General features: G+C 42.0%; 5 protein-coding genes and 2 pseudogenes across 15 annotated transcripts; 3 read left to right on the top strand and 4 right to left on the bottom strand.

The window, feature by feature from the left end:
* Window positions 1-15,213: 15,213 nt before the first annotated feature.
* Window positions 15,214-18,595, bottom strand: LOC128741990 (regulator of telomere elongation helicase 1 homolog). Its single transcript, XM_053838151.1, has 4 exons — window positions 17,496-18,595; window positions 16,461-17,440; window positions 15,375-16,258; window positions 15,214-15,317 (listed from the first exon to the last, which is right to left on the bottom strand). Exons 1-4 carry the CDS (start codon window positions 18,585-18,587, stop codon window positions 15,247-15,249), a joined length of 3,027 nt encoding a protein of 1,008 aa, XP_053694126.1. The 5' UTR covers window positions 18,588-18,595; the 3' UTR covers window positions 15,214-15,246.
* Window positions 18,596-26,995: 8,400 nt separating this feature from the next.
* On the bottom strand, window positions 26,996-161,243 carry LOC128745160 (leucine-rich repeat flightless-interacting protein 2). Of its 11 annotated transcripts, none has more exons than XM_053842169.1 (8): window positions 160,318-161,243; window positions 138,960-139,096; window positions 128,973-129,708; window positions 40,700-40,993; window positions 40,272-40,635; window positions 40,056-40,208; window positions 39,792-39,976; window positions 26,996-28,803 (listed from the first exon to the last, which is right to left on the bottom strand). In XM_053842169.1, the coding sequence occupies exons 3-8, from the start codon at window positions 129,057-129,059 to the stop codon at window positions 28,693-28,695; spliced, it is 1,194 nt and encodes a 397-aa protein (XP_053698144.1). In that variant the 5' UTR covers window positions 129,060-129,708; window positions 138,960-139,096; window positions 160,318-161,243; the 3' UTR covers window positions 26,996-28,692. The 11 variants fall into 11 exon arrangements, with proteins under 11 accessions (XP_053698144.1, XP_053698145.1, XP_053698146.1 ...); XM_053842170.1 differs by having other exon boundaries at window positions 139,064-139,096; XM_053842171.1 differs by lacking the exon at window positions 138,960-139,096.
* Window positions 161,244-172,354: 11,111 nt separating this feature from the next.
* Window positions 172,355-174,036, top strand: LOC128745161 (dolichyl-diphosphooligosaccharide--protein glycosyltransferase 48 kDa subunit-like). Its single transcript, XM_053842174.1, has 2 exons — window positions 172,355-172,628; window positions 172,693-174,036. The coding sequence occupies exons 1-2, from the start codon at window positions 172,478-172,480 to the stop codon at window positions 173,880-173,882; spliced, it is 1,341 nt and encodes a 446-aa protein (XP_053698149.1). The 5' UTR covers window positions 172,355-172,477; the 3' UTR covers window positions 173,883-174,036.
* Window positions 174,037-175,117: 1,081 nt separating this feature from the next.
* LOC128746145 (dolichyl-diphosphooligosaccharide--protein glycosyltransferase 48 kDa subunit-like) lies at window positions 175,118-186,852 on the top strand (annotated as a pseudogene).
* Window positions 186,853-192,481: 5,629 nt separating this feature from the next.
* Window positions 192,482-195,932, top strand: LOC128746144 (dolichyl-diphosphooligosaccharide--protein glycosyltransferase 48 kDa subunit-like; annotated as a pseudogene).
* Window positions 195,933-199,259: 3,327 nt separating this feature from the next.
* LOC128733007 (ras-related protein Rab-10) lies at window positions 199,260-202,496 on the bottom strand. Its single transcript, XM_053826529.1, has 5 exons — window positions 202,290-202,496; window positions 202,071-202,204; window positions 201,694-201,893; window positions 201,541-201,630; window positions 199,260-201,447 (listed from the first exon to the last, which is right to left on the bottom strand). The coding sequence occupies exons 2-5, from the start codon at window positions 202,195-202,197 to the stop codon at window positions 201,250-201,252; spliced, it is 615 nt and encodes a 204-aa protein (XP_053682504.1). The 5' UTR covers window positions 202,198-202,204; window positions 202,290-202,496; the 3' UTR covers window positions 199,260-201,249.
* Window positions 202,497-206,475: 3,979 nt separating this feature from the next.
* Window positions 206,476-264,216, bottom strand: LOC128743018 (obg-like ATPase 1). The gene is made up of 6 exons (XM_053839526.1): window positions 264,089-264,216; window positions 260,579-260,768; window positions 259,417-259,473; window positions 232,574-232,701; window positions 218,428-218,603; window positions 206,476-207,368 (listed from the first exon to the last, which is right to left on the bottom strand). Exons 2-6 carry the CDS (start codon window positions 260,761-260,763, stop codon window positions 206,715-206,717), a joined length of 1,200 nt encoding a protein of 399 aa, XP_053695501.1. The 5' UTR covers window positions 260,764-260,768; window positions 264,089-264,216; the 3' UTR covers window positions 206,476-206,714.
* Window positions 264,217-270,460: the final 6,244 nt, after the last annotated feature.

Genomic DNA, 270,460 nt, shown 5'->3' with positions numbered 1-270,460 from the left:
TAATAAACGAAAGAACAATTGTTGCCAGAATCAGAGCACGGGTTAGAAAAAAAACCTTACAGCAATCCAGTGCTATGCGCCAGTAGATGCTGCCAGCCTGCAGGAGAAAGAGTTCGTACAGCCAGTTGAACAGCGTGGTTGAGAAAATCCCGAAGGGGGATATAAAAACCCGCTTGGGTGACTTCAACGCAAAGATTGGCTCAAACAATGCGGAGAGCGCGCAGCGCGCGTTGTCAAGCTGGTCAGCTGGTCAGCTACTGACGGACCGTACAGAATAGCTTAAGCGATGGACTGAACATATTGAACAACTCTTTAGAGCAGCGGTTCCCAACCTGTTTTGGTTCGCGAACCCCCTGACGACGTTCCCTACTATTCTGCAGCGAACTAAATTTTTGGCGATCTTCAATCTTCAATCAGATCCAAGAGAAGATCGACGCTACTCTCCAGTGGCAGCAAGCTACGGTCCGATCAGTGTAGACCATATCAAAATGCTCCGCATTATATTGGAGCAGAGCAACGAATTCCAGGACTCTCTTCTGTTGGTGTTTGATGACTTCGAAAAAGCGTTTGACCGACTCAACCACGAAAACTTCTGGGGCGCACTTACGCGTAGAGGTGTTCCAGATAAGCTTGTTTTATTCATCGAGGCTCAGTACGAGTCTCAGTAGTAGACCAAATCGAGGATCGGCTTGAAATTATCTAACAATGGAGCAGCTAAATGGCTTCGACCTAGCCGCCCGCACAACGTCGAAACGATATGCAGAACAAGTTAGATGACCTCTCCGAGAGCTCCCAGACAGCAGGTCTCATAGTCAATTTAACAAAAACTAAGTCTATGGTAGTGAATATTGACAATCCCCCCAACTTCACAGACTGTGAATCACAGTAGCAGGACTACAAGTTGAACAGGTAGACGTCTTTCAATACCTTGGTACCCAGACAACGCCCGATGGTGGTGCCAGCCTAATATAGCCACACGGATCAGGAAGACCAGGGGTGTCTTTGCAGGTCTGCGAAACGTTTGGCGCTCAAACCAGATCACTCTACATACGAAAACCACAATTTTTACCTTAAACGTTAAATCCGTGCTGCTATATGCCTGCGAAATGTGATGTCGTCAACGGCCGATAGCAACAGAAATTCGTGAACGTAGGTGGAAGTGGGTCGGACACACCTTGAGGTTAAGAGCGAACGAGATCTGCAGAGAAGGACTCGACTGGAATCCGCATGGACAGCGTAGAAGAGGCAGAACCAGACGCTGATGGCGACGCAGCTTAGCTAACGACATCCAGGATGTAGACGAGAACCTGTCATGGTGATAGGCGAAAGCCATGGCGGGTAATCGTCAGTAATGGAGATCTCTGATTTCATCTCTTTTTTCTATCGGACCGGCGGAAATGGACACATAAGTAAGTAAGTTTTAACCGGTAGTTGGTTCGCGCCAAATCGCAAGAAATGAAGAAATTTGTTATGAGAGCACGTGCGGGTCTTTGAGCGAGCAGATAAAAGGTGATGGGATGGTTATTTGAGTTCAATCGGTGAATGAGTATCGTTGACAACATTTTGATGCGATTTATGACCATGCTGTCCACAAAGCCACCTGGAGATCACCTGACCATACCGACTGGTGCGAGGTGGTCGACACGTGGAAGCAGTTCTTCGACGAGCATCTTAACGGCGATGTAACAAACGATAACAGCGTGCCGGTTCCCGATCTCGAAGAGATCCGGTGAGAAATCGGTCAATAAATGAATGATTGCGCCGCCGATCTGAGCAACGATATAATTGTCCTAACCGAGATCTGGCTCGATTCACGTACACTTTCTAGTCAAGTGTCGGCTCCAACTATGAAGTTTTTCGCTTTGACAGAAAATCAACTGGAAGGGGTGTTCTGCAAGATACAACAAGCATTGAGATTGTTTAGAGCAGACCTGGAACTCAGCTGCGCTGCATGATCGGACCTTATTTTTATGCGTTGTGCAAATAGCGCGTGACCGGACTCGTGATATCGCTCTTATCAATACGCACTGCCAATTTGTCTTTACTCGAGAGGGCTTCTCCAGTCGACCAGATTATGATACTGGGCGACTAAAATCTACCTGATAATCGCAGATCATCGTAGCATTGCAGCCTTCCTGTCATCAATAGATTGCGATAACATCAGTAACTATCACAACGCAGATATAGCCGCGCAACCCATCTCAAATGTTTTATCGTATGTCATTGATAGACATGTCCCGCAGAAAGTACATCTTTCAGGATCACGTTTCCCTTGGCAAACGAGTGGATGGCGAAAACTCGCTCTGCGAAAATTTTCCAGACACCGTAGGCTTCCATTACAGCATCTCTATACGTTAGAATGAATCACGAGTTCAAGCGGGTTACTCATGTTTGTTTCTAGCAGTATCACTGTAGCATTCAGACTTGGATTCAGAGAAAATTCAGGTCGCACGCTAAAGCTTTGTGGAAGTTTGTGAACGAGCAACGCAAGGAATGCGGGCTGTCCTCCTCTATGATTTATCGCGATGAAGCTGCCTCAAATTCCACAGACACATGCAGCTTATTCGCTGAAAAGTTTGCTAGCATGTTTTGTCATGAAATTTTAACCAACGACGAAGTCGACTGCGTCGCAAGCAACGTCCTGAGTATAAACTCCGAGATGATCTCCACCGCCGCTACGCAACTGGAGTCCTCATTCAATTTCGGGTCAGATGGAATTCCGTCCACTATCCTGACGAAACACACCTCTTGTTTGCTCAGACCACTGCCACTCGTATTACAGAGGTATCTCCAGCGGTATTTTTCCGTCTTTTTGGAAATCTGCTGATATGTTTCCTGTGCACAATAAAGGGTGTCCCACATCAAATTGCACCACCGAAGAAACGTTGTAGAAAATTATCTAATTGACCGATCCTTTTCAAACTTTCAGACAACAAAATATAACCCATTAGTAAGCTTTTGGCATATTTGTTTCATTAACTTCAATACCATAACCGCATGCTTGCCCCTTACGCTTAACTCCACTCAAAAAGTTTTGTTCAACCTAGCTGCAGCTTCATCTGTACGGAAATCCACTTTTTCTTCATGTCTTCCTCAGACTTGACCTCCTGGAGATGCTTCCGTAGTGCTTGCTTCATAATAGCCTAGTATTTTTCGATGGGCCTTAGTTCTGGTGCATGAGTGACTGTCGAATGAGAGAAGAGAGGTGAGGTGAGGTGACTGTTGGAATAGTGCCCCTTGTATTTCTTGGCAAACTATGAAAGTTTCCACATCCTTACTTCCTCCGGAACATCAAACTTGTGCTGGGCGGTGTACCAGAGTCATCTGCGAGATATAACACACCTTGCACCGTTAGATACAATACATTGGATTAGGTGCAGCGTATCTCTTATGTGATGGTTATCGAGAGAAAGAGCGTTTGACAGCCGAGCAGAGATTCGGCAGTTTACGGATAGACACGCGAGGGATCAGATCGGTACAAATGGCGACGAGCATAAAAATGGGTAAGTTCAGTGAAAACACGTCAAGTAATTCAACATGGAATGTGAATTACTGGTACGGATCAGTACGAGCTTTTGCTTTCGTATAGGAAAGCTTGGTTTCTGTTCGAAGTGGTCTGCTGCGACGCACTTCGTGTTTGATTTCAGCTTCAGTTGAAGTTGATGTTGATATTTTTTTTGTTCTTTCGACAACCATTTGTTCAGGCGTTTCGGCTGCGGCCTGCTTGCCTGTTGGAGATGGAGTGCACTTGTAGTGTTTTTGTTTTTTTTTTTTGAGGTGGGTTGGTGCCAGTCCAACCACCGAATGAACAGGCATTTTCGGAAGAGTGAACAAACATCGTCGAGTGCAAGTGCATCGCAGATTCCCAGAGCAAAACTAAGTTCTGCAGGAGTGGAAAAAGAAACAAACGTTTTGACAGCCGCTTGTTTGGAACTAGTGCGAACCTAGGTTGGACCTTGCCAAAAATAAAAACGGTATTAGATTTTCCCGTGTGGTGTGGAGGTGTAGGGATTGTCCGGATGTAAATGAGGTAATCCTGTGGAGTGTCTAATTTTTGAGTGGTGTGATATATGGGCAGCATATACCTAAATTAGATGGTGCAAGAACGGATAATGAAATAATTTATGTGAGTAATACGTTTAGTCATGTGAGGTGTATGTGGGTAGCACATACAGGTAAGGCATGTGGGTAGCACATGGCCGGTATATGTGGGTAGCACATACAGATAAGGCATGTGGGGAGCACATGGCCAGTGTATGTGGGTAGCACATACAGGTAAGGCATGTGGGTAGCACATGGCCAGTGTATGTGGGTAGCACATACAGATAAGGCATGTGGATAGCACATGGCCGGTGTATGTGGGTAGCACATACAGGTAAGGCCTGTGGGTAGCACATGGCCGGTGTATGTGTGTAGCACATACAGATAAGGCATGTGGGGAGCACATGGCCGGTGTATGTGGGTAGCACATACAGGTAAGATATGTGGGTAGCACATGGCCGGTATATGTGGGTAGCACATACAGATAAGGCATGTGGGGAGCACATGGCCAGTGTATGTGGGTAGCACATACAGGTAAGGCATGTGGGTAGCACATGGCCGGTATATGTGGGTAGCACATACAGATAAGGCATGTGGGGAGCACATGGCCGGTTTATGTGAGTAGCACATACGGGTAAGGCATGTGGGGACCACATGACTGATCTTTGTGGGAAGCACATACGGATAAGCTATCGTAGGGTTCATGTCAATGTAGATATTGGAGGAGCACATACCGATGCGTATGTGCTACGGATAAGCCACCGTAGGGTTGCTTCATGTCAATGTAGAAAGACATTGGAGGATGGTTGATGTTTGCGTAGCACTGCATTTGTGAGAAGCGCATACAGATAAACTACCGTGTGGTTGTAGAACGACATGTGGAAAATAAAGAGATTTATTTATAACATTTTGCGAACGTCAGTAGTTGACCTTTCGGACCAGGTCATGGCGCCCGATGGTTGGATTAAGTGGAGACGCGTTTAGGAATATTGTTTGAGTTTGAGCTGGAACGCAGAAAAGGAGGATGGTGGAAGATCCTCCCGGAATGGTGGAGATTGGTTTTAGGACGTATCGATTTGCAAGATCAGTATGAGAAGTAGGTTCACTACTAGCACTGACGAACTGACATGACACTTAGAAGAAAATCCTTTAAAAACCATCGTCCTGCACATTTTGCTTGCACACCAGCACCCTCTGTTATGCATGTTGCGGAGTAGCTTGCATTTGCAGGGTTTTATGCTGTAAGGTTTTGTACATTTGAATGGTTTTATACTGAAAACTCAAAGCAACACTCGCGCGCCGCGGTGTGGCCATGTTGCGAAACATGCTTTTTTGAAAAATGAGTGGTTTTTGATTGGACGATGGAATTATCGCGAGTGTCTCGTCTGTTTGTCTGAGTAAAGATTGAAGCGGGAGCCACTGAGTGGACGAGTACGCTTTAATCACCTTTTAGATTAATAATTGTTATGCCCCAAAAACGAGCAAGCGAAGGACACTTGAACAGCATTGGACCAGACAAGAATGAACGATTTTGATAACTGGTTACGAGAACAAGTTTGTTGACTAGAATGATGCTGGGGTAGATCGGATTGATTGTGGAATCAGGGCGATTTCGGGTCCTGAGCCGGATACGTCTGCTTTATTTCCAACGGAATCGGAAGTTTAACTACGGATGTACATTGATCTATTTGATAGAGTCAATAGGATCGCAGCAACTGGCACTGCACTCTAACAGCTGGCTGCGAAGTCTGTCGTATAAAAACAGAAGGTCAAGTTTCGATAGCGGAATGTAGCACCTAGGCTTTGCTTTGTATATTGATCTTTTCGTCTCGTAGACGTGGAATGGCAGATATAAAGGGGGTTTGTTCGGAAGGTCATAGAGATGGTCAGGGACGCGACCGGTTGGGTGTCCACGACTGGTGTCTGTTCGAAGGGATGATTCAGGGCTCGGGTTTTTGCGTTTATCTAAGAGCTGCGAATGAACTGGTACTCTTGTCTAAAGACAAAGCGAGGAGGGAAATGTGCGTAAACCGAGAAAGATGGTCGAAAATCGAAATTGTCGAATCATCCAAAGACTCCCAACAAACATTTTATTTGAACAGTAGATTATTCAACCGTTATATAGCCAATGTTAAGGAATCAAGCGCTTAATAAGCAATTATACAGCATAAATGTTTGTTGGGCTGTAAATCTCTTGTCTACTTATTCGAGCGAGTGTGATCGGGGCACTTCGGTCGATTAGAAAGGTGAATGCTGCATCTCCAGAGTTTTCATTTTGAGACACGCCATACACCGTGAAGACGCGGACTGGTTTTCGACACTGTTCATTTGAAGGCGATTCGTGAGGCGGTGTCATCGTGTGATTGAACTAATGTTCCGGGTTAGTACAGGATGATGATTAAAGAGCGGTTTTCCCAATACAAGTAAATAATTCTAAGAGGCGATCGAGTCGTCTAGCTTCGCAACTGAGAGTCACACATATAGCACATTTGTCACCAAGGGGTGGCTGTTACAAGACACATAAAGATCGAGATTGTGGTTTTCTGGTTAGACGACTCAATCGAGAAGGTCCTAAAAATGTAAAGAATATGGAATTAATGTCAAAACCTGATCCACCATACCCTGTGACGCGAGTATTATCAGCACTGGCAGTGTATTTTATTGAAGGTTTACCTATCGACTACTCGATGTTAGTTGTGGTTTACTGTGCAACCCGATATACCATGCTCAAACCAATGAAACATCCTACATGTTTAATGGTAATGGTGGCATTTCCACACCATGGAGCTCAGGAAGTTCTGATTCCTACAGTATCCATTTTAACCTGACAGCACCGTACTGTCCGTACTATACACCGAATGTTTCATGAAGGGGCTGTAGAGGTAACTCCTTAGGCAAGGAGCGAAAAAAGCTGCACGCAAGTGCAAGAAATGCAAAAGATGGTAACTTTTATGTTGGCGACACGGTATTAATGCGAAGCTTAGAGCTGGGATCAACACAACCAAACTTTCAAGGGAAAGAGTTGGAAGTTGCCAGTATGCAGGCGAGTGAGATTGCTGCCAACTCAATGGAAACTAGGAGGGAGAATGCATGGAATGGAACGCACGCCAAAAGGTTTGTTCCGAACATGCTACGTGGTACAGATGTTCGACTTTAAAGCAACTGGCGAATCACTGCTGGCTCCCCAGCGCTGACATGGCCGAGGATCGAAAGGGGACAGAGTTCGCTCATGTTCAAGGAGTTTCTGCAGGAAACGTAAATCGCCCCGCAGACGGCGGAGTGCTCCGGGAAAATATAAAGATTCCGAACTGAATCAATAATTACTTTCTTTGTGCAATAACAATACTATGGAGAATGCTCTTCAAGTATATAGTATCGAATGTTATCGAAGACTGAGTACAGTTCTTAATTTGGGGAGGGATGTACCAGAGTCATCTGCGAGATATAACACACCTTGCACCGTTAGATACAATACATTGGATTAGGTGCAGCACCTTCGTGCAAGGTGACGTCAAGAATGAACCGGAATGAACGCAATTCACCCATTTGACATCCACTCGTGGTTTGTTTACTATTTGTTAGACGAACACGATATGCATAAATTGAAGTTAAATGTTTTAAAAGCGTATTATCCAGCAGTGTCGCCCTCCAAACTACTCGGAAAGGCAATTTTTGTGCTTTTCTGACCGCCGTTAAGGCATTTAAGCAATATTCAGTTTCGACATGTTAACCCATGTTCTAAGTCCATGTAAACAAACCACTGATAGACGTCAAAGAAGTGAGGTTATGCTCGCCCGTGCAAAACCTTATTGCAAGCAGTATTTGAGGGCCGATCAGTATGGACTCCTCCATGGTCGATCAACTACTACCAATTTGCTGTGCCTTACTACGCACATCGTCGACAACATGTCTGCAATGATGCAAGCGGACGTCAAATAAACTGATCTGTCAGCAGCCTTTAATAAGCTCAGTCACGTAATTGCAATCGCTAGGCTCGAGAGGCTTGGGATAAGCGGAGCTCTGCTACGATGGATCTATTTTTATCTAACTGATCGTCAGCTGATGCTCGCCATTGGTAATTGTAGATTCAGTACATTTTGTGCAACCTCAGGTATTCCGTAGGGAAGTAATCTCGGACCGCTCATATTTCTGCTCTGCTTTAAGTACGTGAACCGCGTGCTTGAAGGACCACGATTATCATATGCCAATATTCTTCTGTATCCGCTCAACTAAAGACTGTCTCGCACTCCAACACTAGCTAGATGTCTTCGCTAATTGGTGTACCGTGAAACGAGATTACATTGATCATCGGAGGTAACATTGATCAGTTCAGGAAATTTCGCAGAAATTGTTTTTCCACATATTTGGGAATGGCCTAACTGATCAATGTTACCCCGTTTTACGGTACCTGAAACAGAATGGTTATAAATCCCTCAAAGTGCTCTGTAATATCCTTCTCACGTAAAAAAGATGCTGTTATTTCTAACTACACGCTGCTATCGAGCGGGTCGATAACATCAAAGGCCTACTTGTAATATTTGATACAAAGCTAACATTCAGACAACATGTGTATCATATTCCAAAATTCTCTTCACGAGTAGTACACATTTGTTAATATACATCCGGCGACCGATTCGTACCGTGTTTCCAGTACTGCGCATTTGCATGATCTGACATCGGTCCTCACTGAACGACACGTTGATGCCGACACTCCAACTGCCGAACTGACAATCCACCAGAACGACCGTGACCTCAGATATCCGCATGTCTCCTCGCCCAACGTGATACTGGGACGCACTGCAGATGGAATTTTGGACGCCCCCGACCCCTCCGCCACAGTCGAGCCTTTCCAGCCAGCGACCAGCAGCCGTCCCGGTCCTGCTGGCGGGTGCAGAGAACGGGACTTCCAAAATCGCCTTCCAGGCAAGGTTGAAATCACTGATCCCAGCCCCACTGTTGATCCGTTCGTCGCTTCTAGTTCATCGCCATCGAGCCTCTCAAAACTCCATCCCGTTCACGTCTATTACCAGAACGTTGGTGCTTGGTGGCATGAACACCAGTGTTCCTGACTACCTGCTAGCATGCGCCGACAGTCCGTACGAGATAATTGTGGTTTGACAATCGTACGTGCTCTCGGCAGATATTTGGGTCGAACTACGAAGTCTTTCACTGTGATCGAAGTGTGCACAACAGCCGCAAAGCTACGGGAGGCGGAGTCTTGATTGCGGTCCACCACCAGTCGCAGACCTTCGTCATCGAAGACGTCAAGTGGTTGCCGGTCGAGCAAGTATGGGTAAATATCAAACTTTCAGACCTTAGACTATTGTTGTGTTCTATCTACTTACCTCCTGACCGCATCCGAGACCCGATTATTCTGAATGCATATATTTATTTAGTTAACCTAATAGTATCGATGGCATTTGCGTCGGATGACATTATTATTCTGGGCGATTCCAATCTACCAAGCATTAAGTGGCGTGAACGCGGCAACGGGTGCCTGTACGCTGACATCGGTTCGTCAACTTTGTCGCCTTTCAATATAGAACTGCTCGGTCGCTATAGTACAGCAACCGTTCAACAAGTAAACGATATACCCAACGAAAATGGGCGCCTAATCGTTCTATGCTTTGCCAGTCTTCGTAGTCAGGCCCCGGAAGTGACGATGGCGCCTACCCCGCGTGTCAAGCATGTTCTGCATCATTCAGCTCTGCTAATAACCACCAGCCAACAAATTTTCCGTGATGTAAATATTGCGCCTCCAGCCGTCTTCTACGACTACGCCCGTGCTGATTTTGGGGATATTCTAAATGTTTTAAGCAGCATCAATTGGAGCACAGTTTTAGATAATGACGATATAAACACTGCTGCCACAACCTTCTCCAATATCTTGAACTACGTTATCGATCGTCACGTTCCCATAAGAACTGCTCCCGCTCAGTACCAGATACCCTGGCTAAACACTACGTTGCGTCGTCTCAAATCCGAAAGGAAGGCTGCTCTAAAGAAATTTTCGAGGTACAGGACCTTACCCCTCCGCAACCACTGCCTGTCGATTAACACAAGATACAAACGCCTGAGTCGTTCTTGCTTTCGAAGCTACCTGAGAAATGTCGAGCGAAGATTTAAACGTAACCCTAAATCTTTTTGGAAATATGTCAACGAGCAACGGAAAGATGACGGTCTACCCTCGGTTATGTTGCTGGGTGATAAAACGGCGAGCAACTCTGAGCAAATTTCTGAACTGTTCCCGATGAAATTCTCCAGTGTATTTACTGATGAAAGTTTGACGATTGCAGAGATATCCACAGCAACCGAGTGTGTTCCTTTCCTGGGTCATTCATTGAACAACTTCACCTTCGATGAAGTGATGGTTACATCGGCCGCCGCGAAGTTGAAACTTTCTCGATCCGTTGGACCGGACGGTATACACCCTGTGTTCCTGAAAAATTGCATCCACGTTATCACTGCTCCAATGAGCCATCTTTTCAGCTTATCCGTTAACTCAGGTGTCTTTCCCTCAGCATGGAAATCGGCTTACATGTTCCCTGTGCATAAAAAGGGAAATAGGAAAAACGTAGATAACTATCGAGGAATCTCTGCTCTAAACTCAATTTCGAAACTGTTTGAGCTCGCCTTGTTTGAACCAGTATTTGCATTTTTCAAACAGTACATCTCTGATAACCAACATGGATTTATGCCCAAGCGCTCCACGACTACCAATCTCTTGACTCTTACATCCTACGTGATAAATAGTTTCGATGCTCGGTCGCAAACAGATGGCATTTACACTGATCTTTCCGCAGCTTTCGACAAATTGAACCACCAAATTGCTAAACTGGATAAGCTTGGTATAGGTGGTCCGTTGCTGCGTTGGTTCCGTTCATACTTATCCGATCGCCACTTAAAGGTGAACATTGAGGGCGGTCTCTCTGGATCGTTCACTGCTCATTCTGGAATACCACAAGACAGTCATCTTGGTCCTTTAATATTTCTTATCTACTTCAATGACGTCAACTACCTGCTTAAAGGTCCGCGACTCTTGTTTGCTGACGACCTCAAGTTATACTCAAAAGTCGAAAATCTATCCGACGCCGCTGTTCTTCTATCGACCTTTGCCAAATGGTGTGTCGACAACCGCATGCTGCTTAACCCCAACAAGTGTGACGTCATCACATTTTCCAGAAAGCTGAACCCGTTCGCTTTTGACTACAAGCTGTCAAATACGCCATTACGTCGTGAAAACTGCGTCAAGGATCTGGGGATACTGATCGACTCTAAACTTACATTCAAACAGCACATCGCGTTTATCGTGGACAAAGCCTGCAGAAACCTTGGCTTCATTATGCGCATCAGCAAGAACTAGAACGATGTTTACTGCTTGAAAGCTCTTTATTGTGCATTAGTCGGCTCCAATCTTGAATACTTCAGTTTGGAGTCCATACTATCAAAATGGAGTTAGCCGAATCGCGTCAGTGCAGCGGAGATTAATTCGTTTTGCTCTTCGGAGGCTTCCGTGGAATAACCCTTTCCAGCTGCCAAGCTACGAACAACGCTGTAGGCTCATCGACCTAGACCCCCTCCATGTTTGTCGCGATGTAAATAGAGCAACAATTGCCCGTATATATTGGAAAACCTTAATATTCACGTCCGGAGTCGTACATTGCGCAATAGCCACTTTCTACACGTGCCGAATCGACGGACTAACTGCAGCAGCTTCAGCACGATTACCGGTCTCCTACGCCACTTTAATCGTTTTTACACCAGCTTCGAATTTGACGTCAGCCGTAACGTGCTGAAAATCGTTTTTTATCAATAGCGCGTAGTTTTTAGGTTAAATTATCATTTGGGCTACAAGGCCTGTTGATGTACAAATAAACAAATAAACAAATCATCAACAATTTCTCCAGGAGATGATCGCCAAAAGTTTCACAGATGTCTACTGCTTACAAGCTTTATACTGCTCCCTGGTCAAATTGACTCTGATGCACTGTTCTGCGGTTTGGAACCCGAACTACCACAATAGTTCTAAACGAATCGAATCCATTTAGCGTCGCTTTTTGCGTTTTGCTCTTCAACGGTTGTCGTAGCAAAATCCTTACCAATTACCGAGCTTCGAAAGCCGATATCGGCTGGTCCACCTGGATACTCTTTCCACATGGAGGGATACATCCAAAGCCCTGCTAGTCGCCGACGCTCTGTGAGGAAACATAGACTGCCCTCAACTTCTTGAGCGAATTGACATTAATGTGTGGCCTAGATCCCTTCGAAATAGTGCTATGCAGAGGATATCACACCACCGTCGAACTACAGCAAATACGGAGTCCCCAGCGGTCTCCAGGAGACGTTTGACAAAGTTGTATCCATATTCGATTTACACCTATTCACGTTGACCCTTAAGCCTTAAGCAGTTAATCCATTATTGTGACATTGCAAGTCTGTTGATGTAATAAATAAATAAATCCTCCATAAATGTTTGGAGTATAAAGTCAAGTGTCCACGCATCATATTTCGTGGATCTCAGGGCAGCTACAGTTGAACGCAAACAACTAGGGCAGATAATGCCCGAGTACGGTTTTTCGGACAAACTGACGCGGCTGATCAAAGCTACCCTGCAGCAAGTGATGTGTTACGTGCGTGTTTCGGGGGCACGACAAGGGGATGTTCTGTCCTGTATATTAATCAACATCACTACTGAAGATGTGATACGGCAAGCGGGCATTGAAACGAGAGGAACGATCTTCAGCAAATGTAGCCAACTCCTGACCTTCGCAGATGACCTCGACATCATTACAAGAAACCTTGGGAAGGCGGAGGTCGCACAAAGCTAACGATGTACGAAATGCTAATCAGACCGTACAGTGGAGAGGAATTCTTTATACGGCAAAAGCCACCCTGGCTATACGCTGCTAGAAGTAAGAAGCAACTATCATTTGGGCCACAAAGCCTGTTGGTATATTATAAACAAATAAACAAATCGTCGAATTTCAGGAAAATGCTGCATGATGATATCGATATTGACCATTAACGGTCAAACCCGGCCAGTTAGCTTCGGGTTACGATGCTGGCCTGGCAAGCCAGTCGTCGTATATTCGAATCACGACTGGGAGGTGCTGCTATAGTACGATCGTTGCACTAGCCACGTAATTGTCCTGTACTCTGTTAACCGGCTCCCGCTTAACTTCAACAATGGGTATGAGCGGTCCGCAAACTGTGTACAGCAATCGGGGCCTGCCACGAAAGACGATCATTAAGACTGTCGTAGTGGCCTTTTAACCCAATGCCCTGGCATACAAAAAAACCGGTTGCAGAGTCTGACGATCGGAGCGGAGCTTATTAAAATGGGACCAGAGAAACTGGCCGTTTGTCTGCACCAACTAAATGTTAGAATTTGGGATACGGAACAGCTACCGGAGGAGTGGAAAGATGGGGTTATCTGCCCGATCTATAAAAAGGGCGACAAGTTGGACTGTGAGAACTATCGAGCGATCACCGTTCTCAATGCCGCCTATAAAGTGCTGTCCCAAATCATTTCCCGCCGTCTATCACCAATTGCGAATAGATTTGTGGGAAATAATCAAGCCGGCTTTGTCGAAGGTCGGTCTATGGCGGATCAAATATTTACACTGCGGCAAATCCTCCAAAAGGGCCGTGAATACAGAGTTCCCACGCATCATTTATTCGTAGACTTTAAAGCCGCATATGATACCATCGACCGGAAAGAGCTATGGAAAATCATGGACGAGAACAGCTTCCCCAGAAAGCTCATCAAACTGATTAAATCTACGATGGATGGTAAACAGTGCTGTGTTCGGATTTCGGGTGGATTGTCAAGTTCATTCGAATCACACAGAGGGCTTCGTCAAGGTGATGGTCTTTCATGCCTGCTGTTCAACATAGCGCTACAAGGTGTTATGAACCGAGCGGATATCAACACGCGGAGCACGATATTCAACAAATCTAGTCAATTCGTCTGCTTTGCCAATGACATGGATATTATCGGCAGAACATCTGTGGCGGTGGCTGAACAGTACACCAGACTAAAGCGCGAAGCAGAAAAGATTGGGTTAAAGGTAAATACGTCTAAAACAAAGTACATGCTGGCCAGCGGAACCGAGGCCGAACGACACCGCTTGGGCAGTAGTATATTGATCGACGGCGATGAGTTTGAGGTAGTCGATGAATTTGTCTACCTTGGGTCACTGGTAACGGCGGACAATGATACCAGCCGTGAGATTCGGAGGCGTATTATCAGCGGAAGTCGTGCTTACTATGGGCTCCACAAGCAATTGCGGTCGAGCAGGCTAAGTCCTCGTACAAAGTGCACCCTGTACAAGACGCTTATTAGACCAGTTGTTCTCTACGGGCATGAAACATGGATAATGTTCGAGGAGGACCTGCGAGTGCTCGGAGTTTTCGAACGACGAGTGCTAAGAACGATCTTCGGCGGCGTACAGGAGAACGGAGTATGGAGGCGGAGGATGAACCATGAACTCGCACAGCTCTATGGCGAATCCAGTATCCAGAAGGTGGCTAAAGCTGGACGGATACGATGGGCAGGGCATGTTGCAAGAATGCCGGACAACTACCCTGCAAAGATGGTCTTCGCCTCAAATCCGGTAGGAACAAGACGAGCCGGAGCGCAGCGATCAAGATGGTTAGACCAGGTGGAGCGAGATCTGGCGGAGTACTCGGTGTCCGAGGAATTGGAGAGCGGTAGCCCTCAACCGAGTTACATGGAGAAATTTTGTTCAACAGGCTCTGTCTTAGGACGGCAAGCCACCTAAGTAAGTATAGTCTGACGATACAGAAGGCCAAGTTTTTAAGGAAATTTATACCCATGGATTTGCTTTGATCAAACCCGGAGGGAAGTGGTGGATCCCTTGTATAAATTAAAATTTGTAATTATAGATTAAGCTGTATGTGGAAAAGTAGAAAATAACCGCATCTATTTTATCATACCGATCGAGCCCGGATTCGATCAGAATACAACATATGCTAACTGCTAACATACGTAGATCGGAATTCGGAATATGATTTCTGATCGGATGGGCCCGCTACATTCCCAACAATTGTACACAATCCCTAGTACATTTTAGGAACATCTAAAGAACACTTCGTAGAAAATAACTTTATTGCTTATGCAGCATCAGTAAGTAACAATATCACATTTTTGTTCAGTACTAAAACTGCTAGTAAATGCCGAACTTAACCGCAAACTTCCTTAATTTTTCTATCGAATTCATTCTCATGCTCTGCCCTTATAAACCGACGCATAGCTGAAAACAAATATGAAAATTAGATCAACGCTTTTTCCCACACGAAAAGTAACTCACCTCGAAGTAAATAGTACAGTTCCGGTCTGTCAAATGCTTCCAGTATTCCGTGTATCAGCGTATCGAACCTTTTGTCGTTCTTATAGTTTGTTAGGGACGTCAGAAAAAGTTTGTACTTGGCCATGCTGATGGACGATTTAATCTCCTTTAGCAATTCAACTCGATCCTCTGGGGCCTGTCGAGTGCGATCGTCCTTTTTACTGTCCTCATCGTCGTCGGTATCGACCAGGCTAATCGTTGCTTGTGGAACAAGAACTAGTTTTCGTCTTTTTTGTATCGTTGAACTGAGCGATACCGGCTGACTAACTCCAACCAGGGGTGACCGTTCACGCTTTAGCAAGGAATCTTGAGAAGAACTGCGTTCCGCATATGAGCTCATATCATTAAAATCGATCGATTTAACCTGAGTGTTAAGACGGCCGAAAAAATCCGCCGGTTTGTTTTCAACTAGAGAATTGTCGCGTTGATAGTCGGAAATCTTAAAAGAAGACACCTGATTGGAGGTTTCTATTTCGTGAAAATTGCTTTTGATGTCGTCTAATTTCTTTTTCGTTTCCGGATTCACTGTCAAACTATTTAAATTAGGGCCAGCAGCCGTCACAGGTGGTTCTGTCGGTAGAATTGGTGCTAACGATCGGATCAATTTTGCTTGGGGAAGATTTTTTTCTGCATTGCGGAAGAACTTCGATAGTTCGCCGATTATCGGACCGAATGTGGGTTGCTGAGCAAAGTGGAGATGGCGCTGGATCCAAGCCGAAAGCTGAGCTTTTTGGCGAGGATTGTGGAAGCGATTATCGCACAACAGAATGGCGCCGTAATCGTTTTTGTGTCGAATTACTCGCCCGATGGCTTGGTTGACGGCACGGGATGCCTCCAGGGAATACCTACAAAGAGCAACGGTTACATTGGCAGGGACAAAAAGGAAAACCGTTCCGTTTAAAAATATGATGGTTGCACCTTTTGTCGTTTATAAATTCAATTATAGGAATACGACTCGGTTGGATCGGTTTCCGAACAAATTAAAGACTTTGTATATAAAATATGGCAAATGTTGAACCTCCAAATTAAAAAATATCAAGTACTCACCATTCGTCACCGGAGATGATTTCATTCTCTCGATTCCGCACCTCTTCCAGATACTTTTTCTTCAGCACTATTCGGGAATCCTTTAGGGGAGGAAACGGGAGTCCAGTGATAATTACCGCCCGACCGTTCATATCGGCAAAGTCTAGACCTTCCGATACTTTCCCGCGACAAACGGCCATAAACACTGCCCCTTTACCGCCCGGTTCGTTAATTCGCTGATAGTACTCCATCATTGCATTGAGAAATTGTTCCTTTCCACGAGGCTCCACAAAGATTGGTTTTGTGCGACTTATTTGAGCCCAAATGCCCGACTCTTGCCACGATTCTTGACATTTGTTCAGTACTGGATACGATGGGAAGAACACGAGCAAACCACCCGGTATGATAGGACAGAAGGAGAGAATTGTGCGTCCTAGACTCTGAATATACTTTGGATTGTCCCGATTGGCATAACTGGAGTTTAAGCTTTCTTTGTCTGGTCCTTGGGCAACGATTTTAACGTACACTTGACTGCCATCTATTATGTGAGGATTTTCAAGCCTTACAGAAATCGGAATATCCAATTCACTTATCAGAGGTTTCAAGGGAGCCAAAGTGCCACTTGTAAGAATTATACTCCTCACGTGATGACCAAGCAGTTGTCTCATACCGAAGCCTGGATTGAAACACCAGAAGCTTACTATTTTTGCGTTCGCCTTTACTGTCTGTACCTGCTGCTTCGTAGCGGTCCAACCGTCGGCCTGCCGAACGTTTCCGCGGGTTTTCTTCTGTTCTTCGAAATCAATGTGCACTTTATAGCATTTGGCAATCGAATTCCGATATTCAGTCCCACTGCCCGCGAAAATAATAGACAGCGATTCGGCCAACATTTGCAGACCACCTCCACGGCGAACAAAGTTATTTTTTTCGGTTATCGTTGCGATGTACTGTATAATATTCTCCAGCAACTGGGCGATAATGTGATAGTTTCCCTCCTTAATCTGAAACAAAAATAAATGTTTTAAAAACAATCACAAACAGTTCAATTCAACTTACGTTAGCTTTATTTAGAACATCAAAAATATACGTTCCAGGGAATGTATTTCCACCTTGCGAAAACATAATCGGTATCTCGTCCACAGCCTTCTCCAGGGCAAGCATCATTTCTTTGAGCAGAGCCAAATCGTCGATGGTGAAATCTTTTTTTCCTTCGTCGTCTTCCGGGATGGCAATCGAGTGGTCCATGACACTCATAATCGACGTGATGTCATCAATGCACAGCGCAATGTCCGAAGATCGGATCTGCGTTGAGGTAGTTTCTTCGCACATCTTTTCCACATTGTGCGCCTCATCAAGGATTATTACCGTATTTGATAACTGCAGATTATTGGCTTTGCGTGCTTTCGGATCCAAAAGATAGTTATACGGCATAAAAAGTATATCGGCATTTTCAACCAACTCTTTAGATAGATAAAACGGACAAGCTTTAACTTTAGTTCCGGTTGTAACCAAATCTTCGATATCCAGAATAGTACTTTTCACTATCTCCGGACGCTCCTTGCAGCTTTCAACTCTACTATAAAACGAACAGGTTCGGGATTGTATCTTCGCTTTACAGAGGTTTGTCTTTACGGCATTTCCTTCCTCTTTCGAAACTTCGGGATGAATACACAGCTGATCTCGTGAACCGAGTATAATTGCGCGTAAAAAGTTGTAACTACTATTCTTCATTTCCTGCATGGCTTGGGTAAGCTGCGAATGGGTGCGTGAGGCGTAAATTATTTTTGGTACTCCCCATTTAGCTCCCTCTGATCCCGCACCGTCATTCAGCTGGTCCAACAACTCCGACATGTCATCCGGTTTGCTGTTCGGCGCTCCCCCAAGCTTATTCTTTTTCGTCAGTTCGAATTCCTTTAGATCAGTAATATTAGTTCGCATATTGGCTTGCACCTGAGCTTTTTTGTACAAAATCCATGCAAGGGATGAGCACAACAAGCTCAACGTTTTACCGGTTCCAGTTGGTGATTCGAGCACTCCATTGGTACTGTTTTGTAAACACTCGATCACTTTTGCCATATAATCCCTCTGTACCTGATACGGTTCGAACGGAAAGTTGACGGGGATACCACTGATAACATACTCAGGCATTTTAAATTATAAATTACACTATTAACATGAAAATTCCTGAAAGTTTCATTCACTATCACCATTCACCAGCCGTAGTTACGATTAAATTTAATTTTCCCGTTTTTCCGCGCAATGTTTTGACGTTTGTTTTTTAGAGGGACAAGACTTTAACTTTCCAACTGCATTATCGGCATTACCACAGACAATTGGTCAATGTTAAAACAGACCGAACCACGTAATAAAATTCAAAGTTTGCTATAGGCGTTTTTGACAAGCTATCGCCCGCTTAGAGGCGCTGCATAAAAAAAGTGATGAAAAGTAAAATCGCTGTCAAACTCCATACATTTTTGAAAAAAGGTGAAATAAAATGCAGTTTTTGATTAACCCTTTCAATTGTCAGGATTTCAGATAGCGAAATATTGGAAGAAATTTGTTTATTTACGTTAAGGCAAGTGAAAATATTCGAATTAATTAACTTTATGGCAGAAAAATGTTAATGTTTGATTTTGTACCGCATGAAACAAAAGTACATAGAGTCAGCTGTAAAGTTTACATATCCTGGATAGAGAATCACCAATTATTTTCAGTCTTCAGTGTTTTGCAATGTGTTTTCAAATATTTTTTCGTGATTAGCATAATCTGTGCCAAGAACCAAACATATAACCTATCAGTTCGTAGACATAAATTCACTTGCGAAGCTCTAATAATCTCCCGAAACAGAAACAATATATATCAAGTGAAAGGTAATACTTTTTCTTACCTTTATTATCCATTTTCATCATTCACACTGTTGGTAATTCAATAAAATATTACATTTAAAGTCGAGTTCCATATAGGTACCAGCAAGCATTTTGGGAATTGCACTTTTTTTGTAGTTCCAATAATCACAACCAGGTAGCGAACGGTTGCTCTTAGTTTTGCTCGAATTCGCCTATAGGCGAGTTGATAATTGAATCCTGATAATTGAAAGGGTTAATCAAAAACTGCATTTTATTTCAGTTTTTTTCAAAAATGTATGGAGTTTGACAGCGATTTTACTTTTCATCACTTTTTTTATGCAGCGCCTCTAAGCGGGCGATAGCTTGTCAAAAACGCCTATTCTGTATAGGCGTTTTTGACAAGCTATCGCCCGCTTGGAGGCGCTGCATAAAAAAAGTGACGAAAAGTAAAATCGCTGTCAAGCTCCATACATTGTTGAAAAAAGCTGAAATAAAATGCAGTTTTTGATTAACCCTTTCAATCGTCAGGAATTTAGATAGCGAAATATAGCAAGAAATTTGTTTATCTACGTTCAGGTAAGTGAAAATATTCGAATTAATTAACTTTATGGCAGAAAAATGTTAATGTTTGATTTTGTACCGCATGAAACAAAAGTACATAGAGTCAGCTGTAAAGTTTACATATCCTGGACAGAGAATCACCGATTATTTTCAGTCGTCAGTGTTTTCCAATGCGTTTTCAAATGCTAACGGATTTATTTTCGTGATAAGCATCATCTGCGCCAAGAACCAAACATATAACCTATCAGTTCGGAAACATAAATACACTTGCGAAGCTCTAAAAAACTCCCGAAACAGAAACAATAGGCGAATTCGAGCAAAACTAAGAGCAACCGTTCGCTACCTGGTTGTGATTATTGGAACTACAAAAAAAGTGCAATTCCCAAAATGCTTGCTGGCACCTATATGGAGCTCAACTTTAAAAGTAATATTTTACTGGATTAACAACAGTGGGAATGATGAAAATGGATAATAAAGGTAAGAAAATGCATATTCTTTCATTTGATATATATTATTTCTGATTCGGGAGATTATTAGAGCTTCGCAAGTGTATTTATGTTTACGAACTGATAGGTTATATGTTTGGCTCTTGGCGCAAGTGATGCTAATCACGAAAATAAATCCGTTAGCATTTGAAAACACATTGGAATGCACTGAAGACTGAAAATAATTGGTGATTCTCTATCCAGGATATGTAAACTTTACAGCTGACTCTATGTACTTTTGCTTCATGTGGCACAAAATCAAACATTAACATTTTTCTGCCATAAAGTTAATTAATTCGAATATTTTCACTTACTTTAACGTAGATAAACAAATTTCTTCCAATATTACGCTATCTAAAATCCTGACAATTGAAAGGGTTAATCAAAAACTGCATTTTATTTCAGCTTTTTTTAAAAATGTATGGAGTTTGACAGCGATTTTACTTTTCATCACTTTTTTTATGCAGCGCCTCCAAGCGGGTGATAGCTTGTCAAAAACGCCTATATATATCAAATGAAAGGTAATGCTTTTTCTTACCTTTATTATCCATTTTCATCATTCCCACTGTTGGTAATTCAATAAAATATTACATTTAAAGTCGAGTTCCATATAGGTGCCAGCAAGCATTTTGGGAATTGCACTTTTTTTGTAGTTCCAATAATCACAACCAGGTAGCGAACGGTTGCTCTTAGTTTTGCTCGAATTCGCCTATTGTTTGTACAATCGTTTAAGATCATCTCATATCTCTGGCTGTTTGCAACATTCATGTAATCTGATTAGAGCAAAATGTATAACTTAAGAAAATCTCGATCCTTTGCAGTCATTTTTTTTTTAAATTTTGATACCTGGTTCGATCTGACTTAATATCGAGCAATTGGCAAATAAATGGCGCTGCATTGCAATAAAAATGTTGTTTTTATTTCAAGCTGTCAAGATAAGTCCACTTAAGTGAATTTAAAAATAACACTAAAACCACAGACAAACAGACATAACTCTTGGAAGAAAAATCAACAAAAATTACCGTACCTCACATTTAGCCTGAACACCAGCACCATCTATCATAGACATTCCCAAATATCAAATAGCAACAGGAGTATCCCTCGAAGTAGAAAGTATTTTTTATGGGAAATTCCCCTTCTTTCGTCAAAAAGCGCCACTTTGACCAAAACGGAGACATTCCCAACTAAGCTCAAATTTGAAATGACGGTTTAATCAGTACGAAGAATGGAAAAGGAGTGTTATGTCTGTTTGTCTGTGCTAAAACGTTGATGACACTGGGTGAATTGCTAGTAAGCACCCCGGTGGCAACTTTGACGTTTGCGAACAAAATAGGTGAAGCCAACATAGCTGGATCACGTTTATACGTATCGGATCACTAGTGTGCGTGTAAAAGAACGATTCACACGATATTTCTGCAGCGCCACACGTGATTTTCGCTGCATTATCATTTATTTCTTGTCGTAAAGGCAACGTTTACTGTTAGTTGATAGTAAATTATTTTATCGATGAATTGTTATTGAGATTCATGTAAAATTCTTCACTTCTACGAGATTATGTTTTGTTGGCTTTATCGCATCACTTCACTGCCGTGTGAATGCTGCGTATTAAAAGCAAAACGCCTGTAGCGCCACCTCATTTTGTGTCGTTTTCAGGAAACATAGTAGATGCCCGGGGGTTGCTAGTAAGCGAGTTGGCGAGCGGATCGTAAACTCACCCAGTGTCATCATGTTTACTATCGGATTGTTTGCTATTAGCGAGTAAAATTAAAAGCTGCATCATTAGGTCGTATGAATAAAAGATTTAGAGCAAATGCTCCCATACGATTTAAACGGGAAAAACAAAGTAAACTGTTTTATTCATACGGCCTATTATTGCGAGTGTCTAGCGACTCAGCGAGGGGTAGTTTAAGTTACTGACGCCTCAAGTAACAATTTCACGCTGATCAAACGCTTTTATAGCTGATTTTATTTAACCTGTGACTGAACTATGGTTTAGTTTTAGAAATATAAACCTTTTTTCAGCTCTTGAACTTCTAAATTATGGTGGTGATTTTATCAAGCTTCGAGCTCGGGTCTGCCAAACCGGGGTTGGTGTAGCAGGTTTGCATGCTGCCACCAGGAAAAAACTAAAGCGCGGTACGAAGAACAAGGAAATTCGGACTGGGACAATCGGAATAGACCGACGCAACGAAAAAGTACTATGGATTGGAAACTCGGGACGTTGAACTGCCGATCTCTCAACTTCCAAGGGAGCACTCGAGTGCTCTCCGACGTATTGAAGAGCCGCAAGTTCGGCAGGAGGTGTGCTTTTTTATACAGGTTTGAGAAAGTCTTCTAATACAGCTCCTCCACGGTGCCGAGTAGCATTCGCAAGATGCCAACTTGCGCCCACCTACTTACCTACTCTCCTGCTCCCCGTTTCCTGAAACCCTCCCGGAACTACCGTTAGGTTTTACTTCAGGAGGGAGATCGGGCATAAGCACTCCATCGTGCCCGTTGTTTGGTGTAGATTCAAACTGAAAAATGTTGCCCTGGATCTTACCTCGTGGCCCACTGCACTTCCGAGTCGTCGGTATCTGACGAATGGTCTTTTAACGGCCGTAGCCTAAAATAAGAAATTAACAAGATTTTCCTATCGACTACACTCAATCCCCACTAATATGAAAAACACCTTGTTCAGATCAGGCGAATTAATTTTCAATCTGAATATTTGGTAACTCTATTAATTTTCACATACGCGCAAGGCACGCACCCTATGAACTTGTTATTTTGATTTGACGTAAACAAACGTTTTGAAAACATTTCGAATATGAGCGGATTCTGAACGTCCGGATTGTAGAAGTGGAAATTGGTTCGACTGTTTCAACTAAAATGGTCTATTGTGGGTGCTGGAGAGAGGTAAGTTGCATTTGAGCTATACCTATTGCCAAAGCTGCTGAGCAGGAGGAAACGTATTAAGCTGTTTTCCTTTTTTAATTTGTCCGGTCAACTTAACCGTTAACTGAGTATGACGCATGATCTGTTTTTTATGTGAACGTATTCATACCAACGGGGTTCAGATTAAAAATGTTTAGATTAAAAAGGTCATTGCAGCGGGGGTACACGGTAGCATTGTAGTACCGTACAAAAGATACAGCAATACAGTGGACCCCCGTTCGTTTGAACGATTCCTCATGCAAACTAACGGGGTTGGTTTTTAATTTGAACAACTGGTAACCCTAAATATGCTGGAACTTGTATGAACTGGCTGCCCTGTTCTTTGTTATTGTTTTGGTGGTTTGATTCAGTTGGCAGTTGAAAGCAGCGAATATTTCATTCTCCGATTGGATTTCTACACTAATCGTTGGGAAAACGCAGTGTGAAACAGATTAAACACGCTAGATCAGTACAAACAAACGTGTTTATGTGCATTGTCTGCATAAGCAAATGATGTCATATTGAGAATGACATTTGAACCATTTTTAATTTGCACGTCGTGCAAACCAACGGGGTTCAAATTAAAAAGTGTTCAGATTAAAAACGGTCAAACAAACGGGGGTCCACGGTACTTTAATCAGAAAAGTTGTAGATAATAACTAGTTCTTCAATCGTCCCATATATAACTTTTTAAAATTCTGCCTGACTGAGACGGTATTGTCAAATGAATGTGAATTGAGTCAGAGTGATTGTGCCATCCCTGATTGACATCAAGCAGATTGATATATTTTAATTTGTTAAACGAAACGAATACAAATAGAATTACCAAACGTCCGTTGGGAAATTCATTTTGAAAATTTCTGTAACAACTTTCTTTCGTCGGCGCACAAAACAGCTTTTTATGTAATGATCAATGATTTCATTCTAACCCAAGGCAAAATGTTCTACCATGGAATTGCCGGGATTGATTCGCTGTATTGTACTATATGTGCCAGATTAGATACTCTTAAGCATTGAATTAAATTGTGTGATTGTTCCAAGGAAATTTGGAACAGGACGAAGACGGTAATTCAGTCGCATATGAAAATACAAATTGACGATCCCGAAGAGTTATTAGCTATACAAAAATAGGTGAAAATGACTATAGATTCAAAGCAGCACTTTGGATCACCTTGGAAGCGTTAAAATTCAATTCAAATTTGGTTTGGTAAAACAGACACCATTCATTTGGCAGCGTTCAAGGAAGGAATTCGGAAGGTGCGATGGAATAATAAAGAAAGCTTTGATAAAAGTTTCAAGTCTTTTTTAAACGTGTGTTAAGACCTGCGTGTTAAGGCCTGTATTGTCTACTAACCCCGAGTTAGCGCGGGTAATCGGTCTTTAACATCCTTTAAATAGGTTAAGTTAGGTTAAATTTCCTATTAGAATTGAGGGAGTTAGAAGGAAAGGGGTGTAAGTGACAAAATTGAAAAAATCGAGATAATGATAGCAAACGATACTTTGAGTATGGTTTTATGCATGCTAGAAAATTCATGTCAAAATTTTACCGTTCAATGACTTTTTTAGAAACATGAAAAAAAGAGCAAAATAAAAGTAGGGTTTCGCTTGGAAGGAAAGGGGTGTGTAAGTGCAAATAACATTTTCAAAAATGTCTTATAAATCCCAAAAATTTAAATGCTTTTCCAAGATTTCAATAGAAATTAATAAAGTGAAGTTAACAGAACCATAGTGCGTCATTAGTTTTGTATTTTAACCTGACGAATTTTCTAGCTGATGTTAACTTTGGATCCGATTTTCTCGAAATTTACTTTTTGTCACTTACACCCCTTTCCTTCTGAGTCACTCAATTAAGGTAGGTTAAGAATGATGAAGTTTGGAAATAATGTAATTTCTCAGTTTAATGTAAAAAAAGTTTTGAGTTAAAAAAACCAGTATCCAAACAGTGGCTAATTCTGGACGGATACGATGGGTAGGGAAAGTTGCAAGAATACCGGAAAACTACCCTGCAATGACGATGTTTGCTTTAAATCCGATGGGAACAAGATGACCAGGGGCTGCCTACTCGTAAAAAAGGGGAACGCAGCGAGCAAAATGGTTAGCCCAGGTGGAGCGAGATCTGGCGGAGAGTACGCGGTGTGCACGGAATTGGAGAGCGGTAGCCCAAACTGAGTAAATTGGAGAAACTTTATTCATTAGGCTTTGTCTTGGGACGGCAAGCCAACTACAGGGTGTTCAATAAGTTCGAATGCAACTTTTCATCGTTGTGTAAGTGCGCATCATGTGCATTCTGTGTATTGGTGTCAACTTTAGCCTTATATATAGGCTAACCGACGCACAAGGTGTCGACTTGATGCCATTTGTTATTTGTTTACCACGCGCGATGAAGGAGTATCGCAACGTCATAGTAAAGTCGTTTGTGAGAGATGAGCGACCCGGCGACATATTTCGGCGGTTGAAATCCCACGGGGTGAAGCGGAATTTCATCTATAACACCATCCGTCGGTACTGGGAGACGGGCTCGGCCAAGGACCGTGTTAGATCCGAGCGGCCGCGTTCGGCAAGGACGCCAGCAGCCACCAAGGTGGTGAGGGAGTGGGTTCGTTGAAAAATGAACCGCTCGATTCGGAAGACCGCTGTTGACCTTGATGTGTCGATCGGGACTGCCCACACCATCATGGCGAAGGACCTGGGATGCAAGCCGTACAAGAAACGCAAGGTTCACGGGTAACGGAGGCTACAACGAAGAAAGATGCTGGACAGAGCAAAACTGATACTTTCGCGGCACGCTGGTCAGGAGTTCGTGTTTTCTGATGAAAAACTCTTCATTTTGCAGCAGCCGCACAATGTCCAAAATGAGCGGTTGTGGGCGCCGACGTTGGCCAGCATCCCCCCGTCCCACATAAACATCCCGTGGTTCCAAAGCGCCGCGTCGGTGATGGTTTGGGGGGCCGTATCCAAGCGTGGGAAGCTTCCACTGGTGTTTATCGAGAAAAACGTGAAAATCAACGTCGCGCACTATAAGACCGAGGTTCTGGAGAAGGTTGTGGCCCCGGCACTTCGTGACCTCTACGGAAAAGATCATTACGTCTTTCAACAGGACAGTGCACCGGCCCACACGGCGAATATCGTCCAAACGTGGTGTCGGGAGAATTTGATTTATTTTCTCGATAAGACTTTGTGGCCTCCCAGCTCCCCGGACCTTAATTCCCTGGACTTTTATGTATTGTCGAACATGCTGGCCAAGCAGAGCGAACATAAAGTGAAAACTATGGACCAATTTAAGAAGCTTATTTCCAAGATCTGGGACGAGATGCCCATGGACCAGGTGCGTGCCGCGTGTGATTCTTTTGAGAAACGTCTTAAGCGCGTCATAAAGCACAAAGGGGGGAGGGGGTGCTTCTACCAAATATGTCGTAAAGGTTCTCAATAAACACTGCTTCAATAAAAATTGACTCAGAAAAGGATATCTTGTATTTTCATTTTTTAAACACATTTTTAAAGTGTATTCGAACTTATTGAACACCCTGTAAGGAAGTCAGTTAGTAAGACGGGCTAGGTCGCACCGCTAGGTGGATGATTTAAGGGTTTCCAATTATCAAACCCATTCGCTTAATAGCATTTTTTTCATAGAACTGTTCTACAGGATTTATTTGTGAAGAATTATTCATCAGTTATGGGCAGATTTGGGCGACTAATTCGGCATGTTTTATCAGATTCTAATTTGTCAACAAGTTGTAATTTTATTCATTGTATATTTCTCTGCATTAGACCCACGGGGGTCTTCTATCTTGTTACTACACATGTGTCCTTTGATACCTAACAGAAACTTGTTGTATTTCACTTCGGTTCGGTTCGGAGTATAAATGTAATCTATTTATACCATCAATTTCGTTACACACATTTTTTTCTTCCAGACCTTCAAGGGAAGAATGCTAGAACTCGGTACCGGTATTCATATATTTATGATTTTTAACACTGCTTATGGTAGTAGTGTGCTGCTGCCATCGTGTGGTTTCTAACAATTGGTTTTCGCTATCAAAAATTCGTTCTTTTAACCTGATGTGCTCTCGTCGCACGCTCTAACTCAATAGAAAGTAGCGGTCTTGTGTGGTGTCACATTTGTTTGTATTACATAATTTTACAGGAAGGAAATCTGATTCCGATTGGAAATGTACAAATTATTTCTCTATATATACTCGCAAAAAATGGCGTCAAAGGAGAAAACGTCCGCCATATTGAAGAAACAAAACAAAAAAGCAGCGAAAATATGGCAGTTTAAGAGTATGTAAAAGGTTTCAAGCAAACTCCGAGTATTGGACTGCGCGGGAGCAACCAAACACCCGTTCACGGGAGCGATGATGGTATATGGTATGCAAATGGTAATTTTTCTGATTTGTCTATATTTACAAAATAGTCAACAAATTAGGAAGGCGATATTATGTTGGGAAAGACATTGTTACAGGAACCAAAAAACGTATGATTAATGAGCGTGTCAACAACAGAAAAAAACGACTTCGTTATGTCTGACCATTCTAACTAGAATATTAACTTACCTTGTTTGTCTTCATATCAATATTCTCACTGAGCTCTTCTACTCTGCTTTCTGTACGGAATAGCGGTTAGCCCCGCAGTGTGACGGGCATTGTCACACGTCTTTGATTTAGGCAAGTGATTCTTCCCGTTTAAAGTTGCCTTTTTTCTTTGTTGCCCCAAAACGCGTATTTTCTCTATAGCTATTTTTTATGTTGGCATTCCTCTAGAACTACGTTTTGTTTTTGCTCGATGAAACGTGACTTGTTTTTAACAGCTATGTTTAAATAAATTAAGTATTTAAAATGTTGCCTGTTGTTCGCAATATACCTATTCATTTAAGATATACACAGTTTTTTTTCATCGTTTGCCCTAATAGTGCCTAATCTCTGCGGTATCAATTTACACTAGTCTGTTTGTTAAATACATAGATAATAAGTTTAATTTATTACTGCAAACAAAGACCTATACTTTTCATTCAATCGATTTTATTTACTATACATAACTGGTAAGGTTCTAAGGGTAGTCCACAAACAAAGATCAATAATAACTTTTTGTGTTATTATACAGTTCTATATTACACATATGCGTAAAGCTGGTAGCGTATAGTGATTTTACATTACAGTTTGAAGCGCAATGTTTTGTGAACACTAGCTGTTTATGATAGTAAGCCATACAAAACAAACCAATGGACCTGGTGTTTTTGAAAATGATGAATTTCCACAATAAATACAAGTTTCTAAAAAATCCGTAATTTATCCTGTGATAACAACTGCGAAAAAAGCGAGCTTACTTGGTGCAATAATAGGTACCTATACTTTAGGCAATGGAAGTTTGTCAACCGAAGTTTGGATCGTTCGTTCAAAACAAACCAAAAAAAAAAAAGAGGAAACAAAATCGAAACCGCGAAACCTATCAGAGGTCCTTCAGAAGGGCACTTTTTGCGTTCTTCAGTTTATCGAGTCGTTTCAGCAGATGGTTGTTGCAGGTTTCCAGCTCTTCCAGACGGTCCATTGCTTCACGGTTCTGTAAATACAAGAAAGATTGCGATTATTAATGGTGAGCTTTCACGTTTCGACAGCAGCATCGTAGCAGTTGACAGGGAACTGCCCTGTGATTTAGGTCATGCGTTTAGAAGTCATAGCTCACTCGGTTTCGCAAAGATGTGGATATGAAATTTAGGAGATGGAGTTATTATCATGACCTTTTTTGAACGAGCATGAGCGAAATTGGTGAGATACTAGCCAAAACTGCTCGAAAAAGTGGTGTAACGCTGGAACTATCGCATGGACCTCCTCAAACACAGTCGTGGCCAGTAACTGCATCTTCAAAAAGTAAAATAATGATGGACATCAATTTATCGATTGGATTTGATTTAAGATTTGATTTAAACTTTTAAAGCAGAGCATGGAGTCGGATTCGTATCCATGGAATGAAGCATGTCATTAGATGGAGGCCCATTAATGACCATCTATGTGTGTTGAGGATTGAAGACAAATTCGACACCAACTTTTTAAAAGGGCCAATCTGCAAAATGTAAACAAACCGAGTGAGGGTTTTTGTTTTCTTATGCTAGTCCAGCAAAAAAGAACCCTCACTCGGTTTGTTTACATTTTGCAGATTGGCGCTTTTGAAAAGTTGTTGCCGAATTCTTTGATTACAGCCTACTAAATGTGTACGCACAGACGAACGACAAACCAGATGACGCGAAAGAGAAGTTCTATGATCTTTTTAAAGGAAATATGGAAAGCACCCAGCACAAGATATAAAGATAGTCATCGGGAATACAAATGCAAATGTCGGACGCGAGTTCTTTTATTTTGTTACTGGTAGAGAAAGCCTCCATCTTACCACAAACGGCTAATTAACTTCGCTGCAGTTAGAGGAATGGCTATCTGTAGCATCTACACGACGGAACATTCGGAAGCACACCTGGAAACACCCTAATGGAGAGGCCTGCACTCAGATCGACCACGTTCTGGTTCCACATTTTTCTAATAACGCATACGTGCGGCCTTTCCGGGAACCAAACATCGACTCGGACCACTGTCTTGTAGTAACCAAGATTCGCGCCCGGTTGTCCAACGTATTCAAATCAAGACCAACGAGGAAGACACGATTAAACATTCGGCGGTTATCAGCGAAAGGAGTTGCTGCACAGTAATCTCGGACAACTGATGAGCGAATCGGTGAACAAGTTGAAGGGAACCTGAATGAGCGGCGGGAGCACAACCACGATGCGATCAGTACTACAGCGCGAGAAATTTCGGTTACTACTGCTGCGGCCACTTCTAACGTATGTATTAAAAAATGGACTTTTTTTCGAATGGTGAAAGAAAAAATCTAAGACAGCCAAATGAGTGTGATAAATTTCCCATGGAAGGTTATTATATTAGCTTACATGCAAAAAAGTTCTACAGCTCTATCGGTCGAACTCTAACCGTGATGGCGAAAACAGTGAAGCTACTCCGTTCAGAAGCGTGCGCGGTCAATGAACGGTACCCAGCCGCGTCGAAAACTTTGTGGACGCCGGATACACCCATTCCGGCATCTACAACATCTTGGCACTATTTTACAACAATCAACAAGCAACAAGCCCGGTTCCGGATCAGGTTCCGGACGGCCGACGACCCTGAACGACCAGAAGCTCTAAAGGATGCTGAAGAGGAAGACCGAGAGAAAAGTGGCTACATCGCTGCGTGCGCTTGGCCGGGAGGTCGGTGCAACCAGCCAAACAGTGAAAAAGTACCTGGCGAACATGGACAGACATGTCAGGAAGCGGCAGTCCCGTCCATTGGTCTCGGAGCTGCAGGCAATGACGCAGCGGCAGCGGCTGAATAAGACGGTCAAGACAGTTTTCCCGGCGAATCGCGACGTGGCGGTAGTAACGTACGACGACCCAAGTAACAAATTTAATTTTAAGATGCACTTGAAGAGGTTTCCAGCATTTGCTCCTTAAAACCGAATATAAAACTTGCAATTCTACAAATCTGCGATAAAACAGCCATAAAACCCTTATAAATCTGGGGAGGCCCACACTAAAGAATGTTCTCAAGAATATTTCTAAAGGTCCTTTTAAAACTTGTAATTCTTATCGATATGTATTCATAGTGACTTCCAAGAGTCGGTTGAAACTAAAAGAAAACCACCACAAGTGTTGATGATTTTATGGTTGTCGTCTCAAAGAACACTTGCAAGACATCATACACTTTTCACAGTCTTTTTTTTTTAAATTGACTGAAAGCTATAAGAGAAAAAGCATTCACAGATATTGCTTTTCCAAAATGGATATAAATGAAAATAAAAGCAGCTGCTTTGTTGTCAATCAATGAGAAATTTTTCGTGTCACGCTCAGTTTGTCGATGTTTTGTGACATGAAAGTTAGAAAATTTTAACGCGCCGGTTATTTTCGTTAGATTATTAAAAAATTTAATTAATAAAAAAAAATCAATAATTTCATGAAGAAGTTGATAGCTACCAAATTTTTAACAAATTGCGGCTAAAAGTCTTTTAAGTGTCCGAACATTTATTTGAAAATATAAGATCACTTATGGTATTGCATAACAACACATTTATAAACGCCCATATGCAATTGGCTAGAATTTCAAAAGTAATTCAAACAGTTCTGTTCGCCATTTTTTCAATGGTTTTATCTAAATCAACCTGAAAGCGCTTATTAGACTAACATGTCTTGCACAAGACAAAGAAAAATTTTCCAAGAGGTCGATAAGTTCATCTATACTTATTGTATTCTTGAAGAAGACAATTTGTGCTTGAACAAGAATTGTTTGAATTACTTAAGGGGACCAAGTTTTTTGCAAGATAATCATTCTAGTATAAACAAAGAAAACGTCAACAAAGTGTCAATGTAAGTTGTTTGTTGTGCTGGAGGTTCACCTACTTATATTGAGTTTAATATTTTTTAAGTACAGCAGTCATTATGCTTACCCATATAAATTGATTTTGAAAATTAAAAGTGGGCTGCACGGCAGTTCCATGCGTAAAGTTTAATCTGCAAAATTTTTTATATACTTTGTCGTTACAACCGTCTTTAAAAAAAATATGCTTCAACTGCTTCAACCCCTTCGAACATTTTCCCAACACCGGCTAATGACCTCTATATTCAATTTAAAAAATACAAACAACTCTACAAACCGGCACCGGCACCGCCTCCGCCAAAATACAATCGAACCAAATTTTCTAATAACATACAAATCTACCATTGATGCATCATCACCGGCATAGTCCTTCCTCAGCTCATTTGGAAATCTTCATTGTTTTTTGATTTCGCTGATTTTTCATATGAAATCTTGTTAAAGTTTCGCGCTAAAGTATTTGTTCAATTTTCTCCTGGTTCAGATGCCCATTTTGACAGATCAGTTGTTTACGCTCGAATGTTCTTTCGTCAGAGTATGATTTCTCTTACAAGAATATACGGTTTTAAGACGGTTTTATGGTAGCATTGTTAAGACAAACCAATCTTGCAGAAGAATGTCATAAATTTTTGTCAAAACTATTGCTAGGTTTTAAGGAGCGCCGTTTTTGAGCAGAAATCAAGTATCCTTTAAAACCACTTATAAGGTGAATTACACTTATTGATATTTCAGTTTTATACGTATTTCTTCAAGTCTCCTTCAATCATACTTCAGAAATGTTAGTCAAATAAGATAACATTCACTTGAGGAAAAACATTATAAAACCTGATAGATTTTGCAATGCTCTGGTAAAACTACTATAAGAAATGCATAAGACCAATTTGCTATTGGATTGTTACTTGGGGAGACCTGTCTCACCCTGGATGACAACGACTGGCAGGGCACTTCGTAATTTATTTTTTTCGTTTCACGCAGAGTGCCAACAAGAAGAACCGAGCCAGAAGTCATATATTGGCTGCAACTGTGACACACCACAGCAGACAGAGATACCGAAATGCTACAACTGCCGAAAAGAGACTTCACCGTCGCAAAAAAACGCTAGCGGGGGCGGAGAATTGCATCGAGAGGCACGATACGTGAAGCTTCTTTAAAATGGTCAATGGAATCAGGAATTGAGCCGTGCCAACTCCTGTTATGTGCAACGACAAGGCGGTATGAACTGAGGACGAACTACCTACGAACTGGTTGGAAGGTCTCATAAGCCCTATTTACAGAAAGGGCCACCGACTTGAGTACAGCAATTATCGTGGCATTACTTACTTACTTACTTACTTACTTAATTGGCCTAACGTCTTATGACAAGGCCTGCGCAGTATAATTTCTCCATCTGTTTCGGTCCATGGCAACTGATCTCCAGTTCCGCGAGCACCTAGTGCTCGCCAGATCTCGCTCCACCTGGTCTTGCCACCTCGCTCGCTGTGCCCCTCTTCGTCTTGTTCCTACCGGATTTGATGCGAAAACCATTTTTGCAGGATAGTTGTCCGGCATTCTAGCAACATGTCCTGCCCAACGTATCCGTCCAGCTTTAACCACTTTCTGAATACTTGGTTCGCCGTAGAGACGCGCGAGCTCGTTCGCCTCCATACACCGTTCTCTTGCACTCCGCCAAAGATGGTTCTTAGCACCCGCCGTTCGAAAACTCCGAGTGCTCGTAGGTCCTCTTCTAGCAGTGTCCAAGTTTCGTGCCCGTAGAGGACAACCGGTCTAATTAGCGTTTTGTACAGTGTGCACTTTGTACGGGGGCTCAAATTGTTCTACCGCAAGTGTTTGTGGAGTCCGTAGTAGGCCCGACTTCCGCTGATAATACGTCTTTTAATCTCACGGCTGGTATTGTTGTCCTCTGTTGCCAGTGAGCCAAGGTATACGAACTCGTCGACTACCTCGAACTCATCCCCGTCGATTACCACGGTACTGCCCAAGCGAGCCCTGTCGCGCTCGGTCCCGCCCGCCAGCATATACTTCGTTTTAGACGTATTATCTTCAATCCAATCTTCTCTGCTTCGCATTTCGGTCTGGTGTACTGATCTTCCACCGCCTCAAATGTTCTGCCGACAGCATCCACGTCGTCAGCAAAGCAGATAAATTGACTGGGTTTATTGAAAATCGTGCCCCGCATTTCGATCGCCACTCGCCTTATTACACCTTCAAGCGCAATGTTGAATAGCAGGCAGGAAAGACCATCTCCTTGTCGAAGTCCCCTGCGAGATTCGAATGGGTCCGACAATCCACCCGAGATTCTCACACAGCACTGGATCCCATCAATCGTAGCCATGATAAGTCTAGTAAGCTTACCCGGAAAACCGTTTTCGTCCAAAATTTTTCATAGCTCTTGTCGGTTTACGCTATCATATGCGGCTTTGAAATCGATGAACAGGACTCGGAATTCGCGGCACTTCTGGAGGATCTGCCGCAGGGTGAAGATTTGGTCTGTTGTAGACCGACCCTCCATGAAGCCGGCCTGGTAACTTCCCACAAATCTATTGGCTATTGGCGATAGTCGATGAAAGCGGACTTGGGACAGCACTTTGTAGGCGGCATTCAGGATAGTGATGGCTCGGTAGTTCTCACAATCCAGCTTATCACCTTTCTTGTAGATAGGGCAGATAACCCCGTCTTTCCACTCCTCCGGTAGTCGTTCCGTATCCCAAATCTTGACAATCAGTTGATGCAGACAGCCGGCCAACTTATCCGGGCCCATTTTAATAAGTTCCGCTCCAATGCCATCCTTTCCCGCTGCTTTGTTGTTCTTCAGCCGCTGGATGGCTTCTTTAACTTCCCTTATCGATGGGGGTGGCACATCTTCGTCGCTTGCTGCACCAATGTGGTCACTGCCTCCGCTATCATGGTCTTCCGCCTGCACGCCATTCAGGTGTTCATCGTAGTGCTGCTTCCACCTTTCGATCACCGCACGGTCGTCAGTCAAGATACCTTCTTCTTTATCTCTGCACATTTCGGCCCGCGGCACGAAGCCTTTGCGAGATCCGTTGAGTCTCTGATAGAACTTCCGTGTGTCGTGAAAGCGGTACAGCTGTTCTTCGCACTCCTTCTCCTCTTGATGGCGCTTCTTCTCCTTGAAGAGTCGGGTTTGCTGCCTCCGCTTCTGTTTGTATCGCTCCACATTCTGACGGGGGGCTCTACGCAGCATTTGTACCCGCACTGCGTTCTTCTCAGCCAATATCTGCTGGCATTCCTCGTCAAACCATTCGTTACGTCGATTCGGTGCCACACTGCCTAGGACGTTCTCCGCTACGCTGTTAATGGCTGTTTTCACGGCATTCCAACAGTCCTCAAGAGGGGCTTCATCCAGCTCACCCTCTTCCGGCAGCGCGGTTTCGAGAGATAACGCGTAGTTTTCGGCGACCTCCGGTTGCTTCAGTCGCGCTAGATTATACCGTGGCGGGCGGCGGTATCGTATGTTGTTCACAACAGATAGTTTTTGACGTATCCTTACCATCACTAGGTAGTGATCCGAATCAATGTTAGCGCCCGGATAGGTTCTGACATCGATAATGTCTGAAAAGTGCCGACCATCTATCAGAACGTTATCGTGGCATTACTCTCCTCAATTCTGCATACCAAATTCTCTCCCGCATCATGTTTCATAGATTGAGGCCGTTGCAGAAAACCCTTGTTGGCGAATGCCAGACGTTCTAAGATGGGCCAAATGTTCACCTTGTGACAAATCCTCGATAAATTCCGGGAATTCAACTTACCGATTCACCATTTGTCTTCAAGGCGGCGTACGATTAAGTTAAATGAAATGGGCTGAGGCAGATTATGCTAGAACATGCTTTTCCAACTAAACTGATTAGGCTGATACGTGCTACCCTTGATGGTTCAAAATCAAGCGTCAGGATAGCGGGTGAGATTTCGGACTCGTTTGTGACGTTAGATGGTTTGAAGTGACTGACGGACTATCGATTTTGCTGTTCAATATTTCATTAGAAGGTGCTATTCGAATGGCAAGCGTGCAGAGAAGCGGTAACATCATCACGTAATCTCACATACTTCCAGGGTTCGCGGATGACATCAATATCATCGATGTTAAGCGTAAAGCTGTGGACGAGGCGTAGACGCATCTTAAGGAGAAAGTTGCGACGATATGGCTTGTCGTCAATTCGGCCAAAACAAAGTATATGATGGCTGGTAAAGGGCATAGCCCTTCGAGTGATGGAACTGCGGTGGAGATAGATGGAGATACTTTTGAATTGGTTGATGAATTTGTTTACCTTGGTACGTTAGTGACATGTGACAAAGATGTGAGCCGTGAAGTAAAAAGGCGGATAGTGGCTGCCAAAAGGGCCTTCTACGGATTGCGTAACCAGCTGAGGTCCCGTAGTCTGTAATCCTGTACAACACTCGCGCTCTATAAGATGCTAATTCTGCCGATGATACTCAACGGACACAAAGCGTGGTCGTTGAAAGAGAGCGACCGGCGAGCTCTTGGTGTTTGTAACTTACGGCTAGACACAATCACGAGCGCGGTATTGACCTCGTGAACTAATGCCTCAAAGTCGGCCTGCCTATCCAAGTTTTCGCGGGTAAAGGGAAATCGTAATTGTTAATGGAAAACTCGCGTTTGGTTTTAAAATAGGTCTACCGTTTTATTATCCGCCCAATTAGCGCAGTTTGTAGCTCTTTTAGCAATAGTTAGTTAGTTTAGCACTTGGTATTTCAATTATATCACTTTGTTCTTCACGCATTTAACGTTTAATTGTTGACTGGGATAATATGCACAGGTGAGCTTAGTGTGGGCTCTATTCTCACAGTCACCTGGGTGACTCCGCTCACCTGGGAGACTGTACAAATCGAATGGGGCTTGTAAGGTGAGGTGACTTTAGGTGAGGTGACAGGAAAGTGAAAGAAGTGAGGTGAGATGAAGTGACTGTGAGAATAGGGCCCTGTATCTCGCCAAGACCTTTTTAATCCCTGCAGGTTATTCCACTTAGCCAAAAGGACGTTCACAACTTTTATCCTTTTAATATCGACATGTACAGGTCAACCCATGTTGTACTTCATATGAGGGAGTAAATGTGTTTTTGTGAAAAACGAACATTGGAAGAACTGGGAAAAATTATATTCAAACTGTGAAAAATCCACAACTCGCAATCTCGCGTCGAGTGCGTTATCCAATTACACCACTGATGGTCAATACAAAAGGATGTTGCCCTCGTCAAGTATATAAGCAATCCTGATCGTCGTATTTTCGCCACGTTCAGCCTACGATCTGAAAGCATCTATCTGAAAGCGGTGTCCAGCTTTCTGCCTGTTTTCCCCCTGATGGCAGCCGGTGGAAACTCTATGGGTGACGGGCTGCGTGCTTGGGGTGCATAGTTCTATTTTGAACTTCAGTGGGAGGTGCTGTGGGAGTTCGTGCCCTATTTCTACCTTCTGTGGGAAGTATTGTGGGAGTTAGACATTAACTAGTACAAATATTTCTTACTTTTTCAATGAATCACGAAACAAACGAATAAAATGAACTAACAAATCCATAGAATCTTCATTGCGGAGCCTAGCGACGCTTGCATGCTTTTGAGCGTAATATCCTGTGATCAATTCTTACAGACATATTAGACGAAAGAGTGTGGGGCAGGCGCATGAATCATGAAATATGCCAAGTAAACCAAGCATGAAGCGACTAAAACATGGCAGGCTACAATCGGCTGGCCATGTAGCAAGGATGCCGGATGAGAGACCAGAGTAAACAATATTTAGCAGAAAACCCGACAGAGGTCGATGATTTTGTGGCACACCCTGTACCCGTTGGATGAGCGCTGTTGACGTGGATGCTAGAGGCAGCGAGTGTTAGGGACGACTGGAGAGCGGCAGCTCAAGAATTCGGCATGGATTCGATATGAATTTGCGCATTCAGTAGCATCCAGTTACATGAGTTACGAGCGAAAATTTTTCAGTTGATCAACTGACAGGTATTGCCTTTTCATCGGCGATCATAGCTTAAACCGTCGAGTTTGTGTTTCGAATACTATTTAGACCCGAAGTGACTCATCTAATGCTCCGAACGCATCGTATATCATGATAGAGTGATATCTATTCAACTTCATACTTCCAAGTTCCACAAGGTAGCGTACTCGGAGCACTGATCTTTTCACTTTTCATTAAAATAAACTACTGCACTTAAGTATCATCTCCTATACTGTCGATTCGACAACTATTTGAGCCATCTTTCCGATTGACGATTGTATGGCATTACATGAAAATAACGTGCACACTAATAACAAAAACGGATAAAACCCCTAAAGGACCTTGTAATAGCAATAAAATTTGCGATCGTAATTTTGCTCTCCGCTTGAGAATTACCCAGTTAGAGTTGTTTGATTCTAAGTACTGTCGACCCAACATCGGACGATCAATTCATACAGGGTCTATTCAATTTGTATATTAGGGTGCCAATAAAAATGGTCATCTTAAATTTTCAAACGGAAGTTTATGCAAAGTGGTGATTTTGACGGAAAAACGCCACAATTACAAAATTTTAGCTCAAGCGGACATGATTTACTAGTGCCGCAAAGCCGTTAAAGCATAAGTTTTTGAAATCAGAAAAATTATTCCCAAGGAAATAATGGGTTTTAAAATACCAAAATGGCTTGAAAATGCATGAAACGAATCTTGCGTTTGATTTTTTAAATCGTAGAGATTTTCCAGGTATCAAAAACCTTGCGGCACTAGTAAATCACATCCAATAAAAATCAGGCGATTTTTAATCTTCTTATAAATCACCCTAGTTTATATTGCAGGTGTATTCTAATCAAAGCGCAAACCCTATTGAAAAGCCATGACTCGACTATATTGTGTCATACAATTGAAATGAACATATTTCAAAACGGACTGGCTTCGAGGCCAATTGAATTCACAGTATGAAGGCCAAATGATGCAATTTACATGTGTTTCTATGATTATGAATGAACAGATGATCATAACACACTTCAATATAAAAACACGCACACCAAACATTAGCACCACATAAAAAACATCACTCAAAACAGTGTTAGGACATTTGTTACGGTTCGAACTTAACATCTTAATAATAATTAGATCACAGTGGCGAGTCCGGATTACTATTGGTACCGACAGGCCGAAAAAATTAACAGTCAGCAGCAGAATAACTCCAATAATTAACAAAGATCAATTTACAGAAATTTGACCTCCACATCACGGACAATGTTTGTGTAGGGAGGTACGAATTGCAAATGACTCAACGGGTACACCTACTCAATCCCTGTTGCTCTGCCTGCAGGCTGCAGCGAGTAGATACACCGGGCGTCAGATCGAATAAGGCAATACGAAAATCAATTAAATGCACACAAAATGTGGCGTTAGTAGCTAGCACACACTGCGGGCACAGGCAGTGCATTAGTAGTCAGTAAAATGCCTAACGCCAAAGCGGAGAACGCAAACGATCGCTAATCATTTTGTTGGTCGGATCGGATCGCTCGCTACCAAGCATGTTTGGCTTACGAACTGAAACATAACAGCAAACGAACATAACAACATACCGATGCTTACGTACAGATTGGGTTCGGCGAACTGAACCGAACGCTACTCAAAATAATGTGCAATGCAACCACCGAGGGTCGAACCCGCGGGGCATCAGTTGGATGACATCGAATAGTCAATTGATACCGCTGCTATCGTACTGACTGGTTGTTGGTGGGTACGGTAGCGATCGTAGATGCAGTCGTATTGGAGCAGTAGTTCGTAGTAGTAGTAGTAATAGCGTAGACGGCAGCGACAGCAGTAACAAAGAACATAATTTCAATTGCAGTCTAATTAATCGATTGCGCCACGAGCATTAGTGGAGTAATTTGCACCAGTCCGTGCGCCTCGTCGGCAGCTGATGGCGATCGTAGATATTTACTTGAGAGAATTGCGTCTTGTTGTAGATTATGAACGAGGTATTATACGGTACGTTGCTACTGACAGTGGCATTCGTCCCAGAACTGGGTGATAATTGGCTGTCCGATAGAATAGATACAGATGTATAATTCAATAGCAAAATCAGCACGCGCAGTTGTAAGGCTGACTAATTGCATGTGTTGTACAGTAAAAAAAAAGACTTACCTCCCGCTGAAGTTTTCTCCTTTCGATTTTAAGATCACTCTCAGCTTTTTCTGCCGCCTCCGCGGTACTCCTGTATCGGATCACCTGCGTCTCGGACCGAGCCAAACTGGCCTGCAGGTTGGCAATTTCCTGCTCCGCTTTCTGCAGCTTGTATTTATAGTCAGTTATTAGCTTATTCGCTTCTCCTAGAATTTCGCAAAGACGTAAAAAAAAGCTGGTTAGTTGCTGTTGGCGCGAGTAATGAACCTATTTGCGGGGACATACTTTGTGCATCCTCGTAATCGTCGTCGTCCAACGCTCCGTTGATGGAACCGTACTTTCTGCCCTTGGTCTTGACGTCTTTCAGCTGCTGTTGCAGCGTTTGCACTTCGTTTTGCAGTTCATGTTTTTCCTCGGAGAATTTCTTAAGTCTTACATCTAGAGAAATGGTAAGAATTTGCAAAATAAATCGAGGTTTTCAGAAAAGTAATCGAAACTTACCTAACGAGCCTTGCACGGATCCTAGCAGTTGTGCGTTCTCCACTGTGACTAGTGCACGTCTTGCGTCGGAACCGTCTTCGTTTTCAACCGTCACGATTACCATTCCCTGTTCCTCGATCAGCGTGTCTCGTTCCTGCAGCTGACCTTGAGTCAACTTCAGCTCTTCGGACAGTTTGTCATTAGCACGCTTCAAGGCATCGTGATCCCGGCATTTTTCCTTGTACTCCCGCTGCAGCTGTGCGTGCGATTCTTCCATTTCCTCCAGCTTATCCTTCAGTAGCTGAATTTGGTAGCTCTGCGAGGCACGTTCGTTGTCCAACTGTGCGTTAGCAACCATGGCTTTACGGAACCGTTCTTCCACGTCCTAAAATGTATTGGAAAACTTGAAAAAGGAATTCAATTTTAAAATGACAAACCTAGAATCTTACCTTCAGCTCATGTCGCAGATCCCGCAAACTTCGGCCTTCTTCTTCCAGGGAATCCTCGCTGCTTCTTCGGGATGATAGCGAACTTCCCCGCACCGCAGGGCTTCCGGCGGCCAGTCGAGCGGACCGAGACCCCAGCGACGAGTCCGGCGTCGACAAGCCGGCAGACTGTTGCTGCAGGTCGAACACTCGGTCGGCATTTTGTTCCAGCTCCTTTTGCTGCCTCTCCAGCTCGCGCATACGGATTTCGCGCGCTTCAGCACGTGCTTGTCGTCGAGCTGCCAGTCGAGCCTCCGCCTAGAGAAAAATATCGGAAGTGGAAAACAGAATATGTAATCACTCTGCTCACTCTGTTTTATGGTGGAAGTTAAGGATTTGAAACGTATGGCACATGGAACATTAAAGAAACACACAAGACGAATTGACTATCCATTTGACACTTATGTTTGCGCACGACGAGGCTGGAGAATTAACTGAATGACAAAAACTACACCATAAACACATAAACATTGTGAGATGGCTCATTACCTCTCGAATTTCCTTGAATTCGGCAAGAAGTTTCGAGGGGGAAAAAGCTCAGCCGCGAGTAGAGTTCATCTTCCATAGAGTATCGTGAGGGTCGAATGAGTTGTGCCATACGGCCTGGTCCGGCCCGTATGCCGTCTTACGGTCTTAGTTGACAATTTGGTGCCATATGCTTTAATCTCACGTGGGCGAGAATGGGAACGGAAGGCATAACTAGAGCCACATAGTGGGATTTATTACCTACCGTACCCTATCGGTACAGGAACGAACATCTCAACTATCGACCGGCGTTAACCTGCTTCAGCCGGCAGAATGCAAGGGTTCGGTCGAATAACGGTTGTCGACCGAGGGTTTATCGGATTAGCAGTGCGGTAATCGTATATGTAAACATTTGCGGGCAACATAAGTTAAATAATTGGTTAGCAATTTCAGTTTACGTTCAACCGCTCATAAGCTTAATACTTCACAATTGAAAACCATGTTTTTATTGACAGCAATGTTACGGATCGCGATGTACAGTTCAGAAATATGTAAAGTAACCAATAAGAACGTTAAGAAATAATTTCATTTAACTTTAATAAACTTAATATAATAGAAATAGATGGCATTTTCTTCTGTTATTCTCTTTGAGTCGTGAATTCTGTTAAGACGTTCGAAAATAATTTATAATAATGGCAAATAAACTTTTTAAAGCACAACTTTTCGGTAATATACTAATTTAGACACTTAAGAACCTTATTTTTCATTGCTAACAGTTAATTTTGCAGATTAAAATTTAGAAAAAAATACGCTAAACGGAAGTACCAAAATTCAAAAAGGTTGAGGTTATTTAAATTCATACATGTGGTACAAAAGATCAACTATCAACAGTTGGTATACACGTGTGCTATTTCTATCAATCTGATCCCGATTGTTGACCTGGACAAATGTGAGCACATTGGCTACGGAAAAAAATCCAGTAATGTACAGTTCAGTGTAGTGCAGGAACATTAGGAAGTAGGGACGCGGTTGTGTGTAGGTTGTTGTTTATTTATAGAAATGTGATCTTCCTGTCTGCGCAGCGTATGGATAGCGATAAACTAAACAAGCATTTTAGCCGTCCCTGGATTTCGTTTGAGTTTTGATCCTATAAGTTACCGGGTAAATGTTTCCGACCTAACTTCGAGGGGAGTCTCACATCGTCGCGTCGCGCGGTATATTTCAGAAGGGTTGCCGTAGCATTCAATGTTTAGTCCTTCGTTTTACGAACTGATGAGAGAGAGAAACATAATGAACGTACGCAAACGTATGTTTTACTGATCTATCTTGTCACTGCGATCATTGGATCATCGAGCGATTGCGGATTGTTCCGATATTTCTGCGGAGGTCCCAATGAAACCAAGCTTGGTAAGTCTGCAAGGACATGCGTCTGGTATGAAATTATGGTTCATAGAGAGAATTATTGGTTCATAGAGAAAAATCGTAAAAATGTTTATCCGAATCAAAAAAGGTCGGTTCGAAAGTTTAGTTCGTTATCTCTCTAATCGAAAAGTATAATCCTCATGTGTTATTAATTCGAGCCAAGCTAGCAATATCGAACTAGAATCCAATACCCTACCCAGCGCTAGATACATACGATTTGTCGCTGTATGCGTATATTTGATGATAACTCTGATAACATTCTCGCTTCGTAAATATAATAACGTAGAAACACGTGATTTTACAGAAGAAAGTACCGTAAGCGGCACCGATGTGATTTTTTTAAATCAATTTTCCTAGTTGCATCGAACTGAAATTAGAGTCGGTCGCTTCTATTAAGGTACTGCAGTATCTTTTTTGTCGTGCCAAGAAACTAATGACAGCTTTTCGTTCTGGAAAAATTGTTTACTTACTGGAAATACACACATTGAAAAGTTATCGAAGACAGAGCATGAGAGACGTGAAAAAATCCTGCCCACTCACGTTGAAACCCCAACGTTCTCAGGAGCAATCATCGCCGCCAAGACTTTAAATTGTTCAAAATCGACGGTAAATACGGTGCTTTTCGAAGCGAAGATCATCAGGGCAGTTCGAAATAATCCTAGGACATAATATGGCGAAAAGGTATAGCTCGGGAATTGATCTGTATGCGAGAATGATTTCTGTCGTACCCCGCCAGCAAACAACCCAACAGGACGCTGAAGCAGAACCTGGTTGCCGAAAGCCGTGCAAGAAAACTGTACAACCAAGTTCTGACCAAGTATCAACGGATGTATTTGATGGATAAAACGGTTGTATAACTTTTACTCGAAAACCATATCGCGGAGTAAACTATCCTGCAGAAATCTCTAAAAGCAAATTATGCAAGGCACTGTAAACGTTTTGTAGACGATTCAGGGCGAGACGGCCGCAGGCCACGACTGGTGCCGGTGACCCGCCGTCACTCCAATCGAAGTTTATTTGTTTTCCTAGATCTAGTACTTGTCATCAGTTGGGTCCGAACGAGTGATAGCGAGTAAGGACGGATCACACTTTCTTTGTGAGCATACCGACAGCCACTGGTTTGATTAGATGGTTTATTGCGAAAATATTCCAAAAAGAAGCAGGTATTTTCTGCGTAATAGTTTTCCAGCAAATAAGTCTTTCCGCTAAAATGTTTTCCGCCAAATAGTACTAGTAATAGTAGTACTAGTAGTCTGCAGAATGGTATTCAGCGAAATCCTATACAATCCGATAACACATACGTAAAAAAAAAGATTTTGGACAAATCCTAGGTCCTCAAAACTATCACCTAGTCAAAGGTTAGGGGTATTCTCCGGGTAAGTTTGAATCGTGTATCCAAGATCCAATTGCTGACTGAAAACTGTCACTGGAATCATGTTCCTGGGCAACAAAACCCGGCCGATCTTATTTCAAGAGGAGTTGCACTGGAAAATATTATCAAGAATGAATTGTGGTGGAAAGGACCTGAACGGCTAACCAAGAATCCAACGTATTGGCCTAAGCAACATAATCTGTCATCTGAAGGTATGGAAGAGGAGAAAAGGCGTGTTGTACTGGCGGTGGTTCCGGAAAATCCCAGCTTCATCGAATGGTATCTAACTCGTTTCCATAATTTCAATGCTGTTTTCCGAAGAACGGCATACTGGCTTAGTTATCTGAACAATCTGCGGTCCCATAAGGGAGGAAAGCGACAATGTGGTCCGTTAACAACAATAGAGCTTCAACGAGCTGAATATAAGGCCATACAATTGGTGCAGGCAGAAGGTTTCCCAAATGAACTAAAAGCACTGGCACGGGGAGAGTGGGTACCGCGTTCATCACCACTACGCTGGTACAACCCATTTATAGCGGAAGATGGTTTATTGAGGGTCGGGAGGAGGTTCAGAATCAGAATTTTTGGCTCATTTGTGGGGGGAGGTTAGGGCATTCTAGAGAGTCTCCTTCCAAAGTACCCCATTGTGTTTTCTGCGAAACACCTGCTTACCGAATTGCTTTTCAAACACTATCATTATAAACTCATTATTGTTGAGCACGGTTCGGCTTCGATACTGGCCCTTAGGCGGAATGAATATTGCAAGAAAGGTGTGTCATCAATGTTTGCGGTGCTACCGGATGAGACCGACGCTGATTCAGCAGTTTATGGTTGATTTACCGGCACCGAGAGTTACGGCGGCGAGACTATTTTCGACTACAGGTGTCGATTATTTTGGGCCGGTGTACGTAAGACCAGGATATCGGCGGACCGCAGTAAAGGCATACGTATCGGTGTTTTTCTGCTTCGTGACGAAAGCGACACACCTAGAATTGGTCACTGATCTTTTGACGGCACGGTTTATTCAGGCTTTGCGGAGATTCCTGAAAATCCTGAACACCAAAGAACATCACCAGAAGGTTGCCAAGGAGTGTGCGGACGATGGAATGCAGTGGAAGTTCATACCCCCTGGAGCTCCCCATTTCGGTGGCCTCTGGGAGGCTGCTGTGCGATCGGCAAAAAAACCTCTTTTGAAGGTGCTAGCGGACACGCCAATCTCCTACGAGGACATGACGACTCTTCTAACACAAGTCGAGTGCTGCCTGAACTCGCGGCCTCTAACTCTGCTTTCGGATGATCCTGATGACTTGCGGCCACTCACACCAGGTCATCTCCTGGTTGGTTCTGCTCTCCAATCAATACCATCAGCAGACAACACCGACACAGCTTACGGGAGACTAAAGAAGTGGGAAGCTGTACAGAAGAGGTTGCAAGACTTTTGACGGCGGTGGAAAACCGAGTACCTCAATCAACTACAAGAGCGCGTTAAGTGGTGGAAACCACCAGTTGGAATCAGGCAAGGCAGCTTAGCAGTGATTCGTGACGACAACCTACCGCCAACGAAATGGAGAATGGCGCGAATCATTTCGGCCCACCCGGGACCAGATGGGGTGGTCCGAGTAGTCACTCTACGAACACAGTGGATAGACCGGTTGACAAAATTTGCATCTTACCGGTTGCAACGGATGACGGAGTTCTCAATGCGAACGAAACGATCAACTGACTGAAACATGGATTGTTTTAGGGGGGAGAGGATGTTGGTGTACCACCCTATTGCAACTACGCAGCTATCCCTCGGTGCGGCAAAGGTAGCTGAGTCCCAACATGAGAGCTATCTGAGTTGCTGACAGAAGTACATATTACACATTAACAAATTCTCATTGTGGGAGGTACCGTTCTGATTCAAACTTAGAACAGTCTCAAACTTCGAACACTTAGAATAAAATGCTCGTTATTATCGCTAATATGATAAAAAATTATGCTTATTGTATACCATCGTGTTTACTATAATGTCCTCTATCCAGTCGTATACTATAAGCATGAAATTTTATTATATTAGCAATACTAACGAGCATTTTATTCTAAGTGTTCTAAGTTTGAGACTTTTCTAAGTTTGAATCAGTACGGTATATAGCACTAATTGTCCAGTTTTGAACGCGGTAAAATTAAGCGTCCGTCCAAAATCTACAAAGGGATAACTTTCTGACTAGTTAATCAGTTTTACCTTTGTTAAGTCGAGTAGCATAAGTAGTATTAATAAATGTTTAAGAAAGTAAAGTGTTGGGTTAAGTAAAAAACCAAGTGAACTTATTGCTACGTGTGATCACAACCCAAGCGAGCGGAGGATTTATTTTGGACTGCGGAATTCCCATTGGCCTTCCTTTGGCGGCCTTGTCATCCCACACTAAACCCATCCGGACCCTATAGAGCTATCGTACATTGTCATTGCGCGCGAGTTGATGATTTGGTAAGCAATCTGTAGTTGTGAAAAAAAATGGTTTTCATCATTGAAGCAACTACGAATGGACAACACACACACACGCATACGCATACACACACACACACACACACACACACACACACACACACACACACACACACACACACACACAGGCCGATATGCCTGCTGGGCACATGTGGTAAACTCCTGAGAGGATTATCCTTAACAGGTTGACGAGGTACACGGAAGGGGACTATGACCTGTCAAACACACTGTTCGGGTTCTGGATGCTATTCGTACGGTAGTCGAGCGAGCCGAGAAGTCGTCCAAACAAAAACGAAGAGGAAACCGATTTTGCGCCGTCATAACGATCGACGTCAAAAACGCATTTTACGAGGCCATCGCCGAGTCGCTGCGTTGGATGCTTGCCCGGAATGCCGGTGCAGAATTTTGAGGAGTTATAGGAGTTAACCGGACGCGTGTTTACGAAACCTCCGAGGGGCGAAAGACGATGAAACTTACGGCGAGATTACCGCAAAGCTCCATCCTCGGCCCTACGTTTTGGTATGTACAACGGTGTACTAACTCTGAAGCTGCCCAGAGGTGTAGTTATCGTTGGTTTTGCTGATGATGTCGTGTTATCGGATCGTATCGGTACAGGCGAAACACTGGAGGAGGTGGAAATATTGGCGACCGAGGCAATCGGAACGATTGAGAACTGGATGCAGGGAGCTAAACTGCAAATTGCCCACCACAAAACGGAGATCCTGTTGGTTAGTAACTGCAAAGTGGTACCGCGGTCATTCAACAGCCACGTCGAGTACGCCTGTGAAAAGGCCGCGAAGGCTATCAATCCGATAGCTAGAATCATGCTAAATAGGTACAGGCCTAGTAGCAGCAAACAATGGCTATTGGGCAGCGTATTACCGTCGGTACTACGAAATGGAGCCCCAGCCTGGATCACAGCGCTGCGAACCAAGCGGAATCGCGCAAGGCTAAATAGTACCTTCCGGCTCAATGTCATGAGAGTAGCCAGTGCGTCCAGAACCTTATCATCGGAGGCAGTATGTGTTTTCGTCGGAATGCTTCCCATCTGCATCATCCTGGAGGAAGATAACGAATGCTACATACGAAGACACATCAGAGGAATTCAGAAACTGCTGTAAGAGAGGAATCGTTCACTTGACACAGTTAGTTTCTGTCAGAGCACGGCTCTTTTAGGCAAAACCTGCACCGGTTCGTAGACGCAGCGACACCTGCCTATCTAGCATGCAGAGAGGTAGAAGAAATAACGTAGAACGCTGTCCTTGAATGCCCAAGGGTTACCGCGGTGCAAAGCGAGATTCCACCTTTGACCGTGGATAACGTAGTAAAAGAAATGTTTCGGGAGGAGAGTACTTGGAAAGCCGTCAACATTGTAAAAGCACAGATTATGGTGCAACTGCAACAAAAATGGAAAGATGAATAACAGATAAACAATGCTAACTAGGATATCTGGATAGGAAGCGGAGAGGCAAGCATGAAGCAGCGAAACTGTGGATGGTTAGAAATCCAACAAAGGTGGCCGTGAAAAGGTGGAAGTTGCGTAGGTTGCCATCCCTAGATCGGTACACGTCTCGATAGATGAATAGGAAGTAAAGAAGCGAACTCGTCGGAGTAGTGCTGAGCTCGATAAGAAACCCTGCGAGGGTAGTCGTGAGAAGATGGAACTCATGACGGCCGCCATCTCTGGTTCGGTACACGTCTCGACAGGTGAAGTGGAAAGTGGAAGGTCTACCAACATGGTGTATTTTAAGCATGGGAAAAATACTGCGAGGGCGGCTGTCAAGAAATGGACATTATGACAGCCGCCATCTCCGGATCGGTAACCGTCTCGACATGTCTACGGAGCAGTGTACAGACATAGCCTCCCCCCGAGGTAATATTTAACTGTAGTTCCGGTAGGGGGGGAGGGGGGGTGTTTAGGTAAGTTTTTATGCCCGGTTTTAGTGGGTTAGGTTAGAATCTCACACTGTACCTTGTACCTGTTCCTCATGTAAAAAAACGCACACACACTGATTGAAGCTAATTGAATTGACCAAAATCATGAAGGTAAAGAAGACTCCAGGTCCAGACGGGATTCCGAACCATCTGAATGTTACAGGAATGCTTAGATGAAGGTAACTTTCCCGATATCTGGAAGAGACAGAAGTTGGTGCAGCTGCTAAAACCGGGAAAACCCCCTGTAGATCTTCTATCGTATAGAGCTATATGCCTATTGGATACGGTTTGCAAACTGCTAGAGAAAGTAATCCAGAATAGACTTACCAAGTAGTACACGGGGAGTGAGACTGGCTTGTCAGACATGCAGTTCGGCTTCCGAAAGGACAGGTCTACAGTGGATGCCATTCGAAAGGTGGTGGAAGCTGCGGGGGCAGAAACAACAGCGGTTGTGAGGTGGTCACCTTGGATGTGAAGAACGCTTTCAACAGCGCCAGCTGACAAGCAATCACCCGCTCGCTGCATAGTCTGAGGGTCCCTGTATATCTCTGCAGGGTTTTGAAAAGCTATTTTCATAACCGAATACTGATATATGAGACAGACAGAGGAGAGAGAACAATTACATCCATGGCGGGCGTTCCTCAGGGATCCATCCTTGGTACGACATTATGGAATGCAATGTACGACGGAGTACTGAAGCTGAACCTTCCCAGGCTGTGTTAAGGTTGATGACTTCGCTGATGATGTGGTGCTGCTAGTAACTGGCGAATCAAGAGAACAGATGGAGATGCTCGCCAAGGACTCCATACGTAGGGTAGAAAATTGGATGCGTGAGGATAGGCTGGCAACAGCTCATCATAAAACATAGGTGGTAGTGATTAGCAACCGAATGGTAATGCTGTAAGCGAAGATTGCAGTCGGGGAATGCATTATCCACTCTAAGCGCGAAGTGAAGTAGCTGAGCGTGATCATCGACGACCGACTAAATTTCAATAGCCACGTCGATTATGCCTGTCAGAAAGCTGAAAAAGCGATCAAAGCGCTAACTAGAATCTTGCCGCGTAATTCGGTAATAAGTACCCAGCTAGCACCAACTCGTATATCAATGTACGAAAACTATCGTAAATATCTCCTAACAAACTCGAAATCGTAACTAAAGCTGGATAAAGTGGGATCAAGGTGATTTTTGTCGTATATAATGATAATGACTGACATACATACGATTTTCAGCACAAAATCGTAGAGTAGTACGGAGCGACTCGGGCTTAATCGGATATTATCGTATATAAATACTTATATAGTCGTAACGCTCAAAATTATTCGTAATCACGTATATCGCCTCCAAAATAGTACGGATATGCCACTTTTGCGTATGAAATACGATTTATTTAGCATGTATATCTGTACGTAATGCTGATTTTTGCCTTTTTTATACATATGAAAATGCTAGCTGGGTAGTAACAGAAGGAGGTTCCTGGCTAGTGTAACCACGTCATTACTTAGGTATGGCAGCCCTGCATGGATCTCGACACTTTGAATAGCACGTACAGATTGATGAGCATGAGGGTAATGAGCGCCTACTGTAGCGTATCACTGGAAGCGGTCAGCGTCATTACCGGCATGATCCTCATTGTATTGGTACTGGAGGAGGATTTAAAATTCTACAGTAATAGAGACATTCGCGGAGCTCGGAAACGAACACGGGTAGCCACATTGCGTCAGTGGCAAGAGGGATGAGGCAACACGATCAATGGAAGAGGGATACATGGACTGATTCCGAATGTATCCACGTGGATAAACATGAAGCACGTGGAAGTCAACTTCCACCTGACACAATTCCTGTCAGGCCTCAGTTGCTTCATGGAGTACCTGCAAGTACTAGATACTAGATTCGGACACACGGAATCATCTCTCTTTCCGGAGTGTGTTGATGTAGAAGAAACACCGAAGCACGTGGTATTTAAGTGTCCACGATTTGGCGCAATGCGAAGCACGATGTTTGCCACCAGCGGTGAAAACTCCCGTCCAGATAATGTCGTTCAAAAATGTGTCATGACGTTCACCCGTGGAATGTGATTAACCGAACCATCACACAAATCATGTCGGCGCTGTAGCGAATATGGCGCAAGGACTAAGAGTCCAGTCGTTAAATAGAGTCGCGTGTGATTGGTGTCGGGGATGTTGCACCGCCGAGGAAAGTTGAACAAAATAACAACAGTCACGGAAAGAAATCCAGCGAGGATGGTCGTGAAGGGATGAACGTTAAGTTGGTCACCGTCCCAGCATCGGTGCACGTCTCCATAGGAAGCGGAGTAGCCCTCCCGAAGTAATGTCCAACGGCGGTCCCGGGAGGATTTTGGGCCAGGAGCAGTATGGTTTTTAGTGGGTTAGAGGCCACCGTGCCACGTGATATGTGATGTAACGTATCATTAGTGAGCCAGGCATTGAGCTTTTCCGTAAGATTAAAAACAACACACACACACACACACACACACACACACACACACACACACACACACACACACACACACACACACACACACACACACACACACACACACACACACACACACACACACACACACACACACACACACACACACACACACACACACACACACACACACACACACACACACACACACACACACACACACACACACACACACACACACACACACACACACACACACACACACACACACACACACACACACACGCAGTAGGAAGCCACCGAAATGCCTGATCTGTCCAAATGACGATGGCAATAAACACGTGACAGGAGGCCCGAGATGTCCGGCCTCTAAACAGGCGGCGGCTGCTAGATCATAGTGCAGGTGACGCAAATAAACCTGAATCACTGCGATACAGCACAACAACTGCTCTTGCAGTCCATGGTGGAAGCACTGAGTGACATAGCTATTATCTCGGAGCCATATCGAATCCCATCTGGTGATGGGAATTGGGCAGCGGACAAGGCGAAAACGGGCTGGTAAACGGCTGAATAATGCGTACCGTCGGTGCCTTGTGCACGTGTAGGCATAAAATAGACCCTACAGTGGTTCATAGCCTCTTATTCAGCAACTCCTATTCCTACCGCCTCGTGGTACCAGCCGGGATACGAGCAACTTTGGTGGAGATCGGGTAACCAACCCCGGTGGAAGCCAAGGTCGTATGCTGACAGGAAAGGAGGGCTCTTTCGAGCTTCGTTGGCCCTCCGGCGAAACAGGGGGTTGGTGTAGCAGGCTTTGCAAGCCGTCACCACGAAAAATATTAAAGCATGGAACGAAGAACAAATATATTCTTACTGGAACAATCGGAATAGACCCACGCGACGAAAAAGGACTATGGATTGGAAACTCGGGACGTGGAACTGCCGATCTCTCAACTTCCAAGGGAGCACTCGAGTGCTCTCCGACGTATTGAAGAGCCGCAAGTTCGACGTCGTAGCGCTGCAGGAGGTGTGCTGGAAGAGCTCAACGGTACGTACGTTCAGAGATGGACATACCATCTACCAGAGCTGCGGCAACACACACGAGCTGGGTACAGCTTTCATAGTGATGGGCGAGATGCGGAAACGGGTGATTGGGTGGTGGCCAATCAATCCTCGAATGTGCAGGTTGAGAATCAAGGGCCGATTCTTCAACATAAGCATCATCAACGTGCACAGCCCTCACCTCAGAAGTACCGATGACGACAAGGATGAATTCTACGCGCAGTTGGAGAGTGAATACGATCGCTGCCCAAAACATGATATCAAGATCGTCATCGGGGATTTCAATGCTCAGGTCGGCCAGGAGGATGAATACAAACCGGTGATTGGAAGGTTCAGTGCACACCAGCGAACCAATGAAATGGGCCTAAGACTTATCGACTTTGCCGCCTCCAAGAATATGGCCGTACGTAGTACCTTTTTCCAGCACAGAATCCACCATAAGTACACCTGGAGGTCACCAAATCAGACAGAATCACAGATCGACCACGTTTTGATCGACAGTCGGCACTTCTCAGACATTATCGACGTCAGATCCTATCGAAGCGCTAACGTTGACTCGGACCACTACCTAGTGATGGTTAAGATGCGCCCAAGACTCTCCGTTGTGAACAACATTCGGTACCGACGCCAGCCTCGGTTAGATCTCGCGCGGCTGAAGCAGCCAGACGTCGCCGCAAACTACGCGCATTCACTCGAAGCTGCACTGCCGGAAGAGGACGAGCTGGACGAAGCCCCTCTCGAGGACTGTTGGAACACTATCAAAACAGCCATCAGCAGTGTAGCGGAGAGCTCCATCGGGCATGTGGCCCGGAATCAGCGGAACGATTGGTTTGACGATGAATGTAGGAGGGTGATGGATGAGGAGAACGCTGCGCGGGCGGCCAAGATGCGCAGTGCCACACGTCAGAACGTGGAAAGACACAAACAGAAGAAGATGCAGCGAAACCAAATCTTTCGGGAGAAAAAGCGCAACCTGGAAGAGCAGGAATATGCGGAGTTGGAGCGGCTGCATCGTTCTCAGGAAACGCGGAAGTTCTACCAGAAACTGAACGGATCCCGCAAAGGCTTTGTGCCGCGAGCCGAAATGTGTCGGGATAAGACTGGCAGTATTCTGACGGACGATCGTGAGGTGACGGATAGGTGGAAGCAGCACTTCGACGAACACCTGAATGGCGCCCAGGCGGAAAACCATGGCGGCGGAGAAAGCGATTTCGACGGTGCAGCAAACGGGGAAGAGGTGCCAGCCCCAACGATAGGCGAAGTTAAGGAGGCCATCATGCAGCTAAAGAACAACAAGTCAGCTGGAAAAGATGGCATCGGAGCGGAGCTTATTAAAATGGGACCAGAAAAGCTGGCCGTTTGTCTACACCGACTAATTGTTAGAATTTGGGATACGGAACAGCTACCGGAGGAGTGGAAAGATGGGGTTATCTGCCCGATCTACAAAAAGGGCGACAAGTTGGACTGTGAGAACTATCGAGCGATCACCGTTCTCAATGCCGCTTATAAAGTGCTGTCCCAAATCATTTTCCGCCGTCTATCACCAATTGCGAATAGATTTGTGGGAACTTATCAAGCCGGCTTCGTCGAAGGTCGGTCTACAACGGATCAAATATTTACACTGCGGCAAATCCTCCAAAAGGGCCGTGAATACAGAGTTCCCACGCATCATTTATTCGTTGACTTCAAAGCCGCATATGATACCATCGACCGGAAAGAGCTATGGAAAATCATGGACGAGAACAGCTTCCCCAGGAAGCTCATCAAACTGATTAAATCTACGATGGATGGTACGCAGTGCTGTGTTCGGATTTCGGGTGGATTATCAAGTTCATTCGAATCACACAGAGGGCTTCGTCAAGGTGATGGTCTTTCATGCCTGCTGTTCAACATAGCGCTACAAGGTGTTATGAACCGAGCGGATATCAACACGCGGGGCACGATATTCAACAAATCTAGTCAATTCGTCTGCTTTGCCGATGACATGGATATTATCGGCAGAACATCTGTGGCGGTGGCTGAACAGTACACCAGACTAAAGCGCGAAGCAGAAAAGATTGGGTTAAAGGTAAATACGTCTAAAACAAAGTACATGCTGGCCAGCGGAACCGAGGCCGAACGACACCGCTTGGGCAGTAGTATATTGATCGACGGCGATGAGTTTGAGGTAGTCGATGAATTTGTCTACCTTGGCTCACTGGTAACGGCGGACAATGATACCAGCCGTGAGATTCGGAGGCGTATTATCAGCGGAAGTCGTGCTTACTATGGGCTCCACAAGCAATTGCGGTCGAGCAGACTAAGTCCCCGTACAAAGTGCACCCTGTACAAGACGCTTATTAGACCGGTTGTTCTCTACGGGCATGAAACATGGACAATGCTCGAGGAGGACCTGCGAGTGCTCGGAGTTTTCGAACGACGAGTGCTAAGAACGATCTTCGGCGGCGTACAGGAGAACGGAGTATGGAGGCGGAGGATGAACCATGAACTCGCACAGCTCTATGGCGAACCCAGTATCCAGAAGGTGGCTAAAGCTGGACGGATGCGATGGGCAGGGCATGTTGCAAGAATGCCGGACAACTGCCCTGCAAAGATGGTGTTCGCCTCAAATCCGGTAGGAACAAGACGACCAGGAGCGCAGCGAGCAAGATGGTTAGACCAGGTGGAGCGAGATCTGGCGGAGAGTACTCGGTGTCCGAGGAATTGGAGAGCGGTAGCCCTCAACCGAGTTACATGGAGAAATTTTGTTCAACAGGCTCTGTCTTAGGACGGCAAGCCACCTAATTACAAATTACAAGGCGAAAACGGCGGCAATTTGGACGGTGGGAAGATATCCTCTACAAGAAGTAGTCTATTCTGCAGAAGAAGGCTTCGTGATCGTTAGAATTAACGGTGTTTTTATCTGCAGCTGCTACGCGCCTCCACGATGGACAATAGAGCGGTTTAACCAGATGCTGGATCAGCTGACGGAGGCGCTGGTCGATCGGAGACCAGTTGTTATCGCCGGTGACTTTAACGCCTGGGCAGCTGAGTGGGGAAGCCGCCTCACCAATCCAAGGGGTCGCAGTCTGCTAGAGGCCCTAGCAAAGCTAAATGTAGTTATAGTAAACGAAGGCACTACTAGCACATACCGTAGGGAAGACCGGGAGTCCATCATCGATGTCACCTTCTGCAGCCCTGGTGCGGCAAGGATTACGAACTGGAGAGTGTGCGAGGAATATACCCACAGTGACCACCAAGCGATTCGGTACCGCATTGGAAACGGGACGCAGATGGAATCATATGGGGGACAGATAAGCGAGCGGAGGTGGAAAACGGCGTGCTTCAACAAGGGTGTATTTGTTGAAGCGCTCAGGTTTCAAAGCATTCCTTCGAACCTAAGTACGAAAGGGTTGACGGCAATATTAACACGAGCGTGCGATGCCACTATGCCGAGGATAAAGAGACCGAAGAACGGTCGCCGCCCAGTCTACTGGTGAAACACGACGATCGTCGAACTACGGGCAAATTGCCTTCGTGCCAGAAGGAGAAGTCAGCGGGCTCGCAACGATGCCGATAGAGAAGAAAGAATACTAGTGCACAGGATAGCAAGAACCGCACTTAACAAAGCAATTAAGCTCAGCAAGAAATCTTGCTTTGAGGAACTTTGTCGTAGTGCTAACGCGAATCCTTGGGGAGATGCTTACAGAGTTGCCATGTCAAAAATTAAAGGTCCTTTTGTACCACCCGAAAGGTGTCCGGAGAAGATGAAAGAAGCCATTATCGACGGGTTGTTTCCGCAACATGAAATAACACTCTGGCCAAGCCCCCCGTATGGCGAGGAGACGGAGCACGTAGAGGAAGCTCGAATCACCAACGAGGAGTTAATCGAGCTGGCGAAGGCCATGAAGGGAAAGAAAGCCCCAGGTTCAGACGGAATTCCGAACCTGGCTTTGAAAGTAGCAATCATGGAGAATCCAGACATGTTTAGGACCACACTGCAAAAATGCGGTGACGAAGGTAACTTTCCTGAGACCTGGAAGCGCCAGAAGCTGGTGTTGCTGCCGAAGCCGGGTAAACCCCCAGGTGATCCCTCAGCGTATAGGCCTATATGCCTACTGGATACGGTTGGCAAGCTGCTAGAGAGAGTAATCCTGAATAGACTCACCAAGTACACGGAGAGTAAGAACGGCCTGTCAAACAAGCAGTTCGGCTTCCGGAAAGGCCGGTCTACAATAGATGCCATACGAATGGTAGTGGATGCTGCGGAAAAGGCCCAGAAACAACTAAGAAGAGGAAATCGCTACTGTGTGGTGGTCACTTTAGACGTGAGGAATGCTTTTAATAGCGCCAGCTGGGAAGCAATCGCCCGTTCGCTGGTTAGCATTGTTACCGTTCGTCGGTAACTTTATTTTGTGTGGCAATGTAGGGCCCTAATTATGTACAGATAGCTTAAAATCGGATTGTACGGGGTGGTGAATACGGCACGTTCGGCATTTCGATATGCAGAGGGCGCGACGGTGAGCCATTCCACTGAACTGTCTGATTGAGCCAGGAAGTCGGCTGTGTGGAGAGTTTTACCGAAAAGCCGATCCCGAGCTGACGAACCGAGGCTCAGCTGAGGAGTGCTGATCGAGACATCGAAGCGAACGCACCTCTTTCGCATGGGCGAGCGTTATTAAGTGAGTGGCTTGGCCACGTTAGAACGAGCCCGGCTTCTTCAAGTTTCTTCGACGAGCCGGAACGTCATCACAGAACCTCCGGCACTGGACTAATTTACCTGGAGAGCCCAATCAGCCAAAGCCAAAGTTACCAAAGCCGCTAATCTCATCCTCGTCACGCACACACCAGCGACTCGGAGATTGACCAGCATCGTGGACTATCCGGTCCATAACGGGAGCAGTTTGGGGGACGCCTGTGCCGCAAGCACTCCCTTTATTCAACACCGTAAACACCGATCACGTGGAGACGGAATCACGGTGATCGTTATCCAGTCAGCAGCTTTAAACATAACCTCACCGAACCTCAGCGAAGCGTCGAGTGACTCGCTTTGCGGCACACTAGACGTAACCAGACCATCTTAAAATCTGGCCACGCCAACTACGACCAATCAACGTGTAGCCAACGGCAACCATCCCCTCCGTTTACGTCGAATAAACTAACCAGAAAAGGTACGTTTTGTGATAGGTCAGTCCACACATCCGAAATCTCCTCCCCAACCGCAACGCCCTGGGACTCGGAAGCAAAAGAGGCCTTCCGTGCCCTCTCCACGACTCCCAGACCAGGAGTCGGAGCTTTGGCAGCTCCCCCTTCTGGGTTGCTGCGCCTTTCCGAGGCAAGAGCTTATAGCATGACAGTTCCTGTGTATCTCTGCAGGATTTTGAAAAGTTACTTTCATAATCGTACACTGATATACGAGACAGACAGAGGGGAGAGAAGGATTACAATCACGGCAGGCGTTCCCCAGGGCTCCATCCCTGGCCCGACGCTATGGAACGCGATGTACGATGGAGTATTGAAGCTGAACCTCCCCAGGGGTGTGGAGATTGTCGGCTTCGCTGATGATGTGGCGTTGATAGTAACTGGCGAATCAAGAGAAGAGGTGGAGGTACTCGCCATGGAATCCATACATATGGTGGAATCCATACATATTGGATGGGAGAGAATAGGCTGGAATTAGCTCATCATAAAACAGAGGTGGTAGTGATTAGCAACCGAAAGGCAGTGCAGCAGGCAAAGATCATAGTTGGAAAATGCATCATCGACTCTAAGCGGGACGTGAAGGAGCTGGGCGTGATCATCGACGATCGACTAAATTTCAATAGCCACGTAGATTATGCCTGTCAGAAGGCAGCAAAAGCGATGACAGCGCTAACCAGAATCTTGCCGAACAATTCGGCGATAAATAGTAGTAAGAGGAGGCTCCTGGCTAGTGTAACCACGTCAATAATTAGGTATGGCAGCCTTGCATGGATCTCGGCATTAAGAACGAAAAGAAATCTATCGCGTTTGAATAGTACGTACAGACTGATGAGCATGAGAGTAGCGAGCGCCTACCGCACCATATCACTGGAAGCGGTCTGCGTCATTGCCGGCATGATTCCCATTGGATTGGTATTGGAGGAGGATCTAGAATGCTAGAGAAATAGAGGCCTCCGCGGAGCTCGAAAACGAACACGGGTAGATACATTGCGTAAGTGGCAAGTGGAATGGGACAACGCAATCAATGGAAGATGGACTCATCGGTTGATCCCGAATGTGTCCACGTGGATGAACAGCAAACACGGGGAAGTCGACTTCCACCTGACTCAATTCTTGTCAGGCCACGGTTGCTTCAGAAAGTACCTACATAGATTCGGTCACGCAGTCATTATTCGGTTACGCAGTTCGGAGTCATCTCTCTGTCCGGAGTGCGCTGAAGTAGAAGAAACACCGGAGCACGTAGTGTTTGACTGCCCACGACTCGGGGCAATGCGAAGCGAAATGTTTGCCACCAGCGGTGAGGATTCCAGCCCAGATAATGTAGTCCAAAAAATGTGTCGCGACATTCACACGTGGAATATAATCAGCCGAACCATCACACAAATCATGTCGGCGCTGCAGCGAAAATGGCGCGAGGATCAACAGTCGAGTCCTTAAAAAGAGTCTCATGTAATCGGTCTCGGGGAATGTTTCACCGCCGGGGAACTTCTCGTCGGAGTAGGGTAGCTTCACCGCCGGGGACTACTCGAGTCGACGATAGCAGAGTGAAAGTTGACAAAATAACAACACTCACGGAAAGAAATCCTGCGAGGGTGGCCGTGAAGGGATGGACGTTAAGTTGGTCGCCGTCCCAGCATCGGTGCACGTCTCGACAGGTGTACGGAGCAGTGCACAGACAGAGCGTACAGAGTAGGTTGCAACTGCAACGACAGTGAAGAAACGATCAGCGAATTATGCATCCCGATTAGCATTGTCTCGACAGACGCATCGGTGGAGTAATGAGCGGGACGGAGCAAACCAAGCTTGGAATGAAACATTACGAGGGCGGATCGGTTCGCGTCTCGACAGGCGAAGTGGAAGTGCAGTGGCGAACTCAACTGAGTAGTGCTGAGCCCAATAAGAAACCCTGCGAGGGTGGCCGTGAGGAGATGGAAGTCATGATGGTCGCCATCTCTGGATCGGTACACGTCTCGACAGGTGCAAGGAAAGTGGACGGTGAAGGAGCAGGAGTAGCATCAAGAATGACAGAACCCTGAGAGGGTGGCTGTGAAGGAGTGGACGTTATGAAAGTCGCCATCTCCGGATCGATTCACGTCTCGACAGGTGTACGGAGCGGTTTACAAACACAGCCTCCCCCCGAAGTAATACTTAACGGTAGTTCCGGGGGGGTTAAGGTCAGACGCCCGTGAGGTTTTTAGTGGGTTAGAGTCCCACACTGTGCCACATACATCATTAATGTGCCTGGCATAGAGCGTTTCCTCACGTAAAACAAAACACACACACACACACACACACACACACACACACACACACACACACACACACACACACACACACACACACACACACACACACACACACACACACACACACACACACACACACACACAAAGAGTGCTCAGTCGGCGAAACTGAGTCGAACGGTACCTGAAACTCGGCCAGCTGTCTGGGCCTCTATCGATATACGGTTTTCCGAATGATTTCTATTCCTTTATACTGTCACATTTATATCGTAGAAACGCAAAAATGTAGAAAATCGTTTCTCTAAAACATTAGACTATTTTTAACTAGAACTTTTACCTTGAAATTTAGTAAATTTTTGCAAAATAAGTTAATTTTTAACGTAGAACTACGCCTTTGTTTACAGAACTAGGAAGTTGGTTTCCACAAAGTGCACTAACGCGCGGTTACTGTAACGTTGGAACAAAAAAAAAATTAAACACCAATAACTTTTTTATCACTGCCTGGAATTCAAAAGATAATTTATCTTTTGCGAGCTCTCTAAGCTTGTTAGCGAATGCCATTCGTTGATTACAATGCAGTTGCCAATGTGCCAATGTGTTGAATGAATGTTTACTGCCTGCAACGTTAGAAGCTACGTGAAAACTTTCAAAATGCGATACCAACGCTAAGCGCACTAGAGACTGTGTGATTGCAGCTGGGTAATTTAATTGATGTTTGATCAGTAAAATATTAAAACTCATTCCTGTTTCCTCATTAGGTTTCAGTTTATTCGATTTCCAGTCAGTCAGTCGCAAAGTTTGAATAGAGCATAAGGGAACAAGATTGGCGAGCGCAAAAAACTTTCGATAAAATAGTGGACAACCAAACTTTTGATGTTTTTAGGTTATAAAAATGTCGTTTAATCTTATGATAGGTAAATAAACATTGCAGATTTAAGACGTGGCATGAAATTTCGCAATTTCTCTACAGAGTGCACTTAAGAATCAAGTTTTTTTTATTAGAGTCAATCCGTGGAATATTTTCGGTTGGTGGAAAAATAATAAAAATCGATTAGGAAAACGATTCGATATTAACGCCCAAAACCTAACCTCCTTTCATGACGTTTGCATGTTTAGATGTTTTTGAAATAACACCCTAGCTTCCCTTAAGATGTAGTACTACGTCAAAATTGTTTTCATTTAAAAAAAACATAAATTAAGTGGCTAGGTGGCAGAAAATCAATTACACCACAAAATTACTAGCATGGTTTCTGCGAAACTTTTGCCGCTGCTCTATGCTCAATTAGCCGTATTAGAACATTTCAATTCAAGCATTTCTTCTATGCTTTTGATAACAAACGTTTCCATACAGGGTTTACATTCGTACCTGCAAATATAACTATATCATGGTCAGAGGTTTCGGTTCGAATAGGAAAACGCACACGCAGAAACGAACTCGCAGACGGATAAGGCCATTGTTTGTGGGCGGTCGCGGCGCAATCTCGGCACGTTTTATAGATTGTGTAGCTACCTAATAGCAAAGGAAGCGAAGCAGAAGGTAGAATAGCACAGGATTTAAACGAGCTTGAATCGCTCTGGATTGACTCTTTGTGCCAATTGCTTACCGCTGTGATAACTGTGGGAAAGTAGCAAACTAGCATTCTTCAGAGGATCATAATTGAGATTTCCAAGCTTTAACCGCTAATTCCTGACTAGAATAAAAAGCTAAACATAACACATAATTACCCAACCTCGTTCCCACCACCGTGACGGACACTGTAATATAAACCTGACTGATTCACAAATTGTCATGTCGCATCAACATGAACTGCAGACGCTTCGCTAGCATTAACGCAGACTACAAAAAGAGAAAAAATAAAGTAAATTAAACCTACTATGTGATTTGCCTTTTCCAGCAGTTCGACGAATGCTTCGTCCTCGTCGGAACTAAACTCATCTCCGGTGTGACAAACCGACAGGCGATGGTACTGCCGGTGGGGCTCGAACGGATGGTGATCCTGGTCGGATTTTTGACTGTCGGCGTAACTGTCGTAGCTGCGATCTATCTCGTCCTGCTCTTTGATCCCGACCGGTTCGCCTAGCCGATGGTCATCAATCAGCAAATCACTATCATCGAATACCCCATCGCTGAAGCCATTACTTATCTCTAGCATCAAATCACTATCTTCATTTACAGCTTCGTGCAATTCACGGTTGCCACCTTCCTTGCCAACCAGGTCATTGCGATTGATATCAACGTTCAGGTCTTCGTTCGATTCACGTATTTTCAATTCCGCCGTCAACGGATCTGGATCGTTCGGTTCTTCGAAGCTGTAAAATTCACCCTGCTCGTCGTCGTCCTCGTCCGAGGCCAACGAAAACTTCTGACCGGTTCCATGCGTCCGGTATCCGTCTTCACTAATACTTAACTTGATATCACTACTCATTTTATCAAAAAACACACGACGGACGTTTCGCGCAAACTGGTTTCACCACCTATCAAACAGAAACAGAACTAATTCTAAGCCTGGATGAAAGGCCCAGGCATGCAAGCTTTCTCCTGTGGGCCGACTGACCATTTGATTTTTATCAGTTTATTGGTTCTGTTGTCGTTGTCACATGAGCCATTCCGCTAACCCGCCGCTAGCCCGCTGCGATGGTGGTAGTGATGTCAGTGTTGCTCGTATTTTTGCCATTCTCTCACAGGTAGGGCCGCCGCGCGTTTGTGGCCAGTTCTACCTGTCGTTGATTTATTGAAATCGATGTCGTCGCAGAGATACAGCACGTTTGGGAATTGAAAGCATTGAACCGAGTCGTGAAAAAAATCGATCAATTCCAGCTACAAACAAACAAAACAACCACCACAGACAACACAACAAAAACGAATAAACGAGCGTCTCAATCGAGATAAGATTACATACTTATCAAACGCTCAGGTTTGAACTGATGATGATCTCATAGGTGAAGCATTTCGATTCGATCGGGTACCTATGTTGAAGGAAATTTTCAAAACTGTTGAAAATATTGTGCCAAACGGTAATTCTACAAAATTGATTGTTTGTTGACTTCAATATACACCTCTTTGCATATTTTCTTTCCAAATTAATCGGAAGATAAAAATACTAAAAATATTTGAGTGACGAGCATTAATTTACTTACACTGATGTTTGGTAAAAGACACGAAATTAACAGTTTTATAGAGTCAATCAGAGACCGTTCCCTGCAGGGAAAAGGATCATTTAAAATCGTTCGTAGTTATAGCGACTGTGACAGTCGGAACAATAAAAAGCGGATAACCATCGAAATAAAAACATAAACCAAAATGTTTATGATATCACGGCGTAAAGTCGTTAATGGCTGGTTAACCACCCTCTGCGGAACGGCAGGCACGGACGGCACACCACTATGCTGAGCCACCAACCGAACTAGGTTTCGGGTTAATTTGATTGCTCCGACAAACGAAGAAACCGAGAGTATAATGTTGCCGAAGCTCGTTCAAGGATAGTTCTTTTTCCCAACACTAGAAGAGTTTCAACTCTAATCCAGTAATCCGCAGCGTTTCTAAACCGTAAAACAAAACCGTGAAATTGGGCTTAATTTCTTGCCCGAAGTTTATCACAGTCAATGTCCGCAATCGTTATAGCTATTTGAAGTATAGCAAAGTATAAGGAAAAATTGCTCATCAACGCCTCGTCGTTGCTTAAGGTTCATCAAATAGTCGTCATTGACTTTTTGGAATTCCAAAGACGTTTTGCGATATGCAGCAAGAATGCTGTGAATACATTTTCACAAGCAAAGTTATTTTAGTTTGAGCATAAAAATTCCCCTTGAAAGCCAAAAAAAGTCAATGGCGATGATTATTTTTATTTGTCTCAGATTGGCCCTTAGACTCTTTTCTGTAGTGCAGCATTAAAGCTTTCAAGCAATTAGAGGTAACGTTAAAAAGATACGAATGACTTAAAAGGAGTTGACCGCCATATATTGATTTTATTTTTTTATCAATCTGATTCTTATTTAAAGGTGGAATCGAACAGGAGAAAATGGGTGAAGCAATAAATAGAAAAAGGAAATAAAACAGACGGCATGTTTTTGAACAATTGCTGTTTCTATAAATGCATGGGTTTTCTCTTTTCAGGTTCTAGTGTCTAAACATCGTAAACATTGCAATTATTTGTAGTTTTGCAGGTAAACGCCAGTGACGGGCTTTATACTGATTAACAGCTTCATAAAAACAATTGAGTGACAATTAAAATATTATGTTCTCGTTTTTTAAAAGATTTTTTTAACGGCTCTCTGAAATAGATGATTTTTTTTTTCAAGACAGATAATGCTGGAGTAATTCTCGTTGAAACGGGGCCACTACTGGCGCGAGGTCTTCAAATATTGGAACTTTTGCACTTAATTGGTTGAAAATGGTTAAAAAATGAGAATATACATTTTAATACCTCGAAATACAGGACCCCTTGTTCGCCAAGAGGCCTAACAGTTTCAAAGAAAGTAGAATTTTCAGCAAACCTTGAGATCCATATCATGTGAAATTTAATAAATTTACAATGAAACGATTAGCAAATTGCCCGGTTCTGTAAAGAAGAAGAACAGGGCTTTCAAATGGAGTAAAAAAATTTTTAGCGGCCATCTTGGATTTGGTTGCCATATTGGATTTTATCAATAAATCGCCGTTTTAGCCATGAGCCCCCCAACTGATTTTCGACTTAAGACCACCATTGGAAAGCTGAGAAAAAATGCTACAAGAAAAATTTGGTGTGCAATGTCATTAACTAAATAAAACAATCAGTTATCTGCAGTAAGGTTCACATTTTTCCTATAATTATTGTGATATTTCCAAAATTTGCTATGAAACAAACTACAAATGACACAGTTTTGTAAAGAGGAGAGTTAGGGCTTATAAATACAGTGAAAAAAATTGGCGGCTATCGTGGATTTGGTCGCCATGTTGGATTTTATCAATAAATTGCCGTTTTCGCCATGATCCCCTCAACCGAATTTAATTTTAAGACCACCATCGGAAAACTGAGAAAAAATACTATAAAAAACATTCATCAAATTAGATGTGTAGTGGCATTAACTAAACGAAACAATTAATTATCTGTATCTAGGTTTGCAATTCTCATATAATGACATATCTTGCTACAGAAAACTAATTGTTTCATTTAGGTAATGCCACTACACATCTAATTTGATGAATGTTTCTTGTAGCATTTTTTCTCAGCTTTCCGATAGTGATAGAAAATTGATATCGGTTGAGGGGATCATGGTGAAAACGGCAATTTATTGATGAAATCCAACATGGTGGTCAAATCCAAGATGGACGCCAATTTTTTTCACTTTCACTTTTTAGAAGCCCTATCTCTCCTCTTTACAAGTGCAAAAGTTCCAATACAGTATGGTTCCGATTATATCAGCCCCGATTATGTCTACACCCGGTTATATCTACTCCCGATTATATCGTTTTTTTCCGATTATATCAGCTCCATAAATAATTTTTTTGTTTGTTCCTTTTAAGTTATTCAATGATTCTTTTGAGGTAGTATGAACAACCAAATGAGTGTTTCAGGTGTTTTAATGCCAATAGGGTGGCCATCTCTAAATCGAGCTGCAATGAGTGACAGCGTGAGGATGTCCCGGGCTCAAAATTTGACAGCGGGCCCAAATCAGACTGCTGGCAGTTGAGTGAAACACTGTGCGGACATGCTATCTCATTTTCGCACACGCGAGATATTGGCGGCGAAAACATGGTTGCCTGCCGATGGGACGGTTTTAACCCTTTATGGGCCAGGCTGCACAGTGATCCGAACAGCGAAATATGAAATCGCGTGAGATTACGCCGAAACGCAGGAATTTCCGCATATGGTGCCTTTGGCGATTTTTCTTAGTGTAAAAAAAAACTCCATTTGACAGAACCCATTATATGATTAATCCCCTTAAAAGTGAATTAAGAAATTTATTTTCTCACATATTCAAGATACAGGTTTGATGCATTCAGCAAAGATACAATAAGTGTCAATACAAACAACTTTGTCAAAGACATCATAGCTGTATCTCTTCATATAAATTAGCTATGAAGCGTTATATGTGGACAAACCCTTAAAAACAGGTTTTTGTCCCTAACTTATTCTGGTCAATTTTTACGTGCTCGTAGTGTTCTAGAAAGGTATTTATCTGACTAGAATCCACCTTTTAGTGGAACATCATTATACGTAATTTTTTAAATTTTCCGAGATATTTAGCTTTTTCGGTGAAAAACAGTACTTCTTTGAGCTCGAGTATTTCTCAAGGTGGTAATTGGTGGCAGATCAAATAACTCGCACATAAAAGTACAAAAAAAATCTGCAAAAGCGGAGTATCAATTGTCTGTATCTGATTGTATCCTCAAAAGTTACATTTATTTTGAAAAGTGCTTTTTACATATAAATCGTTATATTTCGACAACCATAAGAGATTGATAGTTACTATATTCGACAAAGTTACTTATTTTAGTATGTTCTACAACTTTTGTGAAGCTTTCATATTTTCGGTACGCATTTAAAACTTTTTTTTTGAATCACCCTAATATATAGAAACATGACCAACCTAATAATGCAAAAAAAAAACATAATTTATTAGTAAACTTGGCGTATTTTGAGAAAAAAAAAATTTTTCCGATTATATCAGTTTTCCAATTATATCAGCCTAAAATTCACGAATGGGCTGATATAATCGGAACAATACTGTATTTGAAGAACTCGTGTCAGTAGTGGTCCCGTTTCAACGAGAATTACTAACTATTTAAAGGAGAAAAGTTTTTCTAACAAAATCATTTGCATTTCATACTGAAAAAGAAGTAATTTTATTTTCAGTGTGTAACGTCAACGCGAAATCAAACGTTTGTTGCTCTGAAATAATTATTTTGATTAATTAATAAAATTAAAGTTGACCAAACTCGTGACTTTAGTCATGACCTTGAAATGCGGTCAGGCATATATTAATATTTTTTTGAAACGATGATTCTACAATTGATGAAGGGACGGTAAGGGAAAGTAATGAAGAAGGATTTTTTCCGAGAATGAAGGGGGAAGGGTGGAAAGGAAGGGGGGGGGGGTAATAGGTAGCTATGCTTAACAAGTTGTCGTTAAGCATTGGACAAAAGATAGGAGTCACAACGACAACTTGTTAAGCATAGCTACCTATTACCCCCCCCCCTTCCTTTCCACCCTTCCCCCTTCATTCCCAGAAAAAATCCTTCTTCATTACTTTTCCTTACCTTTCCCTTCCCTTCATCAATTGTAGAATCATCGTTTCAAAAAAAAATATTAAAATTAAAGTTCAAAATAAGCTTCAAGATTAATTTCTTTAATTTATGTTTATTTTGTTGCCATGTTAACCCTCTAACGAGTAAAGTCATCTGTCTTCTGATCCTCCGGCCGTCGCGTCGGTCTTCGCTTTTAGAGCTTCAAAGTCATGTGTGAAAATCATTTTGAATGAAAAATTCACGCAGCAAATTGGATGGTCGATTCGGTCATTGTTGTGTAAACTTTTCCGTCTTGGTGTTTCTCAACAACTACTCCAATGGCTCAGCTCGTACTTGCGCGGCAGGGTGCTGCGCATGAAGCTTGGTTCCTTTATCTCTTCGCCATTCACCAATGCCTCAGATGTTCCGCAAGGTAGTAATATGAGACCATTGCTTTATTCACTGTTTTTTTAACGACGTCACTATGTTGTTGGATATCGGTTGCCGACTTGTGTACGTTGATGATTTGGAAACTGTTTTTATATGTTAAAAAACGGAGTATTTTTGCCGCCTGCAAACATTATTCGGTATATTTGTGGATTGGTGTAAACGAAACTGTTTGACACTAACCGTCTAACGGGCAACATCGTAAAAACGATGCGATCTAGCAAATGATTACTTTATCATGAAATCATCTCAAAAGAAGCTCGAGTGTTGAGTTTCATGGGAAAATATTTATCTGGAGGACCGCGAGGTATGAAATAATCCAATTTCTCTTTGTAGTTTTTCATGTCTAACGCTCTACTCAAATACTTTTTCAGTTCAAATATATCACAAAATTGAAAAAAGCATGTAAATTACTCATAGGAAAAATTTGAGCAATATTCGCACCATATTTTTTTCGCAATTTTTCGGAATTCTTGTTTTTGAAAGATGATACCTTTTAAACGCATAGTCAGAATGTTGTGATATTTGTTTCAGCATGTCAGGAAATCTGTTCTGAACATATTTCTCATATTGTCAATTCAAGACAAATTTCGTATGTGGCTCTGGAGCTCCAAAAACGAAGGCCGTCTACAGACGGTCTTACCCGTTAGAGGGCTAAGTGTGGTAAAATGCTAGGTTTTTACTGCATTAAAAGCTCGATTCTTTTCAACTATCAAGTTGAGCACCGCAGAGTAGACCATGTCAGTGCCCTTGGCGTGTTACTTGACACTAAACTAACATTCGACTTGCACCGCGAATAGATTATTTCGAAAGCAATGCATCAGCTCGGTTTTATTTCGAAAATTGGGTGGAACTTCAAAGATCCTCACTGCCTCAAACTGTTATATTGTTCTCTAGTTCGACCACTGGTTATGCACTGAGCGTCGAACGAGTGCAATAAAAATTCATCCGGCTTAATCCCAAGAATCTCGCGCCATACTTAGATCGGTGCCGTCTGCTTGATCTTACCTCTTACTTTAACCAGCCGAGAGTCGCGGTGGCCTTTGCCGTATCAAGAATTCCTCTCCACCGTACTCGGTCCTGGGCTACTTGTCGGCAATTTGTTGAGCGCTTCCACACACGCTAGTCAGCTTCAACCTGGTCGAGCCATCTAGTACATTAGGCCTTTTTATTCCTGGTGCCAACGGGTGTCTTGAAGAATACAGATTTCACTGCACAGTCGTCCGGCATCCTTGCAACGTGGCCGGCCTACTGTAGTGTCCAAATTTTCACCAAGTGTACGATTAGAAACGCTCCAAGTAGTGTCTTCCGTAAGCAGGGTTACTGTCTCAGGTCCGTAGAGGACTACCGGTACTTGAAGTCTTGACTCGAATGTGTCGTTGAATCTCCCTACTCGTATTATTGTCGGCGATGACCAGAGATCCCAAATATACGGACTGATAACCCACTTCCAGTTCATCCTCAGCAATAACCACTGTCCGTGGGAGGCAAACGTTGTTTTCTCTGGGGCCTCTTCCTAACACATATTTGGTTCTCGAAGCATTGATTTGTAACCTTTTCCTCCTAGCCTCCGTTTTTATCAACTTTATCTAAAAAAACACGTCGCGGTCCCCCAAGGAACTCCGGGGTCATAAGACACATAGCCATTACCTATAGATATTATGAAAATAGAAAAGATTTTCGGGAAATCCCCCAAATTTGGTGAAAAAATATTAAAAGATAAAAAAGTTACGACCATTTTAGTGAATTTGGCGGTGCTTAAAATGATGTGGACTTAGAGGCGTTAATGAGTTATAACATGTTTTATCAAAAAGTAACACAATTTTCAATTACTTTTTTGAGCATGCTTCTGAGATCTCTTGACAGGTTTTTTTTTTGTAGACAAAATATTGTATTTTCCTAAAGTATTTAGTTTGCCAGAAGTTGCTCGGAATTGAAAAAGAAAAAGTAATCAAAGTTAATTAAAACCTGTATTTCGTACCGTTGTACCTTACAACGAGGCAGGTAAAAGAAAATAGAGCGAAACGAATGCTAATTTTAAATACTGCTACGGGCCTATAGCAATAATCGCCCTGTCTCGACGGTATAAATGTCAATTGAAAGAACCAAAATTAGCATACCATTCCTTCTACCTTCCGCCTTTGGACAAAAATTCCATTCACAATCAACTCAGCGCAGAGGGTCGTGTCGATAATTTTAAGGTGAAATTAGTCGTCATCGATTCTGCCAATCTGAAAAGCAGTTTTTTTGTTTGAAACAAAAATTCTGTTCATGAAAATATATTCGCTATGTTCAAATTGGCAAAAAAGCAGTATTTACATTTTTACAAATAGAACCCTGCTCATTCGTCAGCCAAGGTAAGCCCAAAAAGCACCATTTGTCAATTATAATTATTGTTTGCCATGAATCGAATCACTCTCCCTACCCTAGTCCCTAGTCGAGCCACACCCGAAGCTGCTTCCCGAAGTTGAGTCGAGCTGTTTGGTTGGAGAAACGCGTCTTCAAGAATCTGGAGAGAATCCCCTTGGGTAGCAGAGCAGCACTTAACGAACCCGAGCCCGGCGGCAGCACCGAATGACACATCACGTGTAAATACGATCGTGAAGTCATCGGAGCTTCGGCGGAGCAACCCGGAGAACGAAGAACAACTAAAAGACGCGGTCGTAGTGGTGGTTCCGGAGTACGAATGGAATTCTTTTTGGTTTGTTGACTTACGATGATGCTTGTTAGGTAGTTACGAAACGCTTATTTCGTCCGTCCTCCGATCGTATTATAGTTTGATGATCCTCCACACCTGGTAAACGATGCTAACTGACTGGAGGCGTACGTTTGCCCACCACTGAGTCATCTTGGAAAACTATGATTCAGACTGAATGTTAGTTTTGAATATGATCGATTGTGGTTGTTCAATGTTTGACAATAGAATGTTGCGCGGGCGAACTTAACCTTACTTCTTTGACGTCTATCAGTGGTTTGTTTACATGTACTTAAAATGTAAGTAAACATGATGAAAGTGAATATTCTTAACGACCTGTCGGAAAAGTACAAACAATGCCCTTTTACGTAGCTTTTACGTCAGTGTGCAAAGCTCTATAGTTCGATCATCGTAAAAGAGTTTGACGACAAATTCGATCCACAGAAAAGTTAGTTAATAAGCTGTCATAATCAATGAGAATATTTGATCGTAATCTTAATTTTAAAGTGAATAAAACAAGATGCAAAGGTTTATAATAGCATGACGGCTAGTGAAGTGATGCAGGCAAAGTAGCATCTCAATGCTAATTAGGCTGGTTTTGGTGTACCTACTGTTGAGCACATGTTGTTTTTTCGAGTTGTAGAAAACCAGACGTAGCCGCTGAACCGATGATGCATGTATGTAGGTATGCTGTTCTGATATGCTAGAGACCAGCGGAATGGAGAGGACGGTATGAAAATACGGGCGTCAATGTCGTTTTTGCCTTAATTTGCGAAAACAATTCTGCGAAGTAAAAAAAAGTCAGGCAGACATGTGGCCAAGAGCTGACATTTGTGTGCATACTTTTACTAGAGTGACCATTTATTCGGCTGAAGTTCATTATCGAATTCTACTCGCGTGTTTTTGAACAAAAACGATGAAGACGTGTATGGTAAAATTACTTAAAGAGGCAAAATATTTGTGTTTTGTCTTAAACACCAGCTTCTGTGAACTTGTGCAACTAGATGGACGTCCTAACAGCTCTAACCGACTCGGTTGGTTGAATGGATGGAGTAAAATGTCAGATGACCAAACACGGTTGGCTGCGCTGTACTCTATGGAACCGACCGCGGCCCGGGGAATTCGAAAGGACAGAACGGCGGCGGCGGTAGAAAACAATACTTCTCGATGTGCGCACAATACTTATTATGTATACCCTGCTGGTAAGAATCGGACATGTTCAAGACCGTGTGACTTTGCTACTGAGCTGAGCTTGCGACACCAAATGAAATGTGTTTGTGTAGGACTGCTGCTGGCACAAATGTGTCAATACAGCTGGTGATGCAATGTTTGTTTTGTATGTCAGCCTGTGTATTCTATTGGCATTTTACGCGTTGCGAATGAACAGTTTTATTTTGTCTCAAAACATGAATTTAAAAACAATATGAAAGTCCAGTAGAGAAAAGTGTAGTAACATATCGTCCTTTCTCCGTTACATTTCTTCAGACCTAAATGGCACAAAGGTGAGGACGGCTAGGTGACTTCTTTTGTCCAGCGCCTCTGTGGTTCAAAGGTACACGGGTACCAGTGAGCGATACGCCCTGGCAGGTGATGTGGGTTCAAATCCGGTTATAATCTCTGATTACAGCTTGGTTCGACCCATGCACCTTCCAGCATTGGACAAAAGATAGGAGTCACAACGACAACTTGTTAAGCATAGTTACCTATTACCCCTCCCCCCCTTGCTTTCCACCCTTCCCCTTCATTCCCGAAAAAAATCCTTCTTCATTACCTTCCCTTACCGTCCCTTCATCAATTGTAGAATCATCGTTTCAAAAAAAAAATATTAATAAAAACAATATTTGATTTTTGTAAGGTAACAGGCCAGCACTAGTTTTGTTCTTGATTTTGTTAAATTGCTTTCAAATGCACATTTTCGTCGTCCTGAAACTGAGATCTAGTGTTCGACATCGGAACGAAAATTGAGGTCCGGGTGTCCGGTATAAATCGGCACAAAATTCGTTATTCCGACTTTATTCCGGTCCGATTTGGCTCTGTTCCGGTTCCGGAACCTGAACAGAGCCGAATCGGACCGGATTATTAGTCTTTACAGTCGGAATAACAAAGTGCGTGCCGCCTTTTAACCGGACCGGAACCCGGACTTCAATTTTCGTTCCGATGTCGAACACTACTGAGATCTACGTGATTTGAGGGAAGCAAGTGGTTTGGTTCCAATATCTAATACATTAAATCTACGAATCCATGGCATAGTATGATCTTTTTGAACAATGATTCGAAAAAACATCAAGTGAAGGCTGTTTCCCTGCTACCTATTACAGCACTCTTGCGCTAATTGCACAAATTTTAGTTGCGCCGCCGTTTGACGTCCGACGACGCATTACCTTTTAAAACAAATATTGGCAACCATCGTGCAATCTATACCTATAAAAAAGGATTTCTGTCTGTCTGTCCTGTGTTCCTTATAGAATCAAAAACTACTGAACCAATCGGCGTGAAAATTTGCATGTAGAGGTTTTTGGGGTCAGGAAAGGTTTTAGTGATGGTTAGAGACCCCTCCCCCCACTAAGAGGGGGGGCTCCCATACAAATGAAACACAAATTTCTGCATAACTCGAGAACTAATCAAGCAAATAGAACCAAATTTGGCATGTGGGTGTTTTCGGTGACAAGAATTTATTCTAGGGTAATTTGAGACCCCTCCCCTCTTTATAAGGGGAATCATAACTCCTCTCCCCTTTAAGAGGGGGGTTTCCATACAAATTTCCTCATAACTCGAGAACTAATCAAGCAAATGGAACCAAATTTGGCATGTGAAGGTTTTCGAGGGCAAGAAAATTTTCTATGTTGAATTAGGACCCCTCCTCACTTTAAGAGGGGGGGCTCCTGTACAAATGAAATACAAATTTCCTCATAACTCGAGAACTAATCAAGCGAATTGAACCAAATTTGGCATGTATGTGTTTTTGGAGACAATTTTTTTTTTCAATGATGAATTGGGACCCCTCCCCACTTTAGGAGGGGGGGTCCTATACAAACGAAATACAAATTTCCTCATAACTCGAGAACTAATCAAGCAAATGGAACCAAATTTGGCGTGTAGGTGTTTTTGGAGGCAAGAATTTTTTCTGTGATGAATTAGGACCTCTTCCCACATTAGGAGGGGGGCTCCAATACAAATGAAATACAAATTTCCTCATAACTCGAGAACTAATCAAGCAAATGGAACCAAATTTGGCATGTGAAGGTTTTCGAGAGCAAGAAAATTTTCTATGGTGAATTAGGAGCCCTCCCCACTTTAAGAGGAGGGGCTCCTGTACAAATGAAATACAAATTTCCTCATAACTCGAGAACTAATCAAGCGAATTGAACCAAATTTGGCATGTATGTGTTTTTGGAGACAATTTTTTTTTTCAATGATGAATTGGGACCCCTCCCCACTTTAGGAGGGGGGGTCCTATACAAACGAAATACAAATTTCCTCATAACTCGAGAACTAATCAAGCAAATGGAACCAAATTTAGCATGTAGGAGATTTTTGAGTCTTGAATTTATTTTATGATAGTTAGAGACCTCTCACCCCTGTGGTAGGGGGATATGGACTCTCATACAAATAAAACAGAAATTTTTGCGAAACTCAAAAACTAATCCAACTCGAGAAATTCGAGACTCTTCCATAAAACATTAATCAATAACAAGACCACAAAAACTATCTATAGTAACACTAGATCATTCAGGACGAGCCGGTCGCGAGTGTTGCCGGTGACCCGCCGTCGGAAGCGCCGCCCACTGGGGGGCTTGCAAAACTCGAGATAGTGACAAAGATCATCCGAGATTCATGATTTATGTACAACACAGGTTAATTTGTGGCAATACGAAGTTTGTCGGGTCAGCTAGTTATAAAATAAAATTCGCTAGATGCATCGCCTTATTCGTGCACTTAGCGAGTTTAGAAAATGTAAATGCTTAGTGATTGACATCTTTTCTCCCCCGCTGGGTTTACAGTAAAAGTGTACTTTTTGCTTTATTGATAGGCAGAAGAAAAATTTAATTCCTTTATGTGAGAGGAACTGTACCGATGGTTGTATAAATTCGCAGTCCTACGTCTTGATACACACTCTTCTACTTTTTTTTATTTTTATATCCCATTTTCCCGTTTATTGTCCTATGTATCTTATCCTTTTACATCCCGGTTGACCTCTTGTTCATATTTTCCTAATTTTCTCTATCGGTTGTCTTTTCGCTCTTTCGCCGTTTTTCTTTTCCATTTTGTTTTCTGTTCTGTATTCCCTTCTTTGACTCGTTTTCTCTCTTTTTCTCTCTCGTTTCTCCTTTTTTCTATCCACTGTCTGTTATTTTCTATTTCTGTTACGTTTTTCGCCCTTTTCCTGAGCCTTGATTATCGTTTTTCGTCTTTTTCTTTCGTTTTTCCTCGTTTTCAGGCCCATTTTTCCTTTTTTCTGTTTCGTTTTTGTCATTTTCTGTCCCGTTTCACCTTGTTTTGTTTCCAGGTTCCAATTTTCGTTTTCGTTTTATTCCGTTTTTGATTTCTTCGTCTGTTCCGTTGTTCCTCTCTTGCGGTCCTGCTTTTCTTCTCTTTCTGTCCCGTTTTTATGCTTCCGTATTTTCTCCTTTTCTTTTCCTACTTCCTTCCTTCTTTCCTTCGTCTCATTTTTTCTCCATTTTTCTCTAGTTTATCCTCATTTTCTTTCTAGTTTTCTTCTTTTTCTAAAAGGTTTCTTCTTCTGCTCTCTCATTTGTTTTATTCCGTTCTTAATTTGTTCTGTCCAGTCTCTTCGTTTTTTCCACGTTTTCCCTCTTATCCCCTCCCGTTATCTACATTTCCATATCTTCTCTATTTATGAGCTATTTTCTCTCCAATTCTGTCATGTTTTTGGATTCGTTTTTTAATGCCTGCTTTTATTCTTTTTCTCTCTCGTTTTTTTATCTTTTTCTATCTCGTTTGTCCGGTTTTGTCACGTTTCCTTTCGTGTTTTTTTGCTTCTCATGTTCCCTGTTTTGCTTCTATTTTTGGAAAGCAATGGGAGACGAATTACTACTAAATCCAACGCTAATCCATCTGTGAATATGCTAAGACAAGGCTTCTTCAGCATACAAAGACAGAGCAATCTGCTTCTCACCAGGCTTCATTTTCAGTTTTTTGCTCAGTAGATGCTTATTTGACTGCAGCGCCTCAAGGAAACAGAATTCGAAAAAGTAGTGTAAAAAGCAATTACAGTGGTAACCCGATTTTGTCACTCCCCGATTTTGTCACTCCCCGATTTTGTCACCCCCGATTTTGTCACGTTTTTGACCCGATTTTGTCACCCCCGATTTTGTCACGTTTTTTACCCAATTTTGTCACGCTTTTGATTTATCAAAAGCTTAGTTTGAAAATCATTTTCAAACATGTCAATGTGTTTTAACACACACTGTGAAAAGAACTGTGTTGATTTTCGTGGAGTTTCCACAAAAGTTGTTTCTTATCTCCACAACTATAATAGCTAGAAGGTCACTTTCTTTGGCAAAGTTCTTTATAATAATCTTCTCAAAAGTTTTGTAGAACATTGTTTTGCTCTACCTCTTACTGCTAGAAAAATAAATTTTCTATCTTACTTTTAGGGGGGTTAATCAAAGAATCGTTCATACCATAAGAAAGAGCTTTTTACGCTGTGACATTTCTCTGAACATAGTCAACCAGTATAATCAACCATTTCGGCGCAATTAATAAACGCGTGTTTTCATACCTGTGGGACCTCACAGCACAGGTGACAAATGTCCACAGAGAGGTAGAAGGAAGTGCAAAAGGTCCTAAAAGTGATCAGAATGAAATATATGTAGTTCGTTCTAAGTTATCTGCAAAAAATATAAAATTGAAAAAATACCCGATTTTGTCACTGTCCCGTTTTTGTCACCCCTAAATTCATCATGGGGGTGACAAAATCGGGTCATTACTGTATAGAGTTAATTATTGTCTACATTACGGTTGGAAAAAGTATAGTTCTATCTTTTGTATTTACGGCGCTATGGGGCTGCAACCCCGTTGGTAGCAAAAAGAGAGCTCTTTTGGCTACCAACGGGGTAGCAATCGCATAGCGCCGTTAATACAAAAGATAGAACTATACTTCTTTCAACAGTAATGTAGATAATATTTAGCTCTACAGTTGCCCTTTACACTACTTTTTCGAATTCTGTTTCGTTGAGGCGCTGCAGTAAAATGAGCATCTACTGAGCAAAAAACCGAGAATGAAGCCTGCTTCTCACAACGCCCAAGAGCGTTCGTTTTCTGTTCAAACGTTTGCTCTTCCTCCGAATGATGCACAGTGGTTGGAAACCTTAAAAACCTGGCCAAAACCTCCAACATCGAAAGCTATCATTCATGACATATACTAATATAATTACACGTAAAGTAAGTCATTTTATCAGATCCTGTAATATCAACTATCGACAATGTAGATTTGTGGTTTGGCGTACTGTCAAACGTCGGTGTATGAGAGACTCTTTGCTAGTGCGGCTTGCATACGTTTTGTGGCTCTTGGCAATAACGCATGTAGTTCATTACCAAATTATCAAACAACAATCAACCAAAATGAATAACGTTTCTGAAGGTATGTACTTCATTAGCGTTACATGCGAGTTCAGTTTTTTGGTTATATATATACTGTTACAATGCTTAAAGTTTCCTTCGCAAATGCTAGTTTTTTTCAATTAGCGCGCGCAATGAAATTGGCATTCACTTTTTGTGCCGCGAGGTGCCGTCGAATGTTATATATTTTTGTGAGCGTCAGATTACGACGGTTCGAAGGGTGTGTAGCTTTTTTGCAACTATTTGCAACTCCATGAGAAAATGGAGATTTAGTGTTGACGCGCACTTATAGGCGAAATCGGACAGATGAGCTTTTGATGCTCCAAACAACCTGTGCTAGTTCTTAACTTGTGTTTTGCTATTATCCTGTTCTTTACAAATAAATCGTTGATGGTGCAGAGCAAAGCCTAGAGGATAACCGTCTTTAGACACTACCCTTCTTTATCGACAGACTTTGCGAGTACGGGATAATTACGGGGCTAGTTCAATGATCCTACTGATTCTAACAGCACCTGATCGTTCTTAATATGACAGATTATTAATAATAACTCTTAAGATTCATTTTATAGATTCTGCAAATTAACGAATGGATGAGGGTAACTGGCTGCAGTGTCTCCAAAAGAAGAAATTAAGGCAGACATTTTTCATTTTTGAAATCAGCAGCCCGAAAAACATGGAATCTCACCATCTTGAGGTTTTGGCCAAGAATTTTAAATTTCCGACCACTGTGTGATGCTTGAATACCGTTTTCTCTTATGAACGACCACTCATCTTGCGCAAAGGGAGCACAACTACAAGCAGAGCTAATATTTTCTTCGCACACTGGAGACAAAATATTAATTACTCCCTGCTCCGTATCCCAAAGAGAATATAGGACAGGCAGTTATATGAACTGAAACGATATGCTCCGTGACCTGGAGAGCAGGCAGTGGAGTGCTCCGGCAGAAAAAGAAAGATGAAACAGATAAAACTGAGGCTCACTCGGGGTGAGATCAAAGCAGAAAAGCACTGCAATAGCAAAATCTTGTCACTTGTCGGAGCAGGTAATATCCGATAGCGAGAGAGAGAGGAGAGAGCAGTTCGATTCGCTTTCTGCGCTTTGCCAGTAAACACCGAGAATTGAGAAAAATTTTAGAGCACGGCAGAATCCTGGTCAAGATTGCAGTTCCCAACCTTTTTTTGGTTCGCGAAACCCCTGGCGGAATTTCCTGTACTATTCTGCAGCGAACTAAATTTTTAAGGAATAAAGGAACTGTTTGTTCTACGTTGTTTGGTTCATGAGATTTGAATTTTTGATTTTGAATTAGCTAAATATTGAGGAAAACCGAGTTTTTCAGCTATAACTCAAGAACAATAAAAAAATTTATGAAAAAATAAATTTAAAAAAATTCCATGCGACGACATAACAAAATTTTGCGACTTTTCTTTGGAGTTTTCGGACTTAAAAACGGATTTTTTAATGAGCTTGAAACTAGACTTGAAGCTGTTGAAATCGGTGTTAATTGAGCATGAAATTAAAACTCAATTTGAAATGGAAATAGCGCCTAGATTAGGTTGAAAACCAAATTTGAAAATATATTTATAACTGAACTTGAAATTGGACTTGCAACTGGAATTATTGTTGCGCAATTAATGTACTTATTGCAAAAATAAAGGTCGATTTAATTAAAAACTGCGGACTTCTGGGTTACAAAAATTATCTGGTTAACACTAAATTTTTCATAGAAGGTGGGACACGTGCCCCAGTGTGCCCCAGCCTGGACACGCCAGTGCTGATGAAAATTCGGAATAGAAATTCATCGAGCGAATTAAAGGTTTGAATGGTTTTGTCCGTTTTCTTCTTCACAAAACAAAACTTAGTCAAAGTTCGCCTTTAAACTCTCGGAAAACTTCAGTATCATTGTAGACTCCCATTAATAATGCCGCTGGCGGCTAGTGAATAAGTTTAGAAAACGATTAGATTGTCGTCACGACGTCAACAGCTGTGGATCCCCTGATCTCTCGGTAAACTTGCTTGTGCTGCTCGCAATATTAATTTCCTTCCCTACCAAATGGAATCTTGCCCGGAGCACTACTATACATATTTACGAGCTGGAATGTCAACTAAAGCAAGTAAACATTTGCACCTCGATTAGATTTGCGCGATATGTTCGCGACGACGACGACTAGAGTCAGCTTCACCACCATTAGCAGGCACAGCAGCGGCATCGTTCGGAATGCTACTGGCTCGAGTTTCACTTTAATCGGTTCTTTCTACAGACTGCGCATCCACTAAACTATGATGTAAATAATTTTGTAAACGAAGAAGGAAAAAAAACAAACAATTATTTTTCTGAAATTCGATACGCCGGGCGTAACACGATATTTGGAGCAAGCTAGAGGCATTCTCTTCGTTTACACCAGATTCACTCGACTGGAAGGGGCTTCAAAAATGTGCACAAATACCCCTCATACGGTGTAATTACCCTTTCGACAAGTCTTCGCTTTAGGCAAACTCGATACCACACTCGAGCCTGGTTGAGGGTCGCCTTTATCACTAATTGAAACCACCCGCTTTGTATGCCCGTTGCCGGTTTGTTTTACATCCACCCCTCACTTAACGACGCCCATAAATATACACACTCGCACAATCAATTTCTTCAATTACGACAAAAAAAAAAACGCACGTCCAACAGCTAACGACACCCGGACAAGCTAATTATGATTTCCTCATTTGAGTATGCCCGCCATCCAGCAAATCACGGCGTAACTCCGCACTCGTGCAGCACTAGAAACCCGCGAGAAATGGATCACACATCGATCGTATCGGCCGACCGCAACCAGCCAACCAACCCGGTTCAAACAATCCGTGTGCCTTTCCGGATCTCGGTTGTTGATCCAACCGTCACCGTTGTCGTCGTCGTCGTCACCGCCCCGGAGACCCGCGCGCCAAATACGCCAACTTAATTAACACGTTCGTACCGTTTGCAAAATAAACAGCGACTGAGGGAAGGTGCGATAGCACTGTCGAACCACAACCAACCCGACGCGACGCTGTTCTGCTCGTACGTAGCTCGTAGGCTCGTCGCTCGCGATCTCTCACACGACTAAACACTAAACCGAAACAAGCGACCGACTTACGGACGGGCAGCTAAAAACTTAGCTCTGTGTGCTGTCAATCCACTAGACCGTGCCATGCCAGGGCCAGCCTGTAGGAATCGGAGAGCTTTACGTTTGTGACGACGATGGCAGGCAGCAAGCACTCTCTGATGGTTGCTTGCTTGCTTGCTCGCTATTGTCTCACCTTACTTCATCGCTGCGCTGAGCTGAATGGCTACGAACGTTTAACATATTATGCTTGCGCTCAACCATGCCCAAGCTATGCTGCAGAAGGCGTAAAGGTTTGGCCCGGCGCCACGGCACGATGGGCATGTGTGGTATATGCAATGCGAAAGTTGAATTCGAAACAAATAATCTCAACGCATGGATCCATTTATTGCCTATAAATATTCTGCTCATTATCAATGGCGGCCTCGTGGTAAGACGCAAATTCGAATCTCAGTTGGGAGAGGCTGGTTAGCGTCAAAAGGATCATAACACTTGCCTCGCAATTGTCCAGTCCTACCTACCTATTCTATTATAACAGCTGGCTGTAAAGTCTGTCAAATAAAAACAGAAGGTCAAGTTTGCGAAAAGTGGTTAGGTTTTGAGCGCTAATTACTCAGCAACTTCCGGATCGATTTCAATATTGTTGAACCAATCGATCGAAACATCTTCTACGTATTGAATCCAACAAATCCAATGTGTTGTGTACAAGTCACGACCGCTTGGGTGACGTAGGACCACGTTAGTCTCTTTGTTGCATGATTTTGAATACACTCAAGTCTCGTTTTATCTCCACTATTGGGGGGAAACGACACAAAAAATTGGTCGTAAAAAAGAGGACGTAAAGGGTGTCCCACATCAAATTGTACCAAGGAAGAAATGCTGTAGAAACTACCTATTTTCTCTTGAAAATTTAGGTAGAAGTAGTTTAGAGTGTGCTGTTTACACTGTATTTTTATCGCTGTTAGTTTTTCGAAAATTGAACATTAATGTCGTCACCCGAAAAGGAACCTGGAAAATCCATGGATGGATGATGAGACTTATGTCAAAGCGGACTTCCGGCAGCTTCCGGGGCTACTGTTCTTCGCCGTCCAGCACAAGTTTGATGTTCTGGAGGAAATAAGGAAGCAGAAACTTTCAAAGTTTGCGAAGAAATACATGATTTGGCCAAGAAATACATCATGTGGCAAACATAATGCGCCGTTCGTAACTAGCGGGACTAAACCGTAACTACCGGGACTGTAAACGGGCAGATCTACTTCAAGGAGTGTCTACAGAAGCGTCTGCTTCTTCTGCTGAAGCAACACGACGGCCCTGCGATCTTGTGGTTGGATCTAGCTTAGTGCCACTATTCAAAGGATTTCATGGCGAATCCAACGGCATCACTTTTGTACCCAAGGACATGAATCTCTCCAACGCACCGGAACTAAGACCCATCGAAAAATGCTGAGCTATTATGAAGCAGGCACTACAGAAGCGTCCCAAGGAGAAGGAATCTAAGGAAGACATGAAGAAAAAGTGCGTTTCCGTACAGAAGAAGTTGCAGGCGAATGTTACTTACTTACTTAATTGGCCTAACGTCCTATGACAAGGCCTGCGCAGTATAATTTCTCCATCTGTTTCGGTCCATGGCAACTGATCTCCAGTTCCGCGGGCACCCAGTGCTCGCCAGATCTCGCTCCACCTGGTCTTGCCACCTCGCTCGCTGTGCCCCTCTTCGTCTTGTTCCTACCGGATTTGATGCGAAAACCATTTTTGCAGGATAGTTGTCCGGCATTCTAGCAACATGTCCTGCCCAACGTATCCGTCCAGCTTTAACCACTTTCTGAATACTTGGTTCGCCATAGAGACGCGCGAGCTCGTGGTTCATTCTTCGCCTCCATACACCGTTCTCTTGCACTCCGCCAAAGATGGTTCTTAGCACCCGCCGTTCGAAAACTCCGAGTGCTCGTAGGTCCTCTTCTAGCAATGTCCACGTTTCGTGCCCGTAGAGGACAACCGGTCTAATTAGCGTTTTGTACAGTGTGCACTTTGTACGGGGGCTCAGATTGTTCGACCGCAAGTGTTTGTGGAGTCCGTAGTAGGCCCGACTTCCGCTGATAATACGTCTTTTAATCTCACGGCTGGTATTGTTGTCCTCTGTTGCCAGCGAGCCAAGGTATACGAACTCGTCGACTACCTCGAACTCATCCCCGTCGATTACCACGGTGCTGCCCAAGCGAGCCCTGTCGCGCTCGGTCCCGCCCGCCAGCATATACTTCGTTTTAGACGTATTTATCTGCAATCCAATCTTCTCTGCTTCGCGTTTCAGTCTGGTGTACTGATCTTCCACCGCCTCAAATGTTCTGCCGACAGCATCCACGTCGTCAGCAAAGCAGATAAATTGAGCAGATAAATGGATTTGTTGAAAATCGTGCCCCGCATTTCGATCGCCGCTCGCCTTATAACACCTTCAAGCGCAATGTTGAATAGCAGGCAGGAAAGACCATCTCCTTGTCGAAGTCCCCTGCGAGATTCGAATGGGTCCGACAATCCACCCGAGATTCTCACACAGCACTGGATCCCATCCATCGTAGCCATGATAAGTCTAGTAAGCTTACCCGGAAAGCCGTTTTCGTCCAAAATTTTCCATAGCTCTTGTCGGTTTACGCTATCATATGCGGCTTTGAAATCGATGAACAGGTGGTGCGTGGGGACTCGGAATTCGCGGCACTTCTGGAGGATCTGCCGCAGGGTGAAGATTTGGTCTGTTGTAGACCGACCCTCCATGAAGCCGGCCTGGTAACTTCCCACAAATCTATTGGCTATTGGCGATAGTCGATGAAAGAGGACTTGGGACAGCACTTTGTAGGCGGCATTCAGGATAGTGATGGCTCGGTAGTTCTCACAATCCAGCTTATCACCTTTCTTATAGATAGGGCAGATAACCCCGTCTTTCCACTCCTCCGGTAGTCGTTCCGTATCCCAAATCTTGACAATCAATTGATGCAGACAGCCGGCCAACTTGTCCGGGCCCATTTTAATAAGTTCCGCTCCAATGCCATCCTTTCCCGCTGCTTTGTTGTTCTTCAGCCGCTGGATGGCTTCTTTAACTTCCCTTATCGATGGGGGTGGCACATCTTCGTCGCTTGCTGCACCAATGTGGTCACTTCCTCCGCTATCATGGTCTTCCGCCTGCACGCCATTCAGGTGTTCATCGTAGTGCTGCTTCCACCTTTCGATCACCGCACGGTCATCAGTCAAGATACCTCCATCTTTATCTCTGCACATTTCGGCCCGCGGCACGAAGCCTTTGCGAGATCCGTTGAGTTTCTGATAGAACTTCCGTGTGTCGTGAAAGCGGTACAGCTGTTCGAGTTCTTCGCACTCCTTCTCCTCTTGGTGGCGCTTCTTTTCCTTGAAGAGTCGGGTTTGCTGCCTCCGCTTCTGTTTGTTGCAGGCGAATGTTGTACAAAACTTTTTGAGTGGACCTTAAGCGTAAGGTGCGAGCATACGGTCATGGTATTGAAGTTGAATGAAATAAATATGCCAAAAGCTTACTAACGGGTAATATTTTATAATCTGAAAGTTTGAGGAGAATCGGTCAATTAGGCAATTTTTACAGCGTTTCTTTCGTGATGCAATTTGATGTGGGACACTCTTTAGAATCGAAATCAACAAAAACGTCTATAAAATCTAAATCTGAAAAAATAGTGATTCTTTCAAAATTTTTAATTGGTTCTGTCCCCTTTATGAAAACTAATAAGGCATGTAGGTTTCTCTCAAAATTTCGCAACAAATCCACTCAACTTCTAATATTACACGCTACCATACGATCTGTCACAAAACCTGCCCAATCACTTTTACTGAGCACGTAGCACAACCTGTTACCTAGTAACAGGCCTGTACTAAGTTGTCTTTATTTTTAGTTAAGTTCAATCAGCGGCAGCACACGGTTGTGTCTATATTAACAACCCACTGGAAGCCACCATCCTTGGACCGGTTCGGTTTCCGATGCCCGTTCTTCACCCCGCGGAAAGGTTGCAGCAGCAGCAGCAAAACGTCGTCGCCTGCAACTTCCGTTGCACGATGTTTATATGTACCGGCAGGCAGGCCGGCAGATGACACACTTTTTCAATCGTGTTGAAAAATTACACCTTTAAACGGGTAGGTCGGTCGGTTGGTCGTTGATAGCAGATCTCTAGCCCAGATGGAAAGTGACGATACTTTTCCCACGCTCGACATGTTCATTTGTGATGAAAAACAGTGCTCCGAACTTGGAAGAAATGTCAATATCAAAACTAATCCTTCGCGCGAAATCGGACTGTAACGGTACCTGTCTCGGAATTCCACCATCTCCGATAGTGGTTAACAGCACTTTTATGCGAAACTAAATCTCTGCATTTTGGCATTCGCTACTTCTTGGAGGTTTGTCGATAGATCTTTTTAGCTTTGTCGTCTAACTACATAGGTATATCAATCGACCGAAAATACAAGTTCTACTCGAATGATTTTTCTATTAAAATTTCAGATAGAGTAAGCGTACCCTAAGTGGAGGTAGCACCAATAGTGGTGATACTTGAATAAAATACGCCTTTTATGAGATAAAACGTAATTAAGCTTCTAAATAACGTATATCTAATCTGGACCTGCGTTATACAGGTTTACTTGAAATAATCGTCTCTTCTCTTAATGGTAAAATGAAATTTGTAGAAATATTCCGGATTTTCTGATTAAAATTCATTTTTGCATAGCTGCTAAAATAAGTTTTGAATTTTACCTTTTTCTAATATTATATATTTATGAATTTAGGAAATTTAAATCATGCATGCAAACAAGTAGAGCCAGTTTGTATAAATTTTTATTGCAGTAATTGAATGTTTAATGTGTTGCCTCCATTATGGGTTCACGATGCCTCCAACCTAGGGGCCTCGTTAGGAACCATACCACCACAATAGGTAAACACACACTATTGCACTTCACACTCAAAGACTAAAAACACGAGTTTGGTCAATTTCATAGGACCGAAGCCTTTCTCCGAAAACCCGCGCTGAGAATCGCGGCTAACACGCTGACAGACGAACAACGTCACACGCAGTCGTAAAGGCCTGCAAAGTGTCGTCGTCCTGAAAGCATTGGCGTAACTAAGGGGGGGCCAGGGGGGGCTAAGCCCTCCCTAGGAAACATTTAGCCCCCCCTAGAAAAATCAGGCTGGATTTTTAAATTTAAGAAAAAACTATAGTTAGATAACTTTATATGCATCACTACTTAAAGTTCCCATGCATCAATGTATATTTAATTTTAATATGCCAAGGAAATAAAATGGTCGAAAAAATGCCAGGGGCTATAGCCCCCCCTAGAAATGAGCGCTAGTTCCGCCAATGCCTGAAAGTAAAAACAAGTTAGACTAAAACTTCTCGGTCGAGGGTTTCTACAGTAGACGGAGGAAGAGGCACAATTTGTGTCTCAAAATAACCCAACCAGATACGTCGCTATAATAATAAGGGGGAGTTGCGCAGTCTCATTTTGTCCAGCGCCTCTATGGTTCAAAGGTACACGGATACCAGCGAGCCACACGACCTGGCGGGTGTTGTAGGTTCAAATCCGGTTATAATCTCTTGGTTATAGCTTGGTTCGACCCATGCACCTTCCAGCATTGGACAAAAGGTAGGAGTCACAACGACAACTTTCCACTCTTTCCCCTCCATTCCCAAAAATTTTTTATTACTTTCCCCTACCGTCCCTCCATCAATTGTAGAACCATCGTTTCAAAAAAAATAATAATATTAATGCCTGACCGCATTTCAAAATCATGACTAAAATCACGAGGTTTGGTCAATTCTTACAGTAGTCCAATCTTCGACCAGGGTTTCTTAGACACCTTTCCCGGTAAATATGACTTCACTTATACCAATACCATTACTGAAACCTATCCTGCTTTAAGTTTTCAGTGAGTGAAGTCTTCTTGACTCATGACTATTGGATCAAAGATAAATTACCAAAACGTTCGTGAACTTGGAAATAAAATTGGCGGCTTTGTTTTGAGGATACTGCTTTGATCGAACAACAGATGTTTCATATTCAAAAACAGAGCTGTAGAAATGGTACAATCTACGAGAACGAAAGGGGTAAAATGCGAAGGCCGTTTACAAGCACAGGACATGGTCGCGTCCGGTTTGATGAATAATATCAGCGCACTGGTCTCGGTACGACACTGGTCTAACAAGCCAATTCTTGTATGTTTAAATCTGGTTCAACTGGGAGAGGCTGTAAGATTCAGCGAATCGATGCGCGTGAAGCGAAGCGCGCCCACACGAACATGGGGATTCCTGACTAAATCGTAGAAGCGAACAGTAAAGCCTCTACCTAGCACCTCCACGCGGCCATACCCGGTAATGCTTTATTGAGTAGCTAAGCTAGGAGGTGCGATGCTGGGTGGTTCCCGGCTGCCTGATTTCAAAGCTGCGATTTTGGGAAGACGGCCAGGTATGCCTAATATGTTATTCTAATGAATTGTTTCGTTTTAGCTCATCGTTTAGCATCTCCTACTGTACAGTGCAAACTTTGGTTGTGACAAGTTTCAATAATGCACATGGATATCACAATGGAAAATTAAATTAATTATTGGATATTAGATACACTGATGGAAATTCAAATGACGCAATTATATTTCATTCCACGGATTGCTGGTGAGATTGTTCTATTTTTGCACATATATGTTTCATTTCATTTTATTTTTACGCTTTTATATATATTTATATTATATTCATATCGTATATTACTGGGTACATGAACACCTATGAAGATTGCGTGAGTTTTTGCGCATCTTTTTAAAGTAGGTGTTTAACTAACGTACCTATTTCTACAATCGTAAGGACATGGTCAGGTGTATGGTGTACTTTCGAGTACACCATATCAGCCACCCATGGTGTGTACGGTTGTTTATGCTATGCTATGCTATCTCTGTTTCATTTTTGAATAATTTCTGTGTCATTTTCATGTCATTTAATTGTGTTACATTTCTGGCTATTTGAGTTTTTTGTGCACTTTATTATATTTTTATTTGTGGATTGTCCCATCTACCAAAAGGGCTGCATTACGGTGGTCAGCACCGACTACAGAGTGCTCTCCCTGATTTTGACGTATCTGTCCCTAATAGACGTCATCTATCCCTAATAGCAAAACAATTTCTAGGGCAGTTCCAGGCGGACTTTATGGGGACCCGTACTGCTACGCATCAAATTTTTACTCTCCGCAAAATCCTCCAGAAATGTCCAGAGTACAACGTGACCACGCATCATATTTTCGTGGATTTCAGGGCAGCATACGATACAGTCGAGCGTGAACTGCTATGGCAGGTAATGCACGAGTACGGGTTTCTGGACAAACTGACGCGACTGATTAAAGCTACCCTGGAATGAGTGATATGTTTCGTGCGTGTTTCGGCGGCACTTTCGATTTCCTTTCGAATCGCACAGGTTGAGGCGAGGGGATGGACGGTTCAGTATGTTATTCAACACGGTGTGATCCGGCGAGCGGGCATCTAAACGAGAGGAATGATCTTCAGCAAGAGTAGCCAACTCCTAGCCTTCGCAAAAAGCAAAGCCTGGGTGCTAATTCCGTTATCGAAATTTGACCTTCTATTTTTTATACGACAGACTTCGCAACCAGCTGTTAGAATACAGGACAGTGCGGGGTCAGTGCTACGATCCTTTTGACTCTAACAGCCTCTCCCAGCTTATTAGATCAGCGTCTTACCTCGAGGCCAACTGGGAGGCTGACTAGTCTTCGCAGATCTCATTATTACTAGATAGACATTATTACTAAATAGAAACCTTGGGACAACGGATGCAATCTACGCCAGACTAAAAACAGAGGCTAGAAGGATTGAGTTACAAATCATTGCGTCGAAACCCAAATATATGGTAGGAAGAGGTTCCCGAGAATACAACGTTCACCTGCCACGGACAGGGACTGTTGACGGCGATGAATTGGAAATGGTTGATGAGTTCGTATAATTGGGATCTCTGGTCACCGTCGACAATAATACGAGTAAGGAAATTGAACGACGTATTCAAGCTGGAAGTCGAACTTACTTTTGCCCCCGCAAAACGCTTCGATCAAAATGCATAGGCCTTCGCATAAAGCTGACGATGCACAAAACGCTAATCAGACCGGTAATCTTCAACGGACTTGAGACAGTAATTTTGCTTATGGAAGACATACGTTCACATGCCGTATTTGGACGTAAAGTGTTGCGGATTGTTTTTGGCAGATCATGAATTGTAGGCACTACTTGGAGAGATTCCTATCGTTCACCCAGCGAATGAAACTTCGGTGGGTTTGCCACGTCGCAAGGATGCCGGACGGCTGTGCACTGTGCAGTGAAAGCCGTTCTCTTCAAGAACTCCACCGTCGCCAGAAATAGAGAGGCCCGGCCAAAGTGCCAGATGATTCGTCCTTATGGAAGTTGGGGCAATAGCTGTGTCGTGATAATAAGTGTTGGAGTCTTTACAAGTTAAAAAGTTCAATTCTATTCCAAAAATGAAAATGTTTGCTAAATTTATATCTCCAATAGGTGAATTAATGAAAAATTTTTTCAACCTCGGAATAAAATAACATGACTGAAATGCTCTACAACACATGTACTCAGCTGTATGTTGACAACCGAAATAAAGCTAAGAACATGACGTAATGTGACACTCGAAACGGTTTAACCGGTCACTCGCTGCCACCGGCTTGCTCTTGCTGGTGATCTGGTGAAGCAACATTTTTCTTTGATTTTGATGTTCTGTTTCGAGCAACGGTCTTCACCGTAAGTTTTACCGGGTGACTCCTGCTCGAGGATTTATACGAGAAGCAAATCGAGTTAAGAAAAGCTTATTGGTCGACAAGTGAATGAAACCGGTACTCTACTACAACAATAAATAGTAGAAGTGTGCGGAGTTCAATTGTTGGTGCGTTCAATTTTGGTTGTATTTTTCAATTCAGTCGCTAAACATTGCGTGGACTTGTTTTCTACGGATTACTCTCCGAGGCTTGGTTCTGTCTCGTGTTTCCCCCTATGTCAGTAGAGCGTCTTCCAGACTATGGAAACGACGATGTACTTGGAAAGCAAGATAGAGACGTCGTCGACTGGTGGTGACTGCAGCGCGCAACCTTTAGTGACGCGAAATGACATCATTTCCATCGCATAATGCTACACAATTTTACGATTTGCTTTTCAAGCCCGTTTCTTTCGTCCGCCTGGATGGCTATCCGTCCAGCCCATCCTTACCGGCTGAATCGAAGAATAGTGTTGTATGTGCGCACAGCAAAGAGTTTATGCGAACGAGTGCGGTTACGTGATCCAGCCAGAATTGGTTGAATCTGACAAGATGAATAGCAGATCTACGGGTAATTACCAAACCGCAAATTGAACAATTCGTATCACGTTTCGCCCGGTGTCGTTTTTTTTTCTTTTCAAATTTAAACTGTACTTCAGTAATAGACGTAGTAAGGAGAAGGATAATTTACTGGCGCGAAAAGTGAAACGTCTATCCGGGACAGTGTGGTCACTGACCACATTACTTTTTTATTTTTCAATTAGAGCCGTTGATATAAATTTTTGTTCGTAGCATATTCGCTTCAAAGTCATTTGAGCTAGCACTAACGAATAAATCTTCTTTACATATACTGTGTAGAATCACCAAATTTTAAGATATAGGTTGAATCTGCGGCGATTGCTTAGAAATATTAGTTGTAATAATAGAATAGAATAGTGGCTTGCTGCTGTAAAAGCTCGCTCAGGAAAGATGGCGCCACTCAATTCAAAAGCTATCCTGTGACAATGGTTCTAGTTAACAATATCGTGAGAGTAACTCTCAAGATTGTTTTTGCACATATCAATAGGTAGCTGTAGTATTCACGCACTTGCACCAGACCAGCACCAGACGTTTGTAGGCTATCGTGTTCCATCGAATTTATTTTTTCCTCGCAAGACAACGTTCGCAATTGAGTTTACTTTCAACCTAGCTACCCATATGTAAGCGGTCTTTGGAACAAAATATCGTACGAGTACAATCCGCAACTTCTCAAACAGCCTATCTTTACACTGGTATCTCATTGTATAGTACTTTTCAAGCACGTACAAGCGCACGCTTACTACAATGGACCCGCAAGGTTTCGATACGCATCCAGTAGCCAAGCGCATGGTAATGAATCATAACAAGATTTTAATCGGATCACCTCGGAGAGGCTGAAACGGCTTGTAGAAACTTGTAGGAAGAACGCAACTAAATAAAGTGCTCTCGATGTGCTGAAAATCTGAAGGCCTTAGAATGGAACTTAAAATTTCAAATTCTTAAAATCGAAAGGTCTGTAACTTTCATGCGAACCAATCTTTCTTCGCCCTTCGGATCGCAATACTAATGGTAACAATTTTGCAGGCTATGAAGCCTAAAAAATCACCCAACATCATGTTGGAGAACAATGCACTGCGCGGTTTCACGCCACGCTCCGTTAGCCATGTAGATAGCGGACCAGAGCGAGCAAGCATGCAACGATGCCTCGAAACCACCGCACCACACCGGACCCGGGGAGCAGCACAGCACCGATGCGATGGTACATCGCAGGGGCAGGCCCCATTATTGTTGTTGGAACACAAGAGAGGGGAAATTTAGATCGAATCATGACAGCACGCCGCAGACAGAGGTAAACATGGACGCGCAGCAACGAAGAACGAACGAGCAACGAGCAGCTCGGCATGAATTTCACTTTTAGTCACGTGCCGTAACTCATGCATAGCCTGGAAAAACGCGACGACGACGACAACTGTCGTGTTATCGGTGCGAACTACAAACCTTCGGTGACATTTGACATGGAAGGAAGGCACTGCTTTTGGTCAGTGTCGCTGATCGTGTTGACCTGCAGATCAATCAAAAAGCTTACTTCACGTTCTTGATTCGTTAACTAGTACATCTGATCGGAGTAACATCAGTCCAACAAGTCCGATCCGATGATGCCGGCTATTGGGCACACTACCAGACAGACGTGCGGTTTGATGCATTAATCGCCTTTGGTTAGGCATCGTGCGATGCACAGGGTTGCATGAAAAGTTCCAACTTCGATCGCACACATGTGTTCGAATGAATTGAACAGTACACTGCAAGCCACCATTAAATTATTTTACAGTTGTTGAATACTGTAAATTAATTTAGCACACATCTAAAACATCCTATTGGTCGTAAAAATGAAGCAACCAATGAACTGAACTCGCTATCTAACATGACGATAAATTAAACTTTGCACCGTGAAAGTTTTGTACAATGCTAATTATAGTGGCGTTCAAAAATAAAACGAAAACTCCAGTCGGAAAAAACGGAATCACAACTCTGGACTGATCTGAAAGTCCGGTAAAGTAAAGTATTGTATGCAGAAGTTGTCAATTTTAGGAGAAGTATTTAGTAGCATGCATGCCAAAAAAGTGAATCCATTAGATTTTTGAATTTTACTCTTTAGTTCCAAAATTTATCAAAACCGTTTTTCTAAATTTTCAGTTAAAAACTGAATATCAGTTCGATTGGTTTCAATCGTTAAAAGTTTTCTTTTCAAAGAAGCATTTGTTGGGCTCCAATAGCACAGGGGATGTTGCTTATATTTAAGGGGGGACTCTACTCTGGAAAGTCGGAAAAATCGAATTTTATTTTTTTGCATTTTCGAGACGCTTATACCTTCAGAAATGCCATGCCATAAGGATATTTTGATATCTGATCTCATTGAGAACTTACGGCAAATATTGTGGAGTCACCTCAATGGACTTCCATTGCTGTACGAAACTTTGAACGCGTTTTCCCCGAAACCATGTTTCTTTAGCTGGCGGTACGTGTATCTCAGAGTCTAGTGGACCGATTTGGCTGAAATTTTTTTCAGCATGTAAAAATGAATTATCAAAATTGTTACGTAGCCGTTTTTTGATATCTCAGTTTTTGAATTTGTTATAAGCTCTTAATTGGCGATTTTTGATGAAAAAACACCTTTCTTTTGGAAAAATTGCTGCCATTTTGGTAATTTTTCGAATTTTCAAAACCCGCTACGTAACAATTTAGGTATTGACCTAAAGCTTCAAAATCTTCCAACACTTACCTATAATTCTAGCATGAGAAAAAAATTTACGGAAATCTATTTTTCAGTCTTCCAGAGCAGGGTCCCTCCTTAACGCATCGATGTTAGTTGATTGACACACGATCGGCAATTGATCATATGGCAATACTTTGCTTAGTACTCGGTTTCGAGTTGATTGATTATGTTCAACTCTTCCGTCTTCAATTTGACATGCAACATGCAACTTATTAGCTTGGGTGGGAGCTGTCCCTACCTGAAACGTTTGTTTCGAATTGACAACTGACAGTGCGATCGTGTACAACGGTGGCCAAAGTAATTAATGATCACGAACTGTTCTTCCCGACTTGTCAAAGGGGTTTGAAAATTTTCAAATGAGAACTCGTTAGCGTCGTAATTGGGAAGTTCTATTCTGTTTATTTAGGCCATTGCAAATCATTTTCAAAGTTTTTGTTGTCACCCCCCCGCCCTCTTGGAAATTGGCTTGAAAAATCGGGGGGCAAAAAAATAATTTGTAGTATGAGTTAAATTTGTTTTATAAAATCAATTGACTGTGGGCTCCACAGCTTGAAAAACTCGAAAAATGAGTGTACGAGTTGAGTTAACGCTTCTAGCACGAAATAGAAATGGAAGTTCAAACAGTGGAGTTTCCAAAATTTTATTTTTCCAGGCATCTTTTCTTCTTTTTCATTTTTCTCAAGCTGTGTTTTGTTTACAAAACTCAAAAGTTATAAAAGTCTTTGCTCAGCTACCGAGAAAAAGGTACATAAAGTTTGAAAATCGTGGTTTTCCAGGAGCGGCGTTTTATTCCGCCGAAGTAGTTCCACGACGCCGCCGATCGTTTTTCGGCCACTTTTCGTGGTCGGATCATTACAAATTTAGTATCAAAATTTGAAATAAAAAAATAATGATTTTTTCAAAATTTTTGGTCGTTTATGTCTCCTTAAGGGGGCATAGTACTTTTTACACCATATTTTTTACCTTATTTCAAATATTTTTTTCTCGATAACGCGAAAAGCGAATCGATTCGGGTTAGGGCTGTCTAACCGGTAGTACCGGTAGTACCGAAACCGGTAATACCGGCCAATTTTTGGATACCGAAATACCGGTTTTGGAATGGCAAAAAAAACCGGTATTTTCGGTATTTTCTAATATCCTAGTTTTTTTAAACTCCATATTCGAAGAAGAACTAAGTTTGATAGAAGAATGTAAAATTCATAGAAAAACAATTTGGTGTTAATGCCGACGAGATTCTCCAACTGCTAGCAATGGAGAATTTGAAACTGTGAGTTAAACAATTATAGCTCTTGAGCCCGTTTAAGGCACAGTAGAGTGCCTTTGCTGTAAAAATGTTTCATTGCATGAGCCAAGCGTCGCGTTTCAATTTTTTGGAACAACTTGATATTTAAAAGCCGCCAAATTATTCGATGCTCTCAGATAATGAATTTAGGAAACAAGATTAGGGCCCGGCAACGTCCCTTACAATCATAAATTGTCACTCAACAATGAAGTAATGAAGCACCAGTTTCAACTGAAGCAGCGCCGTTTCGTTTCAAAACTGGCTTCAATAGACGTTAAGGAAACGGTTTTCACTTCATTATGACTACCCCTTAGTTTCATTCGTATTTTTCTATCAAATATTCAGTAGAAGATCAGCTACTTTGAATGCAATTGGATTAAATTTGAGTAACATTTCCTGCAATTTGACGTATATTACAATAAACCTACTCAACATCGACAATCGTGCCTGACTATCAGTCGTCGTCATTTGAAACAGTCACTAACTTCAGCTGAAGTTTGCTTGAAACGTTCTGTTCAATAAATGAAACAAGTCGCTTCATGTATGAAGCAATCAATTATTTGCTTCAACGATACCGGACCGTGATCAGACTACGGAAATCTTCGCACTTTTTAAATTCTTGCTATCAAAGGAGCGGCCAGGAAAGAATATGGAATATTTTTCAAGTCTTCCGAGTGATACCTTGATTGAACAACCAGATGAAGTCTCCAAGCCACTATCTGCAAATAGTAGGATTGACACCAGAGAAGAGAAGATACCTGTGAACGATGATGAAGACGATGACACTATCAGGGGTTCCGATTTGGGGATGGAGGAAAAGTTCCTGAAGAGACTGTATAGGAGACCGGGGCATTCATTATAGTGGAAGCTACAATCCTGGGATTTTCGAAAATTGTTAAAAGCGGGTTTCCCTACTATTGATTTGAAGAAATGAAAGGAAAATTCGTGATGCGCTTAGAGCCGTTCGTTAGACTTCGATGAAAGCGGAAGTTTTTTCAATTGTTGGAAGCGTTGGCAACAAAATCCATTCTAACAAGGGAAATAAATCGCTAAGTGTACTATATCTGCGGAGAACGTCCTAGGCAGTGTGGCACCGAATCGACGTAACGAATGGTTTGACGAGGAATGCCAGCAGATATTGGATGAGAAGAACGCAGCGCGGGTACAAATGCTGCGTAGAGCCACCCGTCAGAATGTGGAGCGATACAAACAGAAGCGGAGGCAGCAAACCCGACTCTTCAAGGAAAAGAAGCGCCACCAAGAGGAGAAGGAGTGCGAAGAACTCGAACAGCTGTACCGCTTTCACGACACGGTGGAAGATCAGTACACCAGACTGAAACGCGAAGCAGAGAAGATTGGATTGCAGATAAATACGTCTAAAACGAAGTATATGCTGGCGGGCGGGACCGAGCGCGACAGGGCTCGCTTGGGCAGCACCGTGGTAATCGACGGGGATGAGTTCGAGGTAGTCGACGAGTTCGTATACCTTGGCTCGCTGGCAACAGAGGACAACAATACCAGCCGTGAGATTAAAAGACGTATTATCAGCGGAAGTCGGGCCTACTACGGACTCCACAAACACTTGCGGTCGAACAATCTGAGCCCCCGTACAAAGTGCACACTGTACAAAACGCTAATTAGACCGGTTGTCCTCTACGGGCACGAAACGTGGACATTGCTAGAAGAGGACCTACGAGCACTCGGAGTTTTCGAACGGCGGGTGCTAAGAACCATCTTTGGCGGAGTGCAAGAGAACGGTGTATGGAGGCGAAGAATGAACCACGAGCTCGCGCGTCTCTACGGCGAACCAAGTATTCAGAAAGTGGTTAAAGCTGGACGGATACGTTGGGCAGGACATGTTGCTAGAATGCCGGACAACTATCCTGCAAAAATGGTTTTCGCATCAAATCCGGTAGGAACAAGACGAAGAGGGGCACAGCGAGCGAGGTGGCAAGACCAGGTGGAGCGAGATCTGGCGAGCACTGGGTGCCCGCGGAACTGGAGATCAGTTGCCATGGACCGAAACAGATGGAGAAATTATACTGCGCAGGCCTTGTCATAAGACGTTAGGCCAATTAAAATGAAAACTATATCTGCTTAAATTCTACTTTACTAAGCAACAATACTGAAGCTAAAGTTTGAAAAAAAAAGACATTTACTGAAAATCATCAACATTTCTATTGATTCCGAATAATCTGCCAACACCGGTATTTTGCCGGTATTACCGGTATTTTCTACGCCAATACCGAAATACCGGTTTTCACCAAAAGGGCCCAATACCGACAGCCCTAATTCGGGTTTATTGCTTGCTAAACATTGCACTTTATACTAAAATTTGCAGTTTTCGATTCGAAAAAAACATGATTTGCGGTACCATGGATTGGCGCTGGGGGGGCTTATCCGAATTGAAAAATTCCAAAACGACATGAAAGAATATTAAATTACCTCGTGTTTGACCCATCCTTTTTTTTTAAATTCGAACGCATAACAAAATGGCGGACATTCAAACATAAAAGTAAGGTTTTTAGCCGAAAAAATTGACTTTAAACATTTCTAAAAAATACAAAAATTGTAATATCGAAAAAAGAATGGGTCAAACACTAGATAATTTTGTTAGCTTTGAAACAAAAAAAGAATCATGAGAATTGCTTCAGCCGTTCTTGAGATATTTATGGTACCGACTTTCAAAACCTGGTTTCGAGAAAAACGACGTTGAAGTTTTTATTCGCTGTGTAATCGCTCCAGACATGCGCGCTACAAATAGTTGTAACTTTGTCAATTTTTGGAATTCAACGAAATGATTTGAAACACATATGGTCAAAATGTTAATCTTTCGAAATAATTAATAAAAAAATTTCGATTTTTTTAAATTGAAAAAGTACTATGCCCCCTTAAGCAAACAAGACTACTAGTGCCAGGGCTGTTCTGCACTCAGTGTACTGATTTTGTTTATTTATCTATAACACCGCAGCGAAGCAAAATCCGAATTTGCATTTTCGAATTTTGCTTGGCTGAGGTGTTACAGTTTAATTAGCAAAATCGGTGTTGTGAGATCACCTGACCAACGTACAATGAACCAAATTGACCACGTTCTCATAGAAGGCCGGTTCTTCTCTAACATCACGAACGTACGCTCCCGTCGGGGTGCGGATATCGATTCTGACCATTACCTAGTAGCAGTACATATGCGCTCAAAGCTGTCCACCGTATACCGGACACGTCAAAGCCGCCCTCCTCGGCTGAACATCAGGCAGCTAGATAACCCACAAGCTGCCGAGAACTACGCGCACTGCCTTCTTCCGAGGAGTTAGGTGCTTCAAACCTCGAAGACGGATGGGGCACTAGGTATTGAGCCTCGGAGTACACAAAATGATTGGTTTGATGGGGAATGCCAACAAGCGGTGGAGGAGAAAAAAAATGCTTGGAAAAATTATCTAAGTATTGCCACTAGAGAGAACCTGGCCAAGTACCGACGAGCTAGGAACAAGTTGACCACGATCCTGAGGAGAAAAAAGCGCCAAAAGGAGGACAGAGATCGTGAAGAATTGGAGCAACTATTCCGAGCTAATGACACGCGCAAGTTTTATGAGAAGGTGAACCAAACTCGGAAGGGCTACACACCGAAACCTGACATGTGTAGGGACGAGGGAGGGAATCTAATTACAAACGAGCGCGAGGTGGTCGACAGGTGGAAGCAGTTTTTCGATGAACACCTCAATGGCGAAGTCGCAGAAGGAGGCGGAACGGAAATTAACCTAGGAGCGCCCATGGAAGATAGTGATGTCCTAGCACCTGATCTCCAAGAAGTCAAACGAGAAATCAGGTTGCTGAAGACCAATAAAGCCGCTGGGAAGGACCGCCTACCGGCAGAGCTTTATAAACATGGCGGAGAAACGCTAGCAAAGGCTCTACACTGGGTTATTTCGAGGATTTGGGAGGAGGAAAAGCTACCGGAAGAATGGATGGAAGGAGTGGTTTGTCCCATCTACAAAAAGGGTGATCGGCTAGACTGCTGCAACTATCGCGGTATTACGCTGGTAAATGCCGCCTACAAGGTACTCTCCCAGATCCTGTTACGCCGGCTGTCACCGATAGCACAAGGTTTCGTAGGGAATTATCAGGCGGGTTTCATGGGGGCTCGCGCAACTACGGACCAAATTTTTACTATCCGACAGATCTTGCAGAAATGTCGGGAGTACAACGTGCCCACGCATCACATCTTTATTGATTTCAAAGCAGCATACGATACAGTCGATCGAGACAAGCTATGGCAGATAATGCACGAATACGGGTTTCCGGACAAACTGACGCGACTGATCAGAGCTACATTGGATCGAGTGATGTGTTTCGTACGCATCTCTGGGACACTCTCGAGTCCCTTCGAGACGCGACGAGGGTTGAGACAAGGTGACGGTCTATCCTGCATGCTGTTCAACATCGCTCTTGAGGAGTGATCCGACGAGCGGGCATCGAAACGAGAGGCACGGTTTTTACCAAGAGTAGCCAACTTCTAGGCTTTGCAGATGACTTCGATATCACTGCCAGGAACTTTGTCACGGCGGAGGCAATCTACGCCAGACTGAAAGCGGAGTCTAGGAGAATTGGGCTAAAAATAAATGCGTCGAAGACCAAATACATGAAAGGAAGAGGCTCAAAGGAAACAAATGTGCGCCTCCCACGGACGGTAACCGTTGACGGCGACGAACTAGAAGTGGTAGAAGAGTTCGTGTATTTGGGATCGCTGATGACCGCAGACAACAACACTAGTAAGGAGATCCAGCGGCGCATCCAAGCGGGAAATCGGGCCTACTTTGCCCTTCGTAAAACGCTACGATCAGGAAGCATACGCCGCCGCACGAAGCTAACAATGTACAAAACCATTATTAGACTGGTAGTTCTTTATGGACTTGAAGCCGTGACGCTGCTTACGGAGGACATACGCGGCCTTGCCGTGTTTGAGCGGAAAGTGCTGCGGACGATATTTGGCGGAGTACAAACTGAAAGCGGAGAGTGGCGGAGGCGTATGAACACGAGCTACAGGCACTGCTTGGGGAGACTCCCATCGTGATTTGTGTTATTTTGGTACTCAATAAAAGTTATTTCAACGAGCTTTTCTTTTCCTTCTTCTTCTACCAGCAGAAAGCCGAGATAGATCTTGTTGTATCAAGAATTTCTTTCCACTGTATTCGGTCGTGGTGAGCTACTCGTCGCCAATTCGTTGAGCGTTTCGACACAGCCAAGCCAAGTCGGGTTCAACCTGGTAGATCCATCGTTGAATCCCTCTACTCCTGGTGCCGGTGGGTTTCCGGAAGAAAACAGCCTCCGCTGCACAGTCGTCCGGCATTCTTGTGACGTTACCGGCCCACTGCGGTCCAAAAGGGTGAAAAATGGAACTTTTTTCTAGTATCTTTTGCATTGATTTTATCATTTACAGTCGTCAGCACTTTTGTTTGTATGATTAATATAAAAGTATCAGAAGATAGTAATCATTTATACTATGATAAAAATAAAGAAATAACTTTTTTGTATTAGGAAATATAGACATAGTTTCTTCGGCATAGTTGTAAATAATGCAAAAACAAGCAACTTTACTGAAGAAACAAAATTTCTATGATTATCGAGTGCTGAGCTATAGAGCATATTTTTTAAAACTGTTAGCTGTTGTTAGTTGCACTTTACAAGAATACATTGTTCTGGGCAAATATTAAAGCACTCAAAACACACGTTTTTGCAAAAGACCGCAAATCATTGACCCTATACTTGCTAAGTTGTCGCATATTCAAGCTATAAATTTCCATAGCCTCACGGAGCCTATGGAGTAAAATGGGGCAAGTGGATTTATGAAATCAGTGCTTCACCTTAAAGCTTAGGTCGAATACTTGATTCGAAAAAGACTTTTGATTTCTTCAGCAAAGTTGCTTGTTTTTATATTATTTACAACTTTGTCGAAAAAACTATGTCTATATTTCCAAACACAAAAAAAAAATTATATTTTTATTCTAGTAAGCGATGATTAACTTTTGACACTTTTATATTAAGGGGGATATTCATACGAATAAAGACTATATGCTGAAGACTATAAATAATAAAATGTAAACAAAAGACGATTGTGTGTGTGTGTGTGTGTGTGTGTGTGTGTGTGTGTGTGTGTGTGTGTGTGTGTGTGTGTGTGTGTGTGTGTGTGTGTGTGTGTGTGTGTGTGTGTGTGTGTGTGTGTGTGTGTGTGTGTGTGTGGATATTATCATTACGACCAGCATTTTGATCTATTGTGATCTTCTCCAGGTGTTGTTCCGCACTTCGTTATTATTGAAGTATCGCTATAGAGTGAGCGAACTGCTTATTATCCGTGCTTACAGTGTCGGTGTGTATTCATCCCTTTTTCCCTCTACGCTTCTTACTACTTTTCAACCAATCTAGCTCTAGAGCCAGGAAATGCGGAGACTAGTAACAATTTGTCCTTGGACAAGAGGCTTCATTCGCACCTCGAGCAAGTATCATTCTTATAACCAGTCCCGGTTAAAGGCTTCATGGTCGGTAAAGCAGAGTTCAGCACAGAGTGAGGGTGTGTATGTGTGTATGTATGTGTTCCTTACTACTTATGCATTACCAATCTCGTTTCTAGAACCAGGAAGCGGAACAAGCTATAATTTGCCCTTGAACAAGAGGCTTCATTCGCACCTCAAGCAAATACCACTCTTATAACCTGCCCTAGCAAAAGGCTTTCATTGTTAGTAAATGCAGAATGTAGTAGGAAGGATGTGAAGGGGCCTGAGAATAACCCCTGTGCTAAAGTCACTTAACATCGAATGGCCTGATTCTACTAAGATTCGAACCCACGACCACTCGCTTGTCAAAGCAGACTCGGTAACCTTGCGGCTACAGGGCCTCCCAGAAACAAGACTATAGAAAAAAAGTTCTACTTTTCGCCTTTTTGAACCACTGTGCACCGTAGTCTCCCAACTTTCACCAGATGTACAATGGGAATCTCTTCAAGTAGTGCAACTTGTGGTTCGTACGCTTACGCCACTCTCCGCTATCCGTTTGTACTCCACCAAAAATAGTCCGCAACACGGCGAGCACGTATGTCTACCGCACGCAAAATGACTGTCTCAAATCCGTAGAGGGCTACCGGTCTGATTAGCGTTTTGTACATCGTCAGCTTTGTGCGGCGGCGTATGCTCCTTAATTGAAGCGTCTTGCGGAGGGAAGAGTAGGCTCGATTTCTAGCTTGAATGTGTCGTTGAGTCTCCTTACCTGACCTGCGATCCCAAATACACGAACTCATCAACCACTTCCAGTTCATCACCGTCAATAGTCACTGTTCGTGGGAGGTGTCATCTCTAGAGTTTCTTCCTACCATATATTTGGTTTTCGACGCAAAGATTTGTAACCCAATCCTCTTAGCCTTCGTTTTTAATCTGGCGTAGATTGCCGCGGCTGTCCCAAGGTTTCTAGTAATTATGTCGAGGTAGTCTGCGAAGGCTAGAAGTTGGCTATTCTTGCTGAAGAGTAGCTGAAAAGGCCCGTTCGTCGGATCACACCTTCAATAGCGATGTTGAATAACATACAGGACAGTTCATCCCCTTGGCGCAACCCTCTACCTTGCCACCCCTAACACAGACATCAAATTGTTGCATGTAACTTGTTACTGAACGATCTTCAGCAAGAGTAGCCAACTTTTTGGGATAAGGAGATTTTGTCACTTTTTCTAACATACTTCCCTAGGTAAGGTAGGTTAAATCGCAGTCGTAAGAAATCTTGTTGGGATGATGCGATTTGGTCACTTTTCTGGTGTGCACACTTTAAAAAAAGTGCCGAAGACAGCAAAATTTTGCTGAGATTTGGACAGCCGAGCGTTCGGTAAAATTTTTTATGATGCCAAACGTTAGTAAAGATCCGTAAACGTCGAATTGCAAAACTGAAATTTTTACCGAACGCTGGGCTGTCCAAATCTCGGCAAATTTTAATGAGTTTTTTAAGTGTGTACGTCACTAGTACAGGCATCAAATTAGCGTAGATTTATTCGCGATCGTAAGAAATCTTGTTGGAATGAGGCCCGCCCAGTTAGCTTCGGTGTAAACGATAATGGCCTAATAAGCCAGTCATCGTATGTTCGAATCTCGGCTGGGAGGTGCTGCAATAGAGTCAGTAGAACCGTTGCACTGTAATTATCCTGTACTTTAATAACCGGCTGAGAAGTCTGTCGACAAAGAAGGGTAAAGTTAGTATATAGATAGTCCCATCTTTTGCAGAACTTGGGAAGATGTCCATCTTGCCTTGTTATTCCCAAAAATCGTGTTAAAAGCTAATTAACTTATTTTCCACCTGTAAAATAATCAAAAGAATCAAACCCCATCCATTCCATGCTGTGCTAAATGCAAGAATAACGGGTGATAAACTAAAATTTTGGAATTTTTTCGAGGCCCCTATGCACAACAACAAACGAGCTTACGGCGAAATGAGAGTGTGTATGTGTCAGCTCTCTCTCCTCTTTCTGCCGGTATTTTTTGTTTTGATTATGCTTGCCAAGTTTTGTTTAAAATGGCGTCAAAACAAGAAGCACACCGCGAGCGCATTGTACACTTCTACGAATTGCACAAAAATCTCGACTAAAAGTATACGAAACAGTATTTTAAAAGCGAAAATATTGCGGCTTCAACTATTAGAATTTTCTAAGATTCCTAACAACTACTCGCAAGCAAGGTAGTGGAGCACCAGTTGAAATTATGGACGCAGAAGGACTTCGTTCTCTTTCTCGCGCTTTCAACAACAAGGATTCCGTGAGCCAACGAGATGCCGTAAAAAAGTCCAACTGTTCCCATCAGTATATCTGCAAAATACTGAAAAGAGTCGGAATAAAGTGCCAAAAGAAGACTGAAGTCCCTGAGATCATTGAAGTAATGCTTATTAAGTTTGTATAACGTTCCTCTACACTCAAACTTATACAAACTTGATAAGCGTTGCTGTAATGACCATCCCTTACCTAATTTTCCGCTCTTGCCCCTTCACGCCTGGTCTCCCCTGAGATAATATCAACGTATTATTACTTTCTTCTACCGTTTCTTCCGTCGATTGTAAAGAATTACCGTTATAAAAAACATGAGGTTGCTTCATGCTAAAAATTGTCCAGGATTAAACACATACTTTTCCGACTATTCTTAAGAGTTTTCCATCGCCGTGGAAAATTTTGCGAAAATTTTTTCCCAAATGATTTTTTTCTGGATTACTAAGAAGATTTGCTGACATTTTAATACACAAATTTTTGCACGGTTATGCTCAGTTTATGAAATATGAATTTTTTAAAGTTGCCAACTATTCATGAAGATTGAGGTTTCTACCTTGAAGAAAATCTTGTATACGACGAAGTGAAATTTCCGCATGACGAACTACCGCTAGGGTATAAAAATTTGTTTCACTAAAAATGTAAGTTTCCAAATATTTTCTCTGTCTAAATGTACGAACACGTATAGGAAAGAAGTGTAGAACTTGAGTAGTTGCAGAGATAGTGAATGATGGTGAATTACTACAAAAATAGATGACATAAAACTACCAGCAAATTTCCAGCAAAAACGATATTTTTCGTTTCACAGTGGGCCGAATTGTAAAGCAAAAAATATATATGTCCGCACCGATGTTGCACCACGCAAAAGATTTATTTTCAGCCGATGCATTCGGCACCGGTCTGCCGCGGACGGCACGCAAGAACACGGTTCGAGGCGGAACGAACAGACAGAGGCAAGGAAAGTAGCAATTCATTTTTCGTTGTTTAATACGTACGGTACTTACACATTTCCATGTGCCTTTGATGGCTAGCCCCTTCTGAAAGTTAGCCCGGATCTCCAGACAGTCGCTGAGGGAGGGTCCCCACTGTTTCACAAATTTGCCAACCAGAGGACTTTGAACTTTGAGCTGCACCATTCTGCCCCGTCTGGTTTCCTTTCGTCCTTTTGCGCAATCGAATTCTGACCAGACACAATTCCAGTCCGAAAATCTTCACTTGCTCCACCGCAGACGATAGAACAACTGTTACGACAGCGACGATGACGATGGCAATGATTATGACGTGGTGCGATAATAGACACTGAAGCACACACACAGATCACACTTACACGAAATGCAAAGTTTAGCCAAACGATTTGGCGTCCACTCGCGGCACTAGACCACTATATTATACACTGCCGCGAGTTTTGCCTAATGGGACATAGATCTATCAATTTCATTGGCGGCGAACGAACGACGTACGTGTGACGAACTTTTTGGTGGCCCGAACCGTAGTCGGCGATTGGATGTAAATTTACACAAGTTTACGTGAAGTCTTTTATTCTCTCACCCAAAAGTGCTGCGAAAAAAAATCCGCGACTGCGAATATGTACAATTCGTAACGGAAGTGTCGAGAAGAAAACCGAAAAAATTGCACTAGTGTCCTTGGGCTAATCGACTATTTACAGAACGGAGCTTCCTTTGCTGTTAACTCATAGTCGCACTAACTTCCCACCTATTATAAAAATCTCTGCCGACCGATCGCTAAACCAGGCAGGAAGAACGCCCAACCGATACCTTCGGAAGCTGACGAAAAACTAACAGCACGACGCAGCATTTTCCCAATGACATCGAGTTTTGCCTACGCATCTCCCTAGGGCCTAAGAGACGGGATAAATGCAACCAGCCAGACATTGTTGTCATTGCTTCCACCGTCGTTGTCGTCATCGTCATCACCAACATCATCATCGTCATTGGCGGCTGCTGGATCTACATCTCGCGATGCACAAGCCGGCTCCCAAAGCTCACCTTTTTACGTAAAACGCCGCTTTTCGAGTCGAAGATATGCAGTCCAAAACAGCGAGCGAGAGAGAACGAATAAGTACAAGAGAGCTCAGCAGAGCGCATTGATTTGAATCTCGGTGCTTCGACCCGTCATTCAGTCATCGACGGGTCGGGTAGCATCGCCATCCTCAGCCACAGCATCCGCATCCCCATCGTCATCCAGCCAGCGTACGTAGACAGACACAACGTGTGTAGGAAAAATGTGGTTCATCCGGTCACGTCAGGAGCACGGGTTTCAGCTCTAGAGTTGGTTAGGAAACATGCTGAGGAGAAAGAGGAAAGTCGGGACCTCGGGAAAATGCCGCACCACATATACGTATCGGTTTGAGATTGAGCCGAGTCGCAAAAAAACAAAAAAGAGCCGGCGCGACGAGAGGAACCGAGAACGGAAATTAGGGGCGATCGTTTGTTGTAGGGATGGCAGATTTGAACGAACCTGGTGGCGATAGGAACCTTTGTCATACCATCTTACTTGTTATTTGAAATAGTCCCCGTAAAAAATGTACATTAAATTTTGTAGTAGAAATATATGCGTCTACAACAGTTTTATTGTGGACATTGAAAGTTATGGTAAATTTATTGTAAAACTGTCTCAAATTTAAATTTTGTTCATATTTTTGTTTCTTATTTTATGGAATAGAATTTTCCATATTTCATCACAGATTTTTGCCTTTTTTACTTTAATTATATTTTGTTTTTTCGCCTAAAAAGAATTACCATAAAAGGACCAAGGACGATTATTTTTCTGTATGGACTCATCACTACGACCAGTATCCATCTGGTACAAAATCTGTACCAAAATCTGATCCAAAAATTTGATCCAAAATGTGGTCGAGACTCAAAATCTGATTTTGGCCCAGAATATGCTTCAAAATCTGGTCCTACATGAGATCCCAAATCTCACCAAAAATGTGGTCCAAAATCTGATGGAGGTCCAACGTCTAGTTCAGGTCCAGAATCTGGTCCAAAAATACGGCCAAAGTCTAATCAAAAATGTAATCCAAAATCTGGTCTAGTTAAAATGTGTTCCGAAATTTGTTACAAAATCTAGAACAAAATTTGATAGAAAATGTGGCCCGCAATCTAGTCCCGGTCCAGGTTCAGAATCTGGTTCAAAACCTGGTCCAAAATATGTTTACTGGTTTAAAATATAATGAAAAAATGTGGCCCCACCCACATCTGATTTATATTCCGGTCTAGTTCCAGAATCTGGAGACAAGTTTGTTGCAAAATTTGGTGTAAAATCTGATAAAAAAATGTGATCCAGAATCAGCACAAGCTCCACAAGCTGGCACAGGTACAAAATCTGGTCCAAAATTTGACCAAAAATGTTGTCCAAAGTATCAAAGTGTGAACCAAAACCTGGTCTAGAATCTGCTGCAGCTCCAAGATCTGGTTCAGATCCAGAATATGGTCGAGGTTACGAATCTGATTCAAAATCAGGTCCAAAATGTGATTAAAAATGTGGCTTAAAGTTGGTCCAAACCTGATAAAAATGTGGTCCAGAATCTAATGCAGGTCCAGAAGGTGGTCCAGACCTCCAGACCAGGCCTGGAACATGGGTCCAAAATCTAATGCAAAATTCCATCCAAAATCTGGTCAAAACTATGATCAAAATTTGGTCCAGAATCTAGCCAAATCTGTTCCAAACATTGAAATGAAGATTGATAAAAAATGTGATGTATCCACTAGGGATGCTATACCGGTTTTACCGAAACCGGTTTTACCGGTATTACCGGGCTATTTTCCAATACCGAATTACCGGTTTTTCCACGATCAAAAACCGGTATTTTCGGTATTTTTTTTGCATGTTCAAATAATAACTCAACAAGCCTGAATCGCTGGTTAAACTTTTGAAGCATAGAGTAAACTTATTTTCATGATTGAACCAGAGTGCCTTGTGTTTTTCAAGCAGTCGTCTCCATTCAACTCGTTCCACTCCATGGGCCAATTTCCCATTTGTCTCAGAAGTCGCAAATTTGATCGAGCCATCTTGCACGTTGAGCCCCTCTATTCCTGGTGCCGATGGGGTCGTTGAAGAGAACTGTCTTCCGGCATCTTCGACGTGTCCATCCCACCGCAGCCTACCGACTTTCGTCAGCTGTACGATGAATCTCCCCGAGCAATGCTTTCAGTTCGTGATTTATGCGCTTCTGCCACTCTCTGCTCTCAGTTTGTACTCCACCAAATATCATCTGTAGCAGCTTTCGGTCAAACACGACAAGGGCGAGTATTTCCACCGTGAGCGATGTCACAGCTTCAAGTCCATAAAGAACTACCGGTTAAATAAGGGTTTTGTACATTGTCTGCTTCGTACGGCGGCGTATGCTTCTTAATCGTAGCGTTTTGCGAAGAGCAAAGTAGGTCCAATTTCTTGCTTGTATGCGCCAAATAATTAAGAATATTGCGTAATAGAATAAATGTGCGATATCAGTTAAGCTATTCAGAAAATCTTCAGTTGCTAGGACAAACTGGAATAGAAATAACTTTATGTTTAGTTAGAATAATCTGTTGGCAGGGCTGAGACAATTCTGCGGGCTTCAATCATCGCTTCGATCGTTTCTGTCCGATCTGAGAAGTAACGATTCGCTTTACTTATGCGATGAGGAATTCATGAAGAAAGAAGATCTTGTCGCAGTGCTAGAATCAGTCTGCTGCTGTCGAATTGCTGTACCGGAAAAATGGCAAACTTTACGAATTACGAACTCTAAAACTACTCTCGGAACACCTTTCAGGTACCGCACCACTGCTATTCGAGTTACTGTATCGGTAGAATTTCAGAGAGAGCTCGTATGTTTAAATTTATTCGTTTTATAATTAACCGCACCATTCGGGATGACTTTGTAGTATTCTTCAAGGCTTCAAGGATGTTTTGAAAACAAAATTCTGCAAGGTTTTATTATTTTAAAAGTCAATGGAATAAATTCAGAAACCGAGTAGGCAGAGGAACCAAATCAACTGAACTTTCAGTTATAATTTATCATAAATGACAGTATTCAGTAAACTCTTGAACAAGGGTTTTCCTAGATACATTTCTAATTTACCACTAAGAATTGTACTTTCTTTCTCTGTGGACATCGAATGAAGATTCTCTGCTTCCGGAAGATTTTCATTAAAATTTGTACTCGTTTAAAAGATGACACGGTAAATACTCTTCGCATTGTTAAATATTATTATTTTAATGAACTAGCTCAATTAAAAAAATTGAGTACCATTGATTATGGAATGATTCTCTTCAAATCATATAATTTTTAAATGCAGTTTTCAAATGTTAACTTTTACCGGTTTTTTACCGGTTTTACCGGTATTGCATTTATCAATACCGAAAAACCGGTTTTCAAAAAACCCCCCGGTATTGGCATCTCTAGTATCCACGATGTTGTCCAGGTTCGAACTCTGGTTCAAAAACAGATCTAAAATCTGGTTGGTGGTTTAAAAAGTGATCAAAAAACTATGTGTGGCCCATAATCGGCTTTAGGTTCATAAACTGGCCCCAAAAAACTGATCAAAAATGTGATCCCAAATCTGGTTTATAACCTGACCCAGTTCCAGAATCCAGAAGATTTAATACAAAATCTAGTGGATCATTCAATAATGACGTCCATTGCTTATGGGGAGGAGGGGGTGTCAATTTTGTGACAGGTTGTGACAAAGGGGGGGAGGGGGTCTAGGCAAATGTGACATCCGTCGAAAAAAATTGCATTTTCATCAAAAGGCAGCAAAAATATGTTTCTCGGTCATTCATCGCTCATCGATTTATTTCGATCTTCGAACTTATTGTTCCAGCTGACGGCGCTTGAAAGTCAGGCACAATTTGTCAATGTTAACTAGATAGACCACACGTTACATTGAAGGATATATGTAAATCAATTTCAGTTCATTTGCAATCAAAGTTTCTAGCTTTTTACTAAATATTGGATAGAAAAGTACAATGAACTCTAAAAGCTATCGTCACGATGTATTGAAACCTGCTTCGCCGAAGCAGATTAAAACTTATTTTGAAGCGGAGCCGTGCTACTTCAATTGAAACCAAAGCTTCATTTCTTCATTGATTTGTAACAATTTGCAATTGAATGTTGTCCTTGTTCGAGGTCATTATTTGTTATTAATTGTTATTTTCTATTTTTTTTAATCATACACTAACTCTTAAAAGGTTAAGCTATTTTTATAAACCACTCTTTACTTTCACACGCTTTTCATTTTTATTTTGAGTTTGTGTGACGTCCAAAGGGGGGGGGGGGGGGAGGTTGAGTTTTGTGACACAATCGGACAGAGGGGGGAGGGGGGGGGTCTAAAAAAGCAGAAATTTGGTGGACGTCATATTTGAATCGTCCGGTCCCTAGTCCGAAATCTGATGAAAGAAAATGTGCTGAAGAATCTAGTCCAAATCTGTTCCATAATATGTTACAAGCATTGGCGTAGCTAGAAAATTCCGCTGGACGGGGCCTAAAGGGTGCCTTCCAAAAAAAATTTAATTATGATTTTGTTACTTCAGCTGTCACCGATAGCACAAAGTTTTGTAGGGAAATACCATGCGGGCTTCTTGGGGGCCCGCACATTTACGGACCAGATGTTTACCATCCGACAGATCTTGCAGAAGTGTCAAGTGTACAACATGTCCACGCATTGCATCTTTATTGATTTCAAAGCAACATACGATACAGTCGAGCGAGACCAGCTATGGCAGATAATGCACGAACACGGTTTTCTATATAAACTAAAGCAACTGATCAAAGCTGGATTGAGTTATGTATTTCGTGTGCTTCTCGGAATATCATCTGGGACACTTTCGAGTTCGGCGAGGGTCGATAAATGCGTCGAACACCAAATACATGAAAGAAAGAGACTCAAAGGAAACAAACGCCTGCCTCTGGCGGACGATAACTTTTGACGGCGACGAAGTAGAAGTGGCAGACAAGTTCGTGTATTTGGGATCTCTGGTGACCACGGACAACAACATTAGTAAGGGATCCAGTAGCGCATTTAAGCGGGAAATCGGGCGTACTTAGCACTTTGCAAAACACTACGATCAAGAAGCATACGCCACCACACGAAGAACTGTAGTTCTTTATGGATTTGAAGCCGTGACACTGCTCACGGAGGACATGCGCACCCTGACCATGTTCGAGCGGACGATAGTTGGTGGAGTACAAACTGAATGCGGAGAGTATCGGAGACGTATGAATCACGAGCTACAAGCACTGTTTGAAGAGATAGACATCGTCATCTGGCGAATACTAGGCTACTGATGGTTACTGACGACGACGACAACTACGCGTTTGCGATGTGTAGTGAAAAAGCAAATATCTACGCAGTGGGAACATATACAATGAATTTTTTCCGGTTTTTATTTTCATTTCTGGAGGGGGATTGATGGATTCAAGAAACGAGAGATTGCTAAATCGGGTCTTCACCAAGGGCACTACAATGTCACGCTATGGCTCTGCAAGTAGTTTTCACTTTAATAGGGGAAGGGCTCCCATACAAATGAAACACAAATTTCTGCATAACTCGAGAACTTATCAAGCAAACGGAACCAAATTCGGCATGTGGGGGTTTTGGGAGGCAGGAATGTTTTCTATGGTGAATAATGTTTATTGTGGTGTTTATAAGGCAGTGGCAACTATATTGCCACCAACAAAAATTTTTTATTTTGCTTCTATAATTATATTGATGTTATTATAGACGCAAAACAAATATTTTTCGTTGGTGGCAAAATAGTTGCCACGGCCTTATGTAGGGTTAAGAGGGAAGACTCCCATACAAATGAAATACAAATTTCCTCATAACTCAAGAGATAATCAAGCAAATAGAACCAAATTTAACATGTGGGGGTTTTAGGAGGCAGGAATTTTTATGGTGAATTGGGACCCTTCCGCCTCTAAGAGGGTGGGCTCCCATACAAATGAAACACAAATTTCTGTATAACTCGAGAACTAATCAAGCAAATGGAACCAAAGCGTTTTAGGAGGCAGGATTTTTTTCTGTGATGGTTTGAAACCCTTCCCTTCTCTGTGCCGGGCACTGCGGGGTGGCAGCCCCCCAAAGAAATCACCTCTGTATAGGTTTATTTGTTTTCTTAGGTCTACTGACCTCTATTACTTTCCTTCAGCTGGGCCCGAAACCACAATCATTTTTTTTATGCGAGGCCATATTACCATATTCTAGCTGTTTTTAGTTTGCAAACAAAAATTCATCAAAGCAACGTGTGTTGCAGAAAGAAAGTAATTATCAATCAGTTTTCATGTCACAGGAAGTGAGCTACTACAAAAGTTCAAATTAATGGACAAAGAAGTCAAATCCCATTCTAAAAAAAAAAAAAAAAATTGAGTTTGACTTATTTGATATTCATTTTGTTTAAACTACTAGTTTTCAAACATTGCAAAACTTCGATGGCACGTTGTTTTTATCCCCCTATCATATTAATATCCACAATAAAATTTAAAGCGCATATGCTGCACAACTCCGGAGACTGCTGAAAATAATTAATTATGGTTGCTATAAACCAAATCGAACAGGATAATCTGACAGTAAAACTTTAACTTAACAGAGCTAGCTAAATGATTTAGCTTTTTATCAGAGCAGGCTGTAGCAAACTTACACCTTAGTTACGAAAAGCTTCATTGAATTATGGCGGTAGAAGATCGAAGATCACAAGCGGTTTCATTGCTGCTTTAAGCAGAGCGTGATAAGCCTACTCGAATTTAAAACCTGATTCTTAAAGAGGTTATAAAAACCTTTTGAAGAGTGGGCCTTTGGTCGGAAAGCAGTTTTATAGCGGCCATCAGGAAGTTTTGATGGAATTCATAGTTTTATTGGCGTTTTTATTAAACTGGTCATGAAAACCACTAGAGAAACGTAATAAAACTTGGAATTGTTACTTGAGTTACTTGAGCGATATACCAGGCAATAGTTTTTAAACAAAAGTAGTAGCGGACGAATCGATTTAGCCATCTAGAAGAACCGTGATATACAAAAAAAGATGATCTTCGATTGATTCCATATAAAAAACAACGGCTGCACGGTTAGACTGGAAAGCAGCAGGTTGCAAGAGTCGGCAGGATGTCGGCAGATGCTCAAGCGGGACAGTGATTGTAAAACTCTGTTTTCGGACGAAAAAATGTTCCTGCGACAGAATCACCATAACCAACAAAATGATTGAATGTATGCAGTACATCTTTCTGCTATTCCTTGGGATAAACTGGCTGTTTAAAGGTTTCAGAATGTAGACAGTTGAAGGTTTCATTGCTGTTCATTGAATCTGGCGTTAATATCAACACTAAATATTACATCGATGACGTTTTGACGAACCATTTGCTCCCTTTCCATCGTCAAAAAACGGTACAAGAATGTACCATACGGTTTTCAACAAGAGTCTACACCGTCTCACCAGGCGAAAGCTACACAGACTTGAGGTGACGACAATTATCCGGATTTTGTTTCTTCGAAAGAGGGGCTTGCCTCTTCGCCTGATTTGAATCCTCTCGAGTACTATGCATGGGGTTACATGCTAGGCAATCTTGGGGGCGCCAAAGTATTGACTGTGGTTACAATCAAGCAACGTTTGGAGAAGATTTGGGATAAAATTCCTCAGGATATCGTGCGTGCCAGCTGTAGCGCTTTTCAACAATCATTGTGACTGGTTCAATTGCCAATTGCAATGGTAGAAAGATTTTACTTTACTGACAGTTATAATTACCCAAACTGTAATTGTCTAACATGTGGAATACCAGCTAAAATCTATGCCGGGTAAAAAATCGTCAATTATTATTACCATTTTCTGTACCTTGTAAGTTTTCTTGGTAGTCTGATTTTTAGTAATTTTTACGCTTGATAGCAATACAATCGAAACTATGTAAAGAATTTCGTCGTTGGTCTTCGAATGCAGTTCTCCATTTTGCAAAATTTTTGCAGTACGTCACATGCTCGAACATTCCAGGTCTACTTCGTTTTCATACAAGACTTCCGTTTCGAATAAATTCTTACAGTAAATCGATGTAATCGGTTAAAGGTAAGGGGTGGTTGCACTTTTTTCTTTAACGGTTTACCGTCAGGACATCAAATTCGTATAGTTTCAATGTTTAAATGATAAAATCGACCGAAAGTCAGAGCGAGTTTTAGGCTTTTACAAAATTGTTTACTTAAATTCGCCTAGGGAATTCAATGGAGTGGCATGTTCATTATTAAAACACAAAGAGACGGATATTTCTTGTAAATCAAGATTTGAAATGAGGTTCTAAAGTGTGTTCTAGTTTTTTTTAAAGATATTTTATGTTTATTGAACTAAATCTGTCGAATATGCTCCATCACTAATCTTTTTCCAAACGAAGAGTAAAGTCCGCCGAAGAGCAGCCGAACTGGAACATTTGGCCCAGGGTTGTTTGATTGTCATTTCCATCATCATCATCATCACCATGATGATTATCATCGAAAAAAGAGCAAAATAAAAAAATAGAGCCAGACGTCTACGGTTAACGTACCAATTCTAACACCCGCGCGTGTGAACTTTTACGGAAGGAACACAAAAAAATCAACATCCTTCGTCAAATCAATTCGTCTGACTGCTGCCGCCGGTCGAGGTCGACGACGCTATGTACTTTCGACTAGAAAACGAATGCTTTCTTATTGCCCATCGCCGTAAGACAGACAAACGAATATAATGAAGTGATTTGTGGGACAGTTGAAAAGGACTCTGGAATGCATATGGATATGTACAAGAAATTTACAACGCAACTGTCAATTGAAAGGTTAGCAGCAAAATAATACGCGATAAATGTTTATCTGAAAAAAAAACATCGAAAAAATCTTCGAAAAAAAGAAATGGATTTTTTTGCGGTGGTGTCATTGACGGTATTGCAATTTACCGCTGAAGCATGGATAATGAAATCTGGAGGAGGAGATCGGAATGTGTACTTTTCTCTGTAGTCTAGTTTTGCTGGTGCCAATAAAACAGAAAATGGTACCACTCTCGTGGGTGTTCGCTGGTGATAAAAATGTATGTCTGCTGTTTTTATGAAAGTAGCTCAACATCTCCTCCAGTACACAGTTAGTTTCTCAGTTCATTCATACCGAAGTATTGATTTGTGATTCAATATTCAAGGGATACTGCAGGACTAGCAATTGAAATCAGAGAATACTTCTCTTTGCGCTGAAAAGTCACTTCCGTTGACCATCGTCAGTCGCCACCAGAAGTCAGAACGAAAACTGATACAGTAAGTAATTCGACATTCTGTCACATATTCTGTGTGGTGGCAACCGTCGGAAGTGTCGTGGACTATTTTTTCTTCTTTCCAACAGTTCCGACGCTCGAAGGAATGTCCACGACAACGTGCCCTCGACTGTCTCCTGGGAAACTGGAAACAATAGAGGGGTGTCTCCGTGTCACGGCCGCTGTCACACGCGCGTTCGCGAGAGTCTAAATTTACTTTCCAGATGAAAAGCGGAAAGCAGGCCACGAGCAGAAGCCGGCGCGAAACTGTACGCTGCTGCAGAGAGTGCATGCATGTCGGTCGTCCCTGGGTCCGGATCGGCAGCAGACGCCGAAGATGGATTGATGGATTTGTCAGACTATACGTGCGATAGATGCAATGCTGCTGCGTTTGCTTGGATCACGTCGAAAGACCACGAGGATTTCTAATTTTGAACCGGAATGGCACATGGTAACAGCATAGCGGTGTGGAAAAGTATCCAGCATAGTCAGACAATAGTGGACCCTTTGCCCGTCTGAAGAGGGAAATTCTTTGCACTTTTCCGCTGATGCGTCGGGATGGTTGTTGCACACTTTTTTTTGCACGAGCCGTCGAGATAATTCTTTTGAGAATGCAATTTTATTTATATCTTTACATTAAATGGATCATTAGAGATGTGTCCGTAAGTTACACTTAACAACCAATTGGAAATGATTAAATGATGCGAATTAGAACTTGGGGATGAACTAACGATGCAAGATACTAGTAATAAGCAAATTATCATATAGTGAAGAGAGAAATCATAATCGAATTGCTATTTTGCAAAAAAACTTAATTTTGTCGATATCATTTTGGTAAAAAAAAGAATTCAAAGTCCGGCAAAACCTATCAGTATTTTCATTAACATCAGCATTGATATCGAGCTGAAGTTTTGCATGAAAATATATGTCAGAAAATTTATTATTGTAATTACTTATTACTTATTGTAAAACATATGAAGTTCCTCAATTCTTATCCCGCGAGGAATTTGGTCAGCCAGCTTACGGAAGCGGCCAGTCTTTAGTTGTATTTTACCAAAACAAGGGCACAGTGATAAAAATGGAGGTTGTGTTCGAGACCGAGATACTAGCGCGTGGTGGCTGACTGCAGGGATGGCACGATCTTTTGCCTGGGTCCAAACCGATTATCCGGTTGTAGTTGCTTATAACTTTTTTAAAATTCTGTCAAATGAATGTGAATTGGGTCAAAGTGATTGTGCCATCCCTCGCTAACTGTTATGTATAAATGTGTTTTAACTCAAGATAACTCTTGCAATTGTTTTTTTTTTGCCCTGAAAAGGGCCATTTTGTTTGAATACTCGTAGTTGACCTGGCTCACTGCAAAATGGACGTTAAAAGCTGTTTGCTATGTAAGCGCGGATAGCACCTAAAGAAAATATACAAGATAAGCTGTTACACAGTCATTGGTAGAGCTTCTGACTTTGTCAAAAAGGTATTCAGCGGACGTTAAAGTGTTGACCGAGACACAGTTATATCTGACTAAGTACTCCACCGAAGAAGTTCAAAAATTCAATGGCAGCAGGGAATCTGATCATGGAATGGCGAAATTGCAGGAGTGGGCGTAACGGAAGTTCATTTAGGAATGCCCATGGAAAAGAGTAATGTCCCAGCACCTAATCTCCAAGAAGTCAAACGAGAAATTGGCCAATAGAGCCGCCGGTAAGGACCGCCTACTGCCAGAGCTTTATAAACACGACCGAGGAACGCTGGCAATGACTCTACGCTGGGCTATTACCAAGATCTGAAAGGAGGAGTAGGGCTATCGGAGGAATAGATGGAAGGAGTTATTTGGCCCATTCACAAAAAGGGTAATCGGTTCGACTGCTCCAACTATTCCGGTATAACGCCGGTAAATACCGCCTACAAGGCACTCTCACAGATCATGTTACGCTAGCTGTCATAAACAGCACAATATTTCGTAGGGAATGATTATGGGAGCTCGCGCCATTGCGGACCAAATTTTCACCATACGGCTGATCTTGCAGAAATATCGGGAGTCAACAGCATGCCCACTGCAAAGCAGCATACGATACAGTCAACCTCGATTGGATTGGCGGATAATGCAAGAACACGGTTTTCCGGACAAACTGACGCGACTGATCAGAGCTGCATTGGATCGAGTGCTGTGTTTCGTACGCATTTTGGGGACACTTTCGAGTTGCTTTGAGACGCGGCGAGAGTTGAGGCAAAGAAACATTGCTATTGAGCGGATGATTCGACGAGCGGGCATCGAAACGAGAGGCTCGGTTTTCAGCAAAAGTAGTGAACTCTTAAGGTTCACAGATGACTTTGTTATTATAGCGAGGAAATTTGCGAAGGCAATCGACGCCAGACTGAAAGCGGAGTCTAGATCTAGAAGGATTTGGCTAAAAATAAATGCGCCGAAGACCAAATACATAAAAGGAAGAGGCTGAATGGAAGCAAACGCGCGTCTCCCACGGACGGTAACCGTTGACGGCGACGGATTAGAAGTGGTACAGAAGTTCATGTATTTGAGACGCTGGTGACCACGGACAACAAGACTAGTAAGAAGACCCAGCGGCGCATTCAAGCGGGACGACGGGCCTATTTTGCCTTTCGCAAAACGCCACTATCAAGAGATAAACACCGCCGCACGAAACTCATAATATACCATAACCTTATTAGATAGGAAGTTCTTTATGGATTTGAAACTGTGAGTTGAATGAAGATAACTGCTTCAAACAGCGCGAGTCACTTCGGCGCTATGCTGGTGGCGAAGAGATTAGTCACTTTCTGTTCTGGGTTCTAAACTCCGAGTGGTCGCAGGTCCTCTTCTAGCAGTGTCTACGTTTCATACCCGTAGAGAACAACTGGTCTATTTAGTGCTTTGTACAATGTACACTTTGTACGGAAGCTCAGATTGTTCGACCGCAAGTGTTTGTGGCAGGCAGGCAGTAGTCACGACTTCCAGTCTCTTATCCATTATTACCTCCGCGTGGTACCAGCTAAGATAGAGTAACCAAGGGAAGATCGGATAACCAAGCCTGGTGAGAGCTTGGTCGTATGCTAACAAGGTCTGAAGGGTTTTTCGACCTTCTAAGTGTCTGTTCTCTTAGTGGGAGCGGTTTTTGAAGTTCATGTTAGGAGCGGCCGATCATCGTCTTCGTGACAGTGTGGAACTCTACACAATGCTGTGCACGATGGTCCGGGCAGATAGCGAGCTGGAACGTCATACTCTGTCAGTTGCCACTATAAAAAAAATTAATACTCAACAAACGAAGAACAGGTGAATTCGGACCGGAGCAATCCGGATGCACCAAAGCGACGAAAATGGACTGAACACTCGGGAATGACGTTCTCTCAAGTTCCACGAGGGTCCCCGAATGCTCTCGGATATACGAAAAAACACTAAAAAAAAGGTCGACGTCGTAGCGTTGCAGCTTGCAGAGACTGTGCTAGAATGGCTCAACGGAACATATCATCTACCAGAGCTACGGCAATACATACCCAAGCTCGTATGTATAGCGTATAGGAATCATACCAATGGGCGAGATGCGGAAACGACTGATTGGGTGCTGGCCAATCGCCTGGCGCAACGAATTGTCGACGAGTAGCCCAGGACCGAATACAATGGAGAGGAATTCTTGATACGGCAAGAGCCACCCCGGTGCTAAAGTAAGTAAGCATTGCAGAGAACATCCTCGGGCATGTGGTGAAGAACAACGATGAATGTAGTGACAATGAATGTAGGAGGGTGATAAACGAGAAGAACGCAGCTCGTTAATATGTAGAACGGCCTAGACAGTAGAGGATGCAGTGAATCCAAATCTATCTGGAGAAAAAGGCTTTGTATTGCGAGTCGAAATGCGTCGGGATAAGAACGATAGAATTTTGACGGACTTTCGTGAGCTGACCGAATGCTGCAAGCAGGTCTTCGCAGGGCTTGAAAAGGGATCGCAAATTGAATGTGACTGCCGTGAATGCGAACTTTCCGCATTCAAACTCCGCTTTTTGAACGATCATTTGACTGTTTTTTGAATCCAGTCAATCTGCCGCTTGCGCTGCTGCCCTCTTACATTTCATGCGGCATCTCAGCAAAAGCAAACAGTCGATCTCCCGTTTTGCTTTGCGCTTTGAGAATGTAAACTGCAAACTGACTGGAAGCATACGGTGACGTATTTTTTCATTTCTCTTTTTGTCTCCAAATCGGCTGCTCACAGTAATAGTTTGTCACCCGGACGTCGGTCCGACTCAAGCAAAATATTCGTTTGTATTGGACGGAGTCCGACCGGCTTCTTCCATGCACAAGTAGTGGTTGTTTTTTGTAGTATTGAATCATACGATTGTGCGGTTGCTTTTCGTTAGCGTGGTGATTGCCAGTCATTTGACTGTTTTGCAGTCATTCGCTGCTCCAAACGGTAGAGACAACTTGATCGAAACGAAAATGTCAAAAAACTTTAGAACGCGTTCATTCTGCTGCGTGCAATCGGCGTTTGACTGAGCAAACTGCCAGTTATGTAATGCATAGCGTTCGTATTCCACCTCTAAACGGACAGTGTTAACTTGAATGCGCGTTGGTGTGACTGCGGTAGAAAAAAAGGATCGGTCGAAGCCCCGGATCACGAATACCTAAATGGCGCCCAGGCCGAGAACCACGGCGGCCGGGAAACCAATTTTGTCGGTGTCGCAAACGTTAAAGAGGTACTATTCGTAACACTGGCGAAGCCAAGGGTCGGCTGGGAATATCGTAGACATAGGAATGGTGCATATCAAGATGGTCCCGCAGAAGCTGACTATTTATCTGAACACCTACCGAAGGCCGACTTTTCGCCGACACTCATCAATTGCGAAAAGATTTGTGGGAAGTTGGCTTCTTTTAAGGGTGGTCAACGACAAATTTAATCATTACGATCATCTAAAAAAGACCACAAAGACAGAGTCCAGACGTACTATCGGTTGATCGACTTTAAAGCTGCGTATGATACTATTGAGTGCAAAGAGCTGTGGAAAATCATGGACGAGAACGGCTTTCTCGGGAAGCTGAACGGACTGAGTATGGCTACGATGCAACGTACGCAGTGCTATGTACGGATTCCTGGTGGATTGTGATTGTTCATTCGAATTCTACAAATCGTCGCCATGCTTGCTTTGCCGATGGCATAGATATTGTCGGCAGAACATCTGCGGCGATAGCTGAACAGTATACCAGACTAAAGTGCGAAACAGAGAAAATTGGGGTTCAATAAAGTATTTGTTGGTCGGCGGAATAGAAGCCGACCGACGACGCCTAGGGAGTAGTGTAAAGATGGAGGGCGACGAGTTCAAGGTAGTTGTCGAATTTTGTTCAGTTTAGCCTAGTTTTGTCTGACACCGGTCGTGAGATTCGCGGCTTATTATAGGCGGAAGTCGTGCTTACTATGGGAACGACAGAAAGTCCCCGTACAAAGTGTACCCGGTTTTCAAGACGGAGATGAACTATGAACTCGCGAAAGTCCACGCCGAACCCAGTATGACTGACGTTGGACGAATACGGTGGGCAGGCCATGTTAGTGAGGGTGTTTGCTCTAAATCCGGTAAGAACTAGACGATCAGAAATAAAAGTGAAGCGTATAAGCAGGTTGGATCAGGTGGGCCGAGATTTGGCGGTAAATCAGTGTTCAAGGAATTGCAGAGCGGCCGCCTACAACCAAGTGGATTGGAGGAATTGGGTTCAGCAGGCTATGCCGTAAGACAAAAAGTCAATTATGCAATAGTTAATCGTTTTTGAGCTTAGAACCATTGGATTTTTTGCGCTGATTCGCTTTATCACCATAATCGATGATTGGGAAACTTTCCGTTATTGTTGTATCATTAGGAAATGTTGAACGAATTTTCGGTCAATAAATGTTCAAATTTTCATTTTGACTGAAAGTTTTCTAGTTCATTCTTTTTAAATGTATCGTTCAACTCAAAACACAACCCTAATGGTAACGCAACTGTCGGTGGGGCGCTAGATGAACAGTCTAATTTTGTCTTGTGACATCATCCACAATAATTATTACAACATCTAATAGCTTGGAGGTTGGGCACACGAGTCTTCAATCCAGCAGCATCCTGTACCGTGGCAACGATGCCGGCATGTTCAGCGACCACGTTTATTTGCACCACACGCGAACACTCATCCTGATGCGATCGATGGTGGCGCGAGTAACACACATTCCCCCCACGACCGAGACAGTTCGACCGCGACGACGACGACGACGATGACGACGCCGGCGAAGAGCAAAAAAGGAAGCAAATAAATTGGCACCTTTCGGCTCGACGCATCTTGCATCAACTAGCTATAATGGCGTGCGCGTGCGGGTCTTACCATCGGGCATAGCAGTTTCTTTGTGCAATCTCTCCGGCAGACAATCTCCACACATGTCTATTCACGAGAGTTTAATATTTTGTTGCAATTCGCTGTATTTATTTTTAGGGGCTGCTGTTGCTGCTGCACCGCATAGAAGAAATGTGCAGCCGCCGATCCACCCGTTCGGAACGGAAGTGCATTAGTTGTGAGTATGTTTTTCCAATGCTAGCATATTACATGCATGCCAGCGTTTATTGACCAAATTAGGTAAAACTGAAAATACAGTAACAAGTAGATTGATGAGGATTGAAGACATTTCATAACAAAATCTGACTATTTAAAATAAACATATTACTTTCACTGGTGAAGACAATTGTTATTCAACATGTCCTGACTCTAAAGATCCACTAGTAATAATTTTGAACTTCTATATCTTTGATGATTTTCCTCAAACCTACCTAATGCGTAGGCTGACACAGATCAGCGGATATTTCAAATTGTTGATCGGTCTATGTTTATTCCCGTCGAACAGCGATCAATTAGCTGTCACGTCAAACTCATCACCATCATCTTCATCATTATCTGAGGCTGCATTGTCAATTTAGTCGAAATCAACACGCAGTTTGTTGTGAGTTCCTAAAGTAGATAATAGGATTAGACGGAGTGTTTTACTACTGATTTTTTAAATTTATTCTAAAGACTGTAGACACTTTAACTGTTGCAGTTGAAAGATAAACTAATTTATCAGTTTCTTGACTAGGGAAGCACGGAATAGATAGTTGCCACAAACATTTGATAAAATTGTTTCTCCCTGGGAAGACATCGTGATCCTTCGGAACCACCTTCCTATTAAGTTAAATATACACATTCGACAATCCACCCTATAATTTCTGCATCGTTTTAACCTGTGATGTATTAAAAGTCAGATCCAACAATAATAATTAGTATCATTATCAGTATCCGGATATTAATGTGTTAAGTGCTATCGATTAGCTCTGTTGAAGTGCTAGATGTGCTTGTGCAGGAAGATAATGGCTATTCAAATGAAGTAAGCATAAAATCAATTGGTCTGCAGTTACTTGGATATTTTTTGTCGGAATTCTGTACGTCACACGGCTTCGACGTCGGTTTAGTCAAGATTTAGAAAATATTTTTCATTTCGCAAACTTAAGCAAAAGAACGCATAAGCTCTCTTACGCTCAGGCCGGCTTGTCGCCGGATGCTGCCAACTGCAATACGGGTGCAATACGACGGTAATCTACGCACGGCACGGGAAGCATCACCAGCATCCGAAAGCATAAAACTAACAAACCATTTTCCCCTATTGCACAGCGAGTAATGTTGTTGACGATCTGCGCGCAAATGGTGCACCTATTTGTAAATGTTTGTTCAACGCGGGGCGGAAATATTTTCTCGAAACATTACCTTCCGCTGCTCGTTGACTTTGACAGCTGATCGTACAATTTATTCGATCATAATGGTTCATGCCCTCTTCGATCGAGTTTGCTTCGATTGGTTGGTGCGGCGATTGGTGCGGCCTACGGTGGCGGCGCCGACGGCGAGGAACAAATTAAGTTCCGTCGATTCTTTGACAGTCGACCGGTACCGTCCGGGGTGAATAATTGAAACGTGTTGTGGTCTTGTTAACAAGCGCTATAGATAGACAGTAGATCTCGAATGACAAGCTTAGAGCTCCCTGAGCTAATCGCCTTATAGATAGGGGACCCTGCGCCAGTGCAGCTTCTATTTTGATGGTACTTAGTAACGTACACATATGGCGCTTATGGTGATTGCTTACAGCATATTTGACCGTTTAGATTACCAGCTATTAACTATAATGTTAAAATGATAGTAATGTTAGAGGATTAAATTGCTTTATTGTAAGTACTGCTTGTTCAATGTTTATGATGTGATATAACTCTTCCTATTTAAGCAACACTGCTCTTTACGTACTAACTTTACATAGAATTCAAAGTTTCTCATTAGAAAAATCAGTTTGCAATAACCGTTTTCACCTGAAATATTTCAAAAGAATGTTCCGCCTTTGACCAAAGCATTAAAAATTTTGAAACATAAACTTTTGTAGCAACCCGACTACCTACTAGAAACGAGCAGGCCCATTTATGCGTAAAATTTTCGCCCCATAAATTACACCACCAAGTCGATCGAGTCAATAAACTAGCTTCTAAATATTATTAATATCGGCACGACAAACTAACTGCTTCTTCTGCGAGGGTCCACGAACCATATCCAAATGTGCTTTACGGCCAGCAGGTCGATCGAGGACTGACAGACATGTTCGCTGGAGACCGACAAATGTGTTTATTTGTTCTAGGGGTCGCATAAATGTTCCTCCCCTGGTTCCTCGTTTCGTTTTTTTTTTGTTCTACAGATTTGACAAACGATTCCGTGCGGTACCATTTATATTGTGTAACGTAGAACACGTTTGTCTGTCCCGTGAACCGATAATATAATGGTTGAGTTCACGAGTTCTGACCCTCGCTTTGTTTTCCCGGAAATGTCGAGCAATAAGATCTGTGATTTTCGGTGAGAAATTTTACAAGCTCTAGAGAGCCGGAAATGATGATCAGTCATTACTTGTGATGGAAGAAGCTATCAAACATTGCGGAAATTTTTCAGTTTTCCGCATGATTAACTATACAAGCTAAGGGACTATTAGTCTCATAACAAAAATAAACAAGAAAGATTTTTAGAAGTCATGTCTTTCAGCTAGTTGAAAAACATTTTGCAATGCTATGATCAGACAACTAAACTTTTCAAAGCAATATTCCCATAACTAGCTGTTAGCAATCCTACGAAAAACTGAAAAGCTGGCAATACTGTTAAGAATAACTTTATTATATACTGTATATTATGTCTTGCAGCAATTTTACAAGTCCTAAGCAAATCCATATTTCAATAATAATTATCCATACTTACCAATTACATTGAAAAGAGGTGCAGTGGGGAGGCAATAACGAAAAACTGATGGTTCAAATGGCTAAACTTCTTCTTCTTCATCAGCAGCATAGAGCCGGGGTGGCTCGTGCTGTTTCAAGCACTCGTCTCCATTCAACTCGGTCTTGGGCCACTCGTCGCCAATTTTCTAGTCGTCTCAGAAGTCGCAAATCGCTTTCGACCTGGTCGAGCCATCGTGCACGTTGGGCCCCTTGTTCCTGGTGCCGGTGGGGTTGTTGAAGAGGACTATTTTCGTCGCACCGTAGCCTGCTAACTTTCGCTAGATGTACGATGGGAGTCTCCCCAAGCAGTGCCTGTAGCTCGTGATTCATACGTCTCCGCCACTCTTCGCTTTCAGTTTGTACTCCGCCAAATATCGTCCGCAGCACTTTCCGCTCAAACACGGCAAGGGCGCGTATGTCCTCCGTAAGCAGCGTCACGGCTTCAAGTCCATAAAGAACTACCGGTCTAATAATGGTTTTGTACATTGTTAGCTTCGTGCGGCGACGTATGCTTCATGATCGTAGCGTTTTACGAAGGGCAAAGTAGGCCCGATTTCTTGCTTGGATGCGCCGCTGGATCTCCGTACTAGTGTTGTTGTCCGCGGTCACCAGCGATCCCAAATACACGAACTCCTCTACCACTTCTAGTTCGTCGCCGTCAACGGTTACCGTCCGTGGGAGGCGCGTGTTTGTTTCCTTTGAGCCTCTTCCTTTCATGTATTTGGTCTTCGACACATTAATTTTTAGCCCAATTTTCCTAGACTCCGCTTTCAGTCTGGCGTAGATTGCCTCCGCCGTTGCAAAGTTCCTGGCTATGATATCGAAGTCATCTGCAAAGCCTAGAAGTTGGCTACTCTTGGTAAAAATCGTTCCTCTCGTTTCGATGCCCGCTCGTCGGATCACCCCCTCAAGAGCGATGTTGAACAGCATGCAGGATAGACCGTCACCTTGTCTCAACCCTCGTCGCGTCTCGAAGGGACTGGAGTGTCCCAGAGATGCGTACGAAACACATCACTCGATCCAATGTAGCTCTGATCAGTCGCGTCAGTTTGTCCGGAAAACCGTATTCGTGCATTATCTGCCATAGCTTGTCTCGATCGACTGTATCGTATGCTGCTTTGAAACCAATAAAGATGTGATGCGTGGGCACGTTTCTACAAGATCTGCCGGATAGTAAAAATTTGGTCTGCAGTTGCGCGAGCCCCCATGAAACCCGCCTGATAATTCCCTACGAAACCTTGTGCTATCGGTGACAGCCGGCGTAACAGGATCTGGGAGAGTACCTTGTAGGCAGCGTTTACCAGCGTAATACCACGATAGTTGCAGCAGTCTAGCCGATCACCCTTTTTGTAGATGGGACAAACCACTCCTTCCATCCATTCCTCCGGTAGCTTTTCCTCCTCCCAAATCCTCGAAATAATCCAGTGTAGAGCCTTTGCTAGCGTTTCTCCGCCATGTCTATAAAGATCTGCCGGTAGGCGGTCCTTCCCAGCGGCTTTATTGGTCTTCAGCAGCCTGATTTCTCGTTTGACTTCTTGGAGATCAGGTGCTAGGGCATTACTATCTTCTATGGGCGCTCCTAGGTTAATTTCCGTTCCGCCTCCTTCTGCGACTTCGCGATTGAGGTGTTCATCGAAGAACTGCTTCCACATGTCGACCACCTCGCGCTCGTTTGTAATTAGATTCCCTCCCTCGTCCCTACACATGTCAGGTTTCGGTGTGTAGCCCTTCCGAGTTTGGTTCACCTTCTCATAAAACTAGCGCGTGTCATTAGCTCGGAATAGTTGCTCTAATTCTTCACGATCTCTGTCCTCCTTTTGGCGTTTTTTTCTCCTCAGGATCGTGGTCAACTGGTTCCTAGCTCGTCGGTATTTGGCCAGGTTCTCTCTAGTGGCAATAGTTAGATAATTGTTGGCCGCACCGCTTGTTGGCATTCCCCATCAAACCAATCATTTTGTGTACTCCAGCCTCGCGTAGAACGCTTCTTTCTCATCGTCGGGTCTACCTTCGTGCGGGCAGTGCCCGTTAATGATGCTATAATTGAAGAAACGGCCCTTTATCCTCAATACACACATTCTCTCGTTGATCGCCTTCCAATCCATCACGCGATCCTGCATTCCGCCCAGCACTACAAAGCCCTTTCCCAGTTCGTTGGTAGCGCCACCGCTCTGGTAAAACTGGGCCTTTCCGCCACGGATCTTCCATACCTTCCCTCCTTTGCGACAGATTTCCTGCAGAGCGACGATGCCGAGTTTGCGGGATTCTAGCTGTTCAATCAGCACCCGCTCGCAACCTGCGAAATTTAGCGATCTACAGTTCCAAGTACCGAGTCTCCATTCGTAGTCCTTGCTCCGTCGCCTAGGTCGATGCCGAATATTCCGCTCCGAATTTGCTTGAATGTTGTTAGTTTTTGAATTTAGGTGTTTAGCCGTACAAATTTTTTAACTACAGCCTGATAAATGTGTATGTCCCGACGAACGACAAACCCGATGACGCAAAAGAGACGTTCTATGATCTTCTCGACAGGACAGATGCAGAGTGCCCAAGACATGACATAAAGATAGTCATCGCGGATACAATTGCATAGGTCGGACGTGAAGAGTTCTTTCGCCCCGTTATTGGTAGAGAAAGCCTCCATCTTACCACAAATGACAATGGTATGAGCCAGAGGAATGGTTATCTGTAGTACCCATTTTGCACGATAGAACATTCGGAAGCACACCTGGAAACATCCTAATGGCCTGCTCTCAGATTGACCACGTTCTGGTTGATGGCCGGCACTTTTCTGATTTCGCAGACGTGCGATCCTTCCGGGGACCAACCGTCGACTCGGAACACTATCTCGTAGTAAGCAAGATCCGCGCCCGGTTGTCCAACGAATTCAAATCGAAACCAACCAAGAAGATACCACTAAATATTCAGCGGTTATTAGCGGAAGGAGTTAGTGCAGAGTGCTCTCGGAAGACTGATGAGCGGATCGGTGAACAACTCGGAGAGAACCTGAACGAACAGTGGAGGCACATCTACGATTAGATCAGTACTACAGCACGAGAAGTGTTTGGTACTACTGCTGCAGCCACTTCCAGTGAGTGGTTTGACGTAGAGTGCCAGCGAGTGGCTGATGAGCAGGATCGAGCCAGAAGTCACATATTGGCTACATCTGTGACACGCCAGAGCAGAGAGAGAGATACCGAGATGCTAGAGCTGCCAAAAAGAGACTTCACCGTTGTAAGAAACGCCAGCACTGGGATCGCGTTCTTGCGGAGGTGGAGAATCGCTTCGAAAGGCACGATACGAGAAACTTCTTTAATACGATCAACGGAATCAGGAACCGGACTGTGTCAACTGCTGTTACGTGCAACTACAAGGAGGGGAACTTGATTACCGAAAGATCGGAGGTGGCTAGACGTTGAAAACAACATTTCTATGCATTGTTGAATGGTGAACAAGATGGTCAACAGAAATAGCATGATGGACACTTTGTGGATCCACCAACTTTGGACGAGGTTAGGAAAGCAGCGAGAGAGCTGAAAAACGGCAAAGCAACTGAAAAGGACGACACCTCCGCCGAACTTTTGAAAGTCGATACTAAACGCTGTATTGTGCAATCGATCAGGTAATAGTAAAGATATGGATTAAGGAGGAATTACCTACGGACTGGTTGGAAGGTCTCATATGTCCTATTTACAAAAAGGGCCATTGACTCGAATGCAGCAATTATCGAGGAATTACTCTCTTCAGTTCTGCATACTGTTTTTCAGACTGAGACCATTGCAGGAAACCTTTATTGGCGAACAACAGTGCGGTTTTCGAAGGAGACGCTCTACGACGGACCAAATGTTTACCTTGCGACAGAACCTCGATAAATTCCGGAAATTCAACTTGCAGACTCACCACTTGATTATAGACTTCAAGGCGGCGTACGATTCAGTTAAACGAAATGAGCTGTGGCAGCTTCCTCCATATGATGCATCTACAAAAAGAATGATCGACTCGACTGCTGCAACTATCGCGGTATAACGCTGGTAAACGCCGTCTGTAAGGTACTATCCCAGATGCTGTTATGCCGATGTTACCGATAGCACAAGGTTTCGTAAGGAGATATCAGACGGGTTTCATGGGGTTCACGCCATTACGAACCAAATTTTCGCCAAAATGGGCCCACGCGTCACAACTTTATTGATTTCAATTTCAATTTCAAAGCTTACCCTTAAATTATGAATTTTAATAATTACCTGCGTTCACAGTAGACTTGAATTATATTTGGAATTGATTTAGATTTGATTTACATTGGGGTTGATTGACTTAAAATGGATGTGTAATGCAAATAGATAAGTCAGATCTAGATTTGAAATTTAAAATTTAAATAGGATTTAATTGGCATTGGATTAGGATTAGATTAGATTTGGATTTGTATTGGGTTTACATTAAAGCTGAACGGAATTTTTTTGGCATTGGTCTTGAATGGATTTCCCACTAAATGTGATTTGAGTCAGGTTGGATTTAAATTCGACTTGGGTTAGGTTTAGGTTTGAATTGGCTTAGATTTATATGACCTATATTATGGCTTGAGACTTACTTTAATTTTAATTAGGATATGATTTGTATGGAATTTGGAGTGGATTTGGATTACATTTCAAATGTATTTGAATTAAATATGGTCGGAATTTGACCTAAATATAAATTGTGTCAGAATTTGCATCAGGCTGTGGTTAAAATTGTATTGTATTTGGATTGTAGTTTGCCTGTGGATACATTGGAAATCTGTGCGCTAGTTGTGCGAGTGTAACATGGATCTTCAGAAGAATGTTTTATATCCAAATGAAGCATCTGAAAATCTAGAGTTTTCTCCACTGTCTGATCCTCGTCGGACTTTGATAAAATGCACCTGAATTGGGTTGAATTTGGAGTAGAATTAGATAGGAATTTACTTGCCTTTGGATTGGACTTGATTTTAATTTTAGATCTAAAGATTCTAAATTAGATCTACATTAAGGAAGGCTTTGATCTGGATTTTATTTAGATTGAAATTGAATTTGTATTCGGATTAAAATGGATTTGGATCAAATTAAAATTAGATTTCAAATAGATAAAGGTGATATTGGGATTAGATTTAACCTGGACATGAGTTGAATTTGCATTGAATTTGAATTTTAATGTGCTTTAAATAGCATACGATGTGGGTTAAATTAGAATTGTATTTGGAATGGATTTGACCTGGATTTGGATAAGATTGAATTTGGATTTAAAATAAAACGAATAGTTTGACATTGACTTGGATTTGGAATGAACCTGCAGTTTTCTCTATTGGGTGATCTTCCTCGGACTTTGATAAACAGAACTGAAAAGAAGCCACTGCGCTTCACAACTATCCGAAAGGGATCGGCTGTGTTCTCCGGTCCCAAATCAAAGCATTTAATGTAACACATATTTCTTGGGATCTAGCTAAGCCTGCCGCAAACGGAATTCGGAATGTCCGGCCGAAAAATGTGGCAGAGATTGACGGTGTGGTCAGTTATCCACATCTAATCGATTAGGACCTTTTGGACTTTGGCGTTGGCCGTTTCAAGAGTTCCACTGTCTAGTCAGTTGCATTGTGTAAAGTATCGCTTAGCAAGGGTATCAATATGTATATCCCAACACACTTGTTTCGGGTAATTTTGGGGGAATTGGGAAGATGGACACATTCTATTATTTTGCCGGTTAGCTATTGATCGACATTTTCTTCACGTGGTGTCTAGGAATATGTGTAATCATTGCATATTTGACGAGCATCCCCGGCGTATTGGGTTCATTGACATTGCGTTTGTGGAGAGCGGTAGTACCACATTGAACGCGTAGTTTAGGTATGTATTGAACAGAGCGATCACTTTGGTCAAACAACCACTTTCCCACTAACTTAGTGTATAAAATAACACAAATTAGTATGGTTTTCGAGAGCGGCCTTCCATAATAAACCAAGCGTTTACTTTGTGATAATTTTGATAACATAAATGGCAGACGCAACATTTGTTTATAAAATGCAAGACAGCTCTTGTGTGTATTATGCCAGATTACGCTTAAACATGGTTCCCCAACAAAACTGATTAGGCAGGTATATGCCAGCTTTGACGGTTCCACGGCAAACGTCAAGAAAACGTGACTTTGCATGATATTTCAGAAAAGGAATAAGTAATACTAAAGATTTAAACAAAATAGAAACAAAAAAATTTTGAAATTGCTTTCGCCATGAAATTATTGAAAATATACATATGACTGCTCCACCCACTGCCAGATGATATAAGATTTAAAAAAATTTGACCAATAAAAATAAAATTCCAAAAATTATATACTATTTTTCTACTACTTTGAATCCTAATTTATGTCCACCCGAAAGTGGGTGTAAAAATATGCAGAATGTGAATTTCAGCGGTGTGTCAAATTGTGTGGTGATCAACTTGAGCGGAAAGACTTATAGAATCAACAACTAAAATAACTGAATTTATTACGGCCAACTCCCTTTACCTAATCAATTATTCTCAAATCAAAAGAGTCTGTAAAAAAAATAGCCCACTTAAAGTAGCTACTTTTGATAGTAGAACCCACACAAAAAACTAAAGCATTCAATTGTGTACAGAACATCTATCGGACCTTGATCTGAGTGCGACTTGCATGAAGCAGAGAATTATACGATAATAGCGGTATAGTTATTACGGCCATAACTTCCGCAGTTGCAGTTGTGTTTCCTTTCGGAGTGGTTAAGCTCGGCGCGGCGACTGCCAGCGAACGATTGCCGCCAAACTCAGGGTCAGTCGACAAATATAACGGGAAGTTTCTTTCCTGCACACAATCGCGAGCCTACGCACATATGCGCGCGCGCGCCATCAAAACAAAGTCTTGAAACAAATGTAAACAACAAGATCGAAAGTCTACTACTACTCACCTCTTTGGCGATCTGGTCGAGCGCTTGATCTTCGGCATTGATGCGTGAGTTTCCACGACGCCTTCCAACAGCGCCGGGACTGTCCATCTTGTCGCTTCCGGCCGTCACCTTGTAAACAGGACACGCACGCACGCACCCTAGCAGCAGCGACCGCACACAACCGTGGGCACCGTATGTTTTTAGCGGTGGACCAGTCGCGGTCAATTGGTCACTTTTAACCGGTTAGGTACCGCCGACCTTCACAGGTCGCTTTCGATTTTTCGTGGGGAACTAATTTTCAGTTGCGTTTGAACACTTGCTCCCCCACCTAAGTTTGCTACGTATAGAATGCTCACTTGCTGGAATCTTTTTTCGCACTATTTGCAACACTATCTAGTAGAACATATCACACAGTAAACAAAACACAGTAATAGATTAACACAGAAAATTAAATACAGACGAAGTAAATCACAGTATCGATTTTATTTTCTGCAGCACTTCTCGGATGTTATTGACGGATCAGTAACGGCCTTTTTTGATAAACTGGATGTGTTTTTTTTTCTGTAGTTAGTTGTTGCGCGCCAAAGATCCTGAATGTAGTGAGCCTATTTAGCTAGCTAATCGGTCAGTGGGTGACGTGATGAAACCATTCACCTCTGATGCGGTGACTGGGTGAAGATGGCGATGCTTTCTGTCAGCGTGATTGGTGTTGTAGTAGTAATAGTTGGGCTTGTACCGGCTGTTTCTGTTTCTGTGGCTATCGTTTAGGTTGTGGCCGATGGGTCGTTCGTTCGTGTAAAGATCCAGGACGGACATATATGGAAGAAAATCAGAGAAGAAAAAAGACATACATTAAATATTCAGCAGTTTCGTTAATGCACACAGCCTTTCGCCGCGGTCGATGCCGAAGGACGGAGTACATGGAGCGGAAAGGAAGATGAAAAGTCACGGCGGCCGCATACGCGAGCTTTGCTGCAGGAATCGGTTTCGCACAGGCGCTACTAAGTAGGCTCGTATTTAGACGGGTTCACGCTGGAATTGGTTTCTCGGCCGCGGTTTGCGAACGATTACAATTAGTCATCGGTGGTAAAATATGTTTTTAGTACGTGCGGTCACTAAAACACTCTTAAACATTGCAAAGCTAAACAACTGTGAACCGTTTGGCAAAGGCAGCTCAAATTTGATGTATGAAAACTCATCACGAGCCAAGTGCAACCCTAAAGATTACACTAAAAAACTCAATGAGTTTATTGCATAAATTTGCAAATTACGCGGTTTTTAACGTAATTGTATGATATTTATGTACCACGTAACACCGGCTTACAAAAATGATGAAGAGTAATTAAGAAGTTCGAGACTCTGAGTTTTGGTCAACTTGAATAATTAGGTAAATGATTGTTACCAAAATTTACAGCTCAAGTCTCAGCTAAAACAATCCATAATAAAAACTGGCAACTCTTCCTTGAACACAAATGACAAGTAACATAAGCAACAGAGCACCAATGAAGTTTAAAGAGGTGTGGAACAATAAGACATTTGATGCTATTAGTAGTGACATATCAGTAATGGACGTCAAACTACAAAAACCAGCCGCGTCGGACAATGGGGTTTGTTTTTGGAGTTTGAAGTCACGCTTGATCGTGAATGGTCGATTTACGATGTCAGCCACACCATGATGAAATTTCTTCATTTCACTAATCCCACTAATACACTAATTTCACAAATATAAAATTTTCCGGAGAATAGCGTGGTGCCGACCCCTTTCCTGTTTATCATCGGGAAGTGCCCCATTTTGCCTATTTTCCCCCATTTTTAATATTTTTCACCCTTATCGGACTGTTGTAAGCAAGGCTTTCAGAAAACAAAAGTTAAAAACCTAATAAGGCCATTGCAAATCATATTAAAAGTTTTTGTCACCCCCCCCCCCCTTGGAAATTGGCTTGAAAAATCGGGGGGCAAAAAAATAATTTGTAGGATATGAGTTAATTTTTTTTATAAAATCATTTGCCTGTGAGCTCTACAGCCTGAAAAACTTGAAAAATGAGTGTTCGAGTTGAGTTAACGCTTCTAGCATGGAATAGAAATGGAAATTCAACCAGTGGAATTTCCGAAAATCGGCCAAAAAAATTTTCTTTTTTTCGTAGATTTTTGCATGGAAATTAACAACGTATATATTAAAAGCAAGAATAGATTTGGTGTTCACGTTTAAACTTAAAATAAAAATGCCTAAAATCCATATTTTTTTTGCTCGATTAAAAAATTCACTGTTTTTTTTTTCGCCCCCCCCCTTTAGTGGTCCTACACCGGAGGGACAAAAACTTTTTTAAATATTTGTAATGGCCTAATTTTGTGTAAAAAAGTCCACAGAATCGAATAGGGCTTATCTTATTTAGTTTAGAGCACTTTTTTTTGGTTGAGCTCCCGTTATCAAACCGACCATACGAAACGCGAATTCAACCAAAAAAATTAATGTGCCCTAAAGTAAATGAGATAAGCCCTATTCGATTCTGCGGACTTTTTTACACAAAATATGTAGATTTTTCCGGTTTGTTTTCTCAAAACCTTGCTTGGAATAATCCAATAAGGATAAAAAATGTTAAAAATAGGGGAAAAGGTGCAAAATGGGGCACTTCCCGATGACAAACAGGAAAGGGGTGGGCACCACGCGATTCTCCGGAAAATTTTACTTAAGATCACGTATATTTTATAAACCTGCAGGCCGCATCTTAATTGCGTCCGTTTTTTTCTCTCGTTTTTGCCCATCGTGCATTGCCACACCTGTATGTATCACATGCCCGCATCCCTCCCGACAAAAATTGAAGTTGTGTGTGTCACTGTGTGTACATGTTTTGGTGGAAGATACGTGTGCGTGCGTGGTAATGTATTGCATACGTGTTTGCGCCTTTGCGGGTATCCATTTTTTAACATACACACCCTAGTATGTGTTTGTTAATTCAACTTTAACTCGGCAGATAGCACTGCTGTTACCGTTTTTTGCTCTTAGAATTCAATGAAACTTGGTGTCTGTAAAGAATTCATGTAAATAAGCAACTACACTCAAAAAAATCGGCACGTCGCATCCACGTGAAAAATCATGTAAACTTCTGTACAGCAACTTACGTGAGCTTCATGTACTAGTTAAAGGGAAAATTGATACAACTTACCGGGATCGCACGTAAATTGGTTAGTATGAGTGCGAGTTACCAACAATTCACGTGAATGTTGCATGAAAAGTGTGATGGATGAGAATTACCTATGTTTTCACGTAAACTTGACGTGCTGATTTTTTTGAGTGTAGTTTCCCAACATTGGTCTAGACTAACTTCTGGAAAGGGTTTAATGTTCTTATTTCCTTTTTTTCGGGTTATCCAACTGGTCGCTTAATAGCGTATAAAACTCTGCGCTGGGCCCTTTTGTGATGTCAACAAAGTGTCAGGGAGACCTCAAACATCAGTTCTACCTGACGAGACAGGCACTGGCGCCCACTAAAATACAGGTAGAGCCCCAAGCATAGCCGTCACGCCTATACCCGCAGGCGGAGGCGTTTCGGCCCTGCGCGGACTCCACGAACTGACTCTAAGATCTCTCTGCCAAAGGCCGAAATGTCATATTTTAATTATAATGATGATGATGACGATGATGATGATAATGATGATGATGAGAAGAAAAATAATAGATCGAATTTGTAAATGTGCTTTGGACTTTTTGTATCACTCGAGTTGCAATATGTGGTATAGTGAAGAAGTGGAGAATTCGTCAGCCCCGCCTGACACCGGTCTTCAACCGCGCGCCCGCTTTCAGTTTTCCAACACAAACAACCACAAATGAACCAATAGGTAAGACAAATTTCGGAGCATTAGTGGTTATCAACTTATCAGGGCAAATTTAATCTTTCATCCCCTTAGCATTCACAGTGCATTCCCACGATACAAAGCAAATTGAGCGCAGCACAAGCTGGACGTTCGCGGTAGTCGACAGAAGCTTCAAAATATAGAGACTCGCCCGCCTTCCAACCCTTGAGACCAAAGTGCTGTAAAGCTCTGGGCTTAAACAGAGCCCGCGGGCGGCCATCAGAGCTCAGGACAGCCACGAGGCCAGTGCAAAAATCCTACTCTAACTAGCAGCACAGCCTAGCCGAAACTCGAACACGCGACACGAATTGACTTAATTTTCCCATCTGCTACCTAAGAAGTGCTATTACCCGTAATCATTACAGAGTGGTCCTTCGGCATCCAATCGGATCTGGTATCCCGCTTACATACCCTTGCTAACCCTAAGCCCCCGACCAACTCAATCAATCCGACATTTTTCGGAGATATTTGTGACAGTTGTGATAAATAGGGATGAATCCCAGAAAACTTCATCTATTGTCAGAGATCCCCATACTGGTCTTATTCTTAAACGGAATAAAAGCACTTTCTGAACAACGCAACAATCACATTTGGTAAATTTTTACCCCGAGTCCCACTTGAAATCACAAAAGTATTTTGATATATACCCACATTCAGAAGTAAACGTGACCGCTGTTCATTTACTGATTAGTTAAAAAGCCCTACACCACGACAAGGTTCAGTTTTATCGTAGGGGGAAAGGGTTTAATGTTCTTATTAAAAATATAACTCGAAAATTGCAGCACCTGCAAAAAAAGAGCTATGGGTGGCTTTTAGAAAATATCCTGAGCTTTTAAACAACCTTACAGAGCAAAAGTGCGATTCACGGACGGGGCAAAAGTGCAATTCACGGACAATACAAAAGTGCGTAGTAGATAATTAGCAGTTTTGCACTGAGTAATTCTCGCTGAAACGCAGCCACTATGTACTGACACGAGGTCATCAAATATTGAAACTTTTGCGCTTAATTGGTTGAAAATGGTTAAAAAATAAGTCTTACACTTTTGATACCGCGAAATAGTGGACCCCTCGTTCGCCAAGGGGCCTAACAGTTTCAAAAAAAGTTGAATTTTAAGCAAACCTTGAAATCTATATCATGTGATATTTCATAAACTTGCCATGAAACAACTAACAAATGGTCCGGTTCTGTAAAAAAGAATTGGGATTTCATATGGGGCCAAAAATTTTTAGCGGCCATCTTGGATTTGGTCGGCATATTGGATTTTATAAAAAAATCGTCGTTTTCGTCATGATCCCCTCAACCGATTTTAATTAAACTGCTAATTATCTACTACGCACTTTTGTATTGTCCGTGAATTGCACTTTTGCCCCGTCCGTGAATCGCACTTTTGCTCTGTAAGGTTGTTTGATCAAATTATGAAAAATAGAAATATATTTTGTGAATTTTTCTCACCGCATTTTCAAAACAGATGTTTGAGTAATGTGAAATGCTACTATAATTTTTAACCAAATAACAATAACCTCCTGTTGATAGCGTATTTGCCGTAGCACGACATTTACATCAAGATCGCAATAACATTTACGCATAACTCAGCAAGCTTGCTTTGCTCTGGGTTGAAACCACTTAAAAACACTTTGCTTTGCAAACAACAAATGTATACGATAGATTCAAGCTGTCAAAGTGATCACTCATCCATAACAAAAGTTGTCGATTTATTCGAAATGTGCACTGCTAAATCATGGAATCGCACTTTTGCCCCTTCTTACTCTCAACAACAAACTATTTCAGTATGTGGTGGTAACATCTCCCACGAAAAAGGCGTGCTATATATTGCCCACAAAAAAGGCATGCTGTTTATTGCTTTTGGTTTTTACTAGTTACAGTGGCCATATTGTACCGTTTAAAACAATACCAGTGGTGCAGAGCTATTCGAATATTTCTGGAGGATACTCTACTAAAATGAAAGGCACTGCCTTAAAATGGAGCAATGCCAAGGCTGAAACTCGCGGCAACAAACCATCCCAGAGCACCCAGAGAATTGATTACAAAGGTATCGAAGATTGATTTAATGGCTTGATGGGTTCAAAGTAGTGTCATTTAGTACAAAAGGCCGGCGTCAGTATGTGAAACGTCCACCTGCCACAGAGCACCAATCCCTGTATAGGATAAAGACAATAAAACATGGCGGAGCTAAAACAATAGTTAGGGGATGTTTTGCATTCAAAGGTATCGGATCATTCTATTGGGAAATTTTCACTGAACGTTCGCAGTTCTAATTTCGTCAAAAAATTGCGGTGTTCGGTAAAAAGTTTTAAGTTCAACATCTGGCTGCAGCTTCTTCTGTACGGAAACCCGCTTTTTCTTCATGTATTTCTCAGATTTGATCTCCTCAGATTCCTCCTCAGATTTGAAATCGCGGTGTTCGGTAATAAATTTTAAGTGTGTACGGTTATGGTATTGAAGTTGAATGAAATAAAAATGCCAAAAGCTTACTAATTGGTTATATTTTACTATATGAGTTTGAAAAGAATCGGTCAACTAGGCAATGTTCTACAGCGATTTTTTCCGTGAGGCAATTTGATGTGAGATACCCTTTATTATAGCCGTCTCTGGCGAAGACTCATTGCGTTCCTCAGCACACTTAACTAGAAGAGGGACTTTTGCACTGTCATGAGATTTCAGTTGATGCCTTCTAATACCTTGGTAACCAGACAACGCTCGATGGTGGTACTAAGACTGGTGCCTTTGCAGGTCTGCGAAACATTTGGCGCTCAAACCAGATCACTCTACGTACAAAAACCCGACACTTTAATTCAAACGGTAAATCCGTACTGCTGTATGCCTGCGAAACGTGGTGCATCTCTTTGGAGACAACGCAAAAACTGCAGGTATTCATTAACCGGTGCATGCGATACATCATTCGTGTCTGGTGGCTTGATAACTGGATATCCAATGAGGAATTCCATTGTCGGTGTCATCAACGGCCGATAGCCACCGAAATTCGTGGACGTAGGAGGAAGTGGATCGGACACACCTTGAGGAAAGGAGCGAACGAGGTTTGCAGAGAAGCACTCGACTGGAATCCACAAGGACAGCGTAGAAGAGGCAGACCTAGAGGTGCATGGCGACGCAGCTTAGCCATCGACATCCGGGCTGTAGACGAGAACCTATCCTGGCGACAGGTAAACGCCATGGCGAGTAACTGCGAAGGCGAGAAGGTGTGGCCGTCGTCGTCGATGGCCGGTTTTTCTCGCACCGCTTAAATGACACCAACGTACACTCCCTACGGGGTGCGCGTATATCGACTCGGACCTGGTAGCAGTACATGTGCGCTCAAAACTATCGACGGTTTATACCTCGCGACAAAGCCGCCCTCTTCTGTTAAATATTCGGTAATTAAACAATCCGCGAGTTGCTGCGAATTACACCCGCGTACTGGATAAAGCTGTACCTTCCTCTGTGGAGCTAGAGGCTTCGACCGTCGAAGACGGATGGAGTAGTATACGCTTGGCAGTCAATGGGGCCGAAACCGCGATGCTAGGTGAAGAAGCCTCGAGCGTACGAAATGATTGGTTTAACAGGGAATACCAACAAGCGATGGAGAGCAAAAAAAAAGAGCTTGGAAAAACTATCTAAGCATTGTCACGTGGGAGAATTTGGCCAAGTATCGACGAGCGCGGAATGACTAGGTAGGAAGTCTGGTCACAAACGAGCGCGAGGTGGTTGATAGATGGAAGCAGTTCCTCGATGAGCATCTCAACGGAGATATAACAGAGGACGGTACAGAAGTTGCTGAGAGTGCCTACAAACGATAACAGCGTACCGGCTCTCGATCTCGAAGAGGCCGGGCGAGAAATCGGTCAATTGAAGAATAATAGAGCCGCCGGAAAGGCAAAGGGTCAACTCACGGCAAAACTCTACAAAAATGGCCAAGAACCGCTAGCAACGGCACTTTCCTGGATAATTTCAAGGATCTGGGAGGAGGAGAAACTACCGGAGGAGTGAGTGAAAGGTGTGGCTTGTACCATCTACAAAAAAGGCGACTGGATAGATTGCTGTAATTCCGTGGCAGTACGCTGATCAACGCCGCCTAAAAGGTGCTCTCCCAGATTTTGCGTCGTCTATCTCCAACAGCAACAGAATTCGTACGGCAGTACCAGGCGGGCTTTATAGGGGCCCGTGCTATACCGGACCAAATTTTTACTCTCCGATAAATTCTCCAGAAATGTCAGGAGTGCAATGTGCCCACGCATTATACTTTCGTGGATTACAGGGCAGCATATGATGCAGTCGAGTGCGAACAGCTATGATAGATAATGACGAGCACTTACTTACTTATAAACTTACTCTGAAGCGTGTGATGTGCTACGTACGTGTTTCAGGGGCAATCTCGAGTCCTTGGGACGGCGCAGGCAATCTACGCATGACTTAAAACGGAAGCTCGGATGATTGGGTTACAAACCAGTGTGTCGAAAACCAAATATCTGGTAGGAAGAGGCCTCGGAGAAAACAACGTTCGCATCCTACGGAGATTTAACGATGCATTCAAGTTGAAAGTAGAGCCTACTTTTCCTCCGTAAGACGCTTCGATCAAAGAGCATATGCCGCCGCACAAAACTGACGATGTACAAAACGCTAATCAGAACGATAGTCCTCTACGAACATGAGAACTAATAACTTTGCTTACAGAAAACATTCGTGCACTTGCCGTATTTGAACGAAAGGTGTTGCGGACTATAAACGAATAGCGGAGAGTGGCTGGCGTAGGCATACAAATCACGAGTTGCAGGCATTACTTGGAGAGATTCCCGCTGCACATCTGGCGAAAGTTGGGACTACCGTGGGTCGGCCACGTCGCAAGTGTCACGGACGACTGTGCAGTCAAATCCGTTTTTTTTTTTCAAAAAACCCGCCGGGACCAGGAATAGAGGGGCCCAACGTGCTAGATGGCTCGACCAGGTTGACACCGACGAGACGTTCAACGAATTGGCGACGGGGACTGAATACAGTGGAGAGGAATTCTTGATAATTAACACCCACTGGAAAGGAACAGTTTAAAGAATTGGCAAAAAAAATATTTCCTGATTTCTTAATAGCGTCTGATAATAGTCGAAGGAAAGTAGACCGAAACGTTAGAGGTCGAAAAAGTATAACAAGTTATCATTTCAACAAAAAAAATCAACAAAGCCAAGAAATCAAAAACACTTAACCTTGCCTGTTCATGTCTTAGTGTGGTCACTAACATTGAATTTATTTTTTCCGATATTTCTGTCATCTGTTCTGTCTAATCTGGACTAGGAGTTGCATTCTAAAATCTTTTTCCGTCAGAAGCGTGATCGAATCGAATTTCATTGATTTAATATTGGGATGATCTTACATAGTTTTTTAAAAGAAATGTTTTTGATTGCCGAGGATCGAACCCAGCCTTCCCTTGCCAAGCCGATTTGTTGACCTTACGGCCACAAAGAATATCGGAAATAGATGTTATTAACACATTTACTGAAACCCCTCTTTTTTGAGAAAATAGATCGTCAAATTGATAAGCATGTTGTCTTACTTACGCAGTGTCACAGTTCTAAACTTTCTTTGTAACTGTTACTATAAACAGAACGAAAAATTCACAACCATCATCGGCTGCAAAAAAAGCTTATCATTAACACGTTAACAACTATCAAAAAAACAAAAATTAGATAGGGACAAGACAATCAGCCGTTGTAATGGTTTACATAGAACTCTAAAAATATAAAAACAAACTCTGGAACAACACAACTTAAATCAAGGTACTATGAACATCACACAACAGTCATGTACGTACATTTTTTCTACGTCTTCCAAAATTTCTCTGATGTCCCATTGAAAACCTGCTGTTGGTCTACTTTTAGTAAACGTTGATTTTGTCCGTTTTTTTTCAACAACTTTGATACAACTTTTTCAACTAATAAACCAGCTTGCCGCCACAGTTTCCTTTCCAATATATCGGTTTGCTCTTCGATTTCCCGTATAGTCAAAACCACCTGTTGTGCGATTACGTTTGTTGTCTTTGCCCACTTCACGTACACGTACCTATACACTTGCGTCAATAGTTGTCTACGCGGAGTTTGCTTGTTTCTGAATGAATGTGCAGAATATGAATTTCTTGAATGGAAATCCACTCACTCAGGTAATGGCCACTGCAGTTTGCCGCAAAGAATGGATGGATGGCTGGATGGATGCGTGGTTGATTGGAAGCGGATAGGCCAAGTGGGCCGGTTGTTAAGTACCTCTAAGCCAGCGAGATTCGTCGGGTCTATACGCTACGCACAGCACGTAAACCGGGAATGGAGAAAGAGAGAAATAAGAAGAAAGAACAGGTGAGAAAAAATCCAAATCCAAATTAATATGAATCACGTTACAGTCTTACTATCACTAATAAAAGCCACAACAGATCCCGTCGATGAGACGGGGGTATTGCCATTATTGAGAGGAAAAGAAACGAGAAAAGTTGCTAGCAATCAAATGTAGTGTTTCTCGAGTCTTGAGTTGATTGCGGTGTTGCATGTTTGCTTTGAATATTAGGTGGAAGGCTAATGGGTTTTAATGAAATAAATAAATAAATATGCGATAAGTTGAGTAAAACTTACAAAGCAGTGCAAAACTGATAGATAATAATAAGAACATACTGTCCAATTGGCAGTGCCATTTGAAAACCAAAAAAAATATCTTCCCAACTAGACAAAACCAGTATGCCAGAGCATGTCGAAATCGCGAATTTCTCAGTGATGAACGCAGGCGAAGAAAAGTGGCTGTCAACTTAAAATATACTACATTGTCATGCAGCTCCTGCGGTTGGGTCATTTTCCACGCTCATACGAGCTAGTGGTTATGTGGCAAAGCAACGATGGTGCTTTAGAACGCTTCAGATTTTACACCATTGGATATTTCAATGTTTAATCAGCAGATGATAGAAGCGGAAAACTCGGTTTAAATATATCTGTGTTGGCAGTCGTCATTCTAATGTAGATACCGGAATATTAATACTATTTCTGTTTGAAAAAATACTGTGTCTTAGAGATAAGTATTGTAAGAAAAAAATATATATTCCTGGTAGCGCGATAATCGATATTATGTGTAGTAAGGCGGTAACTATAAGTACAACTTCAAGTATTTAACTTCCTGAGATATAAAGAAGCACAATAATAAAACATACTTAATATTGATGCAACAACTCAATAGCTTTGCATTCAACTATAAGTCTATATATATTTATATATTTTAAATAGATCACCTTTATAAACAACACTTGAGGCAATCACAGCACAGAACAATTTTACTACCGTGTGACTACCTTTACTATTTTTTAGGCAAAGTAATTCCTTTCAATTAATTTACTAGTTTTGACTAGTTTTTAAGATTCAATTTTTCCCTCGTTCACCAAACGTTAGTTTTGCTGTAATTTTTTCACCTTCAACTTCATCCCACTGGTTCGCTGACATTACGAACGAATTACGGCTTCAACGTAATGTTGAAGAAAGTGAGTCACAACGGAAAGTTTCATGTTCAGTCTGCACATAACTGCACATCGGACCTGTCCATCTTTGGAGCACATTGCACAAACCACGCGACCTTTCGGCTAACGATTCCTTGGCAGCGTGTCGTCTACGTAGACACCGATGTCTCCTTCGGTGGTCGGTTTGACTCGGTTGAATCACTTCGTCCTTCGTGTAAGTGTGGGCAGGAACTCAGCTATCCAGAGACGCCAAAATTGGTTGGCATAAACCTGGGACATCTTTCAGGTGAACTTCAACGACGTAGCTGCGATCGACGGCTTAGAGCGCTTGGAAAAGCTCATTGTTTGATGGTAATTCTGTCAGAGACCAGGAGTTGATAGTAAGCTCGATTTCAGTAAATCCATTTCTCAGTTTTTTCTCTGTTGGTGTGTGTGTGTGTGACTTGGAGGTGCTTTAGGACTTTCTGTATGGGTTGAACGAGATGTTCCTAGACTCCGCCGAAATGTGGTGATGCGGGCGGGTTGAACGACCATTTCGTATCGGCGGCGACGAAATATTTCATTCAGTTTCAATTGACCAAACCTCGTGATTTTAGTCATGACCTTGAAATGCGGTCAGGCAAATATTATTATTTTTTTTGAAACGATGGTTCTACAATTGATGAAGGGACGGTAAGGGAAAGTTATGAAGAAGGATTTTTTGGGAATGGAGGGGAGAAGAGTGGAAAGGAAGGTGGGGGGGGGGGGGTAACAGGTAGCTACGCTTAACAAGATGTCTTTGTGACTCCTACCTTCATTCCCTTCTTCATTACTTTCCATTACCGTCCCTTCATCAATTGTAGAACCATCGTTTCAAAAAAATATTCAGTTTCAGTTTGTTCCGGTTCAATTGTTGTAAGATTCCCTTCAGCTCGCGACTGGCTCCGATGAAGTTGGTGCGGCGATCGCTAACTATCTGCACCGGGGCACCTTTTCGGGCAAAGAAGTTTTGGATGGCGAGCATGCACGAGTCGGTGCTGAGGCTGTGGGCGAATTCGAGATTTACCGCTCGCGTAGTTAGATAGGACACGAGGACGACCCATCCGTTTTCAGTACTTCTACAGACAACAACGTACATACCGACAACAACGTACAAGTAACCGACGCCGACGTACGAGAAAGGACGACGCCAGATCAAACATCTCCGGGGCATCCGGTTACGCCAGACGGATCTTGCAGAAGTGTCATCGTTCTCAAATACGCTTCTGCACGTCTCAACATGTGCGCATTCGTCAATGCGACCTATCATTCGCAACAATCACCCTCCATCGATGACTGGAATAAGTTTGTACAGCGAACTACTCTTTGGCAACACGCTCTTCCACGGCAACGGTTTCGGATTCTCGGGTTTCTCTTTATAAAACTCCGCACCTTGCACCGAATGGAGGATGAACTTCTCAGTTCAGAAGGAGACCATTCGCCTTGTCGTGTTTGCCCAGCTAATTGAGACCACCAGGGCTGTCATTCGCTCACACTATGCGCCCAATGTTCCAATATTATGCCTTGTCGCACAGAGCGATTCGGCAACACACCTCTACAGCTAATATGCACACAGCGTACGAGCGAAAGCGGAGTGGGAGCGATCGACAGCACTCGGTGAAAATCGCCCAGTGAGTGATCATCCAAACAGCACTTGGTGCTGCCCTTTGCCACACTCCGTGCGGAATTAACGCAAAAAATTGTTTTGTATTTACAAATTTTCTGCCCTTTTAAAAGTGAAAATACACGCTGCACTGAACAACTAATATGGTCTATGCTAAGTTAGTACGGATCAGGCGACGCAACAGAAAAAATGTTTTTTTTTTCAATCACACCACTTCAACTGACCCAGCGCAGGGTGTACAATCCAGCCGCGCAGAGTGCGGCTCTTGGTGTGGTAAAGCACGCAGCAAATTTATCACTCTGCGTTTGCGACTGCCTTTTCCTGGTGCGCGTAAAACACGAAAGAGCGTGTTTAGCAAAAGAGGCACTGAAGGGAATTTGTGGGCGAACACACACCGCATGGCGAGTGTTGTGTTATTTAAGAATGTGTGTCTTTTGGTTTGCGCTGCGGTTTATGCCACCTCTGGAGACCACTCTTACGGGCGGGTTTAGTTTGTTTCTGACTTTCGGTTTGAAGACGGTTCAACTGTACCAGAAACTACTTCAGCAATCCACCACAACTCTAAAAAAACTCGGCGGCGTCAGCCGCTTGCAAACAAAATATAAAATTATATCCTGAAAACGGTAACCGAAGGGCAAAATTATCCAACGTTTGTCACTGGGGGTTGTGATCTCGAATTCTCGTCTCTCAAATTTATGAGTTAGCAGGAATTTTCCGAGACGATCAGTGCACTGAACCGACCGCTCGACGTCGGGCGAATATATGCGGAGGGGGAAATTTTGTACATGCGCATTTTGTAATTTGTAATTTATTATCACTAATATGACGAAAACCTGTCAGCTACATTGCTTTTACTCAAGTCAAGGAAAGCACATTTATAAAACATGGTAAACACATATTAAATAATAACAGATTAAAATTTATAAAAAAAGTATAAAAATATTATCTCTAATTGAGGTGTTTTTTAAATAAGGCTAAGGATGGTAATTGCCTGACGGCCAAAGGTATGCTATTCCACATCGCCCCCCTTATGAGCACGCTCCTTCCGCTGGAAGTTGAGTGATGTGGGAGGACAAATGACCTGGCTCGGTCGTTTATGCCTGGTTGAAGATGCCGTAGCAGGTAACTACGTAGTTCACGTAGGTAGCCGCGACGTAGAAAGCAGCAGATTCGTAGTCTATAATTATCTAACAGGTCTCTTCCTAAAATCGTATGACGAACTTCCGCTGTGGTATCGCGACGACGGAGGTTGTAGACGAAACGCACGACTGATTTGAAGCTTCGAAGAAGTTGCTGTTTCAGGTTCATTGTTAATCCTGGGAAGTACACTACCTCACAGTAAGTGTATAAGGGTGCGATAACAGCTTGGGCCAGCTTTTTTCTAGTAGCTGTGGATAGCACACTCTGGAATCGACGAAACGTCCGGAGAGTATTATAAACTTTCTTCACGATATTATTAATTTGAGGGGTCCATTTCAGGTTTTTATCCATAATGAGCCCCAGATTAGTCACATTGTCTGAGAGCTGAATCGATTCTCCGCAGAAAATGATGTTACTTTGTGGACAAACACCATTTTGCTAGCAAAAAATAATTGCTTGAGTTTTTTGTGGATTGGGAGATAATAAATTTTGTTTGGTCCAGACTTCGATAGCATTAAGGTCTTGATTTATGGTGTTTATAAGATTATCGACATGCCCCACGAGTCCAGAGGTGTAGATTTGAAGGTCATCTGCATACAGCTGGTACCGGCATTTAAGAACACTCGGGAGACTGTTGATGTACAGGCTAAACAGCAAAGCACTCAAACACGATCCTTGGGGTGTTCCATCTACTAGTTGTCTTTCTGGAGATGTTGACTCGCCTAGCTTGACAACTTGGCTGCGTTGGTCGAGAAAAGATGAGATCAGATCACAGGCTGCCGTCGAGAATCCAAATTCGTGGCTCAGTTTTTGTTGAAGGATTTGATGGTTGACGCAATTGAAGGCTAGCGAGAGGTCAACTAGCACCATTACATTACATCGGTGTTTGTCGAGGCTGCTGTAAATGTTATGCGTTATTTCTGCAAGTGCGGTTGTAGTGCTATATCCGCGTCGAAAACCTGACTGATGTTCGGCTATCAAGTGTGGGTTAGAGACGTCTAGATGATCGGCAATTTGTGTAAGCAAAATCTTCTCTAGAATCTTTGAGATCGCCGGAAGGACGCTAATGGGTCGAAAATCTTTGAGAGTAGTAGTATTATTCGATTTTGGAATTGGTGTTACAACCGCTTTTTTCCAAGATGATGGAAATACTTTACACGCGATGATGGCATTGAATATGTGTTTCAGTAATGGGAGAATGAACGGGTTCAACATTTTCACAAACGAAATCGGTAAATCATCGCTTCCGATAGCATTGGACGAAATCTCGGACATTTTCTTGGCCACTTCAATAACACTGGTAGGCCGAAGGCGAAGTTCTTGCTGGATAACTATGCGTTGAGTTTCGATATGCGTAGAGGGCGGAATATTGCGTCTGTTTTCCAGCAATAGATGTCCTTCAGTGAAAAACTGGTTAAGTTGATCACCATCAAAATCGTTGGGGGATTTGTTCTTTGAATTTGTGTGTATTCCTTCTCTCTTCAGGTTGTTCCAAAGTTGTTTGGCTGGGAGATCGTGTGCAAAATTTCTGTCAGCATATTGCTTTTTAGCGTTAAAGATCAGCGATTTAACCCTATCGCGATTTTGTACATACTCCTGCCATTGCGGTGAGTTTCTGGAGCGGTTGGGATTTCTTACATATAGCGTATAGGCGAGGTCTCTTACTGTTATAGCCTCTTCGATGTCTCGGGTAATCCAGGGGGTACGCTTGTCCCGAACTTGAATAATTCTGCTCGGGGCATGAGCTTCCAGAAGGGACTGCAATTTTGCTGTTGCAAGCTCAACTTTGCGGTTAACATCAGCCGTGTCCTATATCTCTCGTAAATCAGTTGCTTGGAAGTCTGCTTGCAGTCGAACAGTATTAATGCTACGCATATTACGTATTCGTATAGCTTGAAGAGCGGCACGGGGTACACGGACATCGGCAATCAGGTACACTACCTTGTGGTCTGAAACAGCACTTCCATAGTGCGTTTTTGACTTGCAGATTGAGGAAGGGGAGTCTGTCACTAGTAGATCGATGGTTGTCGCGCTCTGCTCGGTGATTCGTGTGGCAGTAGTTGGTAGAAGACTTAAGTTAAAAAATGACTGAATTCGATTCAGGGCCATCATATTGCCGCAGGGGCGACTAGCGGCCACATTTATATTATGGTCGCCAACGAGATAGATTCTGTCAAAACCAAATTCATGTAGGTCTACCAAAAGCTTTTCATAACACTGGGTGAATAGCGGATTGGATCCAGACGGGTTATATACCACAACAACGCAGATGTTAATTTTTGTTTGAATTGCCAGAAACTCTAGACGGTTTGCTCTGTTCTCTCCTGGCTCGTGTGCGTCGCTTTAATTCCTTTTTGAACATACAGTCCCACGCCGCCAAACGATCTAGTTCTGTTTCCATTTCCATTAAGCAAGGAGTGACGAATAAAGTTCTAGGCTGGAACTCGGATGGGACCAACAGGTGATGAGGGTCGGAGCATGGTTTCAGTTATCGCAAAGAATTAATATTGGCAATTATTGAGCAAAATTTTAACACCATCAATATGACGTTCTAAACTTCGGACGTTGAGATGCCCGATACGGAGGTTGGTATGGCTGATTCTGGGCATTAAAAATATATTTTTAAAGCCGTCTGTCCTGCAGCGAGCTAGGATGTGATACATGAGGAGAATCGGCTTCTACTGCGCCTAAAGATGTTGACTTAGTCCTATTTTCGGGATTTGTCAACTCAATAAGGTGATTGACATCTTTAATAAGAATGTAACGTGTTTGATGGAACAGCCGTATAGAGACTAAGCCGTTGCGTACAAATACCGACTGTACCACTTTTTTGTGCTTCAGTCTCAGTGCCAGATTGCGGATCCGAAAGATAGAGACGGGAAGCATTTCATTGATGGTAAAACGGTAATTTAACGGGAGATCCGTGAAAATCCGACATAGTTTGACATGGACATGGACATCGTTCAAAATATCGGCGGAGTACAGCATCACGAGCTCCTCGATCGTCGAAAATTACGATGATGGTCGGAGTAATGGAACGATCTGACCGTTTAGATGGTTTTACGGGTAGACGAAAACAATTCACGACATGCGGCGTCAGGTCAGAAACATTGAGGAGACCGAATATTTTCCCAACAATGGCTGAGACTCTCTCGCCGGGTTGCATTGGAACTTTGTTTATTGCCATTCTAACATTATTGACGCTTTTTGAGCAGGTACTTGCAAGTTTCGCACCAGATTCAATCATTTCTAGTTTCCGTTCCATTTCATCTAACATTTTCCGTTGTTCAGTATGCCTTTCTTCTGACGTGTTGCATCTTGTATACGGCTGTGGAGACGATCAAATAACTTTTTATTCGTCGAACGAAGGCACTCGAGTTCTGACCGTAAGCTGGTTAATTTAGAGGTTAGGTCTTCGATGTGATTAGTGATTTGCTTCAGGTCACTGGATGTCGATGAGGGTTGAGACGTTTCTGGTTTAGCAATAAGGTTTCCCAGAGCACAGCAGTCGCCGTAGAAGTACCAAAAATGCACGAGTACTGGTAAAACTGCATCATTGATACGAACACAGCAGGTGTGGGACCAGATGGAGCAACCATCGCAGCAAATTCAATTTACAGCTCGCTCGTTGCTCGCTTTGTTTTTTCTGGAACGTTTCCTATGTTTTCCGACTGGTGGAGGATTTTCACAGCCGCAAGCGTTGCATACATCTTGTGACATATTAATAATAACGATAGCACTACAGTAGACGGTTTCTATAGTTACTTATTGCATATTACGGTATCCACAACACAATCAATATTGAGGTTAGGAAACGAGCGCTAATACACGCATGACAAAAGAAATTAAATTGTGCTCACTACCATGGCTTTACGTGGTACCTCCTTTTACTCCTGCGATCCGCGTGATATGCTCGGTGTCCCGCGAATGCGGGAACGTGCTGACCCGAGCGCGGCTTCCAGGTAACGCGCGTAGTTTTTGGCGAACGGCGTTCTTCTGATCGTGGTGTGGTAACCAGCCCAAGTCATATAAGGTCGGAGAGGAATTTGACGCGCCCTTCTAGCACACAAATCATCACGCAAGATAAGTTTGCACGGCGAAGTTACGTATCTAGAAACCGGAAGTCTATGCTGGAAGGAGCGTCTTATATTCCCGTGGAATCATATAAGCGACATTGCTTATAGATCCACCCAACCCCTTCTGGTCCTTCACGAACAGCATTGACATGAAAGTTGCTAGGTAGATAAATTCGATTCTGCAGTAATTCTACTTGCATACAATGGGAAACCCTTGAGGTGCTGGTGGCTACCCCCATACATACATACATACATACATACAACCCCCATACATACATACATACATACAACGGCGTTCTTCTGATCGTGGTTGACGGATGACCAGGAAACTCTTGTCACTAGACGGCGTGGTATAACGGCGGATGAACGGGAACGGTCGATGTAGCTCGGAACGATGGCGTCTCTAGCTGTTTCTACCTTTTTTCAGGAAATCGGATTGCCCGATATTCAATCTGAACTGAATCCACTAGCTTGCACCAAAATCGAACGAGCTATCTATCTATAAGTAAAACTACATTAAGTACTACTAATTGAACTATCTTGCCCTTACACGTGATACCTTTTGATCACTTCGCGGTGCGAAGCAAGAAAAACTTTAAACACTGCCGAACTCTTCCACGGTCTGGAACAAAGTGGCAGAGCAACAGTTTGTCGTCCCTCAGGTCAGCGAGGCATTGTAAAAATACATCTTAACCGGAATTACGTAATCACTTACGAAGTTATTTGTAAGTTATAAGGTATTGGTTTCTTGCATTCGGAGTTTCGGATCCAACCGAACCGTTTCTTTTGAAGCCAGAAACGAACCTCCTTCCCGAGTTCCAGTGGGCGAACAACTCAGTGGCACTCAAGTAGTCACATTTACCAAACGTACCACCAGTGGTACTCTTTCTCTCCTCGACTCAACTAGCATAATTCTGAGCAGACCATCGAAACGAGGGGTTGCTCGATCTAAATTTTACTTAACTAAGTGTAATGCTACAACTTCCTTTTGCCTTAGAGGTCCGGTGATGATGGGTTCTTTCGATAGTACCCGGTATTTCCCCTCCGAGAAGTAGCCCCATCGCAATAGGGTACGTTGGAAGAAATGATGCAACACATGTGGTCGTTTCTTCTCTGCTGTGTGTTCAAATTTGGACTCGACGACAGGCCAATCATTTTTCGATCCCCACAGAAAGTCAGGGCCACGGAACCAGAGCGGAAAGATCCAGCGGGTTCTACTATTTCGATGCATCGTCAGCGATGTTCAGCATTGTAGCGACCCAGTTTTATCCCGATGTCTCCGTCAACTTCAGCATCTCGCTGATCCGCACTGCGACGATTTGGTTATATTTCCGGTGATCGGAATTCAGCCAACAAAGGACATTGCGTAATACCGTCAAGAAATACCGCTGCGCAGGATTTAGCTTGTGTGTCTCCATAACGTCGATCGCTAGACGAGCTCCGTTGACTACTGTTTGTAGTTCTGGACTGGAAATCGACACGAACTGCAGCGGAGCCTCTCTTGCTTGTAGCTTGCCGTGCCTCTTGTATGCCTGTAGCCCCAGTGGATTGTAGATTTTCATCACCGTGCTTAGGATCTGTCTTTTCGTTGAAACGATGCTACCTTGCAGTAGTTCGTTGTAGGTTCCCGGAGATATCTCGAAGGTGAAAGCATCGGTCGCAGTACACCACCTTTGGGGTCAGCCCCGGCGTAGTGATTAGCATTCACGCCTCTCACGCCGAGGCAAATGACAGAAGCTGTTAAAGTGACTATAATCTAATAAAAAAAAGTACACCACCACAAACCAGGAACTTTATCCGTCGCTTGACAGATGCAAACTTTTCTCGAAGGAATTCGCTTCCAGCTCGCGCAGCACGCGATTCTAATTCGACGGCCAATTCCGTATTTCGAACCCCGCAGTCACCTGCACGGGTCGGACATCTTTTGCTAGTTGTACCTCTTTCGTTTCTACGCTGAAGAGCATGTCGTCGACATAGTGCTCGTTCACTATTGCTTTGACTGCTGTTGAAAATTATTCCTGGAACCGCTGCGCATTGTAGTTTTTTACATACTGCGCACAGCTTGGTAGACACGTCGCATCGAAAGTTATTACTTTCGAAACGTAGACTTCTAGACTGCGGTCTTGCTCTCCGTTCCACCATAAGAATTTCAAACAATGTCGACTGAGCCCGTTTATCAAGATCTAGAGAAACATTTTTCGAATGTCACCTGTGATGGCAATGCGGAACGCTGTAGTACGGATACCAAGGAGGTGGGTTAATCCGGTCCCGTTAGCAGGCACGAATTCAGAGAAGCTCCCAAGACTTCAGCGGGTGCGTCCCAAACTAAGCGCATTTTCTTCGGTTTGTTAGGATTAACTTCCGGAAAAATTGGGAGATACCAAGCCCGAACCTATTTCTCTGACAATCTGACAATCGCCATCGATTTGCTATCTGGCAGACGTACATCATTACACTGTCAAAGTAGGTCAAAGTAGGATGGTAAATGGTTGAATAATGCGCTCCAGAACTACCACGAAGTTCCACAGCCTCTTATTTAGCAACTCCTATCTCTACCTCCTCGTGGTACCATCCGGGATACGTTCCTTAGTGGAAATCGGACAACCGGTGGAAACTAGGGTCGTATGCGGACAGAGAAGGGGGCACTCATGCGAAGGCTGAGTGTAAACTCTCCGCCTGCAAATGACGGATCTCGGTAGAAGCACGTTCGATGAACCTGAAAATACTGAGAACCTGAGCAGAGGGTCCAAAGCCCCCAAAGGAGGATGGTTTTAATAGCTATAATCCATGGCTAAAAGTAAAAACATGAATGGATAAACCCCTAATCCAAGGTGTCATGCGACCCGTGCCGAGGGATGAATGGTGGGGGGGGGGGTTCTATAAATACTCAGCCTCAAACGGAGCCTGTGGAGTACCAGAGCGCCCTCCACAGTAATCAGCCCTTACCGCATTATGAGGGGCTCTGATGTGGCGGACTTTTCTTTCCCCTCAACTCGTGGGATTCTTATGGAAAACAAAATCAAAAATACAACAAGTGTAGATACGGTGGAAAACCCGTTCGCTAGAGGAGGCATCCAGCGTTCTCCACCAAGGGTGGAGAAGGATGCAACTAGGAGCGCTAGTGTTGGTGGCAAAGGCAGCGGTATGCCTACCACGCCGGACACAGCGATGAACGGCCCAGCGCTTATCAGGGCGATGGATAAAAATAGAGACGCTGTACCTAAAGTGGTAGCAGCGTCACAGCAGCTCGATGTAATAATCGAGTTTACGTCAGGTCGCGGCAATTTCTCCAAGGACCTGAAGCAGAGCTTGCTCATGCTTCGGAGAACCTTGAATGCAGCGACCAAAACGCACAAAGACCTCGTGGCGCGTGCAGGAGAAGCTAAGAAGGTGACCGTGAAGGCGTCGAAGGCAGTACAAACGGACGCTTGCCCGTTGACGGAGTGTCGTAACGCGGCCCAGGAGGCTACGGAAAGCGCTACCAGCAGCGGTAAGGCATCCGCCAAGCGCCCGAGACAGTCCCCGGAGGATAGCACCCCTGGCGGACCGAAAAAACGCCTGATCGGTAAAAGCCCTCAGGCTAGCGGGTTGGCAGAGCTAACCGATGAACCAGCGGGAATCTCCAAAAAACCGCTCCACCTAACCCGGCAAGAAAGCGAGCGAAGAAGGGCTACGCTCTTATCCTGAAAACCGACGAGTCGAAATACTCGGAGGTTCTGAAGGCCATGAGAGGAGACGCCCTACTCAAGGATCTGGGCGCGGACGTACGGAGCATCCGCCGCTCACGCACGGGCGATATGATCCTCGAGTTAAAGAAGGACGCCACAAAGAAGAGTTCCGCATACAAGTCCGTAGCGGAAGGAGTGCTCGGGGACGGAGTGCAGGAACGTGCTCTCACACCAGAAGTGACTCTCCAGCTTAAGAACCTGGACGAGATCACCGAAGTGCGTGAGGTCGTACAAGCTCTCAAAGAGCAAAGTGGAGTGGTGGTGGCAACCGAGGCGGTTCGCCTACGCAAGGATCCGGCCGGGACCCAGGTAGCCACCATACGACTTGCGCTTACTGACGGAAACAAAGCCCTGAAAGCTGCTAGGCTAAAAGTGGGGTGGTCGGTATGCCTACTGAGCGTGTCCAAGCAGTCGGAAGCTTGCTTCCGGTGCTTCGAGCACGGACATAAAGCCTGGAACTGCAAGGGGCCAGATAGGAGCCAGTTGTGCAGGAGATGTGGCAGTGCTGGCCATAAAGCAAAGGACGGCGCGGGGCCTCCCAAGTGCCTGATCTGTACCGGTAAACGGGACGCAAAGCACGAAACTGGAGGTCCAAGGTGCCCGGCCGGTGTGCCGGCGACTAAGCCACGTTCATAGTGCAAGTGACACAACTCAACCTGAACCACTGCAGCACGGCACAGCAGCTGTTACACCAAGCAGATTCTGAGTCAGCAGTGGACATTGCCATAGTCTCGGATCCATATCGCGTCCCTGCCGGAAACGGCAACTGGGTCTCGGATAGGTCTGCGACGGCGGCTATATGGACGACAAGCAGGTTCCCGGTTCAGGAGGTTGTGTCAACTGCAGACGAGGGATTTGCGGTTGCCAAAGTGGGTGGAGTGTTCTACTGCAGTTGTTATGCTCCGCCGAGTTGGTCTATCGAGCAGTTTACGCGGATGGTACATCGAGTATCAGTTGTGCTGACTGGTTTAAGGCCGGTGGTTGTGGCGGGCGACTTTAACGCTTGTGCGGTAGAGTGGGGAAGTCGTCGCACGAACCATAGGGGTCGGATTCTGCTTGAAGCTCTGGCAAAGCTTAACGTAGATCTGACCAACGTCGGCAACACAAGTACCTTCAGTAGTAACGGTGCGGAGTCTATCATCGACGTGACTTTCGGCAGTCCTGGTCTGATAGGAGACTGGAGGGTAGATAATGGCTACACTCACAGTGACCATCAGGCGCTCCGCTATGGTGTCGGTCAGATAACGAGGCGGCAGGCGGCGAGTAGGGCCAACACTCCAACCACCCGTGGATGGAAGACATCATACTTCGATCCCGAAGTATTTGTGGAAGCGATCCGGAGAGTGCGGTGATCGCGGTATGCCCGATCCGAACGCTGATCATTTGGTTGAGGTACTGTCGCGATCGTGTGACGCTACCATGCCTAGGAAAAGTCGACCCAGGTATGGCAGGTCACCGGCTTACTGGTGGACAGATGAAATTGCGGAACTCCGCGGAGCGTGCTTTCGTGCGAGGAGAATTATGCAAAGAGCTCGTTCGGATGAAGGCAGGGCTGAATGTCGAGTAGCACTTGTTGCTGCACGCGCAGCGCTTAAGAGCGGGATAAAAGCTAGTAAACGAGACTGCTTTGAAAGGTTATGTGCTAGTGCCAATGCGAACCCGTGGGGTGATGCCTACAGGGTCGTAATGGCAAAGACCAAGGGTGTGATGGCACCCGCTGAGCAATCGCCGGAGATGCTGGAGCGGATCATCGAGGGCCTCTTTCCGCGCAGCGAGCCAAGGCCCTGGCCCCAGGCCGCTGAGTAGTCCCACGGCCGACGTTCCAGTATCTCAGACCATAGCGTAGGATGGTCGGCCTCCCAGCCGAACATACAAAGTAACGTGGGCGACGGCGGTTTGGAGGTCGGGGAGGAAGTGACGGTTACGAACGAGGAACTCATTGATATCGCTAAATCCCTAAAGGTGAGCGAGGCACCGGGGCCAGACGGTATCCCGAATATGGCCATTAAAGCGGATATTCTAGAGGCTCCCGAATTATTCGGGGCAGTAATGAAGATGCCTGGAAGCTGGCCACTTCCCGGACAGATGGAAGCGACAGAACCTGGTCCTATTGCTGAAGCCGGGAAAACCTCCGGGTGTCCCCTCGTCATATAGGTCGATCTGTCTACTCGATACTGCCGGCAAGGTGCTGGAGAGGGTTATCCTTAACAGACTCGTACAGTACACGGAGGGTACAAACGGTCTGTCAAGGAACCAATTCGGCGTCCGAAAAGGCAAATCTACGGCGGATGCCATCTTGTCTGTCACTAAGACAGCCAAGGTGGCAATCCAGCCCAAGAGGACAGGTATTCGTAATTGCGCAGTTGTCACGCTCGACGTGAGAAATGCGGTCAATAGCGCTAGCTGGGACTCCATAGCCAGCTCGCTTCGGAACGTCCAAGTGCTGGTGTCGCTGTACAGAATTCTGGAAAATTATTTCCAGAATCGTGTGCTATGCTACAACACGGAGAAGGGTCAGAAATGCGTTCCAATCACCTCAGGGGTTCCGCAAGGTTCCATACTGGGCCCGGTGTTGTGAAGCGTCATGTATGACGAGGTGTTGAAGCTAAAGTTCCCGGTAGGGGTGGTGATTGTCGGCTTTGCGGACACTATCACCTTGGAAGTCTACGGTGAATCTATCAGAGAGTTGACGGCTGCCCACTCTATAAGCATTGTTGAAGATTGGATGCGATTCAGGAAACTGGACCTAGCGCATCATAAAACGGATGTTATCGTGGTGAACAACCGCAAGTCGGTGCAGCAAGCAAATATCAGCGTCGGGGACTGCACTATTTCGTCAACGCGGTTCTTAAAACTCCTTGGAGTCATGGTCGACGACAAGCTCAAGTTCGGGAACTACGTCGACTATGCCTGCAAGAAGGCTTCCACAGCTATTTCGGCATTGTCTCGTATGATGTCTAATAGCTCTGCGGTATATGGCAGCAAGCGAAGGCTTTTAGCCAACGTGGTCCAGTCCATACTCAGGTATGGCGGGCCGGTGTGGTCATCGGCGTTAGGTACCAAAAGCTATCTAGCCAATCTGGAAAGCACCTATCGTCTCATGTGCTTAAGAGTGGCGAGTGCGTACCGCACAGTTTCACATGACGCAATCTGCGTCTTAGCGGGTATGATGCCTATTGGTATCATCATCAGCGAGGACGTAGAGTGCTTCAACCAACGTGGCAGCGGGCATGGTCTGATTCCACAAAAGGCCGGTGGACACATAGACTTATCCCGGAACTATCCGGATGGGTCAACAGGCGCCACGGCGAAGTCAACTTCCACCTGACACAGATTCTGTCAGGGCATGGCTGTTTTAGACAGTATCTGCACAAATTTGGGCATGCGGAGTCCCCCGAGTGTCCCGAATGCGCAGACGTTGAGGAAACTGCAGAACATGCTTTCTTCATATGCCCTCGTTTCGCGGGCGTGAGAAGCAACATGATGGCAGTTAGCGGACAGGACACTACTCCGGATAACTTAGTCCAAAGGATGTGTTCCAGCTCGGACGTCTGGGGTGCGGTCAATGCGGCTGCTACCCAGATCGTACTTGAGCTACAAAACCGCTGGAAAGCCGATCAACGGCGAATAAACAGCCCAACTACCATAGTCCAGTAGTTATCTAAGAGCGTGCGTTAAGCACAATAGCCCCTCCCTGAAGTAATACCGATAAGGTGGTTCCAGGGGGGATTGAGGCTGGAGACTCGAGTAGGGTTTTAGTGGGTCTGGATCCTCACGCCCCAGTAGGGGGGTCGGGATACCAAACCCCACTCCCTGAGTTGTCTTCTCAGGTGTCTGATTGCAGATTTACTCGTTAAAAAAAAAAAAAAAAAAAAACACCGTCAAAGTAGTTGGTAGTTGTCGCTCATTGTCCTTTGGTAACAGTGGTTTGACGGAACTCGTTACTTCAATGCTGCCCAGAGACAAGCATGCTTTTACGATATCGTGAAGATCTGCGTCTCTCCGCTAGCAGTACGGGGACGGCCACACGTGGAAGCTGTGGTGCGCCTTGAAGTTCGTCGATGGTTGAGAAACTGTAGAGCATGGTTCGAACACTATTCATCCTAAGCGAGTTCTAGCGCCGATCGGTTCGACTTTAGCGCTTTCCCTACTGTCCAACCCATGACCCAAGCGACAGTTGTCTATTCCGATGAGTATCTCCGCCACTACTAGGTAAATTTTCAAATCATCGGCGTAAATTAGTTTGCATCTATAAGTGAGAATGCAACATCGTTGAAGAAAATGACAAACAAAAGTGGGCCAAATTGCTCTCTGCGGAACGCCAGATATATTAACAAAAAGTTAAGACATGCCTAGACGGTGTTTGACATGAAGCGTTCTTTCAGTAAGGTCTAACAAGTTTGTAGTTATGGTTTACGGATCTGCCAGTAATTAAACCATGTTGGTCAGAGGAGACATAAGACTTCGTGGTTTGTAGAATACGGTCGCTGACGATAATCTCGAACAGGTTCGAAGCAGCGGGAAGGTTAGCAATCCCACGGCAATTCCTGAAGTCACGACGATCACCACTTTTATACACGGGAAACACGTAAGACAGCTTCCAGGTTGAATGATCGGTTGAAAATGCATTAGCGGCCACTCAGCAAAAGAACTAACACAGCCGTTCCGTCCTGTCCAGGAACGTAGGAGCTGTTTAACTTTTTTGAGTCAGCGACAATCATGGCGAGCGAATTTCGCCACGAACATTAATGCGAATATCTAGTTGAGGCTGATGAAGATCTACAGGTAGTAGGGAATTGTCCGAAGTGGTAACAACAGTACGGCTAGTCTCAGAGACAAAAACTAGATCTAGAGAACGACTGTTGTTATTCAGTTGTAGCTTTTCTTGATTCATGGGATGGACTTCCTCATCCCATCGACCAATGCTATATTCACTGGCGATAAATACGACAAGTTATTAGGAACAGTACTGTTCTCGTCTTTGCGCCATGCAAGGCGAGATCGATTGCGATCGCCGCACACAAACACAGTGTCACCCTGAGTGGCCCTGTTGCAGAGCACACGGACGGCGCTGATGTGTTCTTCAATTAAATCAACTGACCGGCTTTTGTCGGGAGGGATGTAAACATTTCACATTAGGAAACGATGACCCCGTATATTACGTAACCTAAATCATACTGCAGTTTTATGTTTTTTCACACCACATTTTCAAAATAGATGTTTGAGTAATGTTAAACGCAGCTACAATTTTCAACAAGTAATAACTTTCTTGATATCATATTTGCCGACGGCGTAAAATCCCCTTTGCAGACCCGAAAATCCTCTGCAGCGGCGCATGCTCGGTTTCGAGACGGTTCTACGAAGATGAACTTATGAAATTTGGTAACTAACTGCGTAGATTATTGCCAGTCCTTCCCGATCGGTTTGAAACTACTGCTGCTCTACCGATGTCAGCGCCCGAGAAGCTTGCTGAAACACCTTCACGTGGCCATCGTAGGTACTTGTGGCTGTTGCCCCGATCTTTAGCATCAATAATTCGTTGCTAGGGATCGGATAGCAGAATTTGTTTAAATTTGTCAAACGAAACATCTGCGGACATTTGTCTGTCCATACAAACGCTGATCTGTTTTTGAGGGGCTGGTCTAATGGGAACCTGAGAAATCGTATACGAATTACCTGAGAAATCGGAACGAATTTTCCGTAGCAATTGATGGCTCCTAGGTAGGAACAAACCCCCGTGATGTTTTTCGGCTGTGACATGTTCTTGAATCTTTCTCGGATCTGGCCTGCGACCGTGACGATCTAAGAAATGACCCAAACACCGGATTTGCTGTTGACCGAATGATCATTGTTTCCATCAATTGCTGAAAAACGCTTGGCGCAGTTTTGACTCCACGGGGCACCTATTATATTGATACAGACCACAATGAGTGTTAATGGTGAGTAGGTGTAGGCAGCTTTCATCCACTTCGATTTGCAGGAAAGCATCTGATAAGCCAATCTGACTAAACACAGTGCTAATTAGACAATTTGGAGATAGTGTCTTGTAGCAATGAAAGAGGGTACTGGTGTGCTTGAAGACGATCGTTTAACCCAATCAAATAGTCGTTACAAATGCGGTCGTTCCTGTTGGCCTTCCGTATTACGACAATTGAAGCAGCCCATTCGGAATACTCCACTGGCGAAATGATTTGGACTGGAACAGCTACCAGTCGATTGAGTTCTTCCTCCGTCGTTGGTAACATAGCGCACGAGATCGGCCTTCTTAGGAGGAAAACAGGCGAACAAGCTTCTTTTAGCGAAATATTTATCTATAGACAATAACCAAAGCTGAAAATTGTCGATGCGATCGATACCCAGGAGATTTAATGGATGCCTAGAAACGAAAATTCGACAACTGTGCGTTGTATGGTTGATCTCAACATCGGTGACAAACTCGCACCGTAAATTCACCTGCTCTGTCGTCGTAGACTTGACTATTTGACTTGCTGGCTGACCGATTCTTTTCTACATTCAATCGGACACGATCATTATATCAGATGCTAAGTCAAGTTGCAAGCACACTGGGGTTCCATTGAGATTGAGCTGTACGTATCGACGCTGGTATTCGACGCTGCTGACCGATGCAATGAAGGTATTGGTAGAGAAACGAGGTGGCTGGTGTTTCAATGAGTTATGAGCATCGTTTTGCGCTCGAGCAATATCCTTCCTTGTGACCAACCTGTTTGCTCTTGGCACATCTAAAAGTAAAGCCTAGGTGCTACATTCCGTTATCGCAACTTGACCTGCTGTTTTTATACCACAGTCTTCGCAGTCAGCTGTTAAAGTATAGGGGAATTGCGGGGCTAGCGCTACGATCTTATTGACTTCAAGAGCTTCGCAACATACGACGACTCAGTAGTATGACTCAGACCAGCATCGGACCTGGAAGCCAACTGGGCTCTTAAAAACGCAGTACTTTGCAAAGTGCATCCCAGCGCAAGGAGTAGCTGGAATGTTTCGTTTTCCCCAGTAAAGATGGCTTCTGTGATTCTATGGGCCGCTTCTTAAATGACTTTCGGGACTGCATATTGCCTTTTAGAGGCTTGAACCTAACCGACGCGCTTTTCAATCATCGCTGTGTCGCTTTCAAGGTTGATCATTTTCGTCATCCGCGGTTGATGTCGTTATCGTCTTCGATTTTTGTTAGCGATGTAATGCCCACGTCCGCATTTCACTCTAACTTTATACAGCACACGAACATTAAGCACTTGACTGTCCTGAAACTTGGATAACTCAAACTCCACGCAAACTTTATTGACACGATAGACAAGAGAAACATAATACTCTGTCGCTGCCTTGCTGACGGTGAGAGTACTGTAACGTTTCTTGAGGGTGGACTCCTTCGTGCCGAAAAGTCCCTTCAACTTCGACACCGTACTTTGGAATGTAAAATCCTTCGGAGCAGCGGGAAATATGTAGCTGACATATCTGTTGTATTGCTGATCCTTGTATCTAGCATACCACGCAGTGAATGTGATATTATTTTCCATGTCGTACAAGAACTCTTTGATATTCTCAGCCAACGAGTACAGAATCATGTCTGGATTGGGAGGAACTGTAACTTGATTTGCTGACATGGCATACCGGAACACAAAATAATATTTAAGTTTATTATCAGGTAAAACGTGTTCTCACACTAACGATATGGAATGAAATGAACTTCTGTCGCTGTCACAGACGTCAACGGAATGGCAAACGGAAGCGTCGCTGGAGAGCCCTGATGGCGATTCTAGTTGACAAATTTCCCTTAAGTCCTATTGCGCTTCAGCGGAAACAACGCAAAAACTGCAGGTATTCATTACCCGTGCCTGTGATAAATCATTCGTGCCTGGTGGCCTGATAACTGGATATCCAATGAGGAACTCCATCGTCGGTGTCATCAACCGCCGATAGCTACAGAAATTCGTGAACGTAGGTGGAAGTGGATCGGACACACCTTGAGGAAAGGAGCGAACGAGGTTTGCAGAGAAGCACTCGACTGGAATCCACAAGGACAGCGTAGAAGAGGCAGACTCAGAGACTTCTGGCGACGGAGCTTAGCCAACGACATCCGGGCTGTAGACGAGAACCTGTCCTGGCGACAGGTAAAAGCCATGGCGGGTAATCGTCAGCAGTGGAGATCTCTGGACACATAAGTAAGTACGTTTACTAAGTATGTACAGAAAAAATTGACAGTGTTATCAGTTGATTAGTGGCAGCCATGGTAAAAACAGTCAAACCTCTACGCTCGATGCTTTGTTCGTACTGTCAGCTTCGCCTCGGAGCATACAGGTTGGAAATTGTGAGACACTCCGTGCCCGCCAGGTATAGGCTGATCCGGCATCCGACAACACCCCTTCTGGAGAAAGCCGAGTGCCTCGAACGGAAGCCAAGGTGACCACTTGGCGTTTAGCCCAGGAGATAGAAGTAATCGGCCAAACAGTGACGAAGTACGGTGTAATGGACTAAAACAGATATTTTTATGCGGAAGCGTCAGTTGAGGCCGGACGTGTCTGACTAGCAGGTAATCGCCCTGAAGTGTAAGTGGCGCCATCAGCACTTTCAGGTGAAAAATATCTTTTTGGTGAAGCGCGACGTCGTGGTCATAATCAACGAAGATCCCCACTTGACGCTGCATGGACGTCCACCTACAAGAAGGTAAGCGATGATGTCATCTATATTCCCTAGTCCATTTGAATCACCAGGAAAGTTTAGAGAGGTTGATAGCCTTTATTAAACTTTGGCCTTGAGCACTGATGCCCTAAAATAGGAGGATGGGAATCAATGGAATAACCAGCTACAAAAAATTCAACAATTATGTGAAAAAAGCCTTTACAAGACGGCAAGAAATATCAGTTACAGAAGTTATTTAACGCCTTGATTAATTAGATAGATAGATTAAATTTACTAAGCGTTTTAACGGCTATATAGATTATCATAAAATCACAAACACATAAAATATAGAAAAAAAAATTAGAAGGAATAAAATGGAATCGGCCCGATATGTTGCGATGTGGTTCAGCTTTTCAATTAACATCAAAATGAAAGGTTCACAGGTCCTTAACCTCGCACGGTTTTCGTATAGCTTTGCACTTCCTCGGGGAACAATCTGGGGCGAAAATGCGAGGAAACCAATGAAATCCCCTGTTGTTGACCAACCGACAAACCAACCACACACGGGGGTAATTCCGAACGGATTCTGCTGCTTCTGGCAAAGCAATCAAACCTGATAATTGGGCTCTTCTTCGTTTGCTCCATAGTGTTGTGCTTAACCCCTTCCTGATGATGGGGACCACCAAGCTATACCCTCTGTTCATGCATCAATATTAATAACTTTCGGAGGCCTTTCTAATTGAAAATTGCTGCTTTTCTTGGCTATTTTGCCAGCTACAATCATTCGATGAAACCGAGAAAAACTTACCTTTCGCATACAAACTTCCTTCGTACCGTATCGTTCGATACCTGGTGAACCGGTGTCCGGAACAGAGTGTTCCGCAGAAAAGTCGAGATTTTTAGCCGACAATTAACTGTTGTACACTTCCTTTCAAGCAACGAGTTTAACAAGACAAATTTTATTCAATTTTTCAAAGCACATGCTCTGCCACTGTGTACGGCTACATGACACAATTTGCATACACACCGAAAATAACGCTCCCTTCGCACGATCGACCGATTCTCACCGCGGCGGCTCTATTTTGACATTTCTCGGCGGCGATCCCACCGTCTTTCCCCACAACCTGCTATACAAGGAATGTTTACACTCGCGTTAGTTCTGTCGCACACACTCAACTTTGCTCCGGGAATCTTTCCGATATTATTAGCTTCCGGACCCGAGCAGCCACTCAGACCAGCCTAGCTAATCTGACAGGTGCTGCTGCACTGGCCTTTCCGTAAGGTAAAAACAGAAAAACAAAACGCGAACGATCGATAAAAATCCTCCGTTTTTACGCCTTCCTTCATACACACTCCACCGGATCAATTCGCTTCCTCTACCCCCGCATTGAACAAGCAACACTTTCAGGCAGCCTGCCGAGTACGTGTTTCTGCTGCCTACTTGTCTTCTTTCGCAGCTTTACCACTCGCACTCGCACACACTTTCGCAGCAATGGGATTTCTCGTCTTCGATAGTTTAAATTCGGAACTCAGAATTACACAAATTCCACGCCCGCAAGGTTACAGCCTTTGAGTAAATCGATTTGTTTTCACTCTCAGTCAGTGTTTGCATGATATTCAAACAATGTCGATCCGTTTGGTGCAATTAAAATGCAATTTTTACTGATTTGTTAGCTAAATTTTCCACTCTTGACTCGTCGTCGGACGTATGAATTGATGCCATTTTTGAGAAACCAAAACCGAAAAGACAGAACTGGCTGCTCACTAACGTTGTATGTGTTTTGGATGCTGTTAACTGATGATTGGATAAGTGACGTATAAGGTGCAAAGTGAAAATGAGAGAGCGAGAATTGAAAAAGAGCTGTCAATTTTTTATGCAACATGCAAAATGCCAGGGTTGCTATTGTCGTACTGAACAAGCTGGTACAATTGAAGATAGAATTAACAAAAGGGCGAATGTCGCAAGCGTAAACAAACCGAGTGAGGGTTGATTTTCCCATGCTGGTCCATCAGCAAAAAATAACTCTCACCCGTTTTGTTTACATTTGTGACATTCGCCCTTTTGTTAATTCTATCTAGAATTGAATTGAAAATCTATACCACGGTGACGTCAAAATGTCACCATCAGGGCTTCGACCGATCCTTTTTTTCTACCGCAGTCACACCAACGCGCATTCAAGTTCACACCGTCCGTTTAGAGGTGGAATACGAACGCTATGCATAACACAACTGGCAGTTTGCTCAGTCAAACGCCGAATGCATGCAACAGAATGAACGCGTTCTGAAACTTTTTGACATTTTCGTTTCGATCAAGTTGCCTTTACCGTTTGGAGCAGCGAATGACTGCAAAACAGTCAAATGACTGGCAATCACCACGCTAACGAAAAGCGACCGCACAATCGTATTCAATACTACAAAAAAACAACCACTACATGTGCATGGAGAAGTCGGTCGGACTCCGTCCAATACAAACAAATATTTCGCTTACGTCGGACCGACGTCCGGGTGACAAACTATTACTGTGAGCAGCCGATTTGGAGTCAAAAAGAGAAACGAAAAAATACGTCACCGTATGCTTCCAGTCAGTTTGCAGTTTATATTCTCAAAGCGCAAAGCAAAACGGGAGATTGACTGTTTGCTTTTGCTGAGATGCCGCATGAATTGGGTCCTAAAATTTGTGATAAAAAGATGATTTTTTTAGAAGGAACGATAAAGCTTCCCATTATGACTACCAGAGTATAGTTTTTTCTTTTTTAAAAAGATGCAGAGCACTAAAAAATTAAAAAACAAAAATATTGTAATTTATTCTCCCTTGACATTAGAGATCTTCCTTGACATAACGAAAATAACACGTTTCTGGCAACAATGATGACTTTTTCTCACTGGCAACTCTGGTTTGACATTAGAGCAGCTGATCGTTTTGACAGTTACAGCTTCGCAGTTGTCTCTTGTGCTTGTCTGCGTTTTGCTGGTCGTGAGGAAGTGGAACATCAAATTTGTACTAGTTATCGGATAAAAGTTTTAATTCGGGCAATGTATTCCAATCCATCGATTCACGGTGCTAGACTTTGTCCAAATCTAGTTTGCGCTAAGAATGACTAAACGATGTCAAACTGATGGCCAACAGTATAATCTCGGTACAATCGACCCCGCAGAACAGTATGAAAAAAAAAACGCCAACCGAAACTGGCACCGTATTATCAATCAGATTGGTATGTTCTGCTACTTCGATGTGAATCAGCAGTAGGGCGAACGGCTGACCAAAAATTTCTGTGCGTTTCTAACCAAACACGGTCGCATCTCGATGGCGGGTGTTGCATCCGAAAACTGAAGTCATCCACGCTGTGACCAAGTGCAGTCACTACGCTTATTGCTGATTTTGACAAAGGCCTTAATTAAACTGAGATGACCGGAACCGGAAAATGAGCTGTAAACTCAGAAAATGTTTTAGGCAGGGATGCCAGGTGATTTTTTGAAAAGTCTTCACGAATCAAGAAAAAATGTCTTCATTTGTCTTCTTTCGGCTTTCCGCCCAATTAAATTGCATGGTGAAGACATGTCTTCACAGGTCTTCAAGCGAAGACATTTCACTTTTTTGTAACAAAAATGTCTTCAAAATGAAGACATGTCTTCACTTCTGGCATCTCTGGTTTTAGGTCGCGATTGCCAAGCCATTTCCTGACTTTGCAACTTTTGACTTTTTGACACACTATCACATGAGCGTGAAGGTAAACAAAAAGTTTTCCGTGACATTTCAAGACATACTATGGTTTCTTTTTATAATTCGTGTTGTCTAGACACCGCTTGACACAACCATGCACAACTATAGTTTGTCTATATAAGGTTGCCCAAATGTTTATTTTTTGTGTAAAAATTTCACAAAATTAAAAAAAAAGGTTTTTAACGGCAATAGCCTAAAAATATAAAATTAAATATTAAAATATGTGTTCCTAACCCTAACCTCATCGTTTCAAGCTAAAAACGACATAGGGCTTTAGGACCCAATTGTAAGACGGCAGCAGCACAAGCGGCAGATTGACTGGATAAGAAAAACAGTCAAATGATCGTTCAAAAAGCGGAGTTTGAATGCGGAAAGTTCGCATTCACGGCAGTCACATTCAACTTGCGATCCCTTTTCAAGCCCTGGTCACCATTACAGGCCAATGAGGTTTAAAAAGGTGTGACAGATGAAGGCATTTGATGGTATTACCGTGGACCCCCGTTCGTTTGACCGTTTTTAATCTGAACATATTTTAATTTGTACCCCGCTGGTTTGCACGACGTCCAAATTAAAAATGGTTCAAATGTCATTCTTAACATGGCATCATTTTCTTCCGCAGACAATGCACGTAAACACGATTTGTTTGTACTGATCTAGCGTGTTTAATCAGTTTCACATTTCGTTTCCCAGCGATTACGATAGAAATCCGATCGGAGAATAAAATATTCGCTGCTTGCAACTACCAATTAAATCAAACCGCCAAAACAATAACAAAGAGCAGGGCGGCCAGTTCATACAAGTTTCAGCATATTTAGGGTTGCTAGTTGTTCAAATTAAAAACTAACCCCGTTAGTTTGCATGAGGAATCGTTCAAACGAACGGGGGCCCACTGTAGTAGCGAAAAATCAGAAAACGACGTCAAACTACAAAAACAAACCGCATCGGACAATGGGGTTTGTTTTTGGAGTTTGACGTCACGCTTCATCGTGATTGGTCGATTTACGATTCCACCCACACCATGATGAAATTTCTTCATTGCACTAACACCACTTAACCAACATTGCCACACCTGTATATCACATTGATTACAGACTACTGTTTTACCCACCCCATCGGCAGGCAACCATGTTTTCGCTGCCAGCATCTCGTGTGTGCGAAAATGAGATAGCATGTCAGCACTGCGTTTCACTCACCTGCCAGCAGTCTGATTTGGGCCCGCTGTCAAATTTTGAGCCCCAGGACATGTTGTCGCTGACGTTTACTGCAGCTCGTTATAGAGATGTCGATGGGGTGGTTTTACCCGATGTGAAGTAGTAGAGGTGTGGAACAACGCACCGTTTGTGTTAGCAGCGCAAATAATGTAAACAGCAAGGGTGACGTCAATCTCGCCCTATTCTTCTACGGGCATAAAAAAAAGCATAAACATTGTGCCGTACAACGATGACACTAAAGGCCCGCGCAGAATAAGTACTTTATAGTAGCGGTTGCGTAGATTTGACAGATTATCTGTCAAATTGTATGGGTGAGTTGTCAGATTAACGCAAACGCAACCGCAAAGTACCAATTCTGCGCGGGCCTTAACACACCTATACTTTTTAGCATATTACGAACACAAACATGCCGCGTTTGCCGTACCTTAGTAATAGTGTACATAGTGTTTTACCCACCCCATCGGCAGGCAACCATGTTTTCGCTGCCAACATCTCGTGTGTGCGAAAATGAGATAGCATGTCAGCACTGCGTTTCACTCAACTGCCAGCAGTCTGATTTGGGCCCGCTGTCAAATTTTGAGCTCAGGACATGCTGTCGCTGACGTTCATTGCAGCTCGTTAGAGATGTCGAAGGGGTGGTTTTACCTGACTCGCTGCGAATATATGTGTTATTAAATAAAATAAAACGTAATCATTCATTTTATTCGATTATAACGCATATTGTGTTAACCCAAGTAACAATGGTAGCTGAATTGCAAGAGCAATGGCTGTTTACGAGTTGATTCAAGGCGATCAAAGCTGCATAAAGTAAGCACTCAAATGGTGTTTAAATAAGCGATGTTTAAGCCACTTTAAGTTTTTCAAACCAGTTCTCTCCCAAAAGCTGATAAACAAGCTTAACAGCGGATTTTTTGTTAAACAATCTGCTTCTAAACAGCCATAAACATCAAACCGTTTTAAGGCTACTTAAAGGTGTTAAAGTGTAGAGTGGAAGCTTTCATTAGACTCACAGCTTTCAAACTACTTGAAGGCTGCTTAAGGGTGTTAAAGTGGCTTTACAAACTTCTACCAAGTTTTCTTTCGGCTCACAGCACACATAGTGTCAGATCATAGAATTTCGCAATTCGGCTGACAGCAAAAGTTTGTCAGTTATCGACATTATCGACTGCTTCACGCTAGGCGGGCTTGGCTTCAGGTTTAAAATTCTCACTGTCTGTTCTGCAGATGCAAATGGGGCGGATCATACGGTGAGTGCTTATGGATCAAAAGATGGCGGGTTCAATTCCCGAAAAAAAGACATGCATTTTTCATTAGTTAGCTTTACTTAACAGACCTCATACCTCTAGACAAGTAGTGGCGGTATAGTGTGCCCATTGTATTCCTGGGAAATCATCTTCAGCAAGCAGCCAGCACTTTCTGAGCTACAAGTGTCAAAATTATGTTTACGTTTACGTTTATCTGCAAAATTAAACAATGTTTACATTTTTACACTCGAACAACAAACAATCATGAATGTATCCATAGTAACTCCGTCGGGGCGAACTCGACGCTCCTCCAATGCATGTCAAAAGATTGTGCCCACTTGTGCTCAATATCCGCCATTATCGCTCGTGGAAAGCTGGATTGGGTTGCGGTTAAATGAAAGTACGATCCAGCGCTCAATTGTAGAAAGTTTCACCAATTCCCTAATGATGAAAAAAACAACAGCGCATGAAGTTAGCGGTAGTCCACATTAATTTGTCGTATATTTGAAATTATGTATCAGTTAACCGGTAAAAATTTGCTGCAAATCATGGTGCAGGACGTTATCGACTCGACAATTGAAAGCACTTGCAGTTTGTCCGCATCCATTCGGGACTCAATCTGTTTCGAACAGACTTATAAAACGATGCCGCCGGACCCGCTTACCGTCTAGATAATCAGCAGCCACGTCTGCAGCTGACTACGTAGTGTTTCCGCACCAGTTTTCGCAAGAAGAATCTTCAAGTGTGTTTAACCTACCAACGCTGTATGATTGTTATTGATCTGCACAAGTTAAAAGTAAACAAGTTTGACATTTGTAGTACAGTACAAAGCAAAACAGAACATAACCTGTAAATAACCAGCGATGCCAGCGCCAATACTTGTCTATGGACTATGAGGTCTGTTTTTGTGATACAACGTTCGATAGTCCAATACCTGCAGCACAGAGAACAGACATTTATGTTCATATAAAATTTCTTTCCAATGGTGTGTAAACTTTTGAACAAAACACTAGCGACAACTCTCTCAAGGTGCACCCGTTATATTACTTCCATGTTGCCAATTATTCAATATCTTGTACTAAGTTTTACATATTCGAATTACTGGCAACTCTAATATCAGGTGCTCTAGCAACGGCTTGTTTATGTTTGTTCAATAAATATATTTTTTAAAGCTGGCGATAAAAACGCATTTGAAGAATTACTTGTTTCAAGGAGTTTAAAACCCACATAAAGCTACCGGAATAACGTGTTTAGAGTTTTTTTTTCCATTTGATCGTCCTATTTTTTCATTTAAAACTGCCGATCACACCGCGGCGGCACCGGCAGTACCCTTCTTAGAGCACCTTCCGGAAAACCTGTCGAAACGAGGACGACTAGAACCAGGTTGCTCGAAGATCCTCGTTTAATTATACTCTTTGTTATTAAACTCGCGCTTCGGATTCATTAGCATTTTGTATCAGTGAATTACCCAGGTAACCAATAAGCATTTCCATTGCAATTTAAATGCAAGCCAATAAGCATTTAAGTTGCCTTAAACGCTACTTAAATGCTATTTTGGCAAAATAAGCGGCTACTTTACTGCCAGCCCTCATATAGTGCTGGCAATGCTTATTGGCAGCTAGTTACCGACAAGAAGATTTTAAATAGAATTGTGGATGCCAATTTACAACAGTTATGCAGTCAAAAGGCTGATAAACAGCAACCTGCAGTATAAAACGCCAGGGATGCTAATAAACGATTGATTTACTGCTTATACTAATGCTTATTGGTTACCTGGGTAGTGTTTATGCAGGCGAACTGAAAGGGAAAGCAGAAATTTGCTGTGTTTGCGGGAGACATTTTCATTTAGCTTTTCCGTCTGATATGTCCACTTTCTGAAAATGACTAGAATCATTCTACAAACATTCTATATCATTCTATAATGGATTTACAGAAAGGGAATTTACAGCAACGGTTTAAAATTCATAATTGAATAACAAGGGGTTTCCAACAGCAGTGATTACTACGCACCATAGAAAAAAGTTACTTTTGATTACTTTACTGATTACCTCCGTTTACCACTAATCAATCTCTTGTGATTACTAAAAATTAATCAAGATTACCAATGATTACTTAAGATTATCATTGATTACTTTACTGATTACCTTTGATTACCTAATTAATTCGTAAATGATTACAAAAGTAACCTCTGGTTACTACGCACTAATACGCCTTGCTGGAAACCCCTTGTTGAATAATTATCGTTTCCGATAAAAGTTGTTTACTTACGTTTAAGATTTGTTTGATTATAGGTAAACAATGTGTTAGCTACCTTAGCAACTTTGTAACGCTTTGGTTATAGCATGCATTGATGAAAAATCTCTTCCTGTTTGTCAGGCGAGCGCCGCCTAACGGGAGCATTACCACATACTTTCAAAATGGCGGTATAGTTTGTACACATCCCGTGAGATTAAGATGAATGTCTGTTCTCTGTGCCTGCAGCACCTCAATATACTTTGGATATTGCGCTCTTCGCACTCAATTGGACTGCCCAGTTATAAAGTGCAACCTTCAAAACTGTGATGAAAAGTGTGCTACTGATAATATCGCTAGTAATCTTATATCGATAATACCATCAAACTTTATCGTCACGGAAAAGTATCGAAAATTGGAGGGTTTAAAATGAATCTTCTTCTTGGCTTGTTATTATTTTAACATTTTTGTTCTATTTCTTACGTATTTTTGCTTATACTGTCATATTATCGTTATTAATTATTAACGATAAGAAAACTTTATCAATAATCGTTATAGATTTTGATCGGCATTTCCCATCATTAGGGCATCTTCTACGGTGATCCAAATGCTGGTTTTGGTCCAAATTTTTAGACCAAACAGAAAAACGTTTCCGCACCGGTGTTGTAAATTTAATTTTATACCAGAGCGAAGTTGTAAATTTTTTACAACTCGTATAACTTTTGGTCTATTTCTGACTGGATTTGGAACAGCGCGAAGGTTGTTTTAAATCTTACAGGTACGGGGGAGTAGCATATGACACGAAAAAAAATGAATATGGTGAAGTTTATAAAGCCATCGCCATTTCTTCAGTAGACCGATTGTGAAATACATTAATCAATTCTCGCGTCACTTTTGATTTCGTCCAATGTAACAATTCCACCATATTGAGAAAAACGAGATCGAAGTTCTTCGAATTGAACTTTAAATTGTTTCAAAATGAAATAATTTTTAGTCATTCACTCAACGTGGTTGATGAATAATAACATTCAATATTTAACGGAGATTATAAAAATCTAATTAAAACTAAGCAGTTTTGGTTTATTATGGAAAAAGTTACATTGGACTGTTTACCATCTCATGCTGTACTTTGGACGGTTTTATTTTTCCAGGCTCTTGCACATAAATTAAGCGAGATCACCGTAAAATACGTGCGTTGCCGTGCTACGCTATTTTCGAGGTTATTTTTCATTATTAGACCGCTTGTTTCACTTAAAATGCATAAATAATGCGAAAAAAAACTTTCACTTGCTAAACGTCCAATATACAGATTGGGTTTGTTTTGATTTTTTTTTGCACTTTGGACATCAGATGAGAACGACCGAAGTAACAGTCAGTCATTCGTAATTCGAATGTACACATTGGACATTTTGATAATGCTAATTTTTTCACCTCAAAATAATTCTATTTGGGCAGGTGTTTTTGTATAACATAGAGTTTAAAAAGAGCAATAATTTGTTGTGATAAACCGGATATGTTTACAATTGTTACATTGGACGAAATGAAAAGTGACGCGAGAATTCATCTAAACTAAAATTGCTTCGATGTTATCGCTTGGAGTTGCATTTCTCATATCTGGCATAAACAAACGAAAAGGCGAAATCGAACCATCCTTTGGTTTATTTACATCATGCACCCTTTTGTCGATTCGCAACAGAAAATATTTGCATCACCGCTGGGGATTGATCTGAATTGAACCATTTCGCCAGTTCTGTTTTCAATTTCGCTGGTCCAAATTTGGTATAACTCTGATCTAAATATCACCCCATCGGCAGACAACCATGTTTTCGCCGCCAACATCTCGTGAGTGCGAAAATGAGATAGCATGGCAGCACTGCGTTTCACTCAACTGCGAGCAGTCTGATTTGGGCCCGCTGTCAAATTTTGAGCCCCGGACATGCTGTCGCTGACGTTTACTGCAGCTCGATATAGATATTGTGCTTTGCAAGAAATCTTTTCATTCTCGGAAAGTTCATAGCAAGCTATCAAAATAATTCTGTAATGAGCGAAGCTGACGACTTTTCGTTAATTGAATATCGATATTTTTCACATATCGATACATATACTCAGTTGAAAGCATAATCAGCAAAATTGCTCGCATCACGTGACGATCTGAATTTTACATTTATTTTATAACACTCCGTATAGCGTGTTAACATTTACAGAACTGTTATTGCTCTTTGCATTGAAAGTTGGATTTTGAACACACTTGTTCAGTCACACATTTTGTAGGTGAGAAAAGTTGCCAAAATTTCGTGGGAAAACCCATGAATCTTGGTTGATTCCTATTTGAATTCTAATGCTTACGTACAGTTATTATCGACGCTACGAATAATATAAAAATAGTTTCTAAATACATAATTCCACGCATAATTCATAACTTGAACAAATATGCAGCATATATGAAATAAATGAAAAATTAAATACTTTTTGCTTTTCCACCAACTGGTGGACTGGCGCCACTGCTAAATCAAATGTCAGCTCAGATGGGAGAGTTGTAATGATGGGAAATGCCGATCAAAATCTATAACGATTATTGATAAAGTTTTCTTATCGTTAATAATTAATAACGATAATATAACAGTATAGGCAAAAATACGTAAGAAATAGAACAAAAATGTTAAAATAATAACAAGCCAAGAAGAAGAGTTCACTTTAAACCCTCCAATTTTTGATATTCTTCCGTGACGATAAAGTTTGATGGTATTATCGATATAAGATTACTAGCGATATTATCAGTAGCACACTTTTCGTCACAGCTTTGAAGGTTGCACTTAATAACTGTGGAGTCCAATTGAGTGTGAAGAGCGCAATATATTTATTTATATGCATGCCGAAATTAACTATACAATTTCGAAAAAAACTATCGAGATTTCGTCCACAAATGTCGATACCAGTTATATCGATACATTATCGCCCAATGCTGAGCTCGCCAAATATTGAAGGAAGTGCTTTTGTCCAGAGGTGCCATACAAATAGATCAATTTCTATTGTTTGAATATTTGCATCACCATTCCGTACTTCTTAAATTTTGTAACTATTTACACCAATTTTTATACTTATGATTTATATAAAACAGATTTTTGAATGTAAGAGGCTAAAAGAAGTTTTTTACGGTAGTTTTAGTTGCTAAAGCATCAGTAACAATTGCACATATAAACCAAAAAAATATTTGGCCACCTTTCCTTGTTCTCGTTGCGGTGATTGACGATGCGGACTACCGCCGCAACAGGATGAAAATTTATGTAAATAACCGCATATATAGAGATGTCGATGGGGTGCTAAATATAGACCACCGTAGAAGATGCCCTTACAACTCTCCCATCTGAGCTGACATTTGATTTAGCAGTGGCGTCAGTATCAGTTGTAGGAAAAGCAAATAGTATTTAATTTTTCATTTATTTCATATACCGTGTACCCCCGTTGGTATGGCCTTCTTTAATCTGAACATTTTTAATCTGTACCCCGGTGGTATGAATGCGTTCACATTAAAAACCGATCAAGCGTCACACACAATTGACGTTAAAGTTGACCGGTCAATTAAAAAAAAGCAAAAAATCTTAATACGTTTCCTCTTGCTCAGGAGCTTTGGCAATATAGCTCATACGCAACTCACCTCTCTCCAGTAATCAAAATAGACCATTTTAGTCGAAACTGCCGAGCCAATTTCGTCTTCTACAAACCGAACGTTCAGAATTCGTACATGTTTGAAATGTTTTCAAAACGTTAGTTTTCGTCAAATCAAAACAACAAGTTCATAGGGTGCGCGTCTTGCGCATACACCCCATCGGCAGGCAACCATGTTTTCGCCGCCAACATCTCGTGTGTGCAAAAATGAGATAGCATGTCAGCACTGCGTTTCACTCAACTGCCAGCAGTCTGATTTGAGCCCGCTGTCAAATTTTGAGCCCAGGACATGCTGTCGCTGACGTTTACTGAAGCTCGATATACAGATGTCGATGGGGTGTGCGCATATGTGAAAATGAATAGAGTTACCAAATATTCAAATTAAAAATGAACTCGCCCAATCTGAACGAGCTGTTTTTCATATTAGCGGGGGTTGAGTGTATGCTGCATATTTGTTCAAATTATGAATTATGCGCGGAATTATGTATTTAGAAACTATTTTTATATTACTCGTAGGGTCGATAACAACTCTACGTAAGCATTAGAATCAACCAAGATTCTTGGGTTTTTACCACGAAATTTTGGCAACTTTTCTCACCTACAAAACGTGTGACTGAACAAGTGTGGTCAAAATCCAACTTTCAATGCAAAGGGCAATATAGTGATGTTTTATTCCAGTTTCGGAAACTGCTCTGTTCACCCCTGAAACATTAAACGTCACCGCTGTAATGACATTTGTTAACGCTTTGCTGTGCCCTGGTCTGGTGCAGTCAGTGCCAATGCCAAATCGTCACTTTGTCAGGACAGGAACTGAGGAACAGAAACACGCAAGAAAAAATAAGTAGCGTCGCCGAAATCGATCGACACCGGACAAAGATTACTGTTACTGTCAAAATGAAATATTTGTGGTCTATTGTGCTCCTGGGGAGTGCTGTGCTTTTGCTAGCACCTGTTCCGGTTGTATCTCAACCGGGTGAAACGCTTGTGCTGTTGGATAACTTAGCCATACGTGAAACGCACTCAATCTTTTTCAAAAGTTTGCAAGGTTAGAAGCAAAAATGATCTGCCGGCTCAGGCTGGGTGTGACGTGTCCTAATTTTCTATTTCAGAAAGGGGATATAAGCTTACCTTCAAGCTAGCGGATGATGCCAATTTGGTGCTTTCGAAGTACGGCGAGTTTCTCTATAAGCATTTGATTCTGTTCGCCCCTTCTGTGGAAGAGTTCGGCGGATCTTTGAGCGTTGAAGCGATTACGGAATTCATCGACAATGGTGGCAACGTTCTAGCGGCGGGTAGCTCCAGTGCTGGTGACGCGCTTCGCGAACTAGCTTCCGAGTGTGGATTTGAAGTGGATGAAGAGAACGCTGCAGTGATAGATCATTTGAACTTTGACGCTTCCGATAGTGGAGACCATACTTTAATAGTTGCATCACCAGAGAATTTGATCGATTCGGAAATCATTGTCGGAAAGAAGACAGTGGGTCCATTGCTGTATCGTGGAACTGGATTGTTGGCTGATAAAGAGAACCCGTTGGTTTTGCAACTATTGACGGCCGATAGTAGCGCTTATAGTTATAATCCGGATACACCCATAAAGGAGTATCCGCATGCTGTAGGCAAAGGCACACTGCTCATAGCTGCCCTGCAAGCTAGAAACAACGCTCGAGTAGTTTTCTCTGGCTCGTTATACTTTTTTTCTGATGAAGCATTCCTCTCGCCTGTGCAACGGACCGGTAATCAGGATGTTTCTATTGCCATCAGTAAGTGGGTCTTTGGTGAAAATGGCGTTCTTAGAGTTCGATCGGTACAGCACCACAAGGAAGGAGAATCCCATCCTCCATCGTCCTACACAATTACCGAGCCGGTCGTCTACACTATTGACATCGAAACCCTGGCTGATGATGGCAAGTGGAAACCTTTCCAAGCAAACGATGTTCAGTTGGAGTTCGTGCGAATCGATCCATTTGTTCGAACCACTCTTAAGTCGATTGGAGGAGGGCGCTACCAGGCCAAATTCAAAATCCCCGACGTATATGGAGTGTATCAATTTAAGGTTAACTACGACCGAATCGGCTATACGCAACTGTACTCGACAACGCAGGTTTCGGTTCGCCCGCTAACGCACACGCAGTATGAGCGATTCATTCCGAGCGCCTATCCGTACTATGCGAGTGCTTTCTCGATGATGGTTGGTGTGTTCCTTTTTTCCTTCATTTTCTTACACTACAAGGACGAATCGTCCGGAGCATCCGCAAAACCAAGCGGCAAAACGGGTGGAAGTGACAAAAAGAGCCAGTAAGGAAGAATGTGTCGTTTAGCCGTTTCTTCATTTTGGCCGAACTAATGTACTAGGTATAGATTCGTAGTTTAAGCTTACGGAAATTCAATAATATCGAATACGATGAAACATTGATTAAACTGCTGAATAGAATAGTAAATTCCTGATTTGTTTTTTATATGCTAAGAATCTTGCTGTGCAATTAACCTTACTTGTTTTGTTGAAAAATTCTGGAACAATTCACGTTTGATCCGTAGGTTCCATATTCGGTTGAACTCTCCATTCGATCTGTTGGTTGAAAGGTTATCAATTTTGTTCGGATTGCAAACGAGGTATCACATGTGGTGCTACTAGTCACAGGGGGTCGAAATCGATCCGTAGTTTCACTACTAAAAGCTTTTCGCAACGTTTTCTTTGAAATAGAAGCTACGTCTCTAGGTATTGACTTCCGATTGTTCAAGGTCTGCCCTCCGTGTAAACCGGCGGTGTTCCAATTCCAGAAAGTAATGCAATCGTTCGGTTTGTGTTGCACCGGAGTATAGTCCTGAGCCATAGTGGTTAGGTAGGGATCGATCATTCGCGAAAATCCACTCTCATTCGAGTATATCACACTGTTCGGCCGGTCGACATGGTAGCTACAGTTGAGACCAAACTTGTAGGCTTCGGCTGGTGCGCGATGCATAAGTCGTTCGTATTGTCGAGGATCTATTCTTTGCGGTTTCACGAGATCTCGCCGGAAACTGGCATGGGAAGCGCTTACGTAGTTGATCCGATTTGTCGGGTTGATTAATTTAGCAATTTGTCCTAGGGGTGGATGCTAAAAATTGTTGTTTATTCGGTGAGTATCAGGATTAGATAATCGATTACAGTATCCTTACCTTAAAGTCGAATTGGTCCTTGCTTTCGGAGAGCGGTGCCCAAGCATATTGGGATTGCAGATTTTCGTATGCATTCCGGATTTGTGGAACGCTGCTCATTACGCTGTTAGATTTTAAATTTGTTCAATTCTGCTAACTTGTTTATCTTAAAATTTGCACTTGGACGTTCATAACAAAAAAAAAAAACGGTTACTAAGCAACAGTTGGCTACGTTGGTCGGGTCGACACGAAGTTTTCTGTTCGTTTTTTCAATCATAGTAAACCTATATAAGAAGTTATTTTGCTCGCTGATTTTACTATAAGAGTGTCAGTTGGGGATAGAAGGTGCTTCATATCGCGGTCGTCGAAATGCCTTGTTTTCGCGAGTGTGTGAAAAAAATGAAAACATTTTTCTGTTGTGTGACGGCTAATGATGAAGAAGATGATGAAGTGGAGGTCGACGGATGGAAGATCGGTACAGAATCGGTCGAGGAAGTGACTGATTGTCGATCGTTCGAACAGCCACTTCCACCGTCAGCTGTCAGCTCTGCTGATAGTGGAGACAATTCTGTACCGGACGTTTCTCTTCCGGTAGTGACTGCTCAGCCCTTGGAGCAGCCACTTGAGACACAGGCTTTGCCTGTACTATACTTGCCAAGGTACCGTTGTGGCAAGTATAGAAAATACAAGGGAAATCTTTATTTCGTTGCTACTACCAAATCGTTGGTGTACCGAAGAGGCAAAAGCAGAAAATTTGGAAATTTGCTTCTTTTAATTTTAAAATTTATTTGTGCTAAAAATAATACACTAATACATAGTTTTGTTTTTTTGTTATATTTAATTTTCTTTTGTGTAGCCACTCTTGGTTTTTTTATGTCTTAGTGTTGTAGTATTAAATAGTGTACCTAGTGTTTTTAACTTATTAGACATTAATGCTTCATGTTATTTGTAGAAGAAAATTAATTTTCCGTATTCAAAATTTGAGGTAAAGAATTGGTGATTTCAATGTATAATTTTAGTAATAACTTTTAGTTTGTAATCGTTGATTTTAGATTTTTTTAAACTATTTTCCTTTTTAATTTGTTGTTCTTGATTTTTGCATTTTTATTTTTATTCGGTATACATTTAAGATTTGGTTTTTTAAATATAATAAATGTGGTATTATATGTGGTGGTGTAATATAAAGTGTGATACAATAAATGTGAAAGTATGAAGTATCAAATACACGGCATGTGTATGGTGTTAAGAATAAGTGTAAAGTATACCGCATACTATCCAAGGTATGCAGGTAAGAAAAGAGTAAATTGAAAAAAAAGTGAAGTTAAAGTAAGGTGAAAAGTAAAGCATAATATATAGAACTAGAAGTATTAAGTATAAAGTGCAAAGAATGACGTGAGCCTGATGTATAAAGTGAAAAGTATAAAGCATAAGTAGTAAACTGTTAAGTATAAAGTATAAAATGTGAAGTATGGAGTATGGTGTGTGGTGTTGATATGGTGTTGAGTATAAAGCATAAGATACAAAAAGTGAGTTGTGTAGTAGATAACGTATAGTGTATAAAACATCAGGCTCAAAATATAAAGCATATATATATAAGATGAAAAGTATGAAATATTAAGTAGTATAAAGTGTAAAAAGTATGCATTGTGAATCATAAATTAAAAAAGTGTAAAGCATAAGATATAAGGTGTAAAAGTGAAGTGAAACGTGAATCTAAACTATAGAATGTAAAGTGTAAAGAGTGAACTAAAGTAAAATGTGTAAAGCATAAGCTATAAAGTATACAACTTACTAAAAAATTTAGGTATAAACGATAGAAATTTAAACATAAAGTGCGAAATACACTAAACAGACATACACTAAAATACAAACACCTACACAACTCACTGGGTTGCAAAAGAGTCCGCCTCCCCGTGGTGCAACCTGGGTTACGCTAAATGGACTCAATTAGAATTAAACGAATAATGATAAATTACTTACTTTACGTTAGTGGCGACGGTCCGTTTTCGATCCTGCACTGAACGAATTATGGTCCCCCAGTACTGTCGGTCCTGGGCAGCCTTTCTCCAATCCCCTCAAACAGCTGAACGTGCATCGTACTAGACAGCGTATATTCTTCGGGTGGGGGTCTGCCCCGAAGTCTACGCCCTCTTCCTGGTTCTCTCTTGAATACAATTTTGGCTATTCAGCATATTTGTATCACTTGATACAGCTCGTGATTCATGCGTCTGCACCGTACTCTATTTGTCACCAAGTATTGATCGCAGAATTTTACGTTTAAAAATCGTCGCACTTGTCGATCAGTTTCCTTTAGCGTGCATGATTCATGTCCGTAAAGGGCTACTGGGATTAGGAATACAAGGTATTCAAACTAGAACATGTAAGTAATTCAATGACTAGCATGACTCTCCGAGAGCTGCTGTCTTATGTCAACGCAAACATTTATTGTTTTCCCATTGCAAAGGTCATCAAACGAGACATCATCGCTATATCGTAGAATCGGCCTACTTTCCTTGTGACGTTTCTGGTGTTCGTCCCACTCAAGCGGTTGCGTCGTTAAATAGTGCAGAGAAGTCAACAAAGACTGAATTATCGGCTGCGATGTTAACGCTCATCGCACTTTGTGAGGAAGCACTGACAACAATCGAGGTGAGTGCCTTTTAGAATTTCTCTCGTCAAACAATATCGACATCTATACCTATAAAAATGGATTGCTGTCTGTCTGTCCGTATGTTTCTTATGGAATCAAAAACTACTGAACCGATCGGCGTGAAAATTTGCATGTAGGGATTTTTGGGGCCGGAGAAGGTTCTTATGATGGTAAGAGGGGGGGGGGCTCCCATACAAATCTACACACTTAAAAAAGCACCGAGTACGGCAAAATTTTGTCTAAATCTCAACAGCCGAACGCTCGGTAAAAATGTCGATGGTGTATATCGACGTTTACGGATCTTTAGTAACACACTTAAAAAAAATACCGTGTTCGGTAAATTACCGTAAATTTTACCGAACTCTGAGCAGCAGAACGTTCGGTAAAAATTTTTTATGATGCCAAACATTATTAATGATCCGTAAACGTCGATTGGCACCATCGAATTTTACCGAACGTTCGGCTGCTCAGAGTTCGGTAAAAAAAATTAAGTGTGTAACGTTTGGAAACATAAAAAATTTTACCGAACGGTCGGCTGTTGAGATTTCGGCAAAATTTTGCCGAGCTCGGTGCTTTTATTTAAGTGTGTATACCTATAAAAATGGATTTCTGTCTGTCTGCCCGTATGTTCCTTATAGAATCGAAAACTGCTGAACCGATCGGCGTGAAAATTTGTATATAGGGGTTTTTGGGCCCGAGGATGGTTCTTATGGTGGTTAGAGACCCCTCCGCACTAAGAGGGGGGGTGGGGCTCCCATACAAATGAAACACAAATTTCTGAATAACTCAAGAACTAATCAAGCAAATGGAACAAAATTTGGCATGTGGGTGTTTTTGGAGACAAGAAATTGTTCTATGGTGAATTGAGACCCCTCCCCTCTTTAGAAGCGAAATTATGACCCCTTCCCTCTTTAAGAGGGGTGCTCCCATACTAATGAAATGCAAATTTCCTCTTATCTCGAGAACTAATCGAGCAAATGGAACCAAATTTGGCATGTGGGAGGTTTTAGAGGCAGGAATTTATTTTATGATGGTTTGAGAACCCTCACCTCTGTGGTAGGGGGCTAAGGACTCACATAGATACAAATAAAATAGAAATTCTTGTGTAACTCAAAAACTAATTGAACTCGACAAATCTTAGACTCTACCGTAAAACATTAGTCAATAACAAGACTAGATGATTCAGGGTAAGACGGCTGCGAGTGTTGCCGGCACTCGCCTTTGGAGATCACCTCTATCTAGGTTTATTTATTTTCCTAGGTCTACTGACCTCTATTATTTTCCTTCAGTTGGGTTCGAACGAGCGACAGCGAGTAAGGAGAGGATCACCCTTGCGAAATGGTACATTCCACGAACAGATTTTCCGTGAATTGGCATATCACGCGTAAGGTTTTTAGGAAGGAACTTGCAAATCTCGAGATTGTGACGATTTATATACAACACAGTTTAATTTGTTGGAATATGAAGTTTGTCGGCCAGCTAGTTACTAATAAAAGCAATGAACCTACATTCATAAATGCTATTAGGCAGGAAGTCTTGGACCTGACTCTGTGCAGTTCAGTAATTTTAGACAAAATACAAAACTGGCACGTGTCGGACGAATCTTCGCTGTCTGAACACAGACATAATCACCTTTATTCTTGTTTACGGCCGTATCCTGCATTCGTACGAATAGTTTGTTTCGAACGTATCGGGAAGCACCATTCTTATATTCGAATGAACAAAAGGAAGGGGCGTTCGAACGTTCGAATTGATCCGAACGAAAACAAGAATACGAATCGGCTTAACTTTCGAACGAATATCATTCGAACGAAAACAAGAATAAGGGTGAATATTTTCAAATGGCTTGAGTGGCCTAGTGTCACACGCTGCATATCGAAATCCAAGGAAAACGAACTGGGATCAATATGCGCTCGAATCGAAAAGCTTCACTACAAGAATTAGGTCAGTTACTTGAATTGGTCTTAAAGGTTTTAAACGAAACGATAATCTCTGCTTATAATATTAATTGTCCATTTAAAAGGGTTACTTCAACTAGGAATGTTTCCTGGTGGAACAATAGGCTCGAACGGCCACGCAAAATGGCGCGAAAATTGTTCAATAGAGCTAACATTACTTTGGTCTGGCCTCAAAATAGGAGAGCTCTAACCGAATATAGCAGAGAACTAATACGATCAAAAATTTTGGAAATTTTGGGTGCACTATTGTGAAAGTATTGAAAGTAGTCTAATTGTGGAAATACTTAACAAGACTCTTGCAAAGGACCATTCAAACGGACTCGGTTCTCTCAAGAAAGGAGACGTTTCGTTTACAAAATCACCTGCTGAAGTACTAGACCCATTTTCCGGGATCTTTCTCAATCGATGCTGTTACCAGCGCGGACTCCAATTGTGATATAAAATGTTCTCAAAGAAACTCCTTAGGATCTGAGAGGACAAGAGATCACAACCAGAGTCGCTGCGATGGTCTTCACTAGGGCTAGGGTGAAGAACGCAGTGAGATCCTTTCTACCTTATAAATCGGCAGGTGCAGATGGGATTTTCCTAGCTAAGATTTAAAATGGAGACTCAGCGCTAATTCCTTTCCTAATCGAGATTTTTAAGGCAAGTCTGATTCTAAAGCATATTCCGTTCACGTGGAGATTGTTGTATTCGTACCAAAAGCAGGAAAACGTGACAAATCACTTCCAAAAGCATTCAGACCAATTAGTTTATTATCATTATTGTTAAAAACTATGGATAAAGTATTATATGAATACATTAAGTCTGAACATATGATTAGATATCCATTATCGAAACACCAGTTTGCATACCAAGCTGGTGAATCTACAATCACAGCCCTACACACGCTCGTGACAGAAATTGAAGTCTCTTTTATCGAAAGAAACAGCATTAGGCACATTTCTCGATATCGAAGGGGCTTTTAATAATGCTTTTTATTTATCGATGGCAAATGCGATGAAGAAACGACAATTTGATAACTGTATAGTCGAATGGATTCACAGTATGCTCACACATAGGCACATCACCTCGGAGCTGGGAGAGATGTCAACAACGGTGACTGCAACCAAAGGCTGTCCACAAGGAGCGGTTCTCTCATGTATGGCCATTGCATGTATGGAGCAATGAAAAGCACACCTTCAAAGGCTCTAGAAGCTAACCTCCACTTGCTACCCCTGAATCAACATGTTCAGTTAGAGGCTAAGAAAAGCGCCCTAACACTTAAACGATTGAAGACAATACTCGACGGGGATAACATCGGTCACTTGAGTATTCTGAATCTTCTACCTGTTGGTTCATCAGCGGAAATGAACAGTGATTGGATGGAAGCAAGGACCAACTATGACATCCCATACACGGTTAACGAACCCTCACTTTCGGTATGGGATGAAGGGGGACCTAGCGTCCGCAGTGGTCCATTCAAGTTCTATACGGACGGGTCAAACGGGTGTTGGAGTGTACGGACCCAGAACAAGAATATCTGTAGCTATGGGAGACTGACCAACAGTCAGAGATAACAGCTATAAAAGAATGTACAAATAATACAGACATGCTAATATCTGCCAAGCGACATCAAAAGCCCTTAAAGCTTTTAAGTGTTCCTCAAAAATTGCCTGGAATTGCTTTTGTTTCTTACGGCAACTAAGCCAAGTGAACTCGGTAAATTTATACTGGGTTCCTGGTCATTGCGGTAAAGAGGGGAATGAACTTGCAGACGAACTAGTCAGATGTGGCTCTAACTCTCCATTCACGGGTCCAGATCCATTCTGCGGAATCTCTGACTGTGTGCTGAAGGGTGAGCTTAAACAATGGGAAAGCCGAACAGTCATGGCCAATTGGATGGCCGTACAATCGTTCAAACAATCAAAAAAACTTATAACGCAGAGTATTAAGTTTACTCAAAAGTTGCTGAGTCTCCATAACAGAGTTTTCAGCATCAGCTAACTGGCACATTTATCTCATTTGCTTTGCGTTGGCAAGGTTGACAAGAGCTAACATCACTACGGGTTGAGGCAGGGAGTCAGGGACAGAAAATGCAAGGAAAAATAAGTAGCGTCACCGAAATCGATCGACACCGGACGAGTTAAGATTGCTGTAATTGTGAAAAAGAAATATATGTGGTCTATTCTGCTCCTGGAGAGTGCTGTGCTTTGGCTAGCACCTGATCCGGTTGTATCTCAACAGGGTGAAACGCGTATGTTGTTGGATAACTTGGCCATACGTGAAACGTACTCAATCTTTTTCATAATTTTAATTTGAATGTGGTGAGTTCAGTTGAAAACGATGTCTCCCAAAAATATGATTAAGTTTCTACTCATAACGTCTCACCTAATGAAGTATTTGAAACTGACTTGGATGAGGTTCGTTCAATTATCAAACAATTTAAGAATATGAGAGCACCTGGTAATGATGGGATATTTTACATTTTAATTAAAAAACTTCCTGAAATCACTTATCAATTTTTGGTTTATTTAAATATTTAATAACTGTGTCAAATTAGCATATTTTCCTAACTTATGGAAAAATGCTAAGATTACAAGATTACACCTATTTTGAAGCAAGATGAAAATCTAGCGGAGGCTTCAAGCTATAGGCCAATTAGTTTACTTCCTACCATAAGTAAATTATTTGAGTGAATAATTCTTAACAGAATGATGTCACACATTATTGAACGTTGAATTTTTGCAGATGAACAATTTGGTTTTCGACATGGGCATTCCACTACTCATCAATTGCTCAGAGTTACTAATATGATACGAGCTAATAAAGCCGACGGCTATTCTACTGGAGTTGCTCTTCTCGATATAGAAAAAGCATTCGACGGTGTTTGGCATAAAGGTTTAATCACGAAATTGCTAAATTTTAACTTTTCAATTTAGATTGCAAAAATTTCACAAAATTATTTAACTGATCGATTTTTACAGGTTGTCTATCAGAATTCTAAATCTGGGAAATTTCCTGTTGAACCAGGTGTGCCTCAAGGCTCGATCTTGGGCCCAATCCTGTATAACATATACACATCTGATCTTCCTGAATTACCGGCTGGCTGTACTAAGTCGCATTTCCGTAAAAGGAAAAAGTATTCGTGTCATATGTAGTCGACTGCAGAAAAGCTTGGATATTTTATCCAAATACTTGCAAAAGTAGAAAATTACTCCCTATGCTTCTAAAACTTAATTATTTTTTCCTCATAAGCCTAGAGCTTCTTCCATCAAGCCAAATAGCAATCACATTATCAAGATGAATGGAGTTGCTTTGAGCTGGTCTGACCAAGTTAAACATTTGGGATTATTTTATGATAAAAAACTTACTTTTAAAGACCACATTGAAAGTATACAAGCAAAACGTAATAAATATATGAGATGTTTATATCCTCGCATTAACAGAAATTCTAGATTTTGTCTGAAAAATAAACTATTGATTTACAAACAAATTTTTAGACCGGCAATGTTATATGCCGTTCCGATTTGGTCAAGTTGTTGTATTACGAGGAAGAAGAGTATTCAAATTAAATTTTGGAAATGATTTTGAAGCGTCCTCCTTGGTTTATTAGTACAGTAGAATCAATATATATAGAATGCCAGTGTCGCTGTTTTACTACGGGACTCATTGTGGTAAACATGATGCTAACAATCTGTATCAAGTCTGTGAATCGGGAATTTCATTGTCAAAGTTGCTCATTGTTATTTATCTGTTCTTTATCTGTGCGCTCGTTGGTGCTGTCATCAGTGCGCTCATCGCTGTGTTTTCATGCCAGTGAAATATTTTTAAACGTTCTTTTTCTTTTCGTCCGGATAAATTGCATCCCACAACTGCGCCCTTTTGCACCGATTTTTTCAGAAATTTGCAGCAAGCGAAGTTTCCAATCACATTACTTGGCAGCCATATTTGAAATTTTAAACTGGTTGTCAAAGTTTGACAATGAGATTCCTTTTTGATGAATCTCAGGCACACACACATATGCATATATACTGTAAATACATTATCTGAACAAGTGTGATGTTTACCACGCGCACTGCAGCGACACTGGCATTCTATCCAGCTTTTTGCGAACCATAATGGCGGACGTGTTCGTAATATTTGAACAGCATTTTTGACATTTCCCTAATACATCGCACGTTTTCTTTCCGTACATTCCTTTAGTTTTACCGTGAACGCGCGAAAAGTAAACGTGCGATGTATTAGGGAAATGCCAAAAATGCTGTTCAAATATTACGAACGCGTTCGCCATTAAGGCTCGTAAAAAGCTGGATATATATTGATTATACTATTAGTACATTAGAATTACATAGACATTACATGGTGTTGAAACCCTAGAAGCAATGTCAAACAAAATGATTTCAAATTTCCGACAAAAATCGTTGCAATCCTCTATTGGGATGATTAGTTCTCTTTATAGATCACTAGCTGACCCGACAAACTTCGTATTGCCACAAATTAACCTGTGTTGTACATAAATCATGAGTCTCGGATGATCTTTGTCACAATCTCGAGTTTTGCAAGCCCCCCAGTGGGCGGCGCTTCCGACGGCGGGTCACCGGCAACACTCACGACCGTCTCGTCCTGAATGATCTAGTGTTACTATAGATAGTTTTTGTGGTCTTGTATTGACTAATGTTTTATGGAAGAGTCTCGAATTTCTCGAGCTCGATTAGTTTTTGAGTTTCGCAAAAATTTCTGTTTTATTTGTATGAGAGTCCATATCCCCCTACCACAGGGGTGAGAGGTCTCTAACTATCGTAAAATAAATTCAAGACTCCAAAATCTCCCACATGCCAAGTTTGGTTCTATTTGCTTGATTAGTTCTCGAGTTATGAGGAAATTTGAATTTCATTTGTATAGGAGCCCCCCCTCCTAAAGTGGGTAGGGGTCCCAATTCATCATAGAAAAAAATTTTGTCTCCAAAAACACCCACGTGCCAAATTTGGTTCCATTTGCTTGATTGGTTCTCGAGTTATGAGGAAATTTGTATTTCGTTTGTATAGGAGCCCCCCTTCTTAAAGTGGAGAGGGGTTCTAATTCACCATAGAAAATATTCATGCCCTAGAAAACTTTCACATGCCAAATTTGGTTCCATTTGCTTGATTAATTCCCGAGTTATGAGGAAATTTGCATTTCATTTGTATAGGAACCCCCCTTCCTAAAGTGGGCAGGGGTCCCAATTCATCATAGAAAAAAAATTTGTCTCCAAAAACACCCACATGCCAAATTTGGTTCCATTTGCTTAATTACTTTTCGAGTTATGAGGAAAATTGTGTTTCTTTGGTACCGGAGCCCCCCCTCTTAAAGTGGAGAGGGGTCCTAATTTACTATAGAAAATATTCTTGCCCTCGAAAACCTTCACATGCCGAATTTGGTTCGATTTGCTTGATTAGTCCTCGAGTTATGAGGAAATTTGTATGAAAGCCCCCCTTTTAAAGAGGAGAGGAGTTATAATTCCCCTTATAAAGAGGGGAGGGGTCTCAATTTACCATAGAATAAATTCTTGTCACCGAAAACACCCACATGCCAAATTTTGTTCTATTTGCTTGATTAGTTGTCGAGTTATCCAGAAATTTGTGTTTCATTTGTATGGGAGCCCCCCCTCTTAGTGGGGGGAGGGGTTTCTAACCATCACTAAAACCTTTCCTGGCCCCAAAAAACCTCTACATGCATATTTTCATGCCGATTGGTTCAGTAGTTTTCGATTTTATAAGGAACATACGGACAGACAGACAGACAGAAATCCTTCTTTATAGGTATAGATAAGTTAGCTAGGTTAGATACCGTGCCTGCACCATATTCAAAACAGTGCCAAATTCTGTACAGTTATCAAATTTTTCATAAATATTGACAAAATTCTAGCAATTTAAACAATTTAATCACGACATCTGATGATTTCATATGATTAAAATGGTTTAAATAGCTAGAGTTTTGTCAATATTTATGAAAAATTTGCAACTGTTTAGAATTAGGCACTGTTTTGAATATGGTGCTTGCACGGTATTAGGTTAAGATTTTATATTTTTTTCCTTACACGTAGGTTTTAATCCCTACTGCTAAATTGTCGTAACAAATCATAAGAAATCATAACAATAGTATATAATGCAATTCTAATAGTGTTGAAAAGTCACCACTTCTGATTGAACACACAATATGATATAGGATAGTTACTCTTAAGTATTTTATGTAATCGAATATTTACCCCAATAAAAAAACTCAATCTTTTTCAAAAGTTTGCAAGGTAAGAAGGCAAAATGATCCGCCGGCTCAGACTGGGTGTGACGTGTCCTAATTTTCTATTTCAGAAAGGGGATATAAACTTACCTTCAAGCTAGCGGATGATGTCAATTTGGTGCTTTCGAAGTACGGCGAGTTTCTCTATAAGCATTTGATTCTGTTCTCTTCTTCTGTGGAAGAGTTCGGTGGATCTTTGAGTGTTGACGTTCTAGCGGCGGTTAGCTCCAGTGCTGGTGACGCGCTTCGCGAACTAGCTTCCAAGTGTGGATTTGAAGTGGATGAAGAGAACGCTGCAGTGATAGATCATTTGAACTTTGACGCTTCCGATAGTGGAGACCATACTTTAATAGTTGCATCACCAGAGAATTTGATCGATTTGGAAATTATTGTCGGAAAGAAGACAGTTGGTCCATTGCTGTATCGTGGAACTGGATTGTTGGCTGATAAAGAGAAACCGTTGGTTTTGCAACTATTGACGGCCGATAGTGGCACTTACAGTTATAATCCAGATACACCCATGCGGATACTCCCGCATGCTGTAGGCAAAGGCACACTGCTCATAGCTGCCCTGCAAGCTAGAAACAACGCTCGAGTAATTTTCTCTGGTTCATTACCCTTTTTTTCTGATGAAGCATTCCTCTCGCCTGTGCAACGTACCGGTAATCAGGATGTTTCTATTGCCATTAGTAAGTGGGTCTTTGGTGAAAATGGCGTTCTTAGAGTTCGATCGGTACAGCACCACAAGGAAGGAGAATCCCATCCTCCATCGTTGTACACAATTACCGAGCCGGTCGTCTACACTATTGAAATCGAAACCCTTGCTGATGACGGCAAGTGGAAACCTTTTCAAGCAAACGATGTTCAGTTGGAGTTCGTGCGAATCGACCCATTTGTTCGAACCACTCTAAAGTCGATTGGAGAAGGGCGCTACCAGGCCAAATTCAAATTTCCCGACGTTTATGCAGTGTATCAATTTAAGGTTAACTACGACCGAATCGGCTATACGCAACTGTACTCGACAACGCAGGTTCCGGTTCGCCCGCTAACGCACACTCAGTATGAGCGATTCATTCCGAGTGCCTATCCGTACTATGCGAGTGCTTTCTCGATGATGGTTGGTGTGTTCCTTTTTTTCCTTCATTTTCTTACACTACAAGGACGAATTATTTGGAGCATCCGCGAAACCAAGCGGCAAAACGGTAGGAATAAAGTGTTCAGCCGTTCTTCATTTTGGCCGAAATATTGTACTAGGTGTAGAATCGTAGTTTAAGCTTATGGAAATCTGAAAAAATCGAATACGATGAAACTTTGATTAAACTGTTGAATAGAATATAGCAAATTTTTGATTTGTATTTTATATACTAAGAATCTTGCTATGCAATTAACCTTACTTGTTTTGTTGAAAAATTCTGGAACAATTATCCGTAGGTTCCTTATTATGTAGAGAGTTTGACATTCGATCTCGTTGGTTGAAAGATTATCAATTTTGTTTGGATTGGAAACGAGGTATCACACGTGGTGCTACTAGCCACAGGTGGGCGAAATCGATCCGTAGTTTCACTGATAAAAGCTTTTCGCAATGTCTTCTTCAAAGTAGAAGCTACATCTCTAGGTAATGACTTCCGATTGTACAAGGATTGTCCATTTAGCCGACGGTGTTCCAATTCCAGAAAATAATGCAATCGTTCGGTTTGTGTTGCACCGGAATATAGTCCTGAGCCATAGTGGTTAGGTAGGGATCGATCATTCGCGAAAATCCACTCTCATTCGAGTATATCACACTGTTCGGCCGGTCGACATGGTAGCTACAGTTGAGACCAAACTTGTAGGCTTCAGCTGGTGCGCGATGCATAAGTTGTTCGTATTGCCGAGGGCCTATTCTTTGCGGTTTTACGAGATCTCGCCGGAAACTGGCATGGGAAGCGCTTACGTAGTTGATCCGATTTGTCGGGTTGATCAATTTAGCAATTTGGCCTAGGGGTGGATGTCAAAAATTGTTGTTTATTCGGTGAGTATCAGGATTAGATAATCGATTACAGTTTCCTTACCTTAAAGTCGAATTGGTCCTTGCTTTCGGAGAGCAGTGCCCAAGCATATTGGGATTGCAGATTTTCGTATGCATTCCGGATTTGTGGAACGCTGCTCATTACGCTGTTAGATTTTAAATTTGTTCAATTCTGCTAACTTGTTTATCTGAAAATTTGCACTTGAGCGTTCATAACAAAAAAAAAACGGTTACTAAGCAACAGTTGGCTACGTTGTGTTAGCGAACAGGAGGGAATCATCAATAATACGAAAACACTTGAGAAATCCGCGGAAAGGTATTTATTACATCGGAGTAAAACAGATAACGTGTCTATTAATCAAGATATACATTTGCAATGTCGAGAAAAAAAAATTACTTTCATATTGTCCCTTACGAAAAGGGTGTATTCGCGCATCACGTAGCGTAAGTGCTGCCAACACTCCTCCTCGCGAATTCACACTTCAGCTCCAACGTCCACTAACCAGCAGCCAGTCCAATCTCGGCCGCAAACTTCTTCACTTTCGTCGTACCCAAAGGTTTAGTGAAGATATCCGCTATCATCTCGTCTGATGGGCAGTACCGTAGCTCCACTGTTCCTTTAGATACAAGCTCACGAGTGTAATGGTATCTTGTGTCAATGTGCTTGGATCTTTTCTTCTGCTGATCCAGTGCAACAAAGTCCAGACAGCTTTTGTTGTCTTCATACAGTATTGTAGTACCAATCTGCCTTTCGTCCAATTCTTCCAGCAAACTTCGTAACCATACCAACTCCTGTGCTGCCTCGGATAATGCGACATACTCGGCCTCCATTGTTGAAGTTGTAACACAAGTTTGTTTTCTACTGGCCCAGGTAACTGTAGCTCCTCCTATACGAAACACAAAACCACTGCATGACTTTCTGTCGCTGGTATCTCCTGCCCAATCCGCGTCGCAGTAACCAACAAGCTTGAAATCAGATTTCGCGTTTCCTAAACAGAGTCTGTATTCTGCCGTATACAATAAGTAGCGCACAATCCGTTTGGCTTCTATCCAATCGGCGTTCGACGGGCAACTGATTTTTCGACTTAGGATTCCCACGCAAGCTGCTATATCCGGTCGACTGTTTGATGCTAAGTAGAGAAGAGATCCAATTAGACTGTGATAATCGTTGTTATCCTTTAGCTGGTTGTCACATTTTAACTTGAAGTATCCAGGGTCCATTGGATATTTGGATTTCTTTGATTGCTCCAAACCAAAACGCTTAACAATCTTTCGTATAAAGCATTCTTGATTAAGACTGTAGAAACCATCTTTGTCCTTTTGAATACGAATTCCCAGGAAACAATTCACATCTCCCAGTTTGGAAATCTTGAGCTTCGCTTGTAAAGCGTTTTCAACGTTCTTTATCGCCTCCTCCTGCTCGCATACAACAAGGATATCATCGACGTATAGTAGCAGATACATCCACAGTTTCCCGTCAACATGTTTTCTGTACAGACACGAATCAGCCTTGCATTGACTGAAGCCAAGCTCCAGTAGAATATCGGTAATCGTTTGATGCCAAACTCTAGCTGCTTGCTTCAAGCCGTAAAGACTTTTCTTTAATCTGCAAACCTGGTTTGACTTATCCTGCACAACGAATCCTGGCGGCTGTCGCATGTAGATTTCCTCGTTCAGTGTACCGTACAAGTAAGCTGTCTTGACATCCAGATGCTTCACTGCCATTTCCCGCTTTCCTGCGACCGTTAACAGTACACGCAAGGTTGACTGCATAGCGACTGGCGCGAAAATCTGATTATAGTCAGTGCCAAAGCGTTGACTAAATCCTTGAGCAACAAGCCTTGCTTTAAACCTTTCAACGTTGCCATCCGCGTTCAACTTCTTTCGATAGACCCACTTACAGCCGATGACATTTCGATTAACCGGTCGATCAACTAGCTCCCAAGTGTTGCTTGAGATCAATGACTCGTATTCATCCTTCATAGCCTTTAACCATTCATCCTTTTCGTCACTTTCGATAGCTTCTTTGAAAGTTGCTGGTTCTTCGTGCTCCATTGCTATTAATCCCATCACGTAATCGCTAAACCTTGCAGGCAAAACACCTCTTGTCACTCGCGGTTCGCCTTGCGGTTGTGCATCGCTACCACTATCACTTTCGTACTGTTCTGGCTCTTCTTCGCCGTAGTATAAATCTTCAGCGGTATCGTACCCCTGCATATCATCTTCTTGATCAAGTTCGTCACGGCACTTTCTTAGCGGTTCCAAATTAATTTCAGACTCTGCCTTTTCATTTTTATCGTTTAGCACTGTTTCATCACAAATTTTGTTCATTTGCAAGTCTTCTACAAATTTTACGTCTCGACTGATTGTTATGTGATCACTGTTCTTGTCAAGAAAACGATATGCCTTTTGTTGGTTTGAGTAACCCACGAACACTAATTTACGAGCTTTCACTTCGAATTTCTTCCTTTTCTCTGCAGGAATCTGCACCCACGCTTCACATCCGAAAATTCTAAAATGTTTGTAGGAAGGTTTCTTGCCGTACCACTTTTCAAACGGGCTCATTCCAATTGACTTTGATGGCAAACGATTTTGAATGTAGGTCGCTGTCAACACTGCTTCACCCCAGTATCGTTGGTCAAGGCCTGCTTCCAATAACATACACATCGTCATCTCCTTCAAATAACGGTTCTTCCTCTCCGCTAAACCGTTCTGTTGAGGGGAATACGGGACAGTAAACTGGCTCAAAATTCCTTCGCTCCTGAGGTAATTTTGCAAATCCTTCCCTGTATATTCGCCTCCGTTATCTGACTGAATAATCCGTGGGGTCTTACCAAGCTGCGTTTTGCAAAACTGCACAAAACCTTTAATTTTCTCCGCCGCCTCTGACTTCGATTTCAGCAAGTAGAGGAACGTCATCCGAGTGTAATCGTCAATGAGAGTGAGAAAATATTTATTTCCGCTTGGTGTATCCGTCATCGGCCCACAAAGGTCGGTATGCACAAGATCGAGTTTTTCTTTTGATCCGCGATCAACCTGCTTTTGGAATGGAACACGAGACATTTTGCCTTCTAAGCAACAACGACAGACTGTTTTTATTCCGCAATCTACCAACTTCATTCCATCAGCGTACCCCTTTGCCGAAATTGCTCGAATCATATCCGCATCACGATGACCGAGTCTACGATGCCATGTGTGCTGGCAATTGGCTGAGTGAGATGACTGTACACTTATCATTGCTTGCTCCGGAGTGCACAATTCATACAAACTACCACGGCGTATCGCTACCGCCGAAACCGTTCCATGTTGATTACGAATTTCACAACGATCGCCAAAAAATACAACACTAAAACCTTTAGATGCAAGGGTACTCACCGAAATCAAACCACTTGTCAACTTTGGCACGAAAAGCACGTCGCGTAGTTCAATATCAACGGCATTACCATCACCGTTTACGCCAACAATCGATCCTTGACCAGATCCAACAGCTTGTGCCTTTTCACCATCGGCCAACAAAACATTTATTCCTTCTGTTGTATTAAACACTTCGAAAAATTTTCTGTCACCTGTCATGTGACGAGATGCACCGCTGTCGATAAACCAACATGAATGTTCTCCGCAATTTACCATCCACGCAAGTGGAGCATCATTAACACTGACTTGTTTTACTTTACATTCTTCTTCCTTTTTCGGTTTGTTCGACGCTTCGTTTTTCTTATAAGAATCCGAACCAAACTGATTTTTCCAACTACGACAATTACGCTTCAGATGACCGGGCTTCTTACAGTGGAAACAGTGACGAGTTTCTTTGTTGTTGCTGCCGGTACCAACATGATTTTTGCGAAAATCTGTTCGTAGCGCTTTTTCACCATTGTCGGTGACAATTCCATGCCTCTCTCTTCGTTTTTCTGCTTCGGCAAGCAACTTCGATTTTACCAGGTCCAAGGTCAATTCCTCTCGCGATCGTTGCTCCAGCGCAGTCGTTAACGGGTCGTATGATTCAGGAAGAGAACACAACAGCATAGCCACCTGCAGCTTCGCTGGAATTGCTTCACCGGCATCTGCAATACGCTGCAACAAATCTGTGAACGTTTGTAAATGTTGCTCCATATTACCGTTTTCTGCCAATTCCAGGCGAGTCAGCTTCTTCAGAAGGTACACTTCCGAGCATTTATCGTGGTAGTCTTTTAATGCTTTCCAAGCATCTTTCGCGTTTGCACAATTTCGAATCAGGCTTGTCTGGCTGTCTTCAATGCACAAACCGATTGTCGCTCTAGCCTTCATATCCGCTTTTGTCCACGCTTCTGTTATAGGCTCCGGAACCGGCTCCGAAATGACATGCCACAGCTCATCGCGAATGAGCAGCATTTCGATTTTGAACTTCCAGGACTGATAATTCTGGTTGTTCAACTTCGGGAGTGGAAATCGTGGTTGGTCGGCCATTTTAACAAAATCTTCACTCACGGGATACAGCACAGCAAATCAAAATGAAATCACTGTCCGGCGTCACAAATTTCTTCGCGGTCTTACACGCTGGGCCCATAACCTGTTAGCGAACAGGAGGGAATCATCAATAATACGAAAACACTTGAGAAATCCGCGGAAAGGTATTTATTACATCGGAGTAAAACAGATAACGTGTCTATTAATCAAGATATACATTTGCAATGTCGAGAAAAAAAAATTACTTTCATATTGTCCCTTACGAAAAGGGTGTATTCGCGCATCACGTAGCGTAAGTGCTGCCAACACGTTGGTCGGGTCGACACGAAGTTTTCTGTTCGTTTTTTCAATCATAGTAAACCTATATAAGAAGTTATTTTGCTCGCTGATTTTACTATAAGAGTGTCAGTTGGGGATAGAAGGTGCTTCACATCGCGGTCGTCAAAATGGCTTGTTTTCGCGAGTGTTTGAAAAAAATGAAAACATTTTTCTGTTGCGTGACGGCTAATGATGAAGAAGATGATGAAGTGGAGGTCGACGGATGGAAGATCGGTACAGAATCGGTCGAGGAAGTAGCTGATTGTCGATCGTTCGAACAGCCACTTCCACAGTCAGCTGTCAGCTCTGCTGATAGTGGAGACAATTCTGTACCGGACGTTTCTCTTCCGGTAGTGACTGCTCAGCCCTTGGAGCAGCCACTTAATACACAGGCTTTGCCTGTACTATACTTGCCAAGGTACCGTTGTGGCAAGTATAGAAAATACAAGGGAAATCTTTATTTCGTTGCTACTACCAAATCGTTGGTGTACCGAAGGGGCAAAAGCAGAAAATTTGGAAATTTGCTTCTTTTAATTTTAAAATTTATTTGTGCTAAAAATAATACACTAATACATAGTTTTGTTTTTTTGTTATATTTAATTTGCTATAGTGTAGCCACTCTTTGTTTTTTTATGTCTTAGTGTTGTAGTATTAAATAGTGTACCTATTGTTTTTAACTTATTAGACATTAATGCTTCATGTTATTTGTAGAAGAAAATTAATTTTCCGTATTCAAAATTTGAGGTAAAGAGTTGGTGATTTCAATGGCTAATTTTAGTAATAATTTTTAGTTTGTAATCGTTGATTTTAGATTTTTTTAAACTATTTTCCTTTTTAATTTGTTGTTCTTGATTTTTGCATTTTTATTTTTATTCGGTATACATTTAAGATTTGGTTTTTAATATAATAAATGTGGTATTATATGTGGTGGAGTAATATAAAGTGTGATACAATAAATGTGAAAGTATGAAGTATCAAATACACGGCATGTGTATGGTGTTAAGAATAAGTGTAAAGTATACCGCATACTATCCAAGGTATGCAGGTAAGAAAAGAGTAAATTGAAAAAAAAGTGAAGTTAAAGTAAGGTGAAAAGTAAAGCATAATATACAGAACTAGAAGTATCAAGTATAAAGTGCAAAGAATGACGTGAGCCTGATGTATAGAGTGAAAAGTATAAAGCATAAGTAGTAAACTGTTAAGTATAAAGTATAAAATGTGAAGTATGGAGTATGGTGTGTGGTGTTGATATGGTGTTGAGTATAAAGCATAAGATACAAAAAGTGAGTTGTGTAGTAGATAACGTATAGTGTATAAAACATCAGGCTCAAAATATGAAGCATATATATATATAAGATGAAAAGTATGAAATATTAAGTAGTATAAAGTGTAAAAAGTATGCATTGTAAAGCATAAATTAAAAAAGTGTAAAGCATAAGATATAAGGTGTAAAAGTGAAGTGAAACGTGAATCTAAACTATAGAATGTAAAGTGTGAAGAGTGAACTAAAGTAAAATGTGTAAAGCATAAGCTATAAAGTACACAATTTACTAGAAAATTTAAGTATAAAAGATAGAAATTTAAACATAAAGTGCGAAATACACTAAACAGACATACACTAACATACAAACTCCTACACAACTCACTGGGTTGCAAAAGAGTCCGCCTCCTCGTGGTGCAACCTGGGTTACGCTAAATGGACTCAATTAGAATTAAATGAATAATGATAAATTACTAACTTTACTTTAATGGCGACGGTCCGTTTTCGATCCTGCACTGAACGAATTATGGTCCCCCAGTACTGTCGGTCCTGAGCTGCCTTTCTCCAATCCCCTCACCATATTCAAAACAGTGCCAAATTCTGTACAGTTATCAAATTTTTTTATAAATATTGACAAAATTCTAGCAATTTAAACAATTTAATCACGACATCTGATGATTTCATATTATTAAAATGGTTTAAATAGCTAGAGTTTGGTCAATATTTATGAAAAATTTGCAACTGTTTAGAATTAGGCACTGTTTTGAATATGGTGCTTGCACGGTATTAGGTTAAGATTTTATATTTTTTTCCTTACATGTAGGTTCTAATCCCTAACTGTTAAATTGCCGTAACAAATCTTAAGAAATCATAATAATAGTATATAATGCAATTCTAATAGTGTTGAAAAGTCACCACGTGATTGAACACACAATATGATATAGGATAGTTACTCTTATGTATTTTATGTAATCGAATATTTACCCCAATAAGAAAAACTCAATCTTTTTCAAAAGTTTGCAAGGTAAGAAGGCAAAATGATCCGCCGGCTCAGACTGGGTGTGACGTGTCCTAATTTTCTATTTCAGAAAGGGGATATAAACTTACCTTCAAGCTAGCGGATGATGTCAATTTGGTGCTTTCGAAGTACGGCGAGTTTCTCTATAAGCATTTGATTCTGTTCTCTCCTTCTGTGGAAGTGTTCGGTGGACCTTTGAGCGTTGAAACGATTACGAAATTCATCGACAATGGTGGTAACGTTCTAGCGGCGGTTAGCTCCAGTGCTGGTGACGCGCTTCGCGAACTAGCTTCCGAGTGTGGATTTGAAGTGGATGAAGAGAACGCTGCAGTGATAGATCATTTGAACTTTGACGCTTCCGATAGTGGAGACCATACTTTAATAGTTGCATCACCAGAGAATTTGATCGATTTGGAAATTATTGTCGGAAAGAAGACAGTTGGTCCATTGCTGTATCGTGGAACTGGATTGTTGGCTGATAAAGAGAAACCGTTGGTTTTGCAACTATTGACGGCCGATAGTAGCACTTACAGTTATAATCCAGATACACCCATGCGGATACTCCCGCATGCTGTAGGCAAAGGCACACTGCTCATAGCTGCCCTGCAAGCTAGAAACAACGCTCGAGTAATTTTCTCTGGTTCATTACCCTTTTTTTCTGATGAAGCATTCCTCTCGCCTGTGCAACGTACCGGTAATCAGGATGTTTCTATTGCCATTAGTAAGTGGGTCTTTGGTGAAAATGGCGTTCTTAGAGTTCGATCGGTACAGCACCACAAGGAAGGAGAATCCCATCCTCCATCGTTGTACACAATTACCGAGCCGGTCGTCTACACTATTGAAATCGAAACCCTTGCTGATGATGGCAAGTGGAAACCTTTTCAAGCAAACGATGTTCAGTTGGAGTTCGTGCGAATCGACCCATTTGTTCGAACCACTCTAAAGTCGATTGGAGAAGGGCGCTACCAGGCCAAATTCAAATTTCCCGACGTTTATGCAGTGTATCAATTTAAGGTTAACTACGACCGAATCGGCTATACGCAACTGTACTCGACAACGCAGGTTCCGGTTCGCCCGCTAACGCACACTCAGTATGAGCGATTCATTCCGAGTGCCTATCCGTACTATGCGAGTGCTTTCTCGATGATGGTTGGTGTGTTCCTTTTTTTCCTTCATTTTCTTACACTACAAGGACGAATTATTTGGAGCATCCGCGAAACCAAGCGGCAAAACGGTAGGAATAAAGTGTTCAGCCGTTCTTCATTTTGGCCGAAATATTGTACTAGGTGTAGAATCGTAGTTTAAGCTTATGGAAATCTGAAAAAATCGAATACGATGAAACTTTGATTAAACTGTTGAATAGAATATAGCAAATTTTTGATTTGTATTTTATATACTAAGAATCTTGCTATGCAATTAACCTTACTTGTTTTGTTGAAAAATTCTGGAACAATTATCCGTAGGTTCCTTATTATGTAGAGAGTTTGACATTCGATCTCGTTGGTTGAAAGGTTATCAATTTTGTTTGGATTGGAAACGAGGTATCACACGTGGTGCTACTAGCCACAGGGGGGCGAAATCGATCCGTAGTTTCACTGATAAAAGCTTTTCGCAATGTCTTCTTCAAAGTAGAAGCTACATCTCTAGGTAATGACTTCCGATTGTACAAGGATTGTCCATTTAGCTGACGGTGTTCCAATTCCAGAAAATAATGCAATCGTTCGGTTTGTGTTGCACCGGAATATAGTCCTGAGCCATAGTGGTTAGCTAGGGTCGATCATTCGCGAAAATCCACTCTCATTCAAGTATATCACACTGTTCGGCCGGTCGACATGGTAGCTACAGTTGAGACCAAACTTGTAGGCTTCGGCTGGTGCGCGATGCATAAGTTGTTCGTATTGTCGAGGATCTATTCTTTGCGGTTTCACGAGATCTCGCCGGAAACTGGCATGGGGATCGCTTACGTAGTTGATCCGATTTGTCGGGTTGATTAATTTAGCAATTTATCCTCCGGGTGGATGCTAAAAATTGTTGTTTATTCGGTGAGTATCAGGATTAGATAATCGATTACAGTTTCCTTACCTTAAAGTCGAATTGGTCCTTGCTTTCGGAGAGCAGTGCCCAAGCATATTGGGATTGCAGATTTTCGTATGCATTCCGGATTTGTGGAACGCTGCTCATTACGCTGTTAGATTTTAAATTTGTTCAATTCTGCTAACTTGTTTATCTGAAAATTTGCACTTGAGCGTTCATAACAAAAAAAAACGGTTACTAAGCAACAGTTGGCTACGTTGGTCGGGTCGACACGAAGTTTTCTGTTCGTTTTTTCAATCATAGTAAACCTATATAAGAAGTTATTTTGCTCGCTGATTTTACTATAAGAGTGTCAGTTGGGGATAGAAGGTGCTTCACATCGCGGTCGTCAAAATGGCTTGTTTTCGCGAGTGTTTGAAAAAAATGAAAACATTTTTCTGTTGCGTGACGGCTAATGATGAAGAAGATGATGAAGTGGAGGTCGACGGATGGAAGATCGGTACAGAATCGGTCGAGGAAGTAGCTGATTGTCGATCGTTCGAACAGCCACTTCCACAGTCAGCTGTCAGCTCTGCTGATAGTGGAGACAATTCTGTACCGGACGTTTCTCTTCCGGTAGTGACTGCTCAGCCCTTGGAGCAGCCACTTAATACACAGGCTTTGCCTGTACTATACTTGCCAAGGTACCGTTGTGGCAAGTATAGAAAATACAAGGGAAATCTTTATTTCGTTGCTACTACCAAATCGTTGGTGTACCGAAGGGGCAAAAGCAGAAAATTTGGAAATTTGCTTCTTTTAATTTTAAAATTTATTTGTGCTAAAAATAATACACTAATACATAGTTTTGTTTTTTTGTTATATTTAATTTGCTATAGTGTAGCCACTCTTTGTTTTTTTATGTCTTAGTGTTGTAGTATTAAATAGTGTACCTATTGTTTTTAACTTATTAGACATTAATGCTTCATGTTATTTGTAGAAGAAAATTAATTTTCCGTATTCAAAATTTGAGGTAAAGAGTTGGTGATTTCAATGGCTAATTTTAGTAATAATTTTTAGTTTGTAATCGTTGATTTTAGATTTTTTTAAACTATTTTCCTTTTTAATTTGTTGTTCTTGATTTTTGCAATTTTATTTTTATTCGGTATACATTTAAGATTTGGTTTTTAATATAATAAATGTGGTATTATATGTGGTGGAGTAATATAAAGTGTGATACAATAAATGTGAAAGTATGAAGTATCAAATACACGGCATGTGTATGGTGTTAAGAATAAGTCTAAAAATAAAAAATAAAAAAAAAGAAGAAAAAAGAATAAGTGTAAAGTATACCGCATACTATCCAAGGTATGCAGGTAAGAAAAGAGTAAACTGAAAAAAAGTGAAGTTAAAGTAAGGTGAAAAGTAAAGCATAATATATAGAACTAGAAGTATCAAGTATAAAGTGCAAAGAATGACGTGAGCCTGATGTATAAAGTGAAAAGTATTAAGCATAAGTAGTAAACTGTTAAGTATAAAGTATAAAATGTGAAGTATGGAGTATGGTGTGTGGTGTTGATATGGTGTTGAGTATAAAGCATAAGATACAAAAAGTGAGTTGTGTAGTAGATAACGTATAGTGTATAAAACATCAGGCTCAAAATATGAAGCATATATATATATAAGATGAAAAGTATGAAATATTAAGTAGTATAAAGTGTAAAAAGTATGCATTGTAAAGCATAAATTTAAAAAAAGTTTAAAGCATAAGATATAAGGTGTAAAAATGAAGTGAAACGTGAACCTAAACTATAGAATGTAAAGTGTGAAGAGTGAACTAAAGTAAAATGTGTAAAACATAAGTTATAAAGTATACAATTTACTAGAAAATTTAAGCATAAAAGATAGAAATTTAAACATAAAGTGCGAAATACACTAAACAGACATACACTAACATACAAACACCTACACAACTCACTGGGTTGCAAAAGAGTCCGCCTCCTCGTGGTGCAACCTGGGTTACGCTAAATGGACTCAATTAGAATTAAATGAATAATGATAAATTACTCACTTTACTTTAATGGCGACGGTCCGTTTTCGATCCTGCACTGAACGAATTATGGTCCCCCAATACTGTTGGTCCTAAGCTGCCTTTCTCCAATCCCCTCAAACAGCTGAACGTGCATCGTACTAAACAGCGTATATCCTTCGAGTGGGGGTCTGCCCCGAAGTATACGATCTCTTCCTGGTTCTCTGTTGAATATAATTTTGGCTGTTCAGCATATTTGTATCACTTGATACAGCTCGTGATTCATGCGACTGCACCGTACTCTATTTGTCACTAAGTGTTGATCGCAGAATTTTACGTTTAAAAATCGTCGCACTTGTCGATCAGCTTCCTTTAGCGGGCATGATTCATGTCCGTAGGTGGTACCGGGATTAGAAATATAAGGTATTCAAACTAGAACATGTAAGTAATTCAATGATGACAAGCATGACCCTCCGAGAGCTGCTGTCTTAGTCAACGCAAACTTCTGTGGATGTGGTGATTATCACTAGCCATTACTAAACGAAAGCAGCATCTCTATTGTTTTATCAACTTATTTTCATACTCCATTTTCAACAATTTTGACTTTTCCTTCTGCCCTTTGAGTTTTCAACTATTTCCACGAAAATGCAAACAGTTGTCGGCGGTGTCTAATTTTGAATCTAATTTTTTCGTAAGACTTTGCTCCGTATCATACTATTGATAGTTTCTTTGAAAATTTGTCCCATTCCTTCGGCCAAAATGTTCTAACCGACTGTTTTGTAGAGGGCACCAACGGCTCTGCTCTTTCTTGTTCTTGAACCAGTCTAGTGTTATCGATAAAAAAAGCATACCATTGTCACTACAAGTAGAATAAACATAACTAGCGGCGTTCCAAAAAAGAAAGCTATTTATCATATACATACATACATAGATATATATATAAAAAAATAAAAATTGAACTTTTTCCTCTTAGACGCATTAGATTGCCCACGCGCGCGGGCGTAATTTGATATATAATCGGTATTTAATCATTTCTTCTTAATGTGTTTGCTCCAATTGATTTTTTCGTACTTTGCTTTGACTAAACATCTACAAATTCTAAAAGATGATGTTCATGCATTTCATCTCATCTTCGCTACAACTCGCTACACACAGTTTTCATGCTTTCTGTAAACGCTTCGCTTTGTCTGCTAGATAGATCCTAGATACGATGCGTTCTATCGATAGCATTGATTCATTTTAGATGATTTTTGCATCCTCATGCGAGAAATATGAACATTGTGAATAAATGTTGATGGGTGTGAAATTTGCTGACGTAGATGTATATTATATTTTTAGTTTTAATCCCATCGGAAATCTCTGTGTGTTCTGTGCTATTTCGGCTCACGTCTGGTTCCCTTTATATTTATGTTTTTTGTGTGCTTGAGGTGTTGTTCTTCGTTTGATAGAATAGATAAATAAAAAAATGCTTCGTACACTGCATTTGTAACGACGACGACGATGATTTACTATATGATGAGTGCTCCATTCAAAGCTTCTGACGTGCCGCGTCAACCGATTCACATTGATTAAACAATAATCTTCGAAATAAACATTTTTGGTTCCGTCCACTAAACTCTCTAGCATCAATGTGAAATGTAGGGTTATGTATGTGTATGTATACGTACAGCTTAACTAGTGATTCAACATATAATTGGCTGATAAGAATTATTTACGGTCATGATTAGTGGTAGGCATGAAGAAGTTGAAATACTTTTGAATTTAGCGAAATAAACGTCGTTGTTTTCGCACTGACGAACAACCACAAAAAGCGTTTCATCTTCTATTAAAATTTGTATATTTTATTTTTTAAGTATGACAATTACTACCATTGTACTGAGTTGTGATTGTTACTTAATTCGTGACACTATGTTAAGTATTATTGCAGTTTGTCGTGGGTCATACTGACACAAAAAACGTTTGTTCTACCATTAGATCAGCTCTTATAAAGCATTTTTCCTTTAAAAAAATCAGCTGGTTATTATATTCTTTAGTGTTTGATCATTTAAATCAATTATTAAATTTGGACATTATTTCAATTGCACGAAGATGTTCGAATTAAAAAAAATCAATGATAAACTTGAACTTACTAGTAGTTTAATAATTTAAGATAAATTTAAATTGAAGCAAGGCTGCGATAGAGCTATTCTATCCTTGTTTCTTGTATGATTTTTAGGTAATTGTAACTAATGACCTCAGGTTAGAATAGAATTCGCTTTTCCTAAGTACTGATGAATAAACCAGCAAAAGTTGTTTAATTTCTATTCTAATTCATCAGACGTTCGTAATATTCCGACCGAATTCCATCGGATATAAATGAAAAGCTAATGTTTCTTAAACTACCCATTATTAAGCTAATGCTTGTAAGTCTATGGTGACCGGCTTGATTGCGATATTAGTAAAGTGTCACGAATAGCAATTAAAAACTAATATTTACTGCACGCATACATACACAGCATAGAAAACGATGCTCTGGAACGTGCGGGGGAAAGACGGGAAAAAATAACGGCGATAAAAGGGAGAGGCATTCCACTGTCGCCTACGCACAGCATGCCTTGTACGCCGGAGGTTTCTCGCCGGTGCCACGGTTTACCACCACCCGGTCCGGATTGTCGGTCGTCTCCTTGCCGGAAGTTTTATCCAGGATTGCCTCTGCTAGCTCGCGGAACGCTTTGTCAATGTTGACATTCGCTTTGGCCGAAGTTTCCATGAAACGAATGTCGTGCTCGCGGGCGATCTGATCAAAAAAAAAAAAAAAAATAAATAAATAAATAAAAAAACAATCGAGAAGTCAGTCAAACAATAGACTGTTTAGAAAGTTAAAACTTACGCTCTCTCCCCGTTCTTTACTGACGACACGTTTATCTGTCATGTCACATTTATTGCCCAGAATCATTTTTTCCACGTCTTCGTTGGCATGCTGTTTGGTAAAGTGATAAGCTTAAACCAATTTTTTTTACTAAACGCTGTAAAACTGATTTACCTCGTCTATATTCCTTAGCCATTTGACTATGTTGTCGAAGCTCTTCTCGTTGGTGATATCGTACACCAGCATTATGCCCATTGCACCCCGATAGTACGAGGTTGTAATTGTGTGAAACCGTTCCTGGCCGGCTGTATCCCAGATTTGCAACTTAATCTTCTTACCGCGCAGTTCGATAGTTTTAATTTTAAAATCGATTCCTGCAAGCATAAAAAGAAACGTTCGTTTTTCTGCTGACTCTTATGGATCTGTTATCGCTAGTAAACAAAGCCTTAAGCGACCATTCCGTCATACTTTTCTTGGAAATTTTGAATCAATTGGCTCGTTTGTCTTTTTCTGCTGGCGACTGAAATCAAACTCATAACAGCGTTACTCACCAATAGTTGAGATGAAGGTCGATGTAAACGCATCGTCCGAAAAACGGAACAGTATGCAAGTCTTTCCGACACCTGAGTCACCGATTAGCAACAGTTTGAACAGCAAGTCGTAGGTTTTTTTGGCCATCGTTCGCCTGGAAATAAACCGAAAACACTAAACATTGCTAGCGCCTGATAGTTTTCCTTAGCTTTTCATTCCATTGAAGCGAGATACTATACCTTATCAACTTGTTACAAGAAGTTAAACAGCGGGTATGAGACCGCAGAGTACTGCTTCTTCTTTTGTTACGATGAGTTTTCCGATGAAATTGCTGCTCAAGGAGCGGCCAATTTTTTTTATTCCCAAACAACTGCTTGCTTCTCGTTTGCTGTCGCCTTCGGTGGAATGCACTTTGTTGATTCCTGAGTGGTCTGCCGTTTCCTTCCTTGGTTAAAACGCAAAAAACTATACAAATTTAAAACTGGCTTTTTTTCTTCGCTTTTCCTGTCACTTTGATTTTCTTTTTTGGGTGTTTGCTCTCGAATCGCCAGGAAAATACTCACACAGACGAAGCGTCTCAACTGTCTGTCAAAAATAGTGAAGTGACAATCTGATGCTTCGGATGAATCCAAAGGATGAATCATCTCGAACCAATGTGTTATACAGGTGTGGGCAATATTGGTTAAGTGGTGTTAGTGACGTTAGTCAGGGCGAACTCGACGCTCCTCCAATGAATGTCAACAGATTGTGCCCACTTGTGCTCAATATCCGCCATTATCGATCGTGGAAAGCTGGATAGCCGTGATATTTAATCAGAAAAGATGAGGGACATTGAAGAGAATCTCTCATTTTTAGATTGGGATCTGTTGAAAAGTTGTGCGAGAATTCATTTTGTCAACAAACTATAGTTTCATCCATTGGTTCATAGGTAGCGCTGTTGTGAGGTGCTGCCAAGGGGTTTCCAGGCAGACGTACTAGTGTATATAGTAATCAGAGATTATTTTTTAACTGTTCGTCACAGCACAGAGAACAGATTAACAGGCACGAAGGAAATAATTGATATTTTGTGTGTAAAATCTGTCGGTGGCGCCCTTCAGAAATAGTGCAACGCGCAAACGTATCTCAGCGATAACAGGATGAAGGTCGGATGCAATATCAGCGCTGTGTTTGTTGCGTACATCAAGAAGGTTCTTGAACTGATTTGAGAAATGGTGCACTTATAAGTAACTTTTTTGATGACACAGGGGTCACTCAAATCAGCCGTAATGCCTCGTGCATTTTGTAGTTCCGAATGATCTCCGGTTTAAATCTTGTGGTAATTCCCAGAAAATGGTTTTTATTGCCGCATATTTTGTTTTTTTGTTATGCGCAGGAATGGCCAGAGGAATTTGCGGCCCGCGACATCTTGGGGCGATCTCATTTGGCCCGCACCATGCCTATGCCTGGGCACCACTGTTCTAGTCTATAAGGAAAGAGCGATCCACCAATGACCGAGTTGTTATTACCACCGAATTCTGTAAACAGCTTCCCGTTTTCGCTCATCTCTCCTAGGTCGTGGCGTCCCATGACGCGTTCAAGGTTCGCATTGTTTGAGTCAATCTTCGCATTGAAGTCAGTTGTTCAGCTGGCTGTAGAAATCCTCGTTCTTCTGCAGGTCGGCAGCATCTGTTGTCGCATAGTACTGGATTGCCGTAAGGTTGCTAACCTGTGTTCTGAACCTGGTAACAATTATTCTTTCGTTTATCGGTTCCCATCACTTCACCAGGGCCGCATGAGTCCCTGGACTCAGTAGGAATCCAATTCCTCTTTTTCGAGTAGCATTTTCACCTCGTATGCCAGAGTAGAGCAAGACCTGCCCGGATAATGTCTTGGGTTCGCCAGTACCCGTCCAGTGGACCTCGCTCAGCCCCAGGATTTCAAGCTTCAAGCGGCCAACTTTCCTTATTGCAAGTTGAGCCAGCTTGCCCTGCTGGGCCAGTATATTCCATGTTTCGATTCGTGTCCGTGTTTTTATGCTAAAGGTCGTTGCCAATAATCCAGCTAGATTTCTTCTTCCATCTTCATTAACTTTTTGTGTTCCGGTACAGTTGGCTGTTAACTAAGGTCCTTATCCCGCTGACAGAGCTGCTATCTTAATCCCCTTCCCTGCTAGCGTACGACAACCGAGGTTGCGTACCACAGCCGGCGCCACGTGGAGGTAGGGATATGATTTGGTGAACTGAGGTTATGGAATGCACTTGTTCACCCTTTGCCAGGCCACGCGCTGTGTATCCCTCGTGTAAAAGACTACCTAGGTAACCAATAAGCATTAGTATAAGCAGTAAATCAATCGTTTATTAGCATCCCTGGCATTTTATACCGCAGGTTGCTGTTTATCAGCCTTTTGACTGCATAACTGTTGTAAATTGGCATCCACAATTCTATTTAAATTCTTCTTGTCGGTAACTAGCTGCAAATAAGCATTGCCAGCACTATATGAGGGCTAGCAGTAAAGTAGCCGCATATTTTGCCAAAATAGCATTTAAGTAGCATTTAAGGCAACTTAAATGCTCATTGGCTTGCATTTAAATTGCATTGGAAATGCTTATTGGTTACCTGGTTAGTGTATAATGGCATATGGAAAGCGTGCACGCTAAACTAGTGAACGGTAGAAACACTCAGAGTATTTCTGGTAATCAGTATGAGTAGTAATCATTACACCAATCCGCATTGCTAAACTCTTCAAATATTGCTTCAGCCTGCTTTTCGTAGACCAGCTTCATCTCTTTCGATGACGATGACACCCCTATTATGTGTTTCACCATTGTCCAATGAGTTTCACCGGGATCGTGGCAAAAACTGCTGATAGCGTTAACTGCAGTCAAATGCAATGCAATATCAGGGATCTATTGCACTGCGCCAAGAACTGCACTAACCAGTTTTCGATATGGAACATTCTGCATTCTGTCCCTCTTCTCTTTTGTAGTCAGGCTCATCGCTTTGGACAATCGTTAATTCATTTTCACTGGTGTCGACACAGGATTGCAATTAACCATGGTTAATGCCATGCCATGAGGTGGCAATCTCAGCACTGCATTGTTACGCAGCGCTCGTGGTTGAACACTTATATTAGTCTGTCCCAGTTGCGCAGTATTAATCTGTCCGCTGTGTGCTATCCGCGATGCACAGTGTTCTGGACCTAGCTCGACGAACACGGAGAGGTTCTAGATCTTCTAGATCGATCAGTTGACAGCGGCTTTCATAGCTGGGAAGACGGAATGGGTTTTTCCAAGGCAGCTTTCGCAAAGCGAATCTAAGAAATCGACGCTGAACGGACTCGATTCTTTTAGCGCTGTTGTTGATGATTCCAAACAGACGAACAGTATTCCAGAACTGACCGCACCAGCGAACAGTATAGCGATTGCAACTTTTTTCAAACTGTTGCCCAATCTTTCCATGCAACTATAGCAATATAGAATCACAAGATTCAGGTGGCGACAGAACAAACATTGAGCAACAACTAGCAACATGTCGCATTCCACATGTTGCATTCTACATGATGCCTAAAAATTGTGCCTCTAAACCTGAACGCACCTTAAGATAACACCCAAGTCTTTAAGTGTGAAACAGGTTCAATTACTATGCCTTCTATGAGTTTATAACGAAACAGGATCGGATCTTTCTTTCGGGAAAATGTGATTGCTGAGCACTTTTCTGGGTTCACTATCATACGGTTCACGTCACACCAAGTGGCAAAGGCCTTGAGATGACTTTGAAGAAAGTGACAGTCGTCAGTCGAGAGGATCCGGAAGTATATTTTAAGATTATCTGCATACGAGAGTCGTGGGTCCTTAATGACCAAATGAACTTCGTGGAAATAAAGCAGAAAAATCAGAGGGCCTAGGTGGCTTCCTTGAGGTATACCTGATGAAGCTAGATAGCTATTGGATCGTTAATCTCCAACGGCAACTATCAACTGTCGATTGGTGAGATACGAGCGAAACCATTGCAAAAGGTTATCGCTAACACCCAGTCTATGTAGTTTTGCTATTGTTATGTTGTGGTTTATCTTGTCAAAGGCTGCCGATAGGTCGGCGTATAAAACATCTGATTGAGCTCGTTGGGCCATGCCTTTCGTCAAGTATGATGTAAGACACAGCAGGTTAGTAGTGGTAGAGCGCTGGGAAGTAAAACCATGTTGATCAGCACTTAGATATTGCTTCATATAAGACTTGGTGCGTATTCCCACATTTCTTTGAAAAGCACGGTATTAGGCACTTCACGGAATAAGAGCAGAGTACGGGAACTGGTGATGACCTGCAATCAAAACTGCGCCTCACTGTGGAATCATAAAGAGTATTGAAATGTGATGTTGATATCTACTGTGACTTACCAATAAGCAAATGAATCTTTAAAATTACTTACATATTTGATATTACACAAAACAAATAATTTATTAGTTTATTTTGTTTCCAACAAGACAAGCATATGAGGGTGTATTGGTACTAATCAATGTCTTGCAGGGTGGATTTTGCTGAAGATACCGAATATGTCTGCACTAGTTTCGATCTTGAGGAAACGAGTTGTTACTGTATTACCTACTGCCGCTGCGGAAGAAATATCTGCGAGTACAGTATCATGTTGAGATAGAGAAACACAATGATGACCGTGGCAAACTGCTGGTATCACTTCTTCTTGGCAGCATCCTTCAGCCCGGCACCGGCGTTGAATTTGAAAAATATAATATCCCCATCTTCGACGACATAGTTCCGGCCCTGTTGCCGATACTTGCCAGCAGCCTTGGCACCTGCTTCACTTCCTTCCTCTTTGAAGTCATTGTAGTGCATCACTTCGGCCATGATGAAGCCTTTCTCGAAGTCGGTATGTATACGGCCGGCCGCTTGCGGAGCTTTGGTTCCTTTCTGGATTGTCCATGCCTTAACCTCATCTGGACCGGCCGTGAAGAAGTACTCCAGATGCAGCGCCTTGTATCCAGTCGTAATGATTCGATCCAACATCGAGGTACACTTGGTTTCCTCTTCGTATGCTTTTTGTTCCGCTTCCGTTTCGAACTCGGCCAGTTTGTGCTCAAAGAGGCCGGAAAATGGAATAAGTGACGAACCGGGATCGTTCTTATCGATCCACTCCTTGATCTTCGGTAGCCACTTGTTCTTCTTTCGAATGAAGTCCTTCTCCGAGAGATTGGCCAGATAGATACACGGCTTGGACGTCAAAAAGAGATATTTATTCAACACCTCAATGTCGTGTGCGCTCCAGTCGGCGAATCGGATGTGCTTTTTTTCATCCACCAGGACTTCCTTGACTTTGAGTAAAGTTTCCTGAAATTGTAATAGGAAAAAAGCGGGTAAGTTGGTTTGAATAGATGTTTATTCAGTTAATTTCAAGCTAAAATTTCATTTTCATCGGTTTTGTGTTCACACAAAATCAATCACAGTCACAATTGGAACCACAATTGGATTGTTAAAAAGAAGAGACTTTTTAATGGCTAGAAACGAAATCAATCGAAGAAACATAATTTATTCACACTTTGAAACGAAATACATTTGCCCTACACGACACGAGGTCTTTTTGAATAGCTCAATCGTAGTGATACGGCGATTCCGTCTTCCGTCCAATGCTGGAACGCCACAGCAGTTCGAAATTTCACCCATTAATCATTGATGCCTTATAATGGCACCATCAAAACGATGTATCACATTGCGTTTTGCCTGGCTGGCATCATATCGGCGTGCTTTCTCAACAGCAGAGGTCAAAAAGGATCGAATATTGAAAATGAGGTTGCACCTTCCTGGATAGCACAGGGAATTTACTTTCAATTATCAGATATTAAATATTCGATTTGATTGGAAGTGCCTGTTGAGTGTGGCCACCCACCAGGGTCACCGTTTCCCAAAGTCATCTTGTAATAGTGGCAGGCAATCGGTGATACTTTCAGTAGATGATCTATCGAATCAACAAAAATCAATTGGCTTATCATTAGTGGCGTGGTGAGTCGCTTCACGCCAATTCGAAACGTGTTCAAAACTCCGTGGCTCGTGGAGCACTTCATTCATGCTGAGCTCGCGTCGAACACGATGCGATGGAAAGAAGAAGATACTGATTGGATCAATGATTAATTGAGCAAGCGGAGGACAAGTTTTGGCTTGAAGCTCTTTCTCTATTGTCAAAGATCTGCAGGCGTTTAATTGAATCAATCTGTTTGGTCGTTAATCATCCGTGTGAAAGTGTGAGCTATGACCAGGTGGAATGTGTTAAATGATCAATATCGACACGATTTTTAGCACCCAAAATATGAATTCGACATGTTAGAATTAGAATGATGTCTAATAAACGAAGAACATACTTTGGAATCAAATCTTCCTATCATCATTATTGACAATTTCAGAAAAAATCGTGGGGTTGCTGGCTTAAAGTTTAGTTGAATAATCAAAACGGTTTCGAGTGTGTTAGTCACAGAACAAGTCCCGCATCGCTGAAAGTTAACGTCTGCTTTTTAGTCGGTTTTACTAAACAAAATTACATCCAAACAATCTCGATTTGAAATACTTTTAGGTCAAATGCAAAAATCGAGCTCAAAGAACAGAGCAGGTGTATAATACTCTCATAATGAGAGTCTCAATTATTGTCTGATTTTTCTGAATTAAATTTTAAATTAAACTCAAATGCTTTGGTGAAAATTCTTTGTAATAAAGCTTTCAATTTTGCACAGTAATACTGTAAATTATTTTATTTTATTGCACTGCTGTTTTCATTTAAAGCTGAACTCAGCCAAAAGTACGCAACTTTATGTTGCAATGTTTTGGTGTGTTCTGCAAACTTTTTCGTTATAAGCCATGAGCAAGGGTGCCGAAGCCATCGAAACACTGAAATAACCTGTTTCGAATGAAAACAACAAATAAACGTATTCGAGATTCTTCTAAGACGCTCAACGTAATAACTTTTAATTAGTTATTAACAATATCGAGCTTTTAAGCAGCGTTGCCAGACATTGCTGAGGAAAAATCCGTAGTTTTATCAACGGAGAATGGGTCACACTTTCGTTTCAAAATCTATAAAGAAGTGAAATTTAATCAAATTTTAGTTTGAATAAAACTTTAACCGACATTTGCGCAATCTTTATCACATTTGTTTTATTAGTGTTGTCCTTTGTATTTGAAGGAAATTAGTACTTCTATGAATTAAACTCGACTTACGTTATGGATCTTTCATATGTTAACATAGGTATGTTTTACCGTCTTTTATCTTTCATATTTCTTCGAGTTCGGTGGTTCGTTCTTTTTGACAACTGCCTTTGTGGCATCTTTACATAGTTTTTGTCTCTTTCCAGTGATTTGTTGTTTTTGTTTTACGTTTTTGGTTGCTTTTGAGTCTTGACGGCGTGTTTTTGTTCTCATTTGTAGTCTGTTTTGGTATTCATTGTCGCTGTTTTGCCTGCATCCATTTTTAGTCTTTTCGTCGTTTATTTATTATTATCTCTCTCGACCAGGGATGGAAAATCGGTGATTTTGATAAAATCTGTGAGTTATCACCACACGCACAGATCACGATCCGAACAGATCATGACAAACAGTGAATCTTTAGCGTTGATCACAAGATGTTATTCTCTAAACAGTGTCAGTAGTCGATCACAGTGTTACATCTTACCTAGCTGTGAGAAAAAAGGTCACACTTCACACATGTTGTTTGTATTGCGATTCATGCGATGCACACAACTAATCGTCTGTATCTGTTATATTTCTCAACGCAATCATGCAATGAACATGATCTGACATGAGGTTTGTCATAATCTGTACGGATCGCGACAAAGTGTTTGTCGTTTACAAGTAGTGATGACAATGAATCTGAATCTGATCGCTTCTATGATCTTGATCGCTAGAAGCGATTTTTTTCCATCCCTGCTCTCGACATTTTTTGTCACTTTTTTGGCGTTTCTTCGACGTATTGTCATCGTATTTTTGTCATCTTTCGTATTTTATCTTCATCAACTTTTCGCTGTCTTTTCGCCGCTTGTTAGTCGCCATGTGGCCGTCCATTTGCTGGCTTTCCGGCGTTATTATGGCTTCTTTCCTTTTTTTGCATATTTTACGGCTTTTTCAACGTTTGAAGAATTTTTTGTCGTGTTCTCTGTATTTGGTGGGTTTTTTGTTAGCAACTTTTTCCCATTTTCGTCGCTGTTTTGCGTACTTTCTGTCGTAATTTTTCTTTGTTTTTTTTTTGTAAATTTTGTCTAGAGTATATGTTAATCAGAGTCGCGCAAAGAGAAATTGGTAACACAGTTTTTTGTAGATTTTTTTTTATCAAAATTGGCAACCAGGCTAAATGCACCGTAAACCAGGCCAACTCCGGTATGACCTTCTTGTAGAGAGTTATAGAAATACGTCTATCTACAGTGGTAGCTATAACAGATGTGTCGTTTATTTAAAAGTAAACTTACAGTCTAACAATCATGGCACACTACATTTTCTTCCGTCCAACACTCCTCCAGAAACTGCAGTGATGCCCATCGAATTACGGAAATATTCCAACTTAGGTTTTGGTAGCGGTTTGGTCAATCCATCCCATCGGCTACCTGTTCATTTGTACTCACGTAAACTAACGAAATAACGCCACGATCAAGAGCATCTCTGATGTAGTGAAGTCTTATATCAATGTGTTTCGTTGGTGGATTATATCCTCCATTCTTTGCAATTGCAATGCAACTTTGATTATCACATGGTGGTTGCTCCATATAAATTTCTTCATTTAGCTCACCTTGAAGAAATGCCGTTACAGCATCCATCTGGTCCACATCTAAATTATATTTGGCGGCTAGTGCGAAATGTAGAGAGTTATAGAAATACGACTATCTACAGTGGTAGCTATAACAGATGTGTCGTTTATTTAAAAGTAAGCTTACAGTCTAACAATCATGGCACACTACATTTTCTTCAGTCCAACACTTCTTTAACCTGAAAAGTTTTAAACAGAATTCATTCAATCTGAACGAATTCGAAGAGTACAAATTGCCTATTTGTATTGCTACAAATATTATCTAACAGAAAGAACAAATGCCGGAGGAGTGGTTGGATGGCCTCATTTGCCCAATTTTTAAAAAGGGACATCGACTGGAGTTAAAAACTATCGAGGAATTACATTGCTCAATTCTGCCTACAAGGTGCTTTCCCGTATCCTGTTCTGCAGACTGAGACCGTTATCGGAGTCCTTCGTCGGCGAGTACCAAGCTGGTTTTCGTGAGGGTCGCTCCACGACAGATCAGATGTTTACCCTGCGTAAGTTGCTAGACAAGTTCCGGCAGTACGACTTGCAGACACACCATCTGTTTGTGGGCTTTAAAGCGGCGTACGATTCAGTTATACGAAATGCGCTGTGGCAGATAATGCTAGAACATGGTTTTCCGACGAAACTAGTTACGCTGATTCGTGCGACGCTGGACGGATCCAAATCATGCGTTGGGATATCGGGTGAGACCTCAGCTGCTTTCGTGACGTTGCATGGACTGAAGCAAGGGGATGCACTCTCTAACCTGCTATTCAATATTGCCTTGGAAGGTGCATTACGAAGGGCAAACATGGAAAGGAATGGAACTATCATCACGAAATCTCACATGCTTGTTGGTTTTGCGGATGATGTTGATATCATCGGAATCAACCGTAGAACAGTGGAAGAGGCCTTCAGGCCCTTTGAAAGGGAAGCGGCGAGATTGGGACTTACCATTAACATCGCCAAAACGAAGTACATGGTTGCTGGTAGGGAACGTGGGAGCCCAAGTGGTATTGGTGCCGAAGTAGAGTTAGATGGGGAACGATATGAAGTAGGGGAGGAATGTAAATACCTTGGTACACTCGTGACATGTGACAACGATGTAAGCCGCGAAGTGAAACCACGAGTTGCAACCGCGAATCGGGCTTTCTACGGATTACGTAGCCAGCTGAAGTCCCGTAGTTTGCAAATTCGCACAAAACTGGCGATATAGAGAACACTAAGCCTCCCGGTAGCCCTTTACGGACACGAATCATGGACGCTAAAAGAAGCTGATCGGCGAGTGCTTGGGCTTTTTGAGCGTAAAATTCTGCGATCTATACATGGTGGCAAAATGGAAAATGGAGTGTGGCGTAGACGCATGAATCGCGAGCTGTACCAAGTATACAAATATGCTGATATAGTGAAGGTAGTGCAATGTGGCAGGCTGCGGTGGGCAGAACATGTGGCCAGAATGCCCGATGAAAGAGTAACCAAAACTATTTTCAGCAGAGAACCAGGAAGAGGCCGTAGACTCCGTGGCAGACCCCGCACCCGGTGGGTGTGTGCTGTCGAAGACGATGCACGTTCAGCTGGTGTTCGTGGGGATTGGAGAACGCCAGCCCAGGGCCGACGGTACTGGAGGACCATAATTCGTTCGGCGCAGAATCGGTAACGGACCGTTGCCACTAAAGTAAAGTAAACTAAGTATCATCTAACAGTACGCGAAATGAAATGTTTTGCTTAATATTGGATGTTAATCTGTAGAAAAACTGAGATTTTCTTTCATGCACAATTACATTACTTTTCTTCCACTTCATGCCTCTCATAACGTTTGTTTACATTTCTCGTTTGGTTCTTCTGGCACCCTTCTCTGCGCGACTCTATTAACATAGACTCTGGTTTTGTCATGTTTCACGCTTTTTAAACGTCTTTTTGTCGTGTTATTTTTTGTTTTTGTGCTGCTTACATACGTCCTTTTGTATATTTACAAGACGTGTTGTGTTAACTGTTGTTTTTATTGCCTTTTCATTGTTCTTTCGTCGTTTTTCTGTATATTCGCAATCCATTTCGCATGTTTTGTTACCTTTTGACACTTTTTAAACGCCTGTTATGGTTGTCGCTTTTTTGAGGCGTCTTTTCGTCATCTTGTTTTAGTTACACCGTCTTTTGTAATTTTTTTGCTCTATTTACTTCAGATTCGTCGTCTTTCTGTTATCTTTATATCGTACTTTTATTGTCTTATTGCCATCTTGTTATTTTCATTATCGGCTCATTCTTTTGATATCTGTTTTTGTCGTCTTTTTATTATTATTATAGAGTTTTGGCACTTCTCAGCAAAAATGCTGAAAACTTTCACCTACCCTCGGGCTTCTTTATCTTTATTATTATTATTATTATTTTTATTATTATTATTTTTATTGATCCATCGGACAAGTTTCGTCTACATGAATAAAAATTAAAACTAGAACTATTACTATTTACATCACACGGACAAGTTAAAATTCTTCAAGGTTTTTTTTTAAACTTAACACACATTGAGACAAATCAAACAAGTGGTAGACATCATTGAATTCACAAAAAATAGCATAAACAGAATCATTTCTACCGTAGTTCGTCCGTCTGGAATTCAGCCTCAACAACTCTCTGGATCTTAGGAATACAGCTGGCACGTTCAGATTGATTTTCTCTAGAAGTGGCGGTGAATCAATGTTTCCGAGCAATAGTTTGGCCGCAAATAGAGCTCTGGCTGAATTGCGACGACGCTGTAAGTTCTCCATTCCGAATAAACGACAGCGATCCTCATACGGTGGCAGGCGTGTTGGGTCATCCCACGGAAGCAATCTTAAACCAAATCTTACGAACCGAGACAGTACTTACTTACTTACTTATGTGTCCATGTCCGCCGGTCCGGCAGAACAAAGGGATGAAATCAGAGATCTCCACTGCTGACGGTTACCCGCCATGGCTTTTACCTGTCGCCAGGACAGGTTCTCGTCTACAGCCCGGATGTCGTTGGCTAAGCTCCGTCGCCATGAGCCTCTGGGTCTGCCTCTTCTCCGCTGTCCTTGTGGATTCCAGTCGAGTGCTGCTCTGCAAACCTCGTTCGCTCCTTTCCTCAAGGTGTGTCCGATCCACTTCCACCTACGCTCACGAATTTCTGTGGCTATCGGCCGTTGATGACACCGACGATGGAGTTCCTCATTGGATATCCAGTTATCAGGCCACCAGGCCCGAATAATATATCGCAGGCACCGGTTAATGAATACCTGCAGTTTTTGCGTTGTCTCCGCTGAGACGCACCACGTTTCGCAGGCATACAGCAGTACGGATTTAACGTTTGAATTAAAGATTCGGGTTTTCGTACGTAGAGTGATCTGGTTTGAGCGCCAAATGTTTCGTAGACCTGCAAAGGCACCCCTGGCCTTCCTGATCCGTGTGGCTATATCAGCCTTGGTACCACCATCGGGCGTTGTTTGGCTACCAAGATATTGAAAGGCGGCTACCTGCTCAACTAGTTGTCCTGCTACTGTAAAGTTGGTGGAATTGTCAGTGTTCACTACTATAGACTTAGTTTTCGCTACATTGACTATGAGACCTGCTGCCTGGGAGCTCTCGGAGAGGTCGTCTAACTTGCTCTGCATATCGTTTCGGCGTTGTGCGAGCAAGACAATGTCGTCGGCTAGGTCGAGGTCATTTAGTTGCTCCATCGTTAGAGGATTCCAAGGCAATCCTCGATTTGGTCTACTGTCAATTGCTCCAATTAATATCTCATCCATAACGATGAAAAACAGAAGCGGTGATAAAATGCAGCCCTGTCTCACGCCAGCAGTAACCCTTATGGGGTCGGACAAGACGCCGTCGTGCAAAACCTTGCACGAGAACGCCTCGTACTGAGCCTCGATGAGATGGACTAGCTTATCTGGAACTCCTCTACGCCAAAGTGCGCCCAGATGTTTTCGTGATTGAGTCGGTCGAACGCCTTTTCGAAGTCAACGAACACCAGCAGAAGAGTCCTGGAATTCGTTGATCTGTTCCAATATAATGCGGAGCGTTGTGATATGGTCTACACATGATCGGCCAGCACGGACAGTAGAGGTCTCGGAAACCACTGGCGGCTCTTTTAATGAAACCTAAGTTCCTGCTAGCTTTGGCAATGATGCTCGAGTAATGATCTCTGAATGAAAACGGCGTATCTAGCAAGACTCCAAGATCTTTAACCACTTTTACTCTTTCAAGACAGCAGCCGCTGATTTTGTAATCCCATCCAATAACTGTTTTCTTGCGTGTGAAGGAAATAACACAACATTTCTGTACACTAATTACTAGTTGATTCCAACAACACCAGTCTTCGAACAGCTTCACTAACCGCTGCAATTCCTGACAGTCTTCTGTTGATTTAACTCTGATAAACATCTTCAGATCATCAGCATACAAAAGTCTGCAGGCATGAGGTATAAGCCGGCAAACACCATTAACAAATATTGAGAACAGTAAGGATCCCAGGTTGCTCCCCTGAGGTACTCCGGAATTGTTAGTAAAGCTGTAGGATCGAAACGAACCCAGTTTAATATTTCGTTTGCGGTTCACCAGATAGGATTTCAGCCATCCAACGAAATGTGAACAAGCACCCAAGCGATTGATTTTAGCCAACAATAGTCGGTGATCGACACGGTCGAAGGCTACTTTAAGATCAGTGTATATTGTATCCATTTGCTATCCGTCTTCAATAGCCTTGATACATAGCGATGAGAATTCGACAAGATTTGTATTAATTGACCTACCTTTGAAGAAACCATGTTGAACAGGCGAGATGTATGATTTGACTGCAACAAAAAGTACGTCTCCTACTAAAATTTCCAAAAGTTTGGATCCAGCACACAACGAGGTAATCCCACGATAGTTGGTGATATCACGCTTATCTCCTTTTTTATGAATTGGGAAGATCGTGGCTTTTTCCACCTTTCGGGAAACTTCGCCTGCGATAGTGACGCATTAAAAATGATGGTCAAGGGCATTTCTTGAATACGATTGAAGGAATACCATTAGATCCAGCCGCTACGGAACATTTCAATGTTCGAATGGCAGATAAAACGTCTTCCACAGTAAAACTGATAGCTCTAAAATCAATAGCGTCACTGGACACAAATCTCAATGCCAAATTGTTAGATTGATCATGCTGCTTATTTGCTGTTTCGATGTTTTTTCATCGGCATTGTGCAGTTTTTTGTTATTGTCTTTTTTGCATGGTTTGTCTAGTTTTTGTGCTTTTTGTCGCCACTTTGATGTCGTTTTCATCGCATTTTTGTGATATTTCCGTTGTTTTTTGTCCACTGGTCGAAAAAGCGACAAAATTCCGGTGGCTTTTTGCCGGTTGTGTCGTTTTTTTCTGGTCGTTTTAACGTCTTTTCGTTGTTATTTGGTCGATTTTTTTCTTTTTCGCTATCTTTTCCCTGTTTTTTGCCGTCGTTTTATCGTTTTTTGTAGTCTTTTCGTTACTTTTTGGCATATTTACGTCGGTATGTTTGTTGTTCAGCATAGAAAACTGTTTCATTGCCTTCTTGTCGTTCCTTTTTCGTATTTCTATCATCACTCGTTTTTTATCGCTGTTTTACCGTCTTGTTATCGTCTTTATGCATCCATTTATAGAGATTTCATCGTTTTTTATTGTTTCTTTCGCATTATTTGCTGTTTCTTTGGCGTTTTTTCTGCGTCTTTTCATTGTATTTTTGTCGTCTTTTTATCGTCATCACCTTTTCGTCATTTCGTCATGCTGCTTATTGCTGCTTTTTCTATACTTTTTCATCGTCTTTTTGTTATCTCTTTGTTGTCTTCGTTTTGTCGTCTTCCCTTCGCATAAGTCGTCTTTTTGTCATCTCGATGCCATCTTTCAGTTTTTATAGCCCTTTTGGCATTATTTCGACATATTTTTGTCCTTTGTTCATCGTTTCTTAACGTCTGCTTTTGGTATGCTTTGTAGCTTTTTTGTCGCTTTTATCATCTTCCTGTTTCAACGCTTTTTGACATTTTTAAACGCTTTTTGCCGTGTTTTTTGGCGTTTCGTCATGTTTTGCCACTGTATTGGCTTTTTTTCGTCGTCTTATTGTCTTTTCGACGCATTTTTGCCGTCTTTTTGACATCTTTTTGTAGTATTTGTCATTTTTTGGTTTTTTGCTGTTCTGGCGTCTTTTTGTCGTATTTTCACCATCTTTACATAGTTTCTTTGTCTCTTTTTAGCGATTTCCGTCTTTTTCAATGGCCATCATCATCTTTTCGCCATGTTTCCGTCGCCTATTTGCTGTCTTTTTGTAGTTCTTTCGTCATCTTATTGTTGTATTTTCTGCGTATTCGTAATCTCTATGTCGTATTTTTGTAATATTTTTATCGAATTTTCGTCATTTGTTCGTTTTTTGTTTCTCTGTTGATTGCAGAGGCGCCGAGACACTCAAAAACCGCCAAATTTTGAACGAAAGCGGAGAGTTTCCTTTATTTATGATGCTACTCTCCGTTTTGTTTCAAAATTTGGCGGATTTTGAGTGTCTCGGCGTCTCTGTAATCTATAGTCTCTGTAGTCGAGCCTAGTAATGATGACGCAATCCATTTTAATCGATACTGACTTCAAAGGTACAGTATCAGTGACAAGTATCGACACTGTACTATAGTACCGGGGATGCAAGTAAAAGTAGTAAAATACCCAACACTGTTTCGGTGTGGTAAGTTTGTTTTTTTTTAAATTCCACGTGTTGCAAATGGATCATTGACGCTGGTTGATAGCTGGTTTTGAAGTGACAACGACTTTCTTTTGGCGCTAGTATATTAAGACGGTTTAATGTACACTAGCGCCAGAAATAAGTAGTTGTCACTCCAAAACTAGCTACATTCATTGATCCATTCCTTACGTTTAATCCTAGAGGTGTTTTGAAAGTAACATCTCGATGCCGAATAAAATGTATCTATATTTTTACCGTTTTAATTTGGAATATCGATAAATTCTGTCGAAACAGTTGATGGTGGTTGCAAAAACGTCACACCCCTTAACCTAGGAGAGGGCTCTAAAAATATCAATGCTAATTACATTAAAATATTACCAAAACTTACAAGCGCTTATCAAAATATCGCTCACAGTTGCACATAATAAATATTTACGCAAGAAATTTCCTATATCAGTAATATTTCTCTTTGTTCAGGGCGAGAAAACTTCACGGTTGAGCTCCATTTCTCATAATAATATCGCACAAACGAAAAACTGCTCGGTGATTGTCTGGAACAAATAACGATAATGCCTGGCGGGTAGGTACACCTAGCTGATCGCGATCGTTTGCCGTTGAAAATTAGAACAAAGAACTGCTGGCAATCTAGGAAGCAGCCTGATAAAAACCAACCTTTGAACGTTAGCTCAGCCTCCGTTTAGTGTTTGGTTTTTTACCGACCGAGACATGCTGCATTTGCCGTTGCCAGTTTGGATAAGAATCTGACGTAAATGTTCAAACACGCCCAACGGATCTGGGTTGCATCACTGTGATAATAGAAATTACTCGGCTTTTTCATTATAGACTATGGCGCTTTAGATACCAGAAAATTGATTTCCTTCTAGTTACGCTAAACAGCAGTAATTTTAATATCGATTTCGCTACTCACATATTCCGGTTTGCTCTTTTTGTCTCCGCCTCGGGTCACCAGTTTCTCCATTTTGTCCAGATTTATCATCAGCTTCTCTTCGTCTTTAAGCCGCAGTTCCTCGGCAATGATGGACAGGTCGCGCACTGGATCAACCTCGCCTTCGACGTGCGTTACGTCCGGATCGTCGAAAGCACCTGCAAGTGAGAGTGAACAGATAGATATAAAATAAATGATGGATCGGAAAGGTTTAAACAAAAGCATAAACAACTTTGAATTCAGCAAGTTTTGCAGAAAGATCAAATAAGCCGTCCGGCCGGCCACCAAATGCGCGGGAAATTGTTGGCTTTCGCTGTCTATGTTGTATATTTCCAATTCATTCGTAATCAATTTGAAACGATGAAAATTTCACCGCTCAAATTACTATCATCAGTGACCACCGGTCTGTGGTGGGTTGAAACAACAAGTTAAAGTGAATTTGTAAAATACATTAAACCGAAACGATATTCGAGTGCGCCGACTAGAGCTAATTTGCCGGTCTCGTGAGTCACTCAGAACCGATGCAATGATTGTGAGAAAGCACGATTCCGTTCGTCTTTGCGGTCGACTTCCGTGGTTGTCTGATGAGGCGGTTTTGATTCTTATGCAAATTGAAAGAGGAAAAAACTTTTCCCGCGAGGGTGTTATTTGCACGTAATAAAATCTGTAAATGACAGATTTATTCAATCGTATTTGAGAGGTCATCACTTTGCATAAACAGAGAAAAACAGAAACGCTCTACGGGAAAATTGTAGCTTGCAGTAGAAAAATCGCACTTGAATAGTTGCTTCGAGTTGGAACAATGGCAGATTTTAAACTATTCCAAATAAACTGTTCCATAAAGAACATGTAAAATACTTTCTCTTATAATCGGAACAAAACTAAGCTGATGTAAACATAATTTGCAGAATATAAATATGAGTGCGTTTTGTCGAAAACATGCCGAATGGGTGATGTACTATTCGCCAATTTGGTTCTTTAATTTTTCGAACGAACTAGACATTTACGTAGGACTACGGATGTGGGTACAATTCGACAATGCACAATGCTTGACAATTTGAAAATGTTCAGCAGTTTGTTTCGCAAATTTATAATTGACTGTATTACAATAAATGTCCTTAAACATTAATACACATTTGTTAAATTAAGTTAATTTTAAATATCTTAAATATCTCTGTACTCTGTATATCATTTTTATCAGTTTCTTAGAGTTTGTAGTTTCACTAAGAATCAAACCATCAGGCCACAATTACACATCTTCTAATGATTGACGATGATTTCGCATTTAGACAATTTTTGCATGACTTGTAGCACTAGTCAACTGCAAGTAACTGGCTTGAAACTGATATGCAACTAACGAAGTTAGCTTACTTAAGGAGCTTGCTGTACGATTAAACCGATTAATTAAGTTATTATTTACAACACCGACATTCGTCAATTTCCACGAATTTGTTGATAGCACCATTCATTGAGTTAGATTGATTTGAAGTATAATTGTTTTACCACTAACGTGTGAACAACCAGTTAAAATATCGATTTCCTTGATCTCGAGAATTGCGGCGTAACGTCACATGCACAAATATCCCTCCAGCCCTGTTTCCGTGCAATACAACAGTTCCGAACAAATTATTGTAGTATATGGATCCAATCTGGCAAAAGAAAAGGATGACCGCTCACTCTTCTTACTTACTTACTTACTTACTTAGGTGGCTTGCCGTCCTAAGACAAAGCCTGTTGAATAAAGTTTCTCCATGTAACTCGGTTGAGGGCTACCGCTCTCCAATTCCTCGGACACCGAGTACTCTCCGCCAGATCTCGCTCCATCTAACCATCTTGCTCGCTGCGCTCCTGGTCGTCTTGTTCCTACCGGATTTGAGGCGAACACCATCTTTGCAGGGTAGTTGTCCGGCATTCTCGCAACATGCCCTGCCCATCGAATCCGTCCAGCTTCAGCTACCTTCTGGATACTGGGTTCGCCATAGAGCTGTGCGAGTTCATGGTTCATCCTCCGCCTCCATACTCCGTTCTCCTGTACGCCGCCGAAGATCGTTCTTAGCACTCGTCGTTCGAAAACTCCGAGCACTCGCAGGTCCTCCTCGAGCATTGTCCATGTTTCATGCCCGTAGAGAACAACCGGTCTAATAAGCGTCTTGTACAGGGTGCACTTTATACGAGGACTTAGTCTGCTCGACCGCAATTGCTTGTGGAGCCCATAGTAAGCACGACTTCCGCTGATAATACGCCTCCGAATCTCACGGCTGGTATCATTGTCCGCCGTTACCAGTGAGCCAAGGTAGACAAATTCATCGACTACCTCAAACTCATCGCCGTCGATCAATATACTACTGCCCAAGCGGTGTCGTTCGGCCTCGGTTCCGCTGGCCAGCATGTACTTTGTTTTAGACGTATTTACCTTTAACCCAATCTTTTCTGCTTCGCGCTTTAGTCTGGTGTACTGTTCAGCCACCGCCACAGATGTTCTGCCGATAATATCCATGGCATTGGCAAAGCAGACGAATTGACTAGATTTGTTGAATATCGTGCCCCGCGTGTTGATATCCGCTCGGTTCATAACACCTTGTAGCGCTATGTTGACCGGCAGGAACCTTGACGAAGCCCTCTGTGTGATTCGAATGAACTTGACAATCCACCCGAAATCCGAACACAGCACTGTGTACCATCCGTCGTAGATTTAATCAGTTTGATGAGCTTCCTGGGGAAGCTGTTCTCGTCCATGATTTTCCATAGCTCTTTCCGGTCGATGGTATCATATGCGGCTTTGAAGTCAACGAATAAATGATGCGTGGGAACTCTGTATTCACGGCCCTTTTGGAGGATTTGCCACAGTGTAAATATTTGATCCGTTGTAGACCGACCTTCGACGAAGCCGGCTTGATAAGTTCCCACAAATCTATTCGCAATTGGTGATAGACGGCGGAAAATGATTTGGGACAGCACTTTATAAGCGGCATTGAGAACGGTGATCGCTCGATAGTTTTCACAGTCCAACTTGTCGCCCTTTTTGTAGATCGGGCAGATAACCCCATCTTTCCACTCCTCCGGTAGCTGTTCCGTATCCCAAATTCTAACAATTAGTCGGTGCAGACAAACGGCCAGCTTTTCTGGTCCCATTTTAATAAGCTCCGCTCCGATGCCATCTTTTCCAGCTGACTTGTTGTTCTTTAGCTGCATGATGGCCTTCTTAACTTCGCCTATCGTTGGGGCTGGCACGTCTTCCCCGTTTGCTGCACCGTCGAAATCGCTTTCCCCGCCGCCATGGTTTTCCGCCTGGGCGCCATTCAGGTGTTCGTCGAAGTGCTGCTTCCACCTATCGGTCACCTCACGATCGTCCGTTAGAATACTGCCAGTCTTATCCCGACACATTTCGGCTCGCGGCACAAAACCTTTGCGGGATCCGTTCAGTTTCTGGTAGAACTTTCGCGTTTCCTGAGAACGATGCAGCTGCTCCAACTCTGCATATTCCTGGCCTTCCAGGTAGCGCCTTTTCTCCCGAAAGATTTGGTTTCGCTGCATCTTCTTCTGTTTGTGTCTTTCCACGTTCTGTCGTGTGGCACTGCGTATCTAGGCCGCCCGCGCAGCGTTCTGCTCATCCATCACCCTCCTACATTCATCGTCAAACCAATCGTTCCGCTGATTCCGGGCCACATGTCCGATGGAGCTCTCCGCTACACTGCTGATGGCTGTTTTGATAGTGTTCCAACAGTCCTCGAGAGGCAGTGCAGCTTCGAGTGAATGCGCGTAATTTGCGGCGACGTCTGGCTGCTTCAGCCGCGCGAGATCTAACCGAGGCTGGCGTCGGTACCGAATGTTGTTCGCAATGGAGAGTCTTGGGCGCATCTTTACCATCACTAGGTAGTGGTCCGATTCAACGTTAGCGCTTCGATAGGATCTGACGTCGATAATGTCTGAGAAGTGCCGACTGTCGATCAAAACGTGGTCGATCTGTGATTCTGTCTGATTTGGTGACCTCCAGGTGTACCTATGATGGATTCTGTGCTGGAAAAAGGTACTACGTACGGCCATATTCTTGGAGGCGGCAAAGTCGATAAGTCTTAGGCCCATTTCATTGGTCCGCTGGTGTGCACTGAACCTTCCAATCACCGGTTTGTATTCCTTCTCCTGGCCGACCTGAGCATTGAAATCCCCGATGACGATCTTAATATCATGTTTTGGGCAGCGGTCGTATTCACTCTCCAACTGCGCGTAGAACTCATCCTTGTCGTCATCGGTACTTCTGAGGTGAGGGCTGTGCACGTTGATGATGCTTATATTGAAGAATCGGCCCTTGATTCTCAACCTGCACATTCGAGGATTGATTGGCCACCACCCAACCACCCGTTTCCGCATCTCGCCCATCACTATGAAAGCTGTACCTAGCTCGTGTGTGTTGCCGCAGCTCTGGTAGATGGTATGTTCATCTCTGAACGTACGTACCGTTGAGCTCTTCCAGCACACCTCCTGCAGCGCTACGACGTCGAATTTGCGTCTCTTCAATACGTCGGAGAGCACTCGAGTGCTCCCTTGGAAGTTGAGAGATCGGCAGTTCCACGTCCCGAGTTTCCAACCCATAGTCCTTTTTCATCGCGTGGGTCTATTCCGACTGTTCCAGTAAGAATTTATTTGTTCTTCGTTCCGTGCTTTAGTATTTTTCGTGGTGACGGCTTGCAAAGCCTGCTACACCAACCCCCTGTTTCGCCGGAGGGCTAACGAAGCTCAAAAGAGCCCTCCTTTCCTGTCAGCATACGACCTTGGCTTCCACCGGGGTTGGTTACCCGATCTCCACCAAAGTTGCTCGTATCCCAGCTGGTACCACGAGGAGGTAGGAATAGGTGTTGCTGAATAAGAGGCTATGAACCACTCCCAAGTAACAATTCCAAGTTTTATTACGTTCGTATAGCGGTTTTCATGACCAATTTCATAAAACCGCTAATAAAACTATTATCTGCACCAGAACTTTCTGATGACCGCTATAAAACTGCTTTCTGACCAAGTGGCCCACTCCTCAGAATGTTTTCATAACCGCTATAAGAATCAGGTTATAAACTCAAGTAGTCGTATCATGCTCTGCTAAAAGCAGCAATAAAACCGATTAAGCTTTCGCTGCTTGACAGCCATCGCCATAATTTAAAAAAGCTTTTCGCTTTTTGCTTTTCGCTTTTCTAGCAAAAACCAGATGAAGTTCGCTAGCTTTGTCAACTTGAAAATATATCCGTGAGCAGAAAAGTTTTAGTTTTACTGACAGATCATTCTGAACGATTTGGTTTATAGCGACCAGAATAAAATATCCCATAGAATATTTATTAAATTTTAAGCAATTTCTTTGATTTGCACTATGTGCGCATTTAATTTCATCGTGAATTTTGATATGATAGGTCGATAAAATCAGCGCGCCACTGAAATTTTTCAATTTTCGAAAACTGGTTGTTTTAACAAACTGAAAATATTCAGTTAGTCAATCTCAATTTCTAACAAAATCATTCTAAATGCTTCATCTGACAGGAAAACCGATGGATAATGACCTCCTTTCTGCAAAATACTTTGCTTTGATGAATTGTTGTTTGCGAGCTAAAACAAAATACTAGAATATGGCAATATGGCTTCGCATAAAAAAATGATTTTGGTGTTGAACTTTGGTATTCTTCATAATAGCAGCAAAAAAACTGTTTGGTTAGGGTGTTACCATTTTAATAGCTCTATAAAACTAACAGATTTATTGCGGTTTGACAAGTAACCGCGACAAGATCAACTTTGATTGGAGCGCCATTTTGTGTTGCTACGCCACACTTATGGTAATTTTATAGGAGACGTGGTGCAGCCAACAGGTTTTAATGTGGTAATATAAGCAACCACAATAAATTCGCTTTATTAACAGTTTTATTATGGTTTTCTAGCTAGCTATAAGTGTGTTTGGACTCGTATCCTCTTGGTATTGTGCAATACCACAATAAATCCAGTGGTAATGATTCATACCGCAATAAAACCTTTATAAAATTCAAGTAAAACCAAGTGGCTTCGAATTGTTACTTGGGACTGTCTATTTTATGCCTATACGTGCACAAGGCACGACGGTACGCATCGTTCAGCCGTTTACCAGCCCTTAGCACCTACTAACTCGGATGTTCAATTGTTTCAATAGAGTACACGTTACAGATATCGTAAACTGCTTCGTCTATCCTGGTATATGAGTTAATTATTCATATCGTAACACGACGTGTTGTCTTAAATGTCATTGAGTCATATTGGAATGCCTTACTCTCTTTTATAAACCCAATATATTGATAGCGAAGGTTTTCAAGCATTGTTTATTCATCAGTGTAAATAAAAGTAAAGTATCACTAAATCACGCGCGCGAGATTGTGATAACATCGTGAGTTTAATGCATCGACGACGAGAGGTATGCAAGACCAAGCCGAGATAACACGCCCGCCCGAATCAATCCAAAATCTCTCATAGAATTGAGTGCATGGTGATAAAATCAAAAACGATCCGCGCCACTACCACGAACTATGTCAATATGAAGTAATTTGCGGTTTCGTCACTAACAAGAATGACATTAGCTGCGGATCGGTTATGCAGGAGTAAGAGGGGAGCAAAGAGTGGAGGAGAAGATCCGGGAGTTTGAAATTTGATTTGATTATTCCTACTGCAAACAGCCTCAGCGATGGCCCCAGCTAATGTCAAAAAATCTTTATATGTGTGCGTGGTGGAATACTTCATACTTAATACAGCATGACATAATACACAAATGAAAAATCAAATGCTTATCACATACTCCGAATTTTGACCGCACCTATACACACAAACCCGCATTCGACTTCATTGATTATTATCATAAAAAGTAGCTAAAAACTATTTATAATACTCCGATATTCACAAAACTCGCGATCAATGACTTGCACAGGTCTTTGTATAACATTTGAGATTGTTTTTTCCTAATATTCGTAACATTTCAAAGCAAAATAACAATTAAATGCGGAGCACACGCGAATAGATTGACCGCACCGACGCCATTTTTTTCACTCTCCGAAATTAGAACTGGGTAAATTAGAACTTATTGGGTAAAAATTTCGGTGATGGATATCAACGTTTTTGGACCTTTAGGTAACGTTTGGCATCACCAACATCAACATTTTTACCGAACATTCAGCAGTTTTCGTCAAAAAATTGCGGTGTTCGGTAAAAAAAATTAGTGTTCAATAAACAATTTGGTTTGTATATCTCGATTGTAACTGAGAAATACGATATCATATCTGAACGAAAAAGTTATATTGCACACCACATAAGAACATATAAGTACCACAGTGGAGGCAATATACGTGCGAAAATTTTGACAACCATTTGTAGTTCTATCTTGCGTAGTTTTTAGAACACGCAACGTAATATATGATTAAGATATAATTAAATATTGCAATCATCTATACTGCTTTATAATTCACAGTCATGAGTTCTATATGAGGACATAACTGCAAAACAATTTATTTTTCACTTCGTTTTGACATACTCTAATCATTATACAATTCCAATGTAAAAATGTTATGCATACAATTTAATGTGAACTTTCTATTACGATCTTGTGTTATCTGGGTCGGCTGTACAACGTGCCCACGCATTATACTTTTGTGGATTTTAGAGCAGCATACGATTCAGTCAATCGTGAACAGCTATGACAGATAATGTACGAGTACGAGTTTCCGGAAAAACTGATGCGGCTGAAACAAAGCTACCATCGAGCAAGTGATGTGTTACGTGCGTGTTTCGGGGATACTCTCGAGTCCTTTCGAATTGCGCAGAGGGTTGCGGTAAGGAGTTGGACTGTCTTGTATATTACACGGGGCTACGAGGATTGGGTTACAAATCAATGCGTCGAAAACCAAATATATTGTAGGAAGAGGCTCCAGACAGAATAACGTTGATTACTTCCTTCGTATTTGTTAGTCTGTTCTCTGTGACCATACCACACGACTAAACCTAAGAACTGAGCGGACTTACAACGCCCGCAAGCACAGCACGTCACGGAAGTCTTCGGAAATTTTGAATATAAAGCCATGTTGTCTGTTAGCTTTCGTCAGAATATCGTTGCACATAGGAGTATTTGAGCCGAAAAGTTGGTCAAAAGTATTATGAATCATTTTTATTAGAGTAAACAAGCGGTAATGAGTGAAAAATAGTATCATTAGTTCTCTGAAGTAATTTTTTATGGAATTATGTTTGTATCTACCTAGAAGTGTAGCACAACTTTTCTGATATTGCTTTTACTGAAGTTGAAGAACGGAAACGTTTTTGGAAATTGTGTAAATAAAGGGAGAGATATATATGAGCGAGGTAAGAGAGAGAGGTGAGAAAGACAGGTGAGAAAGAGAGGTGTGGACAGAGAGATAGAGATAGATAGATAGATAGAGAGAGCGAGAGAGAGAGAGAGAGAGAAGAGAGAGAGAGAGAGAGAGAGAGAGAGAGAGAGAGAGAGAGAGAGAGAGAGAGAGAGAGAGAGAGAGAGAGAGAGAGAGAGGTGAGATCTTAAACACTTGCCTTCGTTTTCCTGCGCATACTTCTCTCTCGGTCCATTATTGAATCCCTTCGATGGGTGACCATCCGGAAATTATCACAGGAAAACCTAATCCAGATCCAGCATGTACTTATTCTTCTTACAAAACAGGCCTTTTGACTGATAACAAGCTTTTCGAATGAATTGCGTAATGAAGAGACTCAAAGCATGCGCAAATTTGATAGAAATTAAAGAAATTTGAATTTCTCCTTAAGGCGGAACCGAAAGTGGCTAACGTTATTGTGTTAGTGCGACAAACACTGTACTGTGGGGGGCCCTGTAGCCGCAAGGTTACCGAGTCTGCCTAGACAAGCGAGTGGTCATGGGTTCGAATCTTAGTAGAATCAGGCCATTCGATGTTAAGTGACTTTAGCATGGGTTTATTCCCTGGCCCCTCCTCATCCTTCCTTCTGCATTCTGCATTTACCAACAATGAAAGCCTCTTGCCCGGACAAGTTGTAAGAGTGGTACTTGCTTGAGGTGCGAATGAAGCCTCTTGTTCAAGGGCAAAGTATAGCTTGTTCCTGGTTCTAGGAATGAGATTGGTGATGCATAAGCAGTAAGAAACACACACATACACACAAACACACCCTCACTCTGTGCTGGACTCTGCTTTACCGACCATGAAGCCTTTAGCCGGGGCTGGTTATAAGAATGATACTTGCTCGAGGTGCGAATGAAGCCTCTTGTCCAAGGACAAATTATAACTAGTCTCCGCACTACCTGGCTCTAGAGCTAGATTGGTTGAAAAGTAGTAAGAAGCGTAGAGGGAAAAAGGGGTGAAAACACACCGACACTTTAAGCACGGATAATAAGCAGTTCGCTCACTCTATAGCGATACTGCAATAAGAACGAAGTGCGGAACAACACCTGGATAAGATCACAATAGATCAAAATGCTGGTCGTAGTGATAATATCCACACAAAAAAAAAAACACTGTACTGTACTGTACATCTCATGTGTTCGTCAAAAACCTAAACGTTTATTTGAATATTGTATCAGAATTGGTAATATATTTTTGATTTATTTTTTTTTTATTTTTTTGCTAGCCGAAAGTTTTATTTTTTTTTTATTTTTATTCTTCAGATCATCTGACAACAAGGTCTACATGAGATAAAAAAACTACTAACTAACAAATTAAAATGAACTACGATTACGTAAACGACACTTGAACGTTTCACTGCTAATATTAAAATCAAACAAGTAGAACACAGAGTTAAAAACTGCACACATAGCGGTAACAGGTTCATTTTGTCCATATAATGTCCGATGAAATGGAATTCTGAGGAAGTTAGTAGAACGAAGAACTCTCGAGGGCGCGTTCATATTGACCCTTGCCAGAATCCAAGGGGCATCAATTCTTCCACATAAAATATTTCCAACAAATACAGCACGCATATCATCCCTTCTCTTTTCCAATGTGTCCATGTCCAGCAGCTTACACCTGTGTTCATATGGAGGAAGTTCGACTGGATCCGTCCAGGGCAGATCCCGAAGCGCGTATCTGATAAACCTTTTTTGTACAGATTCGATCCGTGCAGTCCAAAGGCCGGTGTAAGGGCTCCAAACAACTGCTGCCGTCTCCAATGATGAGCGTACAAGTGCATAATACAAGGCTCTCAAGCAGTATGGATCACGAAACTCTTTTGTAATTCTCATTATGAACCCCAGATACTTGTTTGCTTTGTAAATGATGCTACTGTAGTGGTCCTGAAACGTAAGCTCGGTATCCAACAGAACACCAAGATCCTTGACGACAGTTACGCGTTCAATATTCTGGCCGTTTATGGAATAACTGTATTGGATTGGAGCCTTCTGTCGGCTGTAGCTGATTACAGAGCACTTGGAGACACTGATACTGAGCCGGTTACATACACACCAACCATAAAACAAATCGATTAGCTTCTGTAATTCGATGCAATCAGCGATTGACCGAACTACAAGGTAGATTTTGAGGTCATCAGCATACACGATTCTGCATCCTGGGGGGAGTATCATGCAGACATCGTTGTAATACAGCGAAAATAGCAAGGGTCCGACATTGCTGCCCTGAGGGACACCTGAGGTACTCCGGAAGCCGCAAGACTCAGTACTTCCCAATTTCACAGAAAGACAGCGGTTTTCAAGAAAAGATTTCAACCACCGGACAAAAGCAGCATTAAGCAGCATTAATAAAGCACATTAAAACTATTATGTTCGTCACCATGGTGATGATGGATTTTGTAATTGTTAATGTAGTTAAAAAAAAAGAGAGTAGTCTTCAAAGGTTTGAGAACCGCGCGCGTTAAACAGATATAGAGGACTGATTTTAAATTTGACTGTTCTTTCTATTAGAAATATCTGACTTTACTACTAGTAATTGACAAATTCGTGAGTGTTCAGGAAGATTTGGATGCTTCTGCTTGTTATTAGATGTTTATTTTCCTAGCCAGTCAAGGATTTTTTCGGGTTGGAAATTTTTTTGATTTCCCTGGGTGGGGATGCCCTTATAAGTCTCATACTAAGTTGAAGGTTGGACTTTGCTTTGCTTGCTGATTACAGCGGGAATGGCCTCGTCGGGACTGCGTCGACTTAGTAGCGGGCTAAACTGGGTATCGGCTTAACCAAAATGATATGAACATCTTGGTAACTGGCAGAAGGTTGCAAATTGATACTGGAGATTCTTGGTTTGGAAATAACTTGAAAAATTATATATTTTTAATAGTTATAACTTGTATTTGAATACCATCGCAGGAATTTATATCTGTGTCAAAAACCAGATCGTTTTGTTTGCCTACCTGGTTCAAATGTATATTCACTAATTATCTATTAGATAAATCGACTATCTCATACCTTTGTAGGGGAATGAGGTGGGCTCCATCATCATCATCATCAACATATAGGATTTTTTCCAGCATACTGGAAATGTTTCCTGAAGAAGCGATTGGTTAATAATAAACTGTAGAGGTTTCGAAAGAGTAGATGCACAATTTTTCAGTATAATCGACGGTATTCCATCCGGCCCGGGAGACACCGATGATTTCAACTGCTTCAAGGCAGCTTCAACTTCATTTTGCGTGAAACTAGTTATGTTTATATCGCACACGTTTGCAGGAACGAACTTTAGAGCTTCCTGGACGTCAAGGGCTGAAGTACTGCTGCTGACGAATACGCTAGAGAATTGCTGAGCAAAAAGATTACAGATGTCTTCAGTATTGCTGGCACATAGATCCCCTAGTGACATTTGGGCAGGAAGTCCAGTTTCCTTGCGCTTCTCGTTAACGAATGACCAAAAACGTTTGGGATTTAATTTAAGATGTTGCTGCTTTTGCAAAACATATCTCGAGTAAAGATGGCGGTTATGTGTTCTGTATCGACGACTGGCTCTAACAAACTCTTGTTTGGTGATCTCGTTCCGTAAACGGGAGTACTTCTTCAGTGCTGCAGATCTCTTACGTTTTAAACGACGAAGCCATGAATTTGACCAAGGTGGTTTCCGCTTAGGCCTGGGTCGAGGGACGAAGTCACGAAAGAATGATAGAAGCAGTTGGTTAAAAAGGGATACAGCCATATTCACATCAACCCCACCCAGGAACGACCAATCCGTTAATATATGTCAAATAGCGGAGCTTGCAAGCATAAACAGCTGATCCGCAACCAACCGCACTGACTACAAACATCGCGAAAAAGGGTTTGTTTTCTTTGTCAAGGCATTCCGATTCAATCAAAATTAACAGCAACAACTGAATAATGCGTAGGATCACTAGGATGTTTAATTAATCCGCTTGCATCGGATTGCGTTTTGTTTGTTTACTTCACTCTAAGCTCATCGATGCGGCGAAAGTTGAAAGCTCTTTAAAAGCTCATTGATGTGACGAAAGTTTGATACTGTGTTGCTGCTTTTCCGGAAATCGCTAGTTCAACGAAATATGTGCGCAACCAAATATCTATTAACTAATTCCAGATTATACGTTTTATGAACACTTAATGATCTATATGATCAATTAAATTCATTTTCCATTAGCAATTATGTTTTGCTGAGCGTTTATTGAGACATAGCAGATCGACAAATTGAGTTACAAGTTTTAGGAAATTATAACAGCGCTGGAAGCACTGATTACGTGGCGAAAGCGTGCTCTGCCAATACAGATGCATTTTTAAGGCACAAAACAATAACATGCTTCGAATGGTAGCCATTTACCCAGCCATCTTTGAGCCACTTTTGATTTCCCCTTAATCACCTAAAATTTCTTGTTTAATTATTTTATAGAGCATTCCTCTGGTGTCTCACAAGCACAATGACATACAATTTATCTTTCAAATGCTTGAAATTTTATGATAGTATAATTAATCATAAGAAAAATGCTGCGAAATTGATTATTTAATCATTTATGAAAAAGTTTTTATTTCATAAATTTGCAAAAAGTTGCAAAAAATTCACTCACAACGCTCTTCCTGGGACTCTAAGCTATCAAATGGCATCAAAGAATGTGATGAGAAAAGGTAAGAACATAAACAAATATCACTTTAAAGTAGCAACATATTTGTGCTAATTTGCTATAATAAATACTGCTCGCTTGTCATCATTATATTCATTGAAATGTAAAGTCTATATCAACAAATAATTGTAAAATCTTTGAGCTTCAAAAGCCACTTTACGGCTGGTCGATAGGATATATAGCCTTAGAAATGTGAAAGGCATCATTCTTACCTACATGAGCGAAAATATATGGCCCATTTTTACTCGAAGTTTGACAGCTCTATGCAAGATGTAAACAAGACAAATGGTTTCAAAATTAACGTTACATTGTGTGATAGGTATCTGGGAAGACAACGAGGGAGGGGATTAATTGGAAAGGATTGAACGAGTTTCAACTTTCCTCATTTTGACCAGCTTTTTGGTCCAAATACTCCTCTGTGCGTTGTAGTGCGGTTTGAAAGTCAGCTCGCAGTTAAGTGTAACTCCTAAACCTCTAATTTTAAAAATCAGTTCAGGCCTGTGTCCTGTAATTGAATAAGCAAACATGATCGGTTTCTGTCTGCGACGAAAGGTTATCACATGGCATTTGTTGATGTTGAGTATAAAAAACGGCAGCACCAACTCTGCATACGATCTACACATAGTTACAAGAAGTTGCAATCAGAAGTACTGTTGAAGATGTTATATATTTTAACGTCGTAGGGGTAAAACGGACGGCATCCGGATGACTATACCAGAAAGATCATTGAAGAATAGTGAGAACAAAACGGGTTCAAGATTACTCCCCTGGGGGATGACCCAAACATTCGTAAACACTTCCGAGCAAGAAGCTCCGATTTTAAAGTAAAGCGATCGATTTATCAAATAGGATTTGAACTAAGGATCTATAGACTAAGTTTAATTACCAGTAGAATTAAGTGTCATTTTCTTCCAACTTTCTCACTGAAACTTCGGTCGTAGCGCGGTGTCTTTATATTGGTATTGCATTTTACATGGTGTATAACATTTATTTGTTAATAAAAAGCAATTGTATTACGTTTGAATTAAACGTTTAGGGTTTTACTGAAAGTGGCATACATAAATCAAACAAAAATTACGATACTCACGGCATAAATGAAAGATCGCATCACATGCGTTTATATGTGACAAGAACGCATTGCCTAGACCCTGTCCTTCGGCTGCTCCCTTCACTAGACCGGCAATATCCACCACGTTGAGGTAGGCTGGCACTTTACTGTAATAGAAAAGCAAAGATAATATTGACTTAGTAGCTACGTTTTCCAACGACAACACAAAAGTCTAATGTTTTATTATGACAAACCAAAAAGGAACCTTTTATATAAAGTAAAATGCACGATACATAAAACATGGCGCCGATTTGCATAATTTTTCACTACCCGAAAAGATAATTGCGTTCGGGGAAACAAATCTGACAATTTACCAATCATAATAATTACATTCGCTACCCTCGAATCGAAGGCAACAACATCTCCTGCGAGCTCGACCTGTTTCGGCGGCCGGGACCGGTTTTTCCGTCACATAGCAGAAATTGCCGATTCGAGTGACGTAGAGTGCTTGGGGTTTTAAGGTGACAACCATTCATGGTCAATGTTCTTTCGTTTAGAATTTAAAATATAAAATAGAACGGGATAAAACTCTTCACTCCGTTTTAGTTCACAACCATTTCTTGCACAATCCTTCGAAACAGTGCACTTTCCAAATTCCTCTTTTACATTACAATTTCCCCCAAAGTGCCTTACAGCTGTGAGCGTTTGAAAGCTTTTACCACGAACATTGTTTCCATTCCGCGGCAATGATGTGGCCAATGTGCCACGAATAGGCGTGGTCAGCCTTGACTTGGACTTGTTTTGCGAAGTGACCCTTTCTTTATGTGCTGTTTTTACTCTGGGTGGCCGCCGCACCGCACCGCGTTTCGAGCATTGGGCACAGCTACATTTATGCATAAATTTATTTCGTAGCTAATCGTGACTCCATTATACTATTTTCACCCGTGTTTGCTGGCCTTCGGATTTAATGATGGAAAATTGTCGTTGATAAGAAAGTCCGTTTCATTTGTGATGTGTTCATTGTTTTGCGTTATAGTGGATTGAAAGAAGTAACATTTTATTAGCGTTTTTAAAGACATTACTTTCCACAAGCAAACGGTTAAAAACATGTAAATTAATATCTACAATTAAGCCTCGAGTTTATCGCAAATTTCACGCTTCACAATTATAATGCCGGCAAAGCAGATGGAAGCAGCCAAAAATCCTTCCAATTTCCGGTGTAACCGTCGACACTTATCCTACCAGCCAAATACCCCCGGTCTGTTGCCCAATTCTGGCCGGCTTCTCCACCTTCCTCGGATAATGTCGCTTGTTACACCCCGTTCGAAGCGACTGAGCAGTGCGACTGTAATTGAATCGATATTATATAGAATTACTGTTTTCCTTATTTATACGATCCACGATAATGATAATAATAAATTTGCAACTCGGCTGAAGCTTGGTGCTTCTGACTGCTGCTACTTTCGCTGTCGTCAGTCCACCAGCAGCGCGTCCTTGGAATAGCAACCAACCATCCGACGATATCCGTCCTTTAATCTGCTTAATTTGATGCAACGACCCTGCACCGAAGCGGGAACCTTTTCCGATGAAAAGTCATGCTCATTACTGTCGAGTAGAATATTGCCCGCGGATGAAGGCGCGCCGTTGATTATTTTAATCGTGCGATGAAAGACATCTTGAGGTGATTAAAGTAGGTATGACAACTAGTCTGTGTTGTGGCAGAAGCGGTGGAAACTCTTCGTGGTGGCGGCTTTTATGGGGAGATCTTGAGATTCTTATATTTGCTGCATCATCACCCTCCCGGTATCAGTCAGCGGACTTTTGTACAGTCAACCATTCAGTTGTACATGTTTACTGTCCCTTTGAGTAATGTTTACCGATTATTTTGTGAACGGAGACGCGTTGTGATCTTTTGATGATTGACAAGGCGTCTCCATCAGTGTGTTTTACCGTAATGTTAAAATTCGAATCCTACAAATCGGTGTTAGACTGTAATCGCCTTCAGGCAAAAAACATTCGTTCAATAGGAGTCAATTGATCGACTGCCGGTATAGCCGATGCAACTTCCCTTCTGCAGCGTAGCTTCGGCCAAAAGATATAATGATCATTATTAGTTCCTTTTTTCTGCATTTCTCCACCTTTCGAGTCAAACACATTCCGGGTGAACGACGTCTGTCTGTTAACAACTATCTCTTCGTACCTCTGGCCCTTTTATATTGACGAAAGAAGCTGCTGATGACGACCTTATAATGAAGTATAATCATATGCTGCGGCGGAAGGATGCGCGCGATCACCGACTTAAGCGCGGTTGATGGCGGAGTGTTCCGTCAGAAGCTGATCTAGTTATTATGAATAGCAAATCGGAGACAACGATCTGGGATTTATGTGATCGGTTACGTTGCTAACGACAACAATGTTGCCAGAAATTATAGGTTATTTATTAGTGTTGCACCTGTTGGCAGCTGCTGAGTTCCCCTGTCCTGTCTCCTGTCAACTACAGAGTAATAGTTGCTCTAGTATGTTCACACCATTTTGGATCTCTAGATAAGTATTGCTCTTAGTTAACAGCTGATATTAAACGAAGGAACAAATCAGGAAATTATAATACATATCTTGATCAAAGGCGAAAGCGGCTTAGCTGATTTCCAGGCGTAGAAAGCGAGCATTTCTAGATGTAGCTTTGGTTCCTTGGAAAACTACGTTTGACGGGAAGGTGGGATGCCATTCTGATGCCAATCTAAAAATATGAGCTTCACGAGAAGTGGCGAGGTTTGAACGCTAATAACTCAAAGCTTTCCAGATCAATTTTAAATATATTTCACCAACCGATCGGGTAATTGCAGCTACAGGTATACGTGCGCTTGGTGATTAATTCGGAGTAATTTTTTCCACAATTTCTCAATATCCCAAGCATGGACGACATAACTGTACACGATATGAAAACTGTGAATCAATTGTTGTTATAAATGGCCAAAATCACTCGGTTAAGTGAACGAATATGAATCAATCTGCTGATTAGTCGAGTTAATTCTTTTGGACGATTCATCCCTACCTTACAAAACTATCTCTCTCACACTTTTCCCCGCAAGGGCGTATTAGTATTGGTAACAGGGCTGCGAATTTTCAATTTCAATATCAAAATTCCGATGAATCCGATGAGTTAAAATCGGCATCACAGCATATCAATCGAAAAAGAAAACAACGCGCTGTACCCGAGTGAAGATTTATTTCAGTTCAATCCGTCAAAATTATTTTGGTAGTGACGAGTTCATTCACTAGGTTCTGTCACGTATTGAATGGTACATTCAATATCACTAAGACGCTGATGATATTGAATGCCTAAAATTAAAAACTGAAAGTTTTCATTGATATTATCTTACTCAACTATTGAACCATACAATAATTTTTCAGCATTTAATATTAAACATTCAAAATATTAACAGTATCTCAATGATATTGATATTTCAATATCAACAGCATCTTAATGATATTGATATTGTGTGTCAATCACTGCTCAATATATAAGAATGACAGTGACAGCTATGTTCATACGGCTTTGTGTGTAAGTGAAACAGATGCAAGCAGTCGAGAGAAAAGAAATATAAATGAGAGCGAAAAGGCTTTTTGTCAAACGTGATCCTTTCCACTGAGGTAAAAAAATTTTCGGTGTTTGAATTTTCAGTCGAAAAATTGTAGCACTGATTGCTACTAAGCAAAAACAAGGGCATATTGGTAAACTCGTTAAAAAGTGCAAAAAATGAAGGTTTTATGTCAACCCATAAGGCGTTGTACGTTGTTCTACTTCCGCGAGCTTTTCCCTTCTGGGAGAAAAATAAAACAAAATAAAAGAAAAAAAAATGTATGTTGCCTTTCCATAGATGAACATTGTTTCAGCAGTGAAGTTTGCTCTGATGATGTTTAGGTAGACATGCTTCTTATTCTCTACCTTTTAGTTTATAGAGCTTTCTGACAGCTCAAGCACCCACACTAGCGAACACGAAATACGCGTGTATATACATGATGTTTACCTTATTTTGGGGAACAGCTGATGCTGGAGGAACAAACCGAAAAATAGCGATTACCAGTTGTATTTCTCCGTTTGCCACACTGCAGAGCACATATTTCGGTCAAATTTTCTATCCTGTTCCAAATTCAAGCTCATATTTTGAAAACTTACTGGTATTTAAGCCAGCGGAAGACGAAATTCATTTTGTACCGTGGTGACAAAGGAATGCATCTCTTTTGTTTACTGTTGTTGTTTGCCTCATTTTCAAGCACCAATACACAAATAACTGGAAAGCTCTATTGTCAAATCTGTCAATCTGTCTGTCAAATTGCTTCTCGCTCATCAAAACTTGTATTGTACCGGCCTTTAACTCTGTTACTAGCCTCATGACGTTAGTGGAACATAAGGAATCTTGTTGTTGTAACTGTTTACTTAGCAAGCGAGCCATGCCCATGGTGTTTGAAAGGGATACCGTTGTTGCCGACAAATCCCTCTGATAACATCATTAAATCTGGCTTGATAACGTGGCTCTAATAAATCGCCACCTAAAGTAAACTACTATGAAAATTCAAGAAAATTCATCTCAGATTGCAGTTGTTTACATCTCGTTTGCTTCCTTTTTTGTGGACAGGGAACTTACTTTACTTAAGGAGACACCGAAAGTGGCTAACTTTATTGTGTTAGAGCCACACACACACTGTACTGTACATTTCATGTGTTCGTTAAAAACCTAAACGTTTATTTGAATGTTGCATTAGTATTGGTAATATATGTCAAATGGCAGAGCTTGCAAGCATAAACACAGCTGATCCGCAGCCAACCGCACCGACTACGAGCATACCGAAATATGGTTTATTTTCTCTATTAAGACATTCTGATTCATCTAAGATTTGCAGCAGCAATCCTATTGAACCTATGCATTCAATAGGATGGCTAATTAAACCGTTTGCATTGAAGGCGAGTTTTTGATTGCTGGTCAGCTGTTAGTTGGTTTACATTCTCTAAGCTTATCGATGCGGGAAAAGCAGAAAGCTCTTTAAGAGCTCATTGATGTGGCGAAACTTTGAGACCGTGGTGCTGTTTTTTCGGAAAGCGCTGGTGCAACGAAATATGTGCGCAACCAAATATCTATTAACCAATTCCAGATTATACGTTTTATGAACACGTAATGATTTATATGATCCGTTGAATTTATTTTCCATTAGCAATGATGTTTTGCTGAGCGTTTGTTGATATATACCGGGTCGATAAATGGAATGACAAGATTTAGCAAATTCTAACAGCACTGGGAGCACTGATTATGTGCTGTGCCAATACATACGCATTTTTAAGGCACAATACAATACATGCATCGAGCGGTAGCCATTTATCCAGCCATCTTTGAGCCATTTTCGGTTTCCCCTTAATTGGCGACGGTCATCGATCCTGCGCCGAACGAATCATGGTCCTCCAGAAGTACTATCGGTTTTGATCTGTCGTTCTCCAATCCCCTCGAACGTCATCGACAGCGCACATCCATCGCGTGCGGTGTCTGCCCCGAAATCTACGGCCTCTTCCTGGTTCTCTGCAAACTACGGGTTCAGCTACTCCACCACCCAGCTCCACCTCAGCACCAACATCCTATTTGGACTCCCACGTTCACTGCCTGCAATTATATACCTCGCTTTGGGGGTGTGAATGGTAAGTCCCAATCTGGCTGCTTTCCGTTTAAAAGGCATAAAGGCCTCTTCCACTGCTCTAAGGTTGATTCCGATGATATCGACGTCGTTCGCAAAGCTGAGAAGCATGTGTGATTTCGTGATGATAGTCCCGTTTTTTTCCACGTTTGTTCTTCGTATTGCACTTTGCAAGAAAATGTTGAATAGCAGGTTAGAGAGTTGCTTCAGTTCATCCAACGTCATAAAAGCGGCTCAGTATCACCCGCTCTTCTAATGAATGATTTTGAGCCATTCAGCGTTGTACGAACCAGCGCAATTAGTTTCGTCGGAAAACCATGTTCAAACATTATCTGCCACTACTTATTACGTTTGACTGATTCGCACGCCGCCTTAATGCCCACAAATAGCTGATGAGTCTGCAAGTTGTACTCCCGGAAGTTATTTAGTAACTGACGTAGGGTAACCATCTGATCCGTCATGGAGCGACCCTCAGGAAAACCAGCTTGGTACTCGCCGACGAAGGACTCCGCTAACGGTCTTAGTCTATAGAAGAGGATAGGAGAAAGCACCTGAATTGAGCAATGTAATGCCTCGATAGTTTCTACAGTCAAGTCGATGTCCTTTTTTGAAAATAGGGCAAATTAAGCCATCCTACCACTCCTCCGGCATTTGTTCTTATTCCCAGATTTTGACAATGATCCGGTGGATTGCTTTGTACAGTCGCTCGTTCTCTGCTTTTAGAAGTTCAGCCAGGATACCGTCCTTTCCAGTAACCTTCCGCTTTTCAGCTCACTAATCACAGCCTTTTTAACCTCTTCCTGTGTTGGTGGCTCCACAGTATGGCCACCGCTCACAGTTGTTATCCTGTTTCTGCTGATCTCCGTGTTTACCTCTCCATTCAACAATATCTGGAAGTGGTCCTTCCACTCGGCTCCTACCGCCGTTTTGTCAGTGAGCAGATAAGCAGTAAGCGAGCATATGCTCCTCGTACTCGTGTTTTTAGACGGTGGGTTATTTTTTCCGCAGCTCTAGATCTCTATACTTCTCTCTATTCTGACAAGTAGCCGCAGTCAGCATGCGACTCCTGGCATGATTATTCTTTGCTGTCACTCACTGGCATTCAGTATCAGGCCAGCTGTTATGCTGTCTTTCACGCGTCGTGCCTACCAGCCTGACACTTTTCTCGCCTTGGATGCCACGAAATATTCGAACTCCGAATATCCAAACGCGGAAAGTAGGTGCTACAGGTGGCCATTCCTCTAGCCGCGGAGAAATTTATGTGCCGGTCAGGGAACATACGTGAAAATTTCCAAAACGATGGGGAAATCCCATTGGAGATGGACATTCGAAGTAAACGGCGCAACGGTGTCAGCAAGGGTGCAAGATTGAAGGACAACATGAGCATGGAGTCAGCCTTCGAAAGCACCTCGACATGGTTATCAATGGCATCCAGCGTTTGGTCATACATTGTTAGCTGCTAGGGCATTACGGTCAACGCGCAATACCTCATTGGTAAAAATACTTGCAAATTTCTTGGAAAAGAAACGAAATATATCCTGAGGAGCGGTAGCAACTTCCCCGTTATATTCCATCAATGCACAGTGGTCCAATCAGCGAAATACGTGATCGTTTGATATAGAGCCGAAACATGAAGTTTTTCGCATATAGTGTCTTTAGGAACATTTATTGGTATAACAACCCAGCTAGCACCAACTCGTATATCAATGTACGAAAACTATCGTAAATATCTCCTAACAAACTCGAAATCGTAACTAAAGCTGGATAAAGTGGGATCAAGTTGATTTTCTGTCGTATATAATGATAATGACTGACATACATACGATTTTCAGCACAAAATCGTAGAGTAGTACGGAGCGACTCGCGCTTAATCGGATATTATCGTATATATATATAAAAATGAAATGCTGTTCGTGTGTCCGGTATAGACTCGCAAACCACTCGACGGACAAAGTTGTTTGCATTGATATTTACTATAACTTCGCCGAAAGTACCAAACCTGTATCTCGAATGTACGAGAAAATAAATTTCGTATCTCACTTTTAAGGGAATTAATCACCCAAAGATTTCTCTCACAAGAAGGAGCTTATTATACCGTGAACGTACCATATTCTGCGCAGTTAAGACATTTTTATGATTCTTCCGCTATTCTAAGTATTCTAGATTTAAATTAACAACGTAGATAGCAGCAACGTGTAGTGCTACGATCTATAATACCTGGTAAAAAATATAGGAATTATAAGTCGACTAACAATTGAGTATATTTTTCGTTTTGTAAACTTATCCACGGTGCCTAATTCTGCGCACTTTCTTGTCCATGTTCCTAATTCTGCGCATGTTTGCTCCTAATTCTGCGCACCCAAAAAGTGAAAATAAATACTCCTGCCATACTATTTATGTCTTTATACGCTGAAATCACACCAGGGGATGAAATGGGGAAGGCAAATGAGGAGCGTCCAATATAGCTCTAGCTATCCCAAGCCCCTACCTAGCGCCTCCACGTGGCCATACCCGGTAATGCTCTATTGAGTAGCCAAGCTAGGAGGTGCGATACTGTGTGGTTCCCGGCTACCTGATCTCATAATCGAGGTTTTGGGCAGAAGGTGGAGCCACACGATCTGGTAAGCATAATATAAGTTATTTTAATTATTTTTTTCGTTTTAGCTTTATAGCATTTACTGCTTTATAGTGAAAACTTTGGCCAATACGAGTGTTAATACTGCACATGGATATTGGATACCAGAAGAAAAATCAAATTAATTATTAGAAGCATTTATGGAAACTAAAAGGACGCAACTCTATTCCATTCGAAGGACTGCTGGTGAGATTGTTCTATTTTTACGCATATATACCACATTTCATAAATAAACTAGAATCGGGAAGAGGGAGGGACCATCAGAGCACTTGTTTGAAGCGGTGGGCCTAGGGAGAGTGAAACAGTCAACTTTCTAGGGTTAATCTTGGCCCGATTAACAACACATCGTGGATAATGAGCGGGCTCTTCTCCCCACCTGCTGGAGTCATTCTGCATTAAGACGGTTTATTCAACGATTGACTCAGGTGACTTAGCCCTTGGAAGGAGATTCTCTAAATCCCTGGTACGTGTAAGTGATGTTGCTTATCGACCAATTCCCTTTTGGCCCTTCATACAAGAGTTGGGAAGCATGACCAATCGTTGAATATGTTCAACTCTTTTTGACATGATAGGCTCATTGCTATGAACGGATGTTCTGCTAAGGCAGGTGGTAGTACCATATATTCATATTCATATATTCATATTATACACTGAAATCACATCAAAAATCCGGCATTAGCTATTATCATAAATAAATCCATGATCCGGCCTTCTTGTGCTGTCCGGGTAGCAAAGGAATATTGTTATCATTTTGATTGCCTCATTTTAAATATTTTATTTTTGATAATGTTAAGGGCGAATTGATTCGGGTTTTCTGCATAGGTACTTGACATTACACTTTAGATTAATACTAAAAATTGTGTTTTCATATAGAAACCACTTCTCCACTCTCTGACAGCCCCATGAGGTTGGACATTAAAAAAATAGACATGGTTTCATGAACTGGCGCCCGTAGGTTCGGACCCCGAGACTCAGCACAGGATTCCAATCAATGCAAGTTAAAGATTCTACTTGAATTCTCATGCCTCTATACCTCAACCATTTGGGTGCGGTTGCGTATTCTTTCGTAATTTCTTTGTAGGATACATTACTGCGCAGAATTTGGCACATGAATAAAAAATCTGTGCCTAAATCTGCGCATTATTGCATCGCATTTTTCTAAGGAAACCAATGAATGCAATCACTCTTTTTGTCTAAAACATGACTAAAACTAATTATTCTTTCTAATTATGCTGGCTAATTTGATCATTGCAAAGAATTTCGATCATAAATTTGTTAATTTTCTAGAAGGATAACCTGTGCGTTGCTGCTAACGACGATGTTTTCTGCCATAAAAAATACTTTATGTTTCACGTTAAATTATTTCGCTCTCAAATATTATGGCCCGTTTGTGAACAATGGCGTAATATTCAACAGACATTTATAAAAAAATAACGCAATGATCATAGTTATGCACAATGTTAAAATATAAATATATAAAGAAAAATGCGCGGAATTAGGAGCTGCGCAGAATTAGGTGCGGTCACTGTACTAAGAAATGTTCCTAAAGACACTATATGCGAAAAACTTTACGTTTCGGCGCAATATCACACGATCACGTATTTCGCTGATTGGACCACTGTGCAATGATGGGAGCCAAGGCTTTCCACGTTGCTCGTCTAAATTTACAAATTGCTACAAATTGTCAGCTTAATTAACGGATCTAGTAAAATATGTGTTTCTTAATTTGAGAATGTTTTAATTTGTAATTAAAATATGCGGTGCATAGAGTTAGGAGCCATGCGCAGAATTAGGCGCGCTTACAATAATTTACATTTTTAAATAAAATCAGTTTAGATCAGATTAGATTTGGCCTGAATTACTCTCGACTTTCGTTCTTGATCTTTCGCCATTCGTGTTTGTTTTTCCGACTTTTATTTTTCATTCCAAGTCGTTTGATTTTTTCGTCTTTTGTTCTGAATTTTCCATATTTTTTTGTTAAATGACTATCGATTTTTACGGTTGTCTGATTGTTGTTTTTTGTTGTCTCTTTAAAAGAATTGTTGTCGTTTTTCATTCTTTTTAACATTTCTGGCTTCTTTAAATCGTCTTTTCATTTTTCGTATTTTAGTAATTTTTACCTAATTGTTTTTTTGTGGCGTTGTTGGTTGCTCCTGATGGCATCTTTTCACATCATTTGCAGTCTTTGTTCGATTTTGTTGTTTTTTGTCCTTTTTGACGCTTCTTTGACAGTTTTCGACATATTTTTTGTATTTTTGTCGTGTTTCCGCCTACTTGTCATCACTGCGCTGTCTTTTTGTCGCCTCTTAGTCTTTTGTCATCCATATGCAATTTTTTCGTCGTTCTCGTGAGTTTTACCGTCATCTTATTGTTGTCATTTCGTATTTAACGTCTTTTTGTCTCTCTGTTGCAGTTTCATTGTGTTTTCATCTTATTATTGTATTCTGTACATAGTTTTTTGACGTAGTATTCCGTCTTTGTTTACTATACTGGGACTGGGTAGAACTTTGTGAAAAGGAAAATCTGGTGTTACGTTTGAATGAAAGGTTTCAAATGCTAATAACTACTAAACTACTGAACGAAACTGATCAATTTATATATCGTTGGACATTGGTCGTTAGATAAAATGACCAGCAATTTTAAGGAGTGCGTAAGAGGGGGAGCTCATATACAAATGAAACACAAATTTTCTAAAAACTCGAGAACTAATCAAGCAAATGGAACCAAATTTGGCATGTGGGGGTTTTTGAAGGCAGGATTTTTTTCTATTGCGAATTAGGACCTTTGCCTTCTTTAAGAAGGAGGGAACCCATATAAATGAAATACAAATTTCCTCATAACTCGAGAATTAATTGAGCAAATAGAACCAAATTCGGCATTTAAGTTTCTGTAAAATTTATAAAAATCCGTAAATACGACCACTTAATCCGTAGGTTAGTGAAAAATTCTTAAATCCGTAGAACTACGGATAAGTCCGTCTGTGTGCCAATGTCGCCTCTTTGCTCAATAATAATCGTATCTATATGTCGAAAGTCAAATTCCATCTTTGTTACAACCACATCCCTGGCGCGAACGTCATTCTCATACATTTTTCTTGAAGCCGTTTGAGCCAGGCTTGCTGGCTCGAATTTATGTCAAATTTGACAGCAAACTATTACGCAATCATAGGATTTTGTGCTTCAGAAAATTTGTTGCATGTAGGATGTAGATAACGAAAGATGTTCGTTTTTTTGTGTTATCGGCAACGTAAGATAGGAACGTAAGATAGATTTTTACGATAAACAAAAGAGGGGAAACAACACGCTGCATTCGTCATACTGCGCAGCATTAAATACATGCATTGTTCCGTTTAAATTTTGTTTCAAAATTTGTTGTCTACCTCTATTACCACCACTATCAAAGGCGGCTTCAGCTGACAGCTTTCGTGACAGGGACCTGGTTACAACAGCTTGTTTTAGCTGTTAATTTTTTTGACCTAAGCTAAGAGGTTTTAAAAGATGATATATTTTATTCTCATACAACGCAACCTGCAGATAAACTTTGCGTACTAATTTCGGCATCTTCAACTGATATTTTTCTCAGCGTTAAATTAATTTCCGAAAAAAAGCTACATTATGGTGCAAATAAAATGCTAAAGTACGTATAATTTTTTACAAGCATTCGAGCCGTGCATGGTATTTTGCATATTGCAAAACACATTCACTCATTAAGTCAAATTATGCAATTCGGGCGAAAAACAGCTACCAAAACAGCCACAGCCACAGCCAGCCAGTATAAAGCTGGTTCGCTTCGCGATTGGAATCGCGTCTCTCTCGCTCTCTTGTCCTGTCTCGCTCGCTGGTCGACTCTGATTCGTCCTTATAGTGCCCCCATATCACGTATCAGGCCTTCGCGACTGGCGGTGCTCGCCGGTGCACTGCGCGCTACCATCGTTATTGTCCTTTTCCACGAGGCGGCATCGTAATCGCGACCCTGCAGACGTTTTCATCGAAAAAATTTGAAGCAATTTGACGTAATTTTGACCAATTTTCTATAATTATGCTTCCCCCATTTCCCGCACTCTTTTTCCGTCGGGGAGAGTCGCACATCACGTACACCGACTGTGAAAGGCGTTTTCCACTCTACAGCTTTTTTTCGGTCGCTAGCGGGGAGTATATCGGGCTGATTTGGCTGATTTCGACTTCCCGCAAAGCACGACAGAACGAGGCAACAATAAAAATGTATGCGCTAGTGCTGATTGCAGGTTACAATCACCATCTTTCGGTATTATAAATTTTCAGCGTACACAAAAAAAAAAGAAGAAAGATCTGCTGCAGTATAAGAAGAAAAAACAACAATCAAGCAGCAATTTTCTTAGAATATTTGCGATTTGAATAAAAATACCATCGAGACTGCCGCTAGCTGTGTGTCAGGAATACACACACAGATCGTCTGCATGCAAGGCAAAGATGTTTTGGCATTAATTTTTGAGAAACTACTTTGCATATACCGACGCAATGAAGGCACATATTACCCAACAAACTGTAAACTGTAAAATGTAAAGGTGCCAAGGGAAACTCATTTTGTTGGTTTCTAGTCTAAACAACGTAACTGTTCCATAACAATTTTTTATCTTCATAACCTCATTTACTGTTTATGCAGCATCTCAAGATAGCGACGAAAACAGCAAATGAAGTAACTTTTTTTTTAATTTTTCAATTTTACCCAGCATTGACATAAGCAACAAATCAACCGCTTATTGGCATATCTTTATACTGCACGTTGCTGTATATTAGCTTTTTGACTGCAAATGTTTTGTAAATTGGCATCCAAAATTCTATTCAAATTCTTCGTGTCAGTAATCAGCTGCAAATAAGCATTGCTAGCACTATAAGAAGGTTATCAGTCAAGTAGCCAAAATAGCATTTAAGGTCTACTATTGCAGCCTGGGTTCCGGTCGAAATGCCATTAGTTCATCCTCGTGGATCCGGAGTATTATGGTCAGTCACTGTTCTCTCGAGGCATAGTTATATGGATTAATTTGCCAAAAATAACGTCAAAAATAGTTCAACCAAAAAGTAAAGCAAGGCGAAGTCTAGGCGCTACCCTTCCGTTATCGAAACTTGACCTTCTGTTTTTATACGACAGACTTCGCAGCCAGCTGTTAGAGTGCAGGTCAATTGCAGTGCCAGTTGCTACGATCTTATTGACTCTAACAGCCTCTCCCAGTCGAGATTTGAACATACGACGACTGGCTAATTAGGCCAGCGTCATACCTCGAAGCCAGCTGGGAGGTTCCAAACGAAGTAAAATAAAATGACGACAAAGAGATGCTAAAACAGTAACAAAAGTAATGACTAAAACATCAAACAGCCATCGAAACAATCAATGAAAAATGCCAAAAACGGAGGACAGAAAACGGCAAACAGACGATGGAAAAATATAAAAATACGATGAAGACGACGATAAGACGCCAAAATAGCGACAAAACGAGAAAAAACGACGAAAAACTAGTGAATATACGACAGAACCCGACGACAAAAATGTGATGTAAAAATGGCGAAAAGACGACAAAAATACGACAGTGGAATGGAAAAAAGACAACGAAAACGCATCGAAAAAACAACGAAAAAACGAATTAGGAACGACGAAAAGACAGCAAACAGAACACAATATGACAACGACGGGGCGGCGAAAAGATGACGAAAAAGTGATGACGATTATGAAAATAAAAATAAAAGACGGAAGACGACAAAAATACGATGAGAAGACACCGCAAAAAGACACAAGAAATGACAAAAAATGTCAACAGAAATAGAAAACTGTCGAAAAAATTGAAAATAGATGCAGAAAACCCGATGAACAGACGATTACAGGACGGTAAAACCGCGACAAGAAATGCCAAAACGGACTAAAAATGATGACTGCAAAACACCAAGAGCAATCGCAATCGCAACAAAAGACTATAAAAAATAACAAATCGCTGGAATGGTACAAAAAGACGATGTGAAGATGCCAGAAAGGCACCTGTTTAAAAGAACGAACAACCGAACCGAAAACCACGTAGAAAAATGAAACATGCAAGACGGAAAAATATTGATGAAAGATCAATAACGAAAGTCGAAAGTAAGCGTCCTTAATTAATTTAAGTCAAAACTCAAATCTACATGAAATAAGGGTATGTTGCTGCTTCGTCGTAATTACCTATTCCCGCCCTATCCAACACAAATTATTAAAAATATCAGCATTTTTATGACACACAATGTAATGACACGAAACTAGTTATTCCCTAAAGCTTTAGTTTGTTGTCTATCATACACGATCAATCAAAGTGAGCTGAGATCTATTTAAATGCTTTTTAACATTAAAGAAGTCCTACCAGCCAAATTTCCTACGTTTTTTCGTGCGACGAAGAAGACAATGTCGACTAATCGTTTTAATTTCCGTCATTCATAAATGAAAATAACTCACGCAAGGTATTGTCGTTATTCTAAGACAGGAAAACTTGCCTGATCTGCAGAAATTTTGCAGAATAACATTTGTCATGCCGTCCTACACAAATACATGCGCGTTAGCTTCGTAAACATTGTTGTGATTTTTAGTTCGGACCATGGAAAATTTTGATGGGCGATTTTAAAACGCTACGACGAATTTAAGAACTAAAGCTAGTTGCGTAATTTCAATAATATGCTTTAATAATCGCTTTTCAATGATTTCAAAGTTCACGGATCGGAAGGTAAGTGTGTTTTAGTCAAATCAGCACAATAACTATTGGAGTTTTTAAATCCATCCAAAAAATGATGAAAATTAGGATGGCTTTACTTACTACGACGGGAATTAGAAATAAACCCTATTTCAATTCAAGAAATTACTAATTCCCTTCAAATACCATCAAGGACAATACCTGTAAAACAAACGAGATAAAGGGTGATCACACATCCAGGTGGAAAGAATCGGAGTTCATCAGTGTTAAATGAAACTCTGAAATATTAGACAATAGGAAGAACACATCCGAAATTGATTTACACTTTTCAGCAAAATAAACAAAAAATACTAGCAACTCGCTTCTTTATTGATTGTTAAACGGAAGTGTTCTTCGGGTTAAAACTACAAATTTTTCCTCAGTAAAGTCTGGCAACGCTGGCCCTTACCCGATGGAGGGTTAAATCGACCAAATGAGCTCTCGGTTTAACACTAGATTTAATCTAAGGGCTACAAATCAATGCTTCACTCTCTTACGAACTGACATGACACATGACATAGAAGAAAATCCTTTTAAAACCATCGTCCTGCATATTTTGCTTGCACACTAACATCCTTTGTTATATAGGTATGCCTGTTGCGGAGTAACTTATTTTTATAGAGCTTTTATACTGTAGCGTTTTTACATTTGTACGGTTTTATGCTGAAAACTCGAGGCAATACTCGAGCAGCGTTGTGACCATGTTGCGAAACATATTTTTTTTATGAAAAATGAGTGGTTTTTGCATGAGCGATGGAATTATTGCGAGGGTCTCGTTTGTTTGTGCTTTAATTATTCATATGTCTTATACATATTCAATTTGATTCCCTGTAAAGACGCTATAATATTCCCTGTAAGAAGATATAGCTTCTTTGATTCCCTATCAAAGTGCTATTTCCAATATGACTGAAACAGCTTGTCGCACCACACTCTACTCTCGCTATACTGAAAGCACACGCAAAATAATCCACACGTTCTTTTCACGGCAAAAATCACGTAAATTTCTCTACAGGGAGTTACGTGACTTTCAGTTGAACATTATTGGAAAATACAATAACATCTATTTGATTTCCACGTAAATGCACGCATACTAATGCAAACTACGTTAAATTCACGTAAATAGTACGGGAAAAGTTAGATGGAAAATGATCACATAACTTTTCACGTAATTTCGACGTGAAAATTATTTTGAGTGCAAGATTTCTATTTTCTTCTTAGGGTAAGACGGGGTAAGACGGCCCCCCTAAACAAATAAAATGGTAGCATAAAATGTGGAAGGAAATTCGGCTTTTCTTATTCCTCACATAAATGAGCATTTATTTATCTACCATTAAAAATTATATAAGGAAATGATTAGTCTATTTTACCAAGATTTATCATCAATTTTTGAAAGGTCTAAAAATTTTCATACTCACAATCACAACCAGTAAAAAGGACCATCAAAGGGGCGAGAAGGACCATGGCGAAGTAAGGCAGATTGTGGCAGATTTGAAGGATTTGTTAGCGTTTTAGCATAATTTCAATAATAATAACTAAATTGGAACAAGTTTTTAAGGGGTTTTCAGATACATGCTAAAAGAAGCAACAGTTACACTTAGGTACGTGCTGAGAGAAAGAATAATTTAGCTAATAGTTTTATTTAGAAGCTAAAAGTAGATGTTATTTTACTCAACTGGTTGTTATTTATTCTTATCTTTACGTTATTTGCGATGATTTTTCAGCAGCACGTTTGATTTTTGTAATATTCTTCATTTTGGGTACCGGTAGAATGCAGGAAGGTAACACATAAACTCACAATCACAATTAAGTGAATTGGAATTGACATTCTGTTAGTTATAAATTTACATCGATTGTGTTATTCGAGTGACACTTGTTGGTTTCTTTTGACGTGGGAGGCTCTGAGTTACACAGGATAATCTCAGACTCAGGGATAGTTTTTAGTACGGGTGTACTCTATCTCGAAAAAGACACGGATGAAGCCTGCAAGTCATAGACGAAATGCATATCTGTCAGAATAATAAAATAACTAGTCGAATTTAACAGGAAAAAAGTTGGTCTGATCATTCAATATTTTTAGAATCTATTAAGACACTCAGCAAAAGAAGTTTTGGCAATTATGAGCACTGCGACGCATGACGCTTTTACCCCGTGAAAAATCCCTAGTTAAAATTTACATTATTTTGCTTTTTTCTCACAAGGCATACTATTTTATATACTTCTTCCGGCACATGCAGAACAAGAATTACCCAATTGAAGTCAGTGATAAGGACAAATGACAAAATATATAGTTTTTTTGCTGAAAACCCTTAAACATGTTGCTGCTGAAATTATATCGCATGAAGACACAGCGAGCGAAAAATTGGTTTTGATTTTAATTTTGACGTTGGATACGGCCGAGTGCCACAGATTGTCTCGAAAGTGTTTAGATAGCCTAATAAACAAAGCATTTGTGAAAAATGTAAGGATTTCTAGCCGAAATCGATGTGGTCCTTCTTACCCCGCCGGGCCTTCTTACACCATGCTCCCCTTCTATTCGTTAAAGATTATTTTTTGAGATAACATACTTTCACGTTTCATGCATTAAAAGCCAAATTATACCAGCTTTTTCCAGCTGCACTTTTGTTTTGTTCTCGGAAGACCTGCCATCCCCAAATAACCATCGCCATCTTTTCTTTGCGGATGGCTCGCAATTAAGTCGAGCCAATTGGTTTGCCGAAAACCATTACCCGCGGGCAATTTTGCACCGAATGGTAGAAAGAATAAAATAAAGTAGCGAAAACATACATAAGCAGCGGAGAAAATCCACTACACAGCAGCTAAAGCAATAAATTATGTGTGTATAAACGCGTGAATAAAACAAGCAAAGGTAAACCGTAGGAGCCGGCCATCGGCCGGGCGCAAACGGCAACCAGTCCAGTCATCAATGTTCTCATTAGGACTGTTGTTGCTGCTGCTCTGTTGCGGTAGTTGCGGGCTACTTCGACTGTCGAATGGGTGCTATAAAAATGGACGGCATGAGCGCAAAAAAAAAAGATGGCGCCCTTCGTTTTGTTTTTCGTCCGAACTAATAAGTTAAAATTAATAACTGTTTGATCAAATAAACTAGGTAACAATTATTTGAATTTTTCAAAGATAACAATTATGAGAATAAAGTAAGTTAATTTAAATATTTATAGCTCTAAATTACAGCTAAATTATATTTAAATGTAGAAAAGACGTAATTTTATTAAGAAAAAAAACTTCGTCCGTTGTATCACGACTCTAGCAATGTTCATTTCGCTTTGTATTAAAAGACGTTATCACATAATTATAATTATTAACCGAGGGAAAAAATAATCGTGCTGACATTTACCTGTGGCAGCACGTTATTGTTCCGTAACTAGTTAACTAAATTAACGACAGAAGAATAGCATGTTTTGCGCCGGATAACAAGATATGGAGTATAAAATCAGTTGCTTGTTACGAAAGTTCAATTGTGTTTACACAAATCGAAACGACATGGTACAACTTCCCAGAAGAACTTGACCTTTTGTTATAATCGCTGTAGTACAAGATAATCGCGGCATGTAAGCTCTGCAGCACCAAACCATCACCAAAGTCACAGCGATTACAGATGATGTGCAGCGTGTAAAGTGCCAGCATCACGATTCAGTTACCCACGGGAGGCTTCGAAAGGCATCTTCTTTTTTCGGATTACTAAACTGACCTTATTTCAGCATTTAAGCCGTAAATAGCCAGTGCCCCCTCATCAGAAGGCCAGCAATTAGTACCGATCTTGGCTACTCGTGTTTGATACGTACACGGCAGGGCGTACAAATCACTAAGCCCTTGCTGCCGCGGTTTTATGACCCTGGAAGAACAAAACATCATGATCATCATGTTTCTCTCGTAGCAACCTGGTGGTGTGTGCTCCCCGGAATGTGCGGCCACCGATCTGCGAGGTGTATACTTTAAAGGTAGCCCACGGTATACCCTGCAATTGCGCACTTGATGCTCTCACTCACTGTCTTGCTGAGTGCTCCCTACATTTTTTTTCTTACACGCAGTGCAGAGTGATGATAATAATGATCGTCATTCGGCAGGATCACGCAGAATGTATTAAAACGTTAAGCGGTCCTTCGGTGTGCAGTGCGAACGGACATAGAGATGCAGATAGCAGTTCGCGAAAGAATCCCTGCTGGCAGTGCAGACTATCATTATCATTATTGAGAATTATTACGATAATCAAAGTTATTAAGTATTTAAATTCGCCATCAATATCTGGTCTATAAACACGGCCAGCCAGAACCGATTTGCGGATACTCCCGTGGCGAATATCTTACTCCTTCCTAACGAGCGGTTCTTAGAGCTGGTCTTTCGATTTTTGCTCCACTGAGAGCGCACACAGGACGAACGGTCGAACGCAGCTACGGAGACGATGCAGATGCTGACGCTGATGGTGAAATCGTTTACTTAGAAGTGAAGAGGAAATTCGCCATTGCTTGCGGTTAAGACGATTTCGGTTGTGCAGTTATATGCAAATTCGTTTTCTCCTTGCTGGCACAGGGTGGAGGATGCCAGTCATTCGGGAAAAGGCCCCACTTATTACCAACGGCAACGGGGGGGTTCGATGGTTGGATGGCAGTGCAGATATTTGTTGCCGGCATTCGAATTCGGCAGAACAATTTACATTCGGGGTTTTTCTGTTCCTTTGCTAAAACGTGAGAAAAGCGATAAGCAGATAGATTGGTATTGTTTTGCGTTTGGAGATCGGTCAAATACCGAATTGTTTTCAAAAATTTCAATTAATAAACGAATTGGATTTTCAATAAAACCGTATCCCTGATCTCACTTATGGCTCATCGAAATTATTTTAGTGTGCTAAATTAAAACAAACTTGCGATCAAATCAAATATCGTTAATCAAGTTTCGTGACTTGGATAGAAATATTGTATTGTCCGAATTTGTCGTTCCACAGCATGAAAGAGGAAAATGTCAAAATTTGCCTGGAAACTTCAAATCTGGCTGGTGTTTGAGGAAAAAAGTAGAGTTTGTGTTCTCTATTCCGGGTTTGAAAAAATAATAAGGTACCCCGGGGCAAGTGATAATACGGGATAAGTGGGAAGGGAGGTCATAATTTGCTCATAATTTAAAATTATAGTTTGATTATAATTGGCTTTCCAAACACCAAAATTGAACTTTTAATTTGGGAGTCGTTTTCAATTTGCGTTGTAAGTTGGACGGTCTTTCTATAAATGATGTTTTCGTCCCAGGCGTTTGAAAAAGTACATGTTTTTCATGCAGTAGGTGCATAATTAGTGTATTAACAAGTTACACACGATAACTAGTTGTATAATTTGACAAACGGCATTAAAAATACAAACGGCATTAAAAATCGAAATGAAGACGGCATTTCAGAGCACCCAGGACAAGTGGAACCTATTAAAAATAAAGTGTTTTAGCAAAAAGCTTCCAAACTTTTTTTATTTATAAATTTTAAAGATGTACTACAGAACATTTTCAGTTCAATTACATAATATTTGTATCGGTAAAACTTTAAAATAGAACCAAAAAAGGCCAAACCAAGGGGTCCCAAAAAAGAATTCCATTCACATGGCTTATGATTAATTAACAAGTATTATGAGGGAGTAAACAGTTTAGGCCCATTCTGGCGACACATAAGCGATGTTAAGATAATCTGCCACTGGGAGTGGAAAAATACAGCATTATAGTTGTTATGTAACGGTTCTGGCAAATAGCTCAAGCTAAAGTAGCGTTAGCGAGTTCTCAAATTTTAGCTTGGAAACGAACCAGCATCAACAGCGGCTGTTCGAATAAAGAACGTGACTCTGTACTTAAGTTATCAGCTCTCTAGCTCTCAAAATAACATGAACGGTATGGTCAAATTGATACCCAATCAGGAGATGCCACTTGTCTGGCCACGTAGTGCTTTTGTTAACATTTTGACCGTCAAGAGATCTCGAGGCAAGATCATCAGGCCTCTTGCAAATTAGTCGTCGTGCTAGGCAGTCGCAAAGTAAGGAAGCTCTAAAGCAAAATTCTTAGAGCTAAAGTGATTGAAAATTTAGTTAAAGTTAATACTTAAACCTACCGTGCAGCGAAGAAAAGTATCGAAGATTTTAATTTATTTATGGAGTGATTGGCACGCGAGTTAGTAATATCGCATTTTCAGTAAGTTTACTGGTTTATAAAATGTGTCTAGATAATTAACATAATGTATTGTTCTACAAGGACTGAAAGCTCCAAACCGTTAATACGACTTGCAAGATTTCTGCCAATCAAGTTGAGAAGTTTACATTGCACAGGTAAAATTAATATGCGACTAATTTTGTTACGTAGTACTAAGCGAGTTGTGTTGTTTGAAGGTAAAACCTTCGAACGAAGGTTTTTATGCAGGATTTGGACAACTCTAATTCTCGCATCGATCGTTCATCGAGTACTGTGTCGTTCCGTACGGTGGTTACACCTTGACACCACGTGCATCGAAGAGACGGGTTAAGCAGATCCCATCAAAAATACCGGTGGATAATTCGGTATCGATCTGTGCGGTGGTTACCCTCCAAAACCACGTGCGTCGGGTAGATAATTTCATCGACGATTGCGGTGGAAAGAGCCGTTCGCTTCCGCGTGGCGATCGCTAACACCAGCATCTGGTGTACATATTAAGCTGTTTTCGACCGATAAATTTGGTGTGCGATTCACCGTCCGTTTTTGGTCATCGTTACGACATAGCGTTGTAGATTCCCGTTACAACTGCCCGCATGCTTATGCGGCTTTCGATAACTACCATTCACCGTCAACCGGTGGTACCGTGTACCGGAGCATTCCGGTATTGAAGCAGAAGTAGCAGTGGACATCGTAGGCACCTGGGTCGCCAACATTATTAAGGTCAGAGCTCTATATTTTTAAGTACATGTAAGCGCGCATTAAGTTAAACTGAAACAAGAATATTGAATATACAATTAAGATCAATAATGGAAGTCATTGATAGAATACACAGTATGGGATTAAAAGCTAACTTAGCGTTTTGTTTGTGAACGAAGATTAATATGCAAGTTTCATCTTGAGTAGATAACTCACTTTTGGAAGCTGATTGGATTTTTCGCATTTCGTCTCTGGTTCATGATTTTGGTTGGGAGTTAGAGATCGATACGACCCGCCCTGAGTGAGCTAACCGGGTAGGCAAGAACTTGCAGGTCCACATCACAATCCCTCAGATTGTGTTGGCGCTTAAGTGGACTCTGTTAAACACGATCACGAAGGAACAAGTCGAAGCCGATCTGTAACGGATGCCATTTGGAACCACTAGAGTTGAGGCGAGGCCTTCTTAGTTTGTGTTAGGTTGCAAGAAACGGCAATTCTCGTTACAGCCAAGTGTAACCAGTTACCCCGTTGCGGTTGGGACATTTTTGGTTTGTTTATTAGGTATCGTTCGGAACCAACTGCGGCAACCAAGAGGTAATCGACGGTTACAGTTATAGCGTAACTATTTGTTATGATAGTTCCACTATCAGCTCTGTCACATTGTGCATTATAGAACAAACAGATTGTAATTGTATTTACGAACTATTAAAGAATGGGTAATCATAAATCACATCGCGCAAGAATTGGATAAAGCTACATATTCAACTACATTGCGTTACAATCCTGCATTACTGCGTAATTGCTTACGAATTGCGATTTATATTCATTATAAAGTCGCCCATCGTGCTTAAATAGTAATCTAATTTTGTTACGGCATGTTTGGATGAACCATTAAAAGAAACATTGCATTTGGGCTTTGGTTGCTTTTTTCAAGGCTTTAACGTTGCTGTATTATATTAAGATACACAATTTTCTGCATTTTGAGCTTTTTAATCAAATTGGAATATAGGTCCCACTTGGCCCGATAAATGAGGCAAGTTCTGTGCTGCAAGAATTTTAAAATAAGCACAGGTGAGGTTACACAATCGAATGAACCCTAACTACGCAAATTTTTAGGTCCTGTTACGTTCGCGTCGCCACTGTTACGGTTCGCGTTCGGAGGTGACCGAAATGATGAATATAAACACGACCCGTACATTAAACAAATTAAAACTTAACTTTATTAAACAATAACGAGGTACAATTGTGCGAGTCTCATTTTCGCGGTAAAACGGAACAGGAACGTGAACGTCCTGTTGTCAGCACTGGCGAGCATCAACTGATGACAGCTGTCACTGTGACCAGAGAGCTTGGCCGTAACGATGTTACGAATGTCGTCGTCTTCAGTAACGATGCAGGGATGTCCACGTCTCCAACAGGTCCCACTTGCCCCCGGGGTACCTTATGCGAAATTTTGGGCCAATAGTGCATTTAAGAGCGACTTTGGTGATTTATAACTAAATGTTCAACTTGTTTTGGCGTAAATTCGCATCAGAATTTTTGCCATTTGCAATATTTTTTTAGATTATGAACGGTTGAATACAGAAGGAGGACCGTTAGAACGTTCTTTTCGAAATCCAAATATGTAAAGTGGGCAGCAAACTCTTGCTTGTGGATGTGTAACTTGTAAGTCTTTGCAACAAATTTAAATTTACACCAACAAGGCAAATCAGGCTGCTTTAAGCGAGACCAGTTCCTGTGGAGTACTTACGAAAAACCGATTGGAATATTGAAGAATTCAAGTTGACGGTGACCTGAGCGGACAACAAAGAACATGAATCAGGCCAAAATAAGCATGCAGCATAGTGACGTCGAAATCATTACTAAGGACTAAGCCCATTACAGGGGGGCTGTAGCCGCAAGTTTATCAAGTATTCCTTGACAAGCAAACGGTCGTGAGTTCGAATCAGGCCATTAGACGTTAAGTGACTTCAGCACAGGTTCCTTCACTCAAATTCACTCCATTGGCTGCCGTTTATCCTCCGCTTCCATACTCCGTTCTCCCGTACGCTGCCGTTCATCGTTTTTAGCACTCGTCTCCCGGACGGTTCGCCGCATTTGCTAGTGAAACCCACTTTGACTGATGATATGCCTCCGAATTTCACGGCTAGTATGTTTGCTCGCCGTCATGAATAACCCAAGGTACACGCCTACGCCGAAATCATTGCCGTTGATCGTTACACTACTGCCTAAGTAGCGTTGGTCGACCTTAGGTTCTCCGGCCAGCATGTAGCTTGTTTTGAAAGTGTTTATTTTCAATCTAGTTTTCTCTGCTCCGTGCTAGCCTGGTGTACTGCTCTGCCGACAATGTCCATGTCATCGGCAAAGTAGACGAGCTGACGAGATTTGTTGAAGTTCGTTCGGTTTATGACAATCTGTAGCGCTATGTTGAACAGCAGGCATAAGAGACCGTCACCTTGACGAAGCCACGTGAGATTCGAATGAATTCTACAATTCACCCGAATTCATTAGCTTCCCGAGAAAACCATTTTCGTTCTTGATTCTTTGCGGTCGATGGTACCATTTGCAGCTTTGAAATCGATAAACGTGGGGGCACTGTATTCACAGTCTTTTTTAAAGGATTAGTCGCAGCATAAATATTTAATCTGTCGTAGTACGTTTTATCGCAATTGGTAGGAGTCGACGGAAGATGATTTGGGAGAACACATTGAAGGCGACCACCATTGAGAATTGTGAGAATAATTCTTACAGTTCAGCTTGTCGCCTTTCTCGAAGATAGGGTAAATAATCCCATCCTTTCACTTTTCTGGTAGCTGTTATGTTTCCCAAATTCTTACAATCATCCACAGCAGACAACTGGCAAGCTTTTCCGGGTGCATGTTAGCAAGGTTCACTTCGATGCCATCCTTTCCAGTCAATTTATTGTTCTTGAGCTAATTGACGGCAACCTTAACTTAACCTATCGTTCGTCGAAGTGTTGCTTCCACGTTTCTGTCACTTCACGATTAAATTTTTTTATTTGTATGCCATCAATCAAGCTATTTGTAGACCGTTTGTTAAGCTTCTACTAAATATTAGATTTTTATAACTTTTATTATTTTGATCGACTTATACAGGTCAAATTATTTTGTACTTCATATGATAGTAAACGTGTTTTTTGTGAAGAACGAACATTGGAAGAACTGGGAAAAATTATATGCAAACTTTGAAAAATAATTAACTGTTCTGGTGGGGCTTGAACCCACAACTCTCAATCTCACAGGTTGTTCTTCCAATGTTCGTTCTTCACAAAAAAAAAACATTTACTCCCTCATATGAAGTACTAGATTTTTATGTTGACACATATTTCGGCTCGCGCCACAAAGCTCCAAAATCCATCATCATACTAGTCGTTACGTTGATTCCGGTCCAAGTGCCAGAGGATGTTCTCTACTAGGCTGTTAATGGCTTTTTTGATGGTGCTCTCGTAGATTGTTTGGCCAATCCATAGTCGTGGCGACATAGAGCCAGGGGAGATCGTGCAGTTTTAAGCAGTCATCTTAATTCAACTTGATCTTGGGCCACTCGTCACCAATTTCCCAGTCATCTCAGAAGTCGCAAGTCGCGTTCGACCTGGTCGAGCTATCTTACACGTTTGGCCTCTCTGTTCCAGACGCTGGTGGAGCTGTTGAAAAGAACCGTTTTCGTCGCACTGTCGTCCGGCATCCTTATGACGTGTCTAGCTTACTGTAGCCTATCGACTTTCGCCAGATGTACGTTGAGAATCCAAGCAGTGCCTGTAGTTAGTGATCTACATGCCTCCATCACTTTCCGCGAAGGGCAAAATAGGTCCGCTTTCCTGCTTGAATGGCGCCGTTGAATCTGCTTACTTGTGTAAGCGATTTCAAATGCACGAGCTCATCTACCACTTCTAGTTCGTCGTCATCAATGGTTATTCGTCCATGGAAGTCGCGCGTTTGTTTCTTTCGAGTAGCGTATTTTCATGTATTTGGTCATCGATGCATTTATTTCTGCCTCTGCCATTGTTAAGTCGTCTGCGAAGCCTAGAATATGGCTACTTTTGTTAAAGTTGTTGTATTGTATTCTGAATTAGGGTATTACGTTTTCTGGAGTACTGAAGATGGTTATTGTGTAGTCTTCATTTCACTATTATATAAGACCACCTAATTGAGACCAACTATTAGATCTGATCAGATCAGTGACTTACCTCCTCGAATATCCAAAAACAATGGTGAAAACAACGAACGTCATTACTATGGTTACGGTTATAGGCATTGATCTTATCGTTACAGTAACTTCGATATGTTGCTTTAAAAAATACGAATAATTCACTCGGAATCTCTGTATTTTCTATGCCACACAGCTATTAGCGAAGTCTGTCGTATAAAAACAGAAGGTCAAATTTCGATAACGGAATTAGCACCCAGGCTTTGCTTTACAGTTATTAGCATGATGTTATGACAGCCCCTTCCCGAGACTCGATAATCTGGCCCTATTTATGCAACCTACTTAAATCAAACTAACATTCCAGTATATCACGTACCCATTTATGGATATTTATTTATAATTTTCAATTCTCCATCTAACTTGAATGGTGTTCTGGAATTGGATTTATTTGAAGCTAATTGGGCGAGTTCAACAGTTAATAGTTAAGGTTTTAAAGTACTTTTTGCCATTTTTGTGATAGGTAGGAAACATACCTAACTGCAAATGAACTCATCTCGTAATGAACGAGAAACCATGCTTTGAAACTATTATTTCCTCGTTATCTGTCAAAACTGCGTTGAATTTTGTGAAAAACAATTGTTCCATTTGCACTCCAGGCAAAATTCCCGATGCACCGTGACAATGTGTATTTAAAATTTACAATTGTTGCTTAAAATGCAACATCCCATTAATTTAGACATTCGCAGCACTTTAAAAAACTGATGTTATTGTTGGAAAAGAAACGTCAACCACCAGTTCCAAATCAGTACTTACCTTGCCGGTTTGTGATACTCGCACAAGTAATCGAACCGCGCATCAGGCACAGGAACTCTAAAAGCAGAAAAGAGAAAGAGAACAAAATGAAAAATTGAAAACACAGCCATAAAGCCTAAAAATTAAGAACTGATGTTTCCAATTTACGTTCAAAAAATTATGCATTATTAAACCGAAAGTATCTTATGCGGGTCCGTGCAAAAAAAAAAGACGAATACGGCAAAGACGGTCAACATCGTCGTTGGCCGAAACATATTATAGCTGTTAGCTGTGTCCGGTCGCTTGTGGGCTTGCGAACCAAAACCCATCACTTTCGTGAATTTTCCATTTTCTTTGAAGGCAGGGGACGGGAGCTTTCGCGAGTTTAGTTGAATTCTTAGCAATTGCTGTGGTGTGGAACCGAGTGCAGTTTTATAGCCTGCAGGCGAAACGGGCCATTGGACCTGCAGCGATCGGACGGACAATGGCTACCACTAATTTGCGTATTCCGGTAGCATGGCATAAGTATAACCCGCGCGGATGCGCGATGCGATGCTGTCTTCGTGCGAAACTCTCTGGAGCAGGGGTGCGATGGGAGGCGCGGTGCATAGCGCATGGTGCGACAGTGTTGTGTCGGCCGGCCATTCTGGAAGGGCGTGCTGTTTTGGGTAAAACTAAAACGTGACTTACGTTTGCCTTTTTCGTGTTCATAATTAGGAAATAAATATAATTTATTTTCATATTGCATACGCAATTAGACGAAAAGTACAACAAAAATTTGCAACAAATTCTACTTCGTTTGTGAATTGAACTAATTGCAGGACCCTGCGTGACTAATTAATTTCGTTTCCAATAGGAATTTGGGAGTTAATCTGCCGAAGGTTTTTAATTAAAAATCGCCACACGCCCTTTGACTTCCTTACTCGTCCCTTTGTTGGACAAATTATTCTGATCGACGTTCAGCAGCTCTCTGTTGCTGCACCAACCATCAAAACGTTTAAGTTTTCGCCTTTGATATGCAAATGATACGCCCGAAAACGTCAAATTAGCTTCATCGGTCCATTTTACTCGCCGGTTTTAATTAAAAGGGCGACCGGTGAGTACAACCGAATGTGAGAGTGAAAGAACGAAAAATGATCATTTATCTAGCCATTGCGATGCAACCTGTAGCATAACTACCTACCTGTTCTCGTTCGGATCGATGGTACAGAAGGGAAAGTTTTCCGCCGGTGCAGCACTCTTGGTCAGCACGTTGAAAAAGGTTGATTTGCCGACATTCGGCACTCCAACAATACCGATGCGCAGATTGGTACCGATGCGGCCAATCAGTGGTTTTACTTCCGGTTCAAGGATCTTCTTCGGAGGCATGGTTGCTGTGTAGGAAGATATAGACGGAGACTTATTTACATTTCAGAAACAATATATTTAAAAGAGCGTTTAAGCGAAGTGACATTGTACATTTACAATTGCGAGCCACAAATCTACGGTTCGTTTCTATTTAATACTATCCAGTTCAAGATTTCTTTTGCTTTAAAAATACCGAATTTTTAATTTCTAACGTTGCAGAAAAATTATAAATGACAACATAAATAAAAAAAAAATGTTTGAAAGCAGAGCATTTTTTTTAAATTTTTCACCGAATGGTCCCAGAATTTAATAAAACTTTGTACGCGGACATAGTTAATGGACTTATGAATGAAAACATCTTTAAAAAGTATGAAGGTCTTTGCCTAGAGGCACGAGCGAGAAACTTACGTAGGAGTACGAATGCACGTTCAATTCGACAAAGCTTGATATTTTGCGGATGTTTGTCATGCAAATTTTTATTTTTACTGTATTGTAATAAATGCTCTGAAACATTCCTATAAATTTCATACAAGACAAGTTTAAATTTCCTAAATACTCGTACGCTGTATATCAGTTATATTCGTTTCTTAGAGCTTGTAATTCCACTTCATCAGGCCACAATCATACTTCTTCTAGTGATTGGCGACAAAATCGCATTTTGAAAATTTTTGAGTGATTTGTAGGACTAGTCATCTTTAGGTAACTGGCTTGAAACGAATATTAGCTGGTTTAAGGATCTTGCTCAAAACATAAAATATTTGCCACGCACAATTTATAGCTGAACAAAAAAAAAATCTGTGTTATCATTTCCACTGTTTCACAATTCCCTTGCAAATAGTTGATATATAGCGTTTTTGATTGTGACAGGTTGATTTGTATTTCAAGCAATATACGGACAACGAACTAAAATAATGACAGTCAAAATATCATCAATTAAAGCAACATATTAAACGCCCAAACCTTATTTTCGGAACAGACAGTCGCTAATTCTTCATCACTTCGAAAATTGCTACATCACGTCACACACATGGCTGAATATTCCGTCAACCTCTATTCGATGTACGACATCAGTTTTGAATAAATTTTTCAGTATATGGATAGAGTCGGGCGAAAAATAGGGTTGGTCGCTCACTTTTATATAACTGTTCACACTTAGGACATCACATTGGAGTAGGATTATCACGGTCCTAATAAATCTTGTTGGGATGTGGAGGCTTATTCCTTTTTCCCTAATACAGACATTAAATTGGTCTATAGGTTTATAGCGATCCTAAGAAATTATGTTAGGACGAGAGGACTTTATCACTTTTTCTAGCGTACTTCCCAATCACAGATATCAAATTTGTATAGGTCTGAATCGTAAAAAATCTTCGACCTGTTGGGCCCCTCGTCCCTTTGTTACTACTTTGTATTTTGTTACTTTACGTTTCTAAACTACTTGAATCGATTGTAAATGAATTAAAATTTCAGCGAGTAAAACACAAAATTACAAGTCAACGAGGCGGCTTTTTTAAAGGACACCCTACTGTCTCAAATCTTCCGGAATTTGTATCTTTCACTTTGAATGTTATGAACAACAGTCACGTATAAGCTATATACACGGGGTTTAGTAAGGCATTTGACCGAATAAACGTACCATTATTAATCTTCAAAGTAAAATTTTAACAGAACCGAAACTCTTGACATGGCCTTAGTCGTATCTAATGGAGCGCAAACATATTGTTTGCTTTCAAGATGCCCTCTCTGACCCTATTCTAGTCATCTCTGGGGTTTCCCAAGGTTCCCACTTAGGGCCACTTCTTTTCTCCACTCCACTTCTCCACTTAGGCCATTTTACATGTAAATGACATTTCATTTATTTATCTTTATATCTAGCTGACCTTAATGGTCTCCAGGGTTTAGATGGGGAAAAGCCCAAATGGGCTATCTTCATACGGACAGAAAAACTCCATCATCTTTCGTCGGAGAATATGCATATACACAATGATCTTGTTCTTAAACTGAATAACTTTGCAACTTTTTACAAGTTATAACAAAAACATACTTTTTTCTTACTTCGGTGCCACCGTAAGAGCACCACAATACGAATATTGATGGACAAGACACACGCTCTTACAAAATTTTGTACCGATACGTGTTTGTGTCTTGTCCATCAATATTCGTAACAGAAACTTAATTTACAAAAAATCGCTTGATATCGATACTATCGGCATATACGTTGTAAACGAATAAAACAGTAGGTTGCGTTTTATTGCAATAACACGTATATTTATTGTAAATCAGGGAGAACAGTAATCAAATTTGTTTTACTTTCTGTTATTTTTAATTTATATGCATGTTTATTACATATAAAAAATGATACAAAAATAGTTTGTACAATTGCACTCCAAAATGACATTTAAATTTTTGTTAATAACAGAATATTCCATTACGGTTTTGACCTAAACATCAGCAAGTTTTAAAAAAATAATTAAAAATGAAATAAACAAAAAAATTAAGATAAAAATTTCCTAGAAAACCCTAATCAATTTGCCCTCGGATTACGGTCTCGTTTAAAATAAACTGCGAAATTCTCCAAATTTCGTTGTAATTGAGTAGCTACATAAAAATAGCACTGCTGGATCAGATTGATTTAGCAGTAAACCTAAAAAATGGTCGCAGGACTGTTTGAATGGCTTAAGATTCAAATAGTCGTCATCAAATTTCACGAGATTAAAGCCGTTTCCATCGTTTACATACTTTAATCACAGACAAACAGACGAGACATTCCATCGTCCAATCAAAAACCACTCATTTTTCAAAAAAGCATCTTTCGCAACATGACCAGACCGTGGCGCACGAGTGTTGTTTCGAGTTTTCAGTATAAAACCATACAAATTTAAAAACCCTACAGCGTAAAACCCTGCAAATGCAAGCTACTCCGTAACATGCATAACAGAGGGTACTAGTGTGCAAGCAAAATGTGTATTAGGACGACGGTTTTTAAAGGATTTTCCTCTATGTGTCATGTCAGTTCGTCAGTGCTTTAATACTACCTATGAGTCTGGTAGAAAGTTACACCATAGAACGGTAATTAATCTATTTAAACAACAACCTCAAATCTCATTAGACTTGCTGTATACTTATTCAATTGCATCTCAACATAGGTAAAAATCAGTACTGAACTTGCTTTTTGTTCCCAATCGGTTAATTAAACACCGGTCAATGTACACATTCCATAACCTTCACCGAATCAATCAAAACAAAGCAGGGTCTAGCTCGGACAGAGTTCCAAGAACACTCTCGGCAGCACATTGCTGTAGCAGTTTTCACTTAGGTTTTTCCAGTTGCAATTCACCATTCTTACCTCGGTTGTGATTAGGTTTACACCGCCAAAAAAAACTACCGGGAGTAATAAAACTTTAAACAAACAGCCACCGGTGGAACTTTTCGGCACTTTTTCCAAGGAAAAGGAAACAAACGTGGACGGTCTATTTTTGATCGAACGAAGCGAAAGATGATTTTGACGTTTTGTTTTGCGGTGTTCATTCTGCGGTATGTTGAGTAATGCAACCAATGTAACATATACAGAAGGTGCGAAGGAGCAACCTGATCAGTAACAGCGGAGCAAAAATGTGAGAAGTTTAAATTTTGAAATGTCCAAGAAAATGACATAAAGTAATTTAGACTTTCAATTGAATGAAAAGAATAACAGAACTGCAGCAACCGTTTTGAAGGTTACAAGTCCAATATGATTGCGTAACTATACTGATTTTCAACGCAAACTTGCCATCACCATCAAGCCAAACATATTGCGAGCACCTTTTGAATGTGTTGCATTGCTTGCTTTGTTTAGTTCCTGCTGCTGCTGAGTGAACTTTCGATATGTTCACTGATGCGTTCACTGATGCTTTGCAGCTTTTGCAGCCGCCGAACCTGACAAGTGACGGTATGTTTTGTTGCTGGGACCAGGGGGTCAGCAAATGCATGATTACGTTCAACAGTTGGTTGTTGCATTCGCTTCGTTACACGCGCGTGTATTGAATTATTTTGAAGTCACGTTTAAACCTGTGTTTGAACTTTCATAAATAACCTAATTAAAAATTGTATATTATGAATAAAAGTTATTATCAACTTCTGGCGCCAGGAACGGACCTTTAGACTTGCATCAATAGAAGAAAAAGATTGAAGAACACTTTAACGGAAAATGAGGAGTCATTAACTTTTCGTCGGAAAGCCCAATTTCTGAAGCAGTTTTTGGGCATAAAACAGGAATTCTGTATTTAAAAATGTATTCACTGCATTCTTCTTGCCAATATGTACAGAGAAAATATAAACAAAACTGCTTTTGAAATGTACAAAATCAATGACGACTCATTTTACCATGTAATTTCTGCACAATTTTTTTGGACCCAGTCTTTGCAGGTTGACTGTAGAAGAATGTACTATTCACACAAAATGTTTGTCGAGAGTGCTGGTAAAGCGGTATGCATACGAAAATGTAGGTTAACCAAGGGTTAACCAACATTGGCGTAGCTAGGAAATTTGCTTTAGAGGGGCCTAGGGGGTGCCTTTCAAAAAAATGGTTTTGTACATTGTCAGTTTCGTACGGCGTTGATCGTAGCTTATTTATCGTAGCGTTTTGCCACAGAGAACAGATTAACAGGCTCGAAGAAAGTAAGCGATTTTTTGTGTGTAAACCTTTAAAACCAATAAAGATGTGGTTAGTGGACATGTTGTACTTCCGACATTTCTGCAAGGTCTGTCGGACGGTAAAAATATGATCCGTATGTGCCCGAGCCACCTGGTAGTTTCCTACGAAACCACAGAGAACAGACATCCATTTAGGAATAAATTTTTTGGGAATTCTTGGATAAAATTTGAAATTAAAATCACCTAATATGCTAGCGTCACCACCACTATAGTTTTCCAACTAAATAATTCTTTTGATTTGCACACTGACAACCTTTGGCTCCTCTGGCGCTAGTATATATGGACTATAAGCGTTATGCTAGCGCCAGAAGCTAGCTGTTGTGAGTTTAGTGTAGAATTTTATGCGCCTTTAGCGACATCATCACTATAGTTTCCCAACTTATTTGACATAAGTTTTAACCAAGTGGGGACCTTTCGCTTGGATGTCTGTTCTCTGTGACGAAGCCATGTGCTATTAGTAACAGTCGGTATAACAAAATATGGGAGACTACTTTGTAGGCTTTACCATCGTTATGCCGCTCCTTCCTCCGGTAGTTTTTCCTCCTCCCAAATCTTGGAAATAACCCGGTGTAGAACCGTTCTCAGCGTTTCTCGACCATATCTATAACGCTCTACCGGTAGACGGTCCTTACTAGTGGCTTTACTAGTTTTCAGTATCCCGATTTCTCATTTGACTTAACTGGAGATCAGGTGCTAGGACATTAGTATTTTGGTCACTCCCAGGTTAACTTCCGTTCCGCCTTCTATTGCATTATCGCCTAGGGCCTAGGGCGTTCTCCGTTACGCTGTTAATGGCTGTTTTCACGGCATTCCAACAGGGGAAAGGCTTCATCCAGCTCACCCTCTTTCGGCAGCGCGTTTTCGAGAGATAACTGTAGCTTTCGGGGACATATGGTTTCTCAATACATAGTTTTTGACGTATATGTACTTACCATCACTAGGTAGTGATCCGAATCAATGTTAGCGCCCGTATAGGTTCTGATGTCGATAATGTCTGAAAGTGCCGACCGTGGTCAGAACGTGGTCGATTTGTGATTCCGTCTGGTTGGGTGATCTACAGGTGTACCGATGGTAGAGGCACTGACGAACTGACAAGACACATAGAAGAAAATTCTTTAAAAACCATCGTCCTACACATTTTGCTTGCACACTAGCGCCCTCTGTTATGCATGTTGCGGAGTAGCTTGCATTTGCAGGGTTTTATACTGTAGGTTTTTGCATTTGCAAGGTTTTATACTCTAGGTTTTTTACATTTGTATGGTTTTATACTGGAAACTTCGAAGCAACACTCGAGCGCCGCGGTGTGGACATGTTGCGAAACATGCTTTTTTGAAAAATAAGTGGTCTTTGGATGGACGATGGAATTAACGCAAGTGTCTCGTCTGTTGTCTGTGGTAGAAGTTATGCTGGAAGGAGGTACTATTATAGTTACTATATATATAGTTCGGCGGATAGAAAACCAGGCGAATTGGCATCCCTGATTTATGAAATTAAATTTGAAATTATGGTGAAATGTGCAGGTTTTTACGAAAAATAATCACTGGCGGGTGTTGAAAATGACTCGTTCTATGAAAATAAAGTGTGTTTTTTTTAACATTACTCCTGCATTTTGGATTTTGAAAAGCTTTTGGCTCCGCTTTTGACGTTTATTTGGCTCCCGATTTTCTATCCGCCGAACTATATATATAGTAACTATAGGTACTATGTAATGTATGGTTATGTTCTTGGACGCGACGACAAGTTTTAGGCCCTTTTAGTTCATTTGCGGGTTTGCGCTGAACCGTCCAATCACCGGTTTAAATACCTCCTCCTGACCAACCTGAGCATTACAGTTCCCGATGATGATTTTGACATAATGTCTTGGGTAGCGTCTTTGTCATCATCGGTACTTCCAAGGTGAGGGCTGTGCACGTTTATTATGCTAATATTAAAGAATTGGCCCTTGATTCTTAATCTCTACATGCGGGGGTTGATCGGCCACCACCCGATCACCCGCTTCTGCATCTCGCCCATCACTATAAAAGCTGTGCCCAGCTCGTGTGTATTGCCGCAGCTCTGGTAGCTGGTATGACCATCTCTATACGTACGCACCATTGTTCCTTTCCAGCATACCTTCTGCAGCGCTACGATGTCGAACTTGCGGTTCTTCACTTCTTTAGAAAGCGCGTGGGTACTTCGAGGAAATGTAGAGACCGACAGTTCCAGGTTCCCAATTTCCAATCATTAACCCGTTTTCGTCGCCTGGGTCTTCGCCGATTGCTCCGATTACAATTTTTATTTCCTACGGAGTGCATTGCTTTGGTTTTTTTTAGTAATTTAGATAGATCATTACAGATGGTGCTAGCGTTTGGGCACAATATGCGTGACGGCTTAGATTATTAAAGAACATAGATACGCCACTTTTCGCAGATTCGATCGTCAGTAAAGTTGCTCCTGACGGTAAGAAGGTTCATTAACCTGTGTTCGTGATCATCGTTAGGGTGGGCCGGTTACCAACGGGAGTGGATTCTTCACAGTAAAATAAAACGCTAGATTGTTTGATGGCAACCATCCGTCAGCGGCGGTGGCTGCTACTGCACTGAATAATGATTGCTATTTATTGAACGCCTTTTATACACTTGTAGTAAATAGATTTCTTCCACGTTCAGAACAATAGCTCCTGCGTATCCCGTTCGGTCCAACGGACAATAGTTTTTTTGTGACTAGATTCGGCAGGACAATAAAAGCTAACTGCCAGGGAATGTGGATCGCTCTTCCCCCATAGACCAGTACATAAAGTCACGTGGGTTTCCCGCGACGGCCGAACAGAAAACCAAATCGACCACATCTGCATCAGCCGGAAATGGAGAAGGAGCCTTCTTGATGTACGCAACAAACGCAGCGCTGACATTGCATCCAACCATCATCTTGTTATCGCTGAGATACGTCTGCGCGTCGCACGTGTCCAACGACGGGAGGAGAAAGTTGGGTGCCGCTACGACGTTCGCCGATTGGAGAATCCTGAGGTGAAAAGGGCCTTTGTTGAACAACTTGAATCTCGAGCCTCGGAGTTGCCACCTGGTGGAACCGTCGAAGAGCAATGGACCGGTATCAAGAACGCCTTCATCACGACCAGTGATGAAACCCTCGGCAAAGCGCGCAGTGGGCGGAGGGAGTGGATTTCGGATGAAACTTGGAGGAAGATCGACGAGCGGAGAGAGGCGAAAGCCGGCATTGAGCGAGCGCGGACCAGATCGGCTAAGACAGCTGCCCGTCAACGACACGCCGAACTGGAGAGGGCTGTTAAACGTGCTTGTAGGCGGGATAAGAGAGCCTGGACTAACTCCCTAGCCGAGCAAGGAGAAACCGCCGCCGCCAATGGTGATATCCGTTTGTTGTACGATATTTCTCGCCGCCTTAGTGGTGCCAGGATGAATACAAAGATGCCGCTAAAGGACAGAGCTGGTCAGATATTGACTGACCGTACAGAACAGCTTAAGCGATGGACTGAACATTTTGAACAACTCTTCCGAGTTTCAAATGTCAGGGACCAACAAAACCAGCAGCGTACGACGCCTACAGTTCGTCGAATAAATCGCGTGAACTCGGAGGCGCCATCGCTGGATGAAATTGTAGTAGCCATCAAGAGTATGAAATCCAATAGAGCGCCAGGGATAGATCGTATTTCAGCCGAAATACTCAAAGCTGACCCATCTTTGTCAGCCCAGATGATGCATCAGCTTTTCAGCAATATTTGGGAAACCGCAACTTTTCCGGTAGACTGGATGCAGGGCATATTGGTCAAAGTCCTTAAGAAAAGAGACCTAACGGAATGCGGTAACTGGCTTGGCATCACGTTGCTCTGTATTACTCTCAAAGTACTCTGTAAGGTAATCCTCAACCGGATCCAGGAGAAGACCGACGCTACTCTCCGGCGGCAGCAAACTGGATTCCGTGCTGGCCGATCATGTGTAGACCATATCACAACGCTCCGCATTATATTGGAGCAGATCAACGAATTCCAGGACTCTCTTCTGCTGGTGTTCGTTGACTTCGAAAAGGCGTTCGACCGACTCAATCACGAAAACATCTGGGGCGCACTTAGGCGTAGAGGAGTTCCAGATAAGCTAGTCCATCTCATCGAGGCTCAGTACGAGGCGTTCTCGTGCAAGGTTTTGCACGACGGCGTCTTGTCCGACCCCATAAGGGTTACTGCTGGCGAGAGACAGGGCTGCATTTTATCACCGCTTCTGTTTCTCATCGTTATGGATGAGATATTAGTTGGAGCAATTGACAGTAGACCAAATCGAGGATTGCCTTGGAATCCTCTAACGATGGAGCAGCTAAATGACCTCAACCTAGCCGACGACATTGTCTTGCTCGCACAACGCCGAAACGATATGCAGAGCAAGTTAGATGACCTCTCCGAGAGCTCCCAAGCAGCAGGTCTCACAGTCAATGTAGCGAAAACTAAGTCTATGGTAGTGAACACTGACAATGCCACCAACTTCACAGTAGCGGGACAACAAGTTGAGCAGGTAGACGCCTTTCAATATCTTGGTAGCCAAACAACGCCCGATGGTGGTACCAAGACTGATATAGCCACACGGATCAGGAAGGCCAGGGGTGCCTTTGCAGGTCTGCGAAACATTTGGCGCTCAAACCAGATCACTCTACGTACGAAAACCCGAATCTTTAATTCAAACGTTAAATCCGTACTGCTGTATGCCTGCGAAACGTGGTGCGTCTCAGCGGAGACAACGCAAAAGCTGCAGGTATTCATTAATCGGTGCCTGCGATACATCATTCGTGCCTGGTGGCCTGATAATTGGATATCCAATGAGGAATTCCATCGTCAGTGTCATCAACGGTCGATAGCCACAGAAATTCGTGAACGTAGGTGGAAGTGGATCGGACACACCTTGAGGAAAGGAGCGAACGAGGTTTGCAGAGCAGCACTCGACTGGAATTCACAAGGACAGCGTAGAAGAGGCAGACCCAGAGGCTCATGGCGACGGAGCTTAGCCAACGACATCCGGGCTGTAGA

The sequence above is a fragment of the Sabethes cyaneus genome, chromosome 1 (genome assembly GCF_943734655.1).
Source record: "Sabethes cyaneus chromosome 1, idSabCyanKW18_F2, whole genome shotgun sequence".
Taxonomy (NCBI): Eukaryota; Metazoa; Arthropoda; class Insecta; order Diptera; family Culicidae; genus Sabethes; species Sabethes cyaneus.
The sequence above is the reverse complement of the archived record's forward strand: the minus strand, read 5'-3'. Positions and strand labels throughout refer to the sequence as shown.

Coding starts and splice junctions, on each gene's coding strand:
- LOC128745161 (XM_053842174.1), top strand. CDS start 172,478: ATGAAATATTTGTGGTCTATTGTGCTCCTGGGGAGTGCTGTGCTTTTG. Junction 172,629..172,692: donor CTTTTTCAAAAGTTTGCAAG/GTTAGAAGCAAA, acceptor TTTCTATTTCAG/AAAGGGGATATAAGCTTACC.
- LOC128733007 (XM_053826529.1), bottom strand. CDS start 202,197: ATGGCCAAAAAAACCTACGACTTGCTGTTCAAACTGTTGCTAATCGGT. Junction 201,894..202,070: donor GACCTTCATCTCAACTATTG/GTGAGTAACGCT, acceptor TTATGCTTGCAG/GAATCGATTTTAAAATTAAA. Junction 201,448..201,540: donor GTAAAGAACGGGGAGAGAGC/GTAAGTTTTAAC, acceptor TTTTTTGATCAG/ATCGCCCGCGAGCACGACAT.
- LOC128743018 (XM_053839526.1), bottom strand. CDS start 260,763: ATGCCTCCGAAGAAGATCCTTGAACCGGAAGTAAAACCACTGATTGGC. Junction 259,474..260,578: donor ATCGATCCGAACGAGAACAG/GTAGGTAGTTAT, acceptor TTCTGCTTTTAG/AGTTCCTGTGCCTGATGCGC. Junction 218,604..232,573: donor TGCGATCTTTCATTTATGCC/GTGAGTATCGTA, acceptor TCTCACTTGCAG/GTGCTTTCGACGATCCGGAC.
- LOC128741990 (XM_053838151.1), bottom strand. CDS start 18,587: ATGCCTGAGTATGTTATCAGTGGTATCCCCGTCAACTTTCCGTTCGAA. Junction 16,259..16,460: donor ATCATCTCCGGTGACGAATG/GTGAGTACTTGA, acceptor TGCTCTTTGTAG/GTATTCCCTGGAGGCATCCC. Junction 15,318..15,374: donor ACTGTACTATTTACTTCGAG/GTGAGTTACTTT, acceptor ATTTGTTTTCAG/CTATGCGTCGGTTTATAAGG.
- LOC128745160 (XM_053842167.1), bottom strand. CDS start 61,760: ATGAGTAGTGATATCAAGTTAAGTATTAGTGAAGACGGATACCGGACG. Junction 40,994..61,208: donor TGGAAAAGGCAAATCACATA/GTAGGTTTAATT, acceptor ATTTTTCTCTAG/GCGGAGGCTCGACTGGCAGC. Junction 39,977..40,055: donor CGATTACGAGGATGCACAAA/GTATGTCCCCGC, acceptor GCGAAATTCTAG/GAGAAGCGAATAAGCTAATA.